Consider the following 284,756-nt stretch of genomic DNA (forward strand, 5'->3'; position numbering starts at 1 on the left):
ACAAAGCCTGCTTGGGATTCTCTCTCTCTCCCGCCCTCTCTTTCTGCCCCTCCTGCGCCCTCTCCCTCTCTCTCTTAAAATAAATAAGTAAATAAATAAACTTAAAAAACTGATCGTAAAAAAAAAAAAATTGATCGTGGTGATGGTCACACAATTCTGAGTATAATGATAACCAAGGAATTGTATATGTCAGGTGGATGAATTGTACAGTATGTGAATTATACCTCAATAAAGCTGTTAAGAAAGAAAGAAAAAAAAAGAGGAAGGCTTGAGAGAGAGAATATGGGGCACAACAGTGTGAACTTGTTGCAATTTATCGCACCGCAAAAGGTTATCAGTAGGTTGACAGAAATCTGTTCAGAGTACAGCGAGAGCGAAGAGGGAGGAAAGGTCACTCCCTCCAGGGAGGTACTTGGTGATACATGAGCTGGGTATTGAGAGACAGGTTGGTGTTCACCAGGCTGACAAGGCAAGGTGGGAAGGGGTGAGCGAGGCATTCTAGGCAGAAGGAACAACTTGGCAAACATCCAAAGATGTGAAACAGCAAGATACGTCTGGGAAACTGTAAGCCTTTCAATACTGTCAGTCCTTTAAGAACGTAGAGAAATTGGGGCATCTGGCTGGCTCAGTCGGTAGAGCATGTGACTCTTGACCTCGGGGTTGTGACTTTGAGACCCACGTTGGGTGTAGAGATTACTTAAAAATAAAATCTTAGGGGCACCTGCGTGGCTCAGTGTGTTAAGCATCTGACTTCAGCTAAGCCATGATCTCACAGTTCACAAGTTCGAGCCCCGCGTCGGGCTCTGTGCTGACAGTTCAGAGCTTGGAGCTGCTTCGGATTCTGTGTCTCCTTCTCTCTCTGCCCCTCCCCCACTCATGCTCTGTCTCTCTCTCAAAAATAAACATTAAAAAAATTTTTTTAATAAGAAAATAAAATCTTTTTTTTTTCAACTTTTTTTTTTTTTTTTTTTTTTTTTTTTTTGGGACAGAGAGAGACAGAGCATGAACGGGGGAGGGGCAGAGAGAGAGGGAGACACAGAATCGGAAACAGGCTCCAGGCTCCGAGCCATCAGCCCAGAGCTTGACGCGGGGCTCGAACTCACGGACCGCGAGATCGTGACCTGGCTGAAGTCGGACGCTTAACCGACTGCGCCACCCAGGCGCCCCAAGAAAATAAAATCTTAAAAAAAAATGTAGAGAAATGGAAGTAAGGCTATCCTTGAGAATGAGCCTGGTCAGTGGAGCAGAGTTTTAGGGGGCACAGACTTTTTTTTTTTTTTAAGTTTATTTATTTATTTTTGAGAGAGACAGAGCGTGAGTGGGGGGTGGGGAGCAAAGAGAGAGGGGGAGAGACAGAATCCCAGGCAGGCTCTGCATTGTCAGTGCAGAGCCTGACGCGGGGCTCAGATTCATGAAACTGTGAGATTGTGACCTGAGCCGAAACCAAGAGTCCGACGCTTAACCAGCTGAGCCACCAGGGGACTCGGGGCACAGACTCTTGAGGCAGATAGACGTGGATTCAAATTGCCTCCTATCAGGTATACAGTGTGACCTTAGGCAAGGTAATCAACTGCTCTGGTGCTCAATTACCTCCTTTATTTGTTCAGCTGACTATTAAACACTGATGCTGTGCTGGGCACGGTGCTAAATGTTCATAATACAAGGGTGAACGGGGCAGTCAGGGCTGATGGGTGCTTCCCTTCATGGAACTTAAAGTCTATTGGGAGAGACAGACTCTAAAACAAGCTATATTTGGGGTGCCTGGGTGGCTCAGTCAGTTAAGCATCCGACTCTTGGTTTTGGCTGATATCATGATCTCACAGTTGACGAGTTCGAGCCCCGGGTCGGCCTCCATGCGGACACAGTGCAGAACCTGCAGGAGATTCTCTCTCTTTCCCTCTCTCTCTGCCCCTCCCCACTGTTTGCTTGCTTTCTCTCTCTCTCTCAAAATAAATAAATAAACTTAAAAAAAGCTATATTTATTAGATTTAGCTGCAAATGCAATGAAGCCCCAATCAACTGTGATCTGGGTGGTGGTCCAGGGTTTCTGTGTCGTTCTGTTGTCAGGAAATAGGTTTCCTCCAGTTTTGTGGCCCTGCCATGCTTGGTCTTAACTTTATGATGCAGAAAAACAGAACTACATTTCAGAAATGGATAAAGAAGTAAAAAGGGCATTACTCATCACACATAGTCTCTGTGTGTGTGTGTGTGTGTGTGTGTGTTTAAAAAAATATTTTAAACATTTTATTTTAATGTTTATTTGTTTTTGAGAGAGAGACAGAGCGTGAGCAGGGGAGGGGCAGAGAGTGAGGGAGACACAAAATCTAAAACAGGCTCTGAGCTGTCAGCACAGAGCTGGACGCGGGGCTCGAACCCACAGACTGCGAGATCGTGACCCGAGCTGAAGTCAGATGCTTAACTGACTGAGCCACCCAAGTGCCCCATCTCTTTAAAAAAATTTTTTTTAAATTTATTTTTATTTTTTTATTTAAAAAATTTTTTTTTAATTTATTTTTATTTTTATTTTTTTAAAGATTTTGTTGTAAGTAATCTCCACACCCAACATGGGGCTTGAACTCACAATTCTTGAGATCAAGAGTTAGCACACTCTTTCAGCTGGGCCAGCCAGGCACCCCCACACATGATTTCTTAAGAAGAGTTCATATTTGAGACACTTAAGACTCTTTAAAAAAAAAATTTTTTTTTTAACATTTATTTTGAGAGACAGAGAGACACAGAGCGCAAGCAGGGGAGGGACAGAGAGAGAGGGAGACACAGAATCCGAAGCACCTCCAAGCTCTGAGCTGTCAGCACAGAGCCCGATGCGGGGCTCGAACTCACAGACTGAGAGATCATGACCTGAGCCGAAGTCAGTTGCTTAACCGACTGAGAGCCACCCAGGAACCCTGAGATTACTTTAAAAAAATTTTTTTTAAAGTTAATATTATTATTATTTTTGCTTCAGTTTATTTATTTTGAGAGAGAGAGAGAGAACCAGCAAGGGAGGGACAGAGAGAGATGGGGACAGAGAATCCCAAGAGGGCTCTGTGCTGACAGCTCGGAGCCTGGAGCCTGCTTCAGATTCTGTGTCTCCCTCTCTCTCTGACCCTCCCCCGTTCATGCTCTGTCTGTCTCAAAAATAAATAAACATTAAAAAAAAATTTTTTTTAATGTAAAAACCACTTTCGGCTCATTTGTATAAAAATGGGCAGCAGGCCGGATTTGGTCTGTGGGCTGTAGTTTGCTGATCCCTGTTCATCACATTCAGTATAAGCGTCCAATTAATCTTCACATCGATGAGATGAGGTGTGTGTTATCCTTTTCCTCGTTTTACAGACAAGGAAACTGAGAGAACCCCCAAGAAGTGAAATAACTTGCCTAAATTCACATAATTCTTTTTTTTTTTTTTTTTAAGATTTTGGGTTTTTTTTTGGGGGGGGGCACCTGGGTGGCTCAGTCAGTTGAGCATCTGACTTCTCAGGTCATGATCTCACAGTTCATGAGTTCAAGCCCCGCATTAGACTCTGTGCCGACAGCTCGCAGCTCATAGCCTGAAGCCCGTTTCAGGCTGTGTCCCTATCTCTCTGCCCCTCCCCTGTTCATGCTCTGTCTCTCTCTCTCTCTCAAATATAAATACACATTTTAAAAAATCTTTTAAAAGATTTTTTTTTTTTAGGTAATCTGTAGACCCAACATGGGTCTCGAACTCACAACTGTCAGATCAAGAGCCACATGCTCCGTTGACTGAGCCAGCCAAGCATCCCCCAAATTCACATGGTTCTCAATCTCTCTCTCCCTCTCTCTCTCTCTCTCTTTTTGCAAGCCCCTCTCCCAAATTCACAAAATTCTTTACTGGAGCTGGAATTTGAACCGAGGCAGTCCCACTTCCAGGGTTTGCCAGCTTAATTACCTTGTTGTGCCACACACCTAAGGCACACGCAGGACTTGTCACGTACGTATTTATTTATATATGATTGCTTCCCTTTTTCATCTCACGGGTGCCAGATTGGAGAAAGGTATCTCCAATGGAGAATGACAAGCACAAAGAAAGAAAGAAGTGCAGAAGCCTTTAGGAGCAAAAGACCTCCCAACACTTCCAGACATGCCCCCAATAACCCTGGGACTCAGTGAGGGCAGATGTGATTATCCTCATTTTGCAAACACAAAGCAGATACTCAGAGAGGTAAAGTGATTTGCCCAAGGTCACATGGCGAGGGTGTGGCAGAATCAGGATCGGGGCTCCGGACTCTGGGAGCTTGTCTGGGTGCATCCTACGAGCACACTGTCTCTCAGACTCTGTCCAGGCCTGCAGCCTCCTCTGTTGGATGGGTTACCCAAGACCTGGTTTTTCCCGAGAACACCGCGTATGATCTTCGGTTGTGCACCAAATCCCACAGCGTTAGAACCCTTGGAAGATCAGAAGTGGCAAGTCCATGAAAGACCATCAGGAGACCCTCCTACTTCTGTCGTGTCTGTGTACCAGGCCTTGCTGGCTGCTTGGCACTCGTTATTCCATTCAATCCCGCAGAAATCTCCAGAATCTTTCATTTGCGAATCTGTGGCCCCAACAGCAGGTCTCAGCGAAGGGAGTCAAGGCCCTGGGGTCAGACCGCTGCCCGTGGCAATCCTGGCTCAACCACTCACCAGGTCTGCAACCCCAGTTAGGTTGCTTTACCTCTCCGGGCCTCAGTTTCCTCGGCGGGAAAATGGGGACAATAGAACTTATCTCGCACAGCTGTTGTAAGAATTCAGATTAATATTTGTATGTCAGATTCTTCTCAGTGGGGATCCCTAAGGGGCAGGATTAGGGGAGACATATTTCACAAACTTTTATAACTGTAAATATTTTACAATAATTGTGTATTATTTGGGAGCACCTGGGTGGCTCTGTCGGTTAAGCGTCCGACTCTTGTTTTCGGCTCAGGTCATGATCTCCCGGTTTGTGAGCCTGAGCCCCGTGTGGGGCCCCGTGCTGCTGACTGCTGAGCCTGCTTGGGGTTCTCTCTCTCCCTCTATTTCTGCCCCTCCCTCTCTGCTCCTCCCCCACTTTCAGCGCTCTCTCTCTCTCTCAAAATACATAAATATAAACTAAAAAAAAGTTACTTCTGAGGGAAGTATCTTCAAAAATAGTGTATTATTTTGTCAGTAGAAAAATACGTATAAATGAACATATATATACACACACACATACACGCAAGCTAAGTGCATACAGTAAGCACTCAGTTCACTTGCCTGTATATGTATTTGTTCAACAAACAGGGAGCATCTGCTGTCTACTGTTGGCTACAACAACGTGTCTGTGGGATTTGAGCCCTGAAGAAGTTCCCAGTATGATTCACACTGGGTGAGGGTGGGAGGCATCTGCTGTGGTGTGAACAGAGCGCTGTGTGTAGGTGACAAGGCCAGGCGGGAGCGGGGGCCTCTAATTGCCAGTTAGGGGTGATGGAGACACTGGGAGAGGCGGGCACCCAGAACAAAGGGTAGGTTTTCTGGATTAGTAGAGCTTGCCGGAGGGCAGACTGGGAAGGTACTTTCCCACAGCCAGCGACGATTTTTTGCAGGATTATAAGGAAAAGAGTTCTTTGTTTGAGGATGGCTCAGTATGTGTCAACCTCTGTAGCGGGGAAGACACGGCCGTAAGATTTTAGGACTCACCAGGTCACTCATGGTGGGGGAGGGACAATTCTCTGAGAGAGGCTGGATTGTCATCCGGATGGAGCCCAGCTCCCTTACAGATTTAAATGTTATACCTACAACCATCAAAGCTCAGGAAGAGGGGTGCCTGAGTGGCTCAGTCGGTTGAGCAGAGAACTTCAGCTCAGGTCATGATCTCGCTGTCCGTGGGTTCGAGCCCTGCGTTGGGCTCTGTGCTGACAGCCTGCTTGGGATTCTGTGTGTGTCTCTCTCTCTGCCCCTCCCCTGATCGCATTCTCTCTCTCTCTCTCTCAAAAATAAATAAACATTAAAAAAATTTTTTAAAAAGCTCAGGAAGAAATATGTGAATAAGTTTACAGTGTAGAGTTGAAGAAGGGGTTCCTTCTAAACACCAAGCCAGAAGCCATGTTGTAAAAGATTGATTCATTTGATGGGGGAGAGTGGAGTCTAAACATAGGTACTGCACAAGAGTCCAAAACCAAAAGCAAATGACAGATCGGGGGTAAATATTTATAATAAATGTAACATGTGTGTAGTGTAAGCACAGAGCACCTGCAAATAGCAACAGAAAGACAAAGAGTGCAAATAGGCAACTCACAGAAGAAATAGCTGGGGAATGCAAGAAGATGTTTATCATTCTTACTATGCGAAGCTACAAAAAATCCAACAAAAAAATACGATCTTTTTTATCTATCAGATTGACAAACTTCATGAAGGTTAATGATAGCCTGTGTTGGTAATGGTGCATCTGTGTGTCTGTGTGTATTTGTGTACTTTTTTTTTTTGTAAACTCTACCCCCAATGTGGGGCTCGAACTCACCACCGTGAGGTCAAGAGTCATGTGCTCCACTGACTGAGCTAGCCAGGGCTCCCGTGTACCCTTTTTATTTTATTTTTTTAATTTTTGAAATGTTTTTTATTTTTGAGAGAGAGAGAGAGAGAGAGAGAGAGAGAAAGTGCAAGCAGGGGAGGGGTAGAGTGCAAGAGAGAGAGGTAGACACAGAACCCGAAGCAGGCTCCAGGCTCCGAGCTGTCAGCACAGAGCCCGATGTGGGGCTCGAACCCATGAGCCGCGAGATCATGACCTGAGCTGAAGTTGAACGACTGAGCCGCCCAGGCGTGCCCTGTGTACCCTTTTTAAGTGGGTTTGAAATTGGACAACTACTTTGGAGAATAATTCGACCGTATGTATTAATATTTGAATGATTTGCTCTCTCTCCCTCCCCTCACTCCCCAGGAACGTAAGGTCCAAGAGGGATCCAAGGACCTCAGTGGCCATCCCTGCTGTTGTATTCCCAGAACCTGGAAGAGTATAGGTATGGCATAATAGGCCTTGAGTAAATACTTAACTTAATGGAGGCATGAATTTTACATTCACGTTTCTCTAAGTGTGGAAATTCTTTCTTTTTTTTTTTTAAGTTTACTTACTTAGTTATTTTGAGAAAGAGAGAGAGAGTGTGAGCAGAGGAGGAGCAGAGAGAGAGGGAGAGAGAAGATCCCAAGCAGGCTCCGCGCTGACAGCGTGGGACTTGAACCCACGAACTGTGAGATCGTGACCTGAAACGAAATCAAGAGTCAAACGATTCACCGACTGAGCCACATAGGCGTCCCTCTCTAAGTGTGGAAACTCTAGTCCAGAGAATCTGTTGAAAACTTCTTTCATGAGGGGACAAAGATATTCCTCTAAACGTATTTATTGAAGGGGCTCAGTCAGTAGAGCGTGTGATGACTTCATCTTGGGGTTGTGAGTTCAATCCCCACATTGGGTGTAGAGATTACTTAAAAAATAAAATCTTTAGAAAAAAAAAATCTATTGAAGCATTATATGACATGATGAAAAGAAAATGACAAACAAAATAAATGTTCCCCAATAAGCAGGGTGCATGAAAAAAAGTTTCCACCATGGAATACTATGCAGTGAGTGTGGAATGTCTCTTCGAAATCCTGATTTCATTTCCTTTGGATATATACCCGGAAGGGGGGTTCCTAGATCATACAGTAGTTCTGTTTTAATTTTTTGAGGAATCTCCATACCGTTTTCCATAATGGCTGTAACCCTTTCGGTTTAGTTTGAAATGTTACTCACAAGCACATATTAGAATTATAACTTTCAAAAGAAAAAAAGAAAAGTTAATGAAACATAAATGTTATTTTAGCACAAAAGCACTAAAGAGAAAAATTCAGCAGTCTGCCTAAATCACTGGGATCTGGATTCGGGTTGTTTTTTTTTTTTTCTTTTCTCTTCTCCCTTCCCTCCTTTATCAGTTCTCCTCCTTCTCTCTTACTCCTCTTTGATTATTGTTATTTTTTAAGATATTTATTTTTAAGGAATCCCTACACCCAAGGTGGGGCTCAAACTCATGACCCTGAGATCAAGAGTCACATGCCCTTCCTACTGAGCCAGCCAGGGGCTCCTTCCTTCTTCTTTTAGATTCAGTATCTTTTTTGTCTCAAAAATAAAAAAAAAAAAAAAAAGAAAAACAAAATAAAAAAAAAATGGAGATGATAATGACACTTCCCACCTAGGGTCATGGTCAAGATGGAGTGAATTGATGTGCGTCAGACTCCTAGAACGGTGCCTGACACTGTTTTACAGATAAAGAAATTGAGGCAAGTCAGCAGGGATTCGTGCCCACATCCCTTGGCCTGGATCCAGACACTGAGCACTCAGCACCTGCTGGGTCCTTCCAGTCAGCCCTATTTTGGGAGCCAACCTTTCACTTGGACTCTGAGGCAGAATGGGGAGGTGGAGTTGGGAGAAGTTCCCTTCTTGGTCCTTCCTGTGTTTCTTCAGCTGTTGAGCACAGCAGTGGTTTCCTTAATTAAGCAGGAGGCAGCCTGAGGGAAACCAGAAGCAAGTCCTCCGCTCTCCACAATCCTCAGAATTTTTATGCTGGTTGTAAAGTCAATTTGTGCAAGTCCCTGGGAGGGTTGCGCGTTTTTGTGGGGGGATCGGTTCCTTGTTGGCCTGAGGGGACTGCTTCTCTTCCCCACCAAGATGGCAGCCTGTGGAGGCAGGTCTGGCGGGACCCTCACAGTTCAGGCCCTGGCCTGCCCCCTACCTCACCCCAGTGACCCCGCGCGATGGCCACACAGAGATATAAGTGAGAGAGAGCTCCATTCAGAGGATTCTTTGAGAGGCACCTGGGTGGCTCGGTCGGTTGAGCATCTGACTCTTGATTTCGGTTCCGGCCATGACCTCACGGTTGGTGAGACTGAGCCCAGAGACAGGCTCAGCACTGTCAGTACCTGTCTGGTTGGCATTCTCTCTCTCTCCCTCTGTCCATGCCCCTCCCCTGCTCACATTTTCTCTCTCTCACAAATAAAAACAAAAACAAACCAAAACAAAACTTTAAAAGTAATGAAAATAATTGGGACTTCCTGGGTGGCTCAGTTGGTTAAGTGTCCAACTTTGCTCAGGTCATGATCGCATGGCTCGTGGGTTTGGGCCCCGCGTTAGGCTCTGTGATGACAACTCAGAGCCTGGAGCCTGCTTTGGATTCTGTGTCTCCCTCTCTCTCTGCCCCTCCCCCAGTTTTTCTCTCTCTCTCTCTCTCTCTCTCTCAAAAATAAATAAAAATAAGGGCGCCTGGGTGGCTCAGTCGGTTAAGTATCTGACTTCAGCTCAGGTCATGATCTCGCAGTTCATGAGTTTGAACCCCGCGTCAGGCTCCGTGCTGACAGCTCAGAGCCTGGGGCCTGCTTCCCATTCTGTGTCTCCCTCTCTCTCTGCCCCTCCCATGTGCGCTCCCTCCCTGTCTCTCAAAAATAAATAAACACTGCAAAAAAATTTAAATAAATAAACAAAAATATTTAAAAAATAATAATAATACATATTTTAACCATTTTGCTTCAGAAATGTTTAGGAGTGGGGTGCCTGGGTGACTCAGTTGGTTGAGCGTCTGACTCTTGAATTCACTCAGGTCATGATCCCAGGGTCGGGGATTGAGCCCTGTTTCAGGCTCAGGGTTGGGAGTGGAGCCCGCTGAACATTCTTAGCCTCTCTCACTCTGCCCTTCTCCCCCCAGTCAGGTGCGGCCTCTCTCCGTCTGAAATGAAATAACATACTTTAAAAAAAAAAAAATTTTTTTTTTAAAGATGTTTGCGGAAAAAAAGCAGATGACAGGGCGCCTGATGGGCTCAAACAGTGGAGCATGTGAGCGGACTCAATCTTGGGGTCGTAAGTTGGAGCCCCACACTGGGTGTAGATGTTAAGTAAAAATAAAAGCGAAAGAGAAAGAAAGAAAGAAAGAAAGAAAGAAAGAAAGAAAGAAAGAAAGAAAGAAAAGAAAAGAAAAAAGAAAGGAGAGGAGAAAGGAAAGGAAAAAAAAAAGAAAGAAATAGAGATGTGAAATCATTTCTTTTTAAGAAAAGTGAGGTCACAGAGGGAATGTGGCAAAATCCGAGGCTTCCTCCGGGCTGCCCCTGCACCTGCTGGCCCCACACCCCATCCCCTCTGCCCCTCCCTCCCTCCCTCACTAGGTGTGTGCGACGAGGGGGGTACAACGTGCAGTGGGGTATCCGTCTGGCACTTGGTGACCGGGTCTCGTCGCACCCAAAGGTCTTTCCGCACCCTGCCTCCTCCGCAGACCTGGGCTCCTCCCCCACTCCTTCTTCCTACTTATAATTCCATGTAATGATTTAATTCCTGGGGGGTGGCCTGTGTGCGGAGCCTGCGCGTGCCTTGTGGCAAGGAGGCTGGTTTCTAGTCAACTGAAAATAAAGAATAATAAGCCACAAAGTCAAAACACATACACAAGAAGTCAACGTGGAGAGCAATGTTTATTCCGGTTTTTGCTCCTTGCCCAGGATGGAAAACACAAAATGAAAACACGGCTACTCCCGGCACCGAGAGCCAGCCAACCTTTTTGTTAACAGTTTGTTTCTGCTTTTTGGGTTACAGGACACCTGTGGTGTTTATTTAGCCCGCGGGTGGCGGAAGAGACAGCCACCTGTCCCTGCGTGCCCTCCCCCCCTCACCCCCCTCCAGCATGAAGAGGGCAGGGTCTATGGCTCAGCTCGGCCCTGCATCGGGGTTGCAGCTGTCGGCGCAGAGCCCGCTGTGGATCCTCTGTCCCATACACGTTTGTAAACAATTAAAAATAAAAATAAAAATAAATAAAAATAACGAATAAAGCCATCTGGGTGGCTCAGTGGGTTAAGCATCTCTTTTTTTTTTTAATGTTCATTTTTTCAGAGAGAGCGAGCGTGAGTGGGGGAAGGGTAGAGAGAGGGGGAGACACAGAATCCGAAGCAGGCTCCAGCCCCCGAGCTGCCAGCACAGAGCCGGACATGGGGCTCGAACCCACGAACCGTGAGATCATGACCCGAGCGCCGAGTCGGACGCCCGACCGACTAAGCCACCCAGGCGTCCCAGCATCTGACTCTTGATTTGGGCTCAGGTCATGATCTCACGGTTTCGGGGATCATGGGATCGACTCTGCAGACAGCGTGGAGCCTGCTTGGGATTCTCTCTCCCTCCCTCTCTGCCCCTTCCTGGCTAGCGTGCACATGCTCTCTCTCTCTCAAAATAAACTTTAAAAAATAACATTACTAATTATTACAACAGCCTTTTCAATTGGAAAATGCAAAACAAAACTTTTTTCTTAATGCCGACTATGGAAAGTCAGCTGAGAGGAAATCTGGTCAAGAAATCTGATCTTGGGGGGCGTCTGGGTGGCTCAGTTGGTCGTGTCTTGACTCGATTTCGGCTCCTGTCATGATCTCACGGGTTCGTCTCGTGAGTTCAGGCTCTGCATCTGGAGCTGATGGTGCAAAGCCTGCTTGGGATTTTTTCTCTCCCTGCCCCCCCCCCCCCCCCCGCCCCTTGCCTGCACTCCCTGAAACGAATAAATAAACTCTAAAAAAAACCCCACAAACGCCTGATCTTGGGGTTATCGCAAGCCTCTTGTTATCAGCGATCCCAAACCTGGGGGAGTGGAGGAGGGGCAGGGCCCTGCCCTTTTCCAGAGGCTATCAGGAATGGGTGGGTGTGAGCTGGTTTTATTTACCAGACTTAAAAAGGTGGATTCCAGGCTGAAGGGGGAGGGCCTGGAGCGGAGAGGACTGTACTGATTAGAAAGCAGAGATCTGGGCCCTGGGGTCAAAGGGAGAGCTCGGCAAATTCCAGGACCCGGAGGGAGCTGGAGGGGGGGAGGTGCTCTGAGGGGCCTTGGCAGGAGCTGACCCTTAGAACAAAGTTTCTGCCCTGTGTCCCCAGGGCAATGGGAAGCCACAGTGGGTGTTTAAGTTAGAGTTCTTCGGTTAAAAGGGACAGAATTCCACTGGAACTATGTTAAGAAACTCTGTTAGGAAAGACAAAGCGATCTCTCTCTCTCTCTCTCTCTCTCTTTTTTTTTTTTTTTTTTGCACTGCTTATTCAATTTTGAGAGAGAATGAGAGCAGGGGAGGGGCAGAGAGAGAGGGGGACAGACATCCCAAGAGGGCTCTGGGCTGACAGCAGTGAGCCCGATGCAGGGCTCGAACTCGCAAACTCACAAACCTGAGCTGAGGTTGTAGGCTCAATGCTCCATCAACTGAGCCACACAGGTGCCCCGACAAAGGGATCTCTTAGAGCTGAAGAGCTAACAACCACGCCCAGGAAAGAGGAAAGGGGTGTCCCAGCTGCAACAGTTTGTGTGCTGGCTCTGGGTGGTGAACAACTCCTTTTACTAGGTTCCCACCGTATACCAAACCTTGCTCAGCCCTTCACGTGCATGAACCTATTTAATTAATCCTCAAGGGATGAGGCCTCGGCAAGTATGACCTGTTGCCCCGATCCTCACTGCACAGGTAAGGACAGTTATGTGACTTGTTTTTAAAAAAATATATTTATTTATTAAAAAAAATTTTTTGAGGTTTATTTATTTTTGAGAGAGCGAGACAGAGCGTCAGCAGGGGAGGGGCAGGTTCCAGGCTCTGAACTGTCAGCACAGAGTCCGATGTGGGGCTCAAACCCATGAACCGCGAGGTCGTGGTCTGGCCAAGTTGATCATGATATCGCTGAAGTTGGACACTCAACCAACTGAGCCACCCAAGTGCCCCGAAGGTATCTTGACTTTTACGTTTTTAGTGACACAATGGCATGCACTTGACTTTCTCATTGTAGATTCAACATTGACATTCAACTTTGGAACATTTCTATTTGAAAATACTTATTCAAAACCCTCCAACGTTTCATCAAAACTGAAAAACTCTTGCTGTGTCGTTCCTAGACGCTATTTAAAAATTCAGTGATGTCAAAGGAATCTTTTACCACATCATTCGCTATCAAGTTTAAAGGATACACAAGACCAAAAAAAAAAAAAAAAAAAAGATACACAAGACAAAATAAAATGGATTTCCCTGGAGCTCTTTCTCAAGGCTCTTCTAATCCATCATAGTTTTCCATGCATTTCTGCTACATTGTCATATTCCCGGCCCCTGGGGTTATTTCTGTCTTCCTCTTGATTCAGTTTTTGTAAGTAGTCTCCTGAGAATGTAAAATCTTTCCCTAGTTGAGTCATCTGCTAAACAAAATCCCCCAAGATGTTCACACATAGATATATTTGCATTTTGGAAATCAGCAAATCTAAAATAATTGTTATGTATTCTGCATAGCTTGTTTCTGGAGTTGTACTTAAAATAATGGAGTAATGTCTAACATCTCTTTATTCAACATGGTCTTATTCATTGCATCTCTCCTTTTAATTATTTCATTTTGCCTTTTATTCCCTAAACAATGTGTAATATTATTTTGTGTCAATGTTTACATTTCGCATAAAATGTTCTGACATGATTGTTTCAAACTTGGCTATGATTCCTGCCAAGTAAAGAACGTTTCTCATTATCACACTCATTAACTTTTTTTGGATGAGCTTAGATATTCCCTCACCAAAAAGTGAATCATAAGTATCATATGCTCAAAAACAGCACCCAATTTTGTTTTCTCATTTTCACATAGATATCATATATTTTTGGAATCAGATTTCAATTTGGTTGGTGTGCATTTCACCCCCTTCATGTTTATTAGGAATATGCAGGAGACGCTGCCAATCTCTGTGTTCCCATTCTCGTGTTGATTTGATTTTTTCCATCTCCAAAGACTTTACAATGTAGACAAAATATAGAATTCCTGGAGTAGAAATAAAGTAAGGAGGATTTAGTGATTTTTTTTTTCCTAGAAGAACTGTATTTTCTTTCTTTTTTTTTTTTTAAACCTTTATTTATTTTTGAGACAGAGAGAGACAGAGCATGAACAGGGGAGGGGCAGAGAGACAGGGAGACACAGAATCTGAAACAGGCTCCAGGCTCTGAGCGGTCAGCACAGAGCCGGACGCGGGGCTCGAACTCACGGACCGCGAGATCGTGACCTGAGCCGAAGTCGGACGCTTAACCGACTGAGCCACCCAGGCGCCCCTCTTTTTTTTTTTTTTTAAAGTATTTTTAAGTAATTTCTACATCCAAGTTGGGGCTCAAACTCACAACCCCAAGAACAAGAGTCACGTGCTCTCCTGACTGAGCCAGCCAGGTGCCCTAGAACTGTGTGTATTAAGTTTCTAAAACTTTCTACCTATGATGTTATCTGGAAACTTAACATTTCTCACCTGAGATATATCATTACAACTAGAGTTCCCTGTTTAAATTTTTTAATGTTTATTTATTTTTGAGAGAGAGAGAGAGAGAGAGAGACAGAGCGTGAGTGGGGGAGGGGCAAAGAGAGAGGGAGACAGAATGTGAAGCAGGCTCCAGGCTCTGAGCTGTCAGCACAGAGCCGGACATGGGGCTCAAACTCATGGACCTCAAGATCATGACCTGAGCTGAAGTGGGAGGCTTAACCGACTGAGCCACCCAGTCACCCCCAGAGTTGCCTGTTTAATATGCAGAGTTATGTGGTCCGTACCTGACAGGTAGAAAGTGCATTTGGTTTAATGGATTCTTTTTTTTTTTTTTTTTTAATGTTTATTTTTGAGAGAGACAGAGAGACAGAGTATGAGCGGGGGAGGGTCAGAGCGAGAGGGAGACACAGAATCCGAAGCAGGCTCCAGGCTGTCAGCACAGAGCCCGACGCAGGGCTCGAACTCACAAACCGTGAGATTGTGACTGGAGCCGAAGTTGGACGCTTAACCAACTGAGCCACCGCAGGCACCCCTGGGTTAATGGATTCTTTGAGGGTTTTGTTTGCTTTTGTTTTGCTCTCTCTTCCAGTTTTTCTCAAATTCCATCCGTGATGGGGTGTTGAAGTCCAAGGTAAACTCACAACCTGTGAGTTGTGTGAGAGCTACATTTTGCTAAAACTGGTACCTCCTTGTGTTCTGGCAATCCTTCTCATTTTTCCAGAAATCCAATCATCTAGAGGAGCCATTAAGTTTGGCCACTGGAACCTAAATGTGTAAGAGGGTGCTTAGATCATTGTAAACAACTATATATATATATATATATATATGTATATAAAATATATATATATATATTTTTTTTTTAATTAAAAAAATTTTTTATGGTGCACCTGCCTGGCTCAGTTGGTAGAGCGTGCAACTCTTTTTTTTTTTTTTTTTTTAATTTTTTTTTTTCAACATTTTTTATTTATTTTTGGGACAGAGAGAGACAGAGCATGAACGGGGGAGGGGCAGAGAGAGAGGGAGACACAGAATCAGAAACAGGCTCCAGGCTCCGAGCCATCAGCCCAGAGCCTGACGCGGGGCTCGAACTCACGGACCGCGAGATCGTGACCTGGCTGAAGTCGGACGCCTAACCGACTGCGCCACCCAGGCGCCCCAAGCGTGCAACTCTTGATCTCAGGGTCATGAGTTCGAGCCACATGTCCCCCCGTCCCAGGAAAAACAGTGTTATTTGGACTGAGAGTTGGAGAATGAGAAAGAACTGAGTAAGATTAGGTAACCAAATGGCAGACAGAGCTCATCAACCAAATGAACTCCACTTCCTAGCAACCTTCAGTTAGTGCAATCAATAAAGTCCTGCTGGGAAATGTATTTGCCATTAAATCACCAAAGTGTGCCAGCCCCTGTTACAAAAAAAAAACAAAAAAAACCAAAAAAAACCCCCCCAAAAACGTACAGTTTCTCTTTAAGTTTCCACAACACCTCCCAGCCACAAGTATTGCAAAAGAAAGTTTAAAAACATCACCTCTGACAGATCTTGAGCTTATCTTCGGCATTTAGCTCAAAGGTCTCACCATCCCCCCAAAATGATTCTCCCGCCAACCTCATCAGCTAAAAGTTGTATCCAAGTAGTGAGAAGTCGGTCTTGGCTGGCCCACGGTAATTCTTTTCCCGTTTTCCCCAGCCATTTAGGGCTGAACGGCAGAGTCAGGCTCGGATTGGGGGGTGAGGGAGGAAGGGCTCAAGGGCTAATTTTCCCCCCCGTACAAGATGGCTTCTGGAGCTTGATGGGAGAGTGGAGCTGGAGAGGCTTGAGGGAAGCATCCAGGCCCTGTATTCAGAGTCACTGCTGGAAAAGGAGGAGAAGAAATGTTTTCCTACCTTGTGGTGTTGGCGCATCTTTTTCTGAGCTTTCCTCATTTTCTTCCGCATCTTCTTGTCCGTCGTCATTCCTGGTCCTACCATGCAGGGTGCCAAGGGATTCACAGGAGGCATGCCAGGAGCAGGGGGTGGGTAGGGAGGGGGGTAGGGGCCTAGGGGTTGGGGTCCTAGATACCCCGGTTGTGCACAGGATGAGGTGGGGGAGAGCTGAATCTCCCTGAGGAGCTGCTGGGGGAGTTGGAAAGGGGCCCGGAGGACAGGCAGGATTGACAGGTGGTGGATGGGCAGGAATGGAATACAATTAGCAGGTTATTACATACAATATGTAATGCACATCATTAACAGTTTGTGCTATCGGTAAGGCTTCTGGTCAACAGTAAGCTATTCGTAGTTAAGTTTTTGGAGAATCAACAGTTACACGTGGATTTTCCAATGCGCAGAGGGGTCGAGCGCCTCTTGTTTTTATTAGATGACATTAGAGCCACAAGGTTTTCATTCTGTTTTTCTTTTCTGAGCAACAAAGTTTTTTGATTATTGTCAAAACGGAATGATATCTGATGACGTGGTTACAAAAAGACACCTCAGTGTATGCTTGAATATTGTTGCATTACGTATGCAGATCACTCGTCTTTGGAGTCAGCAAAATTATAATGAAAAAAATTATTTTAAGGGGCGCCTGGGTGGCTCAGTCAGTTGAGCGTCTGCCTTTTGATTTCCTCTCAGATCATGATCTCATGGTTCATGGGTTCGAGCCCCACGATGGGCTCTGTGCTGGCATTGCAGAGCCTGCTTGGGATTCTCTCTGTCTCTCTCTGCCCCTTCCCCGCTCAAGCTCTGTCTGTCTCTCTCAAAATAAATAATCATTAAAAAAAAAAAAAGATTAAGTAATCTCTATACTCAACACAGGGCTCAAACTTATGGCCCTGAGATCAGGAGTCACATGCTCTACCAACTAAGCCAGCCAGGCGCCCCTATAATGAAATGTTTTTTAAAATTCTAAATAACAAAACTTTCTACCACTGTAACGGCACTCCCTTAGATATGGTGGTGTTGTGCAGTGTACGACCTTAACAACAATACCCAGAGGCTCTGCTATGTGAGTGATCAATGAGAATGGTGATTAATGCCCTGGGAAGGACCATTCATCTCAGATGAGGGGCATTATTTGATCCTAACCCCATGACAGTCACTGCCAGGACAGGATGGAAGAGGAGATAAGAGGAGGGCTACAGAGATAGCCTGAAATGACTCCTCGTGAAGGTTACTCCAGTTATCCTACTGAGTGGCCTCTTTCCTCTTTTTTTTTCTGACCTGAAGAACTGGGCCTTATCAGCAACCTGGTCCTTACTCAGGCTTTCTCCTGCCTTGACTAGCTGAGATGCAACGCTCACTTCATTCATTCATTCATTCATTCACTAAGCATATCAGGCTTCATGCTAGTCTCTGGAGGTTTGAAGATGGACCAGTCATAATCCCTGGCCTCCAGGCCTAATGGAGACCTAGACAGGTAGACTTACCATGTGTCAGGCCCTGTTCTAAATCCTTTACGTGAATTATCTCACATAAAGGCATTGCAAAGCCTGCTTGGGATTTAATCCTTGTCACACACTCAGCGGTGGGTTGGAGGAAACCGTGTGGGAAATGGAGGCGCATCGACCTGAGGTTTCGCGGCTGCTCGGATGAAACAAAGAACTCGAGTATCATTTGGGGGGCCACCTGGGTGAGGAGTGATGTCACTTACAGACATGGGGATGAACAGCAGGTTTGAGAGGGGGAGTTAGATGATGGGCGAAAGGCCCGACAAGTTGGGTTTTCGGTGTCTGTGGGCTATCTGTGCAGAAGAGTCTAATAGACACGTGGTCACTATCAGAAAAGCCTGTACTAAACTCTCACTTTGAGCATACTGGACATAATCATCATAGCTGCACTGCGTGGATGGAATCAGTGAAGGAAAGACTGATACAGAAAAGAGAATCCAGGGCTAAGAACGTGGATCGCAGCAGCATAAAACGTACAGGCTCTCTCTTCCAAGATTTTGTCAGTTGTAAATAATAGAAACCCAAACGTAACTGACTTCAGCAAAAACAAAACAAAAAAAGAGAGCTTTTTCCACTCAGGAGAGAGGACTGGCTTCTGGATGTGGCTGGATCCGTGGCCTCAGTGTCATCAGGTCACCGTGTCTTGGCTTTGTTTTCCTCGGGGCTGGCTTTCTTCTCGGGCAGGCCCCTTATGAGCGGGGGAGGGGCAGAGAGCGAGGGAGACACAGACCGGAAGCAGGTTCCAGGCCCCGAGCTGTCAGCACAGAGCCCGACGCGGGGCTCGAACCCACGAACTGTGAGATCATGACCAGAGCCGAAGCCAGATGCTTAACCCACTGGGCCACCGAGGTGTCCCTGGCCCATGTGTTTTGACTTCCGAGGGGAGAATTGGTTAAAGAAATGGTCTAGCAAACAATGGGAATTTCAGAGTCTGCACCCACGAACATGCCTTCCCTCTAGCCATTGTAGATGAACGGTCTTCGCTCCTCTCTAAAGCCAGTCTCTCCTCTGAGCCAGCAGACTCAATGACAGCGATCTTCCCCTCTCCCCAATGTCATCAACTTTTGCTCTCTGCTGGCTCATTGCCACCAGTTTACAGACATTCTATTATTTCTCCCATCTTAAAAGGAAACTCCTCCTCATTCTACCCTTCCCCTCCCCGCCCCACCCCCCCGCCACCGGTCACAGCTTCTTTGAGGGGCACCTGGGTGGCTCGGTCTGTTCATCACCTGACTCTTGATTTTGGCTCAGGTCATGATCTCACGGTTCAGTTTGTGGGTTCAAGCCCCGCATCAGGCTCTCCACTGTCAGGGCAGAGCCTGCTTGAGATTTTTTCTCTTTCTCCCTCTCTCTCTGTGCCTCCCCTGCTCTCTCTCAAAAAAAAAAAAAAAAAACCTTAAAAAAAAAAAAAAACAAACTTCTTCAAAGCCAGTCTCCTCCAAAGAGTCAACCTACTCACTGTCTCCAATCTCTCTCCTCATTCCCCTTTAACCTTTTTCTCCAGTCTGGTTTTTCCTCCAGCATTCCACCGAAACTGCCCTGGCCAAGGTCACCAGCCACTTCCACTTTGTTAAGTTCAGTGGTTAATTCTCTTTCTTTCTCTGTTTTGACCGATCTGCTCACTCCTCAACATACTTTCTTTTCTGGTTCCAGGACACCAAATCATTCACCTCCAGTCCTCCTCTGTTTCTCAGTGGACTCCTGTCCTTCTCCCAGACCTCGGTGTAGGAGTGCCCCAGGGCCCCAAGGTTGAGCTGATTCCCTTCTCCACCTCTTGTCACCCCCCCCCCCCATCTCATCCAGCCTCATGATTTGATTACCGGTTGTGTGCCAGCAAGTTCCAAGCGTGTATTTCTAGCCCAGACCCCTTTCCCAAACCCCAGACTTACTTATCTGCCTACATACCAACACTGCTCAGATCTGCTTGAATGTTGAATAGCTGTCTCAGATTTAAAAATATGAAAAAAAAAATTTTTTTTAAGTTTATTAATTTTTGAGATAGAGAGACAGAGCATGAACAGGGGAGGGTCAGAGAGAGAGGGAGACACAGAATCCGAAGCAGGCTCCAGGCTCTGAGCTGTCAGCACAGAGCCAGACGCGGGGCTCGAACTCATGGACCACGAGATCGTGACCCGAGCCGAAGTCAGATGCTTAACCGACTGAGCCACCTAGACACCTAGATTTAAAATGTTTAAAACTTGGGGGAGCCTGGGTGGCTCAGTCGGTTAAGCATTCGACTTCAACTCAGGTCACGATCTCGCGGTCCATGGGTTCGAGTCCCGCCTCGGGCTCTGTGCTGACAGCTCAGAGCCTGGAGCCTGCTTCGTTTTCTGTGTCTCCCTCTTGCTCTGCCCCTCCCCCGCTTGTGCTCTGTCTCTGTCTCTGTCTCTCTCTCAAAAGTTAATAAGCACTAAGAAAAATTTTAAATGTTTAAAACTTTGAGCGCCTGGGTGGCTCAGTCGGTTAAGCGTCCAACTTCATCCCAGGTCACGATCTCATGGTTCGTGACTTCTGGCCCCGCATCGGACTCTGCTGTCAGCACAGAGCCCTCTTGGGAACCCGCTTGGGATCCTCTGTCTCCCTCTCTCTCTGCCCCTCCCCCCTCTCCAAAATCAAGAAACGTTAAAAAATAATAAAATCAAGTGTTCAAAAGTGAACCCCAAATCTCTCCCCTCCCCACTTCCTCATTCCGTAGCCTTCCCCAACCAAATAGAGGACAACTGTCTAGTACTTGGGCTTCCAAATCCTCAAGTTATCTAAGTGACATGCCAAGGTTGGCCGTAGGGGGGTGAGATGGCCACGGGCAGTGGTCTGCCACAGTGGGGAGGGAGTACTTTATGACTTTTTAGACAATGTTTAGAATTGGCGATGCATGATGATACTACACAGCAGATTAACACCTCCATTTTATCATGATTTTAAAATTCTCTACAGACAAGATGCCCCTTCATCCTTATTGCCTAAATCCAGGGAGAACCATCTGGTTACTATGCTTCCCATCCCTCCCTTGGGGAGGCTACTGTCTGGGTCCCCTCTTTTCTTTCACCTTCTTCGTTCTTTCACGTAAGAAGTTCTAGTAACTTGACCTTCAAAAATATCCCTGGGCGCCTGGGTGGCTCAGTTGGTTGAGCGTCTAACTCTTGGTTTCGGCTCAGGTCATGATCTCAGGGTTTGTGGGGTCAAGCCCCGAGTAGGGCTCTGGGCTGGCAAGTGTGGAGCCTGCTCAGGATTCTCCCTCCGCTCCCCTCCCCCACTCTCTCTTTCTCAAAATAAAAAGAATAAACTTAAAAAAAATCCAGAATCCAGCTTCTTCTGCCGCCTCCACTGATGTCACTTTGAGCCACCACCGTCCCTTCTTCACATCAATTGTAAGTAGCCGCTAGCTGGGTCTCTGTGGCTCTACCCTTGCCCCTCGGTCATTCCTGATGCCACAGCCAGAGTGACTTCTTTTTTAAGTTTGTTTATTTTGAGGGAGACAGGGTGCCGGCAGGGCAGGGGCAGAGAGAGAGGGGGAGAGAGAACATCCCAAGCAGGTTCTGTGCTGTCAACACAGAGCCCATCGTGGGGCTCGAACTCACGAACTGTGAGATCATGACCTGAGCTGAAACCGAGAGTGGGACGCTCAACTGACTGAGCCACCGGGTGCCCCTGGAGTGATTTTTCTAGAGCCTTGAGTCACATCGTGTGGAGGCCCTGCTCAGTACCCTGCAATGGTTCCTCACCTCCGTCTTCACAATGGCCTCTGAGTCCCCAGTCAGCCCGGCCCCGTAGTCTGTGGTAGGTCTCACAGACTTGGACTCTTGCCTCTCCCTCCCTGGCTCTTGCTGCATCCACCCCAGTGCCTTTGCAAGAGCCGTCCCCATTGCCCGGACTGCTCTCCCCTTAGAGGTCAGCTTGGCCCGCTCCCTCACTTCTGTCAAGCGTTTGTTCAGATGTCACCTTCTCTGAGGCCCACCTGCGTGGACCACCCTCTGGTCATGCTGCGATCTGTGCTGTCCCCTCCCCCCCACCCCCGACACATGCGTCCTCTCATCTTCTGTTTTTTTTTTCTTTTTAAAAAAAATTTTTGGGGCGCCTGGGTGGCGCAGTCGGTTAAGCGTCCGACTTCAGCCAGGTCACGATCTCACGGTCCGTGAGTTCGAGCCCCGCGTCGGGCTCTGGGCTGATGGCTCGGAGCCTGGAGCCTGTTTCCGATTCTGTGTCTCCCTCTCTCTCTGCCCCTCCCCCGTTCATGCTCTGTCTCTCTCTGTCCCAAAAACTAAATAAAAAACGTTGAAAAAAAAAATTAAAAAAAAAATTTTTTTAAATGTTTATTTATTTTTGAGACAGACAGAGACAGAGCATGAACGGGGGAGGGGCAGAGAGAGAGGGAGACACAGAATCCGAAACAGGCTCCAGGCTCCGAGCCATCAGCCCAGAACCTGACACAGGGCTCGAACTCACGGACCACTAGATCGTGACCTGAGCTGAAGTCGGACGCTTAACCGACTGAGCCACCCAGGCGCCCATCATCTTCTGTTTTGAAGGTATAATTGGCTTTACTAAATGATTCACGAATCAGGCCGCATCCTATCTGGCAAACAGAGGGGAGCTCTGAGGAGGTATACACAATGGCAGGTGTTTATTTGGTTTTAAGCAGGCTCCACACCCAACGTGGGGCTTGAACTCAAGACCCTGAGGTCAAGAGTCGCACGCTCTGCGGGACGGAGCCAGTCAGGGGCCTTCAAAATGGAAGGTTTTTATAGGAAGGAGGGTGGCGCGAGAAAGCTATAAGGAAAAGCAAGGATTAGAGCACCTGGCTGGCTCAGTCCGTAGGATACTGGACTCTTGATCTCAGGGTCATAAGTTCAAGCCCCAGTTGGGCCTAGAGTTTACTTTAAGAAAAGAAAAGAAAAAAAAGGATTATTCCAGACCAGGTCACTTTCCCTTGGGGGGAGGGGCCTTATCGTGCAGATTACCTCTTCCTTTGGGGAACGGAGAGGGCTGCGTGACAGACTGACTGGCGCTCAGTGGAAAAATCCTGGCTGACTGGTTGAGACTACCTTTCTGGAGGGGAGAGGGGCCGTGTGAGTCCTCTTGCCTTAATCTCTGATTTGTTTTTCCTTTTTCTTAGCACTTTCCCTCCCCAAGGTATTACCTAATCTACTCATGATGTGTATTGTTTCTTATCTTTCTCTCCGGGACTGGACCGTCAGCTCCCTGAGGGCGGAAGCTCTTTGTTTATTTATTTACTGATGGATCCCAAAGCTTTGGTGAAAATGACACCTATCATCCCAACCAGTGGTGAAAGAAGGTGCTGTTTTCTGTGGCTTCTTGGGTGTCCCCCACAACTGTTCCCCAGCCAACAAACGCAGACAGGGTCCAATGTCTTCACTTGCTCATCTGGAAAACTTTGAAGTTGGTGCAAGCAGGCTGGGTCCAGGGACCCAGAGGAGGGTCCTGTAGGACCAGCTCAGAGGGTCCTGGCCTCCCTGCAGGATAGAAATCAAATGGGAGCAGGAGAAAGTGAAGGCAGGGTGTGGTGGATAGGATAAGTGACAGGAAGGGAATGGCAGAATGTCTGGGAGACTCAAAGAAGAATGAGTGTCCTTGTCGCTTTGGGTTAGGGGTTTATACTGGAAAGGGGTCGAGGATACGTGTTCCTTGAGGAATCCAGGGCGGGGTCCAATCAAAGGGGGGGGTGCCAGGTGCATAATGGGTGTTATTTTATAAATCACCGAAGGTGGGGGATATGGATGCCAGCGTTGGCTGAGGTTTGTTTGAAGCTAATGTCTTGGAACCTGTTTGGTTCCAACTCTTCTTAGATGTTATCAGGTGTTTGGAGCCCAGGACAAAACTCAGAGAATGATTAACTTTCTTGTCTCCTGCTTGGAGTGGGGACATAGTTTCTTTGGCTTATTCAGAGGCAAATTATGGAACATGAGTAAGGGGGGGCTCGCAGATGGAGTCTTTCTAAAATGGACTCCCAGGGCTCCTGGGTGGCTGGGCCAGTGGAGCGGGTGACTCTTGGTCTCAGGTTGTGAGTTCCAGTCCCATGCTGGGTGTAGAGGTTACTTAAAAATAAATAAATAGATAAAAAAAAATAAAGGGGCGCCTGGGTGGCTCAGTCGGTTAAGCATCCAGCTTTGACTCCGGTCATGATCTCACGTCATGGTTCGTGAGTTCGAGCTCCGCGTCGGGCTCTGTGCTGACAGCATGGAGCCTGGAGCCTGCTTCGAATTCTGTATCTCCCTCTCTCTCTGATCCTCCCCTGCTCATGCTCTGTCTCTCTCTCTGCTTCAAAAATAAATTTAAAAAAACAGCTTCTCTGCATCAAAGGGATCCAAATATATAGTTGACAGCACAGCTGTCCCCATCCAGAATTTTCCATCATACTTCTTACCTCTTTGTTTTCATTCTGAACCCTTTATGATACAGTCTCCCTACTGCTGCCAGAAGACATCTCCTTCCCCATTTCCATCCTCCCCAACCCTTCTCTCCCCTTAAAGACAATCATTTAATGTATATCCTTAGAATTATAATTAAGTAAAATTGTAAATTACATTTTAGTACTAGTATTTGTGTGGGTTTGAGTTTAATTTATGAGAATGGGACTGTGTTTCTTCCTTAAAATTTTTTTCTTTCCTGTAATAGTATGTTTGTTTCTTTTTTTTTTAATTTTTTTTAACTTTTTTTTTTTTTTAATTTTTGAGACAGAGAGAGACAGAGCATGAACAGGGGAGGGGCAGAGAGAGAGGGAGACACAGAATCCGAAACAGGCTCCAGGCTCTGAGCAGTCAGCACAGAGCCCGACGAGGGGCTCAAACTCACGGACCGTGAGATCATGACCCGAGCCGAAGTCGGACGCTTAACCGACCAAGCCACCCAGGCGTCCCTGTTTGTGTCCTTTTTAAGTAAACTGTGTGGTGCTTCTCTGGATCCTATGGGGGTGCCCCCAAAGGTGGGGCAACTAATCAGGTAGAAACTGGTGGTGCAGGCAGTGACAAGAATTCACCTGAAACAGAGCAAAGGAGGTAGAAGTTTATTGAATACGCGACAGGGGAGTGGTGGGCTGGACAGCAGAGGAGAGGCTGTTGACAACAAGGCATTGGGTGGGGGGCCATATTTAAAGTGGAAAAGGGAGGAGGTATGGGGACATATGGAATTTTCCCTTTTTTGGTAACTGTGCCTCGTTGTGAGTAGTTCATTGGTCAGTTAGGGCCTGTTGCCTGATAGGCCAGTCTATATTCAGCCAAGGAGTTGGGGGTCACTGTGGGCCCTTCCTTCCTTCCACTGCTCAAGGCTGTTGGCCTAAGAGGGTCAGCTCAGAGGGTCTACAACTGTACCCCAACTGCTCAGAGGGTCTACAAACTGTACCCCCAACGTGGAGCTCCCACTCATGACCCCAAGGTCAAGGGTCAGGAGTTGCACGCTCTACCGACTGAGCCAGCCAGGTGCCCCTGTAACAATATGTTTGAGAGAGCTATTCATGGTGTTACGTGGATGGAAGCATGACACTTCATTGAGCGTATCCACCCCATTTCCTTCTTCCCAGGCCTGGATGACGAACGGCAGGTGCCTCCTGGTCTCTGTTGCCACAAACAAGACCTTGATAGATATCCTTGCATAAGCTGTTGTTAGGACGCTTGCAAACATTTCTTTGGAATGGAAATGAGGAGACGGATGATTGGGTCCTGGGAGGTGTTCATCCTTAATCTGATTAAGTTCAGATCTATTGATCCATAAATGGCTGCAGGGCCAGAGGGAATTTACACTTCTCTCTCCTTGACAACATTCAGATTATCTGGCTTTTTACTTTTTGCTACTCTAATAGTGTAAAGTGATATCTCACCATGGTTTAATTTGCATTTTTCTGATGACTAATAAGTCTGAGCATCTCTTCATAAGATCCTTAGTCTTTTGCTTTTCCTTTTCTGCAAGTTATCTGCTCATATACGCTTTGCCAGTATTGATTTGCAAGAGTTTCTTGGTTTTTAGTCATTGTGGGGTTTAATCGTTGCAAATATCTTCTTCCACTCTGTCTTCTGTCTTGTAACTTTGCCCATTGTATCATGCTTTGAATAGAAATACTTAATATTGGGGCTCCCGGGGGACTCAGTTGGTTGAGCATCTGACTTCAATTCAGGTCCTGAGCTCACGGTTCGAGCCCCGTGTTGGGCTCTGTGAGGACAGCTCGGAGCCTGGAGCCTGCTTTGGATTCTGCGCCTCCCTCTCTCTCTGCTCCTTCCCTACTTGTGCTCTGTCTCTGTCTCTCTCTCTCAAAAATAAATAAACATTAAAAAAATTAAAAAAAAAAAGAAATACTTAATTTTGGGGGCACCAGGGTAGCCCAGTCGATTGAGCATCCAACTCTTTTTTTTTTCAACGTTTTTTTTTTTTTTTTTTAATTTATTTTTGGGACAGAGAGAGACAGAGCATGAACGGGGGAGGGGCAGAGAGAGAGGGAGACACAGAATCGGAAACGGGCTCCAGGCTCCGAGCCATCAGCCCAGAGCCCGACGCGGGGCTCGAACTCACGGACCGCGAGATCGTGACCTGGCTGAAGTCGGACGCTTAACCGACTGCGCCACCCAGGCGCCCTGAGCATCCAACTCTTGATTTTGGCTCAGGTCATGCTCTCGTGGCTTGTGAGTTTGAGCCCCACATCCGGCTTTCTGCTGTCAGCTCAGAACCCACTTCAGATCCTCTGTCCTCCCCTGTCTCTGCCACTACCCACCCCGCCCCCCCCCCCCCCCCGCTTGCACTCTCTTTCAAAAAATAAATAAACATTAAAAAAATTAAAAAAAAAAGAAATACTTAATTTTGGGGGCACCAGGGTAGCCCAGTCGATTGAGCATCCAACTCTTGATTTTGGCTCAGGTCATGCTCTCGTGGCTTGTGAGTTTGAGCCCCACATCCGGCTTTCTGCTGTCAGCTCAGAACCCACTTCAGATCCTCTGTCCTCCCCTGTCTCTGCCACTACCCACCCCGCCCCCCCCCCCCCCGCTTGCACTCTCTTTCAAAAAATAAATAAACATTAAAAAAAATCCTTAATGTTAATATTGTCAAAATGGTTTGTGCTTCAGATTTAAATGGTTTTTCCCCTTAGTTTTTATTTTAAAGTAAGATCTACACCAAATGTGGGACTTGAACTCAAAACCCCAAAATCAAGAGTCTCATGCTCACATGCTCCACCAACTGAGGCAGCCAGAGGCCCCAGATTGAAGTTTTATTGAAAGAATACTCACCTGCTTCTAGGTCACAAATGTGCGCTCTTATTAACTCAAGACTTTTGCTTTTTTTTTTTTTTTTTCATGGTTAGGTCTCTATTTCATTTGGAGTCTATCTTTGTATACAGTGGTAAGCAGTCATCATTTTTATTATGTGTCGATTTTCCCAAATGTACCTACTAAATCAACGAGTCCTTCCGCATTGGCTGTAGTGCAACCTTTCTTGTATGTTAAGTTCTCATTTCTGCCTGGGTTTGTCTCCAAGCTTCCTATTTTATTTCATTTGTCTATTTGTTCTTGAACAATGCTACAATATATCGTGTAGCCTGACGGGTTGGTAGCGTCTTACTATCAGCACAATCGGTCTCCCTTCTTTACTCAGCACTTTACTCAAGTCTGGAGTTAGAATGTTGGGGAGATTGACATCTACTCTAATTCTGAGTTATTTCTCCTATGACATGTCTCTTCATTTATTTGGGTTGTCATCTATACCCATCTATATTCATTACTATGGTCTTCAATTCTCTCTATAGATATCTCCATATTTTTGCTTAGTTCTTCTTTTTTTTTTTTAAGTTTATTTATTTATTTTGAGAGGGAGAGGGCAAGCAGGGGAAAGGCAGAGAGAGAGGGAGAGAGAGAACATCCCAAGCAGGCTCTGCACAATCAGAGTGGAGCCCGATGTGGGGCTTGAACTCTCAAACCACGGGATCATGACCTGAGCTGAAACCAAGAGTTGGATGCTTAACTGACTGAAGCATCCAAGTGCCCCTTAGTTCTTAAATTAAGTACATGGGGTGACATGTTTCTTAATTTTTTAAATTATATTTTCCAGTAGGTTGTAGCAGGTAGAGAGATACAAACTTCCTCCTTGTCTTTTAAAGCATCTTTTGGGTAAACTTCTTTCTCAGATGCTTGATTTTCAGCATCCCTTCCCTCTTTCTTAAGAGATTCTGGCACAGTAAGAACCTTCTTTTTCTTCTCTGCTGTACCCTCCACGATTCCAGCTAGAAAAGAGGAAGAAAGTTTCTGTGTCTCCCTCTCTCTCTGCCCCTCCCCCACTTACTTTCTCTCTCTCAAAAAGTAATACAAGATAATAAGAGAAGGCCACCTGGCTGGCTCAGTCTGTAGAGTAAGTGACTCATGATCTCAGAGTTGTGAATTCAAGCCCAATGTTGGGTATAGAGCTTACTTAAAAGAAGAAGAAGAAGAAGAAGAAGAAGAAGAAGAAGAAGAAGAAGAAGAAGAAGAAGAAGAAGATAGTAAGAGAAAGCTCTCATAATTTTTATGCCAATAATTTTCCAAATTTGTATGAAATGGACAACTTCCTAGAAAATATAACAACTAAGATTGACTCAAGAGAAAAACAAAAAGGCAAGTAATCTTATAATTATTAAAATAGTAGTCTTAGCATTTATCATAGAGAAATGAAAATAATGTTCACAAAACAAAACACCTGTACACAGTTGGTCATAGCAGCTTGTTTTTTTGTTTGTCTTTTTGTTTTGTTTTGTTTGTTTGGTAGCTTGTGCATTACACTTTTTTTTTTAAGTTTATTTCTTTATTTTGAGAGAGAGAGAGAGGGTGTGTGTGTGTGTGTGTGTGTGTGTGTGTGTGGTGGGGGAGAGGGCAGAGTGAGGGAGAGAGAGAATCCCAAGCAGGCTCCTGGAGCTTAAACTCACAAACCCTGAAATCAATGCCTGAGCTGAAATCAAGAATTTGAGGCTTAACTGACTGAGCCACCCAGGTGCCCCTCAGCTTTACTTGTAATAACCTAAAACTGGAAAGAACCAAGTGTCCTACAATGCTTACATCTGTGGTTCATCCCTACATCCCTAGCCCTGAATACTACTTACTCAGAGCAAAAAGGAACAAACTATTGTTAGAGGCAGCAACTTGAATAAAACTTAAGGGATGCTGAGTGAAAAAAGCCAATCTTGAAAGGTTACATCCTATATGATTCCATTTATATAACATTCTTTTTTTTTAAGTTTATTTATTTATTTACTTAGAGAGAGGGGGAGCTCCCACGAGCAGGGGGAGGGGCGGAGAGAGAAGGAGAGAAAGAGAATCCCAAGTAGGTTTCATGCTGTCAATGCAGAGCCCAATGCCAGACCCAGGGCTCGATTTCACGAATCGTGGGATCATGACCTGAGCCCAGCCAAAATCAAGAGTCAGATGATTGACTGACTGAGACACCCCAGTGCCCCAGAGGTCATTCTAATTTTATACAAACTCTTCCAGAGTGTGGGGAAAGAGGGAATACTCCCCTCCTGCCAATTCTATGAGGCCCATATAACTTCAATGCCAGCTCCAACTAAAGGAAGAACAGGAAAATGATATTATAGACTCATTTCACCTGTGAATATAGGTGCAAAGATCCTAAACAAAACATTAGTGAATAACAGTCAATTATGAATAAAAGAAACAGTATGCTATGACCAGCTTGGGCTTGTCCCAGGAATAATATATCTCCAAGTTGGAATATCTCTAGATGTCACTTAAGAGATTATAAGAGATTAAGGAGAAAAAAGCAATATAAACATTTTAATAAATACAAGAAAGTTATTTGTCAAAATTCCACATAACTTGAAAATAAAATGGTGACCCGAAGAGAGATCTATGAAAAACTTACAACAAATGGTAACATAAGCGTGGAAACTTTAAAAGCATTCCTTTTGAAATCATAAATCTGATATGCATGCCAACTCTCATTATTTCTATTCAATAATATGAGGGAGGTCCTAGCCAGGACAATAAAACAATAAGAAGAAACTCATGGCACAACTATTGAAAAGTAAGAAATGAAATGATCATTACACTCAGATGATACTATTTTCATTAAAAAACACAAAATAATCTATAGACAAGTTATTAAAGTATTAAGAGTCTATAGTAAGGTAGCTGATTATAAGGTCCAAATACAAAAGTCGATTGCAATTCTACACAATCTTATCATGTAATTATACAAAGAAACCAAGTAGCACAAAACTATGACATGCTCAGAAATAAACCTAACAAAGGAGGTATAAGATCTGCACACAGAAAATTATAAAACTGTACTAAAAGACATTAATGAAAACCTAAAGAAGTAAGAGCTATGCCATATTAACAGTAGGAAGACTTGAATTCAGAAAAAGACAATTTTCTACAGGTTGATCTACAGATTCAACCGTTTTGTTTTTTTTTTTTTTTTTCAAAACCAGTATTGGATTGACAAGCTAATTCTGAAATGTATATGTAAGAATAGACCAAGAATGGTGAAGACTAAATTTTATTTTTCAATTTTAATTTTAATTTTTTAAAAGATTTTGTTTTTAAGTAATCTCTATACCCAATGTGGGGCTCACAACCCTGAGATCAAGAGTTGCACGCTGTACTGGCTGAGCCACCCAGGTGCCTTCTAAATTTTATTTGTTATTTTTTTTTGGGGGGGGGGTTAGAGTTTATTTATTTATTTTGAGAGAGAGAGAGAGAGCACTTGGGAGTGGAAGAGAGAGAGAGAGTCCCAAACAGGCTTCACATTGTCAGCACGGAGCTTGATGTGGGGCTCGAATTCATGAACCATGAGATCATGACCTGAGCTGAAATCAAGAGTAGGATGCTTAACGATTGAGCCATCCAGGTACTCCCTAAATTTTATTTTTAAACTTACTATATATATTAAAATTTTCTACAATAACGATTTTAAAGAATCTTGTCTGTTCTTGGTCTTTTATTCTTCCTATAGTATACTAAAACTCTCATATACTTGTCATTCAATTTCAACAATGATCGATTCTTGTACTATCTTGTTTCATTTATACTCTCTTCTAACTTCCCCCACTCCAGATTATTTTGAATCAGATCCCAGACATTACATCATTTCATCCTAAATAGGGAACTCTTCTTTAAATGTTTTGACAACATAGCTGCAAGAGGAATATTTTTGTTCTCCACTTAAGTTACTCAGACATTCCAACAAAATAAAATAGCAGCGGAAGTTCGATTGTGTTTCACTTAAATATATTTTCAAACTTCTCTTTAATCTTGCCAGTTTAACAAGCCAACTAAAGTTTACAGATAAATGCAAAAAAAAAAAAAAATTTGTGGAGTTAGTTACCCTTTCTTTTCAAACAGTCCAGGAGAAAAGGGTTAACTGAAATACATCAGGCTGTGGAATTGATTTATCTCAGACATGATATATTGAATTTTGGCCTCAAATTTGGCGAAACGCTTATCGTAATTATGGAAAGTTTTGGTCCGTGATGAATTTTAACTCCCAGACATGTTCGATCTTGTCACAATACATGTCGATGATTATTCCTTTAAAAAGTGACACGTACATACACAGTCTGGATATAATTGGTTATACGAAGTGAGGTTTTCCCAGGAGCTACCATAGGAAGTTGTTGGGGATGTGCCAGGTAAAATGACGCTGGGTGCTGGGTCGAATTAAAGATTGAAAGTTACATTTACTTTCATGGTAACAACTTTATTCCTGCCATGACTCAGATATTCTGAGAATGGCAGCCACATTTTGATGGTGAACACCAGTTGGATCCTTCCAAATTGATGACCGCAGGAAAGAAGTGTGAGACTGTTGTCAAGGTTAAATGTTTCAGAAATATCTCATCAAGTGCATGGTCAGAGTGCCTGGCTGGCTCAGTCAGCAGAACATGCAATTCTTGATCTCAGGCCTGTGAGTTCTAGCCCCACGTTGGGTGCAGAGATTACTTAAAAAAAAAAAAATGTGTGATTACATATGGAGAAATAGTCCACTTTATTTTTTATCATCTGAACCGACACAAAAGCCTACACATTAGCAAATAGATTCCCAAAGCACTTATTTCTTTTTTAATTTAATTTAATTTAATTTAATTTAATTTTTTCTTTTTCTTTTTTATATTTAAATTTTTTTTAAGGATATACGAATAAGGATATTTATTTAGTGTTGTTTGTACTGGCAAAAAAAAAAAAAAAAAAAAAAACAAAAACAAAAAACCCAAGCTGGAAACAACTTGAATGAACATTAATAGGAGAATAGTTGGACTGATTATAATAATCTTTACTAGAAACTGTTATACCAAAATTAAAAAGAGTAAACCAGATTTACATATTTTGAACTGTATGGATTCCAATGATATAATATTATGTGGGAAAAAAAAAGTGGGAGATTAATGTACAAGATAGTATCACATTTTCAGATTAAAAAGAAAATTTTTTTTCAATGTTTATTTATTTGTGAGAGACAGCACAAGCAGGGAGGGGCAGAGAGAGGGGGAGACCCAGAATCGGAGGCAGGCTCCAGGCTCCGAGCTGTCAGCACAGAGCCCGATGCGGGGCTCGAACTCACGGACCATGAGATCACGACCTGAGCTGAAGTCGGATGCTTCACCGACTGAGCCACCCAGGCATCCCAGTTTAACTTATTTTATTTTTAAATGCTTATTTATTTTTGAGAGGGGGGTGGCAGGGGAAGGAACAGAGAGAGAAGGAGACAGAGGATCTGAAGCGGGGTCTGTGCTGACAGCAGAGAGCCCGATGCAGGGCTTGAACTCCAGAACTCTGAGACCAAGAATGGAGTCGAAGTCGGAAGCTTGACCCACTAAGCCACCCAGGTGCTCCAATTTAATTAATTAATTTTTTTTTTTTAAGTACTTTCTACACCCAACGTGGGGCTCGAACTCACAACTCCGAATTAAAAAGTTACATGCTCTACCAACTCAGCCAGCTAGGGGCCCCATGCTTAAAGCATTTCTAAACAGTGGTATTCCCATATGTTATTACATTCATTTAAGAAGTCAAGTACTGGGCAATTTTTCAGGTTTCGTGATCTCCTCACAATATTGTAATACATTCTGGACAATAGTCACTGCTTGTGTCTATTGACTAATTATATTTATCTACACATTTGCCCACAAATAGATAGTTTTCTCTGGTGATTTTCCATCATTTTTTAAAAAAGCCCTGCAAGATCATGTAATTGACCGTGGGCACCTCCACGGAATATAAAACCAACATTTCTGGGGCGCCTGGGTGGCGCAGTCGGTTAAGCGTCCGACTTCAGCCAGGTCACGATCTCGCGGTCAGTGAGTTCGAGCCCCGCGTCAGGCTCTGGGCTGATGGCTCGGAGCCTGGAGCCTGTTTCCGATTCTGTCTCCCTCTCTCTCTGCCCCTCCCCCGTTCATGCTCTGTCTCTCTCTGTCCCAAAAGTAAATAAAAACACGTTGAAAAAAAAAAAAAAAACCAACATTTCTCTTGCAGTTTGATTTTTGTGTTAGTATAGCCTCAGCTTTCTCTCATAGGATCCATACATGGTTCTCTTTTCTTTTTCCTTCGGGCTTGTCCTGTAACTTTTACTAACTTCTAGAATTGGATCGGTTGGACTGTTCATTTGGAACAGTTCTATCTCCAAAAAATATATGATAAATAAAGCATTTAAAATGATATATTTTCCTCCAAATACTGTGGGGTTTTTTTCTCTATTCCATAAATTTTGAACTGTAGTGTTTTTCTTATGATTCATTTCATTTTTTTTCTTATGATTCATTTCTAAGTGATTTCCTTTACACATTGGGAGCGCAATTGTTGCTTAATAATGTAATTTAGTTTCCAAGTATACAGGATGTGTCATTTGTAACAATAAAAAACAAAGTTTTTAGTTTTGGATCTTCTAGCTGGAGAACATGGTCTATGTGATATTGATTTTTTGGAATTTATTGAGGCTCCCTTTACAGTATTATGCACATTCTATTTGTGAACATGTACTATAAATGCTTAAAAATCTCTGACTTCTGTTGGCTGGGAATAGAATTTTACATATAACCAGTAGGCTGAGCTTATTGTGTTCAGATTTTTGATATTTTTCCTTATTTTTTTGTTTACTTGACCTGTATGTATTTTCTTTTTGTTTTTGTTTATAAATTTTTTTTAAACATTTATGTATCTTTGAGAGACAGAGAGAGACAGAGCATGAGCAGGGAAGGGGCAGAGAGAGGGAGACACAGAATCCGAAGCAGGCTCCAGGCTCTGAGCTGTTGGCACAGAGCCTGACGTGGGGCTCGAACTCATGAATTGCGAGATCATGACCTGAGCCTGAGCCACCCAGGCGCCCCTTGTTTTTGTTTTTTGAAGTTTATTTATTTATTTTGAGAGAGACAGAGAGAATGCAAGCAGGGGAGGGGCAGAGAGAGAGGAGGACAGAGGATCTGAAGTGGCCTCTGTGCTGACAGCAGAGAGCCCAATGTGGGCTCGAACCCATGAACCCCAAGATCATGACCTGAGCCAACTGAGCTTAACCAACTGAGCCACCCAGGCACCCCTTTACTTTTCTTTTTTTTAAGTTTACCTTATTTTTGAGACAGAGAGAGAAAGAGAGAGAGAGGGAAAGAGAGAGAGCTGGGGAGGGGAGGGAGGGGGTGGTGGGAACAGAAGAGCCAAAGTGGGCTCTGTGCTGATAGCCCGGAGCCTGATGCAGGGCTCAAACTCACGTGAGATCAAGACTTGTGCCGAAGTCCCTCGCTTAACCGAATGAACCATCCAGGCACCCCTCGACCCCATGTCTCTTAAAAGATGGGTGAAAGGACAGTCACCAACCTTCAACTCTCACCTCCACACCAGCCTTGATTTTCCTGAGGTTTCTTGTTTGCAATTCATAATGTTTCTTGAATCTATGCCTTTATTTTTTCATAAGTTTTGGTAAATTAATCTTTTCATGTCAGATATTTCTTTTCCCTACTCTTCGCTTCTCGTCCTGCTTTTCCAATTACTTGTACATGAAAGTGTCTTATTCTTGCCTCTGTGACTTTTATCCTTTCTCTCTTTTCTATCCTTTTACCCCTTTATGTTTCATTCTGGATATTTGCTTCTGAGACCTCTAAATTTGCTAATTCTTTTCAGCAGTGTGTAAATTGCTGTTGAATCCAGTTCAGTGGGTTATTAAATTCTATATTATATTTTTTAGTTACAGAATTTCCACTTGGATGTTTGTATATTTCCTACTTTTCTACTAAGGTGATCAATTTATTTATCTTCTTGAACATATTACATAATTTGATGAGCTGGCTACAATATCTGGGGTTCTTTTGGGTCCTTCTCGATTGTCCTTTGTTGCTGCTGGTTTTTGTTCATGCTATATTGTCTTCCAGTATGTGTGATTATTTTTGTATCACATATATAATACATATATATACATATATAATTGTTCATAGAAACCATCTGACATCTGAGGCCTAGGATGGTGATCTCTTTTTTTAATTTTTAAAAAATGTTTTAATGTTCATTTACATTGGAGAGAGAGACAGAGACAGAGCATAAGCTCTCTATAGAAGGGCAGAGAGAGAGGGAGACAGAATCCGAGGCAGGCTCCAGGCTCCAAGCTGTCATCACAGAGCCTGACACAGCACTCGAACTCATGAACCTCAAGATCATGACCTGAGCCGAAGTCGGACACAACCGACTGAGCCACCCAGGTGCCCCAGTGGTGATCTCTTTTAACCAGAGACGATTCACTTCATTTTCTTCTAGACACCTGGAGGCCTCGGCACTCTGGGATCACCTTAACATAATGACAGGATTTGAGACGGTTTGAAACGGAGTTTTGATCTCTGTGAGAGCTTGTCTATTATATTCACGTTTGCTTTTATTTTATTTTATTATTTTTAAGTGTTTATTTCATTAAAAACTTTTTTAATGTTTTATTAAAATTTTTTTTAATGCTTATTTTTATTTTTGAGAGAGACAGAGACAGAATGCAAGTGGGTTAGGGGCAGAGAGAGAGGGAGACACAGAATCCAAAGCAGGCTCCAGGCTCCGAGCTGTCAGCACAGAGCCTGATGCGGGGCTCAAACTCATGAACTGTGAGATCACGACCTGAGCTGAAGTTGGACGCTCAACTCACTGAGCCACCCAGGCGCCCCTATTCACTTTTGCTTTTAAATTGGAGTCCTTTGGGATCCCAATCCAAAGTGAGAGTTGTTTATTGGGTTCTCTCTCTCTCTCTCTGGGGGGTTTCTGGGCTCCAGTCTCTGCTCCCCTAACTCCCCAAGGCCGCTAAAAGCACCACTCAGTCTCTTAGCTGCCTCTCAGGAAATGCCCCACCTGGAAAAGTAGTCCTAAACGTGGGCCTTACATTCCTTAATTTCTCTCTTCCCAGATCCCGGCTCAGTAGTTCTTCACTAATGTTAACTTTCCAATGATTTAAAGATTTTTAGATTTTTCTAGTTTTGCTAGTTTTCCTCGGTGGCAGAGTTGGTCAGAATTACCTAGTCACCAATACTGGAAGCCCAAACCAACCCTCCCTCTTACCTTCTTATGGAAAAAGTACTGCGATAACAGAGATTTGCTAAGAAACAAAATGACAATGGAAATGTTAACAGTGTAACGATTACCCAAGCACCCAAACAATGAGGGGAAGTGCCTCCGAAGGGAGATTCCACAAATATACAAAAACACAAGTGTAACACAGTTTAAAAAGCAACTCAAACCAACACTGGTGACAAATTATGTTTCCAGAAAATTGGGAGAGTTCCAACTTTGCTCAAGAATACTTTATATTCAATGTGCAAATTCGTATTATAGCAACCTTTGCTAGCCAAAAGCAGTTGGCTGTAAGTGAGAATAAAGGCCTGTGGAATTGAATAGCATTTGTCCATTCTGGAATTTGTTAGCTGTCAGCACGGCCAGGTTGGCTGACTCACCAGTTAGCCTCAGACCATACTTTGAGAACCACTACCTTACGAAGGAAGAGGCAACTGTTTGAAATCCTTGAACCAACGGGGGCGCCTGGCTGGCTCAGAAAGTTGAGCGTCCATCTTTGGTTCAGGTCATTATCTCACGGGTTCATGGGCTTGAGCCCCACGTCTGGCCTTGAGCTGACAGCATGGAGCCTGGTTCAGACTCTATGTCTCCCTCTCTCTCTGCCCCTCCTCCACTTTCTCTTTCTCTCTCTCTCAAAAATAAACATTGAAATTCTTGAACCAAGTCTTACTTGAATGGCCTTCACTAAAGTTTCTATCTTGAGATCTCTGTCTTTCTCTGATTAGGTTACAGTGCCGACAAGACAACTCTCAGGAAATAGCCCTAGATAATAACACGTTTGGAGAAACGCTAATCTGGTTCCTTAACCACCCGGAGCCTCAGTTTCCTCATTTTTAAAATGGGAATAATTATGTTGTCCATGTCATAGGTATTTGGGTTTTTTTTTTTTTTTTTTTTTTTTTTTTTTTTTTTTTTTTTTTTTGGTATTTGGGAGTTTGAAATGAAATAGTGAATATAAAAGTCTTAACACAGTACATGGCACACAGGTAAGCATTGTCTCATGAGTTTTTTTGGAAGACGATGCTCTGACAGGGTTGTTTTGGGGCTGGACAGGGGCCGCAGGTCCTTTAAGAGCAATGAAGGGAAACCAGGGATGGGTAACTGGTATTCTGTTGAGATTGCAACGTTTGACTGGGTAGGGGCCTGGGTGTGGCATAGTTCCACATGGTGCCTACACTGATATTAGAATCTTTATGACTGAGTAACACAAGCTAAAGCTTAAAACTAAGGAGTTAGTTGTGGGTCTTAGGATGAAATCACGGCGCGCAGAGCCTGATAAGTTTCTGGAAACTGTAATTTTCTCATGTCTGCTATGTTTCCTCCTCTTCCATGCTTTTCAATTATTGGCTCCTCAGCACTCCATGTCTCCGCCCCATGGGCCTAAATGTTTTATCTGCTTTATTTCATTTAGTGCTCTTATATTAACCTCATGTTTCACGGGAGAAAATGGAGGCTCAGAGAGGTTAAGTAAGTAATTTCTTGTCTGGCTTAAGAGCTGGCTCTCTGAACACAGCATATTACTTTTAGGGTTGTTGAATTTGAGAGTTGATACTCCAAATGGCTGTTGGATTCATTCATTTAACAAATATTTAGTGAGCAATGACCACAGGGGATTCAAAAATGAGTACAAGACTACAGCTACAATGAAACGGCCACATTTATTGAGTGTTAATTCCGTCTCTGGCGCTTTGCATATGTTAGTTCATTAAACTGTTGTAAGCCCCCCTGTGAGAAGAGTATTGACATCCTTATTTTGTAGATGAGGGGGCTGAGACTCAGGGACTTGCCCGAGGCCACACAGCCAGTAAGTGGCAGAGCTCAGGACCTCTAACTTTCAAGTTTGTCTTCTTTTTCGGAAATGAAAATGTCACTTTTTTACTTTTATTTATTTTATTTATTTATTTATTTTTTCAACATTTTTTATTTATTTTTGGGACAGAGAGAGACAGAGCATGAACGGGGGAGGGGCAGAGAGAGAGGGAGACACAGAATCGGAAACAGGCTCCAGGCTCCGAGCCATCAGCCCAGAGCCTGACGCGGGGCTCGAACTCACGGACCGCGAGATCGTGACCTGGCTGAAGTCGGACGCTTAACCGACTGCGCCACCCAGGCGCCCCACTTTTTTACTTTTAAAATAAAAATAACTTTTTTTAAAGATTTCATCTTGTAAGCAATCACTACATCCAACATGGGGCTCGAATCCACAACGCCAAGATCAAGAGTCGCATGCCCCACAGACCGAGCCATCCAGGTGCCCCTCTGAAGTAAAAGTAATCTATACTCAAACGAGTTAAACAACACGAGTGCTGATTTTCTCACAAAACTCGACAAAACAGAGTGTCTATAATCACTGATCATTTTTTTTTGCCAGTGTATTTAATATGTGAAAATATTATATTTCGAAGTTATTTCTTTTATTATTTTTCCCATTTTGTTTATAGCTGTATTGAGATATATTTCACGTACCATCAACTTCACCCATTTAAAGTATATAGTTCAGTGGTTTTTGGTACACAGTATTTCAGAGTTGTGCAGCCATCATTACAATCTAACTAAAACTTTTTCAACACCCGGAAAGAAACCCATACCCACTGGCTGTGCGTCTCCATTCCCCTACTCCGCTACCCCTCTGCCCCCGGCTAGGTATTTTTCTTCCCTTAAGTTTATTTATTTATTTTGAGGGAGAGAAAGAGAGAGCACAAGCAGGTGAGGGGCAGAAAGAAGGAGAGACAGAATCCCGGACAGGCTCGGGGCCATCAGCAAGAGCCCACTGTGCGGCTGGGACTCAGGAACTGTGAGATCAAGGATCAGCTGAGCTGAGATCAAGGATTAGTAGCCTAACCAACTGAGCCACCCAGGGCCCCCAGGCTAGTTAGTTATCTTTATGTGTTTATTGGCCACTAATGACTTGATGTCTGTTTACTTTGGATTACGGTTTTTTTTTTTTTAAATTGATTAGAGACGGTCTGTATTTATCATGAAGATTAACCATCTGTCTACCATGCATATTGCAATATTTTAAAGCTATTTTCTCAACTTGTTCTCCTTTGTTGGTGGCATCCCTTCCTGACAGATGTTTAAATATCTTTCACTTTTTAAAGTAATTTATTGATTTTGACTCATTAGAAACGTTTTCCCTCCTCCTATTATAAAGCTTTCCCCGGTATCCCCTTCTGGTCTTTTGTAGTATTGTGTGGTTTGCCTACGTTTTCAATCTATCTTGGGCTTAGTTGGAGATAGAATAACAGTATCTTACCAAACGCTACTGATCGGAAAAGTCACTTTGATCAAAAGATAGTATGAGTGCTTACGAACAGGGTTGACTTTGTGTCTTCGGTTTTGGTTTCCTGTTTGCTACCGTGGTCTTGCAATTCCTTAACAGTTTTGAACAAGGGGCCCGGCGCGTTCACGTTGCCCTGGACCCCGCAAACTATGCATGGGTCCCGTTTACAAGTCCCGGGGCCTGTACTAAAGATAGCACTGGCTATCTTTAAAAGGAATAATAAGCCACATTGTTTTACTTAATTTTCACGGCCATTCTGTTGAGTAGCTGTTCTCGTTTTCCTCTCTATTCTCCAAATGGGGCGATGGAGGCAGGAAGATTAAATAAGGCCACAGAGCCAGGAAGCTACAGCAAAGGGGTTCGAGGCCGGCACCGGTCTAGCCAGAGCCCGGTCAGCGTCCCTTCACCCCCGCAGGCCGGTGCAACCTGGCGGTGAAGCTGGGAGCGCGCGGGGGCGGGCGGGGCACCCCGGTCCGGCCGCCGGCGCCCAGCTCCGGGCCGCGCGTGGCCGGGCGTCGCGAGCAGCGCGGCCGCTCCTCTGCCGGCGCGGGACCCCGCCTTCTTCCCGCCACGGCGCGCGCGAGGGCCCGGCGCGCGCTCGTCTGGCGGGCGGGCCCTCGCGCGCGCAGCGGTTGTGTTGCCTGCGAGTTTCCCAAGTTCACACAGGCCCTGGGTTGGCATGGCAACCAGGCAACCTGTTCCAGAGCCGCCTGCCTTCTCCGCACATGCCGCTGCCACCGCCGGAGCCGGGGCCAGAGCCTATCCCAGGATGCACCGCGCCAGCCCCGTCCCCAGTGGGCCGCCATGTTGTCGGAGTGAAAGGTAAGGGGGAGCGAGAGCGCCGGAGAGAGAAGATCGGGGGGCTGAAATCCATCTTCATCCTACCGCTCCGCCCGTGAGTATCCGCACCCCGCCGGCCCCAAACGCTGCTCCGGACCCCCAGCGAGCAGGCTGTCCCTTTGTATTGGTGTTTGAGAGCGGCTGTAGGGGTGAGAAGGGCTTTGGAAAAGCCGCCCGGGGCCCTGGCTGAGGCTTCTCACTCGCTGTTCCTCGTACATGTTTTGGAGTCAGCAGCAAGGCCCCTATTGTTATCAAAGGAGGGAGGGGGTGGGGAGCGGGGTCGAAGCGAGGAAAATGCCGGGGGTTTAGGCCCGGGCCGTGGGCACAGACATGCCTGTAGCTTTCTGCTGGGCCCTGTTGGAGCCTCCGAAGATTGATGTTGCCATTCGGGTTGCTTTTTTTTGATGGGTTTGCGAAGCCGCGAGTCTTCTGTGTGGCCATGAAGTGTAATTCTGGGCCACCCTGGATTTCTTCGACTTCTTGAGCTTCCGTGGCAGCGTCGAAGCAGGAGGAACAATAAATCGCTTTAGAAGCAGCCTTGGCCCCTTGTCTACAGGCGAGACCCACCATGGGGGAACTTTGCGAGCCTTAAATGTGGAGAAGTGGCGATCAGGAAGTTTCAGATCGCTTTTTAGTCTCCTGGGTGCTTGTGGCCTTTTGTCTCCGTGAGAGCTTGGGTTTTGGTGGGTTCTTCCTCTTTGAGCCTCCCAGTGTTGGTGAGTGTCTGTCTTAACTCAAAGAGGGGCTCACCCCTCGGTAGTAGGAAAACAGATACGCACTACCAGATAGTTTTAGCGCTCACAAACGTTCTTGGTAAACAGACCTCGTTTGTTACCCTTGTCGTACCACTCCCACGTCAAGTGAGGAATAAGCTCCTGGAACTTTTTCCCCCCACTATAGCACCCCCTCCAACCTCCCCCTCCCCCCCCCCCCCCCCCCGGCGCGCGCGTACACACACACACACACACACACACACACACACACACACACAGAGACCCGGTATTAGGGAAGGTTTTAGCCTCCCCATAGCTTGAAGAATTGTTATTCATTGTCTCATTGAGAGAACACTGTTTTTAGTTGTCGATAATCCAGTCCGTTCACTTCCTGCTCTTCGTGGGATTAAGGATGAGAGTGGAGAGAGGGTTTTTCGGGGTTGTGTTTTAAAGTCAGCCGCTTCTGAAACAATAGACATGTAGCTTTCTCGTTTTGTGTGTTTTATGAAAACACAAAAACCCACCAAAACAAGCCTCCTCCCGAGATATGTGGCTCCCGGTGCACTTTTAGTAAACAAAACAAACATTTTGACTCGTTGCTAATTTTAACTTCATAAAACACTCGCTGGGGCTGTTGATTGTTTATTTGGACCTTGGGGAAGTACTCACTGGATTTTGAACTTTGAATTAGTATTTTGCGTTAGCCACAATTGAATGCATTTTGTCCAAGGCCACATCTTTTTGAAGTTGGGTTTGAAGTTTAGTTTGGGTTTGAAATGAACTGCTTTAAAGTAAATTTATGATCACAGAATTTTTTGTTTTCAGTGTGGCAAAAAAAAAAAAAAAAAAGAAAAAAGAAAATCAACAAAAACCACCTTTTATACTACTAAGCATTTTAGTTTTTTTTTTTTTTTAAAGAAAAGGTGAGCTTTTGAGAGATCAAAGCGTATTCCTTTGCTTGAAATAAAATCTATTAGGGATATTAAAAAAGACACCTCGGTGTGAACAGTTTGAAAACTTTGGAAGAGTATAGAATCATCACTTCTAGTTGTGTATTTTTATAATGTGCTATAACTCTAAAAGGCATCAGCAGTTTAAATGTTTTATAATATTTAAGTGACTGATTTCTTAATTTTTGTGCTGTAGTTGCCAAGATATTACACAACTGCCCAAGACACATGTTAATTGCTTAGGTATTTGCTCACTTTCAAACTGTCCCTTCTGCCAGGTTTTCTCTTGTTTGAGAAACTGCCTTGCCTCATTAGGTAAAGCAGGAAGTCTTAGGGCATACAGATAGCTTTACAAAAGCCAATTGTTTTGTTTGAACTGTTTTGGAGGAACTCCTCCCCCTCCCCAACCCCTTGTTAGAACTTAGTTGTGTTTCAGAGGTAACCCTTTTTCATATGGAAATTCCTTGTTAGAGATGTATTGTGGCAAATCTTTTATTTCAGTTAAAGATTGCGTTTGCTATTTTAGGAATCCTCTTAGAGACTGGAGCTTCATTGCCTTCACTGGTGGCAACGAATTCCTGGGGTCTCAGCACGGTGACTTTAAATTTACCAAAAACTTTTCTATAATTTTATTCTGATTAAAAAAACAACAAACAAACAAAACACATTTGTGAGTCTTAGAGAAAGGATTTCTTCCAATTTCTAGGTGAGGAAACAGGCTCCGAGAGGTTGCTAATTTAGTGGTAAAACTTGAGTTTTGGGACTCCTGGCTTACCCTAGAATAGACTATTAGATTGATAGTCCCTTGTAGAAGAAAACTAACATGGCAGTGACTTGGTTGATGAATGGTAACCAGACCTATTGTGGTGATCGTTTTGAAATATATGTAAATATCCAATTATTATGTTGTACACCTGGAAACTAATACAGTGCTCTGTGTCAGTAATACGTCTATAAAAAAAGTGCAGTTAATTCATTTGAAAATCAAATGGGGAGGTATTAGCCTGGTTGTCACTTTGCAATAGCCTATGGTAAACACAGCTATGATTTTCTGGTTTTAGTACTTAAGCATGAACATGATTCTATTCAAGAAAGCACAAACTGTAGTCTAGAAAGCTAGACTCCCCACTACCCTGGTAAAGTTCTGATGGATTAGAATTGTTAACTGAAACTAGGCATTTCGAAGTTAAGCTTTGAACAAATTACAAATTCCGTTGTGTCTCTGGCTTCAAAACATGAATTGTGAGAAGCACATGCTTTATCAGGAGGTTTAATTCTATAAAGAAATAACTGAATAGATTTTTCATAAATCTTGTAAACCTGTTTTTGAGACGTTACAGTTGAGCTTGGTAGAGAGAAGGCATGTGCAGCAGTGGGACTATTAAGTTGATAGTCTTGAAATTAGACTCCAGTGACTATAGGCAGGGGTAGTCTAATAGGTTACTGATTACTTTGTGGCAATTTTTTAAGCACCCACAGTTTGACAGATGTTCTCTCTTGTGTACAAATGTAGCTTTTGGGTTTAAGAACCTAAGTAGTAATGTTTCATAGTAACATTTCAGAGATTCTTTGTTCCTTCCAGGGAGGAGTTGTTGCAAGTGAGAGATATAGTATCTGTAAGGGGCTGAAAAAAGTAAGCTTGAGCACAAAACAATTATTTTTTTATTTATAGATTTTATTTTGTTTTATTAAAAAATTTTTTTTAATGTTTATTTTTGGGAGACAGAGAGACAGGGTGGGGGAAGGGCAGAGAGAGAGGGAGACACAGAATCTGAAGCAGGGTCCAGGCTCCGAAGCTGTCCTCTCAGAGCCGGATGTGGGGCTCAAACCCACTAAGTGCGAGATCATGACCTGGGCTGAAGTTGGATGCTCAACCGACTGAGCCACCCAGGAGCCCCTATAGATTTTATTTTTTAAATTATCTCCACATCCACTGCTCGAACCCACAACCCCGAGATCAAGAGTTGCATGCTCCACAGACTGAGCCAGCCAGGTGCCCCCAAAACAGATTTAGGTTTGAGTCCCTCCTCTGCAACTCACTAGCTGAGTGGCCTTGGGCACATCCCATAACTTTTCTGTCCCTTAGTGTTTTCATTTGTAAAATAGGGCTGATATGATACTCTCTGCATTGTGTTTGCCAGTTACTATTGAGGTATCTGTTTTTTTTACAGTGAGATGTTCTATACTAGTAAAGTGTTTGAATTTCGTTTGGTCTCATCCTATTTTTAAGGGAATAATGATGTGATTACAACTGTAAATTATTGGTAAAAAATTTTGATCCCCCCCCCCCCCCCCCCCCCCCCCCCCCGCACCATTCAACAGCAGCTAAAATGGTTCAGGCTAAGAACATCCTGTTGCTGTGCTTGGTCAGGGAGTTCTTACTGTTTCTTCAAGGAGCATCCTATGAATATATTAAACATTTTAAAGGGTCTTTTCAAATTTTAGGCAGTCTGAGTCATTGCTAATTATATACTAGGTTTGGATTTTTGTTTGGTTTATTGGCTTTTGTCTGCTCCGTTTGTAAAATGATATTTTGTAGAGCTCTTGTTCATTGAAGAAGTATCTGTCACAGTTGGCTTATGGTGTAAAGAAGGTGGGTAGAGGAGCCATCGATTGGAGTCCAATTCTATATTGTTATGTTTGGTAGCAACGTAGGGCTTCCCTGAAGTTGCCGTATTGAACTCTGATCTCAATACCTTGTCAGATTGCCTGCCACCAACCAACTTACACTTATTTCCACATGTGCACATATTCAGCAACTCATAAACAGAGGTTTCAGTTTGGCAAAATTGTGTGTATATGTTCTAAAACATTTAGCTGCTTGGTAGAAATTGGTTGTAGATGTGGTATCGCAAAAGACATGGGGCTCCTATTTTTGTCTTATCAAAGCAAATATATTAAATTATGTACATCAACTTATGTTTTAAAAAATGCAAATTTTAAACGCTTGTAACCTCTTTGTCCTTAGGTGTTGGTGGAATGAGCGTTGCATGTGTCTTGAAGAGAAAAGCAGTGCTTTGGCAGGACTCTTTCAGCCCCCACCTGAAACATCACCCTCAAGAACCAGCTAATCCCAACATGCCTGTTGTTTTGACATCTGGAACAGGGTCGCAGGCGCAGCCACAACCAGCTGCAAATCAGGCTCTTGCAGCTGGGACACACTCCAGCCCTGTCCCAGGATCCATAGGAGTTGCAGGCCGTTCCCAAGACGACGCTATGGTGGACTACTTCTTTCAGAGGCAGCATGGTGAGCAGCTTGGGGGAGGAGGAAGTGGTGGAGGCGGCTATAATAATAGCAAACATCGATGGCCTACTGGGGATAACATTCATGCAGAACATCAGGTAAAAAAAAGTTCACTATTTCAGCTTTGAAACTCTTTTATAATCTCTGTCCACTCAGGATATCTGCTTTCAGTGAATGTCTTTAAAAGCCTAACTGCTAATTTCATTTGGTCCCAACTTAACAGTCACTTGTTTTAAGGGATGAATGTTGTGATGTTGTCACTGGATCATTTATCATTCTGGTGCTGAAGAGGTAACAACCAGTTCATTTAAGAAAAGACCTCAGATTGTTTTGATGTACACGTTACATTTTCGAGTACGCTTTTTTTTCAGTTCTTTTTTTAATGTTTATTTCTGAGAGAGAGACTGCGCGCGCGCGCGCGTGCATGAGTGGGGGAGGGGCAGAGAGAGAGGGAGACACAGAATCCGAAGCGGGCTCCAGGCTCTGAGCTGGCAGCACAGAGTCTTGTACGGGGCTTGAACGCACAGACCGTGAGCCTGAGCCTAAGTCAGACACTTAACTGACTGAGCCACCTAGGTGCCCCTCAGGTACACTTTTTAAACAAATAATATTTTTTCTCCTTTGACATATATTCTTTTTTCTTTTTAAGTTCATTTATTTCTTTTGAGAGAGAGAGAGAGAGAGAGTGCACAAGCCAGGGAGAGAGAGAGAAGGGGGGAGAGAGAATCCCAAGTAGCCTTCGCACTGTCAGCTCAGAGCTGGGTCTCGAACCCACGAACTGTGAGATTATGACCTGAGCAGAAATCCAAGTCAGGCGTTTAACCCACTGAATGACCCAGGCGTATTTGGCCTGTTAAAGGATGTGTCCATATTTTCAAAGCCTTTTCTGTTGGGCGTGGGTGACTTTTGTTTTTAAGATGTTACAGTTGAAAGTAGGAAGTTGATAACAAATTAGCTGCTCAAGTGAAATTTATTTGAAATGGAACTGGTATATTTAATGTTTTGTGTCAGAGGAGTGGTTGTGGCTTTTAGGTTTCAGCCATCTTTGTCCTCTTGTTGTAAGTGCTTGGCTTCATTTGGTGAATTTTAACATGCTTACTTTTAGTAATCCAAAACCACAGCTGGAATCACAGCGTTATTTTGCTGAGAAGAGAGTTCAGCTTGATCTAGGTTTCCTAACTTCCTGATAGTGACGAAAGGCTTAGAATGTTTTAATCAGGCTATTCTTTGAAATAGGATATAGGTTGAATTTGCAGAGGTTCATTTTATATTGCCAGTGTCTTGAGTACTGACTAGCAGAAGGAACTTTCAGCCTTTCGCTAGGTCCCTGCTGCTTCTGTTCTGCCTTAGAAGTAAATCAGGCACAAGCACACTTGCAAATCTGAATCCTCATTGTGCTTTGCCTGACCCTTCAAAAAAGGCAGCCCATGTGCCGTGGTTCTTTATCATACTAGAAATGAAGAGGTGGGGTTTATCTTCTTCATGAGATTTATCAAGCATGTTGATGATACGTCTCTGGTTTATTGGAACTGTCGTATATATCAGTGCTGCTTCAAAAGCACATACTATGTGTAAGTGAGGGACACTAAGAAGTCAGACACGTGGGAGCTTCTTGTGCACTTGGGACACTTTCTGTCTTTTAGGCAGTGTATTTGCTATTTGCTTGGAGTCTTGTGGGTGGGAATCAGATTTTACTCATCTCACTATCCTATTCCCTAGAATTTGGCATATAATAAAGCTTCAGAGGAAATTTACTGATTGTGTGAGTCCTTTATTCTTTGGCTTTAAAATAAAATAGGAGTGGGGAGCCTGGGTGGCTCAGTTGGTTAAGCGTCTGTCTTTGGCTCAGGTCATGATCTCGTGGTTCATGGGTTCGAGCCCCGTATCGGGCTCTCTGCTGTCGGCGTAGAGCCTGCCTCGGATCCTCTGCCCTCCTCTCTTTCTACTCCTCCCCTGCTCGTTCTTTCTCTCAAAATAAATAAATAAATAAATAAATGAATAAATAAATAAATGAATAAATATTAAAATAAAATTGGAGAAAAAAGACATTGTCACAAAGAGAAGGGCTTTGAATGCCAATGCTAAGATTTAGTTCGGTAGGCTGCAGGGTTTTTGAGTGTGTATGTATGGAGTGGTGTTTGGGAAGATTGAGTTGGCAGTGAGAGATGGGAGTGGGTAAGGGTTGAGACTAATTGGACAGCTACTCTCACAGCCCTGGTGTGAGCAATGGTCAAGAACGTATGAGACTGAGAAATACAGAGTTTGGTGACTGAATTAGAAATCTTAGGTCTGTGGGAAAATGAAGTAATAGAGGAAAAGGAATAGAGACAGTATCTGGTTTGGGGACAAGATAATTAAATTTGGTAATACACCTGTTGAGTTTGAGATGTAGGCAGCTGTACATGTGGGGAGACCAAAGTAGGGGGTGTTTGGTTTGGATGGTATCTGTGTAGGGGGCAAAAGTGAAAGGATTGTAATCTTTGCTTTATTTGGCTAAACACTGTTTAGAAATCATAAACGTTGGTTTTAAAAATCTCTATTATAGATCTTATGTTGGCTTTCCTAATGATAGTCCATTGGGTAAAAGCTTTAGGAGAATCAAGGTGCTTGCCTGTCTTGTGTAGTTGGGAAAATCAAACTCTGGGTTAGTTTTTGGCAAAACTCTAAGATCTAAAAATCTGGCTGTGCTGTGCAAGTCAGCAAGTGTTTATTGAAGGCTTAGTCTGGGCTGTGTCTTATGCTAGGCCTTATCATAAGGAATCATATCTGATTGAGCAGTTTTATCTAGGTCGTTTAGCAAACTAGAGTTAACATTGAACGGCAAAACCTGTTCCATACCCTGGGGACCTAAACCAGTGAACCAGCTTGGAATTGGCACTCGTCACAACACAATTCTGTTGGGCCAGACGCGTGATAGAGTGAACAGCATTGGAGAAACTCCGGGTAGTTGCTGTGTTGTGGCTGTGGGCCGCACACAGATTACCTCTTCTGCAGTCATCATAGTGTATTGTAATTTACTAGTTTTGGTGTTGATCTCATCTGTTGGTCTGAACTATGCCAGGGCAAAGACTGTTGTGTTTTTCATGCTGCTTTGCCTGGCGGTGTCTGTAATTTTTGTGTTGATGGTTATGAGGACGAGAAGTTCTTCAGATTTGTACTCGGGTAAAACCGTAGATCTGAGAGTGCAGCTATCCTGCTGGGAAACACCGGGTAACAGGTGAGGCAGAGTGCAGGGTAATTGAAGAGCGGAGGGGCTTATCTTTAGGTGGAGAATCACTGCCATCATCAGCCAGTGTTACTGATTGGAGGAATAAAAAGGTGTTTGATCTGTCAGGTGGGAACCACTGATGGTGATAGAAACATTTACTGAGCATTTACATTATAGGCCCTGGATCATGTATTATTTCCTGTAGTTACTCCTCAGGACAGTCCCATGGGGGAGGTAGTATTCTTTCTGAGAGATGAGAAACTGAAACTTAGTTACCGGGTAAACTCCGATTTTGAAATCAGGTCTTTGTTATTCCAGTTCCCATGCTCAGTCTACATTTCTGCCTCTCCCCCCGGGAAGAGTTCCAGCCTTAAAAACTAGACCAAACCAAACAAAGTGATTGCAACAAAGTAGCACATTCTGAGGTCAGAGAATTAAAAGCCATGATTTTGCTTGAATTTTAGAGATGATAAACTTGATCATAAGGAGAAGAGTACAAATAATGTTGACATTTCTCCTAGAATTGCAAGAGTCCTTTTTTTCCACAGGAACGGTAATGCTAAAGTCTGTTTTTTTTTTCAGATTTGTTTTTATTACATGTGTATTCTAAGTAGTAATTGTGGGAAACTTACCTATATTGAGACAGAATGACTTGCCAGCACATTCTGCCACAACCCTGGGCTATTATTACTGTTTGGTGGGCCTGTTTCATTAGCCTTTTTTTTTTAAAGGCCTTTTGGCAAAATGGAACGACATTTAAGATCAGATTGGCAGAATGCTTTTATCAAAGTGAGTTGGTGAAGTAAAAGAATATCACAGGCTATGATGCCAGTCAATAGTGTTGGAGGGAAGGAAACTATTTATTGTGCCAGGTACTTTACGGCCATTTCTCTCATTATTACTTGCATTTATGAACAATCAGGTTTTTTCACTTAAAAAAAACCTTTCTCTTTCCTTTTGAGTTAGGATTTTCTTGCCTGATGTAGAAATTCTCATAGTGTCTGAGTTTTCCCTTCTTTTAATGATGAGCTCTGTAAGCTGTGCCTAAATATGTATGTGCCTTTTTTTTAATATGCAAGTTTTATTTTCTAAGTATAAACCTTAACATAATCAGCATGAGGCTCTTTAAAGGCTTAAACAACAGCTTGAGAACATGTGTTGAGGTAATATGCACTACTTAAAAAAATTTTTTTAATGTTTATTTATTTTTGAGAGAGAGAGACAGTGTGAGTGGGGGAGAGGCAGAGAGAGAGAGAGAGACACACACACACAGACAGACACAGAATGTGAAGAGGCTCCAGGCACTGAGCTGTCAGCACAGAGCCTGATGTGGGGCTCGAATTCACCAACTGCGAGATCATGACCTGAGCTGAAGTCGGACGCTTAACTGACTGAGCCATCCAGGCGCCCCTATGCACTACTTTAAAAATCTTGAAAACTTTATTTAAAATGTAAAGTAATTGAATTTTAAATATTTTAAAATTTGCTTAAAATAAAATAATTTAAATTTAAAAATTAAAATGTTTAAATTAAATCTTTGAATAAATATTTAAAATTAGGTGAAACTTAGACACCATAAAAATAATTTTGAGGTGAGGAATGTGTTTAGATTTGTGTGTTTATTTTAAAAAGTTGTAGTGTGCAAACTCTTTATGGTTGGTCTTTTTGTATTTGTCTTTCTTTCTACCTTAAGAATACAAACATATTGTCACTTATTTTAAGTATTAAAATTACTATATTTGGCATAGTTAGAAACTTCAGACCCCCTTCTCCCCCATTTATGGGTCAAATTGAGGTCGTTGGAGGAGAATGAGGTTAAGAAATCTCATGAATTTTGTTTTTTGGCCTGTTAAACTTAACCACAGCAAGCAAGACAATGGATGTGGATCAAGGTATTATAAAATACTAGAAAGCACATTTTTCTATGTGAGTAAATAATATTTTTAAAAAACGTTGCCTACAAAAAATTTGTGTTCTTTAACAGTGATTTTTATAACCGAAGAACTTTTATTTTGAATAGTATTAAAAGTTTCATCATGTAAAGCCCAAGGTCAAGTCTTTGACTTGTGATTGTTTTATTCTCTTATTGTGAAATCTGTTTTCTCTGTAAACTGCTGTGAGATAAAGTGGGTTGATGAAATAGCAAAAAAAATTTAGGGTTGACCAATTGAACTGTGTGGCCTCTGAACTGGATTTTAAGGAACAGAGGTGGGGAGCTCTACTTTGGGTGAAAAGAAATTGAGAAGATGGGGCACCTGGGTGGCTCAGTCAGTTAAGCCTCCTACTTCGGCTCAGGTCATGACCTCATAGTTCATGAGTTCAAGCCCTGTGTCGGGCTCTGTGCTGACAGCTCAGAGCCTGGAGCCTGCTTCAGATTCTGTGTCTCTGTCTCTCTGTGCCCCTCCCCTGTCCATTCTCCCTCCCTCCCTCCCTCTCTCTCTCTCTCACAAAAATAAATAAACTTAAAAGATTTTAAGAAATTTAGAGGACAACTCAACAGATCTTTTTCAGTTTTGCTAGTAGTCTTTTGGCACTAGGATATTTTTTTTTTTTTAATATTTAAAAAAAATTTTTTTTGAACGTTTATTTATTTTTGAGACAGAGGGAGACAGAGCATGAACGGGGGAGGGTCAGAGAGAGGGAGACACAAAATCTGAAACAGGCTCCAGGCTCTGAGCTGTCAGTACAGAGCCCGACGCGGGGCTCGAACTCACGGACCGCGAGATCATGACCCGAGCCGAAGTCAGCCGCTCAACCGACTGAGCCATCCAGGCGTCCCGGCACTAGGATATATCAGTATCCACCATAGATTGACAGTTGGTTGGTGGGAGATAATTCTAGATAGCCTTGCAGAATTCAATGGGTGAACCTTCTCTTTGACTCTGTATCTCTGTTTTCTTTCACTTGGTGTTGTCATCTTCTATTGGTATCTTGACACTTACCCTTGATATGTGTGTCCATAGTCTCCAGTGTCTGTTAGTTAATCCTTACATTTGTAATTAACAATATTGTGTTAAACTAGGAGGGATGTCAAGTATTCCTCATACTGAGAATCTCCTCGTTCCCTGGAGATCTTTTTCTAGTGTCCCTGCCAAATGATTGTGCTAGATTATGAGCCTCTTGTCTTTTTGGGTAGATTGCTTAGATGTTTCAGCATTTGGGCCATTGCCATTGAACAGCATCCCCTAAAGCTGAGTAATCTGTGCTTTCATATCTTGAAGCCTTTTTCATTATATTTGGAGTTCACAAAGACTCAACGTGTTATGTACTCAGTCAAAGGATCCCTTTCTTTGACTAGAACTATTTTCCATTTTTAAGAATTGGGTTCCAGTGTAAAACAAAACAGAATTCAGTCAGTTGCTCTTTACTAATTCTGTGTGTGGTACTTTATGTGCCCCCTAGATGGCAACTTGCAGAAGTTTGTGACACATCTTTGCTTTGTTTTGTTTCAGAAGATGTTTGGAGTGGAATTAGGGGAAAAAAAATACATAAGATAGGTGGTAATGAGATGTAACCGTGGGGAAACTAAGGGTATGTCAGCAAAATGAAGGGGGTAATTTTAGAATTTCTAAATATGTGCCAGACTGGTGAGTTACAGAATTTGCTCTGGGTGTCCTTGTGGCCAAAGAAAAGAGGGAAATGTGGCAAATTATGAGACTCTTCGTAAGAGAAAACCACAGCAGTTATTCAGGAAGAGATTTCAGTTTCAGATGTGTTTGAAGTGTTTGTAAAGTAATGTGGTGATGCTGGCTTTCAGTGCATTTTTCTGTTGCTGCACAAGAGTGACACATCTTTCGTGTGTGTGTCCATTTTCTCTGAGGCAACGGCATTTACTGAATACTTTCTATAGGCTGAGCCTGATTACAGAGTTATGCTTTTGGGTACTGTGGAAAAAATACTTAAAAAAAAGTTCTAGCACTTGCTTAGAATCTCTCCGTTCTAGGGAATGGCTTAACGTTCATAGAGGAACATAGGCCTGCCAATTAATACACTTCCAAGAGCGTAGTTAGTGCTGGGGATAGGGTAAGTAACCTTTTTGTTTTTTGGTTGAGGAATTTCTGGCCCTGTTTGCTTTGTCTTTTACATTCAGTTTCTTCATCTTTGGAATATGGTAAGGAGCCACAGTGAGAGTGTGGCTTTGGCTCAGTGGACTGCTCTGGCAGTTTGCGCCCTGCCTGTTACTGTTTTGAGAAGTGATGGCCAGTGATTGGCATTAGATTGGGTGAGTTTACTGTTTGGAAATTGGACTAAAGACCTTGGGCCTGAAGGGTGTACCTGGCATTGGTGATAAAGTCCGCAGTTGAAGAGTTACTGGACCTGTTGCAGAGGAGCGCTCTTCCATGTTTTTTCCATGTCATATTTTTGGAGAACTGTGGGTTTTAAAGTGCCTTAGTGATGGTTTCAGAAGACTTGGTCTATTTAATGCCCTCAGTAAGTGCTCTTTTATGGTTAAAGTACCCTTCTTAGTGTTTTTATGAATCTCATCAGGAAAATTCTTAGGTTTGTGGAAATTGAGGGCCCTAAAGATTTTTTTTTATAACTGCTTTATTGATACATAATTCATCCATTTACAGTGCACAATTCATTGGTTTTTAATGTATTCACAGAGTTGTCCAGCCATTATCACAGTTTTAGAACATTTTCAGCACCCCAAAAAACTATATCCAGGAACTTTCACTTCCAGTCCTTGGCAGCTGCCAGTCTACTTTCTGTGTCTGTGGATTTGTTGGTTCTGAACAGTTCATATAAATGGAGTCCTACAATGTGTAGTCCTTTGTGACTGGCTTCTTTCACTTACCATCATGATTGATTTATTATTTATTATTAACATTTTTTTCTAATGTTTATTTTTGAGAGTGAGAGAGAGCGACAGAGCGCAAGCGGGGGAGGGGCAGAGAGAGAGGGAGACACAGAATCCAAAGCAGGCTCCATGCTGCTCCGAGGTGTCGGCACAGAGCCCAGTATGGGCTGTCACAAACTGTGAGATCGTACCCTGAGCTGAAGTCAGCCGCTTAATCAACTGAGCCACCCAGGTGCCCCTAGCATCATGTTTTAAAAAAAATTTTTTTTTTAATGTTTATTTATTTTTGAGACAGAGAAAGACAGAGCATGAACGGGGGAGGGGCAGAGAGAGGGAGACACAGAATCGGAAGCAGGCTCCAGGTTCCGAGCCATCAGCCCAGGGCCTGATGCGGGGCTCGAACTCACGGACTGTGAGATCGTGACCTGAGCTGAAGTCGGACGCTTAACTGACTGAGTCACCCAGGCGCCCCCCTAGCATCATGTTTTAAAGGTCCTTCCATGTTTTAGCATGTATCAGGACCTCATTTCTTTTTATTGCTTAATAATAATGCATTATATAGGGATACACACCACATTTTATTTATCCATTTGTCGATTGATGGACAAGTTTTTGTATACAAGTTTTTGTCTGGATGTATGCTTTCATTCCTTTTGGGTACCTAAAGATTTATTAAACATTTCTTTTAATGTTTAATTTTGAGAGAGAGAGAGCGTGCGCCCACGCGTGTGAGCCGGGGAGGGGCAGAGAGAGAGGGAGACACAGAATCTGAAGCTGGCTCCAGGGTCTGAGCTGTCATCATGGAGCCTGACATGGGGCTCGAACTCACAAACTGTGAGATCATGACTTGAGCCCAAGCTGGAGGCTCAACCGACTGAGCCACCTACGGGCCCCTGGGTACCTAAAGATTTTTAAAAGGGCATAAGTTTCATATGTACAGATACAGAAATAATGGGAATTTTTTTCACCGATGCGAGTACTTTTATTTATTTAATTTAATTTAAAATTTTTCATTTATTTATTTTTAAGGTGGTTTTACCTTTAAAAAAAATTTTTTTTTAAGTTTATTTATTTTGTGTGTGTGAGAGAGAGAGTGTAGGTGCAGGGGAGAGGCAGAGAGAGAGAGAGAGAGAGAGAGAGAGAGAGAGAGAGAGAATCCCAAGCAGGCTCCAAGCTGTCAGCATAGAGCCCCATGGGAGGCTCAATCCCACAATCCATGAAATTATGACCTGAGCTAAAATCAAGAGTTGGATGTTTAACTGACTGAGCCAGCCAGGTGCCCCAAGGTAGTTTTACCTCTTAAAAAAAAAAAAAAAATTTATTTATTTAGAGCATGTGCATGCACAGCTGGGCAGGGGCAGAGAGAGAGGGAGACAGACGATTCCAAGCAGGCTCTGTGCTGTTATCGCCATAGTCTGATGCGGGGCTTGAAGCCATGAACCATAAGACCACAACCTGAGCCGAAGTCAGATGCTTAACCAACTGAGCCACCCAGGCGCACCCGTGGTTTTACCTTTATAATGACTGATTCAAACCCAGGATCTGAATCACAAATTCCAGATGTCTGGTGGCACTTTTCTGTAGGCCTGTTTTTTTGTTTTTTGTTTTTTGTTTTTTTTAATGTAAGCTCTAGGCCCAGTAAGAGTCAAGAATCGCATGCTTTACCAATTGAGCCAGCCAGACACCCCTGTATTTTTTTTTTTTTTATAACTTTTAAATTTCAATTTTTTATGGAAGTATAGTTGACATATTAGTTTCAGGTATATAACATAGTGAGTTGACATAAACATGAAATGATCACCACGGTAAGTCTAGTTACCATTTGTCATACAAACTTATTACACTATTATTGACTGTTCTGTATATGACCCTTTACTGTGCCATGACTTACTTGTCTCATAACTGGAAATTTATACCTCTTAATCCCCTTCACTTTTTTGCCTATCCTCTACCCCATCCCCCCACCACCTTGTTCTCTGTATTTATGAGTCTGTTTCTGCTTTGTTTTGTTGGTTCACTTGTTTTGTTCTTTAGGTTCCACTTATAAGTGAAAATGTACTGTATTTGTCTTTTCCTGTACCATTTATTTCATTTAGCAGAATACTCTCTGGGACCACCCATGTTGTCACAGATGGAAAGTTTTCACTTTTCCATTTGTGGCTAAGTAATATTCCATTGTAAATATATGCACAACATCTTTATTAATACCTGCATCTATCAGTGAACACTTAGGTTGCTTCCATATCTTGGCTATTGTAAATAATGCTGTAGTGAACATATGGGTGCATATATCTTTTTGAAATAGTGTTTTATTTGCTTTGGATAGATACCCACAAGTGGAATTGTTGGATTGTATGGAATTCCTAGTTTTAATTTTTTTGAGGAACCTCCATACTGTTTTCCATAGTGGCTGTACCACTTTACATTCCCACCAACTATGCACAAGGATTCCCTCTTCTCCACAACCTCAACAACACTTGTTACTTGTCTTTTTTTTTTTTTTTTTAATTTTTAAAGTTATTTATTTAAAGTTGATGCACTTGAGAGAGAGAGAGGGAGAGGAAGGGAGGGGCAGAGAGAATTCTAAGCAGGCTTCTGCTGTTGGTGCAGAGCCTGATGCGGGGTTCGATTTTATGAACTGTGAGATCATGGCCTGAGCTGAAATCAAGAGTCAGATGCTTAACTGACTGTGCCACTTATGCACCCCACTTCTTGTCTTTTTGATACTGGCCATTCTGACAGGTGCGAGGGAGTATCTCACTGTGGTTTTGATTTACATTTCTGTGATGATTAATAATGTTGGGCATCTTTTCATGTGTTAGTTGGCCATCTGTTTGTCTTTTGGAAAAATGTCTATCCAGGTCCTCTGCATTTTTTTTTAAATTTTTTTTTTTTTTAACGTTTATTTATTTTTGAGACAGAGAGAGACAGAGCATGAACGGGGGAGGGTCAGAGAGAGTGGGAGACACAGAGTCTGAAACAGGCTCCAGGCTCTGAGCAGTCAGCACAGAGCCCGATGCGGGGCTCGAACTCACGGACCGCGAGATGGTGACCTGAGCCGAAGTCGGACGCTTAACCGACTGAGCCACCCAGGCGCCCCCAGGTCCTCTGCATTTTTAAATCAGATAATTTGTCTTTTTGGTGGTGAGTTGTATGAGGTCTTCATATATTTTTGGTGTTAACTTCTTATTAGTTATATCATTTGCAAATATTACCTCCCATTCAGTAGGTTGCCTTTTCATTTTGTTGATGGTTTCCTTTACTATGAAAACGTTGTTTTAGTTGAATGTAGTCCTGATTGTTTATTTTTGTGTTTTGTTTTTTTTTTCTTTTTGCCTTTGCCTGAGGAGATAGATCCAAAAAATACATGCTGAGACTCATGTCTGAGAGTTTACTGTGCCTTTGTTTTCTTTTAGGAGTTTTATGGTTTCAGCTTTTACATTTAGGTCTTTAATCCATTTGAGTTTTTTGTTCTGTATGGTATAAGAAAGTGGTCCAGTTTCATATTTTCTCCTATAGTTGTCCAGTTTTTTCAACATGATTTATCAAAGGGACTGTCTTTTCCCCATTGTATATTCTTGCTTCCTTTGTTATAGAGTAATCGACCATGTGTGTGTGGATTCATTTCTGGGCTCTCTAGTCTCCATTGATCTGTGTCTTTTTGTACCAGTGTCATATTGTTTTGATTACTGTAGCTTTGCAGTATAGTTTGAAATCTGGGAGCACACCTCCAGCTGCTTTGTGCTTTCTCAAGATTGCTTTGGCTATTTGGTGATGGTGGTTTTTTTGTTTGTTTGTTTGTTTTTTGGTTCTGTACACATTTTAGGATTAATTTAGTTTTGTGAAAAATGTTCTTGATATTTTGATAGGGATTGCATTGAATCTGTAGGTTGCTTTGGGTATGTAGACATTTTAAACAATATTCTTCCATTCCGTGAGCATGGTATACTTTTCTATTTATTTGTGTCATCTTCAATTTCTTTTATCAGGTCTTACAGTGTTCAGAGTACAGCTCTTTTACCTCCTTGGTTAAGTTTATTTCTAGGTGTTTTATGATTTTTGATGCAATTGTAAATGGAATTAAAAAAAAAAAATATTAGAGAGTGTGAGCATGAGTGGGAAAGGGGCAGAGAGAAAGGGAGAGAGAGAATGCCAAGCAGGCTCAGATCATGAACTGAGCCAAAATCAAGAGTCAGATGCCTGACTGAGCCGCCCAGGCTTCCTGAGCTTGTTTTCTTAATTTCTCTTTGTCATAGTTCCTTGTTAGTGAATAGAAATGCAACAGATTTCTGTATGTTAATTTTGTATCCTGCAACTTGACTGAATTCATTTATTTTAATAGTTTTTTGGTGGAGTCTTTAGGGTCTTTTCTGTAATAGTATCATGTCATCTGCAAGTAGTGACAGTTTATTTCTTTCTTAGCAATTTGGATGTCTTTTATTTCTTTTTCTTACCTCCTGTGGCTAGGGCTTCCAGTTCTGTGTTGAATAAAAGTGGAGAGAATGGGTATCTTTGTCTTGTTCTGATCACAGCGGAAAAGCTTTCAGCTTTTCACCCTCAAGTATGATATGATGTTAGCTGTGGGTTTGTCATAAATGATCTTTATCATATTGAAGTATGTTTCCTCTATACCCGTTTTGTTGAGACTTTTTGTCATACGTGTGCCAGTGCTTTTTAGAAATAAGCTTGGGAGGGTTAGTTTATTTACAACTTACACCATGGATTTGGAATTTTTCTTTTTTTTTAAATTTTATTTTTTTAAACTTACATCCAAATTAGTTAGCATATAGTGCAACAATGATTTCAGGAGTAGATTCCTTAATGCCCCTTCCCCATTTAGCCCATCCCCCCTCCCACACCCTCCTCCAGGAACCCTCTGTTTGTTCTCCATATTTATTTATTTATTTATTTATTTTTTTTTTTAAATTTTTTTTCAACGTTTTTTATTTATTTTTGGGACAGAGAGAGACACAGCATGAACGGGGGAGGGGCAGAGAGAGAGGGAGACACAGAATCGGAAACAGGCTCCAGGCTCCGAGCCGTCAGCCCAGAGCCTGACGCGGGGCTCGAACTCACGGACCGCGAGATCGTGACCTGGCTGAAGTCGGACGCTTAACCGACTGCGCCACCCAGGCGCCCCTGTTCTCCATATTTAAGAGTCTCTTATGTTTTGTCCCCCTTCCTGTTTTTATATTATTTTTGTTTCCCTTCCCGTATGTTTTGTCTCTTAAAGTCCTCATATGAGTGAAGTCATATGATATTTTGTCTTTCTCTGACTAATTTTGCTTAGCTAGATTTGGAATTTTTCTAAGCAATAAGTTTTACTGAAACTGATAGTACCTTTCTTCTCTATGAACTGTTTTCAGGTTAACAGCATAAATAAATTTGTTTACAACCCTGGGAAGAGGTATACTTAAATTATAGAGAACAGGTGTTTTCAGGTAACTGTATTATTTAGATGTCACGAATATACAATCAGTTGATCCACTAATGAAATATCATTTTTCTCTGTTAAAGGAAGTTCCCTAAGGACTTTAACAAGGGAACAGTTCATTAACCTAATTCTAGGTATTGTATGTATTTAAAAGCACCATACCTGCTGTTAATTAAAAAATGTTCTTTAATTTGCTAAGAATTTATTGATTCAAATTGTTCTTTTTTCCCCAGTTGGCCAAATTAAGGAGATCCTACTTGTATGTGTCAGAAGCCCAGTAAAATGCAAACCAATGAAATTAATATATTGTTCTTTCTATGAAGAAACTTAGTTTCATGAACTGAGGAAGAAATTATAAACAAATTGTTTTCCAGATGAGAATTTCAGTGAGTGTCTACTGAAATGAGTGCTAAAGATGGGGCTGTGGCGTGTTTGGGTAACACAAATCAGATGAGACTAATTTGTGTGTGTGTGTGTGTGTGTGTATTTCATTTTATTAAAAAAATTAAAAAAAAAAAAGTTTGTTTTTGAGAGACACAGAGAGGGAGAGATCAAGCAGGGAAGGGCAGAGAGAGAGGGAGACACAGAATCTGAAGCAGGCTCCAGGCTCCGATCTGTCAGCACAGAGCCTGACGCACAAACTGTGATATCATGATCTGAGCCGAAGTTGGACGGTCAACCAACTGAGCCACCGAGGCGCCCCATTTTATTTTTTTGAGTAATCTCTAAATGCAACTTGAACTCACGACCCCAAGATCAAGAGTTGCATGTTCTACTGATGGAGCCAGCCAGGCACCCCAGACTAATTTTATATTGAATACAGTTCCTTCAGTTGTTAATTTATTATCCAGAAAATGGACTTTAAGCTCTTTGTATCCCTGAAGAGTGGTGCACATGGAAAAGGACTGGGAGGAAATACAGCAAATTATTACTTTTATTTGGGTGGGTGGGGAGATTATGGGTGATTCGATTTCATCTTGTGTTTTGTAGTTTCCAAATTTCAAACCCTGAAATTTTTATAGGTTTAAACCACCTGGCTGGCTTAGTCTATGGAGCATGTGACTCTTGATCTTGGGGTCATGGGTTCAAGCCCCACATTGAACGTAGAGCTTACTTACTAACAAATAAATAAATAAAATTGTTAAAAAAAATTCAAAGAAAAATACATATGTAAAAAAAGAGCTTAATTTATTGTACTGAATTAAGGGAAAGTGAATTGGCCAATACATTTGCAGTGGAATTTTTGGTATTGAAAAAGATCTTGGAAATCATTTGACTTTTTTTCTGATGCAGTGATCTCCTTTACGTTAATTATCTCTGTTTTAATAAAAAAATGTTAGTGTTTTGAGCAGACGTTGCTAGGATAGGTTGAGTGTATCCAGTGAGATCTAGAAGCAATTTTAGTATTGAGTACTGCCTTTCTGTATCTAGAAGTAATAATGACATGTAATTCATAAGCTGTGTGCTGGAACTGTTTTAGTCTTTTTTACACATGATTTGAATCTCCAGTAACTCTTTTGGTTTTCATCGTTTCCATTTTATGAATGAGGAGATGCAGGGTCAGAAAAACGAGCTGTCATGCTTTATGGTCTCAGATGATATATGTTGAAGGTGATTACCGTGTGCACTTTCTACCAGACCAGTCTGTTTGGAGACCTACCTTTCTTCTTCATGGCGTATTCAACTTCTCCCTAAAACGCACACACAGTCCTCTTTTTACACATCACACATTTTAAGCCCTATCTGCTGTGCATATATTAAAGTTTAGGGACACCGGGGCGCCTGGGTGGTGCAGTCGGTTAAACGTCCGACTTCAGCCAGGTCACGATCTCGCGGTCTGTGAGTTCGAGCCCCGCGTCAGGCTCTGGGCTGATGGCTCGGAGCCTGTTTCCGATTCTGTGTCTCCCTCTCTCTCTGCCCCTCCCCTGTTCATGCTCTGTCTCTCTCTGTCCCAAAAATAAATATAAAAAAAAAAATAAAATAAAGTTTAGGGACACCAGTAAGAGTTTAGTTTGTATGTCTAATTATATGTATGTTCTGGATGCATAATAGGTCTTCAGTGAGTGATATGACACTGTTCAAAACTGAACTTGTTTAGTGTCTGTCATAACCTACAGCCTGTTTCTGTGGTGCCATCCCCATTACGGGCAACTTAAGAATCTTAGACTCCTCCCTCCAGCCTCCCAACAATTCCAAGGTTATATTTATACTGCCTTATTTGATAGGCTCATATTTCTTGCCAGGACATTTACAGTAGTCTTCTGGTTGGGTTTCTGTGCTCCCCCAGCCCCTCCCTCCCTCCCTCCCCCATTTTCTGTGTTGCTGCCGAATTGATATTTCTGAAGACGCAAATCTCTTGTCTCTACCTTGCCTAAATTTTGGTATTTTGTTTTTCAGTTGCTTTTAGAATAACTTCCAAACTCTTCAGCATAGCATAATTTAGGTCCTTCATGTTTTGAGCCAGTTTACCAGTCTTTACTGTTACCCTAGTTCAGCTATATTGAAGTATTTGTAATTTTCTGAACATACATGCTAATTTTATAGTGTGTGTGATTCCTCAGCATAGTTGTGCTATTTTATTTATGCAGTTTTCTCTCTTTGGAACTCTTTTCTGTTTTCATCCACTTAGCCACTTTCTCATCTTTCAAGTTCCAACTGAAGTATCTTCATCTCTGGTAAACTCTCCTCATTATTCCACTCTTTTATTGAAGGTTGGGTGTCTTGTTGGTGTTGCTGTCATACTTCATACTCATTGAAACATTCAGCTCCCTGTATTAGAGTTAAATATTTACTTTTTCTGTCACCATTGGGTGCTAGGAAGCTGGTTCAGTAAACACATTCTTGGGCTTAAGTCCAGACCTACTGAATCCAAATCTCCAGTGATGAGACACAGTTCATGTGTTTTTTTTAAAAAGCACTCCCTGGTGATCCTCATGTGCCCTTTGGTTAAGAACTACTGTGATGGTTCTTCTTGAAGAATCTTTTAGCCTTGTATCTCCAGCACCTGGCAAGTAGTGTTTACCTCATAAATGATGAGTGAATACAATATGTTTTCAGAGCATATTGAAGAGACTCATTGAGTGGAGTGTTTTATTTTCAAGGGTATTAAGATGTTATTTTGAATTGATAAGGTCTAAGGTATGGTCTTGGAATACTGAGAGGCTTTTGGGCTTGAAGATAAGGAGCCAGTTAGCATTTCTTGAAAGGTTGTGTTAAAGAACTTTTAAATTCTTATCAGCTCTGGTTTTATGCTTTTTCTTTTTGTTTTGCCCCTCCTCCCCCCCCCCCGCCCCTATTTGACATTTCTTGAAACCCTAAAAGATAGGCAAACAGAAGGGGCTGGAGGAGCAAGGTTTACTTTCTTTAATTTGTAAAACATTAAAACTTTGTTTCTGTTCACAGTTACATCGCTTACTGGAAAACAGTGCTGTACTTTTCCAACCTAATACATTTACAAGGTTCATTCCTGTTCTCTGAAGTGAATACTCTGTACTAGCATAGTTGAAGATCACATACTTATGAACATAGGATCAAAGTTGTAGTTTAACCCTGTATTGTCAGTGGTTAATTACTTTTAAGATTAGTGACTCATTTTTCCTATTTGAAGCTTTTTAAGAGGTACTCTTTGGGTTCAAGCTTTTTATTGGGGTGTAGTATAAGGTACAAACTGTGAATTTTATTTTTTATTTTATGTGTTTATTATTTAAATTATTTATTTATTTATTTATTTGTTTGTTTGTTTGTTTGTTTGTTTGTTAAGTGATCTCTACACCTAGCATGGGGCTTGAACTAATGACCCCCAGATCAAGAGTTGTATGCTCTGTTGACTGAGCCAGCCAGGTGCCCCCAAACTGTGATTTTTAAAAGGTTTTGTGATGTAGTTCACATACCATACAATTCACCCATTTGTTTATTTAAAATTTTTTTTAATGTTTATTTATTTTTGAGAGAGAAACACAGAGCATGAGTGGAGGAGGGGCAGAGAGAGAGGGAGACACAGAATCTGAAACAGGTTCAAGCCTCTGAGCTGTCAGCACAGAGCCCAGTGTGGGGCTCAAACTCAAGAATTGCAATATCATGACCTGAGCTGAAGTCAGATGCTTAACCGATTGAGCCACTCAGGCACACCACAATTCACCCATTTAAAATGTACTATTCAGGGGTGCCTGGGTGGTTCAGTCAGCTGAGTGTCTGATTTTTAATTTTAGCTCAGGTCATGATCCCAGGGTGGTGGGATTGAGCCCTACGTTGGGCTCACACTGAGTGAGGAGCCTACTTAAGATTCTTTCTCTTTTTTTCCTTCTGCCCCTCTACCCTGCTCTTGCTCGCTTTCTCTTTCTCTCTCTCAAAAAATAAAATGCACTGTTCAGTGGTTGTTAGTATTCACAGAGTTGTGCAACCATCACTACAATAAAATTTTAGAACATTTTTATTATGCCCAAAAGAAACCGTGTACCCATTACCAGTCACTGTCCACTTCCCTCATTCCTTTAGCAACCACTAATCTACTTTCTGTCTAAAATGGAATTTTTTTATGATCTAAAGATTTTCATTAACTTTTTCTTTTTTTTTTTTTAAAATTTTTTTTTTTCAACGTTTTTTATTTTATTTTTGGGACAGAGAGAGACAGAGCATGAACGGGGGAGGGGCAGAGAGAGAGGGGGACACAGAATCGGAAACAGGCTCCAGGCTCCGAGCCATCAGCCCAGAGCCTGACGCGGGGCTCGAACTCACGGACCGCGAGATCGTGACCTGGCTGAAGTCGGACGCTTAACCGACTGCGCCACCCAGGCGCCCCTCATTAACTTTTTCAAAGTAAAATACTTCTAACAGCACAGGTCATTTTCTCTCTAGATGTTTTCTGTGTGTATATATATAAACACAGATTCATGTGTTTCAGTTTTAAGCCAAGTGGGAATATTCTAAGTATATTACACATGTACACATGTGCCTTTTTGCCCTTAATACATTGTGGCTATCCTTTCAGGTCAATAACGTTTGATTCTTCTTTAAGGGCCTTAGTGCATGGAGCTACAGTGATTTATTTTGACTGACTTATCTCACATTAGTGAACTTTTAGAGTATTTTCAGCTTTTGACCTTCTAAACAATGCTATAGTAACAATAGGTAGTTTTATTTTTGTATTCTGCGGTCATTTCTTTTTTTTTTTTTTTTAAGTTTTTATATATTTATTTTGAGGGAGAGAGAGAGAGAGAGAGAGAGAAAGAAATGAATGAGTGGGGGAAGGGCAGAGAGAGGAGGGTAGAAGATCTGAAGTGGGCTCTGTGAGCCTGGTGCAGAGCTCCAACTCACGAACTGAGCGATCATGACCTGAGCCAAAGTTGGGCACTTAACCAGCTGAGCCACCCAGATGCCGCTCTGCTATCATTTCTTTAGACTGTATTTACAGAGGTGAAATTGACCGATCAAGGAAAAGAATGTATTTAAGATTTTGATACATATTTCCACATTTTTCTCCAGATTTCCACGTTGTTCTACGAATTTAAAGTTTTACCAACATTATACGAGTATTTATTTTCTCTGTTGGTATATATATTATTTTCATAGATTTTTTTTTTTTTTTTTTTTTTTTTTTTTTTTGAGAGAGAAGAAGAGGGCACAAGTGAGTGACAGGCAGAGAAAGAAAATCCCAGGAGAGACAGAGAGACAGAGAGAAGCAGGGCTCACCTGAAGTGGGGCTGGTGCTCACCCAATGTGGGTCTCGAACTCACCAACTGTGAGGGCTAGGGCTCTAAGGCTAGAATTTTTCTTTTTTAAATTACCTTTATTGAAGTATAAGTACATAATAAAATGCACACATTTTAGATGTATAATATGATTGTTTTGACACAGAGTATTCACCCATGACAGGATCACTCTAATCATAATGACAGTTCCCATCTCTCCAAAAGTTTCATGGGCCACTTTTAATTCCCCAGCAGCAACTGCTGATTTGCTTTCTGCCTAGGCCTAGACTTTAATCACTGTATTTTAATGGCATTCGGAATGACATTAAAACAACTCTTGTTATTTCTAGAATCACAGGTATACCCCATGCCCTAAGGGATGAATGCTCCTCCATAGATGGCTGTAAAAGTTGCTCCCTCACCTCCTTCCAAGTCCTTTGCTTAAATGTTACTTTTTCATTGAGGCCTTCCATGAATACTATTTAAATTATAGTTCTGTCCCCCTTCCCTGCTTTTTCTCAGTGGTCTTTATACCATTTTGTAGTTTTCTGTACTTTCCAAAATGTTTGCAGTGAGGGTTTATTGTTTTTAGAATTCAAAATTACCTTAAACACATTATTTTTAAATTTTTTTTTTTTAATGTTTATGTATTTTTGAGACAGAGAGAGACAGACTGCAAGTGGGGGAGGGGCAGAGAGAGAGGGAGACACAGAATCGGAAACAGGCTCCAGGCTCCGAGCTGTCAGCACAGAGCCCGACGCGGGGCTCGAACCCACGAACCGTGAGATCACGACCTGAGCCAAAGTCGGACGCTTAACCGACTGAGCCACCCAGGCGCCCCAAACACATTATTTTTAATGGGAGGAAAAAACTCCTATGTGTTTTGGTTTTTAAATCCAGTTTCAAACATTATTCCATGGCACTCACGACACCCATAAATAAACAAGTTTAAAACCTGATAGATTTGCTATAGCTGAAGTTCTTCTCAACCACAAGAGGGAAACTTGCATGCTTCATGACCTCACAGTAATACAAACTGTATTAAGGGTAAGGAACTAAAGGTAGTAACTGTGCTCAAAAAAGGAGCAAATGAAGGTTTACTTGTTTGCATAACATCAGGTGGAATTCTATAAAGAATTAAGCCACATAAATTAATACCTGCCAGTGCTTAAGAGATTATTTTGATTAGGACTTCTTACTTTTTTTTTTTTTTTTTTAAGTTTATTTATTATGAGAGAGAGAGCACAAGCAGGGGAGGGGCAGAGAGAGAGAATCCTAACCAGGCCCCGCGCTGCCAGCACTGAGTCTGATGCAGGGTTTGAACCCACAAACTGTGAGATCATGACCGAGAGTCTGAGCACCTAATTGACTGAGCCACCCAGGTGCACCCCCCACCACCACTTTTTTTAATTCAGAGGAGATAAAACTCTGAAATATATTCTCCTACAGATACAGTTTTGGATTTATGTATTATGTACCCTTTTAGGATCATAAAGTCCAGAATGAGCTATTTGATGTGCTTGGTAGCTGCCTTCTTAATTATGTTGCTGTGATTTATCTGGATAGATTTACTCGGTGAGAATTCCTTATTCCCTTACATACTACAATAGAATGTTGAAACAAGGGAGTAGTAAGGGTTTGTGACAAGGCCACTAAATGGAGGAAGACATTTTGTAGGCCTCCTGGTTGAAGACTTGATAGATAATCTGTTTCTTGTGCCAGTTGTTTGTAACTGTAACAATAATAATGAAGTGTTTAACTCAAGTAACTTTGTTATCTCACCAGTGTTTATTCCCTTTATGCCGCCTGGCCTGGATGGCTCAGTCGGTCGGTTGAACGTGCAACTCTTGATATTGGGGATGTGAGTTTGAGCCCCACATTGGGTGTAGAGATTACTTAAAAAAAAATACGTATATATGCAGATATGTTAAAACAAGGATCATTTTTATTGACAGTGAATGTAATTTTGTTTTCATTATGGGCCAACTAAGGACTCTTTACATGGTTCAATGCCATTCTGTGTACCCTCATAAACAGGGATTTAAAAATCAAATAAAATGTTTTTCCCTCCCATTAAAAATAACTTGTAGGTACTTTTGATTTCTAAAATCAATAAATGCTCATTGTAAATATTTTGGAAAGTACATCCAATTACAAAATTATTAAAAACATGCAGGAAACCAACCAACTGTAATTCGGTCTTCTATAACCTTTTATGATAGGTCTATCTGGTTTTTTATTAAAAAATTTTAAAAATGTAAATAATTATATATTTATGGACAGGAAAATCTCTTTGGTGCTAATAACAAGAACGATTGCTTCTTGAGTTTTGCCTTTTTTTTTTTTTTTTAATCTTATGGGCAGTATGAATTTTTACTAATTATTTTTCTGTTTTGGTTAACCACTGGAGAAGTTAGAGATAAATTTATGGTTCATTTCTAGCAAGTATATTGGACCCAATTACATACATTTTATAAACAAGGCTCTTCTCATTTTCCCTTTGCCTTAATTTTCTCATTAGTTGAATTTACTCGATTTTGTAAGTCACTCTGAATCCTTTTTGGAACAAGTTCAGGTAAAATAAAAACATTTCTGTGATTATAGTTTTCTGTCTTTTTTTTTTTTTTTTTTTTTTTGGTCTAACGTATCAAAATATCCTATGACAGAATATTTCCGTAGATAATTTTAAGCTTTTATAATATTCCATTATATTTAATGGTCTCATTTCTTTTCTGTATTATTTCCTGATATTGGTCATTTAGGCTTCTAAATTTTTACCATTGTAGGTGGTTCTGTAATGAATATTTTGTTCATCAATATTTGCAGTTTGAATTATTTTCTTAAGTCTTAGAATGGGAAAAATACTGCTAGATATTCATAAAGCTATTCTACCTCTTGTGTAATTATTTTTCCCCCTTTTTAAGATACAATTTGTGTATAGTAAAATATGTTATTTTAGTATGCACTTTTATAGGTTTTGACAAATGCAGATATTCTTGTAACTACCGTGATCAAGATCAGTTTGACCCATCCCCACATTCCATGGAGCCCCTTCATAGTCACTTCTTAACTCTGTTCCCAGCCGCTGGTAACCATGAATCTGTTCTTTGCCCCTTTAGTTTTGCCTTTTCCAAAATGTCATATACTGTAAATGTATGTAGTTTTGAATCTGTTTTTTTTTTCACTTAGCATAATGCATTTGAGAATCTATGTTGTTGTTTATAATAATACATTGGTCCTTTTTATTGCTCAGTAGTGTTCCATTAAATGGTTTTGTGACTGTTACCCATTTTGTGTGCTTAATTTTAATTCTCTCAGCTGGAATGCTTGGTACACTCATTACTTGAAAGATGGAATGTGGGTGGCATATTTTTGTTACTTTTCTATATTGTGTTTCTGTAGCCTTTATATGTGAAAGACAGTTGTATCAAGACCAAATCTTTGGCCATAGTTTGTATGTTTTATTGTCTTTGGCATGTAGTATTTTATTTTCTTTCTTTATTAAAAAAAAATTTTTTTTAACGTTTTATTTATTTTTGAGACAGGGAGAGACAGAGCATGAACAGGGGAGGGTCAGAGAGAGGGAGACACAGAATCTGAAACAGGCTCCAGGCTCTGAGCTGTCAGCACAGAGCCTGACACGGGGCTCAAACTCACGGACCGTGAGATCATGACCTGAGCCGAAGTCGGCCGCTTAACCGACTGAGCCACCCAGGCGCCCTGGCATGTAGTATTTTAGAGAACCAAGAGTAACTCCTCCCCCCCCCCCCCCCCCCCCGCTGGAATACTTAAGGAATACTACAACTTTAGGATAGTTTGTTCAGGATGTGATTTTTATGTGCTATTTGAGTGAGACCTTTTGATCTGCATTGGTTTTTTTTTTTGTAGCTTGAGAAAAAGGTTCTTTTGGGTATATATTTGCTTATTTTAGGGGTGTTTTTTTTTTTTTTTTTGCTCAGGACTATCTTTTTTATGGAACTATCATTTTTTTTTTTTTTTTAATTTTTTTTTTTTTTCAACATTTTTTATTTATTTTTGGGACAGAGAGAGACAGAGCATGAACGGGGGAGGGGCAGAGAGAGAGGGAGACACAGAATCGGAAACAGGCTCCAGGCTCCGAGCCATCAGCCCAGAGCCTGACGCGGGGCTCAAACTCACGGAATGCGAGATCGTGACCTGGCTGAAGTCGGACGCTTAACCGACTGCGCCACCCAGGCGCCCCTGGAACTATCATTTTTAAAGAAATTTATTTTTTTTCTTTATTTTTTTTAATTTACATTCAAGTTTGCGTCTAGTGAAACAATGATTTTTGGAGTAGATTCCTTAATGCCCCTTACCCATTTAGCTCATCCCCACCCCCCCAACCTCTCCAGCAACCCTCTGTTTATTCTCCATATTTTTAAGCCATATCTTCATTATTTCTTTATAGTGGCCTTTTTTAATGTTTATTTATTTTGAGAGAGAGAGAGAGAGAATAAGCAGGTAAGGGACAGAGAGATTGGGAGAAAAAGAGAATCCCGGCAGGTTCCACACGTGGAGCCTGATGTGCACGGTTCAAGTCCATAACCCTGGGATCATGACCTGAGCCAAAATCAAGAGTCAGACATTTATCCGACTCAGCCGCCCATCTGCCTGTCCCCCTCCCTCCCTTCCTTCCTTCCTTCCTTGCTTCCTTCTTTCCTATTTTATTTTTTAAAGAGAGTGAGCGAGTGGGGGAGGGGCAAAGAGAGAGGGGGACAGAGAATCCTAAGCAGGCTCCATGGTGACAGTGGAGAGCCCAATGTGGGGTTCGAACTTAACAACTGTGAGATCAGGGTCTGAGCTGAAGTTGGACACTTAACCAATTGAGCCACAAGCACCCCACACCTGTCTTTTTTTAATTTAAAATTTTGATTTAGTTATTGTCAACTCACATACTATTGTAAGAAATAATACAGAGTATAATAATACAGTGTACAATCTTTTATACACTTTGCCAAATTTCTCCCCAGGGGTAACATTTTACAGTATAACATTTGTAGATAACATTTTGTAGGTAATGTTGTGTAATATGACATTACAACTGAGATGCTGACATTGATAAAATTCCATCCAATCTTACTGAGTTTTACCAGTTTTGTTTTTAATTAAATTTTTTTTAACATTTATTTATTTATTTTTGAGAGACAGAGAGAGAGAGTGTAAGCAGAAGCAGGGGAGGAGCAGAGAGAGGGAGACACAGAATCCAAAGCAGGCTCCAGGCTCAGAGCTGTCAGCACAGAGCCCTATGGGGGCTCGAACCCACGAATGGTGAGATCATGACCCGAGCCGAAGTCAGATGCTTAACTGACTGAGCCACCCAGGCACCTCTGATTTTTCCGGTTTTGATCTCATTTGTGTGTGTGTATTTTAAATGTGGTATGGGAGTTTTAAGATAGACCAAACATGGCTGGTAAGAATGCAAAATGGCACAGCCAACTCTGGAAAACTCTGGCCTCTTCTCTTTCTTTCTTTCTTTCTTTCTTTCTTTCTTTCTTTCTTTCTTTCTTTCTTTCTTTGTTATTTTAGAGAGAGCGAATGGGGGAGGGGGCAGAGGGGCGGGGTGGAGTGGGGGGCAGAGAAAAAAAGAAAATCTTAAGCAGGCTCCATGCTCAGTGTGGAGCCCGATGCAGGGCTTGAACCCACGAACTGTGGGATCATGACCTGAGCTGAAGTCGGAAGCTTGCCCAACTAAGCCACCCAGGTGCCTCTGAGTAGCTCTTTTTATAACCACATCCACCTTCCCCTTGAGGGGTAGGGGATAGGGGAGCTCCCCCCGAACTCTAATTTCTTATTCTCCAGTTTTGCAATTTTGTCTTTTCCAAACTATTCTGAATGGAATCATCGTATTACCTTTGGGGATTGGCCTTTTCTTGCTCTGCAGAAGGTCCTGGAGACTTAGCAAGTTGTTGCATATAGTAGTTCATTCCTTCTTGTAGCTGCACACTGTGCTATTTTGTAGATGTACCACAGTTTGTTTCACCTGTGGAAGGGCATCTGGGCAGATTCTGGTTTTTAGTTGCTGGAAATAAAGCTGCCGTGAGCATTCGTATTCAGGTGTTTCTGTGACCATAAGTTGTCATTTCTCTGGGATAACTGCTTTAGGAGTGCAGGTGCTGGGTCGATCATAGGATAGTTGCATGTTCAGTTTTTGAAGAAACTGCCAAATCATTTTCCAGAGTTGGCTGTGCCATTTTGCATTCTTACCAGCCATGTTTGGTCTAATTTTTCTGAACCCTTACCAGCATGTGGTGATGTTACGTTTTTTTATCTTAGCCATTCTGGTAGGCACGTGATGGTATCTCATTGTGGTTGAATCTATATTTCCGTGATGGCTAATGATGTTCAGCATCTTTTCATGTGAGCAGTTATCTTTATTTTTTAATGTGGGTTTTATTCTTATTATTTATATGATCTTAATTATTGATAAAAATGTTAAATTCTGTTTGATACATTTTCCCTGGTCCCTTTATCCAATAACATTTGTGGAACTCTATTTATAAGTTTGATAAAAGATCTTTACTTAATTTATAGATCAGCATTAACTTAGCATGTATTCACTTGGAAAAATTTAAGAATGATTTATTTTTCAACTAGATTTGGCAAACTGGCCTCTGTGCCAAATCTGGCTTGCTGCCTGTTTATGTATGGCCCTTGAGCTAAGAATGGTTTTTTACTTTTTTAAATAGTTGAACCAAATCAAAACAAACCAACTCAAAGAAAGATATGATAAAGACCCTGTGTAGCCCACAAAGCCTGTATTCTCTGGCCTGTTACAGAAAAAGTGTGCCGACTTCTGTTTTTTAAATAACAGCTTTATTGAGCTATTTTTCACATACCTTAAAATTTGTCCTTAAATTTGTAATTCAGTGGTTTTTAGTACATCCACAGTATTATGCAACTTATCAGCTATGTAACTGTAAACATTTTTAGCACTTCCAGAAGAAACTTTGTACTCATTAGTAGTCATTGCCTATTTTCTCCTTTCCCAAGTCCCTGGCAAACCCAAATCTATTCTTGTTTCTGTAGATTTGTTTATTGTGGATATATTATATAAATGGGATCATATAAATATATGGCTTTTTGTGTCTGGCTTCTTTCACTTACCTAATGTTTTTAGGGTTCATGCATGTTTATGTATCAGTGCTTCATTCCTTTTTGTGGCCAAATAATACTCCTTTGTATGATATACTATATAAATTTTACACATTCAGCAGTTGACTTACTGCCTTGTGGATTTGAATTTTGCTATGAATTTTTGTCTGTAGATCTATATTCTTTCTTCCAATAGGTAAATCATTTTCAGAAGTCTTCTCTTTTATGTCTTCAGGATGTGATTTCTTTTTCCTCATTAAGTAGTTTACTCCCTGCGGTCTCATGATGACTTACTTCCTTTTGATCACCCTTGAATTAACGGAGAGAGTTCTGGCCACAGATGGGCTGTGTGGGTGGCTGTTACATCTTCGGATACACAGTTGGGCGGCAGAGTGGTGTGCACAGCTCCTTCTCCACTTTTGAGTTTCTAGCAGGCTTTTGTCTGGTGCAGCTTTGTTGGATCTGGATGGGCCCTTTTGTCTTTATTGCCCATTTAAACAGTTGGAGTACCCCAGACACATTTTGATCCCCCGATATAGGACACCGGAAAGAGACATGGGGGTCAGCCTGCCTGGGTCACTTTGGGCAAGTTTTTAACCTTTCTCTACCTCGGTTTCCTCCTCCATTAAAAAAATGGGAAATGGAGGATAATTAGGAATTATTTTATAATTTGAGAATTAAATAATACATACTGCTACCTAGAACATAGGCAGTAAGTACGAACTATTCTGACAGTCATAAAAGGCCCATCCTATTTCTGTTCTGTTTCACAGTGTTTCCCTGTAGAAACTGCTTCTGAATGTACCATAACTAACCTAATTTTTATTTACTGTTGGCTATCCTACCCCTAACTTTTTGTTGAAAATTTTTTTCTTTCTTTCTTTACATTTTTTAAGCTTGTTTGTTTATTTTGAGAGAGGGAGAGCGTGAGCAAGCAGGGAGGGGCAGAGAGAGAGGGAGAGAGAATCTCAAATAGGCTCTGCCCTGCCAGCTCGGAGCCCTATGGGGGCTCGAACTCTCAAAACTGTGAGATCATGACCTGAGCTGAAATCAGCAGTTGAACGCTTAATCGACTGAGCCACGCAGGTGCCCCTGTTGAAAGTATTTCTTAACTGGTTTTTTCTTATTGTTAAAAGTAACTACACAGTGAGCACCTTGGCTTATAGAACTTATTCCTCATTGTGGTTATTTAAGATGTTTTTAGAAAGAGGATTATTGGTTTGAAAGTTACTAATATTTTAAAGACCTAAATATTGTCAAATTTGTTTTTAGAAGATTCTGATTTTTTTCATAGGCATTACACAAAATATAGAAACTACTGAAGAAATTTTAATATTTGAGTATATTACCTTAGTCTTTTTTTTTAACCTTCTAGTCTTACTTTGTTTATGTCTCTGTATGGAAATGTATTTGTATCTTTTTATATATGCAGATTTGTTGTCTTTAGAATCCTTACACATACACATTTTTCTCGAACAATTTTATTTTTTTTTAAAAATTTTTTTTTTTTCAACGTTTTTTATTTATTTTTGGGACAGAGAGAGACAGAGCATGAACGGGGAAGGGGCAGAGAGAGAGGGAGACACACAGAATTGGAAACAGGCTCCAGGCTCCGAGCCATCGGCCCAGAGCCTGACGCGGGGCTCGAACTCACGGACCGCGAGATCGTGACCTGGCTGAAGTCGGACGCTTAACCGACTGCGCCACCCAGGCGCCCCATCTCGAACAATTTTAAAGATGTTTTAAATAGCTGCATAAAATTCTGTAAGTGAATATATACTACACTTAACGATTCCTACTATAGTTTAACTTTTTACCACTTTTGCCATCCCATTGCCTGGTTGAAGATCTTTGTTAACGCTCTTTGATCGTATTTCTGATGATTTGCTTTGGCTAAAATCCTAGAAGTGGAGTTACTAGAACAGAGGCAATGAACATTTATAAAACTTGATGCATATTGTCAAATTTCTTAAAAAAAGTTTTTTTAATTGTTTAGTTTAGAGAGAGAGGGAGAGAGAGAGAGAAGGCGAAAGGGAGGGGCAGAGAGAGAGGACGACAGAGGGTCCAAAGCAGGCTCTGTGCTGAGAGCAGACAGCCCAATGCGGGGCTCAAACTCATGACCTGAGGTCATAACCTGAGCCAAAATCGGATGCTTAACCAACTGAGCCACACAGGTGCCCCATCAGATTTCTTTCTTGAAAAGCTGTAGAAAAACATGACAAAGTATTCTTTTCAGCAGGATAAGAACCATTTTAAAGAAGCTGGCACTGGAAGTCCTATTTCTGCTATTTTGATCACTCCTGAGACCAAGGGTAATTTCTCACATTACAGGTATTCGTGTGTACTGCCCGTCATGTGTTTACTACTGTGGGGGTGGCTTTTAGAGAGAGAAGACGAACTGCCAGTTTTGCTACTTAGTGGTTATGACAGCAGTTAAGAGAGCAGTAGGACCTGTGCGCCATGGTCTTTGAACTTTTGTTTGCATCCAACTTCTGGTTTGCCAACAAGGGAGAGCAAATAACTAGAGAAGTAGTCTTTGCGTAAGGACCTCTCCCACCTGGAGACTGACACTGTAGGCGAGCCTTGCGGCTGATAGTTTCTCCTCCTAGCTTATTTTCCAAAATTGGTACTTTCCACTGGTGGTCTTAATTGTACATTTGTTACAAATAGTCACTGTCTTGTAATTTGTAGAAAATTCTTATCAGTGACTGTGTAGGCCCTTCATTTGTTTTCTCTGACAAACCCTTCTTACGGTAGGAATTCTTACATGTCTGTTAGTGAGCACCAGGGATGACAAAGTGAATCTCAGAAAATTTGATGTTAGCAAGACTTTGGAAAATCCACTTCTGTGCCTTTTTGGTGGGTAAATATTTGCTACTTTCACATAGACTCTAATACTCTGCCAGTAAGGTTGTTCCTGATTCCAGTGAGGTCAATGGTGCTTTTGAATTTTGTTTCATTTTTTGAAAAGAGCCTGATACAGATTTGCCACAACCTGATTTAGGAACTTTTGGATGAGTATTCTTCATTTATCTTTTTTTATTTTTTCCATATGTTCTCTCTTGAGATTGGCATTTCAGAATGAAGTTTTTTTACTGCTAATGAACACTTTCTGGTGTGTTCCCCATTTGTAAATAAACATTTTTTTAATGTAAATGTAATCTCTATAGTGGTATAGGAGTCTCTTTTATGTTTCTGAATTTTGGGTTTTTTTGGTGGTTAGCAATATGCCAGTTAGCTCTCTGGCTACAGATAGTAGTTTCCAGACAAGAAGAGAGACGATTGATCATTATCTTTTTAAGGTGTTTTATTTTTAAGTAACCTCTGCATCCAGTGAGGGGCTTGAACTCAGATCAAGAGTTGCTGCTCTACCAACCGAGTCACCCAGGCGCCCCGATCATTGTCTTAAGTTTTACACTTTTTATTAGGTTCTTCCATAACAATTAAACCGTTTCTTTTTGCAGTTAAAATGGCCTTGCCTTCATTATTGATTTCAGCTTGAACATGATCGGTGAAATTAAGAAAAAGACTGGCAGAACTAGCAGTTGTGAGGTTTTTCTGTGTTTAAAGGTCACTAGTATCATTAAAGATTTTGAAAATGTGTATTAATTCCTTTTACTTTCAAAATTGTTTTCTTTTATGTTTAGGAAGTGCTGACATTTACATGAGATGTATATATTCTGGTAGTCTGGTAGCAAAACAGTTTTGGTAACTTAGTTATAGTAGTTTATTATGTGGGTCTGTTAATCATCCTAGCAGAATGCCACCAGCATATTAGGAAATCTGTAATTCTAATATATTTACCTTAATTAGTAAAAGTAGTAGCAGTGTTTAATGGTAGATAATAAAGAAGTGGATGGGGGTGCCTGGGTGGCTCAGTCGGTTAAGCATCTGACTTCAGCTCAGGTTCTGTGAATTTGAGCCCCACGTCGGGCTCTGTGCTGACAGCTCAGAGCCTGGAGCCTGCTTCGGATTCTGTGTCTCCCTCTCTTTCTGCCCCCTTCCCCACTCATGCGCGCTCTCTCTCTCTCTCTCTCTCTCTCTCTAAAAAATAAACATTAAAAAAATAAAAAAACATGAAGCGGACGTTCAGTCTAATCCTGGCTGTGGTGACTTCATTTTCCTCATTGTGTATCATAGAAGACAGTATCAAAATAGCGTAGTAATTAGTTGCTGGAACAACTGTTGAACCCAGGTGTGCTTTTGTGTGACTTTGACGAGAACAGAGAAGGTAGTAAAGGGTAGAGACTTAAATTTGAATTCCACTCTATCTGCTATATGACTTTGCACAAATTACTTCACTAAACCTTGGTTTCCTTGTGTATAAAGTGGAATAACATCTATTTTTGTAGTACAGTGTCTTGAAACTCAGCAAATGCTGGTGTTTAGTGTTGTTACTGACAGTGAAAAAGAATGGAAACCTTCATGAGTAAGATCACGTAGTAAGGTTTGCAGCCACTTAGGCTGAAAGAGTGGGTTTTTTTTGTCAATGCCACCCATCCCCACCCCGCCAAGAAGGATGCTGATTTATTTACATTTTATTTGAGGACCGTAATCAGTTTTTGCTTTTCTTACAAAGTGGGTGCTTTTGTAAGAGTACCTGCATTTTCAAATTATGATTGTTAAAACACACAAGGTATTTATAGGACAGGGTCTGGCACAAAGTAAGGCTTAGTAGGTATCAGTTATTGTTTATGACACTGATACATAGTGGTACAAGAGCTGCTGTAGAACAGACTTAGTAGTTAATTCTCATGTTCCCTTTCCATATTTTATCGCTCAAGTTTCTCCTGCTTTTTTTTTTTTTTTAGGGTTTTAGTTTTTTAAGTAATCTCTACGCCCAACATGGGGCTCAAACAGACCAGCCCCGAGATCTGGAGTCTCATGCTCTGCCATCTGAGCCAGCCAGGCACTGCTCAAGTTTCTCTTGCTTTTGCTTGGCTTTTTCTCACTGGTGTCTCCTAACTGTAATGGTTCTTGGCACCAGCTCCCCTGCTTATATTGTTCTGGATCTGTGCTAGTGAAACAGAGCTAACGTGATCTAGGCTTGCCTGTGCAGAAAATCCTCCAGGAGAACAAAGGTGGTTGTGGAGGAGAAAAGCTCCTCTGACAACTTAGATTCAGTGGTTGAGGAAGCACATATTCTAGTAAAGGCAATTTTAGTCTCAAGGTGTAGAAATATGTTTTAACTAGCAAAAATTCAGGGCTTTAGTGAAAGAATGCCAGGGATTCTCTCTGACCACCCCTGAGTAGAAATGTAAACGTGGGCCCCCTTGGCACTAGGTGGCTTTCTGTTTCCAGCACATTCTTTCTCTACGTTGCTTGTCTTCTGCTTATTCACCAGCTGATACTTGAGTCAGAAATGATAGCCCCAACTGCCAGATCTTTAGGAACCTTCATTTTATCTCTCCATACCCGTCAGGCTCACATGGTAAGAGAAGAACCTGATTAGGTCAGTTTATCATTTCTTACCAGGTACCAGGGATTTGGCCGTTTAGGGGAATACTTGTGCAGTAGGTGCTGCAAAAGGCATCTCTGCAGTAGGCCAGAGATGATAGGAATCATGAACTTGTCCTCTCTAAGCAGGTGTCTTGAAACGTGTCCATTACAGAGAATGTTCAGAAAGTATTGATTTGTTGAATTTTATTTTTTTAAGTGCACCATATAGCTCTGAGTTACTCTTTTTTAAAATACTATATTAGGGTGCCTGGGTGGCTCAGTTGGTTAAGCATCCGACTCTTGATTTTGGCTGAAGTCATGATCTTACGGTCCAAGAGACTGAGCCCCCCATTGGGCTCTGTGTTGACAGTGCGGAGCCTGCTTGGGATTCTCTCTCTCCCTCTCTCCCTCTGCCCCCCATCCCTCGCCCCCCCTGCTTGTGCTGTGTCTCTCTCTCTCAAAATAAATAAACGTTAAAAAAAAAAAATAAGGACTTCCAGTGTGATTTAATAAATACCAAGTCAGAGATATCTTTGTGTCCGAGTTTGGTTCTTCTGTACAAGCAATGGAGAACTGGTCAAGCTGGCTCAAGTAGAGGGACATTCTTTGTAAAGACACACTGGGCAGTTAAGAGGAATGCTGGCAGAGTAGGGCCAAGAACCTGACCACAGCGCTGTCAAAACTTGTTTCTTTCTTAGGGCTTTTATTCCGGACTGTGTGGTCTCCCATGATTATTTGCTTCATTCCATTCTTTGAGGTATAATGTTCAACAACACCTGCTTGAAAAATGGATTAATTGTAATTGATTACATATTTGGATCACGAACTGTTTACATTTGGATGTCTTTGTGCCTGAGTTTGTTCTTTTTTTACCCCCTTTGACTACAATGTTGGTTGGCAAAAAGAGTCAAGCATGTGAATAGTGAGGTAGGAGGAGAATCAGGAGACCATAGTGGCATGGGAAGTTCAGGAATGAAGGAATTTTATAAAGTGGTTTTACTGAGTGTTTTAAAAAATGAGAACTGAATGAACGTGAGGTTGAGCCGGCGATGGTGTTGTTTTGTTTTGTTTTTTTCCCTTTTGGAAGTTTCTGAATGGATGAGGATGGAGAGTGAGTGTTGAAGTTTCTTTGAATTGATGATTTAGCTGGGAATTGAGACAGAGAGATGGATGTACTTTGAGATGCTAAGTTTTAGAAAGTAATTTAGATGTTTGCATGATCTAGGTACTTTTAATACGTTGATTATGGAAATGCTGAACTGGAGAGACACCCACCCCAGCCTCCCAACAAGGAATGGCCAAAAACTTAACCCTGGGGGGGTGGGGGGGGGGGTGGGGAAAGAAGGGATGAATGGGTGAAGGAGACATTTCAGTTACTTAAAACAGAATAACCTGTGAGGTGGGTACAGTTGAATAAGTGCCTCCTAAGTATTGGGCATTTTGTCTCATTTAACTATTACAACAAACTTGTAAAAGAGTTGGTGTTATCTCAGTTTTACAGAAGAGGCAGTAGTGACATGTATATCATTCATTGATGATTCTGATAAGTGTGTGGACCGTTGGGTATGGTAAGTAGGGTTTCTCAAGGGGTGATGGAAAGGGCAGGCACCCTTTCCATGTGATTATCTTAAAGAGAATTCGATTATGTTAAGAGATTTGTAAAGTGATACTTCTGCTTAATTTTTAATTTTCCAAGTGTGATCTGTAATCCTGGGTCTATTTGTTTTTATTTTATAACTTCTGTGTGGTAAAACATGCAACTTAGTTTGCCAGATTAGGCAACAGGATCTAGTTAGGACAGGATCCCTGCTAGAAGGAGAGATAGGTGTTGAGTTTACGGAAGAAAGTTCTGGGAACTGGGAAATGGAAGGGAAACTCGGAAGCATAGGACCTGTGTATGGGTGGTATTTGTGGTGGGATGAAGAGAGGAACATGGACGTGGGTCAGGCACTAAAGTGCTTCTCTTGCTTGCGTCTTCAGTAAAGGGACGGGCACATGCCTTCGTGGGGAGGGGCAGTGGTGGAGCAAGTCCTGGATGGTTATGAGAAAGTTACACGTTACTGGCAAGTAGCCCAAAGACGGAAAACAGGAAATAGGTTTGTGAAACCAAAGGAGATAGGTAAGAGCAGTTAGTGAGAGGAAGGACGTCTTCTAGACATTTAGCAAAGATGGAGAAGAAATTAGTAAGTCGTGCTAGAAATTAACACTAATGCGGCACTCAAATCCAGAGAAGGGAGAAGTAGAGCACCAGGACTGGAAAAGACTGTTCTGTCCTGATGGGAGAATTTACTCCGATTATAATTTGCAGCCAGCTCTTCTCTTTTATGACAGAAGGAGCTTCTTTGTTACCTGCCTAAAATATTTCTTCATTCTTTGATTTCTCTTGATTCCCGAGCATCTTCTTCTGATCATTAGTTTTGTTTCCTAGGAAGAATTTGTGTGGAGAGTCTGCCTGGTGTCGATGACCATACCAGGTATAGCTTCTACTATAAACAGTACGTTCCTGACTAGTTAAAACGTTTTTTTGTGAGAATGATTTGATTTGTCTGGTCTAGTCACCTGTGGGCAAATGGTTTATAATGGAGTTTCTGGACTAGCGTGGCAAACTTTGGAAAGTGAGGCTCCTTCTCACCTGTGTGAGGAGAACGACCCACAGGAATTAGGAGGGTAGTGCGCAGAGGTAGGAGGAAGAGTGGTTCATCCTCTGGGTGGGGGGGGGGGGGGGGACAGAGGGAGACACCCGGAAAGAGAGAGGGCTGGAGGAGGTGAAGAGGGAACTGAAGAGAGGGAGAGAGAAGAGCTGAGAGAGCTAGCAAATAAGAACAGAGAGAGAGGGAAAGAGGGAAAGGGGGGGAGGGGGAGGGGGGAGAGAGAGAGAGAGAGAGAGAGAGAGAGAGAGAGAGAGAGAGAGAGAATGAATGAGTGAGTGAGTGAGTGATGGATGGGAAGATAGATCATATAGAAGGGAATGGAAATGGCTCCAAGGGCAGGGTGGGCTGGCTTTGAAGGTGCGGGGGAGGAGACAGTGGAAAGCAAAGGCAAACACTCCAAGAAAGCACACTCCTCAAAGCCCAGGCAGAACCAGAAGGCACTGTTATCTGAGGGGGCGAAACTTCCTGTGGCTGCCTTGGAGGCAGCGTGGTCACATAGGAAGGACGTTGCATTTTGAGTTGGAAGCCCCGGATTTGAATCCTGGCAGTGCCATTTAAGGGCTCTACCCTCTTAACAACAGTTGGGAAGGGCATTTCTCAGAGGTTCGGTGTTCTCATCTTTTAAATGGAAATAATCGCTGTGACGTTGTTGTGACGATGACATAAATATGTGTACTGCATGTTCTGTACCTTGCCTTACTACTCTCTTTATATTTCCCTCCTTGGGAAATATAAGTAGGATTTCCAACATTCTTGGTTAAAACTATTTGTAGATTGGATTTTCAAGAAATGCCTAGCTCTAGTTAAGTGTATGATTGGATTCCACAGAAAGAGCTAGATATAGAGCTTTATGCATTTGATTTACATGCTTCGTAAATGTTCACTCTGGCCTGAAGGTTCAAAATGATTTCATCTGACATTTGTAGTTTTCCAGTTAGCATCTTGTCCTCATTCTCTCCTCCCCGCCACGGCCCCGCCTTTATCTTTACTACCTATAGCTTAGAAGCTTACTCAGTGTGTTTACCTAAATAATGGAAACACTTTGTAATGTGGTCACAGCTTGTTTCCAGGCCCTTTGAAACTATTTTAACCACAGTAAAAAGCTTGGTCTCTATCTATGTCTCTTTGTTCTCATTGGGCTGAATTTTAGCTTCATTTTGAATTTTATAAATTTCCATTTTTAGCAGGCATCCCAAAGCTGCTTTGTCTTAGTGACACATTGTCATTTTGTAGCGTATATCAGCTCTGGGTTTTGAAGATATGTGACTCAGAACAGCGGTGTAACTATATTTTTATGTGGTGTCAGTTCAGTCAAGTTAAGATTGTTGGGTGATAAACAGGCAGCCCTGTTAATAAAATCCTTGAGTTGGTTCTCCTAGCTGTATTCTGGCCCGTGTTCTCCATACTCTTCCCTCTGCCTGCCTGACCTCAGCCTGACCTTTGTGTGTACCCAGTGCTGGCGATTGTACACCTACATTGGGAGGTAGTGATGGTCAGATGAGGGGTTTGTGAGAGTCCTGCTTCAGGCCCTCTGCTGTCTTTCTCCAGCGGTCGAAGAGCCTTCCTTGTGAATAAACAAGGGACGGTCCTCTGGCCTCAGGCAGCAGAGATGGCTTGCTGTTCATAACTGAGAGGACCTACAGGATATTAGACAACACAAGGTTTTTTGGGTTACTGTTTCGAATAAACGATCGCACACTTCTTCCTTGATCTTAACCTTATCTTGTAGAAATGACCTTAGATAGGAGTTCATTGAAGCCTGAAAAGATTGTTCCGATGTGGGCAGTAGTTTAATGATAGGTGAGGTTTGAAGGGATTCTTGTGATGAGTGCTGTTTTTTCCTCCTGGAGTTGAGATCCCAAGAGCCCCTCTGCGGAGATCTTCCAACATGGAGAAATGTTCGGACACCCCACTATACAGTTTGCAGTGCCTTTCCCTGAGGTTTATCCAAGAAATAACTGGTTTATCCAAGAAATAATTGGGTCAAATGAGTCCCCTTGTTTCTACTTGCTTGTCACAGTTGGGGGCAAGCACTGTGGCTTTTGAGTCCAGAGCCATGTTCAGGTCACATAATCATAGGTCATTGCCCTTCAGCATGTTGGTCTTACACATTTAAAATGTATGAAAAATAGCTAACATAATGCTCATTTGATGGAATATGCTTTTTTCTGGATTATGTATTTTTCATGTTGTGGAAAAAAAAGGAATGGGAGGGGAGAAAACAGGGGTCATTGGCTCTGAACCCTGCTGATTGAAGGTAAGTGAATGTTTAATTTCAGTCACTTGCTTATTGTTATGTCTTTGTCAGTATCTGAAGGTAAACCGTTGTGTTTAATGTGAGCGTACAATTCAAGATGCTAACTCGAAACTTTTTCCTTCTCTATTTTGAACGATAGGTGCGTTCTATGGATGAACTGAATCATGATTTTCAAGCACTTGCTCTGGAGGGAAGAGCGATGGGAGAGGTAAGTGAACTGGTGTGTCAGAAAAGTGGGCCTGTTTTTAAGGGAAGTTTGGAGCTGTCTTTCATCAAATGTGTCCGAATCTAGTCTCCAGAAGTATGTGCTTGCTTTTCCTTGTTGCCATCCTCATGATAGGAATGGGATATTGCAGAATTTTGCCAAAATGATTTCATTATAAGAAGAACGTTAACCTTAGCCTAATGTCTTAAAAATAAAACAAAGCAACCAAAACATGAGCACAAATTATTGATGGTTATATTAGCCAGTCAGCTGTAAGTCGAGGCTTTAAAGTTTCACAAGATAATTTTATATGTATCACATATCCTTACTTTTGCCTCATTTTCCACTCACTAGGTTCTTTTTGCAGCGGAAGGGGGTCTTAGATTGGCTGCTGATCAGAACATGTTGCTAACCTGTTTTTAGAGTAGGTTGAGGAGGTTGTTTGGAGCTCCATTGTGGAGAGGAAGTTGTTAGATTTCTGGTGAATTGATTCCAGAGGGTAGAGGTGTCAGTCAGAATACATAGAATTCAGGAACAAGAAGTTTGGTTTGTTTATAATGTTTAAAATTTGCAAAAACAAATTCCTGTCATCTGCACATCGATAGGGAAGGTTGCCGTAATTCTAGAAGAAATGGGAGTATAAAGCACAGCTGACTTCTGGCCATTCTTGTGGTTGACAATTAGAATGTATTGGTGATAAGGTAGAACATATAGTTTGGATTAAGAGCCAAAGGTGTAACAGGTTCTCAAGCTGGGGGCATTTGCTTGTGGTTCTCTTGTTCTGGAGCTTAACCTTAGGTTTTTTCCTTCTGTTTTATTTTTTGCATATCTAATATTTAAAAGCTCCCACATCTGTTTTAATGTTTTAAAGGAGGGAAAATAGCTGTATTCTGGATTCTCTTTTATATCATTCATTAAACACACTTGTTCTTTGATTTAGCAAATATCCTTTGATCCAGGCACTGTGCTGGGTTCTGAGGGTTCAGGATTAAGGTAATTCTTCTCCTGATGTATAGCAAATATTCATTGACTGCCATTGTGGTTAGGCATTAGTTAAACTCTTCTGGTGTTTTGGTTCTGAGGGTCTTGCTTCCTGTGTTTTGAGATTTTGTTTCCAACTTTTCCTTGTCATCCTGTGATCAGAGTTCCAGTGTCCTATCATCTTGGGTTCATGGGTTTTGGGCCTGTTCATGGGTTTTTCTCCTAGAGCTTTAAGAGAAGTTAGATAGGTGGCATTATGTCTCCCGTGCCTGCCTAATATTAAAACAGTGCACATTAATAAATCCTCTGTGGTTAATGGGGAAGAGATTTTTCTCAGCTTTTGGAGCAAAATTTGAACAGAAAGTTAAACAGATGAATCAGATATTAAGTATAGATGGGAAAACCGTGTTTCTCTTGTTCCCCACTCCTGTGATTTTAGCCTGGTCCACTCCACCAGAAATCAGTGCCAGTTTTTAAAATTAGTTATACAAAATAAAATAATGCCTTTTGCTGTTGTGTACACTATATAATCTCTAAAGGCTTAAAGTCTGTTTATTTGAAGAAATAGTGAACAGAATCGAATAGAAAGTGAATTTTATTTAAATAATGACAAAACTACACACACACACACAGACACACACACAAATGCACACACTTTTTTATTTTGAGAGAGAGAGAGAGAGAGAGAGGAGAGAGAGAGAGAATTTCAAGCAGGCTCCATACTGTCAGTGCAGAACCTGATGTGGGGCTTGTACTCATGAACCCCATGAGTTCATGACCTGAGCCACAATCAAGAGTCAGATGCTCACCCGGCAGCCACCCAGACACCCTGACAAAAATATTTTTTGAATAGTTTTTTCCTTCCAAAAATACCTTTCCCCCTACCCAAGGCTTCCAAACCTCACCTTTCTTATTTGTGTTAGGAAATAGTAGTTTTTTGGTATCTGTATACTCGCACCTGGTTGTGGGCATATGTAGATAACCAAAATGTACTCCAGCAGTTATGGGGTGTCACTCTTCTTCTTTCCTCATTACGTATTCAGAGAGTAATAATAACTACCGTTTGCTGGCAATGTATTACACAGGTGCTAAGGAGTTTGTCTCACCAGTAACTCTATCAGGATGGATCTCTTATCCAGATAAAGAGGCTGAGAGAGATGAATTAATTTGCCCAGGGCCACATATCTAGTAAGTGATGAAACTGGGATTCTGACCTGGCTTCCTCTTCAAAGCATGTTCCCTTAGAGTAAATGAAAATCTCATTTTAGTAAGCTGTATAAAAATTGATATTTTGGGGGAGGATTAAAAAAAATGCTTAATATATGTTCCTCCCAAAATACAGATACTGAGGTAGTTTTTTAAAAGTAGACTCTGCCCTCAATGTGGAGCTCAAACTCATGACCCCAAGATCAAGAGTTGCAAGCTCTACCAGCCAGGTGCCCCTGGTTTTTGAAAGCATAACCCACTGGCTAGGCACGGTGTGGACGGACTAAGTATAGAGAATGAGGTTTCTGTACCCAAGGAGCTCTTTAGCTACTTGAGGAAGCAGAGAGTACACTTGACAACAGAAGGAAGGCCCAGTGTTGCCTATATATGTTTCGGGTTTAGAGAGAAGGGAGTGGTCAGTATCGCTTGGAGAGTTTGTGATTACCGTAATGGAAGAGTGTAAGACTTGGGAATTGTTTTCTGGTTTATTTAGTTAGGGTCTGGATAGGTGCAAGGTGGGAGAATGTTTTCTGCAGTGTTACAAGGGAAGTTGGCAAAAGAGAAACGAAGAATTAATAAGCTTTTATTATAAAATAAAGCTACAGCTTCTAATTGGTTTAACCTCATTAAATTTCCTTCCCTTTAAGCAATGAAAGAGAGGGGCTGTGTATAAATGTAGTCTTTACCCCTATATATGCTAAAATTTCAAGTAAATTGCTTTGATTTTTCAGCCAGGCACAGTGTATTTTTGTTTCACTTATTTTGTGTGTATTTGTGTGTGTGTGTGTGTGTGCACGCACTTACACTTGTGTGAGTCCTCATTACAGTAAACGATAGATACCTCGTTTTGGTAAACGAAAAGGAGTCCTAGTTCCTTCTGTTAAGAACGTTATGAATCGTTAGAATTGAGAGAGAATTGGTTCCATCAAGAGTAATTGAGCTCTAGTAAAGTTAATGCTTCTTGGCTCTTGTTAACATTTTTTCCGTCAAAGCCAACACTGGGCTCTGCAAAATGTAGAGCATTTCTTAGAACTCTTGCTAAGAAGTGGCTGCTTGAACCATCACCTCAGACCTTGTTGGCTGTCTGAGGTACAGTTGTTCTTAGCTGAAGGATCACAATACAAGTGCTTTACCTACCTCTTATTCTAGAAAATCAACATAAAAAGGACGATAGTAAAGTAAATGCCTTAGGGTTAGGCCACAAATTATTTTCAAATATGTCATCTACTCTCCTTGCCGGTCATTTCCATTCAACTTAAAGGTATAGTCCTGAAAAGCTGAAAGGCACATATTGGAGCAGCTTCTTAAATTTACACATGAGAAGCTTAGGCTGTTAGTTGAGTATTCAGGAGTAGATCTTTGCAGTACTGAGGAAAGGCTCACTAACCTTGGGTAACTGGGCTTGGTTTCTACATTGGTTTGGTTTCTGATTTTGTATAATTTACTTGCTTCACCTGTAAGAGGACAGCAGTGTTCCTACTTTTTGTGTCTTAAAAAAGGATGGATTTGCCAAGGGGAGAGCTGTTGATAGAAAAGGCACCTTGTTTTTTTTTGCATAATTGGTTTTCTAAAAACTGAGGACTTTTTTTCTGTTTAAGATTCCTTACTGTTTTATGTGCAGAAAACTTGATCATTTTCAGGGACGTTGAGATAGTAGTGATTATTTCTGGAATAAATGGGATGTATTTAGATACGTGGCCCTTCATCTTTGTTTTAGAAAGCTGAAGCATAGACAAGTTTGTAAACCTGAGGAAGCAGATCTGGGAGGTGCTTGTGTGTGTGGAGTCCTAATGAGAATCCTGTCATGTTCCTTGGAAGTAGAATAAGGTGAGATAGGGTTAGAATACAGCTGTAGATTCTTTTTTTTTTTTTTTTCCCCAATGTTTATTTTTGAGAGACAGAGAGTGACAGAGTGTGAGTACGGAAGGGGCAGAGCGAGAGGGAGACACAGAATTCAAAGCAGGCTCCAGGCTCTGAGCTGTCAGCACAGAGCCTGACGCGGGCCTCGAACCCATGAACCGTGAGATCATGACCTGGGCCGAAGTCGGACGCCCAACCGACTGAGCCACCCAGGCGCCCCAATCTTTTTTTTTTTCTTAAAAATGTTTTTAAATGTTTATTTTTGAAGGAGAGAGAGAGAGAGAGAGAGAGAGAGAGAGAGAGAGAGAGAGAAAGCAAGCGAGCACACAAGCTGTGAAGGGGCAGAGAGAGAGGGAGACAGGATCCAAAGCAGGTCTGCACTGTTAGCACAGAGCCCGATATGGGACTTGAACTCATGAGCCGTGAGATCATGACCTGATCCGAAGTCGCTTAAGTGACTGAGCCACCCAGGCACCCCTAAAATATAGCTGCAGATTCTTATTGGACATTATATAGGAATTCTATCTGTAAGTGTAAAATTAGCAAAATGGCTAGTAAAGGAAGGAATTTGGTAGTGATTTGGAGAGCTAAAGAACGGTTCACCCAAAGAAAGGTATAACTTGGTGGGATAGAGCACGCTCTAGACCAGAACCCTGAAGCCACAGTCCAGCCTTGGCTCAGACGTTCATCTTCTTTGGACTTGGGCTTTTTTTCATCTGTAAGACAAAGATGTTGACTGGTTTCCCAGGACCCTTTCAAGTCTTAAGATTTTGGAGTTTGCCCATATTTCTATATCTTTAAAAAGATAGAAAAGAGGAATAGTTCTCCTTTTTCTAGGATATGCCAGAGGGCATCTAAAAGATGTCTTTTTAGAGTGACTTCCCCCTTGTGATGTAGAGGTTCTGTAACTTTTCATTGGGTTTTCTAAGTGACTCATTCACCAGTCTGCAGTTGTCTAAGGCGTTGACGTATCTGTTCCTAAGGGCTCATGAATGGCAATTCTGAAATCAAGGAAAGTGGAAGCCTAATGTGGATACCAAGTCTGTTAAATTCTTTTCTACATCTTTCCATCATGGCAAACAGAATGGCTCATAGAACTGGAGGCTTTTTTTTGAGTAGCTAAAAGTACTTTTAGGATTCACAGCCCAAGAACAGCTACCTTACACTGGCAGTTTCTTGCAATTCGAGTCCCATAAGAGTAACTCGATTGACTCCAAAATTGACAGAATTTAGAAAGGAGATATATTGTGTGCCAGCAAAATCATGCACCCTTTCTTGCAGAAGGAAGACGAATTAATAAAGCCTTTGGTGTATTAATATAAAAACATCTGACCAAATAATGCAGTGAATCCCTTTTCCCCCAAAATATAGCTTTTGAGTACAGACAGGAATGGTAAAACTGCCCAGTTCCTTTAGCCTTGTCTTAATACCATTTGGTTGTTGGGCATTTTTGGCATCTTGCTATTAGAATGTTTCCTTAAGAGAAAACATACATAGTTAGCCAGACCAAGTGACCTGGAGGTATGAGATCTTAGTTCATGGCTTTCCTGTATTAGGTTAGTGACTATGGGTTAGAGATGAAGTAAGCGACCTCTTTAACGTATTGTTTGGGGAAGTTCCTGAGATCTCATAATAGTTTTGGGACTGGGCGTTTTGAAGAAAAAGATAGAAAAAGGGGTCTTCTGTATTGAGGAGGGCACCTGTTGGGATGAGCACTGGGTATTGTATGGAAACCAATTTGACAATACATTTTATATTAAAAAAAAGAAAAAGAAAAAGGGGTCTTCTAACCTTGAGAATGTGGGTGCATCTGACATTTGGAACCTGGTTCTCAATTCTGTCCCACCACTTTGAGACCTGTTGGGAACCTCACTCGTTCCAATATCTGCCTTCTCTCCTGTATTGGGAAGAATAGATAGACCTACCACTGTATATCCTTTGCAGCAGGATGTAGCTTATCCACATACTGCTTAGTCTGTGTTTGTTAAATTTCTCCCCCTTTATCCTCCATTGGTTGAAATGTTTTCATTCTTTTCATCCACATCACTGTGCTTTATTTGAGGGCAGGCCAACTAAATCGCTACAGTAATGCATTAACACTTTTCAAGATACTTTGGCATTGATTTCATTGCTTATGTGAATCTCTGAATAGATTTTTGGGAGATATTAATACCATTTTTTTTTTTTTTTTACATGAGGAAAATGAGTCCTAAGGCCAAGTGATTCCAGCTAAGGTGATGAGTATTAAGATGTGGATTTGAATGCCAAATAAGTTCTATTTCAGTAGGCTCAGGAATAATAATAATAGCTGCAGCACATTACTGTATATAATTTTCCAGGTACTATGCCAACTACTTTGTATACGTTACAGTCTTCACAGCGGTCCTATAATATTGTGATGCCCTTTTATAGACCAGGCAAAAAGGGATTTGAGAGGTTAACATGATCATGAACCAGCTGTTTGAATTCACATCTCTGTCAATCCAGATCTTACTGGGTTTTTCTGCTGTTCGTTTCTTCATGTCCAGAGTCTGTTATTAAACTTCACTTATCAGCTCCTCTTTATAAAACTTTTCTTGCTCTTACCAACCAGAATCTATGGAGAGGAATTCAAGTAGCAAGTTATTTGTGTCATTCTTATGGTTCTGATTTATTTCATATGTAGTGATTTGTGTAAATGTTTTCTGTTTCCCCGCACGTAAGTTTGTTCAGGGCAGGGGCTTCAGCTTAATAACATACTTTGTAAATAGCATCTGCCCATATACTGTGTTGAATGAATCTTACAAAATAAATATTTTTTTCCTAAGCATGGCTTCCTCTTTATTTTCTCTTTTATCCAGAAGTTGATACTGTCCTCCCCGCACGGGACCTTAGTTCAATTCCGTAAATATTTATTGCCTGTATTCTTTATTCAGATTACTTTTCTATCCTAAGGGATGTGGGGTTGTGAAGGGGGGAGGATGAGGAACTGCCAGAACTAAAAAAGCCTCTATTCATTCATCCTTCTCTGCATATTTTTACATTTTCAAACTATTTGATTATTTTGCAAAGAGTAGTACATAAGATGAAGAGTAAATCAGCAATGCTGTTATCATCCAAGTTGAATCCGATATAAGGGGTTTATTATAAAGGGTCTTTTGTTTAATATAGTTGTAACTCGATCAATGGGACACTTTCTCTGGGTGATCTGTGGGGGCGTGGAAATACCCTCATTACATATACACAACCAGACATAATTGTATTTAGAAAACAGGAATTACTTTTGTTATATTTCTTGTTCGAGTGTGTATTAAACAATATTGTGTGTAATTCTCTCTTCTTTACTATTACTTTACTGATGAGGAACCAGAATTAACCAGAGTTAATCCATTGTTTCTTGATTAATTAATGCATTCTGTGATTCTCATTATAGCAAAGCATGTAGAGGAAAGAATTTATTTTCCGTATTGGTCTTCCTGGTATACATAATAGCCATATCTATGAAATTTTCATCTCCTGGAGTGCATGAAAAAGGGAACTTGTCCATATCTGGCACACTGAGATCTTTGTCTTGTCAATTTAATAATTAAAAATGCCCTGAGGCTGACTGGGCATGTGGGTGGGTTTAAGTATTTGCTCCCATCTTGAGGCAAAGGACTCTTTCTCTTCTCTTAGTTGAGCTGTTTCCTGCTTTGGGGATATGAGGTGGGTAGGTCATGAAGCAAACTAGATGTTTTCATGGTTTTATTCATGAACTTAACAGGTTTCCTCTGTGATCTGGAGGCTTATCTTTTGCACATTGGGCTCTTGGGTATTACTGCAGGAAATCACCTAGATAATCATTAAGTCTAGACCTAGTGTAACATGTATATGATTATGTTATAGGACAAACCATGTAGCTTATACATGTGCAAAAACAAATGACCTTGTTTGACCTAGATAATATAATCCTGTTTCCTTACATGCCGTTCCTTTATCCTGCCGAAAAGCCTAGTTCACCTTGGACATTTCTTCATTTTCTGAACACAGTTTACTGTCAGTCTGTCAAGTTTTATGAAGATAGCAGGGAAAAGAAGTTTTGTTTGGTTCTGTTCCAATAATTTGAAGGGGGAAGGTGTAAAGAATTTTACTTTCAATGGATTTGGGAGGTGGGGAGGGTGCAGTGGAGAAAGGATTAGTGTGGAGCTTGCCCCAGGGTAATTTATCATAAAAGAACATGGAGATTGATGTGCTAACAGTATCTCTGAATTTTTTTATGAAAGTATTCTTTCATTTCACGAATGAAGTTAACAGTGATTGTGCTCTTTGTGTGGTAAGGAACTGCTGTGCTCCTTTGAAGAGTTCACACTGTGGAGTTTGGCAGCCATCAGCTGAAGAACTGAATGCACTTCTGACTAACTCGTGGTTGTCCTAAAATTTAAGAGCTACCAAATTCTTCTGTCTGCTTGATTCGTCTTTTTGTTCGTACTGTTCCCTAGGAAGCAACCAACCATGGATCTTCAGGACAACCTGAAAACTTTACCCATTGGACTTGTGAACTTAAACTTGGAACGCCGTATTCGTACATACTTGGGTTCTGTTGCACGACTCTACAGAATAGACTTCTCCTTAAAAGAATTTCAGTGATAGACTGGCTTATGTATACTTAGTGACTTCATTCTTGCTTGTCATAATGGGCTATGAATCCTCACTTTTGAAATTACATAGGTTTTTTTGTTTGTTGGTTGTTGTTATTATTATTATTTTTTTAATGCTTTGAAAGCCGAGAGAAGCATCTGCGTGGCAGTTTGTATCTTCCTTGCCCGATTTCCACAGGTCCCCTCTCTTACCCTTTCGTGCCTAATTATTGCCTCCTGACATCCATTTAACTTCCCCTTCCCCTTCCCCCATTTTATGGAGGAATGTCAGATTAATTTTCTGAACTTAATTTTTATGACGTTCCTTCCTGTTACTGCTTGTTGGCTTAGAGTGTCGCTGGTCGCTGTACTAGTTGGGCTAGTTGGGCTAGTCCTTACTGCTTCCCTCTGTCGCTGGCCAGATGCCTTTCTTCTTGGTGGGCACCTGCCCGTGTGCTTTCCTTTCTGTCTCTGCTCTTGTTCGAGAGTCCTTCCCACTGTCTTCTCGCTCTGTACGGACTCCGTACGGGAGTCCTGACCAGTCCTGTCACAGGTTAGTGCTCCTTTCTTCATCTGTAGGAGGTTGTGAAGTTCAACAGTCTGAAGCACACCGTAAGTGTGCTTATCTTAAAATGAAGGCCTGGTAGCTGTGTCACTTTGATTCCTGATAGGTGTTTCTTTTTAGGGTGAAGAGTGTCTTTCACTACTTCTGTTTCCAGTAGTGGCTTCTACAGGCTGTGCATTTCAGGGCCTAGTCAAGTAATACTTTACTTTTTGACATCAGTACTTCAGATGCTGAAAGCTTTGAAATTTTTCAGTAGCCAGAAGAGCAGTAGCGGTTTTCCAGATGTGGGAGAGAGCAAATTTTCTCTCATTGGCCAGGCCTCAGTGGCTTGTGTCATTTCTTTAGGGGCGGAAGAGTTTCTAAAGGACATTCAGTGTAACTATTGACGTTACTTATGAAAAGTGCTTAATAGCTGGAAAATATTTTTCAAAAAACCTGTTAATTTTATATACTGCATGATTATAGTCATGCAAAAAATTCCTCTTTTTTAAAAGGAGTACATTAGATTTCAGCCAAAAGAGACACTTACTTAAGAGACCGTTCATGTGGAAATCAGTTTTCAGTGGTAAGCATCTCGACGCATAGATGGACAGTTTTAGGCAGTAATTACTAGGTGCCAGGTTTCGAATCTGCCTGGTAGAGAGATGTTATATATAGAGAAAAAATTATAGCAGATGTTGATGCTTAGTTTTTTTGTGATCTGAATGAAATGAAGCAGTCAGAAACGTTTTAGCACTGAAAAGTGATCTTTACGTGTAAGTATTGAACAATAGTTTAAAGAGAATGGAGGACACTTCCTTAATTAGTAGCTAGATCAACAGGAGGTGTGAATTGAGAAGGTCCTACTCCTTAAACTGGAAGGGCAAATGAAGAGGAAAACACCACCTTCGTTATACTTATTGTCTATTGAAAAGAGTAATTGGCTGTGATAACACCATTGAACTCGTTCGACATTCCTTACTTAGGGTACAGGTTTCAAAGTGGATTAGATGTTATGTGCTTGCTTAAAAATACTTGAAACATACAGTGTGGGCCCTCCTTAAAGTTGCTGCTAACTTTTGTTACTGTGAGATTATGTTGAAGTGAAGTGTGTATGTTTAAAAGAAAATGCCTTGTTTGTAGTGAATTCCATACCCCTGTAATCTCAATTTTTGTTTGTTAGAAAATCAGTTCTAAATCATCATGAACGTGATTTTGTAGTAAGTCATTCATAATGTCACCACCCCAGCAAGCACCGATTTCAGTTTTTATTTTTCTTTCCAGTCTTGATCCAGAAGGGAAGGGTCACCAGGAGAAGGGGTCTTTGCCTGTGCACTTTTGTCTTTTACTTTTAATTTTGTAAACATTACCTAGAGTCTTTATGGCTGTTTTGGGTGAGCTTCCGTTGTGGTAGCACAGCTACCTTGCTCCTGATTGTTTTGGTCTTGTACTTTGAATGTAGAGGTGTTTTTTTTTGTTTTGTTTTGTTTTGTTTTTTTCCTTTTCTTTTGAATTCCAGTCTTTTGTTGTTGTTGAGATATATTCTCAGGAATGAACATGACTCTTGATGTATATATATTTTCTTTACCCTTTCCAAAAGAATTATCCTAACAGTGAATGAATGGATATACCCTTAAAAAAAAAAAAAAAAAAAAAAAAAAGTCTTGTAAAGTATATTGACATGTAATTTTGTATTTAAACCGTTTCTTGTTAAAGCTTTTTCTGAGTGTAGTTCATAGTATTTATTATGAAAGCACTACTTGATGTACTGTCTTCCTTGATATGGCTGCAACCCTGTATGGTCTGAAGGGCATGGGTAAGGTAGGGCATTAAGATTTTGAGAAGGGCTTTCTGAAAATTACATGATGTTCACACATCAGAACTCTGCCTAGAACCTGTGACTGTCAGTGGTTACAAATTATACTTCTTTATTTTAGTCAGTTCTGAGCGGTCCTTTCTCTGAGTTGATGTCGAATTCTTTTAACGCCATGAGAATGTAATGGGAATATGTACTAAGAGATTAAAAAATTGGGGGCGGCGTCCTGTACCTCACCACCTGTTTAAAACATCAGGTATTTGACTCCTGCACTGGTTACATTCCAGTGAGGAAACTCAGCTTGTGTTGGAAGTTTGCGTTGCCAGATAACATGATCAAACCTGAGCATGCCTGTAGGGCTGTAGCGTGCGCCCTGTGAATGCTCCTCCTTAAGAAGCTTCATTTCTGCTCTGAGAGGCAGACAGTGTTGAGTCCTGTACGCAGTTACCTGATATTTTATTCCTTTTGAGAACAGAGTACCGGTCGGAGTGTGCATTGAGTATCGAGACCATCAGAAAACCTCACCGATACTTCCCTGTGCAAATGTTCGTGGTGGTGTGGTCAGACATACCCAGTCCTTAATAATGATCATGCCTCTTAGTTTCTGCAAAGATGTAATGATGGCTTTTCTTGTGGTGGTTTGTTAGGGCTCTTGATTTTATGGAATTTACACACACACGGGCTGGGTGATGCTGGGCTCACACCTGCTAGTTGAGTACCCCAGGAGCATGTCGTTTGGCTAGCCATTCGTAGTGTGAGGTCTGTTGGTTACCACTTTGTTCTTCAGTCATAGTGGCAGCCGATTTTTTGAGTGCTTGCTCAGAGTTCAGCCTTGTACTACTTTTTTGCACAGATCTCATTTAATGGTCGTGATAGTTCATTTTATAGGTAAGAAACCTGAGGCCGAGAGGGGTTAAATTCACACAGTTGGGATTCAGAAGCAGGTCGGTTTTTAAAAGTGACTTCAGAGCACCCTTGCAGGCTTTACTACTGTACTATTGCTTAAAATAAGAAGGCTGCAGGTGCTTGATATTATCAGCACTTTATTGTCTCCACCTCTGTTACAGGGCTCTTAGTGGGGGCTAATGTTGTGATTGATTGTGCAAGTGTGGCTTTGTGTATGGTCTCTTTTGTTAGATGGTAAAAGAAAAAAGGTGTTTCCAAACAAAATTCAGAGATTTTCCGAATGGCTAACATTGCTTGTAAACCAGTGCTTGGTTTCTCTTTTGTTCTCCAGAAGCCTCATGAGTATGCTTACTGATTTCTTTACTTTCTGTGTCTTTTCTTTTATAAACCTGTGGTTCAAACTGGGATAAACAGTGTTTTGTTTTTTTTTTTCCCTCAAAGATTTGAGAACGCACATATTGGGGGGTTTGGGGCAACTAGGAATCCCATTTAATGGGACGATACAGGGAAGAGTACAAAGTCTGTTGTTGGCTGGGGAGGATGCTGGGACCTCCCAAGTCCTGGTTCTCAGTTAGTAGATCTTGAAAGGGATTTTGATCACTAATTCAGAGGTGATTGGATTATGGGATTGACCTATACTAACCAGAACCACAAGAGACTTCTATATGAAAACCAAAATACAGTTTACTAATTTATAAGGAGAAATAATAACTCTCAAGTGGGCAGGATAATTGTGTTCAGTGATCAGCATGCCTGGCTACAGGAGGGAGCCAAGTTCTCATATGAAGTTTGCTTGCTCAGCAAGAGTCTGAGCCAGGGAAGTTACTTAGATGTTTTTAGTGGCTACTGTAATCAGGCTGCTATCTAGCTTGATGCATTCATTGCTTTTATGAGGATAGACTGTGCATCATATGCCCTCTCCCTAAATTTGCCACCTGGGTAATACTGCCTACATCTGACTCCCTGGGTCTCTTTTGCTTTTGTTGGACCAATTCCTAATTCCAGTTATCTTCCTTTAGAATTGTCAAATCTTTTAATCCTCTTATTGCCTAATCTTTCTTTAAAGTAAATTTTGTAAACCTCTGCTGTGATCTGTTCCTTTTTTTTTTTTTTTTCCTGTCAAAGAACAATTTTATTTCCAAGTTTTTGATGGGGTAAGCAGTAATTCACTTTTCATACAATGGTTGGTTTTAAATTTTTGGTGTTGGATTTAGGTGTGGCTTAAATGAAGGTTTGGCAACTCCTGGTGTTTATGCCAGTGGGTTGGTGAGCCAGTCAGTCTGTTTTAGCCAGTACTGTAGATGATACCTCCAGAGGGGTTGCTGTTGCATTTGAAATAACAGATACTCATCGTCACTTTGTTTTATTTTATAATTCAGTAGATTATAGCTTCTTTAACTCTAATCAGATTTGAATGGTGAATGCCGTTATTTTAGTTGACTCGAATATCTGACTGCTACTAGTTTTCGGTAAGCTTAATATATCTAAGCCCATCTAATTTTGCAGAAGTTAGTACTTTTTTTTTTTTTTTTTTTTTTTTAATGCAGAAGGGCTATGAGACAAAGTAGGGGAAAATGGGAAATGAAAAGCATGTTATTTTTTCCAAAGTCAAAAGTCCTTGGACTGTAGATACTAGAAAAGGAATGAGAAGTGCTTCTTGAAAACAAACTTTTATTTATTTTTAAAGAGATTTTGTATTATTTATTTATTTTTAAAATTTATTTATTTTTGAGAGAGAGAGAGAGGGAGGGAGAGAGAGAATCCCAAGTAGGCTCCGCACTGTCAGTACAGAGCCTGATGCAGCGTGGGCTCTAACCCATGAACCGTGAGATCATGAACAGAGCCAAAATTAAGAGTCGGACACTTAGCTGACCAAGCCACCCAGGCGCCTTACTTACTTACTTTATTTAGAAAGCGCAAGTGGGGGAGGGCAGAGAGAGAGAGAGAGAGAGAGAGAGCAAGCGAGCAAGCGAGAGAGTATGTTAAGCAGGCTCCCCACTCAGCGCCGAGCCCTGTCTGGGGCTCCATCCCACGACCCTGGCATCGTGACCTGAGCCCAAATCGAGAGTCGGCTCAACCGACTGAGCCACGCAGGCGGGCGCCCCTATTGAAATCAGACTTAAGAAACGTGTTGAATATCAGAACAGCTGTATTCAAATACATTCACAACTGTACGAGTTCCTGTTGCCACCTGACACGTTACCTCAAAATCTCGAGGCCTAAAACAACAGAGTTGTTTACACCTCACAGTTTCTGTGAGCTGGGAACCCACTCATGGCTTTGGAAGACCTCTCTTTCGGGGCCCCTCCCAAGCTGCACTCAGGATTGCAGTGGGGGCTGCGGCCGTCTCAGAGTTCAACGGGGGACCGGTCTGCTTTTAAGCTCACTCGCGAGACTGATGTCGGGATTAAGTTCCTAACAGGCTGTTGTTCGGAGGGCCCGAGTTCCTAATGGATGGATGGCCCCTGGCCTCTCTTGGGTTTTGCCACGTGGGGCCTCTCGCAGGGCAGGTCGCGGCGTAGCAGCTAGCTTCCTCAAAGTGAGCAAGCAGGAGAGCAAGCAGGAGGGGTCGTCAGTGCTTGCTGCTTGCAAGGTAATTTTGAGGCTGACACGCCATTCCTCTTACCATGTGTTGTTCCTCAGGAGCAAGTCACTAGGTCCGGCCCACAGTCAAGGGGAGGGGATCACACAGGGGCATGAGTACCGGCAGGCAGAGGTCCCAGTCTGAGGCTGATGAGCACCCAAGGGAGGGGTGGGGATGGGTATGTTGCGGAGGAAAGTGAGAAAGGCTGGGTTCTGTGTCAGACCCGAGACTCTGAAGAGCTTTGCTGAGTTTGCTTCCGTCTACGCCCACGTTGCTTGGTGTGGAATTCTAACTTTCTTCCCATTTGGAGAGCACTCTTGCAACTTGGTTCCGTCTCTTTCCCTCCCAGAATCGGTGTGCTAGCGCCTTCTTCTCCCACCCCTTTTTTCATGATCTCTTACACACTTGCCCTTTCAGGCCAAGCTGTTTGCATTGATAATGGGTCATCGACCTCCTCGCTACTACTTTGCCAGAGCACGTGGACTTCTAGGACTTCTTGCGCTGTTCCTGGTCTCTGTGGAGGGTTTGCATTTACCTGATTGCTAATGGAGACATGGTTGCCTCTCGGTACCTGACAAGGGTCTTGGGGTTTTGGGTGTGTATTCGTTCCTTTGAGACTTGTTGCATCTGTTACTACTTCGAAGTAAAAGCTCCACTTTCTAGCACCTTTCTACATGTCTGTTGTGTTGTTTCCTTTTGAGAGAATTTGGCCTGGAACCAGCCTTGCTTACATGTTCACCTGCTTTGCTGGCTTTGTATGTTATGTTATGACAGCCTGGCAAGCTATAGTGAAAGGTGACAGGATTCCAGAAGTCATTTTTGAAGCCTTGAGTTCAAGGGCTGCTGCTTTGTCGGCAGTTTGACGAATTACCGACGGACTGTATTTGCATACGGAGGCTGATATTCAAAGAAGCTTTTCCTTGAGTTCTCAGTAAAGATTTCCATATTTGTGTGGAGAGTGATGAGCGCCATTTTGACTCTTTAAAAGACAAATTATGTTTCTTTTTGAGGGGGAGAGAGAGAGAGAGAGAGCGCGCGTGCGCGTGCGCACGAGGGGGGAGGGGCAGAGAGCGAGGGAGACACAGAATCCAAAACAGGCTCCAGGCTCTGAGCTGTCAGCACAGAGCCAGATGTGGGGCTTGAACTCATGAACCACAAGATCGTGATATGAGCAGAAGTCAGTCGTTTAACCAACTGAGCCACTCAGGTGCCCCTTGGCCATTTTTTTTTTTTTTTGATGACCTTTGCTCTCTTTCCATCATTATGTGGAAAACATCCACTATTATATGGAAATTAACCAGTAAGTGAGGTGTCCCTTCTGCTTTCATTCTTTCTTGTACGCAAAAGAGAAGTTGACATAGACTCCTGTGTGTTCACACCACCTACAAAATGCAGGAGAAAAATCACAATTTTAGTTGGAAAAGATACAACCAATAGGGAAATACTTGTAATCTTGTGAGAGGCCATTTTTGAGACTAAAAGAAGAAAAATAAGTTTAAAAACAAGAATTCTTGAATTGTGCTTGAGTAGTTCACGTTAATTTTCAGTGTCCTTTCTGTGATTTACAGCTATTTTGCCCTGGCGTGATAACACTGAATACATTTATTGAAAACCTGCTGTGTGGTGGGCATTGTGCTAGGCACTCCTCAACAACATCTCTAATCATCACAACCTGAAAATTATTTCCATCATCAGTACAGAAAGAATGAGGCCTAGGGCAGTTCAGTTTGTCCCAGGACACATCGAAGTCGTCTAGTCCAGGACTTCCTGACGCCACTGCTTCTGACCCCACTGCTTAGCTCTCCCTTCTGCCCACCCGCCATTCCCCCCACCCCTGCCCCCATCTCAGATTAACAGACCAGCTCTGTCTGTCCTTGTTTCCCTCAGAGAATGAACCCACGAGGCATTCTAGGCACCGACTGCTTATAACTGTTCATCTTCAAGTAAACGTAAGCTTACTGAATGCCAGACCAAGATGTGTCTTTTGACACGATCTTGCTAGATTAGAAAATAACAGATTAGGGCCTGAAGAGAAAAGTGTGTGGGAAACGGCTTTGACCAGGTTGTAACCCAGGTCTGCCAGGCAGATGTATAGAGACAGAATTGAAATTACGCTGAGAAACCCAGAATCCAGATTTGGAAAGCCGAGATTGATTTCAGTGACGGCAAAGTTGAGTTATTCCCCCATTATCGCTGTGGTATGGGTTATAAATTGGAAAGGCAAACCTTTATTATCAAGGAGGAGAGCAAATATTTTGCTTTCTGATTTTTGATTCTGTTCCTCTGAGAACTTCAACTCTCCAGGTGCTTCTTTTATGCTCAAAAGCAGCGATTACTGTCTCAAACTTCTGTCTTTCTTGTCTGACTAGTAGTAGCTGAAGTGAAAACATACTTAGAGGAAATAAGGGGGACATTTTAGTGAGTAAAGCTGATGACCAAAATGAAGAATGATGGAATTCCAGTGGAATTTCACTTTGTAACTGACCCTGGTCGCTAATGCTTTGCTCTTGGGCAAAACTGTACTGGTTTTGCTTAAATGGTACTTTGCATTTCTTTGGTCACAGCCGGTTTAAAGTTCTCATATTGGTTTAGGGCCAGTGATGTATACATTTCTGTGAAGCATGGAGTGTTTTGTGAAGTCACTTTAATGATATTATTAAGTTTTGTTAAAATTAACTGAGGATAGGAGGTTTTATTTCCCTTCCAGTAATGGGGAAATTGGCTGTTCTGTCTTCCCAAGATCTTGGAATAGGTTAATGTTGTGGTTGGGAAGATTTTGCTTGTTTTTTCTTTCTGGTGATGAAAATGTTTTGGTTAACACGGTCTTCTGTACGAAGGAGGTGAGTTTTGCCTCTAGCATTCCATGGCTGGGGTCTGAGTTCATGCCCCAGCTTGAGTAACTTTGTACAGCCAGTTAGTACACATGTAGGCAAAGGAGTGTGTTAGTAGTTGTAGGTACATTCTTTTTAAAAAGGAGTCTTCTTAGCAAGTATTTAACTAATAGGTCTAATATTACTCCCCTTTCCCCTGCCCCCCATAAAATCTTGGCATAGGTTAAATGGATAATTCTAGATATTTAAGCTGAGCCTCTATTGTGGTGGGTTGATCTGTGGCCCCTCCTGGCCTTAGGCCTCTCTGTGACTTTTACCAAATATACAGTAGTGCTCTGACCACAGTCTGTGTAGTCAGAACACTGCGAGTAAAGCCCTCCAGAGCACATGAGCATCTGCAGTACCTTGTCTGAAAGAAAGTGTTGACTGCTGTACTTTCATCCTTTATGAATTCTTTAAAAGCATCTATTATTTTTAATTTGCAGCAGCTCTTGCCAGGTAAAAAGTTTTGGGAAACAGATGAATCCAGCAAAGATGGACCAAAAGGAATATTCCTGGGTGATCAATGGCGAGACAGTGCCTGGGGAACATCAGGTAATCTAGATCTAGCATCTGTACTGTGATTTATGCCTGTCTTAGAGCTCCTTTCCTCAGCAATTGGCAAGTCATGAATTTCACATCAGTGACATAAGCATGTCAAGCAATGTCCTGTCCTTTAGTATAATTGCCATGAAGGAGCTTATATGATGTAATTTATTAAAACATAATTAACACAAAATCAAATCTTCAATATTTTATTGAAGTGCTAGCCACAGGGGAGTGGTCTGTTTGAAATGACCGTAATTTCAGCTATAACTTCTTGTTCTGTACTGCTGTCAACATACTCGGAATTAGAAAATCCATGCCTGCCATTTGAAGTTCATGTTTCTTTTTCCTCCCCTTGCCCCCCTGTGTACTGTGTATGGGATGATCTATTTGTAAATGTGGTTGGGGCCAAATCAAGTTACTGGGCACGGATGCTCTTCTGACAGACTACCCCTGAAGAGGGATGGGGAGGACCTGTAGAGGCACACACTGACAGCAGAAAGAAATAACAGAGGATAGGGAGGAAGGAGACGGAAATCCCAAAAAGCCAACGTGCTGTGTTACAGCGCAATGTAAAAATGGAACCTCGGATGACAGTGAGTCATCAGAAAATATCAAATTATGTTGTTGGTTTTAAAAAGGGCAGTAAAATCACATTTTGTTTCAGTAATATTACTAATAAAATATATTAAAAAGAAATTCTGCTACTTGAAAGGGGTAAACAATTTATCCACTATACCTAGGTAAACCAGTTATGTGAACTGCTGTATTGTTCTGCTGTCCTGGATATATGAGGAGTGTGTTCCGTTTTCCTTAGTTTATGTAGAATTTATACTTAGGGAAAAACACAATAGGAGGTTTTGGCTCACCTGACCATGGCAGGCTTCCTGATTCCCAGTCATTGGTTTATCCATGAGACATCACTCATAATTTGTTTGAGCCTCTGGCTGCACTGTATCATGCTTGTGTATCTTTTTTGTAGATCATTCAGTTTCCCAGCCAATCATGGTGCAGAGAAGACCTGGTCAGAGTTTCCATGTGAACAGTGAGGTCAATTCTGTACTGTCCCCACGGTCGGAGAGTGGGGGACTAGGCGTTAGCATGGTGGAGTATGTGTTGAGCTCATCCCCGGGCGATTCCTGTCTAAGAAAAGGAGGATTTGTAAGTTGGCTTGAGGAACTTGTTCCTATATCTCTCTTTTTTTCCCCCCCTAAAGCAAAACATGCCTGTTTAGTTTCCTTAGATATTCACAGCACTAATTACAGTGTATTTTAAAACACTTTTATTGCAATTCGATGTCTGCAAACACAGTAGGAGATGTACACTGAACTTTTTAAAAACAGAGACATGATGTTTTTTTGGGGGATACATTGATAATGATGTGAGGTAGAACCGAAATCTAGTTCTCAGTTCCTTGGTCTATCAGAAGACATTTTTGGTTTAAAACAAACAGACAGACAGACAAACAAACAAAGTAAAAACAGAAGGAATTAAAATAAGAAAGCTGAAGCTGGGAATAGATCCGAGAGCAGCGATTTGCCAAAACCCAGAAATCTTTAAAGTGGACCAGATATGTAGGACCATTCTTATTTTGCTAGCTAGGCTTTAATTATGGTATGGTCTTTGGCCCTCTTTGAACAGCTTTGCCTCTTGTACCTTGCCTGTCAGGACATTAGAATGTCTGTTAGTTCCAGATCTGCACACTTTTGTGGGGGCAGGGGTGGGGGGAGGGGATTGATCATCGTTTGACCTCTGTGATGCTCAGTTGTTGCCAAAGCAGTTCCTCTGTCTATAGCCTCTTCCCCTTTACGTCTTAGGCAGTCTTTCTCAAGCATCTTTGGTAGCCTTTCTTTCTCAAAACTGGTTCTTTCTTGTCATCAACTTTCTAGATCTAGAAGTCTTACCTTGAATTTCCATTTGAGTCTTCCTCAAATGTGTTCTGTGACTGGTTTTATATTCCGTGTCACAGCCAGGAAGGTCATGAAAGGCAGCCTGAATCTGTTTTCCCTCCTTTCCTTCTGACTCGACTTGCTTTGTATGTTTTCAGAATCCTTTCTCTGTGAAGTCTTTTTTGGCTAATACTGTTTTTGGCAGTCTTATAAAAGACCTTCTTTTCCCCAAATCCTGTTAATAATTTTGCCTCCATAACGATCTCACTTTACCTTACAGCATTTATGATCAGTATTTTTATTGCCATGTATCTGTTGCTGGGTATCAGAGGCTTGGTCCTCTTTTCCTCATTCCACTTGAAACTTCTTTAGAGTAGTAGGGTATCATTTTTGGTGAAGCTTCCTTATGTGTCAAGTACAATTCTTCAGTATGTTAGTGGACATGAAATGAATGATTGTTGACGTGGTTGGTGTGAAGAGAACAGGTGACATTTAAAGTACCCAGAATCCACGTGGAGTTAGCTTTATTCTAGGCATGTCAAAGACGATGCTTCAGCTAACATTGACACTTGCCATGTGGCTGGAGCTCTTAATTCTACAGAAAACCCAGAAAAAATGAACTCCTGTAAGAGGATGTTCTGGATTTCTCCCAGCTTCACACCTAGAAATTTGATGTGAGGAATTTAGCCAGAAGAGGATCTTTTATTTTTATAAAAACCCTTAGGGTGATGAAGGGACTAAACTGCGGCTTTTGTCTTGAGTCTTGAGTCCTGGTCATTCCAAAGCTGACCCGATCGCTTCTGGGTCTTTTGACCTTGCAAAGACATAGGTCAGGTTTAGTGGCTTGTGGATCAGGTAGGAAAAGCCTTCTTTATTTGAACCTTCCCAAGAGACTACTTGGGAAAAATAAGATCTACCCTTGAATGTGAGGAATGGGTTTGGGCAAAATGATCGTTTCCTTCTTGTCCCGTGGGAAGGATGGTGTTACTTCTTCTCTTCGTTCACCTATCCCCGGTTCACCTCTTCTTCTGCCCTCACACTTTCCCTGTCTCACGAGCACAGATTTCCCAGGAAGCGTTGCCTGCTAATTTCTGTGTATAACTTTTATTTAGTTATTTATCGTAGGAGAAAGGTTGGTATTGCGCATAGATAAGTTGTTAGTGTGGTGAACTGGATCCTGTATGCCTCCTGCCATAAATTCTCTATCATGTGTGTGCCCAGTTTCTAATTCTTGGGTATTAGCCAGGAGGCACATGCCTGGGTTACTGTAAAGTTTGGAAGCAGGTAGAAAAATAATTGGAATCAGGAGACAGATAAAACACTGGGACTGAATTACTGCGATTTTTGCCTGCTTCTCTCTTTTAAGCATTTATTCCCTCCGTTAATCTCATGACAAAGCAGTATCTTCTGCATCATTGTCTTGTGTTGGATTTTGTGAAGGTGGCTTCCATCCTGAGTTGTCTTGAGAGATTGGTAATTTTCAGCCATGGTACAGTATTGTCACCAGAGGAGTTTAAGACCTCAGGATATAGAGGTCAGAAAATTGAACTCTCAGATAATTTACTGAGCCTCTGAGATTTGCATAAAGATAGATAAAACTTCTCCAGATGTGTTTCAACTTCTTCTCAGAAAAAACTGATTGTGGGTAATGAAATACTATCCCGTATTTGACTTGAGTCAAGGGTGATACAGAGGACCGATCAGTGACATCAGGCTACCACATTGTATATCCAGTCTCTTGGTGAATGGAGGCCCGAGAAGCAGTGAACTACTTTTATGAGCTTCATGACCTGGCTTTGCTCTGCCTGTTCGTTAGACGACATTCGACCAAAGCTCTGGTAATGGAAACCTGAGTCACTTTTCGGTTGTCATAGAATGCATGCAAAAAGGTGAACCTTTTTTCTTTTTTCTTTTTTCTTTTTTCTTTTTCCTCCTCTTCTTCTTCTTCTTCTTCTTTTTTTTTTTAATTTCATCTGTCATTGAAAGTGTTGAGTTCAGAGAAGAGCTGCTTTGTAGACAATTATTCTGAGTGGTAGTTGGTGGCTTATGGGTCAGAGCACTCAGATATTTTTACTTTTTGGGTGACCGGACCTCCAGTAGGCCGTGGGGAGACTCCATTTTAATTCTAAGAGCTGAAAACCTCATCTTTGATGGCATAATAAATGTAGACCTCAAAGCAGGTACCAAGGGGCTATTTCTGGATACTGACAACAGATAACCCAGACTCTGACTAACTTTTTGCTAAGGGTAGTTTAGAACTAAAGTAATCTACTCATTCTACAGTGGTTTTCCATTTTCAGTAAGTTTGTTTCTTGGTTACAGCTTGAATGAAGGTATTTAACTCTTTGTCTAACTTGCCTGAGCTTTCTGAAGTTCATCTTGATTGTACAGATGGACTCAGTTGAGTAGTTTTGGCTTCTGTACTTTCAGGCTGACGGTAAGAATCCCACAGCAGTATTTTATTCTTAGCACCCACTGTAAAATTTTGGTAGTATTCCACGTATGAATCAAAAACCAGGGTAGCAGGTTTCAGGATAATAGGGAAACTCAGAATACCAGTTAAGTCAGAGACGAGTCTTTTCGTATCCTTTATTTTATTCACCCCTGGAATAAGACGGCCTTCCTCCCCTGCGTCCCCCCAAGAGCATCGTTCAGAGTGGTTACAAAATCATACGTGACTACCGTATTGTGAGGCTACTGTGTGAAATATCCCATCGAAGGACCTCGCCGTTGGCCTTTGAAATACCAGCTGATCTTCAAATAGATTGAAGCCTAGCTAGTCAGCAGAGTGGGTTATAATTTCTACATTTCTGGTTTATGGTGCCTAGGGAAATGAGAAGACTACTTAAACTTCAGCTGAGGTGAAGACCACCTCAACCTTGCAGAAGAAAGATCTTTAGGAAAAAATACCTTGGGGCCGGCCTTTCTACTTGTATGTAGAGACTGGCGGCTTTCTGACCTGGAGGACGTGTGCACGCTCATGGCAGTTCCTTTGGGTCACAAAACTTATAACTGGCTTTTCTAGTGTTCACTGCATTTGTTTTAGGTAACCAGTGCTACTTAATTGATTTTGTTTAAAAATTGTGTGTAGTGTAATGCAGTTAGAAGTCAGGGGTTTGAATTTCAACTGAACCTTAATTTTCTCATCTGCAAAATGGAGTAATTAAAAACCCACAAAGTCTCATTTGTATGGATGTGTAATCTATATGAAGATGCTTTGTAAACCTTACAGAATCTTGCTCCACCAAGTCCACGGGCCAGTAGCATTCTCACGACCTGGGACCTTACCCCAGACCTACCCCAGACCTATGGAATCAAAACCTGCTTATTAATTGACAGGATCCTCAGGTGATTTGCATGCACACTAAAGTTTGACAAATGCGTAATTTTCTTGGAGGATTAAATTACCAGGAGGCCATGGATCAAATCCAGAAAGGCAGACACAGAATCTGAAGCAGGCTCTGGGCTCTAAGCTGTCAGCACAGAGCCCGACGCGGGGCTCAAACCCATGAACAGCGAGATCATGACCTGAGCCGAAGTCGGATGCTTAACCGACTGAGCCACCCAGGCGCCCCTGGTGGAGCCCCTTTAGATTTGAACTTCTCTTGAACAGGAAATCTGCATGCTCTACTATCAATGTCAAGCTTTTAAATACGGACTAGATAAAAAGTTAAAAAACCGACAGCCACCTTTTAGAAAATGGTTTTGTTGTGTTTTCATCTCTGTAATAACAACAAATACCATTCTGCATGGTCAAGATAATATGTTTTTTCCCCCCTCCTGGATCTGGTGGCTACTACGCAGAGAATACTCTTCTTACCTTTTTGCACACCAGGAATTAGGTGATCACATGCGCAGTGTATATTCTGTGTTCCACTGTTTCTAAAGTGTACACCTCCCCACCTTATTCATTTTGAAATTGGAACGCAACTTGAAAATGATAGTGTATCACAGTTTAATTGCCAGTATTTCCTTGTTAGCACATAAAATGATGGTATGTTTTATAAATCGATTTGATGAAACGTAGTAGTTGGTGGTGGCTCGATTCTGCATACGTATCTCAAGAAAATCCGTGGTACAAAGGGTCTAATGATTAGAGCCATAAGTTTTTTCCCAGGGGATGGGGAAACATAAGATGTCTAGGACTTTTGAAGCTTTGGGAGGTGGGGGTGGATGTGTCTGAAAAAGGCACTGGGAAAAAGATGTGAAAATGGAATAAAGTACTTTGAAGAATTTTTTTTTGAAAGAGTCGCACTTTTATGTATTGCCTTATTTAATCATTGAAACAACCATTTGAGGTAGATACTGTTGTCCCTGTGAGTTTATAGATGCAAAAAAATGAGGCTTAGAAGGAAAGTGGTAGGGCCTGGCTTCAAACTTTGTTCTAATTTCGGATATGCAGAATGCTCTTTTTTGGAAAGAAGGGCGGAACATTACTAATCTCATTGAATGTGATTTGCCCCATGGAGCGTTGTGGAACGATCACTGCAGTAAGAGAAGAAATTAAATTCTCATTTCTCTGACTTATTCAGAATTAATAGGTATTCTCCTGAAATATTCCTCCTGTTATGTGAGGCTTTTGACAAAGCTGAGCCATAAATGGATGGATTCTGATCTGCACGACATAAAGTTCTTCTCTCTGCCTGCTCTTCTGTCAGTTCTTTATCTACTAGTGGAACACAGTCTTCCGCCTCTGTGTGGGCGGGGGATCTCAGAACCCTTCTTGGCCGCACTCTTGAGATTTTGATTGGGCTTGGCTACGTGCATTTTGAGCACTCATTGAATCCTATATTTGAATACTACAGGTTTAAGTTAACATTCATTCAAAGGAAGCCCACAATAAAAGGATGCTATTAATCCTTCTTTGTTTTTTCGTTTATTTAGATAATAGACTTTTTCGGTACTATTATGTGACCAAAACAGCCAAACAAAAACCCTGCCTTTATGATGCTTATGTTGGACTTAATTACAGTGGTTCTCATTTGTGAGTGCTTATTAGAGTTGCTGGAGGAGAAGCTTTTTATAATACTTGTGGGAGCTTCTGCAGACCAATTAAATCAGAATCTCTGGGTGAGAGCCCAGACACTTGTAAATTTTAAAAAGATTGTGATGTTCAACGTTAGCCATACAGCCACTGCACTGTGAAAATGAGTGTCCCTGGGAGGGCTAGATTGGCTATATACTTATATTAGAGTTAAACCGCTTAATTGGGGCATTTAAGAGTTTTAATCTTGATATCATGAATAATGTTACTTAAGAAATACCATCCCAGTGAATAGCTTTTACTAATTATCATAGTACTGTAGTGTAAAATGATTTATACTTCACAGACCTTTTGCATATGCATCATTTTATAACTGTTCTGTTATAATAAAATTATCCCTGTTCTGTAGATGAGAAAATGAAGACTCGGTTTTCATGACCTGTCCAAAGTCCTGTGACCAGTTAAGTGTTAGCAGTCGAGATAGAATGTAGGTTTTGTGCAATCTGGATTAGTCTGTCCTTCCTTCCTTCCTTCCTTCCTTCCTTCCTTCCTTCCTTCCTTCCTTCCTTCCTTCCTTCCTTCCTTCCTTCCTTCCTTCCTTCCTCTGCATTACTTCTTCCTTCTCTTCCCCTTCCCCATCCCCTTCCCCTTCCCCTTCCCCATCCCCTTCCCCTTCCTTTCCTGAGAGAGGGCCTTGCGAGCTGAGGAGAGGGGCAGAGAGAGAAAGAATCTTAAGTAGGCTCCACGCTCAGCACAGAGCCCACTGTGGGGCTTGATCCCACGACCCTGGACCATGACCTGAGCTGAAATCAACCTACTGAGGACATTCGACCTACTGAGCCATCCAGGTGCTCCTGGATTAGATCTTTCTTAAAGACCATATAGCTATGAATATACCCTTATCTTAAATATTAATTAAAAATCTCATAAAATGTACCATCCCATTTCTACCCCTGTTTTACTCTCTCTAGAGTGTTTATATTCCTAAGAGAACATTTTTATGATCCTGAACCCTGTATTCTCTTTTAATAGCAGACTTTTGACAAAAAGTCTTCCCACTTGTGCTCTTGGTATCATTCAGAAATCAGACTTGTGAGCCATTTTTATTTAGGGCTATCGTTGATTTACTGAACTTTTTCTCTTGAGTAAACTTTTTTTTTTTTTTAAGTTCACTTATATGTTTTGAGAGAGAACACGAGCAGGGGAGGGGCAGAGGGAGAGGGAGAGAGAAAGAATCCCAAGCAGCCCCCTCGCTGTCAATGTGGAGCCTGATGTGGGGCTTGAACCCAAGATCATGACCTGAGCCGAAACCAAGAGTTGGACACTTAACCGACTGAGCCACCCAGGTGTTCCTTGAGTAAACTTTTTACTGAAATGTGACCCAAGTGCTAAAAAGCATATAAGTCATATATGTTCATCTTTATGTGTTTCTATAAAACGAATACACCCAGTGACCATCCAGATCAAGGAATAGAAGCCTCTCTTGGGTCCCCCACCTTCAAATCGAAGGAACCTACTATTCTGAGGAATTAATAGCCTAATCAGAGCAGAAAACCAGGTATCTATAATTTATATGAATAGACTGTACAATATTGTTGAGAAATGGCCCATTCTAGGGATTCCTTTGAAAATCTAGCCCTTGGCAATATAATCGAGTAAGTTAAGTATCAGTGACTGTTTTCAGGCCCTGGCAGTTGGCTTAGAGATAGGCCCAACAGCTTCTCAGCAAGCCCTTCTAAAGTGTCACCGAGGAAAGAAAATGCAGAGTTGATTTGGTGAGAGCGAATCTCTCGTCACCAGGTTTCTTGCTTTTTGGTGAAACTTGCCACTACTTCTTTATCCCATTTTCTCCCTATTTGGCCACCAGACCTTTGAGCTGCAGGTGAGACATTGGAGCCGAACTGTTCCTTCTGAGCCAGGAACTTGATTTGTAGATTTCTGGAAGATTACTTAGTTGTGTCAGTGGGATCATCCTTCTAATACTCTTGTTTTTGGACATTAATGGTGTCACCTACAGGTAGAGTTTGTTATCCAGACCGTGTCACTATCTCCTGGACTCTTACGATAAAGACAGTGGGAAGGTCCTTCTTATGGTAGTAGTAGTTCAGTTTTGCAGGACTTTTTGGTCATTTCAGTTTCCTTCGTCATACTTTTTTTAACTTCTGCCAGGCACTGTATTCAGTACTGGGGATAGGAAAATGAATACATGGTTTCTGTCAGTTTGACCTTTGCAGTAGGAGGGAAGTATTGTTTCTGGACATTTTGGAAGATGTGTCTTTAGAATCCTATCGTATTCCCATCCCTGCTCTGGGATCTCCCTGTGGCACTTAATTGGCTGTTGTTCGTTCGCTCCTTTTGAACCTGTAACAGTCTTACACTTCGAAGATTCTCCTGTGAAAGTCCCATCTCGGTGGCTGCCAAAACGGTAGTTTACCGTCTTGATGCCACATGAGTATGAAGTTGTATATCCTTTCTATGTTCCTTCTTGTGTTCCTTGGTTCATATTAGCCGTTGAAATGTTTTTCTGTGTCTTGAACCGAGAATGAATTTGAAAGTCAAATGGGCTGTGACTGGCAGGTGAAAGCTCTAAGAATGTCGGGATTCGTGAGTTATCCTCTCTGGGCCAGAGTTCTCCAGGAACTCGCCTGAGAGCGTGTGTGTATTTTGCATTCGTGGGTCTTGCCTGTTCACAACAGAACGTCTGCTGCTCCGGCCTCCATTATTGACACACCCCCACCCCCAAAATGTGGTTGTGATGACTGGAAATGCTGTAAAGCAGCTCCTCTTTTTCTCATTGGCTCTTGCCTTTTGCCAGGAGCTTTAATTTGGGCCAGGTGTATTTGTTTCTTCCTTTGACTAGAAGTCGGTGGTGAGGACAACAAGCAAGGTTGCCTCTCCAGTTTTATAAAAGGAAAGGTTACTTACCGTTCGGTAAGATTCTGCAAAGCTCTGTGAACCATGTCAAGTCACTCTACCAAATCTTCATTTCCTTTTGGAAATCAAGGCACATTTGCTTTCTATGTCCTGGTCTTAATTTAGGATTGTTGATAAGAGGAGACAGACTTAATTCCCTTAGAAGATAAGGCATCGGTGTGCGTGACACCAAGACAGTTCTTTTAGGTCCAGTCTTCCAGTCTTTATAGCTTGAAACACTGCTCCCTCATAGTCTTATAATCTGCTGTGGGACAGCAGAGGGTGAGACAACAGATGAGCACTTCTCAGAGTACTTTCTTTTGGTGAAAGACTTTCACACTTAGATTGAACATGTTTTGAAGGATTAAAACAAAAAAATGAAGTGAAGGATGATTGGTGAATTATCGATGCAGTAAGCCCTGAGAACTATTGTGGAGCGGAGGGGGTAGTGGTGCACATTGATTGGCAGGGCACATGTCCCGAGTTAAAGGGTAAGGTGATTGAATTGGACTGATGTCAGACCACACTTAGCACAGTATTCAGAAGCGAGGGAGTTTACACAGGCAGTGGCATAGCAGGAAATTCTTTTCGTAGGCGCAACACCTTCTAACTAGACTGTGAGCTGCCACACCTGGGGCTTATTAGGAGTCATCCTGTTTTATGGAATTAGAATTGGAAGTCGAGAAGTGGGACCAAGAGATGTAAAATTGTGGCTGGGCTTTGGGTAGAAAAGAGAAAACGGGATGGTGGGGCACTGGACATGGTAAGACCGTTCTAAACTCTGTAACATAATTGTATGTCTGTCTCCCCCATTTGGCAAGACTTTCTGCAGTGTTCCTGCCTCTATGTTGTCTGTTAATTAGATTGTACTGTCTTGAAAGGGCCCGGACACTATCCTGTTGTAATTAGCATCTAGTGTAGTCTGGTGTCCACAGTGGTTGCCCGCTATTATTAGTTGATGATGATTAGTGAAGCTGAAGCTATTTTTTAAACAGGGCCCAAGGGATGCAGACAGTGATGAAAACGACAAAGGTGAAAAGAAGAACAAGGGTACCTTTGATGGAGATAAGCTAGGAGATTTGAAGGAGGAGGGTGATGTGATGGACAAGACCAATGGTTTACCAGTGCAGAATGGGATTGACGCAGACGTCAAAGATTTTAGGTTTGTATGTTTTACACTTCTGATTTTTGAATGGGGGCTGTGGGCTTTTGTTTTGATTAGCTTTATTTTGATTTTAGTTTTCTTTTTCCTTCCTTAACTGTCCTTTTTGAGAATTGGGTCTAGTGTAGGCCATACCACAAAGATTCTAAATTTACTGGTAAAGTGGAACTTTTAAGAGCTGTCAATGCCTGGTGCTTTGCCAGAACAGGTTTTTTGCATTCGCATAGGACTCTATTATTTGCAGAAGGATTCTATCCTTATCATTGCAGTGGTTCACAAATAACAAAATCACCTGGGTGGGGCGGGGTTGGTGGGGGGGGGGAGTGGTGGGTTCCTTGGGACTTTCCCCAAGTTTCTCCCAAATCACTATCTTGGGAGTAACCGTGGTCACTAATGGAAGTGTGTCCTAGCTCTCTGGCTTGTTAGTGTGGAGGGAAGCGGTTGAGAACTTACGCATTAGATCATTTGAGACTCATAAACTCCCTTTGAGGTAGGTGGGTCAGTGTCATCTCCCTCATTTTGAAGACCCAGAGATGTAGCTTATATGACTTGTTCTTAATTGTATCCCTTCCATGGATGCCTCTCATTCCATCTCTGGTCATGATTGATTTGTAGGTTTTACCCTGTAATTTAATGTACACGCTATTCAGATAATATTGTATATCTGTCTTGTACATTTGGCAGTATTCTTCACTTACATAGGTAACCTTTAGTGGTGGTGCATCCTTTTCAAAATCCTTAGTGATTGATGTACAGGTAGAGAATTTAATTTTGAATAATTTTAATGTTAGTCTAAAGCTAATGTATGTGTGTCTAAATACACACACATCTATCTCTGATCCTAATTTCTACCACAGCCAGAATTAAAATTCATTTTGGACCATCGTTTGTAGAACACGATTCAGTTGTTTAGTATTCCTAATCTAATTTTTTAATCTTGTGAGTGTAAAGAATTATAGTCTTTGGAGGAAGTTTGAGGCACAGAGTAATAACCACTTACCTAAGGTCTTTCGGGTGAAGTGGATAGCCTTTCTCTCCTGATTCTCAGGCAGCCTGTAGCAAGGTTTGGTATAGTTGACTTCTGGCCGGGTGGTGGTAGGGCATGTGCGTGAGAGGGAACACACAGTAGCTTTAATTCGTACCAGCTATAGGGTTTCTTTTAGGGATGAAGGGCACAGAATGTACTCACTGGCTATGCTCCCCTTACTAGAATGTAATGTTGTTTTATATTAGTCTGATTCAGAATAACACGGTCCTCAATCCTTTTATATAGGGAGACCATGTATCCTGGGCCACCCAAGACACTACCCGTTTATACCATGTCTGGAATATTTATTAATAGTGCCCTTTTCTTGCTCTTAGGAGTATCCTGGTTTGGATGATAAATTATACCCTCGTATTACAATTCTTAGAATTGTCTCCTCAGCAGGGGCATATCCTAGATAATGAATTTATCGTGTACTGTTTTGTAATGGTTTGCTTCTTCTGGTTGCTTAGAAGGGGAAAATGGGAGACAGTCTTAGCACTGATGAGTAGTACCCAGATAATGCTTAAAATTTTTTTTCACCTATAAAAAAGTTTTTTTAATAGAATTGTTCTCATTTATGGAATTTCCCCCTAGAAGCTACTTTTTCCGTTGGGTCTCTGTTTAAAGAGTAGGTGTTGTTTTTGGGGGGGGGGCATGGTTTACTACCCACATTTTGGGTCTTGTTTTCATGGATGCCACAGGTAGCGTTTTTTTCCAGTTCATTCATTATTCCTCAAATCTGGGCCCTTTGGTTAAAGGGATTTTAAATTCTTAGTGGTTAATGTGAATTTACGGGGTGGGTTGTGGTGGGAAGACAAGGAATAGAAGGGTCGTTTTATGGGATATGACACGTAAATACCGTAAAGTGTCTCTGGTTGTTTTGTAGAAATAGTGTTAAGTGCTATTGACAGTAAACTGCTCAAGGACCTTGTCCTTAAACTTGGGTTGCTGTAGTGTCCCTCCCCCGCTCAAAATAAGGTTTAATGCCCTTTACTTTCTCTGTTTAGCCGTACCCCTGGTAATTGCCAGAACTCTGCTAATGAAGTGGATCTTCTGGGTCCAAACCAGAATGGTTCTGAGGGCTTAGCCCAGCTGACCAGCACCAATGGTGCCAAGCCTGTGGAGGATTTCTCCAACATGGAGTCCCAGAGTGTCCCTTTGGACCCCATGGAACATGTGGGCATGGAGCCTCTGCAGTTTGATTATTCAGGCACGCAGGTACCTGTGGACTCAGCAGCAGCAACTGTGGGACTTTTTGACTACAATTCTCAACAACAGGTACTGTGTGTGTCTCTGTCACTCTCTCTACTCCCCTCCAGCCAACGCGTGATTCACGTGACTTAAGAATGGGGCGGGGGGGTGGGGGGTGGGAGGAGGGTGGCATTATTTCAGGCTACCGATAGGCAGCCCTCCTTACCCCGACGGTGACGTGGGCCCACAAAAGCCTCTGTATCTTCCCCGCAAGAAGCCGATTCCCATGCTGAGATTATTGGCAAGAGATCACTCTGCTCCACATGTCCTTCCTTTGGCTCCTCTGTCCCACCAAGGCCTGGCGAGTGGGTGAGGTAGTGGCGCCTCTCGTGACACAACCCTCTCGGATGCTGAAACTAGTCTCTCTGAAGATTAATGTAACTGTGATGCCGTTGGTTTGTTTTGTTTTTAAAATAGTAAACTCTGTTACCTGCTGCTGGCAGGAGTCCAGTGCCAGGTCATCGTATTAGTCATGTCTTTTAATTAAGTGAGCAACTATAGATGACAGACATACCTGCTGCCGTTCACCAGAGTTTAAAATAAGATTGGGGGAAAACACAAATCACTCCGTGTAAAATCTACAGTGAAATGACTTGGCTCTTTCTTTTCTTCATAATTCCTTAGAAAATACTGTATGTGTGCCTTCTGGGTTTGAACGCACGGTGTGACTAACTCTGGGGTTTACTGATCCTTCTGTTCAATTAAAAAACAAAAAGCCACTAACTGTCTAAATTATAAAAGGGGGTAGGTGGCTTCCCCATCTTGTCAGGTACCACAAGTTCTCTCTTGTGGCTGGAAGCACTTTGACGGGCCGTGAATTTCTGATATTCATTAGTTTTGGACTGGAGCATAAATACAAACCTCTAGGCTTGAAAGGTTAAATTTTCATTTCGAAGTTTCGAAATTCTACATCTGTAGGGGAAATTGGCTTATGCATGTGGTCTTTGGAGATCAGTGTATCATACTGTCCCTTTGTTATTGTCACAAATAGTTGATTTTAAATGAATTTTGATTGATAGACAACTGGATAATAAAGTTAATCATATGAAGTTTACAAAAGGAAATCCCTTTAAGGGATGATGTGATACATGTGCTCTGCTCGTATCAGATGGAACTATTGGGTTTAATTAACACACTCTTTTTTCCGGAGAGAGTGAGCTGTTAAGTGTCCACCACTCTCCCTGTGGTTCCCAATAAATACGCCACCTCTTCGTAAGAATGACTCTTTGTGCTTTTTCTCTTCTTTCACTCTTTGACCCTTTCACAGTGGCTCCTCAAAACAGCCGTTTTGAGTGAAGCCAGAAATTGCTGAATTCAGGTGCTGAAGGTAGATTAGACTTAAAATCTGTGCCACATCAGCAAATGTAGGGGGACACTGCTACCACATAGACCTCAGCTGGCTCAGCTTAGGAGAGGAGTGTAGTTCCGTGTCTAAATTGAGGTTTGTGAGTGTAAGCTACTTCTAATCAGAGTTCTTTAACTTGTTATGTCAAGAAGTTTTATCTGAATCTTCCTTTTACTCTTGTCTTCTTTGGTCTGAACTTCCCCAGCATCCGTTACAACTCTGGCCAGTTTTGGTGCTTAGCTTCCCATTCCCCATCTAATTCAGTCTGACCCTCTGCTTGTGAAGGAAAATCTGATGCTCTTTGATTTAATTGTTTTTTGCTTCATAATCAGAGTTGGGATTCTCTTTCGATGTATTGATCTCTGGTTTCGAACTAATTTGACCGACGTTTTAAGAGGCTGGATAATTATTAGAACTTGAATAGATGATGTCCGTTTGCAAACTTCTAAGCAGTTAACATGATTCCATTAAAGATAGCACCCACTCAGATTTATGAAACCTGGGATGCCTTTACACTTCCCATTTCAGTAATTTTGAAAGTGAACGTTACTGTTTTGAAAATGAAACTGTTGTTGGCTTTTGGCTTCCCGTGCATGTCTTGGTTGCGGCAACATAGAGGCATATTGTTCCATAGGTGAACCACCATCATGTGATGTGGTCATGGTTGTTTTATCCCACGGGCCCACAGTCCCTACTTTTCTGCATAGATTTTTTTACACAGTCTTGTAGCGGGCGCCCTAATAGCATGCCCTGGAACTGTTGGGCCAGGACTCCTCTAACTATTTTCAAGACCCTTACCCTCCTCCAAATGTCTCCTGCATAGAGGCAGGACGAGCTGTTAAGAAGATAGGATCTCTTTTCTGCTGGAAATTGGTGTTTGATCTTCTGTTTTATCCCTCCAATATTTATTGTTATTTTTTAAAATTTTTTAACATTTATTTATTTTTGAGAGACAGAGTGAGCAGGGGAGGTGCAGAGAGAGAGAGACAGAGAGAGAGACACTGAATCTGAAGCAGGCTCCAGGCTCCGAGCTGTCAGCCCAGAGCCCAACGCGGGGCTCGAACCCACGAACCGTGAGATCATGACCTGAGCTGAAGTCAGATGCTTAACCGACTGAGCCACCCAGGCGCCCCGAATATTTCTTACTCTTACTTTCCATTACATTTCATTCCTGTTTCCCTTTCTGCTAATTTATTTTTATTTATTCTTAAAAATTGTTAATGTTTATTTATTTTTGTTAGAGAACAAGCAGAGGAGGGGCAGAGAGAGGGAGACACAGAATCTGAAGGTGGCTCTGAGCTGTGAGTGCAAAGCCCACTGTGGGGCTTGAACCCACAAACTGTAAGATCATGACCTGAACCAAAGTTGGAGGCTCAACTGACTGAGCCTCCACTAATTTAAATTGTTGTCATTCTTGAAGGTCCAGTGCTGCTAACTTTCTTGGTTTCCAGATCAGTAAGTTGTATTATCTGTCTCCTTTGAACTCGGTGGTGCTCTGTGCTTCCCTGAAGAAAAAGAATCATGATGTTCTGCCTTGTGTTATGATTTCTTGTTTCATAGTCCTTACTAGGTTGTAAACTCCTTGAAGATAAGCCCTGGGTCTTGTTCTTCTGTGTCTTCTGATTGGCTTTAGCAGACCAGGTTTTCAGGAAACTTCTCTCATATCCCTATTATAGTGTCTCAGAATATCCCCCATATTATATATACTTCCCCAAACTAAAATCTGGAACTAGCCTTCTGAGAGATCTGGAGGCCCCTCTTTGAGGCCCTGCTTGTATTCTAATAAGCGAGTCCTTTAGATCTAGCCCATTAAGCTTGTGCCTCATGTACGTAACTAGACCTTTATCATACCTAGGAAATTACCTCCTTTTTAGGGTCACAGCCCTGTGTTGCCATCTGATCAGAAAACGTACGTAATTCTTCTGCAGTCTAGTTTTGTGGATAACTTCAGGGAGATCGCAGATTTGTGGATTGTGGATTATGACTTTCTTTTCTCGTTTTTTTGTTCTCGCTTGTAGTGGAGCGTATCTTTCATGAATGAGATGGGCTCCCCCCACCCACAGCTCTCCATTTAGTTGTTGTGACTCATTTGGTCATTTAAATAGTGCAGGGAAGTACTCGATGACAAGTCTAGGTCATGCCAGTGTCCTAGAAGCTTAGACAAGGGAGAGCATACTCTATTCTGGGGAAGGAAGGACTTATGGAAGAGGTAGATCTTGAGCTGTACCTTGCAAGACTTGTTTATATTAGGAAAAGAATGAAAATTCCATGGGAGGAAATAGTAAAACATAAAGGCTTAATACTAGAAATTAACAGGTACATGTTTAGTAGATAATGTAGTCATCCAAGGAGGTGGGTGAAGTTGAAAAAAAGTGACTTGTGAGATTGCATAGTGTTGTGTTCTCTTACCTGCTTTGCTGTGCTGCCTTATTGACAACGACAAGATATTTCTAAGAAGGAATGACTTAATTATCACGGTTTAGTTTTTTGTATTGAGTGTTGGTTCAGTAGCAGTTTTAGACCTTCTTTTACCTGTATTAATCTTAATTATTGACGATCGTGTCCTTCTAGGAAGCTGGGTACTGCTTGTAGTGAACAGAGCTGGTGCTCATAGTAAGACCATGATACGTGGAACCATGTGGGGCAGTTGAGGAACTGTACATGCTAAATTGGTTGGTCAGGAATGCTGTCAGACCAGGGGAGGGCTCCATGGAGATCAAGGTTGTATACCCCTAACTTGAAAGGTGCGGTGTGTATTGCCATAATTAAAAGAGCAGAGGTATGGAGACGAGATGGGTGTGGTGTGGTCATAGGCTGCCAACAGGAGAAGGTATACTTACGGGGAACAGCAGATGGGTGGTTCATTTGGCGAGTCCAGGTCTCAGAGGCCTTGAGAACCAGGCCTGAGTCCCAGACAGTATTGATGATTGTGAGGTTTGAACCAGAGATCTGCTGTAATACATGTTTTTCCACACATTCTGCTCTTTTATGTTGGCTTTCTTAAATGGGGATCAGAGGCTGTCTTTAGTTTTGAGTTCCTTTATTTGTGATTTTGTGATGGGATCTGGCTTGGAAATTGACAAAATAAACAATTCTTTCTTGTGTCCTATTTTCTTTTATTCCCGACTTGGATTTGGTGTGTAAATTGGTTTCATAAAACTGTTAGTATCAGCTTCTATGGAGATACATAGTAGAGAACAGCCTGAAGATATAGGAAAGGTAATTTTTGTTCAGTTCATTACACACTTAATGGTACTTAGGGGTACTTTGGGTTTTGGATAGTTAAGTTACTTGTCTAGTCATTGTAAATCATAAACTTAACCTAAGGTTTATTCAGAGCAAGTATTCCTTTTTTTGTGCCATGAACCCCTTAGCAGTTAGATGAGATCTGTGGGCTGAATTGTGTGAGTGATATGTAGTATAGATAGGTTTACAAAGGAACCAGTGATACAGAAATAGTTACAGAAATACTTAACAAATTCAAGATGTATCTGCTTTATCATACGATGCATGCAGCAGAAATATGTACTAGTTTTCATGATGAGCATGAACGCCGCTGTGAGATATCTAGTGGTCGTAAAGGAGCATGAAACGTATTTGACTTCTGTTGATGATGAAGTCACACAAGTGTATTGCTCATGTTAATATGGTTTGTTGCCTGTGGTCATAATTGAAGGACATGGTAAATTTCATGAACATGAGGATAATTTTACCTATCCCAAGTACAGAGATCTGGGATTTAAGTACCCCTAATGTAGGGTGGTTTGAAATGTTCATTGATATCTCTGGAATATTCTCCCTTTTTCCCCTCACTTTTCCCTCATTGTCTTCTCTTTAATCCTATGTGAACAATCAACATTATAACCAGTGACCAGTTAATTGTAATGTGTTTGTACCATTTTGTGTTATGATACTTGAGCGAACTTGTTTATTTTAATGAAGAGCCATACAAGTATTTATATTTCCCTAAGTATATTTTAGAAACTTATTGCTAGGTTACATTATCTTTTAATGCTGTGTAGCAGAAACCAAAGCCAGGATCACATCATTATAGATCAACCAGATTAATTGCTGATGTTCTTTATTTAGAATTCAGTTAATCTAAAAGTAGCCTAATGCAGTATGTTTTACAAAATTGTATACTGATGTGCTAAAACCCTTAACCTGTTAAGCATGAATTTTACTTTAAAAGTGTTTAATTTCTGTCCAAATGTGTATTTAAATTTCTAGTGAGTTGACATACAGTGCAATATTGGGCTCAGGAGTAAAATTTAGTGAGTCATCACTTCCTTAGAACACCCAGTGCTCCATACGTCGCCCTCCTTAATACTCATCACCCATTTAGCCCACCTCCCACCCCCTTCCCTCCAGCAACCTCCAGTTTGTTTTCTATCATGAAGAGTCTCTTGTGGTTTGCTTCCTGGTAAGCATGAATTTCAGCAAAGAAACCATACTCTGAAAATCATAATTGAAGTACAGATTTGTTCCTTTACAGCCCTAGGCGCAAGGGGGAGGAAGCTGGCACGCATTGCTTTTAAAAGTGCCATACTGATTAGATGTCATCTTCTGAAGCCAAGTTTGTGCATAGTTTTCATACAGGTCTTTAATATTCTCAGCTTTCCTTTCAGTTCACAAGTGAGGAAGACTATTTTTCATTGTTGTGTGTAGTCCCTGGTAAACACTGCCTTTCGCTGGCAGGCTGACCAGTTGAAGCTTGCCTTTATTCTTCACTGAAATTTTATATGAGTTTTCTCGAAAGATACTTACTGACTTGGTGGAAGGACGTTTTGTTTTTTCCACCTTGTTTAGAGATTATTTTGGGCTCCGATTTTTCATCTGCTAAGGAAATGTGAAGAAGGTTTTCTTAAAAAATTCAGCATATGTAGTTGTTTAACCAGAAGTCATTGTCGATCATCGTTGTTGTTCAGATAACCTGGTTGAAAATGGGCTCTGATCTGCAAGCTTCGGACGGTAGCAGACTTTCACATATTTTATGTACTACAGCCTGGCTCCCGTGATAAACCTCTTTTCTTAAAAGAGAAATAGTCCCACCGTTGATGTAACACCTTCAGTGTTTGGAATCTCCTTTCTCTGTGAACGCTTACAACAGCCCCATGGGGTAGAGCAAGCATTAGGTTTTTACAGGGAAGAAAATTAAGACCTCATGAGGCTGAGTTGCTGCAGGTCATGAGACCACAAGTTATGCGAACATCTCTGCCCTGGTGTGTAGCTCTGGGCTGTGTCGTTCCTGGATCCAGTACTGGAAACACAAAGCCTTTTGACCCGTGGGCTTGCCTCACCTTCCCATTCTGTGCATTCGTGGTTTTCTCTGCATGGAGTCTATGCTAACGCATTCTTCGACAACAAGGCAAAAAAGGTTTTTCTTCCTTCCCGTCACCTTTGTGAGCTGTTGACAGCAGTTGGTGCTCATGAGCTCAATGGGATTTTGACTTTCGCATTCACTCTGAAGAGTCTTGACCTCTGCTTTCCTCGTCCTGGGCTGCCTTGTCGGGAGGAGGAGCTGTTCGAGGTGCCTCACAGAAGGGGTGTCTGTATGGGGGTGCTCTTGCCATTCGTCAGGGAGAACATACATCAAGGACTGTTCCAAGTGCGTTACACGTGTTTATTTTAATACTTGGGGCAACCTTATGATTTAGATCTGTCTTCGTTGTCCCTGTTTGAGAGGAGAGTGAGTCAGAGAGAGGTTCTCTTGCCCTGTGTCGCGTAGTCTGTGTTGACGCCGAGCTATAAATCCAGGCTTTCTGGCCCCAGAGTCTCCGCTCTTATCCCTTGTCCACTGTGGCTTTGGCCTTAAACTGGCCAAAAGCCAGGGCTTTTTAGTTGTTAGGGGCAGAGGGATAATCTTGCAGACACCAACTCCATATTGAGGTATTACTCCTCCGCATTCTGAAAACCTAGTAACAGTGTTTTCATGCCAACAAGTGTTATTGATAACAACATAATGACAGCAATAGCTATCTTTGATCACTTAACACTATGCTGGGTGTTTCTGACTGCCCCTTTCTGGAATAAAAACTCTGCAGGGTATCTTTTGTAAGGTCATGTAGTGACAGAGACGGGAGTCAAATCAGCTTGCTCGTGTGGTTCCCAAATTATGCCTTCAATATTTCTTACTAGGAACCTTGATGAGCTTGAAATACTTGATGTATTTTCCCTTGCATTTAGTCTCTTGAACAACTTAAGAGTTCTACCCAAGTAAATTGTAATCGGTAGTGGCACATTTATCATTATACCAACCTTAAAACAAGCATTCTCTCCAAATCTCACAGTATTGTGTTTCTCAGTTACCATTGGCTTCCTTTCTGAAAATGATGAAAATGTTAACAGAGCTCAGTGGTTTGCCCAGCAGATGGCATTTGTATGAGTTTTTCAGGATCCTTTGGAATCCATTACTTGCCAATTACCCAATTTTGTTTTGAATACCCTGTATTTCCAGTTAATATTGGGGCATTTACATAAAGAGAATGTGCCAGAATTGCTGTAATCTATGCTATAATAAAATCTGCTTGCTGTAGATGATAGTTTCTGTTAATTGTTTACTGCAAAATGCACTCAAGAAAACAATTCCTTCTCTATTCACCGTAATCACTGAGATATCAATCAACTCTCAAACACAGGGTATGTGGGAGCTCTTGTAGGGTCTGGATGTTTTTAGTTACAAGTGGCAGTTTCTCCTCCTCAAAGTATGGCTGCATGGTGGTGAGAATCACAAACTAATGTCATGCGGAATGGTTGGTATTTACACATGCTGGATATTTATGGATACGGTACGTGAGCATTGAATGAGTTACATGTCATGTTAAAAACATGAAGCGAGGAGAAGTCAGATGGAATGTCAGTGAGTACTGTTTTTGGTTAATAAGAGAACTTCAAGAGTTCTCTTCTGAGCACACTGTCTTTATCTCCCTAGCTCCCCATGTTACGGTGCCTCGCTAATAACGGGTGCTCAAAAAATGTTTCTTGAATGAATGATTTTGTTTACAGCAGGGCAGAGAAGTGTAGACAGAAGAGACTAGCATGAACAGTGCCTGAGATGTCAAATATTTCAAAAGGTTTGAGGCTAGGAAGATTCCAGAGACCCACTGAAGACACAGATATTTAAGTGAAGCTGTAAGGTATTTTTACAGCCTTGTAAAAAATTTAAAAACAACTTTGCACTATTTTGCTATTATGTTTTCTCCCTCCTGGCTTCCCCTCTGAAGTGAACTGCCTCCTGTTGGTAGGAATACTCTGGGGCACTATCCTTAGGTAGACAGTCATGTGAAAAACAACCTGGCAAAAATCACAAGATCCCAGTTACCAGATAGTACTGATTGGCTGCCTTCCTGGAGGGATCAGGTCTTTTGATAGGTTGGTCTATAAATTCCAGTATTTCTTTTGAAGACTTGATATTTAATCAGTGCCTGTTAAAGTCGTGCTTGTCTTTTTACCAGCATCATAATGAAATTTCTTTTTTCTTTAACTTTTGAAAATAAAACAATTACTTTTGAAATCTGTACATAGTTACTTTTGATTTACTTTCATACTATAAAGACAAAGGCTAATTTTACTCTGGTCTTTAGAAAGATGAATATTTTATAAAGAGAGGTAACAGGTGAAGTTGGTCAGTATGTTCAAAATATTCACCCCCCCCCTTTTTTTTTAAGTTTATTTATTTTGAGAGAGAGAGAGCACCAGCTGAAGTCAGACCTTTAACCAACTGAGCCACCCAGAGGACCCCTTTTGTTTTCTTTTTATTTAAAATTGTCTACTCATAGAAGTCTCTTCACCACCTAAGATAACATTACAAGTCCAATTCTGACGATAATTAAGCTGAGTTGGTGGGATGACATTATTTTTTAATGTCTGAAACAGGTCTCTTTATGAGGAAATCTGTTATTCAAGATCCATGGTGTCAGTTATATATCATCCAGTGATATCACCTGAGTTGTTGAAAACTCCTATAGAAAGAGCAGGTAGTTAGGGGGAAGTTCCTTTGTAGGGAGGTACTTTCAGTAAGCACTCTGATTTCAGTGAATAAAGCTTTTCAGTGTGACTCCTTGGAAGGAGGCACATCGAGGCAATCCAGAATTCTTTCTTTGTACCAGTGCTATTCGTACTGAAATGTATGACCATTTTAGTCAGTGTTGTATCCTTAGTTCCTCGCACAGTGCCTAGCAGGTATTATTTGTCTCCTGATGTTTGTGGAACGAATGAGTGAATGATTGGCTTTGTATTAAGGTAGAATTTTGGGATATTCTTGGTGTCAGGGTCTTTGTACTCCTTTCCTTTTCTTGGGAATGAAGAAGTGTGCTAGGTCTGGGATGCCTGGGTGGCTCGGTCGGTTAAGTGTCTGACTTCGGCTCAGGTCATGATCTCGCAGTTTGTGAGTTCGAGCCCCGTGCTGGGCTCTGTGCTGACAGCTCGGAGCTGACAGCTCGGAGCTTGGGGCCTGCTTCGGATTCTGTGTCTACCTGTCTCTGTGCCCCTCCCCTGTTCATGCACGCACACACGCTCTCTTTCTCTCTCTCTCAAAAATAAACAAACATAAAAAAAAAATTTAAGAAGTGTGCTAGGTCTGAGCTCATAATCCAAGCTTTGTTAGTAGCAGCTGTATTTCTGTTGTTTGATTTCCTACACATAAAGAATAGGAAACTGGAGGGCTCCCAGAAGTTGGCAGCTGTCCGATTTCATCATTATGATAAGCCACTAGTCGAGAAAGGTGTCCAGTAAATATCATTTCCCCAGGAAGAAGCAGCCAAGGATGAAATGAACACTTCTCATTTTCCTTTCCAAAATGTGAGTAGGTGAGGAGTAATTCAAAGTGTCTGTGGGGTTCTCAGAAGAACTGAGGAGAGGTAACAGCATGAGGGGCAATGTGGTGGGTCGTTTTGTGGTAGCTTTAATGTGTGAGTGTGCCTGGGATCAGGCAGGACCCTTGGCCTGTTGGCAGCCATTAGGTCGTTTGTATGTATGTTTGTGCTCTGGGGACACCTCGCCTGGGGAGTGGGAACTGGGTGCACCGAATGGAGGTAAAGAAAGACCCGGGAAGCAGGACTCTGAAGCATCACGATACCATCGGAGTGGGAATGGAATCGAACACAAGAACGCTTTTGTTTCAAATGCCATTCCTGAACAAGGGCTTGTCGAAGTTTTTATTCAGAGAAGGTTTAAAGTTGTCTCACGAGACCGTTTCTCTAACCTCACCGCATCCTTTTCTTTCTTCAGCTGTTCCAAAGACCTAACGCGCTCGCCGTCCAGCAGTTGACGGCCGCGCAGCAGCAGCAGTACGCACTGGCGGCGGCTCACCAGCCTCACATCGGTAGGTCCCTGGGCGCGGCTCCCGTGCCTACGTGTGGCCCCCGCTCCAGGAGCCCCGGCGGCGCAGGCCGGGTAGGACAAAGCGCAGACAGGGCTCTCGGAGTAGATGGCCTCGTTCGTCCTCTTATCCGCCTGTCTTTTAGCCACCTGCTTGATTTTTGGCAGCCTTCTAGACTTCGGCTTGTAAGCTTGCCTAGTGTCCGGGGAGTGGTCTGCCTCCGCTGTGCTGTCGGAGGACTCAGAGTCAGTCCTAAACGACAGTTGTGACCAGCATGGACTCTGTTGGTTAAGACTGGATGAAATCCATGACGTAACAACAGTTCTGTTCTTGTTAGGGTCGTCTAGACTGTGAAAATATCAACTTTTCATCTTCTTAAGTAGCAGGGAGTACCCATACGTCCATTTTCCAAGCAGCGTGTATTGATGGTCGTGAAAAGTATTTTCATTTAATGACTGGTTTTTAAAGTAGGTTTTCCCTTTTCCAGTAACATTAGTTAATGTTCTGATGTACATATTTTTATTGCCTAGACTCCCCCTCACCCAGACCTTCTTAAGGTCTCTTTGAAACAAAGTGCTATATGTGTAAACAAGTACATGTACAAATTTTTTTTTAATGCGTCAAAAGGACATGGTAGAATAGAAGGAAATCATGGGTTGAGGTGTGCTGTGGAAGGAGAGACTTGCTTCCAGCCTAAATGTCTTAAGGCGTAACGGCCTTTGCCTGGGTCTGGTTTAACTTACAGTTGTAGATGCTAGTCTTAATAAATACCCATACATTTTTCTTTGAGAAAAGCTGTCCAGAATTTTTTTTTTTTTTTTTTTTTAATTTAGAGAGAGAGTACGAGTAGGGGAGAGGGGCAGAGGGAAAGATACAATCTTAGCTTAAGCACGCTCCATACTCAGTGTGGAGCCCGATGTGGGGCTTGATCCCACGACCCCGGGGTCATGACCTGAGCCAAAATCAAGAGTGGAATGCTCTAGGCATCCCTGGGAAATTGTTTTATTTTTGTTTATTTCTTTTTGTAAATACTTTTTAAAAAAATTTATGGGGCGCCTGGGTGGCTCAGTCGGTTGAGCATCCGACTTCGGCTCAGGTCATGATCTCACAGTCTGTGAGTTCAAGCCCCGCATCGGGCTCTGTGCTGACAGCTCAGAGCCTGGAGCCTGCTTCAGATTCTGTGTCTCCCTCTCTCTCTGCCCCTCCCCCTGCTCATGCTCTGTCTCAAAAATAAATAAAAATATTTAAAATAAATAAATAAATTTGTTTATTTATTTTGCTAGAGAGAGAGAGAGAGCTCACAAGCAGGGGAAGGGCAGAGAAAGAAGGAGAGAGGTTCCCCAAGCAGGCTCCATACTGTTAGCACAGAGCCTGATGTGGGTCTCAAAGTCACAAACCTTGAGATCATGACCAGAACCAAAATCCAAGAGTCAGACGCTTAACTGACTGAGCCACCCAGATGCCTCTATCTATCTATCTATCTATCTATCTATCTATCTATCTATCTATAAGCGTTTCTTTATTTTTGAGAGAGAGCAAGCAAGCGAGAGCGTGAGTGGGGGAGGGGCGGGCTCTATGCCGACAGCAGTGAGCCCGACTGCAAGATCATGACCTGAGCTGAAGTCAGACACTCAACCAACTGAGCCACCCAGGGGCCCCTGGAAAATTGTTTTAAATGGAAATAAATGATTCTTTCTATCTCATGACAAAGTCTTTTAAATTGCTTTATTTTAGCCTGTTATAATTTTAATAGTCTGAGAAATTGTGCTGAATTTACAACTGCATAACAGTTTAAATTGTTAGCAAAAGTAAAAAATAAAAATAAAAAAAGACGGGAGATAAACATCACCCTAATCTTTAGTGTAGGGATTATTTCATCTTTTCAGAGCCCTCTTTCCTTTCAATCTGTCCTTTTTTCTTTTTCTCACCTGCAGCCTGGAGTTGAGTAGCCAAACTGTGTGGGTATTTGCTAGGGTTGCGGTTTTAGTCGGGTTTGTTTTTACTGACAGGTGTGTTTTCAGCAGGTTTAGCGCCCGCTGCGTTTGTCCCCAATCCCTACATCATCAGCGCTGCTCCCCCGGGGACGGACCCCTACACGGCTGGACTGGCTGCAGCGGCGACACTAGGTGAGGTGTTCTGCTGCATGTGGGATTTTATCCCCTGCTGAAAAGTCGTGTTGGCCCGCATGCATTCTTTGTACTGGGTCCCAAATCCAAGTCTCCGGTGGAGATTTCTCTCCTGGTTTCCGGTGTTCTTTCCCTGCCAGCTGGATAGCTCTCCTTAGCTGTAACCTCAGACTCGAGCATAATCCAAAGGCAAGTTAATGAGCTGCCTCCTGTATAGGCATTTGTGATCCATGGAGACACCACTTGCTTGTAGGTATTTGGGGAATTTCTCCCCTTTCCTAGGTCTTCCTACTGCCTGTAGTCTGCCATAGTCCAGGTCCTCATACTCTTTATCTAGACTTTAGCAGCTGTTCTTACATATTGCTAATGTCCTCTCCCACCCCCACCCCCCTGATTGTTCTAGAAAACTATCTTAAACATCGATTGTAACTTCTCACCTTTCAGTTTTAACCCATCACTGATTTGATTTTTCTTTTTCTCGTGCTGTATTATCTTTAATTAAGCAACCCGTCACCGATTTCCGTCTTATCCAGCCTAACAGCACAGCTCAGCTGTTAAACATGGCTGATTATTCCAGCCTAACTGGGTGGTGGTGGTGGTGGTGGTGGTGGTGGTGGTGTGCTATTCCTTGGAATCACCATTTTTAAGGAGCTGCCACGGCATTCTGAGGCCCACCGTGTATAGGGATCTGATCTCTCTCGCCATGACTTGTATGTAGATACCTCTCCACGCATACCACTTTCTTCGCCTCTCCGATCAGCTATTACTGGCTCATACCACACATTCTCGCTGCACTAAATGAATTTTAGCTTGCTGCAGACACCACGCTGGTTTAGGTCTCTGTGTCTTTGCCTACTGTGGTTTCCTTAGTCCTCTATAGTAAACTCCTCCCATTCTTTGGGAATCTCATTGGCTGGCAGTGTTACCCCTTAGAAAGCCTTCCTTGGCTACCACCCCCTCCCCCATTTTTTTCTCTGTTACTTCTTATTACTTTGTGTTCATTGCTGGTGGATGTTTGAGTGAGTGGTTTTAAAACCCCCTTAAGATTGAACTCTTTCAAAAGCAGGCCTTTCTGTTACTTATCTCTGTAGCACAGTTGCTGGCACCATAATGGGGTCACACGTGTATGGTAGATTGGATTCAGTGTTAGGACGAAGTAAATGTCTTCCAGATCCCTCCAAGTCATGTTAATTGTGACTAAATATTATTGTAAGAGTCTACTTTTTATCTAGCATGCAGTTTGCCATTATGAACTCAAATGTACAGTATAGAATTTATTTGTTTTTTTTTAGTATTCACATTTTAGTGTGGTTTTGTTGTGTTTGAAAGACAGGAGCGAATCTTGATTTTATTTTATTTTTTATTTTTATCATTTATTGTCAAGTTAGCTAACATACAGCGTAGTCTTGGCTTCGGGAGTAGAGTCCCGTGATTCATCATTTCCACACAACACCCACTGCTCATCTCAACAAGTGCCCTCTGCGATGCCATCGGCCGTTTTCCTCACCCCCCCAAGCTCCCACCACCATCACCCCTCAGTTTGTTCTCTGTACTTAGGAGTCTCTCATGGTTTGCCTCCCTCTCTGTGTGTAACTTACTTTTCCTTCCCTTCCCCTATGGTCTTCTGTTAAGTTTCTCAAATTCCACACGTGAGTGAAAACGTGTGATATCTGTCTTTCTCTGACCAACTTATTTCACTTAGCGTAATACCCTCCAGTGCCATCCATGTTGTTGCAAATAGCATGTGTTTTGATGGATATGTATGTAGTATAGTTCCTCTGTCCCCCTCACCTTTGGGGTAGTACAAGTCTCTTTCTAGCAGAACGATCTACGTAACCATCATTCATTTTTATTCAGCCCTTATTAACCATTCGCCAGACATTATGCTGAGTGCTTTTGTTTCATACGAGTTGTTGGAGGATGATTTTACAGATTAGGAATTTGGGGCTCAGAGAGCTCCTTTTTTCAAAGGTCACACTATTTAAATATCACACAGTTGGGGTTTGAACCAGGTCTAACTCAGAGTCCATGCATGCACTTTACTGTCGTGTCCAGTGCCCGTGCTATCTTGAATTGCCTTCTCTGTACTTTCTTTCCTTTGCTAACTTACTGTATGTTATTTGAAACAAAGAACTAGTTTTAGGGAAGACACACTTGGCCTCCCTGAGATCATAGTTTTGTGATGAGGGTCTTGATCGTTGTATTCATCCCTAAGCCAGACTGAAAAAGACTTGAGCTCTTTCACACAGAACCAGAAATGTTAACCACCTCAACTACGAAACCGCATACGCGTGTGGGGCGTTCGTCACACAGGAATTGGAGCAGGCATCCTGATGAGCCCAGCTCAATTGATGATGCACCCTGGGGGTATTTTCCTAAATGCAGTCAGAGGCCATGTGACCAGGGACAGCAGTAGAAATGCTAGTTGAGAGAACTTAGAGGGTCATATAAAAGTTGATGGTAGCAGCAGTCTGCGCACAGCTGAAGGTGGTTTTGTTGACTTTTGGTGGAGACCGTCATCGCAGGTTGCAGTCCAACCTTTCACCCTGGATGTGGCAACACCCTCACCCTTATGATAGCCATTCGTAGGTGAGGAAACTAAGGCATAGGTAAGGTCTCACTGTTGTTTCCTCTTTCGTTCTTTTCGGTAAATGTCCAAGACCACCCCATTTTGTAAACGCTAGTCAGATGAGTTTGGGTACGGTGTCTTAGACTATGCAGGTTCTGAGGCGTTAAAAGGTTTTCGTTACCCTTTTGCTTATTATAAAAAAGTTGCTCATACTGTAACCTAGCTTTTCTAAGCAGCAGCATCTTTATTTTGCGCCCAGATGTCATATTTCACAGTGGGCAGCCTTATAAACAGAGCTGCTTTTTGGCTAAGCCCACAGGTACAGAAAATACCAAATTAGAAATGTCAGAGCAATGTTGGGCAGGGATGTAATTTGACTCATTTGTATTTTAGAAGCTTAAAACTGGGAAACAAAACACACGTTCCAGTTTATTTTGATTTAATGAAATATATGTTTCTACAGGATTAGCTACTGTGTCAGATACATTTGAAATAGCTCTTTGGAACTCTGTCTAAAGGCACTGTTGTTATTCAGTCAGGTTGCAGATATTTTAAGTTCTGTGCTTTAAGAAACTTCTCATTGGAAATGTGTTTCAGCAGATGTGAGAAGCTGGCTCCGAGCCCTGGTCTTGTTGGCACAGTGCAGCTTTGGTGTTTCTTGCTGCCATCTTCGGGGAATCTGTGGTTTAGACACCTGCCCCACCCAGGCTGCTGTCTGCTAGCTCTGTTACCTCTGTGTTGCCTCCCCCAAAGAAGGTGAACAGATCATTTAGATTGAAGCAGAATGCTTAGTTTTGTTTAGGATACTCAGCAGGTCTGTAAGAACTCAAGGTTTTGTTCCTGTTTCTTTTCAGCGGCGACTTAGGTTCAAAATTTCATGTATCAGTGTCTGAATGTAGTTGTGTTGACTGACTTCCAAAACAGGAATGGGAGAACCAAGCCTCTTAGCAATTGAGCGGTGGAGGTTCAGTGGCGTGTCTGGGTCACGTTGTGAGAGACTGGTGGATTTTCCTGCTTCGGGAGTTAATGGAGCAGCATGGCCCCTGTCCCTGACAGTCACCTTGGGTGCCATCCTTAACCATTGAGAGCAGGGTACCCTTAATTTTTTGTTCTCTTCCTTCACTTGATGCACACAGACTCTCCATTTATTTCCCTTCAAATAACAAACTTGGTCTCTGTCTATCCCGTGTCCTTTCTTTCTCAGGGAAGCATAGGCCTTTTTGTCTTCTTCCTGACCCAGCACCCGTTCCTCTGTTCTTAAACCCAACCTTTCTGACTTTAATCAGTTATTCTCCCTTTTTAAAATGTTTTGTCCTTCATTAGCTTCTTCCTCTTGGCCTGGAGTATATTACAGGCTTTAGAAGACTTTTATAAAAATATAAAAACATTTTCTTAATGTTTTTTAAAAACAATCCACGATCAGCTAGAATGGATCTGTATGTTTTTTTTTTCTTTTAGTTTTTTTTTTAACGTTTATTTTTTGAGAGAGGGAGACAGAGCGTGAGTGGGGGAGGGGCAGAGAGAGAGAGAGAGAGAGAGAGAGAGAGAGAGACGGAATCCGAAGCAGGCTTCAGGCTCTGAGCACAGAACCCATTGTGGGGCTCGAACTCATGAACCGTGAGATCATGACCTGAGCCGAAGTTGGATGCTTAACCGGCTGAGCCACCCAGGTGCCCCTGAATCCATATATTCTTAATATTTCACGGTAGGATCTGTTGAGTCTGACTTAGCCTTTGGAAACTCTGAGTGGATTCTGACTGGTCTGAACTTCCTTACCTTTCTCTTGATATCTTTAGGCCCGGCTGTGGTCCCTCACCAGTATTATGGAGTCACTCCCTGGGGAGTCTACCCTGCCAGTCTTTTCCAGCAGCAAGCGGCTGCCGCCGCGGCAGCGACTAATTCTGCAAATCAGCAGACTACCCCACAGGCTCAGCAAGGGCAGCAGCAGGTAAGCGTAAAGAGAATTTACCCATCTAAGTGTGCATTTGAGTCCTTGGCTATCATTAACATGTAATGATACTCCTGCTAGAGAAATGCTGTGAATGGGTGAGTGCCCTCCTGCTCATGTTACCTGGGTTCAGGCTCAGACTCAGCAGGGCTCACCGAATGCCTTGTATTCGCAGGTTCTTGGCCTGTGTGACTAGGTAAGGTCATGAGATTGGGCACGAGAAGACTGTAGAGAATCGTGTGGTTGAGGGTCCGCGCTTAGCAAGTGGCAAAGCGAGTACTGCTTTCCGCCACACGGAGTCTGCTTCTAGACGCCGTTCTCAGAGTTCTTCTGCCTGCCCGAGGGCAGCTTGCCACCAAAGGGGATGTACTCGTTCTCCGGACTGCCTGTTGAGAACACCAGCTGAATTGGATAGAAATCTGTGACCCTATTGTACCTTTTAACTCAGAGTAAGAAGAGCTTTTTAATGAGTTGGGAAAGAAACTGAGTATGCCCTTTCGTTTTGAATAGGCCATTTTCTCCTGCTTACTAGAGAAACACCTGTTTATTGCTGAAAATTGTGGTAAATTAGAAAACTCGAAGAAAAAAATGCCTCTTGTGAGGAAAAAAACAATATTAATGTTTGGTATTTGTCATTCTAGCTTTATTATTTAACTTCTGATAAAGTCAGGGTTATGCTCTCCACACGGTTTTGAGTTTTTACACTTTTCCATATTATTTAATGCTTTTTAGAAATATTTGCTAGCTATATTTAAATGTATCAGAGTATTCCAGTCTTTTGTTCTCACCAGTTTAACGTTTTTATTTATTTTTGAGACAGAGGGACACAGAGCATGAACAGGGGAGGGCCAGAGAGAGAGGGAGACACAGAATCTGAAACAGGCTCCAGGCTCTGAGCCATCAGCACAGAGCCCAACACAGGGCGCGAACTCACGGACCACGAGATCATGACCTGAGCCAAAGTCGGACGCTTAACTGACTGAGCCACCCAGGCGTCCCATGTTTTCGCCAGTTTATTACTATTATTTGATATTTAGCTTAGCAGTATTTTGATGTTATAAAAAAGATGGACTGATATCCTTTGTATAAGTGTCTGATTATTTCCATGGAGTAAATTCCTAGAAATGGAGTTTTTTTTTTTTTCCTGTGCAAATAAAATGAACAGTTAGGCTTTGATACACATTGTCAAAGCCGTCTTTTGAGGCAAAACACCATATGTGATACGATGCAAACAAGAATGGTTTTTACTAGTCTCACTAAGAGAGTATGTATTTAATATTTTAGATTCCGTAAAGTTATAGAAAAACTCAGATCTTAAAATTCTAGCCAATTCATCATTTTCCAGTAAGATCAGTCATTTTACCGTAAGATAAATTTTTGGAAGCTGATGCATGATTTTCTTTGCAAGGGTACAATTCTTGCACCAGGATATGTAAGGGAATTTAACAGATAATTTGTTGACATAATGGGTGATCCCTATTAATAAGCCTCATAGCTTACTCTTTGTGGATAGTCAGTACTTATTTGTATGATGATCCTTATGTTTAAATGGCTGCCAAATAATCGTGGATTTGGAAGACAGAAGTAATTGCTACGTTTTCAAAGTAGTTCTAGCAGAGTGCGCAAGAAAAATAGTAGGAACTACTTGTTGAAAGCTTTTTGCTTAAAATTAAGTGCTTAAAAAAATAAAGCTGAGTGTTCCACATAGGATTTCTTTTGCTTATTCTAATTCTGATAGATTATATGATTTCCCTACATAAGATTGAGGAAATGGAATTTGTGTGGCCAGGGTCACACATATATTGTTGAGATTTGAACACAAATCTGTAATTCACAGCTTGTGTTATTTTCTGACCGTGTTGTGATATTCAGAGTTCCGGAAAACCTGAGGCCTGGCCTTTGTTTTCCTGTGGCCTGGTTGCACCTAGAGGTCAAGGAGCACAGCTGTTCTGTATTCAGAGAGTCTGTCTCCTGAGCTGTCAAATGGGCATGGCAGTCATTTGCATTTCAGGGATTTCTGTCACCCACAGTTGCAGACCCTACCGAGGAAAGATTATTCACACTGCTTTTTACTTTTTAATGAGCAGCCATAGTTCAGTTCCAAAGTTATTTTTGTCAGTTTCTATTTCAGTCATTTTAGGAAAAAACAGTTTTGTTGGTGAAGTCCTTTGTCATAGTCCTTGAAACGAGAGGCCCTTTTTAAACTTTGCTTTTGACCTTTTTGGCCTTTATGTTTTAATCAGAAAGCATTTGTTGTGTTCTAGGCATGGTAACTGTTCCACACCTAATTGCTGGAACTTTCTGCACAGGCAGTGACATTCCAGCTACTCCATCATACTTCTGATTCCTTTTTCATCCTTTTTGAAGGTTCCTTTGACACCTGATAAAATTTTTGTTCTTTTCTATTTTAAGCGTTTGCTAAAGAAAAACTCCTTGTGTGTTGGGTTGAAGCCAAGGACGTGTTGGCAAACCTGGCAGTGATTTGGTGTTAGATACTGCATTTTGAGAGAGAAGCGTTGAGATTTAAAAAAAAAAAAAATTTAATGTTTATTTATTTTGAGGGAGAGAGAGACAGAGTGTGAGTAGGGGAGGGGCAGAGAGAGAGGGAGACTCAGAATCCGAAGCAGGCTCCAGGCTCTGAGCTGTCAGCACAGAGGGTGACGCAGGGCTTGAACTCACGGACCGTGAGATCATGACCTCAGCCGAAGTCAGATGCTTAACCAACTGAGCCACCCAGGCGCCACTAGAGAGAAGCATTTAGAATGGCTTCTGAACTTTCTAGAATGGAGGAGACTCTGTAGATGATAATTTTACCGAGCATGGTGAACTATAGAAGGATGAATGATTATTAATAAAGATATCCCCATTGAGCATCTCCTTGAGTATTAGGTATTGGTAGATCTCAAATGCTGTATTTAAATTGGTACCTTTTAAATTTTTTTTTTTTTTTCAACGTTTATTTATTTTTGGGACAGAGAGAGACAGAGCATGAACGGGGGAGGGACAGAGAGAGAGGGAGACACAGAATTGGAAACAGGCTCCAGGCTCTGAGCCATCAGCCCAGAGCCCGATGCGGGGCTCGAACTCACGGACCGTGAGATCGTGACCTGGCTGAAGTCGGACGCTTAACCGACTGCGCCACCCAGGCGCCCCTAAATTGGTACCTTTTAAAAGAAACTTGAATTTAACAGCTTTTACATCATAAAGAGAGATAGTAAGCTAACTCCAAGGATAGTGTTTTACAAAGTAGTTTTTGTGATTCTGTTAGATGTTAAAATGTTACTTATAAATTTTATACATGTGTTTCCATAAAATCCAGACTTGATAGCTACTGATGAAATTAAAATATATACATATTGGCAGTGGACCTAAGAACTTTGATTAGTCATCAGGGCCCCACACAGTTTTCTAGAGACTGGACATAAAGGAAACAACGTTTCTCTCATTAAAACGGGGCTCAATAGTCTGGACTACCTCTTTTTTCAGGCACATTGTCCATTCCCCTGTCCCCTGACCTTTCCTACAACTCCTAACCAAACATAAGCCTAGTTCATAATGCCCAATGATAATGATGGTTTCGTTGATGTTGTATTAGTTCTTGAACTATTAGTATTTGCCATATATGTGTACATGCTGTTTACTTTTCCTAGAGTGACAGCTCTTCTGGATCTTGGTGCAAACACTCCCCTGGGCAACCTCCTTTGACTCTTCTGTGTGGATTAAAGCACTCTTTCTCTTGGAAAGTCTGTTAGATTCCTTAGGTCACAAATAAATATTTTGATAGTAATTAGCTATTGGTTATTGATTATCTCCTGGGTACCAGGTATTGTGCCTTGCAGAAATTAATTCGAATGCTCCCAACATATTTGCAGGATCAGCTGTTACCCTTAACTAATTTTACAGAGAAGGAAATAAGAGACTGGGAGTAAATTGTCTAGACATCTCTTCTTGCCAGTGTGGATGGTGTTGTTTCTCTTATGCTCATTTAATAAATAGCTAGTGGTGTTTCTCTTTTATATTGTTTACCCAGTGGTACCAAGAATAATCTGTACCCAGGTTCCTGACCATATGTCTAACTTTTATAAATAGCAAAGTGATAGTGAAAGTGATCCGAGAAGAACTTTGCCTTTGGAAAACATTGCAAAATGCATTTTATAATTTTAGCCTTGGTCTGTGGGTTTTGCATTTTTACTTACTGGAGCATATAGATGACGTGGAGTAGATTCTTCAGAGCATTCAGAAAAAGAATGATTACCAGCATTTTGGTGCCCATGTTTCATTAATAAAAAGTAGATCCTTCATCACAGTGGCAGAACTGGTGTTCTGTACTGAAATGGCAGTGTTCTTGACACGTCTCCATTTAGATTGCTGTCTGTTGTGAAATTTATGAGAGGAGAAATAGAAACAGCTCAGAGGCCTCCTAAATCCAGTCCTGGTGAGCTCATTTGGGACCATTTGGGCCTTGTTGAATACCAATAGTGTTATAGGGTAGAGAAGATGTTCTTATATTCTATAAAGGAAATACAGACTTTTTGGTGTGTGTGTGTGTGTGTGTGTGTGTGTGTGTGTGTGTGTGTGTGTGTGTGTTCCCCTTTAGACACAGCTATTTTAGTCTAATTATGTGGGTAAATTACCTCTGTTTACGTATCTAAACTCCCCTTCCCACTCCATCCCCCTCCTCCCCCTCCCCCTCCTCCTCCTCCTCCTCCTCGATGCACTTTTTGTCAGAGCACTGACACTGTGTTTAGACTTAGTTATCTGTCTTCGTTCACTGGAATGAAAGCTTTAAGAGGGCAGGGGCTTTGTTTGTCTTGTTTGTTGCCTTGTCTCTAGTACCTGCCAGATGGAAGGCATTAAGTATTTGATTAATGAATCCTCACTTTTATAGGCTTTTGGCTGCTTGTAAAGGTAATAATGTTTAAGAGTGGTAGAATGAGATTTCATTCAGTGAAATGCTGTTAATTGAACTTTTATCCTAACAGCCATGCCATATAAAACATTATAGGAGAAACGGTTTACAACTACCAATTTAAAAAAGTTGACCCAACTTAAGCACACGGTGGGCCTTAGGTATTTCCAATGAGAAGAAAGTAGTTGATTTATTTCTGTCTCCCAGGTTCTCCGTGGAGGAGCCAGCCAGCGTCCTTTGACCCCAAATCAGAACCAGCAGGGACAGCAAACAGATCCACTAGTGGCAGCTGCAGCAGTGAATTCTGCCCTTGCTTTTGGACAAGGACTGGCTGCAGGCATGCCAGGTGAGGCTGCATTGTTGTTCCTCATGCTTTGAGGGAAAAAACAGTCTGCTTGTTGGGGGAGACTGAGAGGAAAACAGGCGGTACTTTCGGCTTGCGTAGTAGACTTGTCACGATTTGGGGACTGGCAGGGATGACATACACTTGCCCTCACTTAGACCATCGTTCGTTGATGAGAGCACCTGATTGTTCTGAGCCAGTCTTAATCTTACATGTGTCTCTCCACACACTGCTTGGAGTATGCCGTTGTCCTTTGGTGGTGATCTGTTTTGTCCCTTGGGATTGGGGATGATGGAAGGAGTGGGCAGGCTACTTTGGCGTCACTCCCAGATTTTAGTCTTTATGCTGATGTCTTTGAACAGTATTACGGAAGAAGTTCCTAGTGTTCCTTGATGGGGCCATCCCTTACGTTTCTGGGATTTCTCCTGAGCCGACAGCAGAGGTGCTTTGTGGTTCCCTACCTGTGGTTGATCTTCACCTCGAGCAGATGTTATTCTTGGCTCACTGTCACCTGGTCCTGTTCTTTGCACAGGTTGGAAGTAATTTGTGCTTCTTCCTTTGAAACAGGTCCTTGTGAGACCTCAGCATAAATTTATGGATTCTTACTGATCATGGAGCATAGCCACATTAACTGATCTACTTAGGAATTCACCGAGTAACTTTGACCTGCATCATTTGTTGTACGAGTTACTAAGCATTCAGCTTTTATTGGGAAGTCACCTGTAATGTCTCCTGTGGCTCAATAGGATTTGGAGATTCCATGAGGTGCTGAAAGCTCCTATTATTTGAAGTGTGTCTAGGTTTTTACCTGGTAACTTGCAGGGTATTTGTGCTCAGACTGTTACGAGGTACGGAAGTACTGCGTTGTAATCATTGATACTCTCTGTTATTTTTGTAGTCGAGGAAACTGTAAAAAAAATTGTCAGGGTATGATTTCTGGTGGTAACCTTGGTTAGCACTTGGAAGAGCGCAGGTGTCCCTGGCCCGCCGAATTCCCTTGCTGACACTTAGTGGATGGTGAATAGTACTGTACCATACTGTGCCAGACACCATGCGAGATCTTTCGCATTCCTCCTCTGATCGTCTCAAGACTTTTATGAGGCAGGTATTCTTATCATCGTCACTGGGGAAATGGGATGCGCAGAGATTCAGGGTCATACCGCTGTCCAGGTAGTGAAGCCAGGATAGAAATCTGCATCTGTCGGTCCCCACGGTCAAATCTGTGACTGTTTACAGTCTGCTAGCGCCCAGGAGGCCCTGGTAGCTTCCTGTCTACTCACATGTGGCTTGGCATTCCCAGGTTATCCGGTCTTGGCTCCTGCTGCTTACTATGACCAAACCGGTGCCCTCGTGGTGAACGCAGGGGCGAGAAACGGTCTTGGGGCTCCTGTGCGGCTGGTCGCTCCCGCCCCAGTCATCATCAGTTCCTCAGCCGCTCAAGCAGGTGAGCTTCCCGCTCCATGAACTCCTGTCAGAGATCCAAAATGGGCGACGGACGATGTTCTTACAGTCTGTTGAAATGTACTTCATTTGACAGTTCTCGATATAGCAATTCTGTCCTGTAATATTTCAAAGAGAAAAGCAGAAGCAGCAAGTGACCTCGATAGATTCTGTTGACAGCCACGTGCCAGCTGGTTAGCAGCAAGGACCTGCTCCACCGTGAACATAGGAAGTTGGATTACTCACGCACAACGGCACCGTTGGCAGCAGTCCAAGGCTGATTTCACAGAAATCCATGTCCTTATTTTCATTATTTTCAGATAACGTGTTTTTTTTTTTTTTTTTTTTAAATATGTTGTTTTTGTTTTTCGGGGTGGAGGCGGGACAGAGGGAGTAGTGAGAAGTGGCAGAGCAATACATTTTGATGGGGGATAAACGATACATAGGTTTTTGTTTTAGGCTTTGTGTGTGTGTATATATATATTAGAAATGTAAATTAGGAACGATGGCGGAAACATCTAGAAGAGAGCAACATGTTCAGGAATTCGAGGGACTTGAGTATATTGATGACAGTGGTTCTGGAAAAGTCCTCAACAATGATATTTGTGGAACTTGAGATTTGAGGAAGTAGTTGTAGTTAAAACAGCTACGTTTGACATCTGTACCTGTTTTAAACTGCAGACTCCTTAAAGCCGCCACCATAGTGAACTTGGCTTCGGTGGTATTTTGACTTCACATTGGAAGCGGAAATAGAAAATAGAAGCTTCAGATGAAGGGATCGAAGGCAGATTTGCGTAGTTGTGTACGAGGCTCACGTCCGCTTCGAAGAGATAGGACGGCGTTACGGGGTTTTCGGAAGGATGACACCGTGGCTGGGGAATGCGGCCAGTCCCTTTCACAGCCCAATGGTTTGCTTTCTTCTTGTAGCTGTTGCAGCGGCCGCAGCTTCAGCAAATGGAGCAGCCGGTGGTCTTGCTGGAACAACAAATGGACCGTTTCGCCCTTTAGGGACCCAGCAGCCCCAGCCCCAGCCCCAGCAGCAGCCCAGTAACAGCCTGGCATCCAGCTCTTTCTATGGCAACAACTCTCTGAGCAGCAACTCACAGAGCAGCTCCCTCTTCTCCCAGGGCTCAGCCCAGCCTGCCAACACGTCCTTGGGATTTGGAAGTAGCAGTTCTCTCGGCGCCACCCTGGGATCAGCCCTTGGAGGGTTTGGAACCGCAGGTAGAAATCAGACTTTATGTGCTGTTAAAACTGAATTGTAATTATTTTTACAATCTTTATGGAACACTGACAGTGCATGGAATCCTGGACAGATGCCCCAGGCAGATCTGGACCGACCCCCGTGGGAAGCCGGCCGTCCCACATATCTGAAATGATGGACTGTTAAAATCAAGTTTTTAGGGTTGGGGCCGATTTCAGTTTTATGCTTATGTTGCTACTTATTTATACTCTCAGAGTCGATTTGTTTCAGGGATCGGAAAACCAGGGGAGATTTTTTTCAGGCATTGGGAAGAACGTGGAGGGAAGCGTAGAAATGTGGACACTAAAAACTGAGGGAGGAGGACTTACCAAAGACCACAGGGTAGCGTACCCCACAGTCTGCAGGCCTTGAAGAGTCAGGAATTTTCTCCAGTCTTCTGAGAAGAATTAAGGTGGATATTATGGCAAAGTGGGAAGGCGGAAATTAGACCAAGATATTTTTAATGTTTTGATGGGAGAGAAAAGCAGGGAAGGAGTAAGGGAAACAGTGGGATAATTGCAGTGTTTGTAAAACCATGTGATCTCCGAACAGCAGGGCATGTTTGAGAGCGAGAATCTTCAATTGGAATTGGGGGCTAGCAGTAACTCTTGATCGAACCCATTGAGAAAACAGGCTTTCATATGTAAGTCTTGTGTAGGGGGACGATACCCCATTTACAAATCTTTTTTTTTCTGTACTCCATTTTTCTACTAGAACCTTTGGGTTGATGAAAGGCATTCTTTCTAGCCCATTTTCTTTCACCTTTTCCATAGCTTATGTGGCCGTCAGAGCTTTTTAACCCATCCCCACCCCATAATATGTGACACCAAAGGAAGGTAAATTTAGCATTCGTGTGATGGTTTGAACAAAAGTTTCATGTTAAACCGAGCCATGTCCTCTTTATTACTTTACCTGCCCCTAGAACTACCACATGAACAGTTAGGCTGTCTCTGCTGACAGATTTGCGGTGGTAAGGAGTCTGGATCAAAGTGTTAGGAACAGGTCACTGGGCTTGTTCTTCAAAGAACAGGCCTTTTCTTATCTGCATTGTTTTAATTCCATTTTAGTTGCAAACTCCAACACTGGCAGTGGCTCCCGCCGTGACTCCCTGACTGGCAGCAGTGACCTTTATAAGAGGACATCGAGCAGCTTGACCCCCATTGGACACAGTTTTTATAACGGCCTTAGCTTTTCCTCCTCTCCTGGACCCGTGGGCATGCCTCTCCCTAGTCAGGGACCAGGACATTCACAGACACCACCTCCTTCCCTCTCTTCACATGGATCCTCTTCAAGCTTAAACCTGGGTAAGAACCATTACTCTAACACCACCTTGAACTCTAGAAACCTCTTGCCACTGATGACATTACAAGTACTTTGCGTACGCAAAGGATAGTCCCTTTATCCCAGGAGCGCCCTGGGTGTTCTGTGCCTTCCTTAAGTGCCTCATGTTATATAGGCTGTACCTAGATAGCATAGCAGTTACGGGTTTATTCAAGTTTGGGTGCGTCCCCTGTATATTCACTTCAGCTTCCGTCTGAACATCTTGTTCTTGGTCTACACGTGGGAGTCTTTCATGAGAAACCCAGTACAGATTCATTTTCAGTAAAGCTGGAAAACACAGAGACACAGACAAAGAATGTGTTCACCTAGTGTCACCACTGAAATATCACAATTAATATTTTGCCTTATTTTTCAGACTCCCTCCCCCCCACGTTTACGCTTAATATCTTTTCCACAGAAAACACTCTATGTAAAAAATTTGCCAGATTCTTACAATTTTTTTATATAAACTACCTAGTATGCTAATGAGTATAGAAGTGTATTTCTCAACTATATGTTTAGGTTGTTATTGTGTATGGGGATTTAAAAAATGTTACCATCTAGATCCTAAAATGAGGAAAGAAGAGAGGATTGTAAACAGCAGACTGTAAGAATGAAAAGAAACTTTATATTAACACTTTGGGTGGCAAATTCCTAAATGTTGGAAGAGGTGGAAGACGGTGCATACTTCCTTCCCTTTTGGTTATTCATTGGGTGTGGATTCTGAAGCACTGATTTATTCTTTAGGTGGGCGAAGTTGAGGCTTTGGAGTAGAGGGACCATATAATTTATCGTGCAGCCCAGGGCATGTTTGAGAGTGGATGGGAGTGCTGTTAATAATTACTCTGATGGTAGACCTAAACTGGCAGTGTCCTGGGAAAAATCATCATGTTTGGGTACTTCCCCCAGAAGATTCTGGTTTTTGTTTTTTTGTTTTTTAATCCTCTATTTATTATTATTACTATTTTTTAAAAAAAGACATTTTTTTAAGAGCAGTTTTAGATCCATAGCAAGATTGAGGGGAAAGTACAGGGATTACCCCCACACCCTCTGCCTTGTGCTCGTGCACGCTCCTCCATTATCAGTGTCCCCCGGCAGACTGGGACCTTTGCAACAGTGACCTCATTAACATCGTTATCATCCAGAGTTTGTAGTTTACGTGGACTGTTTTCAGTTTTAACCAGCAAGGTTAGAAGTGGCTTTACGGGCTCTGAAATGAGAACTGACTAAAAACAAATAGTATGCTTTCATTTGGAAAGACAAAGACCGCAAAGTGATCTATAAAGACCAAAAAAGTCTTGAAGGGGATAGGATAATAGAGTTCTTATTCTGGGACTGGAAAGTGCGGTCGCTGGGTTGGAGTGGTGGGTTTTCAGGCAAAGCTGTGTACGCACATATGCATTTGTGTGAGTGTGTTTGTGTCCTGCAATCTCCGAGGTCAGAGCTGTTCTTGTAGAACTCATGGGCTCAGGTTCCATATGGACGTTACTTTAGAAAAGTTGTGGGGACGTTCCAGATGGGTAAATACGTGTTGGACAGAGAAGGCAGTGGGGTCCGTCGCACGACAGGGTTTCCTAGTGACAGAATGCTTCCCTTTAAAGACTGAGGGTTAATGCAGATCATTAGGGGTAAACGAAAGTCCCTGTTTAGTATATAGATGGAGCTAGCTTAGTGGTTATTATTGGCTGCTATTAATGGTTTTGGGTGCTGTACATATGACTCAGGCAGGGATTAGGTATTTTGCCCATGATACAAAGTGAGGAAACTGCCTTAAATATCTTGCCTAGGTCTTCGCATTCTCTGAAGAGATTTAGTGTCAAACCTCTTCGGCCCCGAAGCCTGCACTGTCAGTGTGCATGTCCTGGCCCGTGACATACCCAGGGTATCTTTTAAACCAGTGTTTTCATCACGTCCAGAAAGTCTCTCTTTTTAATTCCTCGAGTTAAACATTTGAACCGTGTCAGCTAATAATCTGACATTTGTAGTAAAGAAACTAAATCTACAAACATTTTTACTTTACTAAAAAAAATTGTTTTCAACGTTTGTTTATTTTTGAGAGGGAGTGAGGGAGTGGGGGAGGGGCAGGGAGAGAGGGAGACAGAGGATCCACAGCAGGCTCCGGGCTGACGGTAGAGAGCCTGATGTGGGGCTCGAACCCATGAACTGTGAGATCATGACCCCAAGTCGAAGTTGGACGCTTAACCGATGGAGCCACCCAGGTGCCCCAATTTTTTTTTTTTTTTTTTAATTTAACAGTTTTTTTGGTTAAGAGACAGGTGGTAAATATTTTAGGCTTGCAGGTCAGGTGGCCTCTGCAGTAAGTATTCAACTCTGTTGTGAGGTACAAAATTGGCCACAAACAAAATGAGAATGAATGTGTAGCTCTCATGCAGTCAAACTTTATTTATAAAAATAGGTGGCAGGCCAGATTTGTCCTGTGGGCTTTAGCTACAGGTTGGCTCTGTCAGCCTCTGAACTAGGTGCTGTGGCTCTTGGTGTTTGAAAATGGGGCTGGAAACAATACTTGGGTGCATGGTGCCTTTCCTCTTTCCAGTATATCTGCAATTAAATCCTTCTTAATTATGTTTCCCCTGTGAGGTAGGCAATAACTGTTGGTGTGAGTCATTTCTCATTTTAAGGACTCCTGCTGCCCACCTGGCTTTATTTTTAAACGTATCTTCCCTTTTGAAACAGTTTACCTCATTTAAGCAACTTAGTTGTATGTGTTTGCATTGGACTTCCATTGCTACGCGTACTGTGTAAACCATACGTGTCATTCCTGAGGAACTTTGTGTCTTGATCGGTAGAGCTTTGCCTCTGCTCGGTCTGTTTGCTTGACAGAAGGGTTGTCCTATGCTTTGGTCCTAACCTAGACAAAACAGAGGTGTGGGAATTGCTTTCTTTTCTCTTTTCTTTTTTTCTTTTCTTTTCTTTTCTTTTCTTTTCTTTTCTTTTCTTTTCTTTTCTTTTCTTTTCTTTTCTTTTCTTTTCCTTTCCTTTCCTTTCCTTTCCTTTCCTTTCCTTTCCTTTTCCTTTTCCTTTTCTTTTCTCTTTTCTTTTCTTTTCTTAATTTTCTTTTCTTTTTTCCTTTCCTTTCCTTTCCTTTCCTTTCCTTTCCTTTCCTTTCCTTTCCTTTCCTTTCCTTTCCTTTCCTTTTCTTCCCTTTTCTTAAGTTTATTTGTTCATTTTGAGAGAGAAAGAGTGCCCAAGTGGGGGAAGGGCAGAGAGAGAGAGAAAGAGAGAGAGAATATATCCCAAGCAGGCTCTGCATGGTCAGTGCAGAGCCTGATGTGGGGATCCAACTCCAGAACTGCGAGATCCTGACCTGAGCCGAAGTCAGATGCTCACTTAACTGACTGAGCCACCCAGGTGCCCTGGGAATTGGTTTCTAACAGTGTCCATACAGAGGTCCTTAAAGACATTTTGGTGCCGGAAACTTGACATTTCTTTACCAAATACATGTTGGGCCACACCTAGTAGAGTTTCTGCTGACACCGGCCATTAGTTCTTGGGTCACTAACCGCCATGCTGTGCATTTGCATCCATTGTGTTAAATGCTCACGTAACTCTGTTACACACAGGGAAAATTAAACTCAGCACGGTCTGGTGACTTTCATAAGAACACACAGCTAGCAAGTGTTTGAATGTGCATGCCAGCCTGTATATCTCTCGTTTTCCCAGTGTGGGTCTTTTCTCCATGATATTTTCATACTTCTTCCCCGAAGCCACGTGTGTTAGGATACTATCAAAATGATCAATGACCTGCTTAGTTTACTTAGTTTTTTTTCCTCATTATTTATTCAATAATCATTTGTTAGTAAGACTAATGTAAGACTCCTAAAAATTTTTTTTTAATGTTTATTTATTTTTGAGAGAGAGAGAGAGAGAGCGCAAGTGGAGGAGGGGAAGAGAGAGGGGGAGACACAGGATCCAAAGGAGGCTTCAGGCTCTGTGGTGACAGCTCAGAGCCGTGATGCGAGGCTCAAACTCACAAGCTGTGAGATCATGACCTGAGCTGAAGTCAGCTGCTTAACCAACTGAGCCACCCAGGCGCCCCCAGGACTCTTTTTTTTTTTAATGTTTATTTTTGAGAGAGAGAGAGAGCGCACGCACGCCTGAGAGCATGAGTGGGGGAGGGGCAGAGAGAAGGCAGGGACAGAGGAACCAAGGCAGGCTCCCACCTGACAGCAGCATAGCCCAACGTGGGGCTCGAACTCAAGCACCATGAGATCATGACCGGAGCTGAAGTTGGACGCTCAACCTATTGAGCCACCCAGGTTCCCCTACATGAGACTCTTAAATGCTTTTTTCCATTACCCATTGTTTAAAGACCAATATTCTTAAGGACACAACTTTATTGAGTTATATTTTACATATCATAAAATTCACCCATTTCAGGTGTATAATTCATTGATTTTTAGTAACTTTCTGAATTGTGCAACCATCACCATAAATCGATTTTAAATTTTTTTTTTTTTTTTTCAATGTTTTTTATTTATTTTTTGGGACAGAGAGAGACAGAGCATGAACGGGGGAGGGGCAGAGAGAGAGGGAGACACAGAATGGGAAACAGGCTCCAGGCTCCGAGCCATCAGCCCAGAGCCTGACGCGGGGCTCAAACTCACGGACCGCGAGATCGTGACCTGGCTGAAGTCGGACGCTTAACCGACTGCGCCACCCAGGCGCCCCCATAAATCGATTTTAGAACATTGTCATCCCCTCGGTAAGATTTCTCAAGACCAATTACAGTTAATCTGTTGGCATTCACACCCTTAGCCCCTGTCAACCACTGGTCTACTTTCTGTTTTTCAATTTGCCTTTTCTGAACATTTCGTATAAATGGAACTGTACAGTATGTGATCTCTTTTGTTTGGCTTCTTCCCTTCTCATGGTGGGTCGTCCTCCTACTCCTTCTCATGTTTTTGAGATTTAATCCATGATCTTGTGTGTTAGTCGTTTGTTTCATTTTACTGCCAAATTGTCTTCTTTTTTATGGATATGCCACATTTTGTCTAACCATTCACAGTTGAAGGATTTTGTTGATTACAGGTGTTGGCTCCTGGAGATTATTCTGCTGTGAATGTTTGCATGCAGGTCTTTCTTTGGTCACATGTTTTTATTTCTCTTCTAGTAGAATTGCTGAATTGTGTTTTAGTTTTATGTTAAACCTTTTGAGAAAGTGCCAGATTGTTTTCCAAGTTGGTACACATCTTACATTCCCATCAGCAGTGTACGAGGGCTCCAGTTTCTCTATATCCTCACCAATGTTGTGCTTTTCTTATTTAAAAAGCTCTTCTAGTGGACTTGAAACAGTTTGCCATTGTGGTTTTAATTTCCGTTTCCCTTATGACCAGTCATGTTGAGCGTCATTTCATGTGTTTATTAACTATGCGTATATCTTTGGTGTAATGTCTGCTCATATTTTTAAAAATTTGGATTGTTTGTTTTCTTATTGAGTTGTAGGAATTCCTGGAATTCCTGTGGAAATTCCTTTTTATATTCCTGGATAGAAGTCCTTCATTGGATACCTGCCTTGCATGTAGTTTCCTCTGGTTTTTTGCTTGTCTTTTCATTTAAAAAATTTTTTTTCTTTAATGTTTATTTATTTTTGAGAGAGAAGAGAGAGATAGGGTGCGAGCAGGGGAGGGGACTAGAGAAAGGGAGACACAGAATCCGAAGCAGGCCCCAGGCTCCTAGCTGTCAGCACAGAGCCCGATGCAGGGCTCGAACTCAGGAACCGTGAGATCATGACCTGAGCCGAAGTCGGAGGCTTAAATGACTGAGCCAATCAGGTCCCCTTGTCTTTTCATTTTTTAAATAGTCTCTTTTGAAGTGCAGTATTTAACTTCGATGAGGTCCAGTTTTTCATGCTTTCTGGTTCAGAAGAAATCTTTGCCCAACTCAGGGTCTTAAAGATTTTCTCCTTTTTTGTTCGAAAAATGTTATTGTTTTAGCTCTTACAGTTAAGTCTGTCATCCATTTTGAGTTAATTTTGTGATATTGCCCGAGGTGGAAGTTCATCTTTTTGCGTGCACCAGTTTCCCCAGTAAAATTTTGAAGTTTTCAGTGAACAGGTCTTACGTGTCTTTTGTTAAATTTGTTTCTACAGATTCTATTTTTCTTACGGTATTGTGAATGGAATTGTATTCTAGGTTTGGTTTTGGATTGTTTGCCACTTGTTTATAGAAATGCAGTTGATTTTTGTATATTGATCTTGTATTCTGCACACTTGCCATATTTATTAATTAGCCGTAATAGATTTGGATGGATTCCTTACAATACTCTATATATAGGGTCATGCCACTTGTGAATAAAGAGTTTCCCAATAAACAGACAAACAGACAAGAGTTTTCCAGTCTGGATGCCTTTTATTTCCTTTTCTTGTGTGATCGTCTAGAACCTCCAGCACTGTGTTAAATACAGTAGACGAGGGCACACATCCTTGCCTTGTTCCTGATCGTGAGGATAAAGTGTTACTCTTTTCCTTTTAAGTATGATCATTGTATGTTTTTCATAGATGCCCCTTATCAGGTTAACTTCGGTTCTGAGTTTAAGAGTTCTGCTATGAATGGGTTTGGGTTTTGTTAAATGCTTTTTCTATGTTTATTGATGATTATGTGGTTTTTATCTTTTATTCTGTGAATACTGTATGTCACATTAATAATTTTGGATGTTAATCCACGCTGGCATCGCAGGGATAAACTCCACTTGGTCATGTTGGAGTTGGTTAATATTTTTGTTGAGGAGTTTTACATCTATATTCATGAAGGATATCTGTCATTTTCCTTTCTTTGTTTGACTTGTTATCATGGTGATATTGACCTTATAACATAGGTTAGGAAATGTACCACCCCCCTCTGTTTTCTGGAAGAATTTGTGGAGTACTGATATTATTTCTTTAAACTTTTGATAAAAGTCAACACTGAAACCATCCTGGCCTGGGTGTTTACTTGTACTTGTGGGAAGGAGCTCTATTACTAGCTTACTAGCTCAGTTTCTATTTAGGTCTTACAGGGTCAGATTTTCCATTTCTTCTTGAGTCAGTTTTGGTAATTTGTGACTTTCTAGGAATTTGTTCCATCTAAGTTGTCAGATTTGTTGGCATAGGGTGGAAATGTCTTAAGTAAAATCTCCCACCCGTTTCTCTCTGTCTCTCCCTCTCATCTCCCATCCATAAATGTGCATAGGTGTATATGCGTGTTTAGTAATGCAAATAAGTTTTTTATGACCCCGAGCAAGTCAGATGTTGAAAATATTTAGTTTGTCTTAGCATGTGTTATATTTCTCAATTTTAAAATACTGCTTTTGTAATTATTAATATTGCTTTTGATAATATTATTATTAACAGTTAGACTTACAGTCCTCATTTGTGGCTTCCGTGTGGGTAAGATGAAGCCTTTGGGCTCTCGCTGGTACCTAAAGCATTCATCTCTAACAAATTTCGTCTCTACCTCAGCGAGAAAAAGTAAGGCATGTGGAGATGGGTGCCCCAAAGGTCTGATTCTTACCTAACTAGTTTCATGTCCTGCCTACCCGTAGACCTCTCCATTCTACACCCGTCTCTGTGTTTCCTAAGCTGCTGCTTCATGCTTACGGCTTTCTCCATAATCCCCAGATTGTGCCACTTTTAAACTCTAGGCATCGAGAAGTAGCAGATGTAATTTATTATAATGTACACGGTTGACAACTCCCAGCCTTTTCACGTGCCCTGGAAGAGGAGTACTGTGCTTGTTGATTCCCACAGTGTTGAGATGCAGCAAAAGTGAGCTCAAAAGTTCATGATCTCTCTGTCCGGGGCAAAAAAATACAAGCGTTTAGTATTATGTCATGATAGAATTCCTATCTTCTTAAAATGAATTTTTGCTATTCTTTAAATTCAGGGTTGTAGGTACTTAGTCCTTTAAGAAAAGCAAAGTTCAAACACAAGATGGTTTTCTCTGTCCCTGCCTGAACTGCAAGAGATGTTTCTAATTTATTGTTCAGTAACTCGTACTAATTTCAGATTGTTTACTAGTCACGGGTGTGCCTTTTCATGCTTCTCCATTCTAAAAGGTAATGGAGTGTTTTGTGATTGCTCACTTAGTTCTTTGAAAGTGACTTGTCTTCTGTAAAATTAACCATGTGAAAATTAACTTATTTTGGACTGAGTCATATGCACTGAAGATAGTTCATTTTAGGCTTATTTTAATTTAGGGCTAGCTGGCTGTGGTATTAGTATTAGGGAGTGGTTTGGTTGGGGAGAACTTATAAACATTTTGGTGAGTGGTGTTGCCTTGCCTGTATTAAACCCAGAGCTAGATGTTGGGGGCCTTGGGAATTTTTCTTTAAAGGTGAAGAAGGCGGGGTTTTACCCAGTAGAATTAGATCACAGTAGATTAGATCACAATATTAGATGGTGTGAGTACAAAAAGCAAATGAAAGAGAACATTCCAGATAGCAAGAGGGTGGAAAACTAGATGGCTGCTGGCAGAAAACCTTTTCATATACTTGTAGAAAACAACTGAAGTACGTACTAATTTAGTTTAGCGCAGTCTAGTTTTTCCATCCATTTACTTTTTATCTGTACGCGTCTTCATTTTTAAAGTCGATTTCTTGTAGACGACATATAGTTGGGTCATGCTTTTTTGACCTACTCGGACAATCTTAATTGCTGCAATTAGACCTTTGACATTCAAAGGGATTATTGATACAGTTGGATCAATATCTCCGATATTTGTCTCTGTTCTCTATTTGTTGCCTTTGTTCTTTGTTCCTGTGTTGTCTTCCACTCTTTTTCTGTCATTTATAACTGATGCAGGCTCACTTTCAAATAAGGTTATACCACTTGACATGTACTGTGAGTACCTTACAATAATAAACTCCCAGTTCCTTTCTTCTGTCCCTTGTTTCAGTGCTGTTACTCATTTCACTTACATATGAGCATACCCAGCATTTCACATATCTAAGCATAAGCGTTCACTGAATGCATTGTCGCCATTATTATTTTGAACAGACTGTTATCAACTAAGAATAGAAATGAAAGTTTTTGTTACCTTCACCTATTCCTTTTTTGATGCTCTTCCTTTCTTTATATAGATCAGTTTCTGACCTATATTATTTTTTACTTCTCTCCAAAGAACTTATTTTTACTCTTCTCCAAAGAACTTTTTTTTTTTTTTTTTTTTTTAAAGATTTCTTGCAAGGTAGATCTACTGGCAGCCAATTCCCTCAGTGTTTGTTTGCCCGAGAAAGTCTGTTTCTCCTTTGCTCTTGTGAAGCACAATTTTGCAGGATATGGAGTTCTAGATTTGTGGGTTTTCTTCTCTCAGAACTTTAAATATTTTACTCCACTCTGTTCTTGCCTGTGTGCTTTTTGAGGCAGAGTGAGATGTAATTATCTCTGTTCCTTTTTAGGTAAGGTGTTTCCCCCCACTCTGGCTTCTTTCAGTGTTTCCCCCCTTTATCTTTGATTTTCTATAACTTGAAGATGATGTGTGGAGGTGTAGTTTTAGGGGCATTTATCCTGTTTAGTGTTTGCCAAGTTCCTGGATCCGTGGCTTGGTGTCTGACGTTAATTTGGAGAAATTCTTGGTTGTTGTTGTTCCTGATATTTTTTCTGTTTCTTTTTCTTCTCCTTCTGATCTTCCCATTATGTGTATGTTACACCTTTTGTAATTGTCCTCAGATAATTTGATTCTGGTTTTCTGAGTCTTTATTCTCTTTACTTTTAGGTTTTTGGGGGTTCTGTTGATACTTCCTCTAGCCCAGAGATTCTTCCCTCATCTGTGCCTCGTCTACTAACAAGCCCATCAAAGAATTCTTCATTTTGGTCACAGCGTTTTTTATTGCTAACATCTCTTTTTGGTTCTTAGGATTTCCATCTCTGCTTGCGTTGCCCATCTGTTCGTGGATGCTGCCTACTTTATCTGTTAGGGCCCATGGCAGATTCATTGTAGTTGTTTTAAATTCCCATTCTGGGGGAAAAAAAAATTCCCAGTCTGGTAACTTTAGTATCCCTGCTTTGTATGTCTCTGATGCCTACTCTTTCTCTTTACATTGTGTTGTTTGACTTTTTGTATGTCTTGTAATTTTTTCTTGAGAGCTGGGTATGATGTGCTAGGTAAACAGGACTGCTATAAATAGGCTTTTGGTAATGTTGTGAGCTGTTGGGGGAGGGGAGTGTTCTGCAGTCCTGTGGTTGGGGCTCTTTTAGTGATCTCCAACTTCACAAGGGCTTCTCAGTTTTTTTCTCCCCTTTTTGGTGGGACAGGATGGTTTGAATAAGCTGGAGTTGTGTATTTCTCTTTCCTAGGTCAGTCGGTCTCTGATAACCCAGCATATTATGCTCTGGTTAACCCATTTCCCCAGAGGTCAGGCCTGCTTAAGAACAGAGTGCTCTGGCCTGTTTCAAAATTGTTTCTTTTCCCTTTACTTAATTAAGGCTGAGAACATTTTTCTCTCATATTTATTGTGGAACCTGGTTGGCCTCTCAGAGATCGAAGATTTCTGGGGGTTCCCCTCTGACTGGGTCCTCTTCCAGTTTTAACTCTGGAGGCTATCCACTCTGCGTTAATTGCAATTTGCCAGTTACCGTTCAGGTTTCCTTATACTTGTCATCCATATCTGGATGGCTTTTTCAGGAGATTGGTTCTGTTTCTCTGTTGACTTACTATTTTCCCTTAAGTACCTTTGTTAGTGACCAGGTTCCTAAAATATCTTTAAATTATTTTCAGAATTCTGTGTATGCCATTCTTTCTTCTGAAGCATGTTCCTTGCTGTTCCCACACTCTGTAGGACTGCCACTGAGGACAGGGAAGAAAGAATTGTTTCTGAAATGGAATAAAAAACAGCCATGTGTGGCTCCTTACCCTTCTCTATTCTTATAAACCTTCTCTCTTTTCTTTCCTTAAAGAGTCCTTTAGAAGAAGAAAACTTGATATAACTGAGTCTGAAAATGAGTCTCACATGGCTGCAAGGGCACTTATTCTAGAGTCGAGTTCTGTAACATCCTAGCCATGATCATCTTGGGTTTTGTATCTTTGGGTGAGCATTTCACCTTAGTCATCTGGTACATACATGGTAGTTTAAAACTCCTTGTCGAAAATAACAGTGAGAATTCAGTGGAAAGTGTGTATGAAACACTTCTAGCGTAGTGCCTAGCATTGGACAGATGCTCAGTAAATGTTTCACAGATTGTAACATCAAGCCTTTTCCTTTTGGTCCTGTTACTTTCTGTGGGATCCAGGCCTTTGAAGCCGAGCCCTGGAATTCTGTGGGGAAATCCAAGCTGGTTATCTTTTTGTAGATGCCATTAAACTCCAGAGCAGACATTCGTTAACATCTCGTGAAGATGTTAATGGACAGTTCACGCTGCGTGACTTTTCTCACGGATCCTGAGTTGTTCTTCCTCTGTGTTCTTTGTGACTTTTATGGTGTTTCTTACCTACTTTGCCTTTTGGTTTAAAAGGAGTGAGGTAAAATGACACACAAAAAGGGCTTTTTTTTTTACCCATCTTTTTTTATAGTGTAGTCTAAAGTTAAGAAACAACCAGTAAGAATATTGAAAAATATATACTCACAACAATTTATTTATTTATTTATTTATTTATTTATTTATTTATTTATTTTCTATTATTTTACTCATAATAATTTATTAGTCTGCTTTACATTTCGATAAGCCTTTGGTCTTTATTTTATCTCTAGGGCTTCACAGTTATTATTCCCGTGTTGCCAGTTCAAACCACAGTATCAGCGGCAGGAGAGTTGTCGCTGTCGCAGTCATTTCAGCCTGTGCCCCACTAGAAGGTGCTAAGAGCTGCCCGTTCCGGATGCAGAACTTGAAAACCTTCCATTGTGAAGCATATGTGCTTTTTTTCGACTCCTTGTGTCTCCTCCTCGGCCTGGGGTGCCTTAGTGATTTTCAGATTTCTGTTTAGTGGCAAAACCATTCTTTGAAAGCTTTTTGGGAGGCTCTTTATATAAAACAGACCAGTCTGGGTACTCTGGTTTGTTTTCTTTTTTCCTTTTCCTTTTTAGAGGAAGGGTTTCTGGTGGGAGTGGGATCATTCCACTGATGGCAGGAGTCTCCCCAGAGCTCAGAGCAGAAAACCACTGAGGTCTCTGTGCGTTGTGTTTTCGGATTTCTGGTGCTCAGGTGCTGGTTCACAGGGCAGGCACTTCCCCGGTCGTTTTACTTACGAGGGGCTGCACTGTCTATCGTTAGCAGTGCCCTGTTGGTGGACAAAAGCGTCCCCCTCTCAGTCTTTGTACTGAGTAGAAATTTCTTTCTACTTTGGTGAGTTGGCCTTATAAAAACTGTGGCATGAATGGAATTGAATCTTAACATGAAAGCAGCAGAATTGAAGCAAAATCAGAAATGATGCAGGCTTTCATGTGTGGGATGCTTTTTCCTCTCGTAAACAAAATTCCTTAAGAGCGAGTCTTGAGTTCTCCTGTTCTGTAACCAACAGGAGGACTCACAAATGGCAGTGGAAGATACATCTCTGCTGCTCCAGGCGCTGAAGCCAAGTACCGCAGCGCGAGCAGTGCCTCCAGTCTCTTCAGCCCCAGCAGCACCCTGTTTTCTTCCTCCCGGTTGCGATATGGAATGTCTGATGTCATGCCCTCTGGCAGGAGCAGGCTTCTGGAAGATTTTCGAAATAACCGGTACCCCAATTTACAACTGCGGGAGATTGCTGGGCATATAATGGAGTTTTCCCAAGACCAGCATGGGTCCAGGTGAGGACTTGGCTTTGGCACTTAAGGTAACTGCAATCTTAATGCCTTAAATTCCGTGCCTCAGAGAAGGTAGACACTAGTAAATTGCCATAAAGCAATCGAAAGTTTGCCTTTTTGTGTGCTTCCCATTATGTATTTCAGAGGGATGTAGGTGTGAGAATCACTAGATATCCGGGTGATTGAAAAGAGCCGTTTAGTAATCTGGATCACATGCTGAAAACAAACCTTTTTACCTTATTGTGGTGTTCCGAATTCATGGGAACCTCACAGATTATCTGTAATTTAAGGAACAGAAACACTAACACAAAGATATACGCATGCTTTTGCTACTGTATGTTTTTTTGAGTTTATATATTTTGAGAGGAAGTGCATGGGGGAGGACAGAGCGAGAGGGAGAGAAAGAATCCTAAGCAGGCTCTGAGCTGTGAGGGTGGAGCCCGATGCAAGGCTTGAACTCATGAACCATGAGATGGTGACCTGAGTTGAAATCAAGAGCTGGACACTTGGCGTCCCCACACTTTTGCTATTTTAATCACTATTAAGAGTCTAGTTCTTAAAGAGACATTATTCACATATAAGTTTGGATTTCTCCTGCTCAGGAGTAAGGTAGCTCCACCATTTTTCTTTGTTGTTCCGCTCTGTAGACGTGAGAGAGTCTGCATAGAGGTGAGAGGGAAGAAGGAAGCTGCCATATAAAACAGAGTTTACTTCTCCCTGTTTGGCTGTTCCAGTGGGCTTCACAGAAAGGGACCACCCTGGTCCTGGGGAAAAAGCCTAATTATGGTGACATCATCCGTCCTTCCTTCCCGTTTGTCTCCATGTCTCTTTCTTGCTCTCTGTGCCCACTGAAACAGCTTCTAAAGAATCCACCTCCTCTTTGAGTTCTGCCATCTCGCGACTGGGCGATTTCTTGTATTTGGATCCTATAGACCAGGTTGAGAGACAGCATGGTTTTTCTTACATAGTCACCTGAACCTGAAAAATGAAAACTGAGTAGTTACTACTTCAGAAGACATTTGCAGGCATAAATAACAACTCTTCCGCGTCATGACTGACTACTGCTTTGTATTAGCATGAGTTTAAAGAAGACAGTAAGGGCTGTAAGCTCTCAGTTTATTGATGTGGGACTCGTTTCTAAAGGAAAAAGCCAGGTAGGGTTCTCCCTGTGTTCTGTCCACCTTCAACCCCCCTTCTTTTCCTGACCCCCTCCTTGTTTCAGTTTATTTTGAGAGGGAGAGAGCGAGGGGCAGAGGAAGGGGAGGGGGGAGAGAGAATCCCAAGCAGGCTCCCCCCGCTGTCAGCAAGGAGCACGATGTTGGGCCTCGAACCCAAGAACCGTGAGATCATGACCTGAGCCGAAATCAAGAGTCGGACACTTAACCAACTGAGCCACCCAGGTGCCCTTCAAGTAACTCATTTAAATAACACTTGTGTGTGTGTGCCCATGTATGCACACACACACAGTTTCAGAACCGATACATTATATAAATTGAGCCAATCCTTATTTCCCCAAGTCTTCCTGAGATGCTAGGATTGCCATTTCTTTTGTACTTCAGATTCATTCAGCTAAAACTAGAGCGAGCCACACCAGCTGAACGCCAGCTTGTCTTCAATGAAATCCTCCAGGCCGCTTACCAGCTAATGGTGGATGTGTTCGGAAATTACGTCATTCAGAAGTTCTTTGAAGTAAGCCTTTGTTCTTTCTATCCTTTGACGTTAGAGAATCTCCAGAGCATTTTGATTTTCATTAGCTGTTTTTAGAATGGCAATCCCATTCCAGTCCTCAAAATGAAGCGTGTGTGGTCTTTTTGAAGAGCTTTTAAATGTTTCTCCATTTAAACGATACGGCAGCAGTATATCATTTAAATACCCAAACAGATGTGCCAGTCTGTTTTAAAAATGTGTTTGGAGAACTGCTGTCCCCATTTAGAAACTAGCACGTTACTTCTGATTGTTATAATCATTTCGCCAAACGTGTCATTTTTAGAGGAAATAATCTTTGTAAGATATTTTAGTAGGATCACGATAAAGTGTTCTAAAAGATGAAAAAAATTAGTTTATTTAATTTTGAAAGACAGAGAACAAGAACATGAGCAGGGGAGGGGCAGAGAGAGAGAGAGAGAGAGAGAGAGAGAGAGAGAGAGAATCCCAAGCAGGCTCCACGTTGTTGGCACGGAACCCGATGTGGGGCTCGAACCCACAAATTGTGAGATCCATGACCTGAGCCGAAATCAGGAGTTGGACACTTAACTGACTGAGCCATTCACGTGCTCCAAAAATGAATTTTTGTTTTTAGAATTCCTAGAGAGTTATCTTTGAATGTCGACTGTAGTGTTTTTTTATTTTAAACTATAGTTCTGAAGATTATTAAACGCTTCTTTTTAGCTGATCCTTCAGCTTTGGTTTCTTATTTACTTCTATTGTTGTGAATAACATCCACTCTTGTTACCGTTGTTTTTGGAAAGGATTAATAGAGTTAGATTAAAGTCTGTTTCCACCACTAAACTGGTGTCAGAAAGGCAGGTACACTGATATCAACAATTCCAAGTCCTAAATCCAGAAGGGAATGAAACATTGAGAAGAGTCTGGTACAGAGAAAAATGCTGGAAGTGGACATTACCTTCCCCAATCAAAAGAAATTTGTAAATTTTATGCATCTTGTTTTATGCAGTTTGTATGAAGATTAAAAAAAAATGGCTCATAGCCTTGGTCTTCCCAACTTTTCTCATAAAGACTTAAGTTTTTTTGTTAGTGATTCGTTAGTGATACACTAAGGAATCAACTTAAAATGACTTACATTATTGATTTTAGAATAGCTTTCACTCTGTGACCCTTTTGTCACAGATCTAAAAATGTAGAGCTCTCCACCTCTAGAGGTTAATATGCAGGTAGAGGTGGCCGAATGAACAGTGGATTATAGCTGTATGACTTGGGATGAGCCAGAGAACGCCCTGGCTCAGACAACGCCCCTGGTCCGTAGTTCCCTTGTGTGGGGAATGAGTGGGTTTGGGAAGCTGATTATATATAAAGTCTCCTTCACTCGCATGATTATGCCGTTCAGATGAAAATAAAAGGCCAGCAATGGGAGATCATTCTGGGAAGAGTTTTGGCACTTGTGCAGCCTGACCTCTTGCTTCAACTAATGTGCCCCCAGACTCCGTTGCCTTGTGTAAATAGAACATTTCAATTCTTAGAGTGATGTAGAACCCTACTTCAAAACAGGATGCCCCTATGTTAAGTTTCCAGTAGATGAAAGAGGAACTTTCTAATCCACGGGCCTTGGACACCTGAGTGCCATAGCTTTGCTCCAAGAAGTGCTTGAGTCTTTCCCATACACTGTCGAAAGTTCCAATAAACAATGTTTCCCACGTGTATTACTATTTTTAGAGTAAATATGTATAAATGCTCTTATAATTAATAGGAGTATAAATTCACTTAATAGTGGATTAATGGCAGCTTTGAGGAATTCCATATTTGTTTCGTGGGTATTAGTAGTGAAACTGCTGTTGTTGGGTATGTGAGAAGCTTTTCAACATTAAAGAGGGTTCCTTGCAGTCAGAGGCTGAGAACTCTTGCCTTGAAGAAACAAAGATTTTTTTTTTGAACAAAAAGGTTTAGTTCATTAATCCTAGTGACAGAGCTAAAAGAGGTTATGCCAGTGGTTGATACAGAATAATGGATGCTTTGCCTTCTCTGGTTTCTTTCCTTCTACCTAAGTAATGGTGTTCACCCACACATTATGTCTAGTTTGGCAGCCTTGAACAGAAGCTGGCGTTGGCAGAACGCATTCGAGGCCACGTCCTGTCATTGGCACTGCAGATGTATGGCTGCCGTGTTATCCAGAAAGCTCTTGAATTTATTCCCTCAGACCAGCAGGTAATTGTAAGTTTCCCCTTTAACTTTTCTCTTGGTGTTCGATGTTTCTCCGTGGCACGTGTAGTAGTGAATCCTGTACATTTGTCAGTCTTTAGTTTTCTTTTACGGTTTCCTTTTGTGCTTGTGGCTGCCTTTCTGTGCATGGCAAGCATGAGCTGTGTGATTAATTTTGTAAATTTATAGTAGATCAAATGTGTTTTGTTAATAAGGCTGTTGGTTTCAAACACTCTTTTCATCAACCAGGCTTCAGTAGGTGTAATTTTACAAGAGACACTTTTGTTTGATAAGAATTAAAGCCAGTAAAATACTAGTAACTGGTTGTTGTGTTCAACTTGAACTAACCACTCTGGCCAATCAACCTTGGATTATCCAGCCCACCTTCCATTTTCCTTCACTTCTTATTCATTCATCCCACCACCTTTTACTGAGCGAGTGCCTGGCCTGGCACACTGACCTGGTGCCCGCTCTGTGCCAGGCGCCAGCGCGGGGAGGACGAAGACTGGTCCCTGCCCACAGAGCTCAGCGTGGGGAAGAGCCGTGGAAAGCTGGGCGGGGGGGTGGGGGGGGGGCATGTGAGAGCACGTGCCCGAGGCTTGGCGGGAGGGCAAGTCCAGGCTAAGGAGGAGCGAGGAGAAAAGGGACGGAAATCTGAAATGTTAAGGTGCTGCGTGTGGGGGAGCGACGCCGAAAGCCCCAGAAGCAGCCCGTGCGTGGCTGGAGGAACAGTCGCAGGGCGGGCCCAGCCAGCAGGTGAGCCGCAGCTGTGTTTGTGCTGGGCGGTGCCGCGAGCCCCGGGGTGCGTCTGATGCGAACCCTCAGCCTTTGGGCTCTGAACTCCCTCTGCCCTATCTGAGGGGAAGGTGTTGGCCTCGGTCTGGCAGTGATGAGCCACTTGCCCTCGCTGAGAACAAAGTTCGGTAATGAGAATCTTTGTTAAGGACTCAAGTTCTGAGCCAGGCGAGGCGCCCACCGCCTCCAGTTCGCAACACGACGCAACACGACGGGGCATCGCGGTGGTGTTGGCGATGGCAGTCGAAGGCTGGGGGCGTCCGGAGTCCTTCAAGTTGGGAGGCTCAGGGAGAGGTGTGTTGAGACGTTGGTGAAGGCAGAGGGGATGTTGGGGACACATGGGCAGGGTTGGGGTTCGCTCCGCGCTCTGTCCGGAGACGTGGCAGTGGTAAAGTGGTGTGCATGTCAGGAATTAGAAGCAGGGACTCAGCTACTCTTTTTTTCTTCTAATGATCAGAATCATTATCAGTTTCAGTTTTCCCTGGGATTTTCATGGATGAAAACTTCATGAGTGAATCTTTCTTCTTAAATTTTCTCATTTCTTTGGAACATGGAAGTTTCTTACTCTTTGACTATAATTCTCACTAGCCCAGAGAAAGGAGGAGTATTATAGTTTCCCAGGAATGTCCCCCATCTTTGCCCTCTCTCAGGATTGTGAGAAACTGTTGATTGATATTTATTTATGTATGTATGTATGTATGTATGTATGTATGTATGTATTTAATTTTTTGAGAGAGAGCATGAGTGGGTTGGGGAGAGGGACAGGGAGAGAGAAAAAGACTCTTAAGCAGATTTCACGCTCAGCACAGAGCCCCAACACAGGGCTCCATCTCACGACCATAAGATCATGAGAGCGGAAATCAAGAGTCGGATGCTCAACCAACTGAGCCACCCAAGTGCCCCTAAATTGTTGATTTTGTCTCCATCTTTTCAGAGTTTACTGTTTGGTTTTTTTTTTCTGATTGGATGGCTACACTGTAGTTGCTTTTCACTCTCCCCTTGAGTTGTTCTTTCTACTCTGTATTTCTGTGTTTTTTGTTGTTTTTTTTTTTTCTGGTCTGGTTTCTTTGTGTACCTTGTTGTGGACCTGGTAGGACTCTTCCTGGTGTGGATAGTTTACTGTTATTTGGATACAAGTTTATTATTTTACATGAAATTAACTCTTCTCCAGTGGAGTTTTTATGGGCTCCAGAAAATATACAAGGAAGCCGAATCTCCCCTTTATTTTGATTAAAAGTGTTCCTTGTCTTTGTATATAGCTATCATTCTCCATTTACCATTCCCATAATTATATTTCCAGAATAAATTTGTTTTCCCTGACATTTGATTAATTGCTTTAGGAAACTTTCCTCAGTCTATTGCCTTTGGCTGGTTTGGTCCCTGGCATTGTAATCTTGGATCCCCCCCCACCTCCCCCGATATAAATGGGATAACTCTTAGCTGCTTTGACATATTGAGCAACTCAGAGATTTGAGACCTTGTATTCACAAACATCACCGTTTTGACTGGTTCGTAGTTCCCACTATAAATACATGTTCAGCACAGGGAAGCAAGTAGACAGAGATTGGATCGAGCAAGGAGATTGGGCAGCACATACTAGGGCCCAGCCATGGTGCAGGTACTCAGCATCAAGAAAGGGATCCAGTGAAAATCTCAACACCTTTTTCTTGTCGCTTCCACTCATTCCCTACACATCTGCATGCATGCTTGCAACTCCCACGCTTACAACTCCGGTGTCTGGTCTTCTCCTGTACTTCCGGAGTTTCTCATACACACACACGTCACGCACTCACGTAACTCAATGTCTGGTCTTCTGTATTCTCTGAGAGTGCTCTCCCTGCTGTCCTTCAGTCCTTGGCCCTGTGGAAAGATCATGTTGGGAGTGACAGACCTGTAACCAGAATTCTGTGCTTAATCCCTCTCAGAGGCCCCTCCTTCTTAGGTGTGGGCAGTATCATATGTAATTGACATAGGTAATTACTGACCCACATTGTTTTACCACACAGGTGCCAGATTGCTTGGGTTTGAATCTTGGCAGTGTAGGTCTGTGATTTTAACAAGTCAAATCATTTGTGCTCTGGTTTCCTCATCTGTAATGGTGTCCAGTACACAGGATTATTAGGGGAATTCACTGGGTCAAAGAGTGTTAAGCACTTACGAGATATGTCTAGCATACTGTAAGCTGTAGATTGATTCTTCTTCTTCTTCTTAATTTTTTTAATGTTTATTTGTTTTTGAGGGAGAGTGGGGAAAGGGACAGAGAGCGAGGGAGACACAGAATCCAAAGCAGGCTCTAGGCTCTGAGCTGTCAGCACAGAGCCTGACGCAGGATTTGAACCCAGGAACCACGAGGTCATGACCTGAGCTGAAGTCCTACGCTTAACGGACCGAGCCACCCAGGGCCCCTGCTCTTCTCATTATTAATAATATGTACCTTACAGGGTTGTCATGTTAAGAATGTGATAAATTATATGTGAAGTTCTCGACGACAGTGTAGTTTGTACACGTTCTTTTCTAGAGATGTCTACGTTTTTATAAAGTCTCTGAGGCCTTTTGCGAGTTAGAGAACTTTTTTGAAGACAGGCTCCTATTACAGGAAGTTTGCTAACATGCAAAAACTGCGGCCTTCACTTGGTGCCGGTGTGCTGTCACAGTGCCACAGCTGTGCTGTCCCGCTGCTTCGTCACAGACTCTCTGCCTGGTGCTTTGTGTTTCGCAGGGAGACTGTCGATTGTCCAGGAGTTTGCTTGCTGTGATTCTGGTGGTGCTTTCTTTCCTTGTCTCCTCTAATAGAACGAGATGGTTCGGGAGCTAGACGGCCACGTCCTGAAGTGTGTGAAAGACCAGAATGGTAATCACGTGGTTCAGAAATGCATTGAATGCGTGCAGCCCCAGTCTTTGCAGTTCATCATCGATGCGTTTAAGGGGCAGGTAAGTGACTTACGAAAGAAACAAAGGAACCAAATTGATGGGTGTTTGCATTGTGAGCAGAGAACAGGGTAGCATTTGTGGGGTGTCCCTAAGTGGCTACCCCACCAGAGATAGCTTCTAGTTTCTCCTATTTACCTGTGTGTCATAAGAGCCCCTGTGATCTTAGCACCAGCTTCCAGGCAGATGGTGTTTTGTTTTCCTTTTTTTATACTGTGATTTTTCCAGAATTGCCCCTTGATTGGCTGTTGCCATTCATTTCTTTTTCCTGAAGCATCATCCTCACACTCTCCTAAGCTACGCGGAACAAAGAGAGTAAAACGCATCTCCTTCTTGGGTCTGTGAAATTGGTTTTTTGTTTTTGTCTGTAAAGGGAAAAAGATGGTAAATACCAAGTAGATTTTCAGGTGCAGTCATGGGTACTGCTGAGCCTAGATTGAAGTGGGATTTTAGAGTTGTTAGGTTTTGCGGTTTGCTCAATTATAGCAGCGGTAAGGAGATTGCAGGCTTTAACTCAGGGGGGGTTGTTTGGATTTTCTGAGTTAATGAAAAAAGATCTGTTTAACATTTTACATTTATTGAAATTGACAGCAAAGAAAGTAAAAGTAGATTAAGCTACCAAATGGGAGAGAATATTTTCAAGATGAAACTGTCAAAGAATTAATAACCAGAATATATAAAGAACTCCTGTAATCAAAAGAGTACAGTACAAATTAGTGTGAAAACGGGCCAAAGGCATTAACAGACAAAAGAAACACAAATTGCCAGTCCCATCTATGAAAACATAATTCTGTTAGTCAGGAAAATGCAAAATAAGGACACAGAGGATAGGCATTCTTTGCCCATCAGTCGCGGTGTCCTGGCAGGAATGTGGGATCTGATCACCGGTGGTGGGAATAGATATTAGCACAGCCATTAGGAAAATACTTTTGTATCACCTTCAAGGTTCAACATTTGTATTTCCTATGCTGGCATTCCTAGGCTAGGTGTGTAGCTGGGGGAATGTCTACATGTGGATACTACGAGACATATTTAGACATGTTGAAAGCAGCATTATTCTCCTAGAAAAGACTAAAGAATCTAGATGTCTATCAATCAGCAGAGGGTTGGACAGAAATTAAAATAACAAACTCAAATACTTGCCCAGCAGAAGTTTCACAGTATAATAAGTAAATACCTGAAACATAATGTTGAGTGAAATAAGTTCATTTGTTACAGACTGTGAGTTTTTAACCTTTTTTATAGAATCAAGCAGAACTGTGCTTTATACTGTTGAGGTACACAGTTGTGCATATACAGCTACGTCTAAAAAACCCACATAAAAAGCCCTTAGTGCATTGACACTTGGTCAACATCTAGGAAGTGTGAGCTGTTGTTTCTGTGCTTATTATTCCTGTGATTATTCCTGGTAACAGAGCAGGGGGCAGAGAGGGGGTGCGGGTTTCTCCAGGTCATTCACACTATTCACACTAGGAAGGACAGAATCGAGACTGAGTGATCTGGAGCCGAAGCCCAGGTGCCTGTCTTCTTCCAGACGCAACAAAAGAGGAAGCTTTTCTTGCTCATTGCTGGAAAAACACCCTAATTAAATGTGGAAGATTGCAGCGTTGGTTAGATGAAAGCATTTATGATCCTAGCCCTTTCTTTTTCTGTTTTTAACCCTGTCTTTTGACACTATGGACTCTTAATTAAGTGTTTTTTATGACCTCGACTAATTCTCTGTTCCTTTCTAGGCTTCTTAGAGAAGTCCTTTTCAGCTCTGAATCTATGTACATTTGTGAATCCCTAGAATAGGTAAATGGGTTTACGCACACGCGCACACACACACGCACACACATACACCCTACTATTTGTAGAGAGAACTCAAATGTGTCCTATGTATAATTGGGGCTTTTGAGTCAAGACTAGGACGTAGTACCCCGGCTCTGTCAGTTACTATCTGTATGGCTGCAAGCACATTATGTAAACTTCTAGAAGCTTCAGTTTATCTCATTTGTAAGGTAAGAATGATTCTCACTCTCTGTCGGAGTCTTTGCAAAGATTAACAGAATACCGTGTATATGAACAACACTGAAGCGTTGAAAGGGGCAACTGTCTTTTTTGGCTTTCTTTGCTCGTCTGCCCTAGGTATTTGCTTTGTCCACGCATCCTTACGGCTGCCGAGTGATTCAGAGGATCCTGGAGCACTGTCTCCCTGACCAGACTCTCCCCATTTTAGAGGAGCTTCACCAGCACACGGAGCAGCTTGTACAGGTAGTGGAGTTGCCGGTAGAGTAACTGCAAACACCTGTGGGCTCGTGCAGGCCCACAGCCCGTGCGTTTTCTCGGCACAGGTATCCGTTCCGGAAGAGTTCGCGTTCACGTGTTCAAAATGCCCATTGAAGCTTTGGGGCAGGTTTTCACGTATGCCATCCTGGTTTGTGTTTTGTGACTATGGGTGATGAAGAGAGCCCGGCCTCGGAGCAAAGGGCACTGCCTGCCGGCCGCCTGTCATGGACCGGCTCGCGGTGCCACCTTAGGTCGTTTAATCTCTGTGGGTCTGTACCTCGTCATTTCAAATGAACTGAGTGGATTAGGGGACTTCTTTTTTGCTTTGATACTTTCTTTTGCTTCTGCCACTAAACATTTCTCCCACATCGCAGTAACCAGCAGAACACTTTCTACAAGTCGGATTATTGTGCTGAAGCAGCATTTTTGTTGGTGTTTGTGGCTTGTTTTGGTGTGAGGTATTAAATACTCACTGTAGAAAAAAATGGTAGGGGCGCCTGTGGTTAAGCATCTCTTGATCTTAGCTCAGTTCTTGATCTGAAGGTTGAGAGTTCAAGCCCTGCATTGGGCTCCATGCTGGGCGCGAAGCCCACTTAAAAAACGAAAAGAGGAAAAATTGGAAGTGCAGGAAGTAGCAGTAAAACTGAAGAAAGCATCCGTAATCCTGCCACACAGAAGCAAACACATTTGGTCTGGGCACTTTTCTTTCGAAGTATTATTTGTACACTTAAATTTTTGCATCGCGCAAATCTTTTTGCCACTGAAATTCCTTACTTACGCACATTTATTCTCTTAAAAGTATCTTTACCTGTAGATGAGTGAGTACATCCATTGTATGCTTGTGATGTTGTTTAATTAGGTATTGTCTGTTTTGTTGGACATAAGCATTGTTTCCCATTTTTCTTACGAGATAAATTTCTGTTTGAGAGAAAAATAGCTCTTTATTCCTACCTACACAGCCTCCCTCCCTCTCCCCCCCCCCTTCCTTTTTTAAACAAGATGAGGCCTACTTTTTGGCGTCTAGTACTTTTGAAGAACCAAACTAGGATCCTTGGGAATAAATATAGAGGACTATTCCATTGTCTGGTAATACGTTCCTGTTTTGTAATGATAGAGAAAAATTGTCACTCCCTATCCATTTTAAAAATTCTTCAGTGTTCGTTGGTATTCAGGCAGCCGTCATGGTGCTACAGGAAGGTAGGTAGGTGTTGATTAGATGTAAGGATTTAGGTAACCCACAGAACTAATTTTTACATCAATTTTATTTCTGTTGTTTCTCAAACAGGATCAGTATGGAAACTATGTAATCCAGCATGTATTGGAGCACGGTCGTCCTGAGGATAAAAGTAAAATTGTAGCAGAAATCCGAGGCAATGTGCTTGTATTGAGTCAGCACAAATTCGCAAGGTACGAGCTTTGAATTCATACAGACTCTGTTTTCCAGAAGGAATTATTACGTTGTATTTCAAGTCGAGGGAGAAAGAATGAATTTTCATTCTCTTCTTTCAAAAATGTTTTTCTCAAGGTATATACAGCTTAAAACGTCAAATGGTTCTACTATCATAGAGTATAAAACAAAGCGGGTCCCTTAGTGGCTCTTCCCGCCCCCAGTCACCCACTTTGAAATATGGGGATTGTGTTTCTGAAGAGCTTAAATCTTGTACTTTGGTGAACTGGGCATTTTGTTAGCTTACTTGTTCTTGTTCTTCACTCAGTTTCCTCTCTGGTGCCAGAATTCAGACGTAGTGTGTCATGTTGACATATAGGCATTAGTACTCTTAGAGTCTCTTTTCCAGTCTTCATGTTGTGGCAGATCAAGAATAAAACGCACTAGTTATTCCCAGGTTGTGAAAGATGTTTTAGGTGACTTACAATCACCAGTGGTTGGAGAAGAAATTGATGGCCCTTCCAAGGGATTAGTGGTGTGGTCTTCTGAGTGGAATGGGTGTACAAATATAGTTATTTGTAGTTTGGGAATATTTTTCTCTGACTCTTAGGATAAATTCCAAAGCAGTTGTGATTCTACAACCTTGTTTTTAAATTGTTCATCTCTAAGTTTTTAAATTTTATGAGATGGCAGCATGGAAAATAGAGAAAAGGAATAAACGCGCTCCTAGGTCCAGTGTCTTAGCAGCCTAACCATATCAGGGTCTCTCAGACCTTGTATTGCCTTTTTATTTTTATTTTTTTAATTTTTTTATTTTATTTTATTTTTTATTTTTTGGACATTTGCCAGGACCAGGGAAGCAGGGGCAGAATCTCTTAGAACGCTTCCTTGGGTCACTGTCTCCTCTTGTTTTTCAGTGCATTTAATATCTCACTCTTAAGTATAAATATTAATGCTACAATAGACTTGTGGTCTGGTAATGACTGAAAAGCTACTTTGGGCCCAGTCCTTCCACAGATAACAGACAACTGTAAATTGTGGACAAAATGCCAAAAATTTTGCTGAAGGCATTAGGCGTTACAGTGTGGCCAAGAGCAGGTGGTTACCAGAAGGGGTTGGGGAAGGGGAGGCTTATTGATACTGGGAAGGAGGTAATTGCACTGGGGAAATTCCCGCCTGCCCCTTTAGATTTTTCTTTTCTTTTTTTATTTTGAGGGAGGGAGGGGGAGAGAGAGAGAGAGCATGTGCAAGAGAGAGAGAATTCCAAGCAGGCTCCACACTGTCAGTGTGGAGCCAGATGTGGGGGGAAAACCCATGAATCATGAGATCGGACCATGAGATCGTAGCCCGAGCTAAAATCAAGAGCCCCAGCTAAAATCAAGAGTCGGATGCTTAACCAAGGGAACCACCCAGGCACTCCAGAGTTTTCTTTTTGTATCGAGTTGTATCGAGATATAATTGACAGCGCTGTGTAAGTTTGAGGTATGCAGCATGTCGGTTTGATGTATTTCTGTATTACAGTATGATTACCACAGCAGCATCAGCTAACACCTTTATCATGTCATACATACAATTTTCTTCCTTCTTTCATTCTTTTTTTCCTTCTCTCTCTCTCTCTCTCTCTCTCTCTCTCTCTCTCTCTCTCTCTCCCCTTCCTTCCTTCCTTCCTTCCTTCCTTCCTTCCTTCCTTCCTTCCTTCCTTCCTTCCTTCCTTCCTTCCTTCCTTCCTTTCAATTTTTTAAAAGTTTATTTGACAGAGAGCAGATGCGTGTACACACAGGCCCTGGGGAGGGACAGAGAGAGAATCCCAAGTAGGTTCCGTGTAGCACAGAACCCAGCTTAGGGCTCATACTCCCAAACTGTGAGATCATAACGTGAGCCCAAATTCAGTCAGACGCTTAACTGAGCCACCCAGGTGCCCCAATTACCATTTCTTTTTTTGTGTTAAGAATGCCATTCAGGGGGCGCCTGGGTGGCGCAGTCGGTTAAGCGTCCGACTTCAGCCAGGTCACGATCTCGCGGTCCGTGAGTTCGAGCCCCGCGTCAGGCTCTGGGCTGATGGCTCGGAGCCTGGAGCCTGTTTCCGATTCTGTGTCTCCCTCTCTCTCTGCCCCTCCCCCGTTCATGCTCTGTCTCTCTCTGTCCCAAAAATAAATAAAAAATGTTGAAAAAAAAAAAAAAAAAGAATGCCATTCAGATCTAGTCTCTCAGCAACTTAGCATTTTTATAGTGCAGTGTTGTTGACTATAATCAGGAAATTTCCCAGTTTTTAAAAAAATTTTTTTTACATTTATTTATTTTTGAGAGACAGAGCACATGTCGGGGAGGGGCAGAGAGAGAGAAGGAGACACAGAGTCCGAAGCAGGCTTCAGGCTCTGAGCTGTCAGCACAGAGCCTGACGCGGGGCTGGAACTCACACACCTTGAGACCATGACCTGAGCCGAAGTCTGACGCCTAACCTACTGAGCCACCCAGGCACCCCAAGGGAATTTCCCAGTTTTAATGGCTTTTAGCCTATAGGGGCTTCTCATTCTGCTCCATGCTGGGCTTCTAAAGTTGGGATCAGAAATCTCCAGTGTTCCCATAAGGCAGAGTTTGGGACAACCGTGGCAATGAGAGTGACAAAGTGACAGGGGAGAAATCCTGGAAAGGAAGAGAACCAGGGACGGGGAGGCTCGCATTTAAACTTCCCAAATACCTGGTTGACTCCTGAATCACATTGGTTTGCATGGGCTGAACCTGAGGCAGCCTAGCTAAGGATGGAAGTGCTGCACTGGGATCCCTGTGGCCTGGGACAAGCTTGCAGTTTGAGCTCAGCCACGTTAACTACACTGAAAAAAGGAACAGATGTCACCTTCTTGGAAGAACATAACAGAACTGTTTCTACGGTGTATCATTCATTATGTCTAGAAAAGAGGAAAATGTGCCGTTGGCCATAATCAAGAAAAAAGAAAAAATAGGAGAATGAAAAACTGCAGCTAGTTCCACACCACCCTGACATTAGAGTTAGCAGAGAATGATTATAAAGCAGCTATTTCAGTTATGGTCAAAGATGTAAAGGAAGATATGGTTGTAATGAATGAAAAGATATGCTAGTAGAGAATTAGAAGCTTTATTATGAAAAGAACGAGATGGAAATTCTAGAATAGGAAAATAAATCATCTGAAATAGAATTCACTGTGTGGCTTTAGTATCAGCAGATTAGAGAGAACAGAAGAAAGAGCTGATATACTTGGAAATAGATCAATAGAAACAAAACAATAAAATAGATGAGTGACTTTCTGACGTTTTTGGCAGTGACCCAGAATAAAAAGTAACATTTTCATTGACTTTGCTTGCACAGGCACATGCATACACGTGTAACTGAACAACTGTGTTGTCCATGATTAATTCTGTTTCATTAAAAAGCAGCAGCAGCTGGTCCCAAATCACTAAGTTGATCTCCCTGCCCACAAATGGGCTGGGAGCTCCAGTTTTAGAAACACTAGAATAAGCTTAAAAGACTGCAGGACCATGGGTCATGCATGAGGGTAGAAGCCTTGGGCCAAGTGGGATCCCATGGTAGTAGCTGATTGACCTGCTTGCTTCCTTGGAAGACAGGTCACTGTTGAGGCTTGAGTCCTGTATCCAGATGAGTGAGTGTCCTGTCCCCAATCCAGTTAGGAAGTTCTGTTCTGACGCGGACTGATTTGTTATGGAACGAGGCCTGGAGTGGACAAAGGTACATACAGTCTAGCCGAGCGGTCCTGACAAGTGATGAATTCTTTGCCTGAATATTTGGAGATCATGACTGGCTTTGTGCTCTCTGAACCAGTTCAGTAATATCTTAACTCCCTTTTCTGCTGAGGAGAAGCCAGTGGTTATTAGGAGATTCACTTCCACGGTGCCACACCTTAAGATCACACTAGAATAGAACTGTATGTTAGTTGTATGTTTAGTGCTACGGGAGGAAGGTGGGAAGAGAAGGTTTTCTATGGTGTGGTGTCAGAAGGAGAGGCTGTTGTCTTAATTAGACTTGATCGATTAGCTCACCAGACTTGATCTACACTGCATATCTAAAGAAATGTCTAGTAGGTTGGTAGTTCTTGACAGTTTAGCTTGAGAATTTGCTTTTCTAAATAAAAGCATATATATAAGCTCTGTGTTCAAAATGATAGAACACTGGGAGCTCCTTGGAGCAGCACCCTCTTATGGTGTAAAAACTTGTGGAGTAGGGGATTATTCTCGTGATAGTTACTTAACTACTGAGATATCCACAGGTCTGGCCTCTGGAAGGAGTAAGACACAGAGTATCTGCTCTAAGGTGCCTCGTGAAGTCGGTATATATGTCCTTTTTCAGTCCCTGAAGGCAAAAGTAAGACAAATGAAGAATGTTTAACAGAGCCATTCACCCATATGGTAGGTTGCCCTAGAAAGTAATGCTCCCAAATTATTAGAAATTCCCAAGCAGAGGCTAAATGGCCATCTTTCAGGATTGTCACAGAAGAGCTTTCTTTATTTTTTTTAAATATACTTTGTGTGTGTGTATGTATTTTTTGAGGGGGGGCACAAGTGAGCGAGGGGCAGAGAGAGGCACAGAAAGAGAGAGAAGCGGGGCTCACCCAGAGCAAGGCTCATGTTCACCCAAAGTGGGGCTTTAAACTCGCGAACCATGAGATAGTGATCTGAGCTGAAGTCAGATGCTTAACAGCTGAGCCACCAAGGTGCCCAGGGGCTTTCTACATTAGCTAGGTCTGGTCATTTAAGTTCCTACTCTCTCTGAGTGTTCTGTGACCCAGAGCAGCCCTTCCCCCAGTCACGGACCCTTTACAAAGCCTTCAACTGCCCATCGGCCCACCAGACGTCCTCTTTGCCAGGTATTGGCTCCAGTAATCCACCTTCAGATGGTGTGTATTCTTTGACATCACCCAACTTCCTCATACCCACAGACCCACAAGATGCAGAGTAGTGTTGATTTTTAGAAACAGACATTAATGAGTGAATCAGTCCCTCCTTGATGAGAAATACCCATTGGCACAGCTGTATGTAATTTAATCACCCTCTCCGGCCCCTCTGGATTTAGTGTAGCCACATTCCTGTTTTCCTTTCCCAAGATGATGTATTTCTGAAGTGTTTAGAAATGCCGACAGACCTGTAACGTGGTTCTTGTCCCTGGACTCTTAGGAGGCAGCCTGAGGTCCTTGAGTGAGTGCTGTGGTTCCTCCTCGTACACTCCTGACTCAAGTCTGCAAGGCCTCTCTCTCAAGTGCCATGCTCTGTGGTAGGCACTAGAAATACAGGCAGTAAGTAAGCCTTGTTCCTGACCTTAGTACACTCAGAAGAGGAGAGAATTCATTGATTTTGGTTATGTGTTGAAATTGTAATCATTAACAAGTTCAGCTTTTAGCCAGTCATGTGAGCCTTTATGTAAGTCCCCTCACTCACCTGGGCTCATTACCCTCACCCTGTTAGCGGGTTAGGGCTCGTATTCGCCCGACACCTGGTCCCAGCCATGGGTCACATTGGAAGCCACAGATGACTCCAAGGTGGAGGCTCATAGAGTCAGGCAGTTGATGAATTCATCTTCCAAAAATGTCAGGCTCTCTTCTGCTGCTGACGGTGAGGTCAGGGCAGAGGCCGGACAAGCACAGCCTAACAAGGTTTGTTCTAAGGGTTGTCCCTGGATTTGTCTTATTATAGCAATGTCGTGGAGAAGTGCGTCACTCATGCGTCCCGTACGGAGCGTGCTGTGCTTATCGATGAGGTATGCACCATGAATGACGGTCCCCACAGTGCCTTATACACCATGATGAAGGACCAGTATGCCAACTACGTGGTCCAGAAGATGATCGATGTGGCAGAGCCAGCACAGCGGAAGATCGTCATGCATAAGGTAGGCCAGGTTGGACAGGTCACACTCAGAGAAAGCGTGCAAGGCCCGCACTTCTTCACGTTTCTGAAATGCGGATGAAGGTGGGCATCTTGCTTCTTTTTGTGCAGTTTGTCACTGGGCCGTGTCTCAATATGTTTCTGTTTTCCTTTTATCTAGAGTGGCCATTGTCTCCGTGGTTCATGGTTCACTGGTGTGAAAGAGTCTTAAACTCCATCTTTGTGAGGGTTTTCCCTCCCTGATCCTCAGGCTGTGTGTCTAGTCCTCTGTTCCCACCGCCCCCCCCACCCCCCCGCCCCCAAGCTTCTCAGTCCCACAGATCAACCTGATTGTCTTACTGCCTTTTCTTCTTCTTCCCTTTTGTTCATCCCACCACCTCTTACTGAGCGAGTGCCTGGCCTGGCACACTGACCTGGTGCCCGCTCTGTGCCAGGCGCCAGCGCGGGGAGGACGAAGACTGGTCCCTGCCCACAGAGCTCAGCGTGGGGAAGAGCCGTGGAAAGCTGGGCGGGGGGGTGGGGGGGGGGCATGTGAGAGCACGTGCCCGAGGCTTGGCGGGAGGGCAAGTCCAGGCTAAGGAGGAGCGAGGAGAAAAGGGACGGAAATCTGAAATGTTAAGGTGCTGCGTGTGGGGGAGCGACGCCGAAAGCCCCAGAAGCAGCCCGTGCGTGGCTGGAGGAACAGTCGCAGGGCGGGCCCAGCCAGCAGGTGAGCCGCAGCTGTGTTTGTGCTGGGCGGTGCCGCGAGCCCCGGGGTGCGTCTGATGCGAACCCTCAGCCTTTGGGCTCTGAACTCCCTCTGCCCTATCTGAGGGGAAGGTGTTGGCCTCGGTCTGGCAGTGATGAGCCACTTGCCCTCGCTGAGAACAAAGTTCGGTAATGAGAATCTTTGTTAAGGACTCAAGTTCTGAGCCAGGCGAGGCGCCCACCGCCTCCAGTTCGCAACACGACGCAACACGACGGGGCATCGCGGTGGTGTTGGCGATGGCAGTCGAAGGCTGGGGGCGTCCGGAGTCCTTCAAGTTGGGAGGCTCAGGGAGAGGTGTGTTGAGACGCTGGTGAAGGCAGAGGGGATGTTGGGGACACACGGGAGTTAGAAGCACGTCCATGACAAATACTTGTGTGCGTACTTAGGGCAAGCCCCCCTTTCGGCGGGGCTCCTGGATCTGAATACAGCGGTACTGTGCACAGACAGCCGCGGTGGTGCCTGGGAAGTGTTGGGAGGGCTGTGCGAGAACATGGCAGGGTCTGTTCTAATGTGGAGGTACAGAGAATGCTCCCCGAGAGAGTGACATTTGATAAAGCCCTGAACCTCTCTCCTGGAAGAGCAGGGGACAGACTGGGTATATGAAGAAGTAGAGCGAGTTTGGGAGGGCAGGCCCGTGGTTGCCGGGTCACGTTTGCGTTTCACGTGATTGTCCCAGCTGACGAGTGACTTAGAGGTGGGGAGGCGGTAGGAGAAGGGGCAGTGAGGAGGCGGGATGGAGACCGTAGAGCCAAGAGACGGTGGTGGCTTTGGGATTGAAGACGGGGGACAGATGGGGTGTGGCAGTTGGCTGATTGAGGGAGCCGAAAGATGAAGAAGAGTCCCACGAATCCCAGCACGAAGAGCTCTGCAGCCTTCTCCGAGACAGAGTCCTCTTGAGCAACAGGAGACAGTAGAGCAGGTCATTACTTCCCACCTCCCCCCGGATCAGGTGAACAGCGGAGCTCGACAACGGTGTGCGTGCCTGTGCACGGTGGAAGGGGCGAAGGGTGAAGGTTCGCCGGTGGCTGGACTGCTCCGTCGCCAGTCCTGGGGACAGGGCGGGTGAAAGAATTGAATGTCATTAATGTTTCTGAAAGGAGAGCCGCCAAACAGCAAAAGGGTCTTGAACCTCACGTTCCGATGACCAAGACGTGTCTGGGGCCTCGCTACATCCCAAGTGCAAGTGTAGCATTGTCTCACGTCCTCTCTCCAGAGGAGTTGAGGCGAATGGTGTGGGTCACACAGCTCAGGGTTGGGCCCGGGGCTATTAATGGTTCCCCACGCGGGCTTGTAGATGAGGGCGTCGTAGCTGCTGGGTCCGCATCCTGTGGTGCAGAAGCGGTGTCCGGTGTCCTCGACACTCCAGGACATGGCTGAGCAGACGGAGTCGCCACGTGGCCTACGTGGAGCTCTCGAAGTGGAGCGTGTCCATCCACCCTGGTGTGGGCGTCCAGTGCGAGTGTGCAGGTGCGCCTCAGGATGGGGAAGCAGCCCGGTAAACGCGGTCATTCACTGTCCCTGTGGCACCAGCAGTGGCTAAACCGGCGATTGTGGAGGCAGTGTGCTCCGTGCCGCAGCCAGGCCGTGTAGAAAGCTCCAGGAGCTCCCGGCAAGGGAGCACCTCTTGTGTCTGGGATGGAGAACGGAGGAGAATGAGCCGAACCTGGGTGCTGCAAGAGCCCGGCGCGGTGGGTGGTGCTGTGAGTGCAGAGCCGGGAGGGACCCCGTCCCCTTCCCACTGCTGCGAGACCAAACACCTGTGCCTTGAGAACCATTTGACCTTGGATGTGTGACTCGAGCACCGTGAACGGGGATAAGCACAGCTGCCTCGTGAGGCGGAAATGAACAATGCCCGGCCAACACTAGTCATTTTTATTGTTGTCGTTAGAAGTTTTCTGTGATCCTCTGTGAACTAGAGGCGGGATCAGGTGATGAGCTCAGCTCAGGGTTCGTGGTGCCCAGAAAGAAACTCTCACAGCTGAGGGGAGCCGAGGCGCCTTGAGTGGGGGCAGAGGCTGAAAGCAGCCTCGGAAGGTGCTGTGCAGCGGCACTGTGGCTGTTGGTCAGGATGCACGTGTTCCGTGCACTGACCCGGAAGTGGTCCGCGACCAGCCGCCCCCAGAACCCTCGTGTCCTATGCCAGTGCTCAGGATAGGGGCTCCTCCTGTCGCCTGCTCGGATGGGTCACCCGCCGTAGCTCTAGAATCACGGCGCTTTGACTGAACCAGGGGAAGGTGTTGCCTCGTGGGCTCTCGTGAGCACTTGGGTGCCGGGAGCACAGCGGGAGCCCGCCCAGGTCCGTGTGCAGGCCAGAGTAACACAGCCTGTGCTTCCTCCCCAGATCCGGCCCCACATCGCCACTCTCCGCAAGTACACCTACGGCAAGCACATCTTGGCCAAGCTGGAGAAGTACTACATGAAGAATGGCGTTGACTTAGGGCCCATCTGTGGCCCCCCGAATGGGATCATCTGAGGCAGTGTCACCCTGTCCCCTCGTTCACTGACCTCACTGGCCCACAGGCGAATCCAGCCAGCAACCAGAAATGTTCTAGTACGGAAGCCGACATGGGTAAATGGTTGCTCCAGGATTACCCGCTCCTCCAAAAAAAAAGGAATCAAATCCACAAGTGGAAAAGCCTTTGTAAATTTGTTTAATTTTATTACGCATAACATGTACTAATTATTTTTTTTAATTGACTAATTGCCCTGTTGTTTTACTGGTGTATAGGATACTTGTACATAGGTAACCAATGTACATGGGAGGCCACATATTTTGTTCAATGTTGTATCTATATTACACGTGTGGAAACTTTCAGGGTGGTTGGTTTAACAAAAAAAAAAAAAAGTTAAAAAAAAAAAAAAGAAAAAAATGTTTTTAATCCATTTTGCCTTGCTGGCAAGTTTTGCAAATAGCTCTTCCCCACCTCCTCATTTTAGTAAAAAACAAAAACAAACAAAAAAACCTGAGAAATTTGAATTTTGTTAAATGACCCCAAACTGGCATTTAACACTGTTTATAAAACATATATATATATATATATACATATATATATATAATGAAAATTGTTTTAGAGTTGCTAAAGCTTCAGTTAATGACATTAAGTTTATGAAACTTCAAAAAATTGCCTTTTTTGGAGACTATTATGCTGAAGAAGATGTGTAGTGTGTTTTGTGAGGAGGAGATGTGAGCTCCTAGGATGTCTTTCAAGGCCGGGCGGGTGTAACTTGTTTACTGCCTACTGGATTTTTTTTTCTGTTAACATTGAAAGGCAAAATCTGATTATTTAGCATGAGAAAAAAAAAAAAATCCAACTCTGCTTTTGGTCTTGCTTCTATAAATATATAGTGTATACTTGGTGTAGACTTTGCATATATACAAATTTGTAGTATTTTCTTGTTTTGATGTCTAATCTGTATCTATAATGTACCCTAGTAGTCGAACATACTTTTGATTGTACAATTGTACATTTGTATACCTGTAATGTAAATGTGGAGAAGTTTGAATCAACATAAACACGTTTTTTGGGAAGAAAAGAGAATTAGCCAGCCCTGTGCATTCAGTGTATATTCACACCTTTTATGGTCGTAGCATATAGTGTTGTATATTGTAAATTGTAATTTCAACCAGAAGTAAATTTTTTTTCTTTTGAAGGAATAAATGTTCTTTATACAGCCTAGTTAAATGTTTAAAAAGGAAAAAAAAATAGCTTGGTTTTATTTGTCACCTAGTCCCACAGTAGCAAGATCCTTTCTAAATGTTATTCAAGATGATTCAGTTCACACTAGTGTTTTTTTTTTTAATCCTAAAAAAGTAATGTTTTGCTTATTTTGTGACAGTCATAAGGACGTGCAAAGTTCAGCCCTGCCCTAGCTTTCCTTACAATCAGAGCCCCTCTCACCTTGTAAAGTGTGAATTGCCCTTCCTTTTTGTACAGAAGATGAACTGTATTTTGCATTTTGTCTACTTGTAAGTGAATGTAACATACTGTCAATTTTCCTTGTTTGAATATAGAATTGTAACACTACACGGTGTACATTTCCAGAGCCTTGTGTATATTTCCAATGAACTTTTTTGCAAGCACACTTGTAACCATATGTGTATAATTAACAAACCTGTGTATGCTTATGCCTGGGCAACTATTTTTTGTAACTCTTGTGTAGATTGTCTCTAAACAATGTGTGATCTTTATTTTGAAAAATACAGAACTTTGGAATCTGAGTCTGTGTTTCTATTTTACCCCTCCCCTCCCCCCTTAGTATTAGTGCCCCAGGACAGCCCTTTCCTTCTTTGTGTCCTTTGTTCTGCTTGTTCTGTTTCTGTTTGTCGGAGGGTGGGCTTTGCGTTGGGATAGGGCCGATAGCCCTTGAGCCCATCTTGACCCAAAGATGCTGGGTTTAGCCTGCCTAGTGCTTTCAAAATTAAGACATTACACATTGGTCGGGATTCACAGCTTCTCTTGAAAAATCAGGTGCCTGGTTTCCTGGGCCTGGGGTCTGCCGTTGGTCACAGGGAACATCCTCAAGAAGCCTGTGCCCTGCGGTTTGACCCAGTTACTGTGTTCTTTGTTTGCTCTCTCTGGCCTTTGCAGCATTGTGCACCTAGAGTCTAGATTTGAATCCGGTCCATCACAAAGGTCTCCCAGCTACGGTACGTATCGGGGCATCGAATCCTGTGACGTGGGCGGCAGCTAAGGCATCTCAGACCAATGTCCAGTCTGGCCTCCCCTCCCGAGGTCCCCTTCCCTTTTCTCTGGGTGGCTGCTGCCCACATCCCGCCCGCCTGTGTTCACACGCGGAGGCCAGCCCAGGCTGGCCCAGGGGCCTAGCTTGCTCATCTTGCTTGTCCCCCTCAGATCGGGGACCCCTCCCAGCTTTCAGTACAGGAGGCTGTAGCTCACAGAGGTGCCCGCCACCTGTGTCTGAGGATGCCCCTCTCACCAACCTTTGCTGCCACTTAGACTGGCCAGTGCTGGCAACTACAGGGTGGCTCAGCCAGGGGCCAGGTGGGAGCCTGTTCTACCTCATGTCTGCAAGCGGAGCCCCAGGCTGGTTGCAGAAGAAACTGCACGATCCCTTCCCAAAGGTAAGGGACTGTCACTAGCAGGCTCTGCGGTCCTGGGAATAAAGGGAGGGAAAGGAAGCTGTTTAGTCCAGGACCTGGTGGTGTATCAGCGGCTGAAATCGGGTCCTTCCCGGGGCTTCTCCCACTGATGGTCCTCAGTGGCCCACCAGAGACCATGCTCTAGAGGCATTGCCAGCTGTCACTGCGTGTGTGACTCTGAATGTCCTGGTTCCGGAGTCGGACAGACCAGGCTCAAGTCTGGGTCCCCTCCGCTGTGCCTGTGGGTGTCCCTTCGCTTCTCACCGAATTCCTCCCTGGCCATCGAAGGTGGTGAGAAGTATTTGTGGTTCTCCCTTCACGGCTTGGAAAGTCAGGGCTGTTCAGTGGTTCGGGTTTTACTAGACCCTCGCGGAGGCAGTGTGCAAAGCCAGCCAGGTGGGAGGTGTGCATTTCTCCCATTTGGCCGCCATCTTTGTGACCAGAGGCGTGTAACAACATCTGTCTGCGCCCCGGCCCCGTTTCCTCTTCTAGAAGATGGGAGGAGGGGCGCCTGGGTGGCTCAGTCTGTTGAGTGTCCTACTCTTATCTCCTCTCAGGTGAGTTTGAACCCGGCACCAGGCTCTGTGCTGATGGTGCCGAGCCTGCTTGGGATCCTCTCTCTCTTTTTTCTGCCCCTCCCCCGTTTGTGCGTGCTCTCTCTCTCTTTCTCTTTGTCGCTCTCTCAAATAACTTGAAAAAATTAAAAATTAGTAAAAAAGCTCTTACTATAAAAAACAGATTGGAGGAACACCCGGAGATGTGTAAACTGGAAATGCCGATGACCCTGCGTCTGGTGCCTGGCACGTCTAGGCATTCGCTCGCCTAATGCTGGTTGTCGTTCTTTCCACCTAGATTGTGTATCCTTTGTACTTGGCCAGGTTTTTCCTCCCCCTTTTCCTCTTAGCATTTAGCGAGACGTCTTGCCTCGGTGTTTCTTCGTGGTGGCAAAGCCAAGGACTCGGAAGCATGACTGGCTCTCCTCCCCAGCACCTCTTGTCCAAGCCTGTGTCTCTGAGGCCTGGGGGGGGGGGGGGGGGGGGAGGGGGGCTTTCCAGAAAGTCAGACAAACACGGGGGTTTCATCCCAACTGGGTTTTGGTCACCGGTGTCCTCTCTCGAGGCCCCGGGTCCTTCCGCGCGAAAGGAGGGAATGAGCAGAAGCGACGTCAAAGGTTGATTGGGAGGACGGAGTGAAACGATGTCGTTTGGCATCGTGCCCAGCACGTTGGTGTAATGAACGAACGGTATCTGTCATCTTTTTACCTTTGACCCCACTCATCCGGCGTCTGTGCACAGGTTTGGGTGACGCCAACCACCCTTGTCCGCCCTGTGAAGAAGTTTACATGATAAAGTCATTGGGTGCGAGCCAGCTCTGTCTGCACCAGAGATGGTTCTTACGTTCCTCACACGGGTCCTGCAAGGAATGGGTTTGGACAGGTCTGGGATCTGATGCAGGGCCCGAGGGTACTTCCTTTGGTGCGTCGTGAGGGGGGGGGTGGGCCCGGGGCAGACCCCTTCCTCTGCAGGCCCGAGTTTCAATCCTGGGCTCAACATTCATCTCCTCACTTGGCCGCCTCCCAATTTCTGCGCAAGGATGTGACGTCCCTGGGCTGCCACCAGCCAGCCATCAGCGACCTTGGTCTCTCCCAACACAGTGTACATAGTGATCTTTTCACCTGGTCGCAGCGGTTTACGGTTCACAGAGTCTACTCAGATTTGTGATTCCTCAATCCTCATGAAAGCCTTGGAGGGTAAGCTTGGGGAGACATTATCAGCCCATTATACGGATGAGGAGTTTGAGACGCCAGCCGTACGACGAATCGGTCAATAACCAAATAAGGATTTTATCTGAAGCTTCCTGACCTCAAGCCCAGGGCTCTATCCATGACTTCTTGTTCACACCACCTTCGGTTAGCCCCAGGAATAGCTGTCTTCTGTGGAGGGGGTGGGTTGCAGAAAGGTGAGGCCCTGGAGAGGGAAGCATTGTGGGTGAGGAAACCTGGAACTTTGTGTAGTTACAAGCTTCAGCCACACGAGGGCGCTGCTGCCCAAAGAAAGCAGTAGAGAGGCCAAAGGGCTCCAGGCTCCAAGGTCAGGGCTGGGATGGGTTTCCCCCCGCTTGAGGGCCTCAGGAGTGGAGTATCTCCCAGGGACCAGAGGCCTGGCATCCCCTCTTCTTCCCTCCATCCGCAGCTCCTCCTGGCTTTGAGCTAGTCCCTCACTCTGGCTTGGGATGGCAGGGGATGATCAGGCGAATCTGGCTCACAGGCCCCAGCTCTGCCTCCGACTCACTGGGTTATGTCTGCCAAGTCCCTGACTTTCTCTGAGCCAACTGTCACGGGAGTGGCAACCCAGCCCTGCCACCCTCACGGGGATGGTATGCGGTCAGATGGCTGGGCCTGAGGAGGGCAGCCCATGCCTCTGTTAAGGTGACCCAAGGCCCTGGTGCCTCCCTGTGGGACCACATCCCTGGCTTATGCACCAAGCCTTCAGACAACTGAAACCCCTCAAGACTTTTCACGACCTATCGCTGCTTCGAACCCCAGCTCCTCTGGCCCCGTGCGACCTCTGCGAATCTTCTCCCTCCCTTTTCTCATCTGGAAAATGGGGATGATAGTAGCCCTACTTCACAGGCTACGTTGGCAGTACAGGGCTGGGCTCAGAGTAAGCCATAAATAGGAGTTGTTATTAATTATTCTTATTGCCTCCGGTTTTCACGAGGGCGGCTATTTAATTTAGCCTCCAAACTGAGATGCTTTCAAGCGCAAAGGCAGATGCGCTCCCTAGTTAGCGTGCAAGGTGGCCCCGCCTCCTGGTGTTCTCACCCTCCTGCCTTCTCTGCCCGGTGGGACAGGGCTGCATGGACTCGAGAGGAAACCGTGGAGGGGGGCGGGGGGGGGTGACTTCCAGGCCAGGCCACCAGGGACACTTGCAGCCCCAGCTGGCTCTCTCTCGAGGATTGCATGCTGCGTAAGTCACTCTACGGCGGAGGTCTCCGTGGTGGAGGGACCGGCGTCTCCTGCTGTTAGCGGTCGCTAGCCGCCTTGTGAGCAGCGCCCCCAGCCCCCATTGAGACTTCCAAGACCGCAGAGAGAGACCCCGAAACAGAACCACCCTCTCCAGGACTCCAGGAAACTCCTCGGGGCTCCTCGGAACCCAGGCTGGAGACGCGTGTCTCTGGAGGGGGTGGGACCACGGATTCTTGGGAGGCCACCGCTATCCTGTTCCCGGGGTGGCTCAGCCTCTGTCTCTCAGTCCCAGCGGAGGGTCCCCCTGGCCCGCTGACCTCACGCGTGCCCCATGTGGGGAAGGACTGGAAAACGGTGGCCAGTTGAGCTGGGGCTGTGGGTGTGGCCCTGAGCCGGGTGCTGCCTTGCACTGCCCTGTTCACCTCCCCCAAACCCTGGAGAGGGACAGTCACTCACTGTACCTTCCAGGGCAGGAGAGAGGCCCCAGGTCACCGGCCAGGGAGTGGCAGACCCAGGATCTGACCCCAAAGTCCCCAGGCCTCCCCTCCGGGCCGGTGGTGCTCAGCCCCTCCCCACACCTGCCCTCTGCCAGGCCCCATCCCAGGGCCACCCCCAGGGCCACCCGCAGGGTGCTGGGAATGAAGGTTGGCCTCCCAGACCTGCTTCATCTATGCGGGAGGAGACTGGGGCCCAGGACAGGGAGGGGGGGACCGGAAGTGACCTGCTCAGGGCCACACAGACGGTGAGGACAGAGCAGGGACCCGTGTCACACTTAATGCGGGCCCTGGGATGGCGGCAACTTCAGCTCCCGATCCAAGCCTGCCTGGCCGGGAGCTGGGACTCCAGAACTGGAGGCTGAGGTGTGGGTCCTAGTCTCCGTGAGCCTCCAAACCTCCAAGAAACACAAGACACATCAAATATCTCAGTGACAGTCATGCTCGCTCAGATTCCATGGCCTCAGGGGGAGGGGGGCCTCCTGGCCCCCCTTCAGTTCTTCCCGAGGCCCTGCTCCAGGTTGGTCTCCTGCACCCCAGTCTTTGGCTGTCACCCAGCCGGGCTGCTGTAGCCCCAGGAGGAGGTGAGAAAGAAAAAATATTTTTAGAGAGGCTTTTTTTTTTTTTTTTCCTTCTTCTTCTTCCAGGAAAGTGACTCCAAATGTGCAATTTATTCCCAGGAACGGGGGTGTGTTCGTGGGATGGCTTCTGGAAAGGCAGTGCCCTCCTCCCTGCCCCCACCCTCCTGCTCTCTCCTCTTTCTCCGCATCCCTGCAGTCCTGTCTTCTCCCTCCCCTCCCTGGGAAGACGGCAGGTGTGTGAACACCCACCCCTGGGCCAGCCCCCTCCCCGCCATCCCCAGCCATTTCCTAGTCCTGTGACCTTGACCTCGCAGGACTGGACCACCCCATGGAAGGAAGGGCTTGAATGAGGGCCTTGGTTGTGGGGTGATAGGTCTCACGCTGAGAGGTTTTGCAAATAGGGCATCTGGTCAAGGGCAATGGAGTAGGGGAGAGAAAGTCCCCAGGGCAGGGAGTGAAGCAGCCTGGGGTTCTGCCACAGACTGAACCTGTGACCCTGGGCCAGTCACTTCCTCTTTGGGCCTCAGTTTTCTCACTTATACAAGAGGCAGGTGAAGGGAGGTGCAGTAGGGAAGAACAACACAAGGCCCCGCATGCTCGGTTCTTTCTGGGTTACAGTGAACAAGCTTCTAGAATGTTCTTCCTCATCCATGCACACCTGGAGGTGGAGCTCAAGCCCTCAGAGGCCATTCTCTTGGGCAGGGCTCAGCCTCTGCTGCCATCATCACCACTATGAAGCCTTCCCAGGTTCCCTCCATGACATCTAAACCCTCAGCGTGGTGTTAACCCCTCCCTGACCAGGGTCCCGCTCGCTCATGCAAATTTAGAGGCAAATTTGTTGTAAACTTAATGAAGCTTAAGCATCAGGGCCCCGGCCTGCATATCCCCCTCCAAAGTCTTGTTCCGAATTTTGTATTTGTGATCCCCTCACACTGTGTATGCTTCAGGCCCACAGAGCTGGGACTCACCCTGTATTTTTCTCCCTACTCAGCTTGAGGCCCCAGAGCCCTTCTCTTCCTTCAAGCAGCACCCCCCCACCCCCACCCCCTCCCCCCGACCCCTGCCACCAGGGCCAGGCCTGGACAGACAAGGGTTTCTGCTCAGGGCCTCTGAGCCTTTACTCACCCCACCTTCAAGGTCAGCCCCGCTCAAACAACGTCTGCCTCAGTCCTCCCCTTACCCCCACACCTGCCCTGACAGGCCTCCGGGGAGCCTTCTGGACTCCACAGTTTGTGAACTCCCGGCTCACAGATGTAGAAGAGGCCTGAGTTCAAATCCTGCCCCCTTCTGGGCAGCTGTGTGCCCAGGGGGCATCGCCCACCCTTCATCTTGAAAGGACTTGCCTAGCACACACAGGACTCAGGGCAAGCTCATGGCACGGGCCCGTCCCTCACACAGCCAGGGCCCTCGGAGGGGCAGGGTCTCCCCCACCTCAGATGAAGGCCCTCACGGACACAGGCCTCTCTGCCTGCTTGCTCTGGCCCCTCCACAGGCCCCGAGGGCTCCCCCGGAAGCTGAGGCTCACCCCATGGGCCTCTCACTTACTGACACAGCCGACTGTGAGCCTCCCAAGCTCTCTCTGTGCCAGATTCCTGTTTCAGTTCCTGATTTGGGGGCCACTCACTTTAGCACTGCCGCCACTTGGACTTTCTTGGAAGCCAGCCTGGGCCCCTGCCTCCATCTTGAATCCCGCCAAGACTGGACGTGGTGGCGAGGAAGGCGGGTGGGGAGGCAGCAGGGGAGGAGGGGCGGCCCAGGGGACACAGGGACGTCTCCCCCAGGGCCTAGGACTGCTTGGAGCAGACAGCCATCACGAGATGCCCTGTGCCCACAGGGGACGGCACAGCGTGCCCTCTTCTGTCCTGTGGGGCTTGTCCCCCGCTTCTCAACTGTCCCCCGCTTCTCAACTGTCCCCCGCGTTTCCCCAACTGTCAAAAGGGACAACGTGAACAGCCAATGCATCGGTCGTGCTCGCTCACAGTGGGGGGGGGGGCCAGGAGTTGATGGGGCCCTCATCCTGGGCCCAACTCCCAGGAGTTGGGGAGTTCCCAAATGTTAGCTCCTCCTGTCCTCGTGGTGAGCGCCCTGGGAGGCAAGTGTGTTTGTTGTCCCCAAGTCACAGGGGCTGTGGGGACAAGTCAATGAGAGCTTTGCCGGCAAGGGCTCAGAATAGTGCCTGGCGAGCAGGGAGTCCTCAGTGGATCACAGCTCCACAGCGAGGTTGGGTGACAAGGAGCCAGTCTGTCACCAGACCTCGGGGGGGGGGGGTGGCCGATAGAGTCAGGCAACCGTGACCGAGCACCTAACCGTATGCCAGGGCTCGGGGACGCGGCTGTCAACGAGGTGGCTCAGGCGCCGAGGTCACGGACGTTACTGAGGCCTGCCACGTCCCCTCAGCTGTCTCGGCTGTCCCATTGGGAGCCCAGAGTCGAGGCCAAGAGCAGAGAAAGGTCTGAGCGGATGGGGCGGTGACGCATGGCTGTTAGGCACGCCTGTCAGGGCCCTGGGGCTCCAGGCTCATCTGCGTACGTCTACGACTTGGTCATGTCCGTCCATGTGACAGTATGAATCCCCTCAGTGACTCCGTCACTCCCCATAAGCTTCCTGACATACCTCCGAACTCAGCACTACTGTGTGGCTGTTCAGAGCCTGGGTCAGGATTCCCCAGCTGTGTGACCTCGGGCAGGTGTCCTGCCCTCTCTGTGGGGATGTCGTCAGGGTGCCCTTCTCAGAGCGGCGCCGGGCATGTCGTCAGCTCTGTCGGAGCTCTGTGACTATCGTCCACCGGGGGTTCCGGGGTGCTCCCGCTTCTGGGGGAAGACAGCGAAGCAAGGTGGGGAGCGCAAAGATGGGGCTTGCCCAGCCCCGCCCCGGGGGGGTCAGCGAGGCCGCCCAGGGGGCCCAAGTGGGCCGGCTGCCCGTATGGATCATGACGGTGGTGGGTGAAGGGCAACCCCGAGGTTCTGGGACACAGCTCGAAGGCACAGGTGGGCGTGGGGCAGGTGGTTGCAGGGTGGCCTGTGTGCCCAAGGGCGGACGGATGGGAGCATCTGGGAGCCCTGGGGGGAGCAGGAGCAGGGTGAGCCCCTCAGGGGCCCAGACCCGCTCCCTTCCGGCCGCGACCCATATCTCTGGCAGCAGCAGGTGGCGCTCCTAGCCTGCCCAGCCCCCAGATCCTCCCTCTCCCCACCTCCTCGGGAAGTCACGGGCAAGGGGCTGCTGGTTCCAGAAGTCTCAGAACCGGCAGGAACCTCTGAAGATGAGCCATGCCCACTGCCCACCCTGTGCAGGAAGATTGTCCTAATGGCCTCCCTGATAGCTAGTTTTCGGAGCCTTGCATACCTCCCAAGACAGAGCGTTCACTACCTCTCAAGAGTAGCCATCTGTGGCCGGCTGCAATTTTCACACGTCCCACCTCACACGGAGCTGACCTGACGAGTGGCTTCTCATACTGTTCTCCCCACCCCCACCCCCACCCCCAGCCTTGCTGGCTCTGCCCCTTTGGAAGCTCCTCAGAGCCAGTCTGTTCCCTGGCCTGGTCTGCAGCCCTTCTGGGAGGTGACTAGCCCGGGAACCAGGTCCCTGACAACCTGGCCACCTCTACCGGACCCCGAGCACGTGTAATCACGAACTGACACCTGCCCCTGAGCCTGACACGCGAGGGCACTCGATTTATATTTGGAGAACGAACGAACGAACGAATGAATGAACGAACGCTGTCTGGTCATTATTTCCATATTATAGTTGGGAAGCTAACGCTCAGAAAGGTAAAGCTACTCCTCCAAGGTCACACTTCTTGTAACCGGCAGGACTGGGATCCGCCCAAGAGCCAGTGGTCTTCAAATCCGAGCTGTGCCGTCTCAACCGGAACCCCCTCTTGCCCTCCCGGGCCCCGCCGGCCCCTCTCTGCCCACCTCCCCAAGGTGCCCATGGGTCAGAATTGGGGATATGATTTCCAGAGGCTGGGACTCGAGAATTCCTAGGGATGTTCGCATCTCCGAGTTGGAAAGCTTCCCTCCCTTCCTGTCCAGGATCTCTGCCAAAGGGCAGCTAGCCTGGCCTTACATACCCCTTGGGGACTGGGCTCCCTCTCCCTCTGAGGGCACACTTCTAATTCAGCTCAACCTAACGCCGAGCCGATGTTTGTCCTCTGGACCTGCTCCCCAGGGCCCTGAAGGACAAGTCCCATCCCCCCGCAACACCCCAGATTATGGCCGGCACCCCAGACTCTTTTCCTCTGGGCTCAACCCCCCATCCTCTCCCCTACTGGCTCCATTTGTCCTGGTTTTAGTTCCTTTTTTCTTGGGGGAACTGTCCCAGTTTCAGCTCAGTTTGGTTCCCGTTTCCTGATAGCAGGCGCCCTGGACAGGGTACCGGACACAGGGGCAGATTGCCATCGTTAGCAAATAACCTCACCTCTCTGGGCCTCAGTTTCCCATCGAGGTACTGGAGATACAGACAACACCTGCTTTATGGGGCTGCTGAGAGAGGGTGAAACGAGACAACCATGTACAATACTTGGGGCCATGCTGGCATGTGACCAGGGCTTAACAAATATGTGCCTCCCCCGCAACACCTGGGGCCGGATGAGCTCAGGTGAATGGGAAACACATTCATTGAATCAACACATTTGCACTGAGCTCCCACTATGTGCCGGGTCCTGGGCTAGTGCTGGGGACACAGCAGTGAACTGGATGACCCAGACCCCACCCTCCTGGAGCTCATGTGCTGGGTGGTGGGGACTTGAAGAAGAAGTAAAGTGCATAGAATGCCCGAGGGGGTGAGGGCAGTAGAGACAGGCCAGGCAAGGCACTGTCACTCAGGGACATACGTCTACACCACCCGCACTGGAGGAGGGGGTCCTCGGTTCTCAGGCATGAAATAAATGAGTGTCAGAGAGCCGGGGCCTCACAGCTGCCGGGGGAGCAGCGCCGCCGCAGGCCTGTCCCGCTTTTCCTAGGCGGATCCAGTGACAGGGGCGGAAGTCCACAACTCTCGTGGGTGCAGAGGGGGCACTGAGGCCCAGAGAGGTCCAGGCCTGGTAGCAGGTGTCCTGAGGATATCAAAGCCCCTGGACTTGGGTGACCTCTGGCCCTCTGTGTCCACCGGCTTGGGGCCGGTGGTGGTGATGGGTCCTGGAAGAGCCACGTGAACGGCCCCCTTAGGGGGAAGCCGCTAATGAGCACACAAATGCCACCCATCTACTCAGACCCTCAAACGAGCCAGGCCCGTCCTCCTGCATTCCCACGCGGATCCTTTCCTTCCGGCGCTCACCACCGCCCTCGGAGGCGCGTTCTGCGGGATCCCCGTGCTCCTCCCGACCGCGGCTCGGCGAGGCGGCCCACTAGTCCCAGGTCGCGCAGCAGCCACAGCGGCGGGGCTGGCGAAGGCCGGGGCGCGGGGGGGGGGGGGGGGGGGAAGGGGAAGGGACGGGCAGGGGGGCGCAGGGCCCGGGCAGGGGGCGGCGGGGCGGGGTGATGGTGGCGGGGGCCGACGGAGTGCCGGGGTCCGGGGCAAGGGCGGCGGGGGTCCGGGGTGGGGGGGAGGTGGGGGCGCGCTCCGGCCCGCCCCGCCCCCCGCCCCTCCTCCCGCTCCGCCCGCGCTGGGGGCGGCCCGGCGGCGGCGGCGGCGGCGGCGGCGGCGGCGGCGGCGCACGCTTCCTGCGGGCGCGGCTGCTGTGGGCGCGGAGCTGCGAGGCGGAGCCGGGCCGCCGAGCCGGGAGCCGCGAGCCGGGAGCGCGTCGGTCCAGCCTGCGGGCCGCGCCGCCGCCGAGCAGCCGCCCCGCGCGCCGCGCCTCGGGAACAAAGGCGCCCGCCGCCGCCGCCGCCGCCATGAAGCCGGGGCCGCCGCACCGCGCCGGGGCCGCCCACGGGGCAGGCGCCGGGAGCGGGGCCGCGGCAGGGCCCGGGGCCCGCGGGCTGCTCCTGCCGCCGCTGCTGCTGCTGCTGCTGGCCGGGCGCGCCGCGGGGGTGAGTGACGCGCGCCGGGCCCCGCGCTGCCGGGTCCCCGGTCCCCGATGTCCCGCGCGCCCCTGTCCCCGCGCCCCCGGCCCCCGCGGCCCCCGGTCCCCCCGCGCTCCCCGGTTTCCGATCCCCCGCGCGCCCCTGTCTCCGCGCCCCCGGTCCCCGCACTCGGCACCTCGCGCCCCCCGGTCCCGGGTTCCCCCCACCCTGCACTCGGCACCCCGCCCCCGCACCCCTCAGACCTCCGCATGCCCCCAACCCCCCTTTTCCCCGGGCGACCCCCGCCCCCCAGCTCCAGGCTGGCCTGGAGGGGGGGGCCGTCCCCGCCGCCGCCCGCCTTTGGGGGCTCGCTCCTCCTTGCTCTCGGGACCCCTCCCCGGCAGGCGGCCCTGCGGGAACCGGAGCGCGGGTCGTGGACCCCGCGCCCCTCCCCAGTGGCCCCGCGGGCGGAGCGGGGTCCCCTGCCCCGGTGGAGAGGCGCGGGGCGGGCCCGACTGCGGGCGAGGGGTCGCCGGGCGCGGGGCCCGGGCTGGGTGTGTCGCCGGTCTTGAGCGAACGTGGCTTTTGCTTCGTGGGTGTGCCCAGACCGCGGCCACTTTTAGGGAATTGGGTCGATTCCCCCTGGGGCACGGGGGTGGGGGGGGGTGCGTTTGGTTCCTCCGAGGGTCGCTGTGGGGAGGGGGGGGCGGAGAGGGGGAGGAGGGTGACTTGTGTGAAGGTGACCTGAGGGGCTGAGTGAGGGTGACCCTGTGTGTATGACCACCTCTGTGAAGGCTGTTGGGACCCGTGGGCTGTGTGCGGGTGAAGGATGAGAAGCAGTCCGCCACATGGTGGGGTGCCACCGTGCCTTACCTGAACGTGCGGTGATCCTGTGGGGGTGACCTATTGTGCTGGCGGTGTGTACCAGGGACGGGGCTGGGCAACTGTTGGCCGTGGCTGTGTGTGCCTGGGGGGGTGAGTGTGTGTCTGGGAGGGACGTGTGCGGTGGGTGTGTGCTTGGCCCCACACCCAATGTGTGTGTGCATGTGTGTGCTCCGGGCGGCGTGGATGACCCTGTGCAGGGGGGCATGTACCCTTGAGGGGGGGCAGAGTGGGTGCAGGTTGAGGCGAGTATATATGTAGGCAGTGACCCCTTGAGTGTCCGTTTGAGTGACCACACAGCTGTGGGGTTGAGCTCCGTCCCAGCTCCATTAGGGGGAGCAGGAGGAGGTATAGGGAAGAAGGGCGACTCCTCCCGGCTTTGAGGGACCCGGGTCCCAAGTGAGTTCCCCCATGGGCACGTGTCTGGAGCCTGGTCTGGGGATGAGCTGGGGGGTTCTAGACCCCGTTTTCTTGGTTGGCTCTAGGAGCTATGCGTGGCCCTCATTCCCCAGGTCTCTCAGGCAACCGCCAGGTGCCGACTCTGTCCCTGTGTGTCTTTTTGGGCCTCAGTTGGCCAGTCTGTAAAAGGGGGAGAAGGACAGGCTCAGAGGTTGCTTCTTGGACAGACAGGCTACTCATCAGCTTTCCCCATCTGGGGGCTGAACTGAGAGGAGAGAGAGTGTTGAATGCCAAGGCGAGTATAGTGTCTGGTAGGCTGGATGCCTCCTCCCTATGTGCCCCCCACCCCCACCCCCACCCCCAGGAGGGGTGAGCAGAAGTCCCTGGGAGGGACTGGGACCCAGCCCATCCTAGCACCTGGGTCACTTTCTCAGCTCCGTTTCCGGAAGACCGATTTTGAAATCAAAGGCGTGGAAATAACACAGCCTTGGGCTCAACTCCCGCTATCCCCACTGACTCGTGGTATGACCTTGGGCATGCCGGCTCCTCTCCCTGAGCCTCTGTTTCCCCCTCTGTGAAATGGGGCTGGTGTACCGCCTTTCTCAGGAATGAGATAGTATCTGTAGTCCTAGCCCGGAGTAAATGTGTGATGTGCAGATGAATGAAAAGGGGCGTGGGACAGAATGCTTTACATTTGGAAGCCCAGAGGGGAAGGGGCAGGAATGAGCTGTATGCCCCTGGGCAAGTCCCATCCTCTGCTGAACCACTGTTCCTCAAGATCAGAACAAGGCTAATCTAATTCATGCCCCATAAGGGGGTGGAGGGAAGGAAGTGAGCGCCGAGGTGAGTAGGGTCTCCCTGAACCTGAGGGTGAGGTAGATTGGGTGTGGTTCAGACCCAAAGCTGAGTGGCAGATAAAGGCAAGATGGTGGGCTTGACTGGGAGGGGCTCCAGATGGTGAGGGGAGACGGGGAGCCCCTCTCCACGCCTCACATCTTCCCAGGGGGGGAGGCTGTCCAGGAGGAGCATCGTCTCATCTGGCCCCGGAGGCGAAGGGTAAATGAATGGTGCCCGGCTGCCCAGGTGCCCTAACAGAGGGAGAGGGTGATGCCTGTGGCAGGAGGGACCGAGGTTGGACCAGAAGAGCCCCACCCAGGTTGGCTTCAGGAGTGGCCTCTGTGGCGGGGTCCTCTGAGGACATCGCTCGGATGGGCAGTGGCTGGCTTAGGGCAGGGGAGGGACAAGATGACCCCTGGGTTTGCCCACCAGCTTGAAAGGGAGTGTGTGTGGTCGGGGTGGGGGGTGGGGCTTCCAGGGTGGCCTGTGGGGATAGCAGGTCCCAGTCATGCAGATGGTGTGTGGGTGGGTGGGTGGGTGGGTGTCTTCGGGCATCTGCTTTGGGGAGCCCTCTGTCCTGAGAGACCAGGTGTCTGGGATTCTGAAGGACAGCTGCCTTCAGGGCCACCTCAGTCCCTACCCAGAAAAGCTCGGAGTGTGGAGCTTCTGGAAGTTTTAGCTTCGAAACATGTTTTCTTAGAAGCTCAGGGCTGGAAGGGATTTGGGGTGTCACCTCGTCGTGTTGGAATATTCCCCGTGATGGGAGGTCACTCCTTTGTGGCTGTGTGACCTTGTGAAAGTTAGTTAACCTCTCTGTGCCTCGTTTCCACCCCTGTAAAACTGGTAGAATAACAAAAACCAAAGAGGTTACCGTGGAAAGCTTCTAGTACAGTGCCTGGCACATAGTAAACACCCAACAAATGTTGATTTCATGTTCTTTTGTAGGGTTGTTATTCTGTGGCTGGGGACCACTGGGAGGTGAAATCAATCAAGGAATTCTGTTTTGTTTTTGTTTTTGAAACATTTACTTATTTTTGAGAGAGAGAGAGAGAGAGAGAGAGCGCACGAATGGGGGAGGGGCAGAGAGACAGAGGGAGACACAGAATCTGAAGCAAGCTCCGGGCTCTGAGCTGTCAGCACAGAACCCGACTGGTGGGGGCTCAAACTCATGAACCATAAGATCATGACCTGAGCTGAAGTCAGAAGCTTAACCAATTGAGTCACAAGGAATTCTTTTGAAGCCCCACCCCCAGGCCTGGTGTTTCCTGCCCCCTCCCCCCCCCCCCCCATTTCCAGTCCTGGAGCTCTGTACTCCTCCAGCCACCCTGTCACTGAATGATGAGTTGTCAGAGCTAGATTGTCCTCACTATAAAAATTAAAAGTTGGGGACCCTGGGGCTGTTGGAGGTCAGGCCCCGACCCAGGGACACCACAGGGGTCTGCTCTCTGTTAGCTCCCAAGGTGGCAGGGGCTCCAAAGACAGACACCTGCTGTAGTGACTTTGAGTGAGGGATTTCTCTGTTTCAACTTCCTCATCTGTAAAATGGGGACTATAACCATGCCAACCTCCCAGGGATGTGGCGATGAGAAAATGAACCCCTGGGGTAGACTGAGCACAGCCTGCCATGTCGTGAGCTCTCAGCAGAGAGGGTCTTTGCAGGAGGGAGCCCGGAGAGGTCAGGGAGGGCTTCCTGGAGGAGGAGGTTTTGAGTTCTGCAATAAAAGCGGTCACCACGTGGCATGGAGCAAGCTGTAGCCTGCCATAACCCCAGGCTTTCTTACTTGTCGACTGGAGACAAATACTTGACTTCTAGGACTGCTTCTGGGGGTTGCAACATCCTCGTGGCAGAGTTGGGATGGGGACCTGGCGCCTTCTACACCCTAGGGAGCAATCCAGTGCTTCCAGCTGCCAGTTCAGTGTGTTACTTGTTCCCTCGTGTTGGGGGTTCTACTGTAGAAAAAAAGCTCTTTGGCCTTTTGAAGACGGATGACGCCTCCCACGTCATGGAACGGGACAAGGGGTCTCTGGGGGGGCCCCGGGGCAGCACTGGGGCAGGGCAGTTCTGGGCTTGGGCTCTGGAAAGTGCTGGGGCATCAGTGGGGTGGGTGAGAGGGGTCCTCCTGAAGGGAAGAAAGAGGTGGAGACAGAGTCCCCCGCTTCCCCGAGAAGCCAGGCCTCCCTCCAGACACTCCCATTGGAGCTGGGACCCCCCCACCTCCCCGAGCCTGGCTGCTTGGAGGAGAGGGATGGGTCATTCTAGAAGGGGCTGCAGTAGGATTGCGGAGGGCTGGAGCAGACTGAGGCAGCTGGGGGGGGGGATGGGGATGGGAGGTGGTCAAGTCTCCATCTGTCTTTGTCATCCCTCCCCACCTCCCCCCACAGGGACTGTGGGCAGGATCTGGGAGGCAGGGCGCACACCCCCGGGGCTTAATGACAGAAACAGCAAACTAACGCTCACTGGAGCCCCGCCCACCAGGCACTTGATCGTCTTTGGAGGTGGGAATTGTTAGAACCTCCATTTTACGGAGGCACTGGGAGGTTAAATGACTTGCCCACGGTCCCACAGCTGGAAAGTAGCAGAGCCGGATGGAGCCAGGGCCTGGCAGGCCAAGAGGACTGGGCCTCGGTCCGAATTTTACCCCCTCTTGCTCTGTGATCTTGGGCAAGCTACTTCTCCCTGGGGCCTCCTTACCACCCCTCCAGATGAATCCCACGTTACCTGCTGTCCCCTAAGGGCTTGCTCTCTGCCAGGCTCTGGGCCAGGCACGTCCCCCATCTCTTTTCATCTAATGCTCCCCCTGGCCTTGGAGGTGGGTGGCACTAAATACGTGTTGCGGGTGGCGGAGGGGGGAGGGGCGGCGCTTACCCAATGCTTGAGCCTGGAGCCCTTGCTCCTCGGCCACCTCACAAGGCTTTATCATCTGTAAAATGGGCTTCTTTGAGGGTCATGGGTTTGGATTGAGGGAGAGCTTTGTCAACTGTGCAGGATGAGGGGTGGGGCTCGTCTCTGGTCAGGGCCCAGGAGAGGGGAAATACTTAGAACTTCAGGACGTGAGGGGTCTAACCTGCCCCCCCCCACCCACCCACCCAGCCCCATGCCCCCTGGCTCACGCTGATTGCCCTCAGTGTTGGGGCTCACGCTGCATCGGTGATGAGGCCTGCGTGGAATCCCTTCTGCCCCTCAGAAAGCTGTCACGTGTGGAGCCCAAGTCTACATCCCTGCGGTACCCCAAGGCCAGCTTTGCTCCTGGCCCAGAATTGAACGGTCTGAATGAGGGAATGAGTGAAGGAAGGAAGGAAGGAAACCAGGACTCTGAGCTTTGGAGCCCAGGAGGTGGGGCTTTGTGTTCTCTCCTTCGGAGGTGGGTTGAGGGGACAGTGAGGGACAGCGAGACTGGCGGAATTCTGCTGGGCCCAAGCGTGTGCCCGTGGGCTAGGAGGTGCCCGGGGGCCGCATGGAGCGGGCCTGAGGTCTGAGTCAGCTCAGCTGCTCGGAAACCTGTGATTTGGTGTCTGGGGCAGGGGGGCAGGGTGCCAGGAGCCGTCCTAGGGCCCAGCCCCTTGCTCCTGCCCCCCCCCCCCAGTCCCCATCCCAGCAGGGGGTGGGGTCTGGGCTGGTCTCAGACCACCTGGCTCGTCTTGCTGCCCCCACTAACGGTCCGCCACATCCTGGGAACATCAGGCCAGGACCGGGTAAATATTTGTTGACTGGCCTCCTTGGGGGCCGCCCCCCTGCTTCGGCTCCCAGCCTTCCAAGATTCCAGGAGGCTGGGTAGCCTTTACTTCCGGCCCCCCTCCCTTCAGAGTAGGCCCCAGCCAGAGGGGTGGCTGCTCCCCTCCCCCCCACTGACCAGGCCTAGTCTCCACGCCAAACAGGAAGCCGTGATTACAGGGGGGAGTCTGGGCAGCAGTGGCTGAGGGCCCAGCTGCAGGATGGGGGTGGGGGTGGCCCCTGACAAATGATCTGGCCTCTTCCCTACCTGGCTGCTGAGGGTGGAGGGCAGGGAATGTCTGTGCTGGCCTTTTATGCCAGATGGACAGGGTTCCACAACCTCTGTGACCCAGCTGGCCAAGGTCTGCTGCCTTCTTTCCACCCCTGGGCCCCAACCTGGGCCTTGGTGCCGTCTGTTTTGGGGTCTCCAAACCGGGGGTGCAGCTGGAGGTAGTGGAACCAGCCAACCAGCTTGAAATCCTGGTTCTGCCAGTTTCTTGGCTGTGTGAGCTTGGCAAGTTTGCCTAACCTCTCTGAGCCTTGTTCTCGTCTCGGTTGAGCTCAGGGTACCTCTGTCTCCAGAGTTGCTGGAGAATGAACAACATGAAGTAATAAAGTGCCCGATAAGGGGTGGGTCTCCCATAAATGCTGATTTCTTCCATTTACCTGCTTTGGCTTTGCTCTTTTCCTGTCCCACTCTTGGCCTCATCTGAGGAGTTGGTTTGGGGGGCGGGGGGGGGGGTGGGAACAAGGCTTTCCCTTGGAGAGCGGGAACCCGGTTTGAATGATCCTGGATGACCCAAAGTAGAACCCTGAAGGGTGGGGTCTACCCTGAAAGGGAGAACTTGAGCCGGATTAGAAGAGGCACTTCCCAGTGCCTCGTGGTGCCGAGTTCAAGGGCGGTTTGGTTCTCTGAGGCTACTGGCAGTTTGCAGTCCGGTCTGGAGGCGGAGGATTGGCCTCAATGGCTCTTCGGGCCCTTCTGGTCCTAGAGCTCCCGGGAGACCTTGCTGTTTGCAGCTTTAGCTCAGGACGTGGTGATGCTGGGTTCTTTCCCCTTTCCCCCCAGCTGAGGGACACCTTGGCTGTGGCCCCTGGCCCGGACTGGGTGACCGTTGTTTGTACAGGGCGTCAGAGGTGGGAGAGCCCTAAGGGGATGACCAGCCCCATGGTCTGCTGTCTCCTAGTGGGAGTCCGGAGACCCAGAGGCGGCCCGGGGCCTTGGCCAAGGGTCGGGCCTTGGTATCCAGCCTGAGTTGGGCTCACTGAGCCTTCCACACTCTCAGAGGCGGTGGCATTGCCGTCCTCTAGAAGGCTCAGAGATGTCAAGCCACTTGCCAAAGCTCACACAGCCGGGTCCTGGTGGAACCAGCTGTCCAGTTGCCCTTTCACCTACTCTGGAGTTCTTTGTCCCTTTGCTGACCTGTCATCACACCCCCTCCAGAGGGGGCCGGGGTTTTCTGAGACAGGGCAGGATGGGATGGAGGGTAATGCTTCATCCTGCTTCCGCGATGGGTAGGGGGCTTGCTTCAGCCCAAACTCTCCTACAGCTCGCTGTGCCCCCTGTACAGCCGGCCGGCACCCCCCATCCTGCCCCCCCTCCACCAGCTCTGCTCGCCAGCCCAGACTTTACTAAGGGTAGTTTGGAATCAGTCAGCAGTGGGATCTGGGAAATCTAACTGCAGCAAGCTCATTGCCAATGCCATGGCAGGCACCAGGGGCCTGTGGGCGGCTCCCTGGGTCCCTCCTTGGGCTGGGGTGTGGGGGAGCCGCGTGGGGGCTTAGAGGCCTGAGCCGACAAGGTTCCTAGAGAGCTGGGGGTTGTTACACTGGGAGCAGGGGGGTCTTGTCAGCATGCCGGGCACAACTGGCATCCTCTGCGGGGCCCCCGGCTGGGGGGTGGGTGACCTTGTTTCCTGTCTGCCCTTCTCTGACCCGCCGCCTGTTGACTGTCGCCCTCTTAGGGCCAGGCTGCCCTGGGGGCCGGGGTGGGGGTGTCTGCGGCTGAATTCTGGCGCCTGCCCTCAAGGTGAGGGCGTCTGCTGGGAAGACGGACACGGATGGTGACAGCAGGCCAGTGCGTGCTCACGCGCCTCGTCTCCGTTCTTACCATGACCCTGCGAGCCGGGGTTGCTATCCCACTGTGCAGATGGGGACCCAGAGGCCCAAGGTGAGGCGGTCCGCGAGCAGCTGGAGTCTGGGCTTCCGAGAGGCCGTGATGCCAGGGGCCGGCCCCGTGGGCTGCTGTGCGCATGCGCGGGGGGCGTCTTTTGCTTGACCGACTGGCTCGTTCCGCAGACGTCGTTGAGCACCTGCCGTGTGCTGGGCCCTGTGCCAGGGGCTGGGGGTGTGCAGGGCTCTCGGGCGGGCTGTGTGTTGGCGGCGGGCGCTGGGTTGTGCCCGCGCCGGGCGTCCGGGGCTCTGCCGCGGGAGAACGGGCCAGCGGCTCCTTGGTTCAGCCCGCATCATCTCCGCTGATCCGTGGGCCGGTGACGCCTCGCCCTCCAGGCTGCGGGGATGCTTTCCTCGAGACCGTCCCGTTTCAGAAGGGAGGCTGCTACCGGGCTGGTCATGTGACCACGGGCACAGCCCCTTCCCGCTCTCAGCCTCCACTTCCACATCTGTGAAGTGGGGGAATGGGACGGGGCGACCCAGGGACCCCTTCAGGTCTTCACATTTGAGGAGCTGTCCGAGAGATGTGAGGCCAGGGCCTGGCCCGGGGTGGGGGTGGGGGGACCCCTTTGGGAAGAGGGAGCTGGCTGGGGGGCGGGGAGGCCTGTTTCCCGCACGTGGCCTGCGTGTGGTTCCTCTTCGGCCCCGGGTGGGCCGGGCCCCTTGCCTCACCCATCGCGCTGAGCACCGTCTCGCTTTCCGGCCGCGGGGACATGATCGGTCAAATCCAGGCGGCCTGGGGGCTGGGCTGTGAGCCCAGTAACCCGGTCCGTGTCCCTACTCTGCTGCTGACCTGCCAGTCGCTTCAGCCACTATTTGCTGCTGCGCCCTCTGTGTCTGGCCTGTGCCGAGCACTTGGAACCCGAGGAAGCTCAACCTGGTCCCTGGTGTCAGGAAACTCCCAGTTAGAGGACGGAGCCAGCGCACGTGAGAGGCTAAGGGTAGTGAGTCGGGGGAGGAGAGGTTGGTTCTGGCTCTGGAGAATCAGGGCGGGCTCCATGGAGGAGGTGTGATTTGTACCAGGCCTTGAAGGATGGCAGCACATGGATAGGCCAGGGTGGATGGAGGCTCAGAGGTGGGAAAGGTCACAGTAGATTGGGGTGTGGTTAAAAGCGGCAGTTCCCAGCTGGGGGAGGTGGGGACAGAGCTACCTGTGGGGCGTCACTGTTTCTGATGAGAGCGTATTGTTTCTTGCACTTAATACGTTCACTGGGCACCTCCTGGGTACCTGGCCCTGTGCCATGTGGTGATCTGGGCCCGGATGGGTGAACGTCACAGGGCCTCGGCTTGCGAGACGCCAGTGGCTCACGAGGTGGGCTTTGAGTCCCAACCGAGGCATCTGGGTTCCATTCTGCAGGTGGGGGATGTGGGTCTTGAGGTGGGCGCAGCCATGCTGCCCTGAGGGGCTGGCATGAGATGCCAACAAGACCACAGATGTGACCTATTCGTATTGAATCCTGCCTGTTGAGGGCCTGCCCCGTGCAAGCCAGTCGGCCAAGCGTCTTCTCTACGGAAACTCGCTGAGTCCTTACAACACCCCTGGGAAGGGGGGACCGTTATTATCTTGCTTTCACAAAAGAGGAAGTTGAAGCACAGAGAGGTTAAGTAACTTGTCCAAGGTCAACAAAGTGGCGTGCCTGCTAGGATTTGAACCCAGGCCATCTAGAATGCTCCCTGGTGTACAAGTGCTGCCTCCTGCTACCTCGCGCTTTGCAAACTGTAAAGTGCGATGCCCTGAGAGGATGAGTCTGGGGCCAGTCACGTCTCGCTAAGGCGCCTGAATCTGTGTGGCTGCTGGGGGAGAGGCCCCGACCCGGCCCTGGGGGCCCCTGGCTTCCACACTGGTCTTTTCTCTGCTGCCTGTTTTCTGTCTAAGGTGGGCCAGGGGCTGAGGCCATCCTAGGCTGGGGGAAGATCAGAGGGCCAGAGAGTCTTTCGGCCGGAAGGGCCCTTGGACGCAACTCTTGTGCAACTTGTTCATTGTCCTGAAGGGGGGACGGAGGCCAAAGGAGTGATCTCTAGTCACAGCAAGGACCTTCTGAGGTCTGGTGGTTTAGCCTTCTTATTTTACATATGGGGAAACTGAGGCGCAAAGAGGAATAGTGGCTGGCCCAAAGTAACACAGCACGTTGGCCGCTGAGCTGGGACAAAGGACGGTCTCCTGACTCCCCGACACCGTCTCTTGTACCGTTTCTCCTCTGTACCTGTCTCTGTTGTGCCACGACTGCAAGCCCAGCTCCCCTCACCCTTCTCCCCCAGGAAGCCGCCCCTAACCCAAACCCCGCTGCCCTCAGCCCCAAGACTCTATGCCAGATTGATTCCTATCAGTGCATTCGGTGTATTTCTCCCCAGTTTCATCCCTTGGCCCTGTTCACCCCTCACTGCTACCACTCTGTTCCCTGGGCGCAGAGTACAACCTCATTTCTCTCGCCTTCGCGTCTACCTGCGTGCTGTGCACTCTCCGTGGACTTGGCCCCTTCTCCGGTGAACTCCTACTCATCCTGCAAAACCCCGCACAGGTGTGCCCTCCTCTGGGAATCCTTTACCGACCTCTCCTCCCAGCTCTCAAGCACAGAGCGCCTTTCTTCAGCCCCTTCTTTCCTCCCTTCTTCTTCTAGACTTCTAGACCGTGCCCCTCCTCTACATGTTAGGATTCTTTGCTGGGCCCCACAGTTTTTTCATAGCTTCTGATTTCCCCACAGGGTCGCATCCTTACCTCCCTGGAGCTCTCACTTGGATACGTTGTCGCGGCAACTCTGTCATTACATCATCTCCCTGTCGGGCCCTCCCATGGGCTACTCGGTTTCATCTCCCCAAGTCCTGGCATGGCTACACTGTTTCCTTTTTCCACCTTCACACATCCTCAGTCTGTTTTACTTGGAGTCCCCCCCCCCCCCCCCCGCCATGGTCACACCTTGTCTTACCCAGCCCCCTGCTCCTCTGATCCCCAGAATTGGAGAAGTGACCCCAGGGAGCAGCAGGTACGAATGATGTAGCCTTCCTGCCTCCTTCAGCTGGGGGAGGAGGGGCAGACTGGGTCCTTTCGGCCTCCAGCTTTCTGGGAGGTGGACACACAGTGGGCTTCCAGAGGCTCAGGCTTGGTTACCAGAGATCTTCCCCACCACCCCAGCCTCCCTCAACAAGCCCCCTGCCCACCTCCTCCTCCTCCTCCTCTGCCCACTGCTCCCCCCCTTCCTCTCTGCCACCCACCCTCCTCGCAGATGCCCCTGCGTCACTCCCTCTCTTGCCGGTTGGAACCTCTCTTCTGCCTGGCTGCCACTCAGTGGGGTAGGACTTGAGGAGTCCCCTGGGGGACAGGGGTCTTGAGGGCCGAGGGGGTGGTTAGGGTCAGACTCTACTCTTCACCCTCCTGGGCCCAGATGTCCCCCTCCCACCCGCGTATCTCCATTGATCCCTCCAGAAAGGTAGTTTCAAGGGCAGAGGGCTACAGGAAATCAGCCTCCCACCTTGCTGTTCACATGAGGACCCCTGGCCCGGTGAAGCTAGGACAGCTCCCCCAGGGCAGTGGCTCCTTGGGGACCTCTATGGAGCCGAGCCCTGGCTCGGCTGGGTCCTGTTCTCGTGCGAGGCCGGGGAGCTGCGAGGCTTGCTGGAGGCCGGTCTCCGATCCAGAAGGAGGGGTTCCGGCTCTGTGTTCAAGGGATGGTCTGCGAGATGGTGGCTGAGCCCGGGGTGATCCTTTTCCCCCGTGGAGCTGAGACCACGGTTCAGTTCAGGTTTGGACGAGGGGCTGGGTTTGTGTCTGCGCGTGTCGCCGCGTGTCTGTGCCGATGCGTGGGGCTCTCGCGTCCGTGCGGGGAAGGACATTGTGGCCCACGCCCCTGTTACAGCAGCTCAGGTGTGGCCAGGCCCGGAGAATCGGGAGAACCCAGACTGCTGTCTCTCCGCCTCTTGGCTGTGGGGAGCCTGCCCCCCAACACCTTGGCTGGCCGTGGATATTAGCAGCTGCTGGGAGAATGCTGGGAGAATTGGGAGACGCTCTCCCCGGCGTGGGAAGGTTGATGCACACCTAGAAACGTGAACACGTGCGGACGCATTTGCGTATGTGATGGAGCGTGCGGACCCGAACCCGCCCAGGCACACACAGACAGGGACACACACGCTCTCCCTGCCACCTCCGTGCACGCGTCCCACTCACGGGAGCACAGCCAGACCCGCGGGGGGGCATCTGAGCCCATCTGAGACCAGCACAGGTGTGCACACACAAATGTGCCCGCAGCATGCCCGGAAACAGCCCTGAACGTGCCCGCGTGTGCACACGCGCACGCACGCACGCTGCTGGGGCTCTTGAGCTACGGGGAATGTGTCCGCCCTTAATCCCAACTCTTAATCCCAGAGTCTAGGGAGCCCAGGCCGGAGGGGCAGCTGGTCATCTGGCCTCCTTAGTGGTGATTAAGGCAAGGGCGGGGGCAGGGTGCACAGGGACGCAGAGATCCGTCTTCTGCCTGACCTCCAGGGACACCACACGCTCAAAACTCGGGTTCCTTCAGAGATTCGGTTATATGTCCTTTACGGGGCCCCGGAAACAGACATCCTGAGGGGGAGGGAGATGGGTGTGGCTGTGTGTCCCTGAGGAAAGGGACACCTGGGGTCAGGGAGGCCAGGCGAGGTGGTCCCTTCATTTAACCGCTTACCCGACGTGGACCCTGAGTCAAAATCTTCAGCGTCTCTGGGAACCCTGTTTCTGGCCAGAGCATTTCCGGACCCAAGTGCAAAGATGAGGCCCAGCCGCGAGATGCCGAACTTGGGGCCCTGAGCTGGGATGGGGGTAGGGAAGCTTCTAGGAGGAAGTGAGGTCCGAGCCGGGCATTGAAGGTGCCAGCGCCTGGGCTTTTGGAAGTGCACGGGGACACTTTTGGTTGTCACAGTAACGGGATGCTGCTGGCATTTCCGGAGGGGAGGGGAGTGGTCGGGGCTGCTAAGTGGTGGCAGTGTCCCGTCCAAAGGACCGTCCTGCCCAGGTGGCAGTAATGTTCCTGCTGAGAGATGCCGTTAGGTCATGAGATGTGGTGAGGATGCTTCTGGTGGGGGGTCGGTGTGGACCACGCTCGAGTGACACTGTCCCTGGCACACGGGGGGGGGGGGGGGGACAGCCCATATGGCCCAGGGCACTGTAGTAGAGACTGTGTGGGCTGGGTCCCCCTCCGCCCCTCCCCCACCGCCGGTGTCTGGATGGATGTGTATGGAGGTGGCTCTGCTAGATGGGGCAGAGGGTGGTGGGGCCACTGACCACTTGCCCTCTGCCTGTGGCCTCTGCTTGGCAGCCGGGTGGTGAGTGTCACACGGCAGGGTGTTTGTGAGGACTGGGGTGCACTGAGCCCAGAGTTGAGTCCGTTGCAGTGCCCAGAGCTGGTGATCGGGACTGGTAATACGGGGGGCAGTGGTCATGAGAGGCTTCTGTCACCATCGCGGTGACGGTCGTGACCCGTGTCCTTGTCCCGGGGTTTGGGGAACAAGACTGGGTCCCAGGAACAGTCCTCGCGTGCCATCTAACTTGGAGCCCCGCTTTCCCAGTCTGGGCCCTTCTCCTGTAGGCGCTGACCGCTCCAGTCCCTGGGCCGGGCCCCTGGGACGCATCCGTCCAGCCTTCTGGAGGGGCGCTGCCCTGGCCTGGGGTTGGGCTGGCCCCGGCGGAGCGCCCTGCGGGGAGCGGGGCCAGGCCGGTGGGACTGGGGCTGGAGCCTCTGACCTGCCTGCGGGGCGGTCAGGTGATGGGCCAGGTGAGACCCGAAGGCGCTTTTGGTCGGGGAAGCCGTGTTCAAGTGACACGTGAGGAGCGGAGGGCCCGTCTCATCCTTGGGCTGCAGGGCATGCGGGGGCCAGGGTGCTCAGGGTCCCTAAATCCCTAGTGGGCATCTGGACTCCCTCTGAGCTCGGGGGGAGAGGGTTCTGCCTTTTGGCGGTGGACTGAAGACGGGCTGGCTGGACACAGGGATGTGCCGGACCCACGGGAGGCCAGCGGATGATGTCAGGGGAGGGCACATGGGGCCCTGAGGTTGTCTCTGGAACCCTCCGCGCCACGGTTGGGACTGAGGGCCAGGGGGTCCTGGTGGAGGTTTTGGCTTCCCCTCCTCGGGATCCTTGGTGGCCCCTGCTCCACAAGGCTCTGTGAAGTAGGTCACCCCTTCCCCTCTTAGGGACCAGATGGGGGGGCCGGAGCCAGGGACGGGGGAGCTTGGTGTGGCGGCAGACCGGGAGCAGTGGACTATGCGGGTACAAGCATCGTGTCTGAGTTCACCGGGCACCTGCCAGACTCAGGCCTGGCCCTCGGGACAGATGGGCGGCTGTGTGGAGAACGGAGAGTGGACACCAGTCTGGGGGGTGGGTGGGTGGGTGATGGTGGCCGCCAGCTGAGATGGGCGGGGACTGGTACCGGGGAGCCACGTGGAGCGGGACACGGGTTGAGGGATGGGTCCTGGAGACATGTCTGCCCTCAACATTGCTTTAGACGGCCACAGGGGGCCGGGGACCGATGGGCTCGTCTTCACATTCAGGTGTGCTTTACCTCTGGGGCCCTGCCCCCCTTCCTGGCAGGGCTGCATCCTTATGCCCCTCCCTGAGGGCAACCAGGGGTCTGGGCACGGACAGAGGGCACCCCAGAACCGCGGAGGGCTGGAGGTGGGGCACTGGGGTCTGAGGGGGGGAGGGGGGCAGCCAGCCTGACTTTGGAGCTGCCTCCCTTCTCCTGGGTCACTCTGGGCCAGGCCTGCCCCCTTCCTGTGGTCCCACCTGCAAAGCGGCCTTTGACAAGAGCAGAGGAGATAGCTGCCACGCTGGGCCTGTCCCACTGCGGTCGGCAGAGTCAGTGTGTGCCCTCCTGGGGGTGAGGGCTCGGGAGGCTTCACCCGGGGCTTCGTTGGGGGATACTCAGATGGCAGAGGAGGTGAGCTTTGCCCCTGCTCACCTCCTTTCCCATCTGAGTATTTCAGTTTAGGCTCTGCTGTGTGACCCTGGGCAAGTTTCTTACCCTCCCTGAGCCTCAATCTCCCATTCATTCTCTCCTCCCCCCACCCCCGACAAACAACAGCTTTATTGAGATTGAACTCCCATACCATACAACTCACCCATCCAAAGCATCCCGTTCAGTGGTTTTGAGTTCAGGGTTACACAGCCGTCACCGATTTTATAAATTTTTAGCAGCCCCCAAAGAAGCCCTGTACCGTTTAGCAGTCACTCCCCATTTGTCCCCAGTCCACCGGCCCTAAGCAGTCACTTCTGCTTTTCTACGGATTTGCCTTCCTTGGACGTTTCGTACGAGTGCAATCACACAACATGTGGTCTTTTGTGACTGGCTTCCTTGACTTGTCGTCACGTAGTTCAGGTTCGCCCGCGCGGGAGCGTGCACCAGAACCTCGCTCCCTTCTCTGTGGAGCAACGTCCCGCCGTGTGGACTTGCCATCTTTTATTTATCTATCAGTTAATGGGCACCTGGGTTTGGCCGCTGTCTGCCTATTATGAATAATGCTGCTATTTTTTTTTTTTAATGTTTATTTATCATCGAGAGAGAAAGAGACACAGAGCGCGAGCGGGAGAGGGGCAGAGAGAGAGGGAGACACAGAATCCAAAGCAGGCGCCAGGCTCCCAGCTGCCGGCACAGAGCCCGACGCAAGGCTCGAACTCACAGACCGCGAGATCATGACCCGAGCCATAGTCAGACGCCCAACCAACTGAGCCACCCAGGCGCCCCATATATATATATATACACATATATATGTATATATATACATGTATACGTATATATATATGTATATATATATGTGTGTGTATATATATATATATTAACGTATGTGGACGTATGCTTTCGCTTCCCTTGGATACACACCCCAGGCGTCGAATTATTGGCTCATCTGTAACTCTCCATTTCACGTTTTGAGAAGCTGCCAGACCATTTTTGCAAAGCGGCCACCCTGGTGTTGATCCCCGCCGGTGCGTGAGGCTCCAGTCGCCTCGCCAGCCCTTGTTATTTCCTGGCTTTCTGGTCACCTTCACTCTCGCATCCGTCCGTCCCTCGGGTATTTATGGAGCATCTATATTTGACGAGGCGGGGTGCTCGCTGCAGAGTTAGGGGGAGGACTTGCCCCTTGAAGAGCTGTTTGGATTCAGTGGCACAGTATCTCCAAAAACCTCTGTGCGCCTAGGGGTGGGCGATAAAGACGATCTGGGGTGGAACCTGGGGGTGGTCAGGAATCACGGGGGCCCCTGAGAGCAGAGGAAAAGAGAATCTGTGTGTGCTGATGACCTCCCGTGTGTCACTGCCATTGCTTCAGTCCTCACGACCCTCTGGGCTGTATGGTCTCATTTGCAGACGGGAAAACTGAGCTTCAGGGCCAGGCAGCTTGCCCCAAGGTCACCGAGCTGAGAAGTAGCCAGGCTTTGGGCCAAGAACCTGTTTGGATAATCTCACTTAATCCTCCCAATGCTTTGAGGTTGGTTCTATTCTTATGCCCATTTAGTAGGAGAAGCAACGGGGCTCAGAGAGGTGGGCTTATTTGCGCAGGATCACACAGCTCCCCGGGGGCCGGTGCTGGGATTTGGATCCGAGCAATCTAGCTTCAGGACTCCTGCTCATTGCAAGGCCCTGCCTGGTGTCCTGGGGCTCAGGAGATGGTAGGGGAGAGCCTGGGCACCTGTCTGCTCCTCCCCTTTCCCGGTCAAACCCACAGCGCCGCACAGAGGGTCATCTCGGGCTGGGGCTCTGCCATGCCCCCCCCCCCGCCCCCGCCTGCCCCGGTCTTTTGGTCTTGATTCTTTGCACCCCACTCTCCCATCTGGGCAGTGGCCGTGGCGGACCTGCATGGCTCACTACCTGAGTCTGGCTCATTCCATCCCTTGGAGCGGAGCAGCTCAGAAGCCAGTGGGACAGCTCAGGGCTGGGGGGCGGGGGGCGTGGCGTCTCCAGCATGTGTGAGTTATAAATAACACAGCAGATGGGATGGTGAGGGGGTCCACAGCCCGGGTCCGCGAGGAGGCTGGGCTTGGACACACGCAGATGGGGACACTTTGCGGGTGTGTGTGTGCACCGTGCGGCCTCAGGGTGCATGCTGGCACGTGCCTGAGAGGTTCCGGGGAGGCTGGCAGAGCTATGAGGTTTCCCAGGACAGCTGGAAGGGCTGGGCCTGCCTTGGGCTGCCTCCAGGGTCTGTTCAGTTTCTCGGGGGAGGGCTGGGGGTCACCTGGCTTCAGGTGGCCCCCAAGATCGGGCTGAGGATCCTGATCCTCAGGATCAGGGGTGGGACTGGACCCGTCCCAGTTGGGCTGGACTTCTTTCAGGTTCTGTGGGCATGCGAACCAGACACGCGGCCCTGGGACCTCTATGTGCTCGCCCAGCGCCTTCCCCACCCCCAGGCCTCACTTCCACCTGCCCTGGCCGCCCCCCCCCCCAACCACCATTCTGACTCATCGCCTGAGTTCTCTGTGACCTCCAGCAAGTCGTCTGACCTGTCTAGGGAGTAAGGAGGACCTTTGCGCCTGACTCCGAGTAAGGAGGCTGGCATTTAGCAGATGCTCAGTAAATGCTGCTTCCCCCCACCAGCCCGGGGCCGGTTGTAAAGCGGCTGAAATCACAGGTTCCACTGGGAGACTGCTAATCTGCAGGGTTTTGCATATAATTTGCATAGTGATTTTATGAAAAAACAAAAACAAAAACAAAAAAACGCTGGGATGAGTCTGTTTCTTGTCCCTCCTCCCAGCTCAGTTGGAGTCCTCCCAGTTGGCTTTTGCAGGGACCAGGGAGAACCTTTGTTCCCCACCCTGGTTTTAGGTGTGGAGAGACTAAGGCCAGAGGACAGGGCCCCACGCAGGATCACATAGTGATTGGGGGTGGGACGTGGGTGGCGTGGGTCTGTTGAGGGTGATCCCGTTTACGGGATCCATCGAACAAGTATTGATGGAAGCTGGCTGTGTTCCAGAAATACCCCGGGCCCTGGGAACACAGGAGTGGCCTTGCCAGACCTGGTCAAGGGCAAACTGAGGCCTAGTGAGGTGAGAGCACTTGACCGGGGCTCTCTGGGAGCCCTGACTGGAACATCTGACCCCCATACTGGCTTGTTCCTTGGAGGCGTGTGGGCCTCAGGAGTGGGCAGGCAGGCCCAGTCCCCTTGATCGTTGGCGGGGAATTTTGCAGAGGCTGGGGACTCCGTCCCAGAGGCAACTGCTGGTGAGTCATGGGGTGACGGGTGGGGCTGCTCACCTGAGCCGTGCCGTCTGTCCAGGGAGGACTTACCCTTCATGTCTGTTCATTCCCAGACGTCCAGTCTGTCTGTCCGTTGGTGCCTGTACAGGGTGCTGTGCGGAGGTGGGGGGACTGGTGGTGGTGTGGTCCCACCCCTGAGGAACTTCCTGGTGGGGCAGGGAGTAGGTGTATGCAGTAGTACAAAGAATGTGGTCTTCGCGGTTCGGCTAATCCTGGGTTCAAATCTGACCCCCGCCGCTGCCGTGTGACCTCAAGTCAGTTGCTTTACCTCTCTGAACTTTGGGATGCGCACCTGTGAACTGGGGATAATAACCCTTCGCCGGGAAGCTGTCTGGGAAGAGAACCGAGGTGAGGTGCATAGAGAGAGTCTGGCACGTACTGAGCACTCCCTCCGTGGCCGCCAACTCTTGTCCATGGTAAGGGAACGGAAGGGCCCAGGCCTCATCTGGAAAAGTGCCCAGGGAAATGAGTATCACGTGACAAACTGGGATAATCTGCGCGCCTGCTCCGGGGGTCAGGAATTCCCTGAGCCCAGGATCTGGTGTCAGTGAGGCTGGGGTTCAAGTCCTGCTGTGCCCCTGCTGGCGTGAGAGTGTCCCGCCATCCCTGGCACCTTGAAGGGTTTAGGTGGGGGGAACAAGAGGGGTAGGCAGCTGGGGGAGGAGGCCTCAGTGGGTGGCCCTGCTTTCAGGCACCGGCTTGGGGACAGGAACAAATGAGCAGTGTGAGTCAGGATGGCCAAGAGGGTGGCACTGGACAAGGCAGGTGGCTGGGGCTGGCGGAGCGATGACGGGGCGTCCCAGCCCGGGGTTGGGGAGGGGGGGCTGCTTTGCCCAGGGTCTGGACGGAGGCTGCATGGTGGGCAGCTGAACGGTGGCCAGCCTGCACCCCCAGCCGCGACCGACGGGGATGACAGGGCCAGGAGCTGGGCTCGCAGGAGACGGAGGGTGAGTGGGTGTCCGGGCCAGCCTGCCCCCAGACGTTCCCAGGCCTGGGGAGGGAGCGGGCCCCGCCAAGCCATCCCGTCGGTGCTGAGACGTGCTGCCCAGGCTGTGCCGGCTCCACCGGGCTTTTGTGTCCTTCCCTTCTGTCCCGCGTGCCCTTCCATCTGCCCGCGAGCGTCCTCTGGGACGAGCTTACTGGTGGGGGTCTCTGCAGGATGAAGGGGCCCAGGAATTTCCAGACTAGAGAGTGGCAGGGATGGGGACACAGAAAGAATGTGCTCTATATTTATTTATTTTGAGAGAGAGGGAGAGCACACACACGTGTAAGCAGGGGAGGGGCAGAGAGAGACGAGAGGGAGAGAGAGAATCCCAAGCAGGCCCCATGCTGTCAGCACAGAGCCCGATGCGGGGCTCAATCCCACAGACCGTGAGATCTTGGCCTGGGTTGAAATCAAGAGTCAGATGCTTAAACCGACTGAGCCGCCCAGGCGCCCCAAGAACGTGCTGTTTCTAATAATCAAAGGACTCTGAGTTTATCATAGAACATTTGGAAAATACAGACAGGTCCTGAGGGGAAAAAATGAAACACCGCCTGTCATCTCAGCACCCAGAGAGTCTCTGGAAAGCCTTAGTAGGATTCGGTGTTTAGAAATCCACTTTGGTAGGGCGTTCTTTAAAGCAGGATCGTGTTGTCTAGTTTTTTCTAACTTGTTTCCTAAACTCAACAATGATAATAGTATTCATAGCCAGCGTTCACTGGGCAATTCGTTAATGTGTCAGAGTCTCCTGTGCACCCGGAGTGGGTTATTATCTTTGTTTACCAGGAAAACCGGGCAGAGAGAGTTAAATACCTGCCCAAGGTCACCCAGGTATTGAGAGACAGAACCATCTGTACAATCCTATCAATAGCCGAGCTGCATTGCCTCCTGACAACCAACGCGTGCATTTTCCCCTGTCCTTAAATATTCTTTGAAGCAAGTAAAAAACAAAAACCTTCTGTTCCCCATTCATGCCTTTTTAATGGCCTGAGAAAAGACAGCGCGGGCTTATGAAAACTCAATTATTGATAGCTACATAATATTCCATGTTATGGTTATGCCTTCATTTATTTAACTAGTTCTCTGTTGGGAAGGTCGGTTGTTTCCACTTGTCATCGGTAACATTTCCCCGGGTCTCTTGAACTGGAGGACTGGGTTCCCGACTGCCCAGAGTGTCAGAGTCAGAAAGGCCCTTAGAGCACCGAGCGAGTGAGGCATGGGGAAGTACGTAGAAGGGGGCTGGTCTGGGGCTCAGAGGCTGTGGCCTCCTGCGCTGGGAGTTGCTTGCTCTCCGGGGCGCCCTGTGGGGGGGTGTGGGCAGGGGTAGTCCTGCCCAGGGGAAGGGGGATTCTGGGGAGGTGGGGGGGGGCACAGGGGTGTTTTCCCGCTCCCTGAGCTGCCCAGGTGGGAGATTGGAAGTAGGCTTCTGGAATAAGGGTGGTGGGACAGGGTACGCCTCTGTGCTTTGCTGACTGTTTGGGGTGTGTGTGTGTGTGTGTGTGTGTGTGTGTGTGTGTCGGGGTGGGGGTGGGGGGGGTCTGTCAAGTTTAGCCTGGGCCTTCTCTCTGGCCCTTGGGCTCTGTGGCCCCTTCCCCAGCAGGTGCCACCTTTATGCCCCTCACCCCTCCAGCAGCAAGCGAATGTGGCGGTGCTGGGTTCCCAGCCAGGGCAGCTGTGGACTGGCAAGGGGGTGGGGACCGAGGCGTCCCTCTTCCTGGTCCCGGCTCTCCATTGTGAGCCCCCCTCAGCTGTCCTGCTGCCCAGAGCCTGGCCCCGGCCCACATTCCTGCCGTGACGCTCTGGGTCTCCGGGTTGGAGCTGGTGAGCGTGAGGGGCACTGAGTTCTCACAGGACGGAGGGCCTTCTGGGGACAGGGACTGGTGGGGACAGAGCCTGTGGGGATCCAGGGGGCTCTGCCGAGACCACCCTGCTCCCACCAGCTAGTGGTTACGTCACTGCGTGTCCCTGGACGGATCCCTTGACTTTCCTGAGTGCCGCTTGGCAGGCTCGGTCCCCACCCCCACCCCTCTTAGCAGGGACTGGGGTGATGCAAGCCCTTCGCCTCTCTGAGCCTCAGTGTTCACATCGGTAAGAAGAAAGGGTAGAACCCCGTGATCACCGAGGCCTAGTTTGGCCTTGAGGTGAGGATCGAGGTGGGAAACGTGCCGTGGTAAGGCTGACCACCAATTATTCTGTGCCACCTGTGTTACCAGTGTCCCCGTGTGACCGAAGAGAGGCTCAGAGAGGTTAAGTAACTTGCCCAGAGTCAGCCAGCAAGTAAGCCGAGCTGGACTTGAACGCAGGGCTGTCTGAATCTAGAGCTGGGCTCCCAACTCCTGCTCACACGCCTCTAGTCACCGAGAGCGGGGCGCCTGAGTCTGGCTCATGCAGGGCAGGAAGCTTGGGCAGAATTAATTATACTTGATTTTATTCTTGGCTTTTGCGGCACGATTAGCAGTGCTCAGGGGTGCTGGGCTCCTGGCCCCCTGCCAGCTGACCTAATTTGTGTGTCTGCGTCTGTTTCTGTACCTTACCCTTTCTCCCCGCTCATCCAGCCTCTCTTTTTCTTCTCTCTGCACCCTCCCCTGCTGTGTGGCCTTGGCAGGGCCTCTTGACCTCTCTGGGCATCCGCAGCCTGGGTGTGACCGTCCTGATTCTATTTCCCACCACGAGGATGGCGAGGCTTGAATGAAGTAAAATCTTCGGAAAGGATCACGGAACGCTGAGCGCATCAGGGACACTAGCTGCAACTATGTCCACTTATCCAACTCTGGATGTTGGGTCCTGTGCTCAACCCGTTACCTGCGTGATAGTATTTGATTCCCAGAGCAGCTAGAGGAGCAACTCACTATTAGCGGCATCCCCATTTTACAGATGAGAAGGCTGAGGTGCCGAGAGACTCAGAGGCTTGCCTGATGTCCCACGGGTAGCGGGGGGAGCGGCCGATCCATTCCGGCTTCACCTCTGTGCTTTCCTGTTTCTCAGGGAATGTTCTTGATGGGGGAGGGCAGGTGATAGGGGCTGGGCCTGAGAGACCCCAGACTTCGAGTCTGGGAAGGAGGCTGGGGGCAGAGGGAGGCTCCCTGGCTTTCTCCCTGAATGCACCCCTGCACTCAGAGGGGAGGAGACATAACTGAGGTCCACCTGATTTGGGTCCGTACCCCCCTTCCCCCAGGTGGCAGCCCCTTGGGAAGGGCTCACCCCAGCGTTGTGTATGCTTGTTTGTACCCAGAAAGGAAGCCTGCATGGTGTGTGTGTGTGTGTGTGTGTGTGTGTGTGTGTGTGTGTGTATGTGTGCGCGCGTGTGCGCATGTGCATGAGGGTGCGGGATTGCCTGCTGGCTGCAGTGTGTGGGTGTGTTAGGCGCGTGGATGCGTTTATCAAGCATGAGGGGGGGTTTACCCAGAGGTGGGGCGTAGTGGGGGGCAGGGGCAGGCCACAGGGTCCTGGGGCCTTCGGATTCAGTTCTCCTTTCAGGGGATGGCATGGATAAGTATGCTAATTATGCATGGAATTATGCAAATGGAGAGGTCGTTTGGGGGTCGAAGGCTGTTGTCACCATTCTCCCCTGGCACTTTGTGACTTCGGAGTCCTTCGCTGCTGCCTCCCAGGCTCAGCTCCCGACCCCCATCTCTTTCCTCCCTCCTCTTCCTGGTCCCCTGGGAGCTGCAGCCACCAGCACCCCTGCAGTGTTTCTGGGGGGCACCCACTGAGTTCCGGCCCCTCCAGCTGGCCCAGGGAGGGGTCAGGCTGGCATTCAGCTGGCTGCGGGGGGAGGGGGCTGGGCAAGATGGCATCCTGCATACCCCCACCCTCCACCCCCACCCCCACAGGTGTCCCTCGCATTAAGCTTCCCAGGACGAATTCAGGTGTGACTGGGCTGTTGGCCACCCCTCCTTCCACCTCGTCTGGGGGCCACTTACTATGCAGAAAGGATGTTCCCTTGGATGCGGGTTTGGAAAATCACTGAAGTGGCCCCTTCCCCAGCTCTGTCTGATTGCGCGCGAGGCTAAATTAAGATGTGAGAGAATTCGCTCCCCGCGCCTGCCACTCTCGCCTTCCTGCTTTCTCTCTCACTCGCCCGCTCACCGCGTCCTCCCTGCACTGCCCCCTCCGCTTCCCCCCTGTGCCCCTCTGACCCCTGGCTTCCCTCTGCCCTGCGCCTCCCCCCTCCCCCCTCCCTGTCATCCTCTCTATTCTTCCACTATCTTTCCCTCTCCTGCCCCCCTCCATCTCTGTGGGAAGCTGGAGCTCCTGGTCCTTAGCATGGAGGAGATGGTCGCCATGGTAACGGTTGTCATGTCGATGGCTACTGAGCTAGGGATGAATAGTATCTAGGTGAGAGCTACCTGAGTGGAGGCTGATGGGTTCACAAGAGGCTCCATGCTTGTCTCGGGGCCTCAGAGCTGCACCATGTGCCCCCCCCCGCCCAGTGCCTGCCCCCGATGCGTGGCCCTCTTTGTACCCAAAGGCGTGCCAATGCAAGGTGCCTCTCTGAGGCTGCCTAAGGGTGTGTGCATCAGGGTGTGTCTGTATATGTTCTCTCTCTGTCTCTGGGAGTATCATTTCAAGAGTCTGTGTGGCTTTGGGGCGAGTCTTTGGATTTGGGCAGGCCCTTCCGGGAGCAGATTGTTAGGGGCTATTGCATGGCATTGGTCACCCAAGAATCATGAGGACTCCCTATTTTGGCTCCCATGTTGACTCCGGTTTGGGCACCCCCCGGGGACCTCAGACTTCTTAGAACCCCTCCTCCTGGCTGCTCCCTGGCCTTTCCTGGAAGGATGGAAAGGCAGTGAAGACAGCTCCACTCACAAGCGCGCTGTCCTGCTGTGTGGCCCTGAACAGGAATTGCACATCTCTGGCTCCTGGCTGCTTGCCTAAGAATTAGGCAGAATGTCTCCAAGGGACTCCAGCTTGGCTGGCCCAGCTTGAAGAGGCTGGTGGTACAGGGAGCCTTCTGTTTCCCTCACCGGGGGTCCTGGGCGTTCGTTCTTTTGGGCAGCGGGGGCAGAGATGGGAGCTGGGGCAAGTCGGATGATAGCTGCTCTGAGCTCCTGGAATGTCTGAAAGCGAGAAAGACCCAGCAATTAGTCACGGGAGCAATTACACTAATTGTTCCACTCCATGACTCATTGGTAGCAAGTAAATACTGATTAATTCATTACTTTGCGTGTGTGTGTGTGTGTGTGTGTGTGTGTGTGTGTGTGTGGTAACAGGGGTGGGGTGGCAGGACGGAGGGCATCTCCTGGCTTGCTGCCCTGGCCTCTTGCCCCGGTTGGCCTGGGGAGGGCTGCGGAGCAGGTGGTCGAGGCTGGGGCAGGAAGCCAGGGTTGGGGTCCTCTCTCTAGCTGTGTGCAAACCCCAGAAGGGGGCCCATCAGGGGGCTGAGGACCGGCTCGCGGCGCTGGCCCGGTCCCCTTCCTGCTCCACACTCCTTTCGTGGTTCCCACGTCGGTCAGACAGTGCGAATGCTCAGACTGTCCCTCAGATCTGCTGAACCACCGAGTTCAGTGTTCACAATATTCTGACGTGCGGTCAGGATGGAAAGGAACCGGTTTCCAGGATGGAGTTGTCAGTTGGTCGCTGAAAGCCCCCTGTGATGGGGCTTCCCCAGCTGCAGCTCCAGCCCGCCCCTGCCCCGGGCACTAGTCCCATCTCCCAGCTCAACCCCGTTTCTTAACAGGCATTTCCTGAATACCTACTATGTGCCGAGCAAGGTCCCGCCTCCATCCATCGAGATGTAGTTCTGTAGGGAGGGCTGTCACCCAAGCAGACCCAGCTCACAATGGTGATAGGCGTGAATTCAGAACCATAGGATCCTCGGAAAGATCAGGATAGGGTGGGGCTTCTCGAAGGAAGTAGAGTGGAGGTTCGCTGGCCAAACACTGGACGATGAGGGGATGGGAAGGAAGAGTGTTCTGGGCAGAGGGAACAGCATGAGTGGACAGGAGAGACCAGGCACATTCCGGGAATAGAGAGCTGCCAGCGTGGCTGGAATCCAGCAATTGGAGGGGTGCAGAGGGACCCCAGATGAGGCTGGAGGGCGGGCATGGCCAGCCCGGGGAACACGGGCTGCACTTCCCCACCTCGGAGACTTGGCGTATTTCTTTCTCTTCCCTCTGCTGGAGATGCCTTTCTCTCTTGTTCCGTTGTTTCAGCCCCAAGCGCTAATCCCTCCAGATCCGTCTCACTTTCCTGGGGAAAGCCCTCAGGGGCAGGGACTGTGGCTTGACTTTGCTTGGAGCCAGGGTCAGAAGTGTAGCAGGGGATGGGGCCCCGGCTGCCCCCTTGGAGGGGGAGGGACTCCTGCCTTGCTTGCCCCTTGTGCTGGCCGTCCTCCAGGGTTGCAGTGGGGAGGGACGGCCCCAGCTCCGGGCCTCCCCAGCTTCTGACACTGGGAGGAGTCTGGGGAACCTGCAAGGAGCCCCTCGCACCCCTCCTGAGGTGGAATTGGCTTTTGGGCCCTCAGCTGACTCGGGCATCGAGATCCTCTGGGGGTGGGGAGGTAGGCCACCATCCTGGTTTGGGGAGGACCCAGGGCCAGGGCTGGAGTCTACACTCCCTTCTCTCCCTCCCCCTCCCCACTCTTACCCAAAGTACCCCCCTCCCAAAGCCCCTCGTCTCCCTAAACCCCGTGTCCGACTAATCGCATTGCCTTTGAGACTTCGATTGGGTCCCCAGCAGAGTCTGAATCTCGCCGTGTCACGTGCTCTCTGGTGACCTAGGGCAGCTGGGTGGGCCTCAGCTGCCTCCTCTGCAGAACGGGGCTGATGACCATGGCCACGCCAAGAGTCCCGCCAGGCGTCCCGGGCACCACACACACATTCGCACGCCGTGTGCTCGCGGCACCAGTGAGGCAGGCACTGTGGGTAATGAGTACAGAGCGGTCACACGTTTAGTAAGTGATGAAGGCGGGACTCATCCAGCGTTCTGGCTCTAGACCCCCGGTCTGCCGCCCAGCAGTTCTGCTCAGGGCGTCGGGGAGTGGTCCGGGTCCCCGGTGGGGGCAGGAAGGTGGGGCTGCTGTCCTAGCCTCTGGGGGGGCAGGAGGTGGTATTCAGGCCCGCCCTGGCCCTGTTGGCCCGTGTGGTGGCCACGCCTGACGCTGTTCCTCAGTCGCTTGGCCCACGGATGTGTCTGCTGTCCCTCTGGGCACGTCCGGGCCGCAGGTGCTGAGCTCTGTGCCTGCCTCTGCCTTCCTCAGGCTCAGCGCTGGCGCAGTGAGAACTTCGAGAGGCCCGTGGACCTGGAGGGCTCTGGGGATGACGATTCCTTCCCCGATGACGAGCTGGACGACCTCTACTCGGGGTCCGGCTCGGGCTGTAAGTACCCACCTCCCCCCCGCCCCCCCCCCCCCCGCCCTTGCCCTGTGCCTGGGCAGTGCTGTCTGCCTCCAGTGCCCCACCCAAGGCTCTGGGATCACTGGGAACAGGGGCCCATGCAGGCTGGTTTCCATGGTGGGGGTGAGGGGCCGGGGTGGGGGGTGGGGTGGTCAGGCAGGGGAAGCTTCTGGGCCGCAAGCACGGGGAAGGGCAGCCCGTCCTCCCGGGGCTGTCTCCAGGGCTTTGAGACCTCAGAGCTCGGGACTCACCGCTCCCCGCGGTTCTCTCTGCACTGTTTGCGTCTCCCTGAAGACCTCCCGCCTCTGCTGGGGAGCACGGACGCCCCTCAGTAACCCAGTTTTCAGTACTGCCCTGACCTCTTGGAGGAACTTAGTAGTCACTTCTCGGATCTGCAGGGGCGCGTCCTCAGCAGAAACCATTTGACTGACTCCGCTTGGGTCAGGTGGCCCCCTTCCTGTCCAGTCAGCTGTGGCCCAGGGTAGAGTTCAGGGAGCGGTGGAAAGGGGCAGACGCCTCCACCAGTGCCTGGGACAGCCCGGTTCTGTGGCCTGGGAAAGGCCAGGAGAGCAGTGTGAGGTGAGGGAGGTTGCCCCCGCACCCCTGGTTTGAATCCCAGCTTCGGCGCTTAAAACCTGTGCTACCTTCAGCCACTCTCCCCCTCTGAGTCCCTGTGTTCTCACCTGGGAATGATAGAAGAGCTATGCCTTCTTCTCAGAGCCTCTGGAAGGCTTCAGCGTAAGGTGTCAGGGTCTGGAACAGGGGAGGAGTTCTAAAAATGGTAGAAAAAAGGGGTGTGTGTTCGGGGGACCCGGCTGACTCAGTCGGAAGAGCTGTGACTCTTGATCTCGGGGTCTTGAGTCGGAGCCCCGCTTTGGGTGTTGAGATTACTTTTTTTTTTTTTTTTAATTCATTTATTTATTTTGAGAGAGCGGGAGAGCGCAAGGGGGGTAGGGGCAGAGAGAGAGCGAGTGAGAGAAAATCCCCGGCAGGCTCCACGCTGTCAGCGCAGAGCCCGTTGGCGGGGCTCGAACTCACGAACTTCGAGATCATGACCTGAGCCGAAGTCGGACATTTAACCGACTGAGCCACCCAGGCATCCCAAGATGACTTTTCTTTTTTGTTCAAAAGGGGTATGTGCTGAGATTGGGCCCTGTGAGAGGGCAAGGCGGTCTGGCGGGATGGTAGGAGGTCTCTGTGCTCTGGGCCTGGCCACCCACAGTCCTCTACCTCTAGTCTCCCCGCTTTAGCCCTACTCCATGTAAGCCTCTTGCAAGTTAATCTTCGTAAAATCCATCTCTGCTGGGTCATGTCTCTACTCCTGAACCTCTCTGGCTGCTCTCCACCCCTCCTCTGGCTGATCAGGGGCCCAGGGAGTGGGCTGCACCCTCTCTCTCTCTCTCTCTGTCCCCTATTTCCTCCCGGGCCCCTTCACTTGTCCTGGCTCAGAGTCCGCCAGATTGCTCAAGCATTTCCCTGTAGGAAGGGCTCCTTCTCCTCCTTGCTGTCTTCCTGTGGCCTGTGCCTCCGGAGAAGCCCTTAAGCGCCTCATGCTCATGGCGGGGGTTTATCTAGGCCTGGCTTTTCCCAGAATGCCACTCCCCTGCTTCCCCCCCAGCTTTTAGCAAGATCTGCAGCCCGTAGGGCTTTTGTTGCCTCTGCCTGGATTTAGGCTGCCACTAGGTCCAGGCCGGGGGGTCTGGAAAAATCAGAGAAGACTTCCTGGAAGAGGTGCCCCCCTCCCCTGCCCCCACCCCCGAGGAATTTTTGGCTAGGCAGGGAAGGCTTAGGGAACATGCACCAGCCACCAGCCAGCTGTTGACCTGTGGGCAGGCTGTGCCTTACGTCTTTCCCTCATCTTGTCCTGGGGAAATTGCATGGAGTGAGGGCTGGGATCCGCCCCATCTTGGTGGCCATTGCTTACCTGGGACCCTCCTGCCCTCACGATCAGCCAGCTCCCTAGCTCTCTCCTCTTCCCCACCCCCTCAGACTTCGAGCAGGAGTCGGGCATTGAGACGGCCATGCGGTTCAGCCCAGATGTGGCCACGGCAGTGTCCACCACACCCGCGGTGCCACCCACCATGGACATCCAGCCCGTGGGCACCCCGTTTGAAGAGCTCCCCTCCGAGCACCCCACCCCGGAGCCAGCCACCAGCCCCCCGGTGGTGACAGAGGTCCCGGAAGAGCCCAGCCAGAGAGCCACCACCGTCTCCATGCCCACGGCTACCACTGCTGCCACGACCGCGGGGGCCCTGACCGTGGCCACGGTGCCCGCCACGGTGGCCACCGCCGCCCCCAGCATCCCCGCGGCACCCCCTTCCACGGCCATCACCTCTGTCATAAGGACCACCGGTGCACAGAGGCTTCTGCCTCTTCCGCTGACCACGGCGGCCACGGCCCGGGCCACCACCCCAGCGGCACCCTCGCCTCCCACCACGGTGGCCGTCTTGGACACAGAGGCCCCGACACCCAGGTTGGTCAGCACAGCTACCTCCAGGCCAAGGGCCCTTCCCAGGCCAGCTACCACCCAGGAGCCTGACAGCCCTGAGAAGAGCACCCTGCCCCTGGGGACCACGGCCCCTGGACCCACGGAAGTGGCTCAGGTGAGCAGTTTGGGGGAGAACAGGGAGTGAGAGCAGAGGCGGGTGGGTCGGGCCTGGGCAGGGGAGGTTGCAGCTGGGCAGGGCGGGGACCAGGAGGGTCTGGAGATGGGCCAGACATGGCTAGAGAGGGTGAGAGAGGCTGAGGCCAGAGGGCCAAGGCTGGGGGCGTGAAACACAGGATGGGGACAGAGCTCGAGGTGGATGGGGATGGTCGGGAGACTGGCCCTGGGGCTTAGGATGTTGGGACAAGATAGGGATGGGGAAAGAATCGGGTGGAGCGTGGTTGGTGGGGGGCGGGGCAAGGGGCCTGTGCAGGGCCAGGGGGCAGGCATCCTGGAGTGAGCTCAGGAAGTCGCCGATTCTTTCTGTACGTCCCATTTCCTCACCTGTGAGAAGGAGGAAATAATAGGACGCCGACCCTAGTGTTGCGGGAATCATCCAAAGCGCCTAAAACGGGGCCTGGCAATGGTAAACCAGCCAGAAGCTTCGGTATCGTCATGGTCACCGTCATCGCCGTCGTTGTTAGTCTGAGGGTGACTGGTGGGGGGGGGGGGGGAGAGGCCGAGGGAGAGGAGAGCCCTCAGCTCACGTGTGCGGCATGCTGCCCGGGTGGCCAGCTCAGAGCTGAGCGTCCCCGTGCCCGCCCTCACCCTGGCATCCACGCTGTGGGCGGCACTGTGCCTGGTTGCAGACCAGGCCTCACCCGCGATGGCAGAGTCAGCATCTGAGCCCCGCAGTTGGCTCTAGAGAGAGGCCAGGGCATGTGTGTGTGTGTGTGTGTGGGGGTGTTAGGGGTGAGGGGTGGAGGGTTGAAGGGGGGAGGATGCGGACGTCAGGACTGTGGGGGTGCATGGGATCAAGGAAGTGGGAGCAGTAGCCTGGTCCCTGCTGGGTGGGCTGGGCTAGGAGGGGAGGAGGTCGCACTGATTGGGGTACCAAAGCCCTTTGCAGCCGGCCTCACGGAGGGAGGAGGGCCCTCAGGTGGGAGAGGTGCCTTCAGGTCCCCCTCAGGCCCTCTGACTCCCCAGCCCCGGCCAGATGCAGACCCCACCTTCAGCTCCTCTGAGCAGCTGGGGCAGCCTGGTACTTCGCAGACGCTGGCCAAGCAGGAAGGGGAAACAGTGACAGGGGATGGAGGGCCGGGCACCAGGCCCACCTCGCCCCGCTCACCCCTGAGGCACCTACATCCTTGCGCCAAACCCAGCCCTGGTCCTGCTTCCCCCTGGTGGGAGCCGCCGGGCTGGTTTCCTGGGCGCTTGCCTCCAAGGGGCATCACACTCTGCATTTGTACACTTGAACTGACCCCCGGGCTGAGGGCCTCACCCCTGCCCCAGGTACGTGGCCTGGGGACCAGGCAGCACCTGGCAGTCCCCAAACAGCAATTCGACAGTGATCTCCCAACGATCGTTATTACCAAGAGGCGGCTAGAGGGGGAGGTGACAGATGGGGTGGGGATAGGTTGTGGCCAGGTGAGAACAGAGGCGGTGTGGGGTGGTTACAAACACGAGACGTTGGAATTGGGTGGATCTGGATTTTAGTTCTGTTTCTACTGCTTTACTAGCTGTACGTCCTTGGCAAGTCACTTAACTTCTCTGAACCTATTTCCAGCCCTATAAATCAGGGGTAACAGTACCTCCTTCACGGGGGTGCTGTGAGGGCAAAACGCCCATAACGTGTTTAGCACAGTGCCTGGCACATAGCGAGTGCTTAGTTAAGTAAGTGTCAGACCCACTGGGAATGCGGGGTGGTTTGGGCAGAGGTGGGGGGGGGGGTGACCCATGGCAGGAGGGGCTGAGGCCTGGCTCCTAGGCTCATGCCTCCCTCCCTCCAGACCCCAACTCCGGAGTCCGTCCTGACCACGATCCGGGATGAGCCAGAGGTGCCCGTGAGCGGGGGGCCCAGCGGGGACTTTGAGCTGCCGGAGGAAGAGACCACGCAGCCAGACACAGCCAATGAGGTGGTGGCTGTGGGCGGGGCTGCAGCCAAGCCGTCACCTCCACCTGGGACGCTGCCCAAGGGTGCTGGCCCAGGCCCCAGCCTCCTGGACAATGCCATCGACCCAGGCAGCTCAGCTGCTCAGCTGCCTCAGAAGAGCATCCTAGAGCGGAAGGAGGTGCTTGTAGGTGAGGCTTGGGGCCTGGGAGGAGCCCAGAGCGAGGCAGCTGGTCGGGCCTCAGTTTGGATGTCTAGGGACCCGAGAAGAGGTCAGGGCATGGGGTTTCTAGGAGCCTAGTCTCCTAGGAAGGGAAAGCTGGGGACTCAACCCCCAGACCCTCCTTTTGTTTCCTCCTCTGACCTTCCCCTGTCCCAGGGTCTGACCCTGCCTCCATATCATCCTTCCGGCGAGGTCTGTGAATGCCAGCCAGCGCTGCCCGTGTGAGAATTGGCCACCCCGCGCCTCAGATTCAAGGCTCTGAGCCCCCTCCCCGCCCGGGGCCCTCTGCCCTCTCCCCAGGTTCTGAGCTTGTCCCCAGCTTGTCTTTAGCCCTTGACCTCTGCCTTCTTCCTCCGCAGCTGTGATTGTAGGCGGGGTGGTGGGCGCCCTGTTCGCGGCCTTCCTGGTCACGCTGCTCATCTACCGCATGAAGAAGAAGGATGAGGGCAGCTACACACTGGAGGAGCCCAAGCAGGCCAGCGTCACGTACCAGAAGCCTGACAAGCAGGAGGAATTCTACGCCTAGCGGAGCCTAGTGGAGCCACAGTGCCTCCCGTAGCCTCAGCGTCACCCCTCCGCCTAGCCCCCGGCCCGGCCCCACCAGCCCTGGCCTGGGACTGGGCCTGGGAGGGAGTCTGGCCCCGGTTCATCTCTGCCCGCCCTCCCAGGGTCTGCCCAGACAGCCAGCCTCACGCAGATCTTACCTGAGGGACAGGGGGCACTGCCATCTGCCCTAGACTGTGCCCTTACCAGCTCATCTCTTGTCCCCCCCGCCCTCCCCACAATCAGCCTGGGGCTTCAGGACCTCGTGTCGGCCGGACAGGAGGAAGGAAGCTCCAGATTGGCTGGGAGAAGAAAGGGTGGGGCTTGAGATGGGCTCCAGGCCCCAACCTGGGCCCCCCCCCCCCGCCCCCAGGGCCAGCTGAAGTCTCGTTTCGGAGGCGGAGAGGCACGCAGGCTGGTTTCCAGGACGAGCGTTTGGCCAGCTCAGCCCTCGACATCATCGAGACACTGTGGCTTCTCACTACCGTCCCCGGGGCCCCTCTCTGCCCAGGAGAGACGGTACCTCTCGTCACCAGCCTGTTTTGCCCTGGCCACTCTGGGGTGGTGGGGCCATTCTCCCCTGGCCCCCTGCCCAGTGCCCACCTACCACAGGCCTCACCTCATCCCAGCGTGCCCCTAAGGAATCGACTTGCTAAGAGTGCTCTGGCAGCCACTGGTGAGGAGGGGCTGGGCCGCCTGGGCCTCCCTCCCTCTTGCAGGTGGACTCTGCACAGACACCATCTCCCACACAGTCACGCATGACATCACACACGAAGGCGACAACGCGCAACGACAAAACCTTGCGCGGTCCCGCTCGCCCAGCCGGTGCAGACCTGTCACAGACACACATGCTTCCAAAGATGCTTATTCTCGCGTGTTTCTCACCCCGCGGCCCCCCCCCGCCCCCCAATGCTCACAACAATGCAAGGCACTAGTCGTCGTCCCCTGATGGTGGTGACAGTGTGGCCTGCCCCTTCCTCTGTCCCCCTCCCCCCATGCACACTGTGGCACCAGGCAGGCTGTCCCCAGCTCCCGGGCTCACCAGGAGAGGGTGGAGTCAGGCTGGGGTCCCCAGAGTTGCCCTGCCACACTCAGCCCCTCACCATGACGCCAGCACCAACCACGCGGCCGCCGACCCCAGCATGTCAAGATACGATCCCACGTGGAGGTACAGTCTCCCCCCTGCACAGCCCCACGCTTGTGCTGCAGGGGAACCGGCGGGCCTTGCTTGCCTCTCCTGAAATAAAGTGGGGGGGGGGATGCTGCCACAACCCCCCCCCCCCCCAGGGCATTGCACATTGGTGGGGCCTGCTCCCCTCCCCTCCCCTCTGTAGCTCGCCGAGGGGTGAGTTCGGGGCCAGTCCCCCGCTAGCTAGGAGCCTTGCTGAGGAAGGCAGGCTGGTTCCTGGAAATGTGGAGGGGGTTTGGGTCACCCAGGACCACAAGACCTGGCCGGGGAGGGGTGTGCGGCCTGGCTCCCAGTCTCCCTGTACCCTCTCCTGCTCTGAGCTAGGGGCTGACTCTGCCTCCCAGGACACAAGTCTCCAAAGTGCCTGTGAGGGTGGGCCCTGTCGCCTGGGCCTCCTGCACCCTCCCCGCGGCCTCACCAGGCCCACCTCGGTCCCGCCCTGGGGCCCTCCCCGTGGACACCTGCCCGCTCGCTGGCCAGACAAGCTGATGGTTCTTGAAGCAGCCCAGCCAGACACACTGCCCCAGGCCGGGAGCTGAGAGCAGGTGGGGCTGGGGGGGGGGGGGGGGGTCCCAGGCCCCGGCCCCGGCCCACCTCCCCCTTCTGTGTTACCCTTGCGAGGGGGCCGCTTCTGTAGATATTTTAAATGTGGGGTCACAAATCTCCTTGGGGGAGGAGGGTGTGCTTGGTGGGGGCTCCTGAGGACACAGGATGTGGTCTGAGTTGGGGTTGGCTGGTGCTCACCGCCCCCCCCCCCCCACAACCTTCAGCCCAGATTAAAGTCAGGAACCCAGCTTTTATTTCTGTTCCCTTTTCTAGACTCCCTGGCAGCAGATTTCTGCAGGGTGAGGGGGGTGGGGGGGTGCCCGAGGCATTGAGAGCAAGGGTCCAGGGAACTTCCACACCCTGTCTTTTCCACCATCCTGCTTCCGGGCTGGGGCTTTGTCTTTCGGACTCAGTGTCCCCCCGGGCAGGGCCTGGAGGCTTGTGAGGAGCCCAGCCGGTCCCAAACTTTGCGATGGGCAGGAGTGAGGGGAGGCACCCTGGGCCCATGATTTGTTGAAGGTGAGGCGACCTGGCCTCAGTCATCCCTGGAGTGTGGAAGGGCGAGGGGAGGAGGGACTGATGTCCCAGCAGCTCCCTGGTGGGCTGCTGTGGGGGGCCAGCAGCTCTGGTGACCAGGCCTGGGCAGGCCAAGGCTGAGAAGCCAGGGAGCATGGAGGAGAGGGGACGAATGGTGGGCCTGGGGTAGGAGACCCCTGCATGGGCCACATGTAGCCCATGGTGGGGTGGGGCCTGGCAAGGACGGAGGAGCTGGGCTTGGTCTGGCTGGAGTGGGCTTGGAGTGGCCCCCCCGCAGGGGTCCAGTCTGGTCCCAGCAGGCCTGACTCCCCACGTAGGGCTGGCTTCTAACTTGGGACTTGGGGCTTTGCCTCCTGGCACACGGGCCTCTTCTCTCTGTCCTTAGTGTTTGAGAGAAGGGGCCAAGGGCCTCGTTCATGGAGCCCTGGACCTGAGCCCAAGGCCCAGGCTTTATCCTCGTGGAACAACAGTCTGACTGGCCCAAGTTCATTCCGGCCAGCCCGGCTGGGGCAGGGCAGTCCAGGAGAGAGGTCGGTTAAAAGGATGAGCTGGGGCTCTCCTCGGTGCAATGTGGGTGCGGGGCTCTCACTCTGCCTGGGCACGAGGTGTGATGCAAGCAGGGCCTGGGCAGATGGGTCCCCAGACATACCAGTGTGCTTAGGGAGGGTGTCCCGCAAGGCCCTGGCATTTCCTAGAAGCCGGGCAGATTCCAAAGGGGAGGGGGCTTGTGTGGCCAGAGAACCTCCCTGGGGCCTCAGCTGCCAGGGAGGGTGGCTGGGGCCTCGGGAGGTGGGGTTCGGGCCCTCGCTCCAGCTGTGACTTTTAGAACCCAGGTTCTGTCTCCCTAAGGGGCCACAGGGGTGTACCTCTCCTGAAAGGTGTGTCCCCTTCAGCCCTGGAGGGGGCTGGGTGGCAACCAGGGCTGGGTGAGGCAGGTCTGCAGTCCGTGGCTTGGGGTGCTCAGGCCAGATCCCCGCCGGGGCTGGCAAAGCCATCTGTCCAGGCCTCCAGGCTGGGGCCCCAGGAGCAGGAAGCAAACCTATCTTGGCCTCTCTGGTGGGGTGGGAGTGGCCACCACCTCCTGGGCTCTCCCGGATTTCTCCTGACAGCCACCACCCTGGACTTGCTTCCTCAGGCCTCCTGCCTGTAAATAGAAGCCCACGAACTGTACAGATTTACGGAGATGCCAAGACTGGGTCCTGGAGTTGCCATCTAAGGGCTGATGGGTCCAGCATCCCCCTCCCCCCCCGGTGCCCACCCGGCAGCTTAGTGCACAGCGTGGCAAATACGTGTAAATACTTTTCGTAGGCAGTGTGGCTCCAGAGAGCCCCCTGAAGACAGTGTCCCTCCCGTGCGTCCTTTCTCCTGTACAGAACCCTTCGCGTACCCGACCTGGGGTGGGTGGGAGTTTGTCCTTCCCTCCCCCAAGCCTTCCCTGCCCTTTCTCCCCACCCCCCCACCCCCGCCATAACCTGTTTATTAACCATACCTGTCCTGAGTTCATGGCCAAATCTCTAAATAAGGAAAAGCGGAGGGAAAAGACTGGAAAAAGAGACCCAGGTGCCTGCCCCCCCCCCCCCCCCCCGCCCCGCCACCGGGGGTACTCACCTGTCCCAGCCTTGTGAAGGATCTGTTTGGTTGTTTTGTTTTTGTTTTCTGTTTGGTTGTTCTTTTTTTTTTTTTTTTTTTTTAACACTTCCCGTGCTGTGCCCATTTATAAGAGGAAATAAAATTAAGCTGAAATGATACAGTGTGGCCTGAGTGTGAGATAAACAAGGAGGCTTTGGGGGAGGGGCGGCTCGTGGTTCCCCCTCCCCCCCCCCAGCCCGTCAGCCACTTTACCCTTCAGAAGAAATTGAGAACCAAGCAAGGAAAATTGACCGGCAGCCTCTCGCGGGAACCATTATGGTAAAAGCGACCGTTGGTTGAGAATGTTCAGGAAACCACGAAGCTGACTGTGGTAAGGCCGCCTGGGGGCTGCGGTTGGGCTGGGGCCAGTCTGTGGTGGCATTGGGGGCCCTGTGGTCCCCCCCCTCCCCCCGCCCAGGGGGAAAGAAATGGTTTCAGGCCACAAAGGGAGAATGTTGGGACCACAGGATATCAGAATCAGACTGACTAAGGCCGGATGGCTTTGGGGTCAGGAGGCCTGATTTCAAGCCCAGGTGACATTTCCCAGCTGTGAGTCTGGAGAGGCCACTTCTGAGCTCGCAGAGCCTCGATTTTCTCACCTGCGAAACGGGGATGACAGTGACCACCCACTAAATGGAATGTGGTAAGGATTCCACGAGGAAGAATAGTGCTCCGTGCTAGAACAGAGCAGAACCTCAGGAGAAGCAGTTTTCCCTGACCTGGCACCACAGACTGACCCCTAGGGTCACAGGGTCATAGAGCTGGGAGGGCCTCGGGCCAGCCCCCAGCCCTGGGCCCTTTGGTGCAGAAGTCCTTGTGCCTACCCCTGCCGGTGTACCTCTTGTGAGAGGGCTTTTGTGTATCCTGGGGACCAGTAGGTCACTCTACCTGTTGAGAAATCCTTTCATTTTTAGCCAAAATCGGCCTCTCCAGTGTTTCTCTTCTCTGGGGGCACACCAGGCTCTGCCCTCTTGCCCTGGGATGGCCCCTAGGCGTGACTGTCACGGTCATGAACTTCCCTCCTCCAAGGGAAGCCTCTCCACGTGTCCAACAAGCATTTCCTGCAGAAATTTCTTTCTTTTAAGATGTGATACTCACACCGGGTCTCCGCGTTTCCGGGTGGGTTGCCATCTAAGGCCTGCGGATCCGTTCCTTCCTCCCTGTCTTCACTGAAGTTTCTTAAGTGCCTGCTCTAAAACTGGGGGACGAGGTGTCACCAGCACAGATCCAGCCCCTGCCCCACAGGGCGCGTACGGTCTCCTGGGGAGACAGGCCATAACCAGAGGCCCGTGACCTTGTAATGACTCCAGCCTGGGGGTGGGGGTGTCTTTTCTCCTCAGCCACCCCCTCCACCCCCATCCATCTCACTGCCAGACAGTTCTGGGATGGAGCTCCCGGGCCTGGGTTCTCGCTGTGGGACCTCAGGCCACTGGTCCCCTGATAGCCCTGGACCACACAGCTATAAAAGGGGAGAAGGGACCAGTCCGGCGCTACGTCGAGGTTTATGACAGAACCGGACCCCAGTTCAGAGCCTGCTGTGACATAAGGGGTTGGCCTGCCACCACTCAAGGCCCAGCTCTTGACACGGCCTCTCCTCCAGGAAGCTTCTGGGAGGTCTTTGCATCCTCTTTCTGAATCCCTACAGCCTAGAGCTGTCTCCCCACCTGCAGGGCCCCCTTCACCTTCTCTGATACCCTCTGGTACCTTCTGGTACCTTCTGGTACCCTCTGGTACCACCTTCTCTGGTACCCTCCGCCGGAGGCGTGGGGACAACATGCTTCTGGGATCAAGTGGACCCAGCTGTGCACTTGGGCACAATGTTCTCCCTCTCAGAGCCTGTTTATTCATATGCAAGTGTGGGCGATAAGGCGGATATTTGGAGACTATGGCGGAGATTAACTGAGGTAATATATAGAAAACAGTGAGGGACGCCTGGATGACTTGGTCGGTTAAGTGATTTCGGCTCGGGGCATGATCTCATGGTCTGTGAGTTCGAGCCCCGTGTCGGGTTCTGTGCTGACAGCTCGGAGCCTGGAGCCTGCTTGGGATTCTCTCTCTCTCTCTCTCTCTCCCCCCCCCCCCCGACTCATGCTCTCTCTCAAAAATAAATAGAAACATTTAAAAAATTAAAAAAAGAAAACAATTAGCATGACAGCTGAGTTCCAGCCCTTCTGTGGCTTTGGTCTTTCACTTTCTTTAAATGTTTACTTATTTTTATTCTGAGAGAGAGAGAGAGAGAGAGACAGAGAGTACAAGCAGGGGAGGGGCAGAGAGAGAGGAAGAGAGAGAATCCATGGAGCCCGACACGGGGCTTGATCTCACAAAGGGTGACACCATGATCTGAGCCGAAATCAAGGGTCAGAGGCTCAAACGACTGAGTCACCCAGACGCCCCTGTGGCTTCGGTCTTTTACAGGCAAACCTTTATGTCAATCCCAGCTCTGCTCGCTGACTAGCTGTGCGAACTCGGGCGGCTTATTCAAACCCAGGGCTCAGTTTCCTCGCCTGTAAAATGGGGACCATAGTAGTACCTGCCCTATGCGTCCGGTGCTTTGAACCGTGCCTGGCTTAGGGCAGGGGCTCTACAGCTGGGGGCTGTTTTCTCGCCCTGTTGCTGTCATATTATCGTTGTTATGATTCCCAGGGCCCAGCATGCTGCCTACTGAATGAGGAAATGACCCAGAACCTGGGTAGAAATCCAAACGTCAGCGTCAGCGCTGGTGTGAACGATGGCTTGGGCTGGGGCCGGCGACGCCCAGGGTCAGCGCCCGGGGGTCATACACAGGGGCCTCGCAGATGGGCGTGTGGGCACACAGGAGCTGCTGGGAGGTGTCGTGTTTCTCTCCGGGCCCCTTGGCTCAGGGATGGGCGACAGGCAGAGGGGGAAGGAGGAGGAAGCTCGGCTTCCAGGCCGCCCACCCTGTCTCCGCCGACCCTCAGGGGGGCAGACGGAGGGGCCAGGCTTACGGCCCCCAGAGCTTCGAGCCTTCTAGCCTTCTCTGCACTTGGGAAGGACAGAGGCTGGACCTGGCGTGGGAGCGGGAGAGGGGATTAGGGCCAGGGAGCAGATTGCCAAAGCGCTGGGGTGAGACACCTTGCGGGGTGCCCTGATGGGGGGAGGGCGGTGGGCACTTCTCCCATCACCTCATTACAGCCCCGGGCAGGTCTGGCCTCCTGGCCGGTGGAAATTGAGGCTCAGAGAGTTCGAGAAACCTGAGGCCAGAGAGCTATGAAAGAGTGGAGTGGGAGTCAACCCTGGGTCTCCTCCTGATGTCAAAATTCTTTCAGTGTTACCCTTTCATTTCCTTCCTCTACCGATAGCTGCTGTGCGAGCACGGACAGGTTCCTAAGCTTCTCTGAACCTCAGCGAGGCCGTCAGAGAAACAGAGGCAACGGCGTACGGACAGACTCAAAAGATATGTTAGCGCAGGACATATTTGCTGGGCGCTTTCTCGTGGTCAGTGCCCATTCACAGACGCTCCCTGCTTTCATCCTGGGAGACAGCGATTGCCCCCCACCCCTCACAGATAGAGACAGCGAGCCTGTGAGCAAAGCCCCACACTGCGGGGGCACTTCTAAAGGACAGATGACCCAGTTTCTTCAATTAAGTTCTTACACATTCTTGCAAGATGAAGAGGTAATTTACAGGTAAGCTTAAAAGGCTTGTTAGCTAATCAACGTGGGAACTTGATTCAGATCCCGATTCAAACAGATTCTAAAAAAACAAAAAACAAAAAACAAACAAACAAAAAAACCCCACAAAACTCCAAGCTAATTATGAGGCAGGTGGAAATCTGAACTATGAATAAATAGTTGTTGTAAAAGGATCATTGTCCGTGTTCCTAGATGTGACAGTGGTACTATAATTATGTGTGTTTTTTCTTTAAAGCATCCTTATCCTTATGTAGACTGGAATATTTGCAGATGAAACGATAGGATGCTTGTGACGGGCTCAGGGCAAGCGCAGGGAGGAGGGCGCGGATGGGCAAGCAGAGGGGGCGACGTGAGATTTAGGCTGGTAATTGGAGAAGCTGAAGGATGGGCACATGGGGGTTCATTATATTATTCTATCGACTTGAAGTTTAAATTTTGAATTCTTCATTCAAAGATGTTAAAAAAAAAAAGAAAAAGAAAAAGAAATTGATCGCCGGGGGCATGAGGTCTTGCCAGGGTCTCACGCCAGCAAAGGCAAAGCTAGGTCTTCTGACTCCGGGCCCCGGGCCCCTGCCTGCCCCACACCCCCTCCGCGTCCCCCGCCCCGACCGGGGGCTTCTGCAATGTCACATCTCCCCTGCTTTGTGTGGTCCACTTCCAGGGGGCCAGCACCTTCACCGGCCTCGTCCCCTCCCCTGCCACGGACGCTGACTCCCGCGAACGGCTCTGATGGAAGAACTCCCATGGAATAGTGACGACGGACGTGGCGGTGGCCTACCCTCCTCTAGAGGTGTCAGCCTCTTGCCAGAAGGAGGACCAGACACAGCCCTTCCCACGCGGGCGGCGGGTCACGGCTTTTCGGGGGATCTTTGGCCTTGTTCGGTGTTCACGCCAGTCCCGTGAGGTGGGCTGGCTGGGGGTTACTCCTCCCACTTTGAAGGACATTGGGTTGGGTCATTTGTCTCCATCTACAAGGCTCTGGCCAAGTCTAGACCTTTGTCACGTCTTGCTGGGAATACTGAAGTAGGCTCTGAGTAGGCTGCAAGGTCAAGGCACAGGCTTTGGCATGAACGGCTGGGGGTCGTCCCCCGGCCTCGGCCAGTTCTTCCCGGGCTGTCCTGGGGCAAACCACTTTGCCCCCTGACTTTGGCTTCCTCCTCTGTATAATGGGCACAGTGGGAACCACTAAAGGGGTTTGGGGGGATCCGGAGGGCAGGCAGAGCCATGTGCCCAGCACGATACCCAGCACACAGCAGGTGCACAACACCAACGGGGGTGGTCTTCCCAGGAACAGCACTCACCGCGGACTGCATGGACCGCACTCACAACATCCTAAGCACTTTAAAACTTAAAAAAAAATTATTTTTATTTTTATTTTTAGAGAGAGTGTGAGTCGGGGAGAAGGACAGAGGAAGAGAGAGAGAATCTTAAGCAGGTTCCATGATCTGTGCAGAGCCTGAGGTGGGGCTCGATCCCACGACCCTGAGATCATGACCTGAGTTGAAATCAAGAGCCAGACAGCCGACTGAGCCACCCAGGCACTCCCTAAGTGCTTTTTAATACGCGTGCATTTAGAACAGGGCCCGGCACGTGGTCAGTACTATATAGGTGTTTATTTAAAATAGCATCGTTTTTTTGGGGCGCCTGGGTGGCGCAGTCGGTTAAGCGTCCGACTTCAGCCAGGTCACGATCTCGCGGTCCATGAGTTCGAGCCCCGCGTCAGGCTCTGGGCTGATGGCTCGGAGCCTGGAGCCTGTTTCCGATTCTGTGTCTCCCTCTCTCTCTGCCCCTCCCCCGTTCATGCTCTGTCTCTCTCTGTCCCAAAAATAAATTAAAAACGTTGAAAAAAAAAATTAAAAAAAAAATAGCATCGTTTTTGACATATGAGCCCATTTTATGCTATGGACTGAATCGTCTCCCCCACAATCCATATTTTGAAGCCTTAACCCCTGACGTGACTGTATTTAGAGACAGGGCTTCTAAGGAAGTAATAAAGGTTAAGTGAGGTCATAAGACTGGGGCCCTGGGACACTAACCCAATAGGATTAGTGTCTTTACCTTGTAAGAGACATGAGAGAGTTTGAGCACTCTCTCTGTGTGAGCACAGAGGAAGGCCATGTGAGGACACGGCAAGGCAGGAAGAGGGCTCTCAGTAGAAGCCGGCCGTGTGGCCACCCTCCTCTCAGACTGCCAGCCCCCCGGACTCTGAGGGAACAAACGTCCCTTGTCTAAGACAGTAAACCCAGTCTGTCGGATTTCATTATGGCAGCCTCAGCGGAGTGATGTATTTAATCTTTACAAAAATCATGAGACGTGGTAGGTACTTATTACTTTCATGCTTACAGATGGGGAAACTGAGGCCTATAGACTCCGAGAAGACTGAGGGCGTAGGTAATGAAACTGTACAGGCGACCTTGACTCCCCCGCTCTCCCCTCTCCTGGCAAACTCCTATGGGTCCTTCAAAGCCCTGCTCCACGAGGCCTTCCCAGGAACCCCCAGGCAGCATTAGTCATTGGGACTGGTAAGAACAGGAGGGCAGGAGGCCAGGAGGAAATACTTAGGCCTGGAAGAGAAGAGGATGGAGAGCAGGGAAGGCCTGAGGGAGGCCGTCGGGTGAACGAGGGGGAGGGACCCAGGCTCGAGGGAGAGCCTGTGGGTTGGCTGTTGGCAAGGGTGTGAACAGAAAAGTTCTTGGTCCTTCTTCCCACCATAGGTGGCTCTGCCTCGCGGCTTGACCTTCAAGGCCTAGCCCAGCCTCCAGCTTTCTTGAGGTTAACAGACTGGGGCCTCACTGCCCTGGTTTGAGTCCTGCCTCCTCAACTTATTGGCTAAGTAATCTCAGGCAAGTTATTTAATCTCTTGTGCCTCAGTTTCCTTATGGGGATAAAATAGGGATAATCACAGTACCCACCTCATAGAAGGGTCCTGAGGTTTAGTTAAGTTGATGCACGGTACATAGAGAATGCTTCATGGATATTAGCCAGTAGTCATCTTGAATTACTCCACGGCACGGTGCTCTCTCTTTTCTTGGAATTCCAATGGGCGTATGTAGAAACCACCCAATTTAACGCAACGGTAGTGATAAAAACAATGACCCTTTATTGGATGCTTACAATTAGCCAGACTCTATGCCTGTTTCTTTCAATAGGGTTTCATTTAGATGTCAGAAGTAACCCCATGAGGTATATACGGTTAATATGCCCATTTTACAGATGAGAACACCGAGACCCCTTTAACATGTGTCTCAGGGGCTCCTGGGTGGTTCAGGTGGTTGAGCTTCTGACTCTTGATCTCAGCTCAGGTCATGATCTCATGGTTTGTGAGATGGAGTTCTGCGTCGGGCTCCATGCTAACAGTGCAGAGCCTGCTTGGGATTCTCTCTCTCTCTCTCTCTCTCTCCCTCCACCCTCTCTTCTCAAAATAAACTTAAAAAAAAAATGTGTCTGTGGGGCACCTGGGTGGCTCAGTCGGTTGAGCATCCGACTTCAGCTCAGGTCATGATCTCGCGGTCCGTGAGTTCGAGCCCCGCGTCAGGCTCTGTGCTGACAGCTCAGAGCCTGAAGCCTGCCTCAGATTCTGTGTCTCCCCCTCTCTCTGCCTCTCCCCTGCTCGTGCTCTGTCTCTCTCTGTCTCAAAAATAAATAAAAACATTAAAAAAATTTTTTTTTGAAAAAATGTGTCTGAAATTACACAGCTAATACATGGTGAAATGAAGATTTGAACCTGGGACATCTGACCTGGAGCCCATGTGACTTGTTCCAGTCTGTTAGTCATTCACCCAATATTGGGAGATGCCTACTGTGTCCCAGCCACTGTGCTGGGTACCAGGGATATGGAATTAAAAGACCCACAGTCCTGGCCCTTGGGAGACTCACAGGCTGAGGTAGAGAAGCCAGACCTGGAATCAGATGCCTGAGAATCCCCACGATGTGGGAGGGACGGGGCTGAGCCTCACGTCTGCATTCGATCCGTTAGAGGCTATGTTTTATTTAACCATATTCTATCAGTTATTGGGCATATGGTCTGTATAATAATTAAGGCTCCCTCTTCCCAAAGACAAGGCAGGCAGGTTTCTTCAGTGAAAGAGGGATATAAAAAGCACAGCTTTGGCATTATTTTTAGGCTTCCCAGTAAATCTGAAGTTGTCAAATATGAGCACTGCCCCCGCCCTTCTGGCAATCGCCGTGCCTGTTCTCACCGGCCCAGACAAAGGTAGCTAGCTTCTGTGTGAGACGGGCACACGCCAAGTCAGAGTTCAATGACGCCTGCTGATATGGATATGTACCAAGCCTCTGGGAGTACAGAGGAGGGGACAATTAACTTTGGGGCTTCCAGGAGAAAATATTTGAGTTTTGAAGGCTGTGTAGGAGTTCCCTGTGAAAAGAAGAGGGGAAACAATCCTTAAACGAGGAGGAAAGGGTGCAAAAGGCACCCCAGGTTATTTGGGGACTGGTGGAAATCAAGTGGGTCTGGAGTGTTGGGTTCATGGGGGGTGGTGAGGGTTTCTCGTATAAGCAATGTGGGGGGTTGCTGTGCAACTTTTTAGGGAGCGATATATGGTCAGATTTACAGTTTTGTAAACGTGGCTTTGGTAGCTTAGGGGCAGGTGGGTGGGAAATTGCTGGCAAGACAATCAATTCCCCAACCAGATTGTAAGTCCCTTGGGGACAGTGACAGTCAATGTCTTTCCTTCTGGTATTTTCCATAACACCTAGCAGGGGTGGGGCATGAGGGTGGTGTTCAACAAATGCCTGCTGTGTGAAATCCATGAACGTCCCAGGACGTGTGTATATGGGTGGATTTTAGTAGCACCCAGTGCCCGTCCCCCCGAACCCCTTTCCGGTGCTGTCCGTGGTACTAACACACACTCTAAGGCTGCAAATCCCAGGGGGGTCCCTGGGGGCAGCTTGGTGTGTGCATGTGTCCGTGTGTGCGTGAATGCATGCGTGTGTGTGTGTGTGTGTGCTCGTGCGTATGTGTATGTGTAGGATGAGGTAGGGGAGGGGACCCTCAACATCTGTTTCTTGGCATCAAGGCAGGGTCCCAGCTGCCCCAGCCTTAGAAAGGCTTCCCCTGTGTCTGCGTAGTCTGGGAGGTGGATCCTTACTTCATCTGGCCAAGGCTTAGTGCATGGATCCAAGGCAGGAAATAAAGACAGATAAAAAGGATGGGTTTAGAGTTGGGAATGGGTTTGAATACCACGCTGGAGAGTCAAGATCCACAGAAAGAGAGTGACAAGGTCACCTTTGTGGTCCAGAAAAATTGCTCTGGTGATAGCAAGGAGGGTAACTCTGGAATCTTTGGGCCACATGTTAGCACTCAACAACATGCAACACACACGACTTAGGTGAGGGAGGAAATCAGTGAGGGTTAGAGTAACCAGGCAGGTTTTCCTGGAGGAGGTGGGACCTGAGCTGGGCCTGGAAGGATTCACAGAGAGAACGGGAGGGGAGAGGGGTGTGCCAGGCAGGGGAACTGTAGGAGCACAGGTAGAGAGGTCAGAACGGCTAAGAAGAGGGAAGAGGCACCTGCTTTTCTCTTCTCTGTCCTCCCCGCCTCTTGGCAGGGGCTCTTCTGAGCAGGGAGGCGGCCTGCTCTGGGACTGAACTCAGCGGCATTTCTGGGTGCCTCTGGCTGAGAGAGGGGGCAGGCTCGGTGCGGCCTCGAAAGGTCCTTCCATTGTGTGTGAGGCTCGGCCAGGGCAGCGGAGGCGGGTCCATGGAGCCCTTTGTGTGCAAGTGATCCGCCCAGCACTCCGGCGGCCCCCACAGTCCTCACTGGCCCTGGCCTCAGAGCCATGTCATAGAGACAGGCTGTTCTGCCTTGGCTGTGGCTCCGATGTCATAGCTGAGGGAGGGGGCGGGGTAAGGGGGTGGACACACGGTGGCCTTCGAGGCTGGCTGAGGGCTAACAAATTGCCTCTTGCCCTTGAGGCTCGTGGGGCTCCACGAATCACCAATTCATGACATCCTTTAACTCTGTGATCCGCAGGCCAGTGGATGAAACATTCCAGCACCTGAGTCTCCCAGAATAATGGAGTCTTTTTAGGATCTTTCACAACAGACCCCGTGGGAATCATAGAATCCCGTAGAATATCAGAATCTTAAAAGCCATAGACTCTTTTCCTACCTTCCTTTCAGGGCTGAGATGAGGGTAAAGTGAACCCTTACATGGAAGCTCATAGAACAATCCTGGGATGTCATGAATGCCCCCGAGTGTCAGCTGTGGTCTTTGTCTTGAGGAAGCTCAGGCCCAGAGAGGTGATGGGATGCGACTGGCCCAGGGACAAGCAGCCAGGGCTGGCAACACAGAATTGCAGCGGCCCGGAGGAACCCTGGGGCTGGAGGGGGAGGCTGAAACACGGTGATGCTGAATCCCCCTGCGGCCCAGCCGGCTGGTTCTGGCTCCGAAAGAAGGTCTCTGAGTAAGAGGGTCATTGTTGGGGGGAGGGCGGGAGGCGGGTGCCCAGGACTGCAGGCCTTTGTGCTGGCCCTGGCTCTCAGTGTCAATCCCTGGGGTGATTTAATCTCCCGGGGCCCCAGTTTCTTCCCCTTTAAGGGGAGGGGGAAGGCTCCGAAGTCAGGTAGCGCATGGATCCTGGCTGTGTGTTCCTAGGCAGGTGACATCACTTCTCTGAGCCCATTTCCTCATGAGTGCGATGGGGACAATAGGACCCAGAACTGCCATGGGGACTGAATGAGCTGATATCCTCTGAGGCGGGCGTCACATGCAGGCTCCCCTGCCCTCAGGACCCAGCGGTCCCCGCTTGATGGGCTGGTGACTATAACCCCCGGGGGTGCCTCCGTTTTCTCAGCTGCAAGATGGGCAGGACAGTAAGCCTCCATCATCATGAGCAATTAGCCGTGGTCAGCGAGGAGACTGGAAAGTGCTGCGCAGCTGTGTGTGACTGCGCGCGCGCGCGTGTGTGTGTGTGTGTCCCCAGTGCGTGTGTGCGCGCCTGCGTGCATGTGAATGTGTATGTCCCCGGTGTGTGTGTGCACCTACGCGTGCGGCCCCCATGCGTGTGCATGTCTGAGTGTGTGAGCGCGTGCCCTCGGTGTGCGTGACAGGGTGGATGAGTGTGTCCGTGACTGCGAGGGTGTGCGCACGCGCACGTGCGGGAGCGAGTGTGGGGATGCCGGTTACCAGCAGAGCCGGCGGCCCGGAGTTGGTCTGTGTGCCCGGAATAGCGGCTTCTCCTGGCGGCCTCCCCGGGGACGGAGCGTAATGAGTGTTTACGGAGCCCCTGCCAGGCGGAGAGGAGAGGCGCGGAGCAGCACTGAGCCAGGCAGCGGCTGGGAGCCCAGTGTTATCATATTAACGAGCATCAGGGTGATGATTACCATTAACAAGATTATTCGCCAGGCGGCCTCCCCCTCTCCAGGCTGTGTCTACAGCAGGGGGAGCTGGGAGGCATCTCTGCCCCGTCCCTCCAGCCCCTGTCTTGGGGGATGAAGAGAGGGTTCCCCGGTGCCAAGCCCGCCACACCCTTGTCTCAGTGAAGCTCTCCGGGCCCCCCGAGGTCCGGCGGTGTCGGCACCCCCACTTCACAGATGAGAAAACTGAGGCTCAGCGAGGGGAACTGGGACGCCCTCTCAGGCCGGTCTGAGCCCAGAGCCGGTGTATTTTCATCTCCCCTCTGCGCTCTCTGTGGGCACTTAGAACGGACGAGCCCTGGGGTGGCGGCGTGCGCGGATTAACCCCTTAATCTTCACTATGACCCCATAAGGAAGGCACTGCTGTTATCCCGTCTGCAGGGGGGAAACTGAGGCACAGAGCACTTGAAGTAACGTGCCGTCCATGTCACAATGTCTTCTGCCTCCAGTGGGCCCCTCTCGTCCCAGGGGTCAGGATGAAGGTGTGGTTCCCAAACCTTTTGTTGTTCTTTCTGTAGCCCACCCGGCCGAGGGCTCTGTGAGTAGGGGCTTGTGGGTAGTTTTCTCCAGGCCCCTCATCGCCACAGGCGCCTCGGTCAGGCTTACCCCTGGGCACAGGCTCTTCATGCCACATGCCATACAGAGCAGAGGCCGCGACCCCCCCCCCCCCCCCCCCCCCCAATGCACCAACATTGTCCTCACCCTCCTTGGGACCAAAACGTCAGTGCCTTTAGACACAGTCCCCAGGGTTCAGGTTTACGCATCTGATGGCACTGGCCAGCTACTGGGGGGGGGGGGGGGGGGGGGGGCGGGGAACGGCACCGACGGAGGCGGGGTCCCCAGAGATGTTTCGCCTGCCTGATCAGCTCAGTCACATTCAGGGCCCGCCGTCGTTCAGTCAATGGTCATGCCCCAGCTGAGAATTTCCGATTTCGACAGTTCCCTTGCTCAGTCGGGCCCTCACTCCGTGCTCCCCGCTGCAGGTTTGGTGTGGGGACACAGAATGGAGTCAGTTGTGGTCCCCGCCCTGGACTTGCTCCCGGCCTGGGGCGGGAGACGGACGCCCCCAAACAGCACCGTGTCAACAGTGGGCACGGAGACGCTTCATCCGGGGCCGGAGCGGGGCTGGTCCGGGAAGGCTTCTCGGAGCTGGAGGCAGAAAAGGGGAGGCGGGCGAAGTCAGAGCATGCGCAAAAGTGCGCATCCCCAGGACGAGGCTGGCCGAGAAGGGCCCTGAATGCCAGGCTGTGGCGGAGAGCGTGGCCGACCCCCGATATCCACTCTCCCTCCCACAGTAACCACACGGCGGCTTGGAATACAGACTACATTTCCCAGCCTCCCTTCTGTCTGGGGGTCATGTGACTAATGTGGCCAATAGGGTGCGAGCAAAAGTATAGCGGGTTCAGGGAGGTTCCTGTAAAGGGCGGTGGTGTGCCCTCTCCTCTACCTGCTCCCCTATTCCATTGGCCGGAAGGCGATCATGGAAAACAGCCCAGGAATGATGGAACAAGACAGAAGGAATGTGTGTGCCTGATGCCGAGAGGCGCCAGCCCCTGGATGCTTTTATGTGTGAATTCTTCTATGAGGGTCAGATAAACTTCTCTCTTGTTTAGTGTTCTTCGGTGTCCGAGAGGCTAAACCCGTAACCTAGCTGATAGGCAGGCTAACGGCTGTCACCCCTGAGGGCACAGACAGTGGCCAGAGTTCTGTCGGATGGGGAGTGACATTGTCAGATTTGCATTTTGGGGAGATCTGGCTGCAGAGTGCATGGTGGGTTGGAGGGGAGAGAGAGAGACGGGAGGCCTGAAGACCAGAGAGGGTGTTGATGCCTTAGAAGAGGGCAGAGATACCCAGGCCTGACCAGGGGCAGGTCTGCTCTATGGGCCCTGCTAACAGGGAGGGCCGGGTTGCTCACCCGGGGCCTGGAACGTCAGTCCTGCAAGATCTGGCCGTGGGAGCCCCAGGGCAGCCCCCTCTGGGGAGGGTCAGCAATGCAAGGCTGAGGGTGGGAGGCAGGGGGCTTGGGATGATGGATTTGGGGAGGAGGGGGAGGTGGGTGGGGCCATGTCTTCGGTGGAGGGGCCTGGGTGGGAGATGGCAACAGAGGGTGAGGACAGATGACAGAAAGGAAGAGAAGGGCAGCTGGGCTATTTGGGCTCCTCTCCCTGCAGGGAGCAGACACCCAGTCAGAACCCAGAATAAGGGGCTTTGTTGGCTGTCATCGCTGAGCAGGACGCTCTTGGATCAGACTCTGACAAAGTGGTGGGGGCTGTCCTTCTCTCCACTCTGCCTGGCCCTGCTGGGCTCATTCTTTTCCATTCCAGATAGCTTTCCTCCACACGGGGAGCAGCAGGTAGACACGGCCACAGGTAGCTGGGAGTCACAGCCTTTTAGGTTGTGAGGCAGGAAGGAGACTGAGAGCATCTCCTTTCCAGCGGTCACACAAAAATCCCAGGGAAGGAAACTGATTGGCTGGGCCAGGGTCACCTGACCATCTGTGGCCAATCACTGGCCAGGAGATGTGGTGCTTAATGGCCAGGTCTGGGTCTTTCATGTAGCCTGGAGCCAAGGGGCTGGGTCCTTGGGATTGTGCCCCCCACATGGAGTAAAGAAGAGGAAACTCCCCTAAGGAGGAAAGCGTTTTTCTGTTACCTGGAGGCCAGGGACATGATCTGTGGGTGGACAGTGATAGCCCCAGACATGGGGGGTCGGAGGGGGGGAAGGAGACCTCTGGGAGGAGGTAGGACAATGACTGGTGGCAGGGGATGGGGGAGGCCTAGCTGGAGGAGAGGCTGATGGATGTTTGAGGTAAGATCTTCCTGCGCCTCTCACCCAGCAATGAGTACACCTCAAATGCACCGCCAAGCCCCCCTTCCAGCTTCTGGACTCCCGGTGTCTTATTTAATTGTTAGGAAAGAGCACAGCACACCGGTTCCTCTGAGAATGGATGGACTGAGGGATGCCAGGCTACTCTTTCCAAATCTCGCTCTGTCACTTCCTCCGAGAAGCTCTCCTTGACTGCACCCCAGTCTACAGAGCTGGGCCTTCTCTCCTCCGGGCCCCGTGCTCTCCCCGCCCGGCTTACCCTGTGCTTCGGGGAGGGACCCACAGGGTCCCCTTAGCCGTCAGCCTTTTGAAGGCCCATCTCTGTCTTCTCTGCGTTAGCACTCTCCCCTAGGCTTTGGTCCGGCCAGCCCTTGGGTGTCCAAATGTGACTTTGTATTTGTCCCTGGGTGAAAAAATGTTTGTTTGTGTGTGTCTGTGGTTATGGGTGTGTGCCCATGCGTATACGTACATTTATGTGTGTATAAGACTGTGGGCGTGTAGTGGGTCTGTGTAGAGGTTTTGTGTGTCTGCCTCAGTGCATTTGGGATGGTCTCTGGGCACTACTCCCCCTCTGGGGCTTGGTAACCTTGAGATATACACACACAGACACATGCACACAGACCCACACAGAGGTTCAGATACATACAGACATAGACATGCAGTTACACACACATATACACACACACACGCATACACACACCTATCTGGAGCCCTCCCGTGACCCTGCCGCCCAGGGCTGGCTCTGCATGGGGCTACCCTCCGGAAGGAAGGCCGGGAGCCCATGGCCCCGGGGCAGGCTGGCTGGAATGGATTCCAGGGGCTTCCCCTCCCCAGATGGGAGTGTTTTCTTATGCCCTAGCAGTGGCTGAGAGCCAGCCCCACCCAGCGACTTCCATTCCCAGCCATGTGGCCACACCTCTGCCGGCGGGACAGCAGGTGGCCGTGCAAAGTCAATAGTTCTGGAAAACACAAAGGTAATGGGGCCTCGGAAGAGGGATTCCCGCCCAGCTGTCTCAGTCACCACCCACCTCAGACTCCAGTTAGAGCATCTGCGAACCACCGTGAGAGCTATTTATGTCATTGTACATGCAGAGGCAGGGCCCTGAGTCAGGTGCTGTGGGGTACACTCAGGGGTGGGGAAGGAAAGGGGACCGGTCCATCATTTGTCAGGTGGATCCTGATGTCCCCTAAAAGGTGCATTTGCTCTGAATCCCTGGTTCTTAGCACAGCGGCTGGCACATAGTAGGTACTCAATAAGTGTATGTGGCACAAATTAATGAAGGAGGCTATTATTAAACTGATGTCAGAGAGGCCGTTTGCTTAAGGTCGCACAGCAACCATGTGGCAGAGATAGGATTTGAACCTAGGAACTGTCAGAGTCTCCAGCCCCAGCTTGTCCCACTGTCCATCCAGGTCTGCTCAAACTGACCCAGGGAGCCTGTGAGCTCATTGGCTGGAATGCACATCTTTATTACTTATCTAAAGTCTCAGTTTGCGCATCTGTGTAATGGGTTTGATGAGAGAGTATCAGGTATGAAGTCACAGAGCTAGTTTATAAGAAGTGTAACTTTCTTTTTTGTCACTGACTTCTTTCTACTGAGGGTAGCAGGACAGGAACCTCAGTCATTTGGGGACCCCCTAACTGGGAATGTGTCCAGGTTGGGGAGAAAGGGCAGGCCCGGTGCCAGGAACTGGGGCTGAGGGCCTGCCCTCTGGGCTGTGGCTACCCCACACTGGCTCCGTTGAGATGCCCTCCTGCCTGAGTGGCCTTCGAGGTCAGCCCTCGGATGTCACAGATCCCGAGCTGTCCAGCGCTGGGGCTCCCTCAGCCCCTCCCGGGTGCACGGGGATTGTTCTGGACCTAGGTGTGTGTTCCCAGCCCAGCTCCCGCACTTGGCAGGTAAGTCTCAGCAACCTCAGTTTTCTGATCTATGAAATGGGGATAATAACCATACTCGCCTCTTCGGGTTGCTTGTCAGAGCAAACAGATTAATCCACACTGAAGGCTTAAAACAGCACCTGGCGCATTGGAACTGCTCAGTAGGTGTGCTTTTATCCATTGCTATTACCTGCCCTGTTCTGGAAGCTTGGTTCAGGCCAGGGGTGGGGGCAGGACTCCCTTGTCTTACAGCTTTGTCTCGGGTCACTTCCATGCCTATCCCCTCCTCTCTCTCTCTCTCTCTCTCTCTCTCTCTCTCTCTTTTTGGTAATATTTATTTATTTTGGGGAGAGCGCAAGCAGGGGAGGGGCAGAGAGAGGGGGACAGAGGATCCAAAGCGGGCTGACAGCAGCGAACCCGATGCGGGGCTCGAACTCATGCACTGCGAGATCGCGACCTGAGCTGAAGTCAGACGCTCAACCGACTGAGCCACCCAGGCGCCCCTACCCCCTCCTCTTGAGGGTCACATCCTAGGTCCTCGGGCCACTGGAGGGTCAAGCTCTAGGCTCTTTCGGGGTCCGGGGGGCCCCAAGGGACAGTCTGGTGCTAAGGGCCGTGGATGTTTTCAGAAGACTCAGGTCCCAATTCCTGCCTTAATTCTCACCAGCCTTGTGACTGTGGGCAAGTGACTTTACCTACCTATGCCACAGCTTTCTTATCTGGAAAATGGGCGGGCACGAGACTCCTCGGGCCGGGGCCAGCAGAGCTGTGGACACAAAGGGCCATTGTTGCGAGCGCCTCCCTCAAGCACACGCTGACCGGGGAGATGACGCAGGGAAGGTTGCCCCAGCGACGGTTTTGGACTACAGCAGTCCCGGATTCCCCCTGGGAAACAGGAAGTCCATGCTGCCCAGGTCACCGCCCCGGCCACAGGAAACCAGCTGACCCCTTCCTCTCCAACACCCCCGCCCCCCACCTCGCCTGCCCTCAAGCCCAGGAAGAGAGCTGCAGTCCTGTCAACAGCCCGGCCCGGCTTCTGAGAGCAACTCTCAGAGCCGCTAGGGCCCCAAACAGCATCTGGCCTCTCATTTCATGAGATGAGTGGCTGAGGCTCAGAGAGGGAAAGGGGCCTGCTCTAGGTCACACAGCACCCAGGGCTAAGCAGGGGCCGAACTCCTGGGAGCTCAGCAGCAGCCGCGTCAGCGTTACATAATGAGTGTTTTCTCTGGCTTCCTGTCAGATCACCACCTACACAGAACTCGTTCGGTCCTCGCAACCCTATGAACTAGATGCCATGATTCGTATTTTATAGCGCACCCGAGAAACAGAGCTGTCACATATCCTGCCCCAGGTCACACAGCCAGGAGGTAGTGGAGGCAGGATTTACACCCAAGCAATCAGAGCTGGAGATGGCCCGATAGCATCTGGGCCCAATTCTCCCAGTTTTGAAGGGGGGACACTGAGGCCTGGGGCGGAGAGGGAGTGTGTCCCAAAGCACGCATGTTAGTGGCAGGCTGGGACTGGCTGACACCTTTATAGTTGCCCACCACCCTCTTCAACATCTTCACTCATGGGACCCAGGCTTTCTTCACGGTGGCGACGGGCCCAGATTAAAAAAAACCAAAACTATTTTTCCCATTCTCCCTGGTGCGTTGGGATGCTGCATGACCCATTCTGGCCCATGAAATATAAGCAGATTCACGGGGTGAGGCTTCCAGCAGAGTCTTTAAAGGGAGGTCACCCAACTGGTATGGGCTTCTAGCTCTTTGCCAGTCCCTCTCTTCCTGCTCAGAGCACAGACAGGATGCCGGAGTGGAAGCAGCCATTTTGTGATCATGAGGGTCTGGTCTTCTTGGTAGGGGAGGAGGACAATCCCTCTGTGATTGAAGCCCCAGCCCAGTGTTTTGTCTTGTTTTGCTTTTTGATTCTGTTCCTCGCAGCTCAGCGTAGTCCTGACTTGTGTCTAGAGGTGAAAGGACGCTGAAGAAACATCCAGTTCAGTGATGTTCAAGTTTTGTGTTGCATCTAGGCTCCGGGACACCTGCAAAAACAGTGGGAGGCAGGAAAACTGGAGGGACCCTGTGGAGAAAAGCTGTGGTTTTGTTTGGTTTTGTTTTGTTTTTTGCCTTTGCTTCTTTTCCCACTTCCGTTCTTACTGGGACCTGCACGCCTGCCTTACACACACCTTAATGCCTGTCCTCCTCGTAAAGGTCAAGGAGTTAATGATTCCTTTGGAGACTTCCAGCACCACAGATAATCTAAGGGGTGACCGGGCAGGGTCGTCCTAAACATTCTCCAAGACCACTGACTCCAGACACCCTGACGCCAAGACCCTGGGCTTCAGGGCGTCAGTGAAGGACACTCGGACCCCGGCCCTTGATCGGCCCACTTCCTGGATGCCCCACAGGACACGTGCACCAGACCACAATCGTCAATAAAAACCCCAGACGCCAAGCAAAGACGAAGCTCTCTTCTCTCCTTTCTGAGTCTCCTGGACACTCAGTCCATCTGTATCTTCTCTCTCTCTCTCTCTCTCTCTCTCTCCAGGAAACTGCTTTCGCCTCCTGCTGGCTCACATTTGATGTTCATCCTGTGCGAAGCCGACGGCCCTCTTGGCTGGTCCTGTGGGACCCCCTCCGGGTCTCTGGACCTGACCTGCTAGCATCAATTGAGTGTGTGTGTGTGCGTGTGTGTGTGTGTATTTATGTATATTTATACATACATAACCCTCAAATTTCCAGGCCCTGTGGGAGGAGGACCCCCTCTCCCTGCTTAAAAGAGAACAGCTGTTTTTCCATTGCTAAAATGGTGTAAAAGCCACCGTTTCATCACATTCTATGTAAAGGTGGGGAAACTGAGGCTCAGCGACAAGGTGGTGGCTTCACCTTGAGGATAAAGAGGCCCCACAGTGCCTTGCGCGGAGGAGGAGGAGGCCGGCAGCCAGAGAGGGACTCCGCCACGGGTAGCAAGCAGCCCGGAGCGCAGGTGCGGGCAGGGGGAGCCGGGCCCAGGTAGGGGGACGCACGGGGACTGGACAGGGTCAGAAGGCCGAGCATCGCTGTGACCCAGGGTGGTTCCAGTGTGATGTGGGAGGACAGGTCCCAGCCGGTGCGTCTGAACCCTGGGCCGGGGGTGGGGGTGTCTTGGTGAGCGGGGCAGGCTGAAAAGGGCTGAGGCATAGGGTGCCCAAGAGAGGAAAGTCCCAGCACCCTTTGCCTAACGGAGCCGGTGGTGGGAAGCGCCTTTGCCCTGCTGGGGCCCTGCTGTGCGGCCTGAGGCAAGCCTTGGCCCCTCTCTGGGTCTCTCTGCGGGTGGGGGAAGCTCTCCCCAGGGCTCTTTTCGCTCTGACACCCGGGAAATCTGGTGTAACAGGAATGATACCGGTTTTGAATGTACCGGTGTGTTTCTTAACTGCTTTCATGTGACTTTCTTCCTTTTCAGCCAGAGGCGTCCAGGGTTTTAGGAATGGGATTGAGGATCGCGAGCACAAAAGAGGAGAATTGATGTTCGGCTTTTGACTGAATAGGATCCTGCAGTCTTCAGCCAGATAATGGTCTTGAAAGCCGGGCTTTGTTGAGAGAGGGGAAGGCTTTGTAAGTCCCTAAAGTCCTCTTTGCATATCAAGAGCCCAGCCTGGCTGTCTGGGAGATCACAGGAGGAGCGCAGGGAGATGGAAGGAGAGGAAGAGGGAAATTCTGGCCAGACAGGCAGAGGACAGGGAGGCTCAGCCACCTGGGGGGGGGGGGGGGGGGCGCGCAAAGCAGGGATTCTGGCCAGCAGGGACCAGGAGGAGGACATGGCCTGGGGCCCAAGGAGACACCCAGGGGCCCGCCCTCCTGGGCATCAGCTTCTGGTGGGGATGAGACCACAGATCCCCCAAACCCTACACGGGGTCCTAGGGCATCAGTACCGATGGTCCAACTCTGCCACTTATGCAACGTGGGGAAGGAGGTAGGATGTGGGCGTGGGAGCAGGACGCTGGCAGGAGGGGTGTCTGACCTTGCTGAGGCCCACCACCTGCCTGCGTCACCAGGAGGTCTAGAATTCCAGCCTGCCCCCTGAGGATCAAAAGAGCGTAGGACGCTCTCTTGTAGGACGAGGTGCTTTGAACGGATTGCCCGTGTGTGGACTGGGCGGGCCACGCACACACGGGAGACCTCACCCCACTGTTTCCAGGAAGCTCGGTCGGATTCTCCCCACCCACCTACCTCTAGCTCCTGTCGCCTTATTTGGAAGGAGGAGTGGGAAGGGGGGAAACCTTGAAACATTGAGCGTTCACCCCAAGGCAACAGAGTTAACCCCAAAGAGACCATGTTCAACTGAAGAGGGACAGACTCGGATCTCACTGGTAATGAATTTGCCAATTAAGGGCCCTCCACGCCGCCTCTACCATCAGTGGGATGAGTAGGTGAGCGTGAGATGAGATCATTTGTGAGAGCTAGAAGGAAGCTATATTTACTTTTCCTTTGTGCATCTGAACAATAGCGTGCAGTTTTGAGCTGCCGATCCCGAGGGAAAGGCCTCATGTTTGTCCTTCCCTCTCTTTGGTCAGGTTTTCCTTGGCCAGTTTTTGCAGATGGAGGCTGGCGGGGAGGGGAAGGGGTGGGGGTGGGGGTGGGTAGATGGCTACACAGGTGCTACCTGCCCCATCTTTTAGGAATCGTTGCCACACGTGTTGCCTTACTTGATAGTCTTAAGGATGATCGTCCCTCTCTGGGGCAACTGAAGCTCAGAGAGGTTAAGCAGTTTGTCCGGGGGTCACAAAGCAAATTGGCAACGGAGCTGGGATTTGAACTTGGATCTTCAGATTCCTGAAGTCACGTGCTTCTCACTCGCACAGGTGCTGTGGAGATCACCACCGCCACGTGATTGATGACGGTGATTACAAGGCCCTGATCTACTTGGGGGACCCTCCCGGCATGTGACAGGAGACATCCACAGCGATTAGTCGGGGGCCTCACAGGAGCTGCTTGCTGGCTCCCAGGCGTGTCACGGCAGTGGGTTCTGAGCCATCACTCTTCCTACGGTGGATGAGGAGGCCCAGATGCGCCTGGCAAAATGATGTACAAGAAAGACTCATGCGTCTTGCTCCAATTAAGATGTTGGAAGAGAAGAGAGTCTAATTGTCCCACAATTACCTTTATTTATCAAACTCAGAATGAAGTGTGATTATGAAGTGTCTCAGGAGAAGAGTGCAGAGTTGGGGATGGTCCAGGCCCTGCCTGGCGTCCCAGCCGCTGCGGGGGAGGAAGGACAGCCACGGCGGCACCTGCGGATGGCCTCCCTATGGAGGAAGCCAGGTAGATGAGCAAGGTGAGTTCTGGCTCCCGCTGTGCCACCGGATTGCAGGGGACTTTGTCCCTTCCCCCAGCATCTGGGACAGACCTCCAGCAGATTTTCCATAAACGTTTGTTGAATCTGTGGGTGACAGGTAAGGCGACTTAGGCTCATGAGGGTTCAGTAATTTACCCGAGGACACACAGTCAATAATTCTCAGAGCCACAAATCAGTGTGTTTGACCGAATGGAGTTCAAGTGCTTTGAAACACAGGACCAAGGATAAGCTGTAGACGTTGGTTTATCATTGCACAGTCACACACCCACGATAGACGGAGGACCACTTGGATGCATCAGAATAAACGTTCAGAAAGAAAAGAATGAACGAACTGATTATATGCCAGGCGCTGTTTTATGCACCAGTGCTGCAGGTATCTGTGAAACACCATCTCTAATTTCAAGAAACAGTCTAGTGGGGAGACAGAGCTGGCAAGGCAGTGTGACATGTGCGGTAAATGCAGAATGTCCGGGTCCCGCAGGTGGTTGGACCAGGGTGGGGGCCAGGAAGAATTTCCTGGAGTGCTTGACATTTGGGAGCAGTCTCAAAGGATGAGGGAGGGATGGGATAGATAAGCCAAGGAGAAAAGCCTGTGCAAAGGCCCTGGGGGTGAAAAGGTTGACCCTGCCGGGCTGACCTGTCTGTGTGCAGGTGGGCACTGGAAGCTGTGGGATGGGAAGTGGTGACCCTGGGCTGGCCCCGGCCCTGCCTGCTGGGCCAGCCATCCACTCTGAACTTGCAGACTCCGGAGGCCCCTGGCCGCTGCCACACCCTGCCAGCTCCCGTGGCACGAGAGAGGAGGAGGAAGCAATCTTAGTTTGCTCAGTTTCCTGTGGTCCTTCCGTAATCCCTGTGCTGGCTCCAAGGAGCAATGGCTCAAGATAGCTTTCCACAGCAGGATGGATGGCGGGCCACAGACGGGCTTTTCCGACCTGGGGCTCCTTTTGTATCCGTGTGTTGGCTGCTGCCTGGCCACAGCCCGTGCATGCCCAGCTGTGGCCGAGCGGGCAAGAACCAAGGAGGGCTGGCATTTGTAGAGGACGGACTAGGAGCTACACACAGTCCTGGGGGCTTTCACACATGGTCTTCTCACCAACTCCTCATTGCAGCCTAGAGGTGGCGCTGTTATCCCCATTTTGTAGATGAGAAGGCAAATGCTCAGGGGGGTTAGGAAGCGGGGCCAACATTTAGACCAAGATTGTCTTGGTCCACTGTGTCAGGACCAGCCAAGCAACTAAAGGCAAATGTTGGTCCTACCGGTAGGTCCAGGGTGTGTGAAATAGGGAGTGGGCATGAGGGCCTGGGGGAAAGTGCTGGAAAAGTTCAGTTCTCCTCAACTAATTCTGACTTTGAGTGCCTTGAGTGGCCCTTCATAGGAAGACAATAACACTGCTGATGGTCCTTTATATTTTAATATATGGTATATTCATACATGCACTCATCCAACTCTCCATATCCATGTCCATCCATCCATCCACCCATCCTCCCATCCATCCATCCATCCAGCCATCCATCCATCCATCCATCTACTCATCCATCCATCCATCCACCCATTCATCCATCCATCCATCCACCCATTCTCCCATCCAGCCATTCATCCATCCATCCATTCATCATCCACCCATCCATCCATCTACTCATCCATCCATCCACCCATCTATCCATCCAGCCATTCTCCCATCCATCCAGCCATTTATCCATCCATCCTCCCATCCATCCAATCACCCATCCATCCATCTATTCAGCCATCCATCCATCCATCCATCTACCCATTCTCCCATCCATCCATCCAGCCATTCATCCATCCATCATCCATCCATCCACCCATCCTCCCATCCATCCATCCATCCATCCATCCATCCATCCATCTACTCATCCATCCATTCATCCATCCATACATCCATCCATCCTCCCATCCATCCATCCATCCATCCATCCTCCCATCCATCCATCTACCCATCCATCCATCCATCTACCCATTCTCCCAACCATCCATCCACCCATCCATCCATCCATCTACCCATTCTCCCATCCATCCAGCCATTTATCCATCCATCCTCCCATCGATCCATCTACTCACCCATCCATGTATGCATCCATCCATCCACCCATCCATGCATGCATGCATGCATGCATGCATCCATCCATCCATCCATCTACCCATTCTTCCATCCATCCATCCATCCATCCATCCTCCCATCCATCCATCCATCCACCCATCCATCTACTCATCCATCCTCCCATCCATCCATCCATCCACCCATCCATCTACTCATCCATCCATCCATCCATCCACCCATTCTCCCATCCATCCAGCCATTTATCCATCCATCCTCCCATCGATCCATCTACTCACCCATCCATGCATGCATACATCCATCCATCCATCCATCCACCCATCCATCCATCCATCCACCCATCCATCCATCCACCCATCCATCCACCCATTCTCCCATCCACCTATCCACCCATACATACATACACCCATCTATCCATCTACCCATCCATTCATCTACCCATTCCCCCAGCCATCCAGCCATTCATCCATCCATCTACCCATTGTCCCATCCATCCACCCACTGATCCATCTACTCATCCATCCATCCATCCATCCATGCATCCTTCCACCCCCCCCACCCCCTACTACACACACATTGGTTAATTTAGTGTTTTAATGAGGAACTGTGAGAACCCAGGGTCTTTCTATATTTTTGCTCTGTGGTCCTCAGAACATCAGGCTTTTGTCCCCATCTTTGCTCCTCATGGCCGCAGGATCTCTGAGCGTCTCTCCTCACACATCAGTGTTCAGAAGCCAGAAGAGAGAACATTCCCTCTCTGTGTTTCTTTAATGAGGAAAACTTTCCTGAGGGATCCCTGGGAGACTTCCTCTCATGTCTCCTGGGTCAGAATTGCATCACATGGCTCTTCCAAAACAGCTCTCTGGCAAGGTGAAAGGTATCCCCACGATGGCCGTAAACTAAACAAGATGTGTCACTGGCGGGCGGGGAGGGGCTCAGATCTCCTTGTATAGGCTGCCAGAGACTCTAGGGGAATTGGGATTCATTTAGCAAGGAGGAAGGAAGGGGAAGAGGGAGGTAGCTGATGAGTAGGCAAATGTGTCAGCCACTCCATCCATCTTCCCATTCGCTCATCTGCACAGCGATTCATCCATATATCCCCCATTTATCCATCCATGCGTCCATTCATCTATCAAACGTTTATTGATGCCCACTGAGAGCCAGGCCCTCTGCTCCTCATCTGGTGGGAACTCACAAGAAAAAGATCTCGTTAGGGAGAAATATGGAGTTTCCCATCACACCTCTGATAACTGCTTTATTTAAGTCCCAGTAAGAATCATATCTGGAGATCGTGCTGTGCATTGCAGTTTGTGAAGACCTCCCAGGACCACTCCTTCATTCCACACACGTTTATTAAGCATCTGCCACAGCCAGGCACAGCTTTTTAGTTTTACAAAGTGCTTTTTCCTGCATTTGTCAGGGAGAGCGCTCTAAAGCCAGAGACCAAGTGTATTTTGGAGGCAGGAATGAAGCGTCCCTCAGGCCTTCTTCAGAGCCAAGGGCGGGGAGTCTCCTGGGGTCAGGGTTGTTGACGGGGTGGGCTTCCCCTGGGGTGAGGGAGAAAGTGTTTTCCAGAGACAGGTCAGGGCCTTTCTAGAACTAAACAGACAGCATTTTTTAGGGCTGGAAGTCAGCGTTGTTCAGGGCTAGGGTGGGGTTTCTGCGTCCACAGGTTATGTCTTCTGGGTGTCACCCTGTCCCAGGGTGTCTTCTGGGCCAGGTATGATGGAATCGTACTTTCCAGTACAAAGTGGGCATCTCTCCTAGTCCCGAGGGGAGGTGCAGATCTTCCCTCTGAGAAGCCAGGCAGTGTCCCCCAGCCCTCTAGGGGCGGTGGAGTTGGTAAATGTAACTTGGCCTTTGACACGAATGCCTCCATTTTGGTCAGGCCCACTTGCCTCCTCACCCTTCACCTCCCAGGACACTCAGAGCCTGTAACCGGTCTGTGCAACATCTCAGGATCTCCATATCTACCTGATATCCCACCGACCCTCATCATCCCACGTTCTACCTCCTGGGTCCCTCTCTACTCAGACCCAGGGATGCAGGGCAGTGTCGCTGTAAGAACAATTACTTCCACTCATGTGTCAGCTAGAAAATGGGCCTCGCCTCCCAGGTGATCAAATTCTAGGCCTTCCAGATGAGAAGAAATACCTTGAATTATGTATGTATACTTAAGGTCATTAGGATAATGGCAGGACACATGAGGACATGAGGAATGTCCGTTTTTCAGAACATTCTTGCCTTCCGTGTCCTCTCAACCGTGTCCACTCTTGGTTGAGAGTGGGGACAGGGGTTAGCAACATGTGTGGCTTAGAATCCCCCATGCCCAGAGACCAGGGGCCCTTCAGATGCTGGAGCTATGATTACGCCAGATCCAGAGTCTTCCCCACTCAGAGGCTCAGAGCCCACGACCTTCGAAGGTATTAGGTCTCCATTCTTGGGGGCTTAAATGGCAGGGTGATGGAGCCAGCTCGTAGTGGCGATTGTATGAGGTGTCTCAACACATCTCCTCCCAGATCTGCTTTCAGTGACGTCACGTTGATAACTTGAACTCAGCCACGGTGGGGGTGTTCCAACCACCATGGAAATCGGCAAACACTACCCGTCAGCGGCGCCCCCCCCCCATTGAGGGCCTGTTGTTAAAATTCACCAGTACCCCACTCAGAGACCTCCAGACTGAGAGCAGAAAGTCCTCCAGGTTTAGGGGCGGACTTTCTGGATCTTGTGATGAAACTATTTTCTAGATTTTTGGATATTGTATTTTCTGGAGCCCCGTGCAGTACAGATCATAGTCACGAAGGTGGGTATTTCCTGGAGCTTAGGATGGAGTGTTTTCCAGAGCCAACAACATAGAGTGATCGCTACGGGCAGAACAAATGTTTTCCAGGGTGTGCAGTGAGGTGTTCCCCTGTGCTCAAGGAGTGTTTTCCAGATCCAGGGATGGAGTTTTTCCCAGAGCCGTGGACGGAAGTTTTCCCACTCCTAAGTACCGAATTTTCCAGAGCTGGGGATTGAGAGTTTTCTTGAGAAATCGAAAAGCAAGTTCTCTGGGTTAATCCTGCTGATGTAAAGGACCTCAGAGCCTGTCCTGGGTGTGAGACCCCCTGCGTGGTATCTTGGAGGCAGCAGCCTTCTAGTAAATATAGATACAGCCTTCTAGTAAATATAGATATTCTAGTAAATATAGATCTAGTAAATATAGATGCCTAGATACAATATAGGCAGTGAGGAGAAACGTATACTGGCCTGTCCGGGGGGCCGACGGTCCTTAATGGGGTGTCCTGGCAGACCTCCTTCCTCTTCTGACCCTCGTTTCCACACCACAAAATCAAGGATGGAAAGAGATGACACCACCTAATATCCACACCAGCTCCGACGTGCACTAGCACTCTAGGACCTGAACCCTGGCCTTCAGAAGCTGCCCCAAGGTCTGTCCTTTGAGCAGGGAGAGCGGAATGACATCCGTCAGCATCCTGTTGGAGGGTTGGGTGAGGTCCCGATGGTGCAAATGCGGTGACTCGGCCAAGGACCCAGGAGTGGAGGTCCCCTTGTGGCTAATCAGTCCTCCTTCTCAAGACTTCTCGGCCACCTATACGTGCAAAGATGAACAGCAAATGGGAAACCAAAGCATTCCTGTGCCAAGAGCGAAGGGAAATCTGCCTTCTGTCCCCAAGAAGGGTTCTCTGCCCAGAAGGGAAGGACAGCATTTCTCATCACGTGAGCCGAATGTGTTCCTGAAGATGTATTGCAAAGCGAGACTTTGGAGACCATACGGCCTTCCTGGCCCATCACACTCCCAGCCAGTGAACACAAATGTCTCAGAAACCCTGTTGGACACGAATACGACAACGTTTCAAGGAGGTCTGCCCCAAATAAAGCCTTTTAAATTGAAATCAATTAAAAAAAAAACAACTATTGTTTTTTTAAATTATTATTCTGATTTTAAAATCACCCGATTCTTTAGTCCTGTATGGATGAGCCGTGGGCAGGTTGGTGTACCGGGGTACATAGAGGGGAGGGTGTGAACGGGGTGTTCTTTTTGCATCACAATGGACACGTGCTGTATTGTAAATAACCAGTAGATGGGCGGGGGAAGACGCTAGAGCCGGCTGCTCTGGACCCGGGCTGGGAGTGCCCTCAGGTGTCTGGCAGAAGCAAGGAAAACGTAGGGAAAATAATCAAGCCAAACCCCCGGATCCCTGTGGGAGAACCGCCGAGAATCACCTGCTGCACGTACTACCTTCTGCCACATGTGCCTGCGTGCAGCGTGAGTGCTTCCGGCAGTGACGATCCCGCACGTGTTAATTACCGCACATCTTTGTTTCCTGTGCTCGGGACCTCAATTTTTCTTTTCTTTTCTTTTTTTAGTAAGCCATTCAGATGTGAGAATTCAGCTAGTAAGGGATAAAGTTACAATTGCTTAATTTCAGTCAATATTTAATTTATTAAAGCTACAGATTTTAGAAGCTAACTTTCGCTGTTGTTTCCAGCTTATGGATCTTGATATTTTATTTATGAACTTAGTAATTTTCATGTAAAAGTAAGATCACATTTACTTGTTTATTGATCCAGATTCAATTAACTCATACATTTGAAAGATTAAATTCCCACAAACTTTTAGCACCGTTTACACGTTGAATTAAGCAAATTCCTTTAGATATCTCAAACTACAATTACACATTCAATTTATCTGATTTAAACCCTTCAAACACCTGACAAGGGAGATTTACAAATCTGATGAACAAATTATTCCCAAGCACTTAAATAACTTTTGTAAATCAAATCTGACATAAAAATAGTTGCTCAGATTTTGTGTCAAACATAAAAAACAAGGAGAACATGCATAAGACAAAACAATGATTATAAAATTTCTTACTACAAATGTAAACACAATTAATATAAAATGTTCAGTATTATGATTTATTTCTTTATTGTCTTTTCATGTTAAAAGAAATATGTGTGCGTCAACCTATACATTTTTCACCCTCGTCAAGGTGAACTACATTTCTGTCTTGCATTAAAAATTGGGTTACTTGGGGGCTGCCTGACTCTTGATTTTGGCTCAGGTCATGATCTTACGGTTCGTGGGATCGAGCCCCAGGTCGGGCTCTGTGCTGAAGGTGCGAAGCCTGCTTGGGATTCTCTCTCTCCCTCTCTCTCTCTCCTCCTCCCATGTTCATGCCCTCTCTCTCTGTCTCTCTCAAAATAAATAAACAAAAACCACCTAGGTTACTTGGGAGAAGGCTCAGGTCCATGACATCGGAGGAGAGGCTTTGGCTGAACCCTGGACAAGGCCATCAGACACCAAAGATGCTCCAGACCACCCGAAGCCCAATCATGAGTGGACTTTCCAGACATCTGATGGGTTGGCCTCCCTCTTGAGGTAGGGTTCTGTTGGCCATGTCATCAGCACTTTCTAAACTGCTGTCCTTTGGCTAGAACTTAACCAGTAGAGTATATGTTTCAATTTTTGGCCTCTTAGGTTTTTCCTGGAAACAACCAGTCTCTTAAATCAATGAGGGGAATCCATGCCATTGGATTCTTCTTCATTCCCCTTAGTTGACCCAGTTGTGTAATTGCCTACATGAAAACCTAGCATGCTCAAGTCTCTTGCCCATTTGTTCTACAAGGTTGTCTTTTTCTTATTCATTTGTAAGAGTCCTTTAGATATGCCGGATGTGAGTTCTTTACCAGATGTGTCTGCTGTAAATATCTTCTTCCGCTAAGCTGAGATCAAGAGTCTGGGTCTCTTGGTACTTGACTGCGTACTCAAGATCTCTTGAGTGTCCAATGGATGTGTCAAACTTTATATGGCAAAAATGGATCTCTTATTTCTGGACTCTATCTTCTCTCTTCTCACCTCCTCTCCAAATCAGAAGTTGGCACCATTATTCATCCAGTTGCCTGGCCCCATTCTTTTGAACTCCTTTTTATACTGTGAGAGAAAAATTACATACAGAAAGTACATAAAAACTCAATGCATATTTAACAAATAAAGCAAACATCCGTGTAACTACCCTACAAGCCAAGAAGTAAATAACACTGCCAATGTTCGAAAGTTTCTTATAAATCTCTGAAAAATACATATTATAATATATATTATAAGATTTATAGTAAACTATATATTATAATATATAGTGTAATTTATATCTAAATATCTATTTATTAGAGTATATATATTTTTAGTTTTGCCTATGTTTGGACTTTATATTAATGGAGTCACACTAAATGCATCTTTTGATGTCTTTGTGTTTGTAACATTGTGTCTGTAACACTCACACTATTGTTGCCTGTACCTGTAGCCTGTGCATTTTCATCGTTGTTTATTATTCTGCTATAATGTATACGCTATAAGGTACAAGCCATAGTCTACCCTTGATGGATATCTGCATTGTTTCCAATTTTTAGCTGGTGTGAACAATGCTTCTAAAAATATTCTTGTGCATTCTTATGATACACAAATGCATGAATTTGTTTAAAGTGTATTCCTAGAACTGTAATTGCTGGTCACAGGGTATATCTATTTTCAACTTTCCCAGAAAAAGCCAAGCTCTTTTTCCAAAGTGGTTGTAACATTTTTTTTTCTCGAGTCAGTTTTGGTAAGCCATATTTTTCTAGGGATTTGTCCACTTCGCCTAAACTTCCAAATTTATTGGGCATGGAATTTTCACCGTGTTTTCTTCTTCTTGATGTCTGTAGCATCTTCAGTGACACCCCTCCTTCCTTTTATTTTTGACATTGTTTGTTTGTGCCTGCGCTGTATTTTTCTCCACGTCCTCAGGACAAAAGTGGTTTCCGTGATCACTTTCCTCTTTGGGTTCTTATATTTCCTCCCAACCTGCCCTGGTCATGTCTTAGGATCCCGTCAGCTCTTTGTTGTTCTGAAGAAGAAGCTTTTAAAATTTTATCCAGCGTCTTTGTTTCTAAGGGGACGGCTGGTCTTGAAAACCAAGGCATCGGTTTCTGGAAGTCCATGGTCATTCAAGTTTCTTCTCCCTCAAGTGGGCCCATTCATACGCCCTTCAGCTACGCTTCCAAAATGGACCCCAACCCCTGGATGTCAACCTCTGATATGATATTTCTTTTTTTTTTTAAGTTTATTTATTTGAGACAGAGAGAGAGAGAGAGAGAGAGAGCATGCGGGTGAGCCAGGGAGGGGCGGAGAGAGAGGGAGAGAGAGAATCCCAAACAAACTGCACTCTCAGTGCAGAGTCCGCAGCCAACATGGGGCTCGAACCCTCCAACCGTGAGATCATGACCTGAGCCGAAATCAAGAGTCAGACACTTAACTGACTGAGCCACCCAGGAGCCCCTAATATGACACTTCTTGAGTGCTGTCTTGACCCAGTTTGGGGAGCCTGGCTGAACATGCGTAATTCCTCTCTGCCGGCATTTTGCTAAAACTACATCCCAACCTCTTCCCTTCATCTGACTCTGACTCCCCTGGGTGGCAACGCCCTGAAGCCAAACATCTAGGGATCGCCCTTTCACATCTAGGGATCGCCCTTTCTTCCTCGGGCCCTTGGACTCATTCATAATACTCCAGCCACAGGAGGCCGAAACCTCCTAACCCCACGCTGCTACTTCCGGCTTGCTGGTACCTTTGCCCGGTGCCCACCCCCATCCCCGTGTGGCCCTGAGTAGCAGCCTTTTCTTCTTCAGAGCTGTGCCTAATGACAGTCCTGCCTCTCCCCTATCCGGGCGTCATTACGCAGTGTCTTGCCATCATCACGATCTAGCAAATGTTGAAATTACTCCGCCCCCTTGCTCACTTTAAGTCTCCGCCGCCGCCGCCGCCGTCTGTAGCCTGAGTCTCTCAAATAGCCCAACCCTCTCCCTGTCCCTCTTTGGGCCCGCCAGACTCCAGCTGTGAGGACGATCTTTCCAAGCCACAAATCCCATCCCTCCCTTCCCCTGCATATGATGCTCTTGGCACTGAAATCAGACTGCAACCCAAACTCTTTCCTATGGCTTCACGGGCCCTGTGTGGCTTTGGCCGCGCCCACCTCTGCGACCCCTCCACCCTTTCCTGTGCATTGTGCTTTGGCCACACTGGCCTCCCCCTCTTCCTTGATGGGGTGCACTCTCTCCTGCCTTAGAGCCTTTATATTTAAATTTCTTTTTAACATGTATTTATTTTTGAGAGAGCATGAGCAGGGGAGGGGCAGAGAGAGAGGGAGACAAAGCAGCCGAAGCAGGCTCCAGGCTCTGAGCTGTCAGCGCAGAGCTTGACGCGGGGCTCGAACCTACAAACTGTGAGATTATGGCCTGAGCCGAAGTCAGATGCTTAACTGACTGAGCCATCCAAGTGCCCCTAGTGTCTTTATATATACAGAGGGATTTGGAATATTCTCTCCAGACCTTCACACGACTCCTTCCTTCTTATTCAGGTCCCACATCCGGCGTCCTCCACGGGGGCCTCCCTGACCTTCCTTGCTCAGGCTGTGGCCCCTGATCCTACACCTTCCATCACACTGAAGATCCCTATTTACTCACTCTCTGCCACATCACGGTACTCATTTATTTTCAAAGCATGCGCATGTTCCTGAAATAGTCCTACGCATGGATGTGTCTGTCATCCTGTCCCCTGCTCTGAAATATGCTGGTCTCGCTCACTGTCGCATTCCTAGTTCTCAGAACGACACCTGGCACGTAGTAGGCCCTCATCGGTCCTTGGTGAGTGTATCCCTCAGGCTGCAGTCAAGAAAACAGAAAGCACTGTGGGTACCGCTGTTCAATTCAGCGGTTTAATTCGGGAATCGGTTGCAAATACGTCAGAAGGGTCAGTGGAGGAAACAGGGGGTACAGTCACCGCCGATGTAGCCGGACTGTTGTCACTGCCGTCACTCAGGAGATAGGAGCTTTTGCACTCCCACTGATGCTTCTTCCAGAAGCCTAATCTCCTTATCTCCTTCCTGCCACCTAATCTCACCCGGATGCCCCCCCCCCCCCCCCCAGTGTCAGAACCCAACGGGAACCCAGCTCTGAGGCTGTCTGGGAAATGTAAGCTGGAAACTTCTGGCCCTGGGTATTGCAGGAAGAATACAGAAGGCAGGAGAGGGTCAGGGCTGTGAGGCACGGTGAGAAAGACCTTCGAATGGCCAAATGCAAACTCCACGGGACTTCTGGTACGTCCTTCCTTTTCTGCCCTGTTCCACTTATCTGGGCCTGCTGTCCACGGGGAGGCTTGGCCAGGGCCCATCGCTACTTCTGCCGATCTTGGAAACTCTCGTGTGTTCCCCGTAGCTGCCGTTTGTGGATGTTCCCACGTACCTCACCTTCAGATTCCCTGGGGTCTGCTGGGGTCACAAGCCACGGCGAGAACAGCTTCCTCCCTGTCTCTGGGCCACACCCATTGCAGGCTCCCAAAGTAGTTCTGCTTGTCATACTCAGACCCCACCATGCTGCCCATGTAAATGAAATCTGAACAACTCTGGGCCTCTACACTTTGACCACGGGAGCTCAAACCCAGGCCAGGTTGCTGAGCAGAGACCACAGCAACCTCTCCATTTTTCCTGTCTTCCCACCCCCCTGACCCATCCAACACCCCTCCTCCTATTCCAGAGGCGAGAAATGAAGAAGTGTCTCAAGTCCAGGGGCACAGACTCAGATTTAGCATTGCTGGACCCTCCACATTCCTGGACGGCCAACCCCATTGAGCCAGGGGGGCTGAGTCCAGATCCTAGACGAAGAGTAGGGACAGTGCTCCAGGCCAGTCGTGGTGGCCTCCAGATCTGTGGAGGGTCAGCCCTCTAAAGCCAGGGATGAAGAGTCCTTTGGCTGCACAGTTGGACCATTTTCCAGAGCTGGGGTTGGATAATCTGACGGAGCCAGGAAGGTGGTGCAGGGCAAAATCAAGGAGGAAGGGTCCACCAGAGACAGGCTGGAGAATTCCAGAACCAGGAGCTGAAAATCTTCTGGAGCCATGGAGTTTTTCCTACAGTCAACAATGTTGTGGTGCTATAAATAGCCCATGAATATTTTCCAGAGGCACAGAGATTATTTCCAGAGCCAGACACAGCATTCCTTTTTCCTGATCCACAGTCAAGGTGTTTTCTAGAGCTAGAGATAGAACCTCTTGAAGACAGAGAACCTTCTATTTCCTGTGAGTCAAGAATGACATCCCTTGCGGACTGAGGGGCACGGCCGGCACGGAAGAGGCTGTGGGCTACTGTGTCGTGGGAGCCTCCAAAGACACGAAGTTAACAGAGTCACATTTGTCCCTGGGACTGTCTCGTAGACGCCATCCTGGCCCTTCCCCCAGGATCCCCTGGACGCATGATCACTTCAAGACCCACAAACTCATGCCAAGGTCTCCTTAAAAGTTAACTCTCCTGTGTGTTGTTCTGTGGGCCCTCTACTCAGAGAGTGTGGGGGTGGCATCTCACTCTGAAAATGTGCCCAAGTCTCAGAATTAGCCTCCCGGGTGGTCCCCTAATACACCCTCAGGCTGGACCGTAACTCTTCAAGTCATATTATTTGGAGGAGTGTTTTCAGAACAGGGTAGGCATGTGAAACACAAACGTGCAAGAGATTCTAGGGCCCCTTTTGTCTTTGGCCACCTCTCTTCCTTCAGTGATTACATTGGCAACTCTCCCTGAAGCCCCCAAGCCCCCAAACAAACCACACTGAGTGGTCCTAGGGTCAACTGGCTGTCAAGCCAAGGACGTGGGTTTTGGAAGCTGACAGACCTGTGTTCGATCGAGGAAGGCTGTGCAGTCTTAGGTGAGTCACTTGATCTCTCTGGGCCTTTCAAATGGGAATAATGATGCCTACCTTGCAGGGCTGTCACGTGTGTGAAGAAGTATGCCCTGGGCTGAAGGAGTTCTCGGCCGCTGTTCAATTGCAAGGCAGACCGGAGTTGGAAAATTGCAGTGGATTTGGAGGTGGGAGCAACTATAAAATCTCCTGGTTCTGCCACGCAACTAACTGGGGGACTTGGCACATCATTTCCCTTCTCTGGCCCTTAGTTTCCTCATCTGTGAAACCAATGGTTGAATAAAAGGATTCTAAAGATTCTAGTGGTTGAATAAAAGGATTCAACTCCCAATTCCTGAAGATCCCTTCATTATAATATCTGGATCGATTTTCTTGACATTTAAGAAGCTGCCAGGGTGTTTCACCCGTGTTCCTTGAGAGAGGACATCTGTAAGCATTGTATCAGGGATCTAGGTGAGGGTTTTTAAAAAAAAAAATTTTTTTTTTTAACATTTATTTATTCCTGAGAGACAGAGAGAGACAGAGCATGAGCAGGGGAGGGGCAGAGAGAGAGGGAGACACAGAATCCGAAGCAGGCTCCAGGCTCCGAACTCTCAGCACAGAGCCTGATGCGGGGCTCGAACTCACAAACCGCAAGATCATGACCTGAGCCGAAGTCAGCTGCTCAACCGACTGAGCCACCCGGGCGCCCCCATCTAGGTGAGGGTTTGATGGTGTTACTATGGCATTATGACCAAAATCTACAAGTCTTGTCTTGCCATCATATTTCGTCTTTTGTTTCCCCCCCAGGGAATGTGTGATAAGCACGTGTGACGAATGACAAGTCAAAACACCACTCTGTGACAGCTAAGTGAACAGCCCATATCTCGGCGCAGAGCTGTCATGTTAGGGGCCTGGCCAGCTTTGCCTCCCCCTCTAACACTCCGTAAGAGTAATGTCACCACTAGAGCTGATTGATTGGATAGTTACTGTGTGCCAGGCCACAAACTTTAATTCTCAGTAACAACTCTATGAGTATATTATAATGGCTCTGCTAACTGGAAAATGGGCCCCATGGAGTCTTCTGACATCCGACCCAACAGATAGGCAAGTTTCCCTCTCTGCCTGGGGGTGAGAGGAGGAAGGGGCTTGATGGGGGCAGGGGCCAGCTCCACCTTCTGGGTGGTGGCTACAGGGTGACTCTCTGAGAGGGGAGAGGGGCTCAGGGAGGGGAAGGATGGATGTGGGCGGGAGCCAGGGGCTGGTCATGGGGTGGGAGATAATGGGGGTTCATCCCTGTCCTTGGGAGAGGCGCTGTGCCCTGTGCTGGGAATAGAGATGAACTGTGTGTGTGTGTGTGTGTGTGTGTGTGTGTGTGTGTGTACAGATGTGGAAACAGACATCTTCTCAGTGCAGCATGCCTCTGAACACAGAAGTTGCCTACACAAGATGTGGATGTTGTGTAGACAGGGGAGCAATGATCCTATCTGGAGGCCACGAAGGCCTTCACAGCGTCCCGGGTGAGGTGGTGACATCTCTTCCAGCATGTTTATACCCCCTCCTGACTTCGGCTCTCCCCATCTCCACTCTAGGGGCCTTAGTTGCCTCCCCCCACCTGTCAGCAGTCCCTGCCATCATTGGTCTCCCAGCCCCGCTCCAGCCCATCCTCCACGCAGCAGCAAGAGTGAAGACCTTCCAGAAATGCAAACCTAACCCTAGCCCCTCCCCTGAAATCCCTCCACTTGCCTGGACTATGGTCCAAGATCCCTTGGCATGACTTTCGAGCCCTGTGGAATCTTATTCCCGCTTCCCTCTTCAGCTTTCCCCTGAGCTCCTTCTCCTTGTCAACCCCCTCCCACCATCTAATTTCCTGCCAGAGCCCTCCAAGCCTGCAAGTGCACCTTGCTTTCTCTTGCCTCCTCTCTTTGCGAAGGCTGTTCCCTCTGCCGCGAATTCCCTTCCTCATCTGCTAACTCCTTCAGGTCCCCGCTGGGCATCTCTTTCTCCTGGAAGCTTTTGGGGACCCCTCCTCTGTGTTTCCACAGGCCCTGTGCCTGCCTGTCTTTCAGTCCTTAACACTCTGCCGTGTGATTTTCCGAGGGACTGCGTGCTGCTCAGACTAGCCGCTCCTTGAGGGAGGGATGGAGGTGTTCTCAGCTCCCTGTCTTGTGGATGGCGCTCACTGCTCGCTGTTTGCAGGAGGAGGGGATGGATGGGTGTTCGTTCTGGGGCTGGGGGGGGCGGGGCGGAGCCGGGCTGCGGCGGGAGGGGTGAATGGGAGCCTTTAGAGCAGGTGGGGTGCGTGGGGCTGAGCGGGGGTCCCCGGGCCCCGCTACAGGCTGGAAGGAGGTGCGACATGGCTCTCCCCCCCCCCCCCCAGAGCCTCCTCTTCTCCTTCCTGCCCGGAGCCGGCCTGCGCTGCCATAGCAACAGCCCGCCCCGGCGGCTGGGCCAGCCAATGGCAGCCGGACGTGGTGAGGTAATGCCCAGGTCTCGCAGCTCATTGGCCGGCCGGGCCGCGGGTGGGAGAGGCGGTGCGGGGGCCCGGGCGGCAGGGTGGGTGCGCCGAGCTCCCCGCTGCCGTGCGCCGCGGCCCGCCCTCGCTCGCTCTCCCTGTGCGCGCCGTCTCACTGCTCGTCTCTCTTTCTTTGCGCGTCCGTCCTGTCTCCGTCTGTCTCGGTCCTTCTGTCTGCGTCTGTCCCCCTTGGGGGCTTGGTGACTCCTCCTTCTCGACCCTGTGTCTCCGCCCCGGGGCGGGGGTGGGGGGTGTCTCTGTGTCTCCGCGTGCGTCTCCCTGTCTCTTTGCATCTCTGCTGCCCGTCCATCTCTCGCTCCAGCCTCGCTGGCCGGCGCTTCTCCAAACAAGGGCGCAGTGAGAGCTCCTTGACTGGCAGCCAGAAGGTGACTCCACTGTTGCAAACCGCAAGCTCTGCCTCGCCAGGCTCCGAGGCCTTTCTTCTTCCCGAGCTTGTCGGAAACCTCTGGCACCCCGGGCCCAGGTCTGGAGGCCTTGGTGAGGCCGGCTGGGCCTTTATCTGAGCCTTTATCTGACGTGTCTCGCCAGACATTCGTTTTCGTTGACTTGTCACCCAGTTAAGGGCAAGGCCGGCCGGTCTGTGCTTTGGGGCAAGGAGGGGCGTTGAGGACAGGCGTAAACTTCAGTAATTACAGCAGAGGGGGTTAGGTTAGGCAACTGGAGGAGCTTCCAGAAAACGACCAGTGCGTAGGCACCATTGGAATGAGTGCGTGAATTTCTGCCCTACCCTCCTGTCTCTTGGTCCATCGTCAGGGCAGCGTGTCGGTTCCTCTGAGGGCCAGGCTCTGCGTCCCTTGGGCTCTAGGAGCCGCAGCCCAGTCAGGGAGGCAGACGCACAGATCCTGGGTTTGGTTGGGATTCCGGGAGAGGGAAAAACAGCTCCCAGGGCAGCTTCGTGGAGGTGGTGACCTTGCTTGGGAGAAGGCCAATAGCTTGTCTGGCTCAGCCTAGGTGGGGCCGAACGTTAGGGCAGTCTGGATGGATGCATGGTGGGGGGGAGGGGGGGAGGTAGAGGATCCAGGAATGTGAATCCCTGGATGGAGGGTCTGCCCTCGATGCCAGGGTGATGGGGAGTCGCGGGAGAGATCTGAAGTGGGGAAGCATATGGTCAGATGGGGGTTTTGTGCAGTCTCACTGGCAGCGGGGCTCGCGTGTCTTGCCCGGCCCTGGGTCCCAGCGCACGGGTCAGTGGCAGCCCAGAGGAGGTACTTGGGCATTCATTGAAGGCAAGCGTGACCCTAGGGGGAGAGGTTGTCTGAGAGATTGAGCGGCGACATGGTGTGGCGGGCATCCGTGTGGGGTGAGGGAGAGGGAGGTGCCCTGGGGAACGCTGTGTTTTTTGCTTGAGCAGCTGAGCATGGGACAGGGGAAGGGGGAGAGGGAACACGGATGGGAGCAGATTTCAGGGGAAAGGTGACTCATTTAGAGTCAGACCTGCAGAGCCTCAGATGCTTGTGGGGTGTCCAGGTGGGGCGGTCTGGGGGAAGGTCTGGGCTGGGGTGACCAGCATAAAGGTGGCTACTGAGGCCACTTAAGGACTGGGACCTGGTTAGGGGTCAGGGGTCCTGGGTTGTGATCTGGACTCTGACACTGGCTTGCTGTGTGGCCTTGAGCAAGTAAGTCACTCTCCCTCTCCGGGCTGCTGTCCTCTGATCTGTCACCAGAGCCTCTTAGCGGTGCAGAGAGGCTTGGGCCTCTTTTTTAAATTTTATTTTATATCTATATTTTAAGTCTTCTGGGTACGGTTAAAGACAAAAATTAAGATGTGCCAAAACCAGGATAGCAAACATGGTGGCTGTTTACTTGGCTCACATTTACAAATGAACGTTATGAACAAAGATACAGGGAGCGCGTGTCTGATCTCATTTGGATATAAAAGCCCAGATCAGAGTGGTGTTGGGAGGGACTTATGGCCTTGCCGGTGGCCTGGCGTAATTGCCCCTTTTAGGTGCCCGGTTGGGGATGGGGAGGGGCTGAGCCAAGGCCTAGTCTGAGCCCCTACTTGCCCCAAGCCTGGGCATTCATGCCACTCCCCAGTTCCTGCCTAGTGTCCATGCGGGTCCCTGGCCTGCGGGTTTCCACCATGGCAGTGGCCGCTCCAGCCTCACCACCTGTTCTCCTGCCCATCTTAGACAGAGTTGGGCCTTGGCTTTGCCTTTAACTTGCCCTTGGGCAGGTTGCCTCCTTTCTGAGACCTCAGAGTCTCAGCATCTCTAATGTCCTCAGGCTGTAGCCTGGCGACTGGCCCAAGGTATGCATTTAATAAATGTTGGCTTAATTGAATTAAATTGCAAAGTAGTTCATTTGGCTGGAGCGTGGCTTGGGGGAAGGGTGAGGGAAGGGTGATAGGGAGGGCGCCTGCCACTGGGGCCTTCAAAAGAAGACAATGCCTGCAAATGTGCTTTGGAAAAGGTACATCAGCAAATATTTACAAGTCTGCATCATATCGCCTTTGGCCCCACGCCCCAGAAAGGCATCCGGAGCAAAAAAAAAAAAAAAAAGTAGACATAAAAATGGGATTCCTTCCCCCGCATCCTGAAAAGTCTTTGTTTCACAAGAATTAATCGTGAATACATTCTGCTTGGCCCAGTGGCAAAGAGCAGGAACGTTGAGGTGGGCAACCTGGTTCAAATCCGGCTCCATTTTCTGTTTGACTCTCAAGGAGTGACTTTGTGGATCAGACTCCAGCGTAAACTGAACGTAATTACCCACCTCATGGGGTTGTTATGAGGATTTAATGACTCACTAGATGTACACTGTTTAGGACAGTGCCTGGCGTGTGTGTGTGTGTGTGTGTGTGTGCGTGCGTGTGCACGCCTGCGCAGGAACATTAGCTGTCATTGTTAGCAAAGATAGAGCTCTTGACCACCCCCCACCCCCCACCCCCACAGCTGACCTGACCTCTCTTAGCAGTTGGGGTGGGTGCAGGTGTTTAGGGCTCCTCCCTGTGCTCTTGGGCAGTGGTTCTCAATTTTGGTTTCCACTTTAGAATCACCTGGGGGGGCGGGGATTGGGGTGCCTGGGTGGCTCAGTCGGTTAATCTACTTCGGCTCAGGTCATGATCTCGCGGTTTGTGAGTTCGAGCCCCGCATCAGGCTCTGTGCTGAGAGCTCGGAGCCTGGAGCCTGCTTCGGATTCTGTGTCTCCCTCTCTCTCTGCCCCTCCCCTGCTCATGCTCTGTCTCTCTCTGTCTCTCAGTAATAAATAAATATTAAAAAACTAAAAAAAAAAGAATCACCTTGGCGGGGGGGCGGTGCTTTAAAACTCCCAGTGCCAGGCTATGCCTTCGAGCAATTACATGGGGATGTCTGGGGGTGCCACCCAGGCCCCGGTGCCTTCTCAGATCATTGCTGATGTGCAGCCGGGGTGGAGAATCACAGCAGTGGTCCTCAAGGCCTGGACCCTGGATCAGCAACGTCAGCATCACCTGGTCCCTGGGAACTTGTTAGAATGCAGATTCTCAGCCCCCACCCCAGCTCTCCTGAGGAACGAGAACCTCTAGGGGTGGGCCAGGGCAGTCTGTATTTTCACAAGCCCTCCTGGAGATTCGGGGGCAGTTCAAGGTTGAGAACCACTGATCTAGAGGCTGAAAAAGTGCAAGCAATTGTTTTTGAAAGCCACTGCAGGACGCAGCATCCTGTTCCCAGTTGGGCTGGAATAGGGACCGATCCCCACCCACTAAGAAGCACCATACCGTTTGCCATGGACACCATACCAGCTGTTTCCTGCGGGTTCTCGTATTTAGACCTCAGAGCACCTGCTACCCATAACCTCACCTCCGTTTTCCAGACGAGGAACTTGAGGCTCCAGGGACTCCTTCCTGTGACCTGACCCAGAGCCTCACAGTTAGTTAAGGGGCTGCCCAAGGACACCTAGGGCCAGGCCCCTCCGAGCTTTGGCCTTGTGTGAGAAGGGTTTGAGGCTCCGTTCAAGACCTTGAGCCTTGGCTCTTATCAGCCGAGGGCCCAACTGTTCCTCTGTCGTCCAGGAGTTGTGAGATCATTGGTCCTCAGATGATCCCCAGAAATATCTTGAGAGTTGCCGGTTCAAAGGCTGGAATGTGAGGGAGATATTGCCTATAGAGCACTTGGCACGGGCCTGGCACATGCTTGCCTTCAGTGAATGGCCAAGTACCTCCTCTGGGCTGCCACTGACCTGTGCGCTGGGACCCAGGGCGGGGCAAGCCCTGCCCGGGCAGGACACACAACACACCCAAAGTTCCTGTGTGGCACCTATGTGGCTCGGTCGGTTAAGTGTCCGACTTTGGCTCAGGTCATGATCTCACGGTTCGTGAGTTCGAGCCCCGAGACGGGCTCTGTGCTGACAGCTCAGAGCCTGGAGCCTGCTTTGAATTCTGCGTCTCCCTCTCTCTCTGCCCCTCTCCTGCTCGTGCTCTGTCTCTCAAAAATAAATAAACATTTAAAAAACAACTTTTTTTTTTTAATTGAAGTGTGTTTCAGGTGTTTAACATAGTGATTCAACAATTCTATACATTACGCAACTATTCAAAGGTAAGCGTATTCCTGTTACTGTGCAACGTTATCACAATATTATTGGCTATATTCCCTGTGCCGTACTTTTCATCTGTGTGACTTATTTATTTTATAACTGGAAGTTCATTCCTCTTAATCCCCTTCACATGTTTTTCCCATTCCCACCTCCCCCTCCCCGGGCAACGACCAGTTTGTTCTCGGATGTATGAGTCTGTTTCTGTTTTGTTTGTTTGCTTGTTTTGTGTTTTATTTTTTGTTTATTAAAATTTTTTTTCATCTTTATTTTTGAGAGACAGGAGAGAGAGAGTGCACACACACATGAGCGGAGGAGGGGCAGAGAGAGACAGAGGGAATCCTAAGCAGGCTCTGTGCTGACAGCGGGGCTCGATCTCACAAACCGTGAGATCATGACCTGAGCTGAAATCAAGAGTAGGACAATTAACCGACTGAGCCACCCAGGCCCCCCTGTTTTGTGTTTTAGATTCTACATATGAATGAAATCATAGGGTATTTGTCTTTGTCTGATTTATTTCACTTAGTGTAACGCCCTCCGGGCCCATTTATGTGGCAAATGGCAAGATCTCATTCTTTTTTATGGCTGAATAGTATTCCATTGTGTGCCTCTTTATCCATCTATCAGTGGCCTTGTCCAACTTTTTTCCTTCCTGTCACTTCGCTCTGATTACACTGATCATGCTGATTCCAGACTGCCCAGCCACACTCCTGCCAGAGGGCCTTTGCACATGCTGTTCTCTCATCCTGAAATGTTTTTTCCCCATGAGTACATGGCCTTACTTACTCTCTTCAGGTCTTAACTCAAGTATCACCCTCTTGGTTTTTTTTAAATTTATTTTTTATTTTTTGAAGATTGATGTTTTTATTTATTTTTGAGAGGGAGAGATAGAGAGAGACAGAACATGAGCGGAGGAGGGGCAGAGAGAGAGGGAGACCCAAAATCTGAAGCAGGTTCCAGGCTCTGAGCTGTCAGCACAGAGCCCGATGCGGGGCTTGAACCCACGAACCGTGAGATCATGACCTGAGCCGAAATCAAGAGTTGGATGCTCAGCCTACTGAGCCACCTGGGCGCCCCTCTTAGCTGTGTTTCTTAACCTGTCTGCGCCTCAGTCTCCCCATCTATAAAGTGGGGATTATACGATTGCCTCCCTTATAGGGATATTGCGATAATCAAGGGGTTATACACGTGAAGTGCTGAGTAAGGTGCCTGGTGGAAAATAAGTGCTCCATCAGCGTTAGCTGACATTTGTCAGCTTTGTGGCTCGGGGAGGTGACCGTGCGCCCTGCCCGCTTCTCAGGATGGTTATGGAAGGACATCAGGGAGACGGGGGATATGGCCTTGTCTTGTGAACTCCGATGCCCAGGACGGGACAGAGGGGCTGTGGGTGGAGACCCAAGGCTTGGCCAGGGCACTCAGGGCAGTGGCCACAAGAAGGGGGGCAGTGGAGATAGTCCCCAGCTGTGCCCACTTCAGCAGGGCCGCTGCTGCTGCATCAGCCCCGGTGGCAGGTGTTTCTAAAGGTAGAGGGACCTGCGTTCAGGTAGACAGTGGCTGGTCACCTGGCCTCAGTCTGATCTCCGCAGACTGAGTCACCGGTAGATGAGCCCAGGAAGGGTCCCAGCTTCACTTCTCAACTGCGGAGAGCCTGGGCTTGGACTCCACAGGGAGCAGTCTGGGGAGAAATAGGGTCATGGGGGTAGGGGCTCTCTGGGACACTGACCAGAGTGACCAGGGATGTCCTTGCACCTTCTGCCATCAGGTTTGTGTGGTGGGTGTGTGTGCGCGAAAGAATTTGTGAGGGTGTGTGTGTTCAAACATTTGCTGCCAGCCACTCTCCCCCTCCCTCCCCCTCCCCCTCCCCCCCTCCCCCCCAACAGGCCCGCACATGCATGCAGGATCACACAGCAAGAAGATGACAGATGAGGAGGCTGAGGCTCAGAGAGGATGCCTGGCTGCTGTGAGTCACCCGACACGTTGATGGCAGGGCGACAATTTGAACTGGGGTCGCCCTGATTTCAGAGGCCGTGCTCTCAACCACCACTACCCTTCCCAAGCTCTCGAGTAAGCCAGACATCCTGGGGATACGTGAGAGAGGAGGAATTTGGGTGGCCAGGGGAGGGAGGGGCTGAGCCAGCCGGGAAGGGTCAGCAAGTAGAAAGCGAGGCACAGATGTCATTTGGGAGCACTCCAGGGAGAAGGGGTGGGGGCGGGGGCATTCCACAGGAGGGAAGAGTGTCAGCAAAGGCATGGAGGCGTGAAATACGGTGCCACGTTTTGGTGGTTTGTGGCTGGCCCACCGAGCAGGAAGACAACCTCCACTTCTCCCTGCCCCCACCCCCATCCTGGCTCAGAAAGCCTGATTGTCCCCACTTCCCTTCACCCCCTCCTGTTAGGCTCCTGGGATATGGACAAGAAAGGAGCTTGTCTTTCCCCGCGCTGCTGGAGTCCTGCCGCTGAGGTTTGGTCACCATGGCGACGGGCTCCATGGAAACTCACAGCCCAAGATGGACCTGGACCCCAGCCCACCTGCTGATGCACGGCCTCAGCATCCCGAGGAGATGTCCAGGGGGTCACGGTGCCACTCTGCTGCCCCTTCCACCTTGGGAGAGGCGGGAGAGACCCCAAGGTCAGAGAAGTGGTAATTCCAGCATGCAGGGTCTGTCGGGTGGCTCCAGGATCCCACATTAAACTCAGGGCACGGAGACCCAAATTCCCTGGGCAATTATTCCCAAATAATTTGTATATTTAGACAAACTAGGGGCCAGTCTTTATGTGGCCACTGCTTGATGTCCTGCCCGTTCTGTCCCTGCATCCTGGTCTGTCTCACTCCCAGGGTTGGGCTCTCTTCGTTATGTTTCTCTCCTGGCCCTGCTGGTCTCTGAGTTCTGGTCTATTTAACCTACCGTCTGTCCACCACGCCCCACGTACCCCGTTTTGGAAAATCAACACACTATTGATGCATTTGCTTGGCTAGACCTGTTAGGGGACCCTAAACTCCACACCTATTAGCCATGTGACCTTGAAGAAGTCACTCCCTCTCTGAGTCTTGGATTCGACGTCTCTGAATACACGCTTTATTTAATTTTTTAAACTTATTTATTTTGAGAGAGAAAGAGAGTCAGGGGTGGGGTGGGGAGAGTGGCAGAGGGACAGAGAGAGAGAGAGAGAGAGAATCCGAAGCAGGCTCTGTTCTGACAGTGCTGAGCCCAACTCGGAGCTCGAACTCACGAACCATGAGATCCTGCCCAGAGCCAAAGTCGGGCGTTTAACCGACTGAGCCACCCAGGTGCCCCTGAATACATCCTTAAATAGGCGGCTTATTCATCCAAAACATGTGCTAAAAACCCCTGCATCTATCAAGCACTTATTTATCTACTGTGTTTTAATGCATTTGTTGTGCCGAGAAGTGCAGTTGCACGATCTCATCTACTCCTCACAACTCCGTGGCCGGATTCTTATTCCCAATTAAAACACTGAGGTAAAGAGGTGCAGGACCCTGACCGAGGCCATGCCGCTCCTGGTGGCTGCTGTGTGGCGAGTGGGTAGGAGAGGGGCAAGAAAGGAGGCCAGGAGGACGGCGCAGGTGTCCAGGTTAGAGACGGTGGCACCTGGGCTGCGGTGCTGGCCGCCGACAGGGAGGGGCTGCTGAGTTTGACAGAGTTTGGACGGAAATGGACAGAAGGGGTTGATGGAAATAGGTAGGGAATGAGAACAGGAAGGAACGAAGGGTGCCTCTTAATTCCTGCCCACAGTGACCGCGTGGACGACGATGACGTCGCTCCCTGAGAGGTGGCACCCCAGGGCGAGACTGGGGGAGGGGTGCTATGCCGAACGGCTGGCTTTTGGGGGAGAAAGCCCAGACCTCGCGATGGGGTGTGTTATGCGTGAGATACTGAGGTGTGGAGTTCTGGGGAGGGGTCTGGGATGCAGACATAAGCGTGGGAGCTGAGAGGGTAGACGGGACGTATACAGCCTTGGGGCTTGTGGGACCAAAGAAGGAGAAGGGGTAGACAGAGATGGGCAGGGGGAGAGGAGAGGAGAGGCAGGAGGGGAGAAGCTGGAGGGATGTGGGAGGAGGGAAGGGGGAGGGAGGAAAAGAGAAGTAGGGAGAGGAGGAAAAGGGAGGGGAGGGGGAAAGGGAGGGGAGAAGGAAGAGGGGAAGGGAGGAGAGCAGGGGAGAAGGATGGCGGGGGGGGGGGGGGAGGTGTACAGGGGAGGGGGCCTGACTGCAGGGTGATGGAAGAGGCAGACTGGCCTGCAGGTGGAGGGGAGGAGCGACCGTGTGGTTTCTAGCTTCTTCCTGGGGGGGGGGGGGCCCTGCACCTCCTGGTGACAGCCCAGCGCCCCCCCCCCCCATGTTAGTGTAGCTGTGTGACCCTGCGGCCAGACATCGCCAAGGGGGACAGCACAGGCGGGTGCGTGCGTGTTGGTGGCACATGTGTGGTCCCGCACAGTCACAGGGACAGCAGAGAGCCTTGAAGGCCTGCTGCACAGACACTCCAGAGCCCGGGTCTTGGGCAAGGAAGACGGGCGCTCTGAGCCTCCGGGTCTCACCTGGAAGAGGGTGATAATAGCATGTGAAAATGCTTCGCCAGCGCGAGGAATTAATAGAGCCTCCCAGGCTACAAGACCGTGTGAGGCACACTCCCAGGTCCGTTGAGAGAGAGAAAAAGAGAGAGACAGAGACAGAGAGACACAGAACAGAGAGAGGAGAGAGACCCAGGAGACAGAGAGAGACAGAGGGCAAGAAAGGGAGACAGAGGAGAGGGAGGGAGAGAGAGAGAGAAAGAAAGAAAGGCGGGGAGGAAGGGGTAGAGAAAGAGAGAGAGGGAGGGAGAGATTTGGGAGAGAAAGAGGGAGGGACAGAGGGCTTGACAGAGACCTAGGAGAGACTGAGACAGAGGCAGAGAGGCAGAGAGGTGGTAGGTCCCGAAACAGTAACAGAGGCTACGTCTGGGTGGTAAGACCACGCGTGATTTTGACATTCATACTTCTGCTCATGTTATTTTCTGACTTTTCTCTCTATATACGTAAACAGTTATCTTTTTACAGACGTGATTTCCAGATGTAAGCTGGACCTTAAAAACGTCCCACAATTTGGAAATACCTATGAAAAGCTTTACAACTTGCGTACAAATTGACCCAGAAATGTTACTTCTTACAGTTTATTCAAAGGAAATAACCAAGGATGTGCCAGTGAGTTAATTGCAAAGATGATTTCCAAGTATTGTTCACAATAGCAAAAAACCCCACAAAACACAAAAAACCCAAGCCCCCCCCCCCGCCCCGGATTCCGCGCTAAAACAAAACCCAAAAAAGAACAAAAAAATCCTCACCCGTAAAGGTGCGAAAATAGGCAAATAAATAAATAAGAGATGTTCCACTCATAAAATGGATGTCTGTGCAGGCTTTAAAATGATGCTATAGACGGGAACTCGTTGGTATGGATATTCATGAGATATTATTATGTAAATAAAAAGCAAGGGTCAAAAAGGTATTATATAACTCAATTTTGTTAGAAAACAACGTGTGTGTGCATACCGAAATACCTGGAACTTTTAAAACACCGAGGTGATAACTGTGGTATTCAGCAATAAAACCAGTTAAGGCTGTTTAAAAATCTCATCTACGCTTCGAGAACTCTTACCCATAGGAAGCTGCCCTCCCGTCTTTGGCTGTCTTTTGCTCTGTGCCCAGCTGCGCACGGTCTATCGAGTGATAATCCAGCACGATTCTGGTTAAACCACACCTCACCCAGGTCAATTCGCAGATTTATCCTATCTTTTTCTTTTGTTAACCTTCCCACAGAGTCTGCAGCCAGACTTTCTGCAGTCACCCTTTCAAAAACATTTTTTTTCTCGTATTTCTACAGGCTGTGACAGTTTTATTCCCTTGATCCTCACAAATAGAGGTGTATTATATCTTTTCAGATATGAACTCTTAGGGTTCTGTTCATTGTAACCAGGTAAACATGATCTGAGGGGTATCAGGAAGGCCTTCTCCAGGCGGGGAGCACTGCGAGATGGGCTCTCAACCTTGATTCAGCCTCTTTGGTTTTTCCATGAAAAATGTACGTGGTATCATTACAAAGGCCTAACGAAATCACAGATTTTATTTATTTATACTCCTCTCATTCCAAAAAGGATTTGAGGTGGCTTGCCAAATTATATTGTATCTGAGTTTAATAGAATAAACAGTTGAGGAGATCAAGGTGAAGAGAAGCTAAGGATATGAAAATAAGACCAAAAAAAAAAAAAAAAAAAAAAAAAAAGGGAAGTCGGTAAACAAAACACATGCCTCAAGGTATTGACTATTTGCCAGCCTGGGATGTCAGTTTTGCCCTGATCTGGCCAGGGGCTTATTTTTAGCATTTAACATGATCCAATATCGAGCAAAAAGTAAAGAAATATAAACTTGAGGTGTATACCTTACCTCTCTCCTAAGCTCAAGTGTTGCCAACTTCTCTGTAAATAAACATTGACTTTTCTTTATTAAAAATTTTTTTTTAAATGTTTCTTTATTTTTGACAGAGAGAGACACACAGAGTTCAAGCAGGGAGGGGCAGAGGGAGAGAGAGAGAGAGAGACAGAATTCACAGCAGGCTCCAGGCTGTCTGCATAGAGCCCGACGCGGGGCTTGAACTCATGAACAGTGAGATCATGACCTGAACTGAAGTCAGACATTTAACCGACTGAGCCACCCAGGCGCCCCTACGTTGACTCTTCTTTTAAATCTCAGGAAAATAGCGCCTTCTTCCCCCTCCCCCTACTTCCAGTGGAAAGTTGACGACATGCTCACTCACCAGAGAGAGATGCCCCCACGTTTCCCGCCTGCACCTTGTGAACGAGATCCAGTGAGGACAGAGGCTTCTGTTCTCAGCCTCGGGTGCAACTATCTTCTTGGTAGGAAGGAATTAGCTTCGGTTAAAGGGAAGACGTTAAACTCCCGTTCTCCAGTACTTTCCAACGTTTTAATGTTTCCTATTTTCGGTCCCCAAACAGAAAACATTCTGTGGCACCTCTGGTCCTTATCCAGACACAGTTTGCACTCTCCGTGGTGATGATTTTATTCCAAGTGAGATGTTACCTTAGCAACCAACTTACCCACTCACTCAATTAACCTGTTTCCTCTCTGTAATCAATACTCATTAGCAACGAAATGACTTCTTTGCTCTGCCTTGCAGTTTTAGCCACTCATTGAGGTCAATCTGTTTCTCAAAGGGAACCAACTGTCTTGTCTCCCTCTGAACATGGAAACGCATCTGAAGCCACCAGAAGCCCTCTCCCTGGGGCCTCTGAGGCTGTCGTCCTCACATGGGCAGAGCGCAGAAGTACAGGCTGGTGATTTCGGTGGAGTGAGCAGCAGAGCCCCCACGGTGGCTTCTGGAGTTCCAGGGAAACTGGCAAGAAGGAAGATGGCCCCTGCCATTTAAAATTAGAGCGACGGCTCCTGTCCACACACGAGGCCTCGGGGAGGCTCCAGGGGAGAAATCCCATTATGTGGTGGTGATTGTAGACAGATACAGTTTGAGAACAGAGAGAAAAAAAAATATTAAAACTCAAAACAGTCTGAACCACTCCCCACTCTGCTTCTAAGGAAGGGCACGGGATTGTGGTGGCACAGCCGTATCATGGGGAGATAAAATTCTAGACCGCTCCCTTCGCCGCACAGAGCCTAGTGGGAGAAGGAGAAGGGGCCAGAGGACGTTGGGATGCCCCTGCCAGTTTCCCTGTCCTGTTCCGCGCAGGAAACCTGGAGTGGACAGCCCTTCTGGGAGCGGGGATGCTAGACGGTCTCCAGAGGCAGGGCAGAGAGGAGAGTGAACTTGCTGTCACATAATGGGAGGGCGGGGGGATGGAAGTCTGAGGTGCCGAGTCCTAAGGAAGGGGGAGCCCTGTCACCTGGGGAGCAGAGCCTCTGGGAGACCTGCTGAGCGACATGGTATGCAGAGACTTTAGGAAAGTCTGCAGGCACACAGTGTCGTGTGTCAGTGGTGTCGTGGGCATGGGGGGGGGGCGGTGCAAGAAAAGGGGACAGCTTGCGTGGTGCTGCCACCAGGAACAGCCCCACTGGACGGCAAGATGACCCACACGTGGCAGCAAGTAATCCATTAAGAGCATTGTTCCAGGCACGGGCTGCACGCACCAGATGAAGAAGCCTGCGTCCTGTTCCCAAGGGGCTCACATTCTAGAAGCAGAGGCGGAGAAGAGTCCCAGAAATAAATGAATAAGCACTTCAGGTATGCTGAGGGCCGTGAAGAAAATAAATCAGAGGCACTGGGAGGGTGGCGTCTATAATGGTGGGCAGCAGGCGGGACCTCTCGCAGTCAGCTGCTGAGGAGCCCGGAAAGAATGTTCTAGAACGAAGAAAGAGCAAAAGCCAAAGCCTGTCCCCAGGCTCCAGAAACCCCTTCCCGCCCTGACCGTGCATTCTTTTCTCAAGCATTTAACCAGGAATGAACACTCTCTGCTCTGGGTGCCTACCCACCTGACTCTAGGGCCTCCCAAGGGTCTGTGACTTCTGATATATATCCGGTCACATTTCCAGCCCTTAAAAACTTCATTGGTAATGCTGCTACTGCCAATGCCAACACAACTAGGTGATACCATTTTTCATCTTGGACGTTCGGGACGTTAAAAAAAAAATTGGTGAGGGGCGTCTGGGGGGCTCAGTTGGTTAAGTGCCTGACTCTTGATTTCGGCTCAGGTCTCTTTTTGCCTCTTTCTCTCTCTCTCTCTCTCTCTCTCTCTCTCTCTCTCTCAGAATAAATAAACATAAGAAAACTTGTGAGAATCCACTGAAAACATGTCTTATAGGTGGCAAGTGGGATATCAAGAGGCAACCCTTTTGAAAGCAATTTGCAAAAAATTTTCAAAAGCCATAACCACGTTCGTACCTCTAGAACGAACAATCTTTGAGGCTCAGTCTTGGGAAGTAACATAAAGTATGGCAAAGGTTTGTGCACAAAGACGTTCAGGCGATCGTTATTTACAAGAGTCGAAAACTGAGGGCACCTGGGTGGCTCAGTCGGTTAAGCGTCCGACTTCGGCTCAGGTCATGATCTCGCGGTCCGTGGGTTCGAGCCCCGCGTCCGGCTCTTTGCTGACAGCTCAGAGCCTGGAGCCTGCTTCGGATTCTGTGTCTCCCTCTCTCTCTGCCCCTCCCCTGCTTGTGCTCTGTCTCTCTCTCTCAAAAATAAACATTAAAAAAATTAAAAGCAAAAAAAAAAAAAAAAAGAATGTAGAACTGAAAACTGCTTCAGTGTGCAGTGACCAGAGAGGTTATGGTGACAGTCAGCCCATAGGATGTGGGGCAGCCACTGGAGCTGTGACAGCGGGAGTGATGGGCTTTGTAGTCAGGTGACTCTTGGTTCAAATCCTGACGCTGTCAGTTGCAGATCCTGGGTCTGCTCTTTAACTTCACTGGGCCTCAGTTTCCTCATTGATAGAATAGGAATATCATTTATCTGCCTTTTTTTTTTTTTTTTTCACGAGTGGAGAAGCATCATTTCCAGGAGGAGCTGATAAACCCTCCTGTGCAGCCTGTACTGAGTCAGCAGGTGGTCAGCCATGCAGAGTACCTTCCCCCTCCCCTGGTGACAGGTGATCAAGCACTTACACTTCCAGAATCTCACTGCATCCTGCCACCTTCGGGACTATCATTCCCATTGCACAGACGAAGAAACTGAGGCTGAGAGCGGTGAACAGACTGACAAAATCACCCAGCAACTAAGAGGGATAATCAGGATTGGTCCCCGGGGATTCTGACCTTTGCACAGGCTGTTGCTTCTCTCCCTTCCCTCTTGTGAACTCCTATGCATCCTTCAAGACCCAGTCCAGATACCACTTAGTCTAGGGAGCCCCTCCTGGTATCTCTCTGCTTGTGCTCCCATGCCTGGAAGCTCCCATCCATGACACTTTCCTGCAAAGGCCTCTGCACAAGTGGCAAGAATGAGATTTGGGTATCAAGTTTAGCTCCAGGTTCAAAGCCCCCCCTCGACTCCCCCCACCCCCGCAGGAGATCAGGTGGCAATATCCGGAGAGTCTCTCCCTCGCCAATTTAATAGGCAAAACCTAGGAAAGCTCATTAACTTTCTCTGATGCTCGGTAAGGGTGGTGAGGTTTAAAATGACAACTGCTCTCCTCCTTCAGCGGGGTGGAAATGTCCAGAAAATGGCTGCCCCCCATTTGCTGTGCATGACCTTGGGCCTCAGTTTCCTGGCCTGTCAAGTGAAGCTGACAGTAGCTGGTAGTCCTCTGGAGACGTGTGGAGGACTGCGCGAGTTGATGTGTGCAAAGCATGCTCGCGGCGACTGGGGTAAGCGTGGCACAAACGTGAGCTATTATCTTCATTAATCTCATTACCGAAGGGCGTCCTCGGCGCCGTGGTCATTGTCAGTGCACGGATCGAGGGTGGCCTGGAGCCCAGCCCGCTGCGCGCCGCTCGCGGCGCGCCGGAGGAGCGCTAAGGACGCGTCCCAGGGGACGTGATATCTGAGCGGCAGGAGCCGGGACGGCCCGAGGAAGCCTCCGGCGAGGCCAGGGCTCCGGGTCCCCACCCCGCGCGCCAGCGGCCAAGGGGCCCCCCGGGGCGGGAGCGCAGTGGGAGGGGCGTCCTCCTGTCCCGCCCACCGCCGAGTCCCCGGATCTACCGGGCCGGCCTGGGGGCGGGGGAGGGGAACGGCGGGAGGGGGGCGGGGGAGGCACCCAGGCTCGGGTTCCAGGTCTCCGCGCTCCACAACCGGGTTGGATTGGGGGGCCCGACCTCACTCCCCACCTGCGCTGTGTCTGGGGTCAGCCCGCCCGCGTTCTGATCCTGGCCCAGCCCCTTAATAGCAGTGCGACCTTGGGGACGGCGCCTAAACTACCCGCGCCTCAGTTTCCCGCTGGGGGTAATCATCGCACCCACGTTAGGGTTGGCGTGAAAATAAACGAGTCAGTCCCAGTAAAGCTCAGAACACGCACACAGTGAGTACTCAATAAGTGTTGGCTGTGGTCACTTGGAGCGGTCCCTTGATGCATTTAGGGTAAGCAGGGTGGTACCTTGATGCATTTACCTTAAGGGTAACAACTCTTTGGGGAATGATCTTGGGGAAGGTACTGGTTTGGTGCTGAAAACAGTAACTTTTGCTGTGACGTTGAAGCAAGGCATTTCAGGTTTTGGAGCCTCAGTTTCCATCTGTAAGAGGGCGGGGTGTCCATGGCAGATGATTGTGCAGATTACCGTTGGAAACATCAGGTCGGACCTGGGCAGCAGGGTTTTGGGGGGTGTGTAGGAGAATCTGAGGTCACCTCTGTAGCAGGGCAGGGTGGGGAGGGGGGGGGGTTATGACCTGGGCAGAGGGCCGGTCAGACCCGAATTCTCATCCGTGCTCTGCCCCTTCTTGCCTGGGTGGCCTTGGACGGTCACTCGGCGTGGAGCCTCGACTTGCTCATCTGTAAAGTGGGCATTATAGCACTCCCTGCTCCAGGGGGCTGTTGTGACGATCGAGGTGCTTACTCACCAACCGGAGGCTCCTGTCAGGGCTGGGTAGTGCTCGCGCGTTCTTCTATTTGCCCACTGTTAGCTGATGCCCACAGATGTGCCTCGACCAGGAATTTGCACACAATCCCCACCCTCGGGGGTCGTCGATCTTGATCACAAGTGTAGACAGTAATTGGCAAGCGTTAGCCCCGAACTGCGAACTGCACTGCGAGAGGGAGGTTAGAGGAGGGAGCCACTGCTGATGGTCCGGGATGGAGGGGCAGGAAGGACACCCCAAATCAGAGGGCAGGGTTTCTTAGCTGAGGCCCGCCATGGAAACAGCAGAGAGTTTACGAGGGGACGGGGTGCGGGTGTCCCGGCAGAAGGACCAGCCTGGGCAAAGGCGTGGGAGTGTGAACCGTCATAACTTGTAGGAAGCGTCGTTAGGAGGTTCACGATGGTAGGCGCAGGGGCAGGCTGGGGAGGGGAACAGGGCACGCGGTGAAAGGCCTCGATGCCGAGCATGGACTTTGTCTCGGCAAGCCTTTCAGAGCTGAGGGTTGAGACGGGTGGTGGCACTAAGGGCGCAGAGAGTACGGCCCCGCCCCCGCCAAGACTGCGTGCCCAGCACCTGACAGGTTTTATTTAGGAACCCTCAGACCAACTCTCTGCCCCAGGGGGGCCCTCTGATGATCCCCATTTGAGGCACCGAGAGGCTAAGGAAGTGGCCTCAGGTCACAGAGCCATTAAAGGCCAAACTAGGATTAGAAGCAGGCTGGCCAGCTCCAGCGTCCAAGCCCCTCACCACCTCCCCTCCCCCTCCTGCCTCCCCGTGGGATCAGCTCCGAGCATCAGCCCTTCCAGGGCCGATTCTGACAATTCCTGGGGTCCCGTATCTCTCCCCTCTGTGCCGGCCCATCCCTGCTCACGACCCGGGCTTTTCCTCCTCGGCTGAAGGACAGCACAGCTTTAATGGAGGGGCCTTGGATGCCGGGCTGTGGGGGAGGAGAGCAATTTCTCAGAAATCCAATAAGCCAGTGAGTGACTCAGTGTGCTGGCAGCCCCCTCCCAACCCCCAGCTTCAACTCTGGTCCTGGCTGACAGGGGTCATGGTCACCCCACCCCCTCGCCCTGCCTCAGCCCTTTCTTCCTGAAAAGTGTCTCGGGGCTGTAGAGTCTGAACACTGTTCCTCTGTCCCCTCGTGCCTCCCCCCTCCTCTGTGGAGGTTCCTTCGTCCCAGGTCAGGTGCAGCCTCCCCAGACTTTGCCTCCTGTCCTGTCTCTGTGCCCTCCTCCCACACCCTGCTGCCACTTGGATCATTCTTCTCAAAGACCAATTGGATCTGGTTTCTCTCCTGCCCGCTGTTGCCCCGGGAGAGGGTCCCAATTCACCCGGCAGGCCAACAAGGCTGTGCAACGTCACCTCCCATCCCCTCTCCAGTTCCGTGTCCCCAGACATCCCCAGACACAAGCACCCCTTCGGTGAGCCCCTCCTTGTGCTTCCAAGAGCCTCTGGGCCTCTGTTGCTGCTGTTCTCCCTGCCAGGAATGCCCTTCCTCCTTCATCCTCATGGGGAAATCTTACTTATCCTTCAAATGGCACCTCCTCTGGGCAGCCCTCCCTGACTTCCCCGGCAGGACGAGCTGCTCCTTTCCCCGTGTGCCCCCACTGCCTTGTTTGGTCTGGTAGTAGCCGGGATCCCATTGTACGGCAATGATTTGATGAGCGGTCCCCTCCCCGACCAGACTTTTAAAACACTTCGATAATATCCAGATAGCTGCCACCACCGTGCTAAGGCTTTACCTGTGTGATGTCCGGGTCCCCCGACCGTCCCGGAGGTAGGTGCCACATTCATCCCCATTTTAGAGATGATAAATGAAACACGGACCGGCGGAGTGACTTGCCCAAGGTCATATGCACTGACGTGGCACAGCCAGTCTCTCTGCAGAACCAGCCCTCTCTCTGCCTCCTTCTTCCCAGCGCAGAGCCCAGCGTAAGTCAGCTGTGCACAGAGGTTTGCTGGGTGAATGAATGGGAGTCTTCCCAAGGGTAGGTCTCTGGATCAGCCTTAGGAGGTTCAAGGGAAGGGAACTAGCATGGAGGAGCCCCCCCCCGAGTGTGCCAGGAATGCCCCTGGTCGCCCTGGGATGCTGATACTGTTAGCTCATTTTACAGATGAAAAGACTGAGGCTTAGAGCGCTTCAGGGGCCCTCCCAAGCCCCGAGGGGGGGGGTGGCAGAGCCAGGATCGAGGTGATTCAGGGCATGTTTAGCCCAAGGATCTGGGGACCCCAGTGCTTCTGGAGAGGGGATAGGGGCTCCTTTCACTTTCCTCAAAGCAGAGGAGAATGCCAGAAAATCAAACTGAAGCCAGGGCTTGGGGCCGTGGCCTTGACTCTGGTTGTCAGGGGGCATGCAAAGGGTCATCACATCTTCAGGATGAGAGAGCAGCTGAGGCTTGGCCGGAGAGGCCGTTTGGAGAATGGGAGGAAGTGTGTGTAAGTGACAGTTAAGAGCTTGGGTGTGGAAACGGACGACAGTCCGGGGCTGGAATCCCACCTCTTCTGTGGGTCATGTGTCCTTGGCCCAGCCTGTAACCTTCCTGAATCTCTCTCCTCGTGTGTAACATGGGGATTGATATGCTTCATGTTGGGTTCTGGTCAGGGTCACAAATCTTTTATCCCCAGTGCTTGGCACAAGGTAAGCACTTTGTAAATGTTAGCTGTTATTAACAAGGTCAGAATTAGGTTCTTGCTGTTATTAACCAGGTCAGAATTAGGTTATCCTGTTATTAACCAGGTCAGAATTAGGTTCTCGCTGTTATTAACCAGGTCAGAATTAGGTTCTGGATGTTATTAGCCAGGTCAGAATTAGGTTCTCCAGAATTGGGGCCACGTTGAGAGTCAGGGGAGAACTTGGTGAAAAACTGGGCCCAGGGCTGCCGGTCAGCTCGGGGTGGGGTGGGGGCTGTCTGCATGTGCTTGCTGCTACAGAGGACTCCGCAGGGTGGTCGGGGGAGGGGACCTGAGCTCAGAGTTGACGTTTGCGTCTAACAGCAGAATGAGGAGTGAACAGATGTGGGTTCAAATCCTGCGTCTCCCACTTACTGGCGGAGTAACTTGGTCAGTGTTCTTGCTCTCTTTGAACCTGTTTCCCCCTCTGTAAAATGGAGGTATTATTACCTCCTCCAAAGGAGTTTGGTCCGTTTAATAAGATCATTATACCGGGTACAGGTGTCTCCCCAGGTGTCAAAAAATGCTTTATTTTTAAAAATGATTTCCTTCCCGGGGCGCCTGGGTGGCTCAGTCAGTTGGGCATCTGACTTCGGCTCAGGTCATGATCTCGCAGTGCGTGAGTTCGAGCCCCGCATCGGGCTCCATGCTGACAGCTCGGAGCCTGGAGCCTGCTTCGGATTCTGTGTCTCCCTCTCTCTCTGTTCCTCCCCTGCTTGCACTCTGTCTCTCTCGCTTTCAAAAATAAATAAACATTAAAAAAATTAAAAAAATGAAATGATTTCCTTCCCAGAGGTTTTCCTCGCCGTGTTAACTGCTTTTGGAGAGCAGTGTGGCTGCTTGTAGCCACTCCTTTCCATCCATCTACCAACGTGTTGTTCCCAGCTCATGGCTAGAGCTGCAACCCGCACCGTGGATCCATTGCAGCCGCTGGGAGAGGCGGCTGCCCAGAGGAGTGGGGACAGTCGCGCAACCATGCGGACTTCTAGGAAGACTAGAGTGGGGAGGGGTCCGAGTCAACACTCAGTTTCCAGGGTCCTTCTAAGCCCCACCTCCTCCCTCTGGAGGAGCGGACCTCCTGTCAACGAGGCTTGCGCGCCCCCAGCTGGCCTTCCTGTGAACTGCACCTTCGGCTTTGGAGCCGGCCGGCCACAGGCTGGGAACCAAAATGTCCATAAAAGGTGGAATATCCAAACTGGGAGGACTCTCGGGGATCGTCCACCCACCCCTTACCGATGGAGACAGGAGGCCCTGTGTGGGGCAGGGAGCTCGCACAGAGCAGGAATTCGGGCCCTGAATCCTAGAGGGGGCTCTGCCAATGCCTGGGCCAGGGAGGTGAGCTCCTCCCCTGGGAGGGTCCTTGGAGTTGAGCTCTGGCTGTGGGTGGGGAATGCGGGGTGATCACTGGCGGAGCGGAGCGGTTTCATGTTCTCAGCCCCTCGCCCCATCTGGCCGACGCAGCCGCTGGATTTCTTGTTTTGTTTTGGAGCAGCAGAGTCAATGCAACCTGATAGCTATGAAATAGGAACTCAAGGGCGTGTGTGTGTGTGTGTGTGTGTGTGTGTGTCTCAAGGGGTGACGTTGGTGTCTATCAGCAGGTGCCCTGGGCTAGTGACATCACTGTACTAAAACTCTGGTCTTCTTCTTCTTCTTCTTCTTTTTTTTTTTTTTTTTAACTTTAATGTTTATTTTTTAGAGAGAGAGGGAGAGAGAGACCATGGGTGGGGTAAGGGGCAGAAAGAGAGGGAGACACAGAATCCGAAGCAGGCTCCAGGCTCCGAGCTGTCAGCACCAAGCCCGACGCGGGGCTCGAACCCACGAACCGTGAGATCATGACCTGAGCCGAAGTCGGACGTTTAACCCACTGAGCCACCCAGGCGCCCCTCCGGTCTTTTAAACCGGTTAGCCCACCCCCCAAGTCCCCAAGATCTGCCATTACCATCTTGCCCCTGGTTCTCCAGCATAAGGTGGTGGCGGGGGACGGGACACGAACGCTGGAAAGATTCTTGCCTTTAGAGCCAGGGTCGCTGATAGCGATGGATGTCGGAGCCGGGGGGGGGGGGGGGGGGGGGGCGGTTTGTAGCAGGTCGGAGGCGGGGAGCGTCGGGGAGACGAGAGGTGAGGGTGCTGCCCTGGCTTCTGGCCTGGGTGATGGGTTGCACCTCCAAATGAGATGAGCAGCTTGGGGGGACCTGCGCACAGCCACCTGGGTCCTGGAAGCTCATTGCATATGGAGAGCACTGTGTCCTCCTGACTGTCCCTTGCACTCTCCCCAGCCCTTCTTCCTGGCTGCGCAGCTGCGCATGCGTGTACGTGCACACGTGCACATGTGCGTGGGCGTCTGATGTGTGTCTGTGCTGCTCCTGTGCGTCCTCGTGGGCTGGAAGCCTGGTGTCACTAGGGATGGGGCCCTCTAGAGCCTTACTGCCCCAGGAAGAGGTTGCCTGGGCTGGGCAATGACCCTTCACTCCCTTTCCTGTTCCGTCACACAGAGACTGGGGGGCCCTGGTTTGTCCCCTGATAGAGGGTGCATGGTGACAGCCTGGCCTAGTCTGGTTTAGGGTTCAGATGGGAGTTCCAGGCCTGCACCCGTCACCCCCAGTAGGGTGGCCTCAGGCAAGTCTCTGCCTCTCTGGGAATCTCAGTGTTTTTACCCGACAAACAGTATCAGGGAGCTGTGGCTCACAGGTGACTGGGGAGGACGAGGTGAGTGGGGGGCACTGTTATTTTTAAATCGGGTGCTCTTTTGGGGTGCCTGGGTGACTTAGTCCGTTAAGCGTGCGGCTCTTGGTTTCGGCTCTTGGTTTTATGATCTCACGGTTCGTGTGTCCGAGCCCCACGCTGGGTTCTGTGCTGACTGAGCAGAGCCTGCTTGGGATTCTCTCTCTCTCTCTCTCTCTCTGCCCTCCCCCTGCTCACGCTCTGTCTCTGTCTCTCTCAAAATAAATAAATTAACATCATAGAGGCGCCTGGGTGGCTCGGTCGGTTAAGCTTCTGACTTCCGCTCAGGTCATGATCTCACGGTCCGTGAGTTCGAGCCCCGCGTGGGGCTCTGTGCTGACAGCTGGGAGCCTGGGGCTTGCCTCGGTGTCTGCGTCTCCCTCTCTCTCTGCTCCTGCCCCGCTCACGCTCTGTCTCTCTCTCTCTCTCAAAAATAAATAAACATAATAAAAATGGGGTGCTCCATTGCTTGGTAATCAGGCCCCCACCTGCCTTTCTGACTTCACTTCCCCGGTGCCTTTCTCCCTTGCTCTGCTGCGGCCACGCTGGCCTTCCTCACGTGTCTGGAGATCACCCCCTTAGTCCAGGAGGGAGCCTTTGCAGTGATCCTTCCTCCTGCTCAGTTGTCGCCTGGCCGGTTCCTTCCCAACCTTCAGGTGCCTGTTTAATGTCACCTCTCGGGGGTGGGGGTGGGGGCCCGCCCGACTGGTCCAGCTAAGGTGCCCGCTGTGCCCTCTCCCACCCTCCATAGTGTTCTCCTGTTTTTTTCTGCCTGGCCCTGCCTCTCAGACTGGGCTCCTTCAGGCTGGGCCCCTCGTGCTGTTGTGTGCCGTGTCCCCTCTGCCTGCCACAGTGCCCAGCACATAGGAGGCCCTCAGGAATTATCTGTGAAGTCCGCAGAGGCTTCTGATGCCTGGAGAGAGCTGATGTGTGGAGCCAGACAGTCCTGGCTTGAACTTGGGTTCCAATTCCAAAGCCTGGCTCCCTAGCCCCCCGGCCTTGGTTTGCCCATCTGTCAGCTGGGGCTAAGTAACGTACCGTCACAGTCGCTTCGAGGAAGCCATGAGATCGAGCGGGTGCTGTGAGCTGCTCTGTGGTCCCTGCCCCTCTTTTACTTTACTTCATCCTCACAATCATCCCAAGGAAGGGACTATTATTATTATCCCGTTTTACAGAGGAAGAAACTGAGGCTCAGAGGAGTCAGTCACCTGCCCGGTGATGACCTTGTCTCTCTAGTAAGGGCCGTGCGTACAGGAACTTTGGGAACACAGCCGGTTTCTCTCCCGGGCAACTCATCGGTGCTCAGGGAGGACGAGGAATCTGGCAACCTGAATTCTGCTTCCAGCTCTGCCACTGACTGGCCGCGTGGCTCCAGGTGGGTGCCTGTCCCCCCTCGATCCCCAAGCCAGCAAGTGCCATCGGGCTGGGCAGGGGCAAGGGCAGGCAGGTGGGACTGGCTCTGGCTGGTAGTTACCAGGTGGGGGTGTGGGCCCAAGGTTGCCAAATGTTTGAACTCTTCGAGAGAAGCAGAAAATTGGGATGTTGATGTGAAATTTGACTTTGAGATGTTGATGACAATTTAAACAAAAAAAAAAGAAACACACCGTGGGGTTTTGGAGAACAGTCTCCATGTGTGGGCTGCCTTTGGGCTCGTGGGTTGTCACTTTGCCATCCATGGGATGCTTGCTCTCTGGAGGCCTCTTCCTGTCCTTGGACCCTTGATAAAAGTGACTCGCACTGTTGAGTACTTCCTATGTCCAAGGGCACGTGTGAGGTCAATTGACTGCCTCTGCCCCCCGCCCCCCTGGTGTTCCCATCATGTAATACCACCCCGCTAGGTAATATTATCTCCATTTGATAGGTGGGCAAACTGAGGTCCCGAGAGGTTAAGTGACTTGTCCAGGGCCACACAGCTAATAAATGGCAGGGCTGGGGGACAAAGCAGAGGTCGCCTGCTCCAAAACTTCTTGTGTGACCACTCCATCATCCTGCCACAGTGATCCCCGTACTCTCTGTCCAGCCTCCTGCCCACCAGGACACCCCCCATCCTGGCTTCCTGGGGACTCATGCCCTCACCGGCTGACCCCAAGGCTGGTCTGGCACAGCCTTGGCCTGGAAGGAGCGTGAGCCAGGGAGGAGGCTTCTCCTCCTCCCGGGACCTGGCTTCTCCTCTCTGCAGAACCCCTGGTGCTCCAGGCTGTGCTAGAGACCTGCTGATTTGATGCGACACCTGCCGAAGCAGCACCAAGGCCAGGGCCGCCTCCAGCAGCCCAGCCACAGACGTGAGGCAGTGTTTGCTCCCTTTTGGAAATCCTGGCAGGGAGCTGGCTGTGGCGGCGGAGCTGCTGACGGCTTTCCACATTTTTCCAGCAGCCTCTGCTTCAAAGTCCTCTGGCGCACAGAGGTCGTGTGTACGTCTGCTCAAGTGCACCTGCTCAGGTGGCCGTGTGGCTCCACGTGGGTCACTGTGTGGGGGCTGAGGGGACACGCGTCTGTGTCTGAGCACAAGGAGACGTGTCTGCGTGCTGGGCTGGGGTGTCCGGTGTGGGGGTGCCTATCTGTGGGCACTGCCTGAGAATGCACAGCTGTGCGCCTGTGTTCCTGGACGTTTGGGGGAAACTTGAGGGTTTTTTTACAAATTGAAGTGTAATTTGCATACAGGAAGGTGCACAAATCTTAGGGGTACAGCTTAGGATTTTTACATAGGTCCAACCGAGGGACCATCATCTGGGTCCAGGGGCTCCCTCGTGCCCCTCCCGAGGTGACACATCCCCTGGTGACCATTTTTCTAGCCTCTGCATCAGGACTCAAGTTCTCTTTAAATTTTGGTTCCAGCTGCTTAGTGGGTCTGCGAATTCGAGCAGCAGCAGCAGCAGCAGGGACCGTGGCCTGATACTTGGAAGAACTTCCAGGTGAACTTCCTTGAAATCTGGGGACTCAGACCCTTGGGGAAGCTGCGTGAATATTGCTTCTAATGGTGAAGGTGGGAAACAGTGGGTAAAACAGCCGCCATTTATTGAGTCTTTACAGGTGCTTTAAGATAGATGATTTTATTTAAGTGCCACATGACCTTATAAAGTTGGTGTGGTTGTCCCTATTTGTGGATAAAGACCCCTAAGGCTCAGCAGGCAAGGAAAAGCCCAGGCTCACAGAGCTAGTGAATAGCAGAGTGGAATTTGGGTCCCGGCCTCTTGTCTCCAAAGCTGTTCTCTTCCTTCCCGAGGCTGCCTGTTTGGATGATCAGCGACCCCTTGTTGGGGCCAGGACCTCGCTCCCGGGTACTCTGGGACCCCTCCTCCCCTCATTTCTACTTTCAAAGGCCCCACTCCACCTGGAGTTAAGTATCATCCGCATCCCAGGCATAACTGTTGCTTTGGAAGATGGTTTGAGCTGGACAAGTGATTGTAGGTCATCTTGTCCGGTGCCCTTAGCTTATGGCTGGATGTAGGGCTCTCAGTCGGTGGGGACTTGCCCAAGGTTACCTGCTGACCCTGTGGCAGTTTTGAGTGCAGACTCCGATGACCTTGACCTTGTGGGTTGGGGACACTGGTGGAAGGAGCAGGCCCGGTCATTCTCAGGCATGTGCTCGAGTTGGAGAGATTACCCTTCCTTGTGGACTTTCTTCTCTGTGCTGTCCTGGTGGCAGAGCCTATAGGGTCCAGAAGGGGACTCCCGGTCTGACCTTGGCTGTGCCAGTCTGCCGGGCCTCAGCTTCCTTCAGCAACAATAGGCACTGGCCAACTTTGAGGGGAATTTGATCATAACTTCCCACCTTTTTTTTTTTTTTTTTTTTTTTAAGATTTTATTTGTAAGTAATCTCTACACCCAGCATGGGGCTTGAACTCACAACCCTGAGATCAAGAGTCTCCTGCTCCACCAACGGAGCCGGCCAGGCGCCCCTCATAGCCTCCCATCTTATAGCCCTCGCTGCACCTGCTGCGACCTGGGCAGGTGGCAGTGTGGTACGCGGGAGCCAAAGTTGGCTTTGGAGCCATATAGGGGACTTGCTGTGTCATCTGGGGCAAATCACTTTGCCTCTCTGAGCCTCAGTTCATCTGTAAAATGGGAATAATAATAGGACCTACTTCATAAGGGTATTGTAAGCATTACTAGAAACAATGGTAGCAATTATTTGTAGTGATTGCAATTATTTCTAGACTTCGAGTGTTCACTATGTGTTGGAAACTGCAATCCCATTGAATCTTCCTAGTAGCACTAAGCAGCAGTTACTGCTAATATCCCCTTTTTACAAGGGAGGAAACTGAGGCTCAGAGGGGTTGGATGGTTTGTCCCAGTCGTGAGCGGTAGTGCCTGGATTCCAGCCCAGGTCTGACTCCAAAGCCCTGAATACTTAACCCTGGAGGGTTATTCAAGACATTTAACAATTGGCCTGGCCCGGCCCCAGGCCATCAGAATAGACGCCTGCCATAAATAAACCAGCGGTATGTGTTCTCCCGGCCCCGTCTGATCTATTACACACTCAACTGTGTTAAATGGGATTAATCCAGGAAATGAGATTACAGATGTCAAGCAGCTTGGAGAACCTCGAAGCGAAGCTCTCCATAGCCTTGGATTCCATTTCTTCTTACGTCGTGGGGAAGAAGCCCGAGAATCAGGAGGCCTGGGCTGAACTCCCGGCTCTGCTGAATGACCTCTGCTGAGTACTGGAAGGCAGTTTCCAGGATCAGACCTTAACGGGTCTAAACCTGCTAAGGAGAAACTGTTCAGGTCCCTCTATGTGCTCATGACAAGGGGTTCCCTCCAACCAGACCCAGGAGGCCCTCAGCTTGGCCCCAGTTTGTTATATCTCTCAATCAACGAATTCACATGTTCGTTTGTAAAGAACGACTTAACATACGTCGTACGGGGCGTGCCTGGGTGGCTCAGTCAGTTAAGTGTCTGACTCTTGATTTCGGCTCAGGTCGTGATCTCATGGTTGTTGAGATCGAGCCCCATGCTGGGCTGGGCTCTGCGCTGAGTGTAGAGCTTGCTTAAGATTCTCTCTTGGGGCGCCTGGGTGGCGCAGTCGGTTAAGCGTCCGACTTCAGCCAGGTCACGATCTCGCGGTCCGTGAGTTCGAGCCCCGCGTCAGGCTCTGGGCTGATGGCTCGGAGCCTGGAGCCTGTTTCCAATTCTGTGTCTCCCTCTCTCTCTGCCCCTCCCCCGTTCATGCTCTGTCTCTCTCTGTCCCAAAAATAAATAAAAAACGTTGAAAAAAAATTAAAAAAAAAAAAAAAAAAAAAAAAAAAGATTCTCTCTCTCTCTCTCTCTCTCTCTCTCTCTCCTTCAAAACACAAAAACAACCTGCCCCTCCCCAGCTGTCCCTGCCCGTTCTCAGGCACACAGTGATCTGTTTTCCGTCACTGTAGATGGATTTGCCTTTTCTAGAAGTTGATATAAATGACATCATACCATGTGAAAGCTTTGGGGTCCAGCTTCCTTCCTTTAGCACAGTCTTTTGAAGATGTACCATGCAGTCGTGTATCCTTTTGTGCTGGTGAGTACTGTCCTGTTGTACGGATATTCCACAGTTTGTCTTTCCACGCACCTTTGGATGGACATTTGGTTTTTCTCCCTGTTTTTGGCTGTTACAAATAAAGCCATCAGGGACATTTACGTACCAGTCTTTGCGTGCACACAAATTTTCATTTCTCTCGGTAAATACCTAGCGATGGAAAGGCTGGGTCGTGCGGGCTGCTTCCCACGGCGGTCGTACCTTTTTACCCCCCCCACCAGCAGCCTTGCGGGTAACAGTCTTCCACATCGTCACCACCACTGGCTCTCGTCGGGCTTTCCAGTTTTAGCCGTTCTGGCAGATGTGAAATGATGGTCACAAGATGT

General features: G+C 47.9%; 3 protein-coding genes, 1 long non-coding RNA gene and 3 other non-coding genes across 29 annotated transcripts; 6 read left to right on the top strand and 1 right to left on the bottom strand.

The window, feature by feature from the left end:
• Window positions 1-40,092: 40,092 nt before the first annotated feature.
• On the top strand, window positions 40,093-174,501 carry PUM1 (pumilio RNA binding family member 1). 22 transcript variants are annotated; one of them, XM_058718295.1, is made up of 22 exons: window positions 40,095-40,285; window positions 44,935-45,308; window positions 81,940-82,008; window positions 99,814-99,922; window positions 100,896-101,074; window positions 110,695-110,861; window positions 112,896-113,166; window positions 123,713-123,806; window positions 125,813-125,929; window positions 130,295-130,446; window positions 135,563-135,701; window positions 136,999-137,142; window positions 138,066-138,362; window positions 139,449-139,685; window positions 152,151-152,418; window positions 153,975-154,104; window positions 156,166-156,300; window positions 159,877-160,014; window positions 162,139-162,264; window positions 163,565-163,686; window positions 169,346-169,538; window positions 172,624-174,501. In XM_058718295.1, exons 1-22 carry the CDS (start codon window positions 40,189-40,191, stop codon window positions 172,753-172,755), a joined length of 3,690 nt encoding a protein of 1,229 aa, XP_058574278.1. In that variant the 5' UTR covers window positions 40,095-40,188; the 3' UTR covers window positions 172,756-174,501. The 22 variants fall into 22 exon arrangements, with proteins under 22 accessions (XP_058574287.1, XP_058574288.1, XP_058574289.1 ...); XM_058718297.1 differs by having other exon boundaries at window positions 156,166-156,294; XM_058718302.1 differs by having other exon boundaries at window positions 138,147-138,362.
• On the top strand, window positions 135,822-135,899 carry LOC131505884 (small nucleolar RNA SNORD103/SNORD85). The gene has a single exon (XR_009258637.1). It is a non-coding gene; the product is annotated as a small nucleolar RNA SNORD103/SNORD85 (small nucleolar RNA).
• LOC131505882 (small nucleolar RNA SNORD103/SNORD85) lies at window positions 157,168-157,252 on the top strand. The gene has a single exon (XR_009258635.1). It is a non-coding gene; the product is annotated as a small nucleolar RNA SNORD103/SNORD85 (small nucleolar RNA).
• On the top strand, window positions 170,367-170,451 carry LOC131505883 (small nucleolar RNA SNORD103/SNORD85). The gene has a single exon (XR_009258636.1). It is a non-coding gene; the product is annotated as a small nucleolar RNA SNORD103/SNORD85 (small nucleolar RNA).
• Window positions 174,502-184,900: 10,399 nt separating the features above from the next.
• SDC3 (syndecan 3) lies at window positions 184,901-221,226 on the top strand. The gene is made up of 5 exons (XM_058718319.1): window positions 184,901-185,395; window positions 211,770-211,887; window positions 213,895-214,508; window positions 216,340-216,631; window positions 217,023-221,226. The coding sequence occupies exons 1-5, from the start codon at window positions 184,904-184,906 to the stop codon at window positions 217,187-217,189; spliced, it is 1,683 nt and encodes a 560-aa protein (XP_058574302.1). The 5' UTR covers window positions 184,901-184,903; the 3' UTR covers window positions 217,190-221,226.
• A 7,783-nt stretch (window positions 221,227-229,009) lies between these two features.
• On the bottom strand, window positions 229,010-230,568 carry LOC131505136 (uncharacterized). The gene is made up of 2 exons (XR_009258285.1): window positions 230,290-230,568; window positions 229,010-229,135 (listed from the first exon to the last, which is right to left on the bottom strand). It is a non-coding gene; the product is annotated as an uncharacterized LOC131505136 (long non-coding RNA).
• A 2,548-nt stretch (window positions 230,569-233,116) lies between these two features.
• On the top strand, window positions 233,117-246,536 carry LOC131505137 (splicing factor 3A subunit 2-like). 2 transcript variants are annotated; one of them, XM_058718322.1, is made up of 3 exons: window positions 239,469-239,804; window positions 240,284-240,435; window positions 241,683-246,536. In XM_058718322.1, exon 3 carries the CDS (start codon window positions 243,572-243,574, stop codon window positions 244,757-244,759), a length of 1,188 nt encoding a protein of 395 aa, XP_058574305.1. In that variant the 5' UTR covers window positions 239,469-239,804; window positions 240,284-240,435; window positions 241,683-243,571; the 3' UTR covers window positions 244,760-246,536. The 2 variants fall into 2 exon arrangements, with proteins under 2 accessions (XP_058574304.1, XP_058574305.1); XM_058718321.1 differs by lacking the exons at window positions 239,469-239,804; window positions 240,284-240,435 and adding an exon at window positions 233,117-233,724.
• Window positions 246,537-284,756: the final 38,220 nt, after the last annotated feature.

The sequence above is a fragment of the Neofelis nebulosa genome, chromosome 2 (assembly GCF_028018385.1).
Source record: "Neofelis nebulosa isolate mNeoNeb1 chromosome 2, mNeoNeb1.pri, whole genome shotgun sequence".
In the NCBI taxonomy this organism is placed as follows: domain Eukaryota; kingdom Metazoa; phylum Chordata; class Mammalia; order Carnivora; family Felidae; genus Neofelis; species Neofelis nebulosa.

Coding starts and splice junctions, on each gene's coding strand:
- LOC131505137 (XM_058718321.1), top strand. CDS start 243,594: ATGGTATATTCATACATGCACTCATCCAACTCTCCATATCCATGTCCA.
- PUM1 (XM_058718295.1), top strand. CDS start 40,189: ATGCCGCTGCCACCGCCGGAGCCGGGGCCAGAGCCTATCCCAGGATGC. Junction 110,862..112,895: donor GCAGACGTCAAAGATTTTAG/GTTTGTATGTTT, acceptor TTCTCTGTTTAG/CCGTACCCCTGGTAATTGCC. Junction 113,167..123,712: donor ACTACAATTCTCAACAACAG/GTACTGTGTGTG, acceptor TTCTTTCTTCAG/CTGTTCCAAAGACCTAACGC.
- SDC3 (XM_058718319.1), top strand. CDS start 184,904: ATGGTGGCGGGGGCCGACGGAGTGCCGGGGTCCGGGGCAAGGGCGGCG. Junction 211,888..213,894: donor CTCGGGGTCCGGCTCGGGCT/GTAAGTACCCAC, acceptor CCACCCCCTCAG/ACTTCGAGCAGGAGTCGGGC. Junction 214,509..216,339: donor GACCCACGGAAGTGGCTCAG/GTGAGCAGTTTG, acceptor CCCTCCCTCCAG/ACCCCAACTCCGGAGTCCGT.